This window comes from Bufo bufo, chromosome 9 (genome assembly GCF_905171765.1).
Source record: "Bufo bufo chromosome 9, aBufBuf1.1, whole genome shotgun sequence".
NCBI classification, from domain to species: Eukaryota; Metazoa; Chordata; class Amphibia; order Anura; family Bufonidae; genus Bufo; species Bufo bufo.
In genome coordinates, this window is record NC_053397.1 from 18,850,822 (window position 1) to 19,118,049 (window position 267,228).

General features: G+C 45.0%; 5 protein-coding genes across 7 annotated transcripts; 2 read left to right on the plus strand and 3 right to left on the minus strand.

The window, feature by feature from the left end:
* Positions 1-1,828: 1,828 nt before the first annotated feature.
* On the plus strand, positions 1,829-61,535 carry PRRT3 (proline rich transmembrane protein 3). Its single transcript, XM_040407468.1, has 5 exons — positions 1,829-1,966; positions 36,427-37,853; positions 38,576-38,722; positions 57,542-60,305; positions 60,341-61,535. Exons 2-4 carry the CDS (start codon positions 36,515-36,517, stop codon positions 59,596-59,598), a joined length of 3,543 nt encoding a protein of 1,180 aa, XP_040263402.1. The 5' UTR covers positions 1,829-1,966; positions 36,427-36,514; the 3' UTR covers positions 59,599-60,305; positions 60,341-61,535.
* A 7,274-nt stretch (positions 61,536-68,809) lies between these two features.
* Positions 68,810-74,947, plus strand: LOC120978985. Its single transcript, XM_040407469.1, has 7 exons — positions 68,810-69,234; positions 70,492-70,529; positions 71,668-71,795; positions 73,035-73,162; positions 73,810-73,869; positions 74,074-74,263; positions 74,814-74,947. The coding sequence occupies exons 2-7, from the start codon at positions 70,520-70,522 to the stop codon at positions 74,922-74,924; spliced, it is 627 nt and encodes a 208-aa protein (XP_040263403.1). The 5' UTR covers positions 68,810-69,234; positions 70,492-70,519; the 3' UTR covers positions 74,925-74,947.
* Positions 74,948-76,111: 1,164 nt separating this feature from the next.
* CRELD1 (cysteine rich with EGF like domains 1) lies at positions 76,112-91,510 on the minus strand. 2 transcript variants are annotated; one of them, XM_040407794.1, is made up of 11 exons: positions 91,405-91,510; positions 88,491-88,663; positions 87,630-87,712; positions 87,393-87,503; positions 86,771-86,862; positions 84,998-85,174; positions 83,722-83,817; positions 82,758-82,838; positions 80,018-80,113; positions 78,706-78,843; positions 76,112-78,123 (listed from the first exon to the last, which is right to left on the minus strand). In XM_040407794.1, the coding sequence occupies exons 1-11, from the start codon at positions 91,484-91,486 to the stop codon at positions 77,903-77,905; spliced, it is 1,350 nt and encodes a 449-aa protein (XP_040263728.1). In that variant the 5' UTR covers positions 91,487-91,510; the 3' UTR covers positions 76,112-77,902. The 2 variants fall into 2 exon arrangements, with proteins under 2 accessions (XP_040263728.1, XP_040263729.1); XM_040407795.1 differs by lacking the exon at positions 91,405-91,510 and adding an exon at positions 89,033-89,037.
* A 25,702-nt stretch (positions 91,511-117,212) lies between these two features.
* IL17RC (interleukin 17 receptor C) lies at positions 117,213-163,917 on the minus strand. The gene is made up of 19 exons (XM_040408027.1): positions 163,361-163,917; positions 146,713-146,734; positions 145,944-146,096; positions 145,679-145,804; positions 143,114-143,244; positions 142,790-142,901; positions 139,142-139,186; positions 138,626-138,756; positions 137,427-137,486; positions 137,079-137,145; positions 136,085-136,263; positions 133,536-133,586; positions 132,971-133,013; positions 126,452-126,570; positions 124,178-124,246; positions 123,064-123,115; positions 119,439-119,534; positions 118,873-118,908; positions 117,213-118,153 (listed from the first exon to the last, which is right to left on the minus strand). The coding sequence occupies exons 1-19, from the start codon at positions 163,484-163,486 to the stop codon at positions 117,522-117,524; spliced, it is 2,250 nt and encodes a 749-aa protein (XP_040263961.1). The 5' UTR covers positions 163,487-163,917; the 3' UTR covers positions 117,213-117,521.
* A 23,949-nt stretch (positions 163,918-187,866) lies between these two features.
* IL17RE (interleukin 17 receptor E) lies at positions 187,867-230,280 on the minus strand. 2 transcript variants are annotated; one of them, XM_040406747.1, is made up of 16 exons: positions 229,849-230,280; positions 213,232-213,247; positions 212,056-212,202; positions 207,082-207,188; positions 206,797-206,920; positions 205,505-205,641; positions 204,068-204,130; positions 203,628-203,694; positions 202,295-202,464; positions 201,763-201,810; positions 198,576-198,621; positions 196,721-196,875; positions 195,290-195,355; positions 193,391-193,445; positions 191,128-191,235; positions 187,867-189,521 (listed from the first exon to the last, which is right to left on the minus strand). In XM_040406747.1, exons 1-16 carry the CDS (start codon positions 229,996-229,998, stop codon positions 188,884-188,886), a joined length of 2,097 nt encoding a protein of 698 aa, XP_040262681.1. In that variant the 5' UTR covers positions 229,999-230,280; the 3' UTR covers positions 187,867-188,883. The 2 variants fall into 2 exon arrangements, with proteins under 2 accessions (XP_040262681.1, XP_040262679.1); XM_040406745.1 differs by having other exon boundaries at positions 195,290-195,358; positions 229,849-230,265.
* Positions 230,281-267,228: the final 36,948 nt, after the last annotated feature.

Below are 267,228 nucleotides of genomic sequence, written 5' to 3' on the forward strand. Positions count from 1 at the left end.
TATTTTTGCGGGTGCTACGGAAAGAACATATGGATGCGGACAGCACACGGCGTGTTGTCCGCATCTTTTGCCGCCTCGTTGAAAAAAAATGCGGATCGGATGTTTGCAAAAACTAAGTTAGTGTGCATGAGCCCTTAGGACCAGTAATGCAACATTATCACAAAGTTGGTTAAATTGTAACACTGTAACCATGATGAAAAGTTCTACCGCTTTCTAATCTAATCTAGGTGTATTTCTCTAAATTTTTTTCATGATCTCTGCTTGCCATCAGTGAATAAAAACCTTCTTGCTTGAGGCTAAGACCCCCATCCAGACCCAATAAGGCCTCATGCACACGACCGTTGTTTTGGTCCGCAGCAGAGCCGCCGTTTTTGCGGCTTGGATGCGGACCCATTCACTTCAATGGGGCCTGCAAAAGATGCGGACAGCGCGCCGTGTGCTGTCCGCATCTGTTGCTCCGTTCCGTGGTCCGCCCCAAAAATATAACCTGTCCTATTAATGTCCGTTTTGTGGACAAGAATAGGCAGTTATATCAATGGCTGTCTGTGCCGTTCCGCATACTGCGGAACGCAAATGGACGCCATCCGTGTTTTGCTGATCCGCAAAACACACAAAGGTCGTGTGTATGAGGCCTAAGTGTCACAGCTGAGGATTTGTTACAACAGTATCCAATGCAAGCAATCCTCTATACATCAGCAGTACAAATCTCTCTTTTTTTCCCGTTTACGGGGCGTTTTTTGCGTTCCATATACGGTCCGTATACAGAACCATTCATTTCAATGGTCCCGCAAAAAAAACAGAACACATACAGAAATGCATCCGTATGTCTTCCGTATCCGTTCCGTTTTTGCGGAACCATCTATTGAAAATTTTATGCCCAGCCCAATTGTTTCTATGTAATTACTGTATACTGTATATGCCATACGGAAAAACGGAACAGAAACGGAAACACAACGAAAAAACAAAAACGGAACAACGGATCAGTGAAAAACAGACCGTAAAACACTGAAAAAGCCATACGGTCGTGTGAACGAGCCCTTACAATGTATCGGTGCAGGTACAAAGTATCAGCCTGGAGTCTGTTGAGCTCACAGATCATTGTCTAGACTGGATTATTTGCAGCAAACCCTCAGCTGTGAGAAGTTTAAGCTTATGTAGTTACATAGAACGAGTGAAAATAGACCTAAGTCCGTCAAGTTCAACCAGCTAAGTACAGGTTTGCAGCCTCTGAAAAGAAAGTAGAATGTTCACAGCAAGCAGAGATCTTGCAGACAGCGAAGAATTGAAACACAAAAAGTTTATTAGAAAGTGTCAGGACTCCTGGCGCGTTTTATTCCTGAGGCCTCACAACCTCTCCAGACCAGGACCTGGCGCAGAGGGAGTCGCATTCTTTTCTTGGAGTCACCTCCAAGTTTCTGTCTCTTACAAAAGGAACAGAATCCTTCATAGATGATGTGAAATGATGTCTGCACGGAAAGTAGGGGTTGTCTTTCTTTGATCACAACATGCTCTATGAATTTGGGAGTCTCTGGCGTATTTTTCATAGAATTTTTTATTTTTATTTCCCCCCCCCCCTTTCAATAGAACAACAAAGGAAAAACCAAAAAAAGAGCCCGGCGGCGGTCTCCTGCTTGCTGCCAGTTTCCAGGAGTATCTGCTCCCTGTTCTTCCTGGCATGCACATAGCAGAGGTTAAAAAGTGGCTGAGCAGGAACGAGGCAGTCCTCGAGCACAGATTTTTTTTTTCTGGCTCAGTCCGATTTGGAGGTGTAACCCTGAGCTTTATTACGCTCTGTGCAGATTATTGAAGCCACTTGGAGGGAGGCAGAGAAACAGTCAGGATCCAAGGACTGTACAGCGGGCACGCCGAGCCTCATTCATCCGCTGTCATTTGGGGATTTATCATTTTTCGGCCACAAGAATCAGGATTCCTATGAATTTCGCTGCAGGAGGGTGTATATACGAAGGTAAGGCTGATTATATAGCGGAAAGTGATGTAGCAGAGCTGAATTTGCCATTTGACTCTTTGGGGCTGCATCATGAGTGCTCCCTGAGATCTTATGCTGTGCCAAGTGACATGCTGTGCTCTGCGGACATCATCAGGTCCCCAAGGGCTGATCTCAGGGAACATGGCTACACAAGGCTCATTCATACAGGTGGTTGTGTGGATGGGAAAAGCAGCTGCAGTCCCTGAGTTCAGTCCTTGCATACAATGTGAAGTCGACAAGTGTCCTGATATGGGACATTTCTATATTCTCCTACACGGGGGGGGGGGGGGGGGGGGGGGGATATCATGTCACACGCCCCAAGGTGCACCCCCAGTTTTTGTTTTGCAAAATTTGATAGACATTTCGAAGTTCCAAAGCAATGCGATGACAGCATAGTATAACACGGAAGGGCAACGTATATATTCTCTATATTTTGGCTCCCGCGCGAATAGGTATTTTGACACCTATAGTCATTGAAAACTGTAAGGCTGACTCTTGGGGTGCAAGAAAATCTGGGGTTCTAGAAATGCAGTAGGTTGTCATTTGAGGCTGTAGAAAATCAGCACAAGTCTGGGTTCTAATAAAGCAGGATGCCGGCAGATGGGGTTCCAGAAAGGTAAGACACTGACGAGTGTGATACATTGGCGCACACAGTTCTAGAACAGCGATACTGTCATGGAGCATGAGGTTTCAGAAAAACAGGACTATAACACTTCTAGATCGACCAGAGCGGCCCTCCGCGGGTACGGCCACACGGTCAGGTTTCTACATGCAGTTTTGGAAGCCAAAGCCAGGAGTGAATTCAAACAAGAGCAGAAGTTGCATCTTTTCATTTATGATCAACTCCTGATTTTGGCTTCCAAAACGGCATACAGAAACCTGACCGCGTGGCCGTACCCTAACCTTGAGGTTCTAGATCAGCAGCACTTCAACGCCTAATGTTATACAACAGCAGCAGCACTCTATCAAATGAAGTTCTAGAACACTTGAGGCTCTAAAACAGTAACAGTATCACACTTGGGGTTCTAGAACAGCAGCACTCTAACACCTAATGTTACAGAACAGGAGCACGCTTATACTTGCCATTCCACAACAGCAGCCCTCCATGAAATGAAGTTCAAGAACAGCTGCACTCTAACATTTGCAGTTCTAGTACAGTCTAACACTTGAACTTCTAGAACAGCAGCACTCTAACATATGAGGTCCTTGCACAGCAGCCACCGAACATGTGAAGTTCTAGAACAGCATCATCTATCCAATGAAGTTCTAGAATATCAGCACGCTAACATTTGAGGTCCTTGCACAGCAGCCACCCAACACTTGAACTTCTAGAAAAGAAGCAATGGAGGTTCTAGACCAGCATCATTCTGACACTTGAGGTTCTAGAACAACAGCAGTCTAATGCTTAAGGTTCCTGAGCAGCAGCAAATTTGTGTTGCTGGCACAACTAAAACTTAAACCTAGCACTTTAGGTTTTAGAGTAGCAGCACTCTAACACATGAGGTTGTACAACAGCAGCACTCTAACACTTGAAGTTCTAAAGCAACAACACTCTAACACTTGAGGTTCTGTGACAATAGCACTCTAACATGAGGTTCTAGAACAGCAGCACTCTAACACTTGAGGTTGTATATTAGTAGCAGCACTCTAACACTTGAGGTTCTGTGACAGCAGCACTCTAACACTTGAAGTGAACAGCAGCACTCTAACACTTGAGGTTCTGTGACAATAGCACTCTAACATGAGGTTCTAGAACAGCAGCACTCTAACACTTGAGGTTGTAGATTAGCAGCACTCTAACACTTGAGGTTCTGTGAAAGCAGCACTCTAACACTTGAAGTGAACAGCAGCACTCTAGCACTTGAAGTGAACAGCAGCACTCTAACACTTGAGGTTCTAGAACAGCAGCACTCCAACACTTGAGGTTCTAGAACAGCAGCAGTCTAGCACTTGAAATTCTAGAACAGCAGCACTCTAACACTTGAGGTTGTAAATTAGCAGCACTCTAACACTTGAGGTTGTAGATTAGCAGCACTCTAACACTTGAGGTTCTGTGACAGCAGCACTCTAACACTTGAAGTTCTAGAACAGCAGCACTCTAACACTTGAAGTGAACAGCATCACTCTAACACTTGAAGTTCTAGAACAGCAGCACTCTAACACTTGAAGTTCTAGAGCAGCAGCACTCAGCACAAGGTTCTGAACAAACAGCCCTTAAGGTTCTTCAAAAGCACAAGGTGATCTACAAACACAGCTCACCCTAGAAAGACAGCGCTCTTTCACCCCTGAGGTTCTAGAAAAGCACATGGCGCTAGGCGGCCCAGTTATCGCACGGTGGAGCGGCACTATTCCAGCATCTGCCAGGGATTAGCTTGCTGACATATATCAGTGACCTTTGATGTGTTGTCTCAGACGCCGCTCTGTGTCATTAAACCTGTTGATCAGGTACCTGGAGATAAGTAATGCCGCTCTGCAGAGGATATTTATTTTGCACTGTATATCCTGGTAATGTGACATCCTGCAAATGGATCTCTGCAGGGAGACGGGAAGGTCGCCCCATTTGACCGCGTTCACGGAGACATTTAAAGCTCATTCTGAAAGCTGCTTATCCTGACAGATCATCGCTGATGTGTTACCGGATGTACAGCGGACCGCCATATCCAGCCCTAAGCATATCTGCCCATACAATAAAGCTTAGGCTACTTTTACATTAGCGTTTTAGTTTTCCGGTATTGAGTTCCGTCATAGGGGCTCAATACCGGGAAAAAAAAATGCTTCAGTTTTGTCCCCATTCATTGTCAATGGGGACGAAACAAAACAGAATGGAGAGCACCAGAATGCATTCCGTTCCGTTTAGTTGCGTTCCCAGACCGCAACATGTTCTAGTTTGCTTTCCGTCCTGGGATGCGTAGCATGACCCCCAATGCAAGTCAATGGGGACGGATCCATTTTCTCTGCCACAATAGAAAACGGATCCGTCCCCAATTGACTTTCAATGGAGTTAATGACGGATCCGTCTTGGGAGTGTTAAAGATAATACAACCGGATCCGTTCATAACGGATGCATGCGGTTGTATTATCAGTAACGGAAGCGTTTTTGCTGAACCCTGCCGTATCCAGTAAAAACGCTAGTGTGAAAGTAGCCTTAAAGGGGTGGTCGCATAATGATAACCCCTTTCAGCCTGAATTCGGCCTGGCCCAGCTGATGGCTGCAGGTCCAGCTTCAGAATCCCTGGCGATCCGCCAACCGTACGTCTACAGGCTGGCCATTTAAATCAACACCCGAACAAGTGGTTCTCCACTGGATAAAAGAGGGGGGGTCTTCATTGAGGGAGCCCCTCCATCATGTCCATATGGCCTAACAGGACATTGATAAACAAGTGTTGATCCAGAGAAAAGCAAGAACCATCTCATCTGAGATGCAAATCCCTAAACATGTGTCCACCCCTTGGGTCTGTAGTCAGCAAATGGAAAGTCCATCACCCTTAGGCCTCTTTAACACGGGCGTTGCGGTAAAAGGTGCGGGTGCGTTGTGGGAACATGCGCGATTTTTCCGCGCGAGTGCAAAACATTGTAATGCGTTTTGCACTCGCGTGAGAAAGATCTGCATGTTTGGTACCCAAACCCGAACTTCTTCAAAGAAGTTCGGGTTTGGGTTAGGTGCTGGGTAGATTGTATTATTTTCCCTTATAACATGGTTATAAGGGAAAATAATTGCATTCAGAATACAGAATGCTTAGTAAAATAGCGCTGGAGGGGTTAAAAAATATAATAAATTATTTAACTCACCTTAATCCACTTGATCGCGCAGCCGGCTTCTATTCTGTCTTCATCTTTGCTGTGTGCAGGAAAAGGACCTGTGGTGACGTCACTGCGCTCATCACATGATCCATCACCATGGTAAAAGATCATGTGACGGACCATGTGATGACTGGAGTGACGTCACCACAGGTCCTTTTCCTGCACACAGCTAAGAAGAAGACAGAAGGAGATGCCGGCTGCGCGAGCAAGTGGATTAAGGTGAGTTAAATAATTTTTATTTATTTTTTAACCCCTCCAGCGCTATTGTACTATGCATTCTGTATTCAGAATGCTATTATTTTCCCTTAAAACCATGTTATAAGGGAAAATAATAATGATCGGGTCTCCATCCCGATCGCCTCCTAGCAACCGTGCGTGAAAATCGCACCGCATCCGCACTTGCTTGCGGATGCTTGCGATTTTCACGCAACCCCATTCATTTCTATAGGGGGTGGGTTACGTGAAAAACACACAAAGAGGAGCATGCTGCGATTTTCACGCAACGCACAAGTGATACGTGAAAATCACTGCTCGTGTGCACAGCCCCATAGAAATGAATGGGTCAGGATTCAGTGCGGGTGCAATGCATTCAACTCACGCTTCGCCCGTGTGAAAGGGGCCTTATACAATTATAGTTTTTATTGTTTTTTGCAGCACGGTCCAAACAAATCTCATGTTAATACCCTGAAAACGTCAGCAAGCAGGCTCACTTCTGATGTTGGATCTTTTTATGGTTTACTTTTACAGTAATTTTGCTCAGGGCGCAACTTTGGAGGACTTGGCATGACCACATAACACATGGTTGCCCATTCACTTGAATGTGCGCCCCTAAGCAGCCTATCATAGGGGTTTTAGCGAGCGGATCACCCGGAAACAACTGGATGATCAGGGGCCTTTGACGGAAACAAAAATATACCTAGCCAATCAGAATCAGAATATCAGAATTCGAAATGAAGACATGTCAGGTCCGTCAACAGAAGGCCTCATGCACACGACCGTTGTGTGCATCCGCGGCCGTTGTTCCGTTTTTTTTCGCTGACCCATTGACTTTCAATGGGTCCGTGGAAAAATCGGAAAATGCACAGTTTGGCTTCCGCGTCCGTGATCCGCTTTTCCAGTCCATTAAAAAAATATGACCTGTCCTATTTTTTTCACGGACAACGGTTCACGGACCTATTCAAGTCAATGGGTCCGTGAAAAATCACGGATGCACACAAGATAGTCATCCGCGTCCGTGATCCGTGTCCGTTTTTCCTATCATTTTCAATGCAAACTTGATTTTTTTTATTTTTTCACTTTTCATGTCCGTGGATCCTCCAAAAATCAAGGAAGACCCACGGAAGAAAAAACTATCGCAGATCACGGAACAACGGAAATCTGTTTTGCGGACCGCAAAAAAAAACCGTCGTGTGCATGAGGCCGAAGCTTGATGGTAGTTTTCAGTTTGCAAATATAAATTTGTAAAAAAAAATTAAAATGAGCACAAACATTCAAAAAGGTGATGAAGACGGGTTACAAAGAGGACAAGAGCGGAGGAGCTTTACTTCCGCTAAGATTTCACGTATCCCCTGATTTAAAGCAGATCAGCCGGGGGCTCCTGCATGATATCACTCGTAGCTTTAGCCATCCGATCCAATTATCGTCACTGTGCGAGGGGCAAATGGCTCCAGCTTCGTTCAGCCGAGGCTCGTCTGTAGTCCGTATGTGAACGCAGCAGAGCTGTTGCAGTTTAGTGTCATCTCTGCCTCGGGAAACGTGGAATAAACATTACACAAAGCCTCAAACCGCAGCTCTCCGGAGGCGGGAGGTAACAGTAGGGGCCCCTTTATGTGCTGACTTTTTTGTTAAGTGGATCGGGCTTTTTCTTCTCCGAGGGGAACTAAAAGAAAAAATATATGAATCGCACTTGACTATAAATAGATCATAAATCTACCGCGCTATTGTTGTCCGCACATCGGGGAGTCATTTTGTGGGGAATAATGTATCACTCAGAACTGTCAACTTACTATTTTTCTCCCTCTAAGGCCTCGTGCACTCGACCGTTGTGTGTTTTGTGGTCCGTAAATCGCGGAGCCGCAAAACACGGATGGCGTCCGAGTGCGTTCCGCAATTTGCAGAACGGCACGGACAGCCATTAAAATAACTGCCTTTTCTTGTCCGCAAAACGCGGACAAGAATAGGACAGGTTATATTTTTTGGGCGGACCACGGAACGGAGCAACGGATGCGGACAGCACACAGAGTGCTGTCCGCATCTTTTGCGGCCCCATTGAAGTGAATGGGTCCGCATCCGAGCCGCCAAAACTGCGGCTCGGATGCGGACCAAAACAACGGCCGTGTGCATGAGGCCTTAGTCTGCCCAGTATTTCCCTAGACAGAGCAGCAGTTTGTGCTCCAGAGCTGCTCTTCCTAAGGTAACTGGAGACAGGAAGTTGCAACCTTAGTCAGCCATTTTACAACTACTGGATCCAATCTTCTGGTCACCCAGTCGCCCGAATTCACAAGCTCTTCCCTATTGTCTTCTCTGCCTTAGGCCTCATGCACACAAACATATATTCTTTCCGTCTCTGTTCAGTTTTCCGCAAAATACCGAATGCACGCGGACATCATCCGTATTTTTTGCGGATCCGTGGACCGCAAAATACATACAGTCGTGTGTATGAAGCCTTAGGCCATGAAATTAATGGTCATTATGCGTCCATTTTCTGGCCGTTTGTCCATTTTTCGTGGCTGTTAAAAAATGGCAATGAAAAAACAGATGAATTTTTATAGTTTTTCTTTTTTTTAGCATCCTAACCCGTGCAGTGCCATCAGTACACCCCCACAGTGCCCCCGGTATCTATTATGGCCTCCCTGTAGTGGCCCCAGTGTCTATAATGCCCTCCATAGTAGCCCCAGTATATATAAGGCCCCGCACAGTGTTCTGCCTCCAACAGTAAAATGCCCCCCACAGTGCCCTCCTGTATATAAAATGCCCCCCACAGTACCCCTGTATATAAAATACCCTCCAATCGTGCTGCCCCGATAGTGTCCCCTGTATATAAAATGCCACTTAATAGTCCCCCTAGTAAAAATTGTGGTTTAGTGGCACCAATTGGTAAGAAAAAAAAATGAATCACCCCATCGACATGAACGCGCTCTGCACTGGAGGGAACCGGAAGGACCTGACTGCGCGCTGCCCTCCCAATGCCTGATATTTTACGTTTCTGTTCACACCATTTCACACAACCATAGACTTTAATGCACACCTCTTAACATTTTCAACCCCCGTTCATTAGATACTTTAGGTCCTGGCCTACCGGGAACGCCCATTGTACAGGGCAGTTGATAAAGGTGTAATTACTTGGGGTTGACGAGACCCCCCCAGGAGTCTTGTGGGTGAATGAAGAGGCGGTATGCACGTGTTCACATCTATGGAGCTGATGGAGATATCATAAAGCAATATCCCAGCTTTTTTTCACCAAGAAACAGCGCCACCCTGGTCCATAGACTGCGTCTGGTATTGCAGTTCATTTATTTTGATTGGGCAACATTGTAATAGCAGAATACATCCATAAGGAGCGCTGTTAATTTTTTTTTTTTACTTTTCTGTTCAACCCCTTTAATATCAGCTTTGCATGAGAATAAAAATGAGGAAGAATTTTTGAACTCACTGATAAACTATTTCATGGCTGCCACTTCAAACACTCTCGAAGATCAAGTCCAGACAAGAATGGGCACTAGAGCTAATGGAATGTGTCGCCAGGTGAATGCGGTGCGGGGCCTGCTCAAACCCACATGCTGGCAGTTTCTCACACACAATAAACACTACGTGGAGGAGCAGCGGTAATAATAATGCAGGCTCCAGGTGTTCTGGGCATGAAACTCCCATCATCCTCAGTCCACAGGCAATCCCATAAAGTAGTCCAGGGCCATAGTTACAAGTGATCAGGTCCCATAGTAAAGTCACAAACAACTTCTGTTACAAGCCTCACCTTAAAATTACAATTTCATTTTTTAAAACAGAGAGTACAATTTCACCAATCCCTGGCGATCAGCTCTGGCTGCCTTGTTTTCAGCTATGCATTTTCACAGCAGCGGCCACTAGAGGTGAAATGTAGTATTGCATTCAATTCCTCCAGAGCCGAAGCTGCTTTTACACGATGGTTTTCTATTATGACATTTAAAGGATGGTTTTAAAAATCGATGACCTATCCTCGGGGGGCGTGGTCCGACCACGGCCATTCCTCTAATCAGCTCCTCACACAGCGCCACACATTTTATAGTGGCTATTCTTGGAATTGCAACTCAGTCCTATTCACTTGAATGGGACTGAGCGGCATTAAGGCCATGTGTTCTTCAAACAGCTGATCAGTGGGGGGTGCCGGGAGTCAGACCCCCACCTATCAGATCCAAGAAGGCCCCTTTTATCTTTAGGCAGGTGCAAAATATGAACTAATGCGTGCGGTGTCTCAATTCACACTGCATAGGGATTGACTAATGCTGATCTAGACAGGGCGGGGGCAGGGCATGATCCCGCACTCCCTGCCCCTACTCTTCCAGTATATTAAACCTCACACCCATGGCATGCATTATCCTTACATCACAATGTAATTGTTTTGTGGTAAGGTGTGTATTGCTATTTGTGAATATGCAAAGGAGAATTTTTTTCCCAGGCTGGACAAAGGATCTAATCAGAACAAACCCATTAATATGGGGAATGTCTGCTGTCAGCAGGTCACACGGATAACGAAATCTGCTGGGGGAATATTTAATGCTCGGCTCCACCACAATGCATGTGCTTGTACACCCGGTATGGTGATGTCACAGGCAATCTATTTAGTGGTTCCCGTGTTGTAATCCCAGATTAAGCACAGGGCAGTCAGCTGCTCAAGGACTGGAGATGACTGGATCTTGGCACCAAGCTGGGAAATAATTTTAAGAGGTTGTCAAAAGTCATACTTCCTTTACTCCCATGCCGCCTCTTTCGGGGATCCCCGCTGATCCGATGCCATCTCTTCCATAGTTCCCTGCTGCTCCCATTTTGCCTTTTCCTGGGCCCCCTGCCAATCACATGCCACCTCTTTCCAGGTTGACTACCTCTTCCTCAACACCCCTTCCCAATCCCATGCTGACTCTTCCCATGTTCCCTGCCGCTCCCATGCCATCTCTTCCGAGTTTCTCTGCTGCTCCTATACCGCTTCTTCCCAGGTTCCTTGCTGCTTCCATGCCGCTTATTCCCAGGTTCCTTGCTACATCCATGAAGACTCTTCCCAAGTTCCCTACCGCTCACATGCCGTCTCTTCCCAGGTTCTCTGCTGCTCCTATGCTGCCTCTTCCCAGGTTCCCTGACGTTCCTATGCCGCCTCTTTCCAGGTTCCGTGCCGCTCCTATGCCACCTCTTCCCAGGTTCTCTGCTGCTCCTATGCCGTCTCTTCCCTGGTTCTCTGCTGCTCCTATGCTGCCTCCTCCCAGGTTCCCTGACATTCCTATGCCACCTCTTCCCAGGTTCTCTGCTGCTCCTATGCTGCCTCTTCCCTGGTTCTCTGACATTCCTATGCCGTCTCTTCCCTGGTTCTCTGCTGCTCCTATGCTGCCTCTTCCCAGGTTCCCTGACGTTCCTATGCCGTCTCTTCCCTGGTTCTCTGCTGCTCCTATGCTGCCTCTTCCCAGGTTCTCTGCTGCTCCTATGCCGTCTCTTCCCAGGTTCTCTGCTGCTCCTATGCCGTCTCTTCCCTGGTTCTCTGCTGCTCCTATGCCACCTCTTCCCAGGTTCTCTGCTGCTCCTATGCCGTCTCTTCCCAGGTTCTCTGCTGCTCCTATGCCGTCTCTTCCCTGGTTCTCTGCTGCTCCTATGCCACCTCTTCCCAGGTTCTCTGCTGCTCCTATGCTGCCTCTTCCCAGGTTCCCTGACGTTCCTATGCCGTCTCTTCCCTGGTTCTCTGCTGCTCCTATGCCACCTCTTCCCTGGTTCTCTGCTGCTCCTATGCTGCCTCTTCCCAGGTTCCCTGACGTTCCTATGCCGTCTCTTCCCTGGTTCTCTGCTGCTCCTATGCCACCTCTTCCCAGGTTCTCTGCTGCTCCTATGCCGTCTCTTCCCTGGTTCTCTGCTGCTCCTATGCTGCCTCTTCCCAGGTTCCCTGACGTTCCTATGCCGCCTCTTCCCAGGTTCCGTGCCGCTCCTATGCCACCTCTTCCCAGGTTCTCTGCTGCTCCTATGCCACCTCTTCCCAGGTTCTCTGCTGCTCCTATGCCACCTCTTCCCAGGTTCTCTGTTGCTCCTATGCTGCCTCTTCCCAGATTCTTTGCTGCTTCCCTGCCGCTTCTTCCGAGGTTCCTTGCTACATCCTTGAAGACTCTTCCCAGTTTCCCTGTCGCTCCCATGCCGTCTCTTCCCAGGTTCTTTGTCTCTTCCATGCCACCTCTTTCCAGGTCCCCTGCCTCTTCCATGCCACCTCTTTCCAGGTCCCCTACCTCTTCCATGCCACCTCTTTCCAGGTCCCCTGCCTCTTCCATGCCGTCTCTTCCCGGTCCACACCTCAGTCTCTGTATCCTGGCCTCCAATGATGACTTTTGGACACAGATATGAGAATGCAGGGCGATTAAATCAGGGGTCACCACATTGCTTCCCAATCATTTTTCAGATTAAACTGCTGAACAGAACATTTGACGATGTGAAGGACGACTCAAGGACTATTTTGTATGGGATTTTTTTCAGACGTGCATGAGTCCCATGCTGGTGGTGCTTCTTGTTTATTTTGCTCTGTCTGTAGAAAGTCCCAGCACATTGCACGGCCCTCATATAAAAACTGAACGACATGTCTCGTGTTACACTGTGCTGTAAAACATCACGTGAGGCGGAATAAAAGGCACTAAACTTCTCTGCTGTATCCCCCCCCCCCCCTGCTATAATGTAAAAGACTGTATAGAGCGGTCTATATTATTATTATTATTATTAATCATTAAAGCGCCATTCATTCCATAGCGCTGTACATATAATAAGAGACGCACATACATAATACAGACAATCGCACTAAGCATGAACAAGACGTAACTGCAGGATCCTTACACAAACTTTTGTAGGGTTGTATGTTATATGGACCTTTGGAACTTTTACGCAAAGAGTTGGGTGTGTAAAACAATGGAGGGCTTAAGGGGTCTCATCTGCTAGAGAGAGAGAGAGAAGATAGATAGATATGAGATATATAGATAGATAGATAGATAGATAGATAGATAGATAGATATAAGAAAGATAGATAGATATGAGATATATAGATAGATCTATTTATCTCATATCTAACTATTATCTATCTATCTCATATCTATCTCATATCTTTCTTCTATCTATCTATCTATCTATCTATCTCATATCTTTCTTCTATCTATCTATCTATCTATCTATCTATCTATCTATCTATCTATCTATCTATCTATCTATCTATCTATCTATCTATCTATCTCATATCTATCTCATATCTTTCTTCTATCTATCTATCTATCTATCTATCTATCTATCTATCTATCTATCTATCTATCTCATATCTAAGAAAGATAGATAGATAGATAGATAGAATAATAGACTAATAATAACTAACTTCATATTCTTCATGCTGCTTTTCAATGTGATCACAGTCTGTGATAGACTTTATGGCCACATAAATCTCTGACGGTGATTATACGGATCGTCTTTATTGTATCGCCCCAGTTCTAGTTACTACATTTGTGCTGATGAATCAGGTCTGTGTGACTCGTAATTAGGTGGCGGCATTGTACAGAGGCCGCTATTCTCCACAGATATTCTCAGCAGCATTGCTAGGTCATCAGACTTCTCACTTTTCTTATTACAGGATTACTCTATGCAACACGTCTCCTTAAAGGGATTAGAAAACTTGGAAAGGCCCCTTGACCATAAACTGGCCACAGGTCACACAGACACGTCTGTCCAGTTCAGCCTGTTAGAGTGGATCCAGAGGTTGTCCCACTGATTGGATCCACAGTGATCGTCTGTAATTGTAGGTGGCACTGGCTGCAAGTATTCAAATCCTCTGCAGCGCCACCACAGGAGAAATAAAGTATTGCACATTTCTCATTGGAATCAAAAATGCATGGAATGAGCTGGGTCCTCCAGAGCGAAACTCTTTGCTCTTGACTCCATTAACTCATTATAAGTTATCTGAATGTTGGTTTTCTAAACAAGATAGCACTTTAAAGAAGATTTTTACCTAAACTTAATGGGGTGTTTCTATGACCATAAAATAATAATAATGATAATAATAATAATAATAACAATAATGCAATAATACCAGAAGTTATTATCGTTATTATTTTATGGTGATGTAAACACCCCTTTAAGTTTAGGTGAAAAGCTTCTTTAATGGGCTATCTTGTTTAGAAAACAAACATTTAGATAACTTATGATGAGTTAATGGAGTCAAGAGAAAATAATAAATAAAATAATAAATAAAATATAATAAATAATAATAAATAATAATAATAATAATAAATAAATAACAATAAAAATAATAATAATAAATAATAATAATAATGCAATAATACCAGAAGTGTCCAGGTGGTGTTGATAAGACATTTCACAATAAAACTCCCACAGTAGCCAATTACAATGCAGTGTTCATTTCCACAAGGTATCTGGCAGCATTAAACCTGCGCTCCGACTGGTCGCTTTAGATTACTTCATCTTTCTGCAATTTCTTTTCTGACAATCTGCTAATAGAATGTGTCGGCAGATAAGAACCATTCGGCCCATCTAGTCTGCCCAATATACTGAATACTATGGATAGCCCCCGGCCCTATCTTATATGAAGGATGGCCTTATGCCTATCCCATGCATGCTTAACCTCCTTCACTGTATTTGCAGCTACCACTTCTGCAGGAAGGCTATTCCATGCATCCACTACTCTCTCAGTAACTAATGGTAGCAACCAGTCCTGGGAACATCAGGTTGTCACAGCCCCGCCCTGTAACTGGTATCACTAAACAGAAATCTGATTCCACTCTGATCCCACTCTGATCCCACTCTGATCCCACTCTGATCCCACGCTATGCCTACTTCCTTGACAATAATCAGATCACAAAATGTCCCTCTGCTGTAAACCCCAGCAATCAGCTGCACTCTATAGTGAAATTTGATAGTAAGTGTTCAGTTTCCCTGCAGCGCCACCACAGGAGAAAATTATGCATTACATGTCTCTATTCCAATGAATAGTTTGTCTAAAATGGACAAGCCCTTTAAATAAGTGAAGGATAACCCTGCTCATTTTCTGTACAGTATGGGTGCTGTGCGGATACAAATGGAGGTGCACCTTAGACCATAAATGCATGAATTTTCTGCACAAAATAAACTGTGGCCACATGTCCCACTGCTTATGTCAGCAAAATAAACAGCCTGGGGCGACGGAGTCTATTTATCCTTCAAGTGAAAGTTAATCTTTCAGAGGACAGATAGGTTTCCTTTCTGGGGTTTAAAGAAAAGGGTGAAGCCTGAATTTGAAGGGTCCGGTCAAACATCATGAATCATCTCAGGACGACATGTGGCAGAGAGGTCTTAGGGCGCGGGTGCAGCTGCTGCCTCAGCACCCCCTATGGCTGCACTCCTAAGTGTGCATATAAGAGCAGCAACACCCCGACCCTCTGCGGTTCTCTGTCACCTAGGTTCAGTTCAGCAGAGCCGTGGGAGTCTGAGCTTGGAGCAGGGGAAGACTGGGAACTTAAAAGGGTTGTCCCATGAAAAATATTTTACAGTTTTCATACCAGCACCTGGATCTGAATCTTTTTTGTAATTGCATGTAATTCAAAATTTAGTATAACCCCTGAGTTATTCAGTAAAATATATCTGTATAGCGCCACCTGCTGCTTGTTTTTTTTTCCTTATTTCTTTGACCTGCTCACTGAGATGGCTGCACATGCTCAGTTTCATCCTTCAACTGCCTCCTGAGCTGCAGCAGAAAAGGACACACCCCCTGAGCTGTGATAGGGAGAGAGCTGCAGCAGAAAGGACACACCCCCTGAGTGGCAGCAGAAAGGACATGCCCCCTGAGCTGCAACAGAAAGGACACGCCCCTGAGCTGCAACAGAAAGGACACGCCCCCTGAGCTGCCAGCTTGATATAAATCTAACAGAGCAGTGAATGGGGAGATCTCTGGATCCATGGGAGGTCCAGGGCTGGTTCTAGCTTTGTTAGAAAGAGATTGTCATGTAGTATATGATTTCAGATTTATTTTTGTGATGGGATAACCCCTTTAAAGTGGCCCTGGAAGAAAACCTACAAGTGGCCCCATGTCGTAGGTGAGTCCAAATTGACAGATGTCGGGGCAACACAAGCCAAATCTAGGCAGGGACAACATAAGTAGGCGGGGCCTGCAATAACGTAGCGCAGCACAAAATACCGCCCCAGGTAAACCAAATACCGCAATGCAGTATAAAATACTTAGGACGGCGATACAGTTGAATTCAGTAGCTGATGGTCCTACCATTAAATAATGCTGAGAGCATCAGATCGTTATGTACCTGGCCAGTGGCCGTGAGGGGGGTTCGGCCCACTGCGAAATTTTCCTGTAGGATCTACGGCCAGTCCGCCCCTTGTTTGGAGGATGGACAACAAATTCCTCATTAGCACTGTCCCGATCTGCATCACAATCCTGTCCAGATTCTGCATGGGGTTTACCTGTGCTAACAGGAGAACATTCATGTTCACAACAGGCTGTAAAACGAGATGGTTTCCTGTGAAGCACCTCCTGCTGCAGTGACATCTAGTGTTCAGTTGCAAAATTACAGCATACCCTTATTCATTTTAAGAGGCTAGTGACAATAATACTGAGAGTGACTGTCATTATCTTCTCTACGCAGCAGCCTTTGGAACTGTCACACAAAATGTCACCGTCCTTCATTGTGAAATTGTCAAAAAAAAAAAATCATTTTTAAGGTAGATTTTTGCTTTTTATTATATACTTTTGCATTGATTCATATTCATCCCTGCATTTTTTTAAGTAAAACTTCTCCACCGTGTGACATAGAGAGTGACTACTACTCCTATGATCCTTTGCTACGCAGTCAGGAAAGACTGCATGCAGATCTTTGAAGCTGGGCTCTGCTAGCTAGGTCTGAGCAGCTGTATGCAGGCGGTAGGATGATGTGCTGAATGAACTGCGGGGACATTGCCAAGGTGAGCTCAGCATCAGCAGCATGGGGGGAGGCCATGCAGCACAGGACATGTGCCCACCACAGAGGATGGCGGCATCCTAAACCCTGCCTGTGCCATCATGTAAGTGACTATAGAAAGATTGCAACCTGCTGACTGTTACCATGTTCTGCAAAGGGGCAATCATTTATAACATTTTTGCAACCTGCTGACTGTTACCATGTCTCTGCAAGGGGTAATAATTTTATAGCATTTTGCCATATTCTGTTTTTATAAAAAAAAAAAATTATATGATCTAATGTATGTATCGCCATAGAGACTGAATATTTGATCCATGCAAAATGCAGAATTCCTGTAACCATAGTAAATGAAGATTGTAATTACATTGCATCTTAACCCATGCAGTGCCAGGAGCTGCATTGCTTTCTGCAGTCACTCAGCATAGGATGAGTCTTATTGCGGGGAAGCAGGCAGGGTAATGCGGCGTAATCTGATGACAGGAGCCTGGTATTTAGGGAAAGCACGCGAAGGAGCAGGAGATCACGCTGTCGTTACAGCAAATGCTAGGTGGGTGATAAGGCAGGTTTAAGGGGACCTGACACTGAGCACCCTGCTGGCACCCTAATCCTATGTGACAGTCTAAGCCTGTAAATAAGATGTTGTGTCAGATCAGTGCTGCAAGGAGATCTGTAGTTTATGCATGTACCTTCTCATTAAGCCAGACACGCAGGAGAAAAATTACCATTTCATTATTTACCCTGCACTGATCCTGAGTTACATCCTGTATTATACTCCAGAGCTGCACTCACTATTCTGCTGGTGCAGTCACTGTGTACATACATTACATTACTTATCCTGTACTGATCCTGAGTTACATCCTGTATTATACTCCAGAGCTGCACTCACTATTCTGCTGGTGCAGTCATTGTGTACATACATTACATTACTTATCCTGTACTGATCCTGAGTTACATTCTGTATTATACTCCAGAGCTGCACTCACTATTCTGCTGGTGCAGTCACTGTGTACATACATTACTTATCCTGTACTGATCCTGAGTTACATCCTGTATTATACTCCAGAGCTGCACTCACTATTCTGCTGGTGCAGTCACTGTGTACATACATTACATTACTTATCCTGTACTTATCCTGAGTTACATCCTGTATTATTCTCCAGAGCTGCACTCACTATTCTGCTGGTGCAGTCACTGTGTACATACATTACATTACTTATCCTGTACTGATCCTGAGTTACATCCTGTATTATTCTCCAGAGCTGCACTCACTGTTCTGCTGATGGTATCATTGTATATATACATTACTTATCCTGTACTGATCCTGAGTTACATCCTGTATTATACTCCAGAGCTGCACTCACTATTCTGCTAGTGGAGTCACTGTGTACGTACATTACATTACTTATCCAGTACTGATCCTGTATTACACTCCAGAGCTGGACTCACTGTGCACATACATTATTTATTTTGTACTGATCCTGAATTACCGAGCCTGTATTATACTTCAGAGCTAAATTAACAATTCTGTTGTCATTGGAAACAGTCATCACGCTTGCTGTAAGACACTCTCCTAACAGCTGAGCAGAGCTCCTACAATGCAGGGGGAGCTATTTTCTTACTACATCATACTACTGTACAGTACCTGATCTTTCCAGATGTTGATACAGCAGGCAGCTTAGGGCATATTGGAAGATTTCAGCTGTGAAGCTTGCAGAATTGTGAATGCATTGAATGATTGAATGTGTCAAAAATGCCGTTGCATTATCAGGCAGAATTAACCAGTTCATTCCAGTATCAACCTTTATTAGTTAAATGACTCTTCTATAAATTTGGGATGACACCCATGACACACTCTTTAGCTGGGCCCTAGGCAGCTGCCCCCTGAGACTCTATTACAGCCCCTCTAGTGTCAGACTAAGGTATTGTACTTTGGATTTATTTGATCCCACCAGCCCCTGGGTTTTCTGCGTTGAACCTCGTGGGCCGGTACCTGGGCCATCAGTGGCCTTCCTCACTACAACTTGTGATGCAGGTGTATCCCACGAGTCGTATATCCAGGGCTGGCCTCTTTTATATTTTGCCCTTTGACATGTTTTGGAGATGGGTTGCGTTCATTCATGAAAACATTGCAAATGAGGCGTGCAGCGGGAATGTCACGCTTTACATGTGACACATGGGAACGGTAGAGCGCCATTCATCCCGAGCATGCAGATTTCAGAGGAGATAAGTAGCAGAACAATCCCTGGGGAGAGAGACCGGATGAAAAATCCAGGATGATGGATAGGCTGTAAATCTCTGTGCACTCACAGGTGATTAGCTTGGAATGCCTTCTAATCCAACAGGACGGTCTCATCTGTAAAACTTTCAGCCTTGGAATTCTCAAAAATTGTCTGAAAGTTGAGAATATGACAAGATTGAGGAAGTGTCGTCCAGAGATAAAAAACAAACAAACCATCCACCGCTCTGGAGGACCCAGCACATCCCTGGTTATTATGGACAGTATTGATTTCAGTGTGAATGGTGTAATGCTTAATTCGCCCTGTGGTGGCGCTGCAGGAAAATGAAACACCTGCTTTCAGGTTCTACAGATTATCAATGATGGCTGAAGGTCCTGATACCCCTCAGCTTAATTTCAGCTGGTACAGACAGACACAAGGACACATGAAGCAGATTGTGAGAGAATCTCCACTTCATATGGAATTAGTCTAATACGGGGTTTAGACAGCCAGATATTTATTTTTATGATCGGAGTCAAGTTAAAGGCCATGTTCACCTTTAGGGGCAATTTATTTTTATTATTGTATTGTACTCATTATAAGCTAAAAATCTTTTTTTTTTCAATTGGTCTTTATTAAAAATATGGAGTCATTTTCTCTGTACGGAGCTGAGATGCTCTAGTAGAAGAATCACAATTTTCCCATTGGGAATAATAGCCATTTAGCCACAATAGGCTAAGTATAAGCAGTATTGTCTAAGATACCGGACTAACTTTAAAATCCGGGCAGCATGCAAGGTGAACCAACATCCCCCCTTTATCAGCAGGATCTCCTCTGTCTATATCTTAATTGAAAAGCCCGCTCCCGACCACGTGGGATGCCAAGTGGAACGCCGAGCTGGTACATTTGGGGGAGAGTACAGCGCTAGCAAGGTCACCACGTGGGACGCCGGGATGCTGAGGAGAAATGACATTACTAGCATCGCCGCACGGACCCACATCGCGGACCTCTGCTGCTACAACACTACAGGGCAAGGGTAAGGTATCGGACGGGGGTGCTCTTATCAGGACGGGTGGTCTGTGGTTAGGCCATCAGGGCCAGAATAGCACCCCCCTGTAGGGCAATATCAGGGACAGTTCTTTGCCCACCCTGTCCTTCAATACCACATCATCATCTAGCCCAGGGATAGATGTTTTTTTTCTTTCCCTCCCGGATTCATGAATGTGCCCTCGAACCCCCCGGATTGTGATAGGACATATGGTTTCTGATTTGGTGCCGCCGAGCACTTGTTATTGCCGACCACATCTTTTCTTTTTGCTTAACTTTTCCATTCACACGTCCGCAAAATGGGTCAGCATCCGTTCCGCAATTTTGCGGAACGGGTGCAGACCCATTCATTTTCAATGGGGCCTGAATGTGCTGTCCGCATCCGCATTTGCGGATCCACATCCGCATTTGCGGATCCGCACTTCCGCATCTGTGCTTCAGTTTCCCCCCCAAAAAATAGAACATGTCCTATTCTTGTCCGCAATTGCAGACAAGATTAGGCATTTTCTATTATAGTGCCGGCGATGTGCGGTCTGCAAAATGCGGAATGCACATTGCCGGTGTCAGTGTTTTGCGGATCCGCAAAACACTTACGGACGTGTGAATGGACCCTCATAGTAACATTATTAAAGGTTACGTTTTACCTTTATGTATATTCTAATGGATTGCCTTCCTGGTACAACGTTATAATATACTTTCTATGTTAGACAGTATATTATAGTGCATTTGTATTGTGCGGCAGTTGTGTGCGGTTCTGCTGCGATACCGCAGGTATATAGAGGGACAAGCGTTATTGGAACAAATAATGTCTACTGGTGTGATATACCAGTTGTCCCCCAAAAAAACTGATTGAAGCGGGGTGTTACATACCAATATACTTTCTTTATAGTGCATTTGCGCATGCGCGTACGCGAAAATTATATTGCCGATATTTCGCATTGAATTTTTTTTTTTATAGAGATCGCAAATTCGAATAATCCATCTGGTATATCACTGTCCATGTTGTGGGACTATTTGTGCACTTCTAGTAATTATTTCTTGGCTGCAAAGGTTTTTCAGGTTCGCCTGCCATTAAAATGAATGGGACCCGCCTCGAACATGCTGTTCGCGAACCGTCCCGGCAGATGTTCGTCCATCACTAATTACGATAATATTTTTTACTATTACCCGTACTGCCATCAAGTGACATATATTCTCAAAAAGCTGCTTGGGATTCCAGCCATTTATGATGTCATCTATTTATTGATACTTAAAGCTAACATTGATTGACTGCGGTCCTTCTCAGCTGTTTTTTTATTAAGTTTTTTATTACCTTTTTATCACTACTTTATCACTTTCTTATAATTTTTATTACCTTTGTATACTATTTATTTAAATTGATGTGATTTAATCTGCATATATAGATTTATATATGGATGGAGAGTGAAACTCATCCCCTCCCCCCTTTTTTTCATATATGATATATATATATACGATACTATTCCTTCCCTTCCTCTCTTTTTCCCCTTTAGGAACTATTGTTTGTTTTTAATTACTACTAAATTAACATTGTATTCATGCTTCACAAATGTTTAGAGTGCCATCCATCCGGTTTCTGAACACATTTTCGTTTGAATAAGGCAGTACGCCTTTGGATAGAGCACTTTATCCATTAATCCAAATAGGTGAGCCGCTGACTATTTATTAGCTTTACCTCCTGCCAACCCTTATACAAGTGTATTATCGACTAGACTGAGCATGCATGTGTTCTGAATAGGGACAGGGAAGAAGGTCAATGCTAAAGCTGGCCATATACATTCAATATTTGTTGGCTGAACCTACCGATTTCGACAGGACCGGCCAACCATCTCTCGTGCTTAGGGGCCTTACGATTCCCCTAATGGCAGTCAGGGTGATAAGGATCAGGCATGTTGGATTTAAACTGCCCAAACGTTTGTTCTCAGGGAGATAAGCTGCTGGCACAGACTCCTCTCCTCTTCCTACTGAAATTGCATGCATGCTCGGCCGAGTTGAGTGTGCATATGTATGAGGAGATCGGGAGAGGCAGTTTTCAGGCGAACAAGCCTTCATAATTGTATGGCCGGCCTTACATTGGTGCCTGATCAATGACTAAGGACTATGTTGATTTAATGATAAAATATCCCCGGGATCCGTTGGTCCTGACTGGTTGCTTTCTGCATCCAGTCCACTGTTTCTTAGTTTTGATGCACAAGGTCTACTGTGTTCAGTGGAGCAGTTGTATTGGTAATATCTTCACTTTGGGTATATTTTTTGTTATCCTTCGCCTTAAAGAGCCCCTAACAGACCCGGTGGGCAGATATTCCAGTGTTATTTTATCCAGAATTCCAGTCCCGTCTGTAAAAACAACATATGGCGTTTCCTACTTGATGCACGCTACACTGAAAACCCCTCGGAAGTACAGACGTGAGTCTGTATGTGCTAAAATACACAGGGTATCAGAGGAGTATAGAACATGGGCCCCTGTGCAGGTGCCGTGGCTGGGTTTGAAGTGTCACCTGGCGTTACAGCGCTCTGGAGGGGGTGGTAAGGCATGGTGCACCCTAATGTGAAATAAGTCCAGAGAGTCAGGGTCCGCAGTAAACCAGTGTGCTTCTTTACTGGAGGAACTCAAGTGCAAAACTATACAGGCAGTGCACTGAGCTGGCTTCTCCAGTCTCCTCCCTGGCAGAAGGAGGTTTCGTGCTGACGAAAGGTCTGAGCTAGCTGTCACTCTCTCTCAGAAGGCTGATACCTTGGTCAAAGGGCTGGTGACTCAGGGCCCGTAGCAACACATCCCCGTCTCAGCGTCTTCTTCTGGTGACTCATGCAGTCTGGCAGAGTCTCTCCTACTAAGCATTGGTCCCTATCTGCAGACAACTAGGGTCTCTGACTGCTCTCCTTATATGCAGTTTCTAACCAAACTAGAACCTTCTAGTGGGAAGGGTGGAGTGGAGAATCACAGCCTAAACAGAAACAGTGGTGCAATTTCAGTCTGTCATAATCGTATACAGTTTCTATACAAGTCTATGGGAATGACTAAGCAGTTTTTCCAGACATAAACAAATCTTCAGTGTAAGCAACATAGTTAACCCAAGTGCACTAAAGTAGTGAATTAATGACTTCGTGTAGTAGCTATACGGTCATATGTCCACAAATGTCCATAGTCCAAAGTACCCTTGCTCCAGGGCACTACACATAAGCTATTCCTGGGTTTATCACCCACCAGCCAGAAACATTTGGAAGAAATTTAATTAAGGCCGTCCTTTCATATGCCAGCCTAAATCCCAAAAATGTGCCTAAGTAAGCTGCACCAAATTAATTAAGGGGTGCAGGCCTCTTAATATAGTTGCTGCATTTTCTGGCAGTCCGTGGGCAAGAAAATAAAATAGCTGATGCAGAACTGATATCCATTACTGGAGTAAATTTTAAGAAATCTGTTGGGCTGTAGGAGGTCACACCCCTTGTGCGAAGCCCAACGCATTTCTCCAAAAGAGGTGAGAGCAGCGTAAATTTGAAAACTGTACGGAATATTTTTGTACACTTTTGAATGTCAGAAACCCGGTGATCAATTACCAAAAGTGGTCCCGAATTGCCAGGGACCGTCCCTAACTTTCAGAGACAGTCCCTGCAAATTCGGGCTGTCCTGAGCTGAAAATGGGCAGAGCTTGTGTAAGCTCCACCCATAAGTTGGCGGCCCTGTGCTGTTCGGGGCGTTCCCAGGGGGACAGTTTATATTAGTCTCCAATTTGCCAACTGCAATGTAGGTATGGGGAGTCACTGGTTTTGGGCCCTTTGCTTCTTCTACCTCTGCACCCTCGCCAGGCATCCTCAAACTGCGGCCCTCCAGCTGTTGTAAAACTACAACTCCCACAATGCCCTGCTGTAGGCTGATACCTGTAGGCTGTTCGGGCATGCTGGGAGTTGTAGTTTTGCAACAGCTAGAGGGCCGCAGTTTGAGGATGCCTGAGTCTAAGGCCAGGCCTGAGTACTTGACATGCAGGCAGTGTGTATAGCGTTATGTTCTTGTATTACATAATATTTCGATATCCCGCTGAATGCCCCTATAATCTTGTTTCCATGGTTTCGAGATCCGAGGTGACAACCCAGTCTTTTACAGCCACTCGCCTCAGTAGCAGAATAACTGTATTGAATTTAACGGTAAAATCTATGTAAAATCCTTCACTAACACATCATACAGACAAGGGTGCACATATTATAAAGGTAGCCCTGCAGGGAGGGGCCCTTGAAGTGATAGGGTCCGTCCTGGTCGACCCTACCGCCATTGTTATTGTGCAGAACTTACGCCGGGGGAATGCTTTCCAAATCTTTACACTGTATTTCTGCAGAGCATTCTGTACATTTGCTCTCCCCACTAGGGGGAGCTCAGCAGCTTCCTGATACACTGAACTATAGTACAGTATGCAGTAAGCTCCTGAGCTCCCCCTAGTGGTGGCTGCAGGAAGACAGATTTTTTTTTTCTTCATGTGGCTCTGTGGCTGTGTATAGTGCAGCAGGGGACATGGAGCTCTATAGATTAGGAAATCATAGCAACCTGGGGGCTGTGCAACGCTATAGCGATAGCCATTTATTATATGCGCAATGCAGAGACTTAGTGCCAGCAGTACCAATGATTCATGAGGGTGATGGAGCACACATGGGCACGATATGGCAGTGTTAGCAGATCAGCAATGGCAGCAGCATGAGTCAGAAGCTGTTTGTGTAGCTGAGCTGACTAAGTGCCCTGCCACGGCTTTATGACACAGGATGGTGGGTGAAAGATAAGAGTCGAGATGGACCCCACTACCACCCAGGGGCGTCCATCAGCTCCGCTATGAGTCTCTTTACCGAAAGCGGTGCAACGTTTTTCTCATGACCTAACAGCAGCGATTGTGTCTGTGCAGCAGATTAACCCTTTGTTGTATCGGGTCACATGTGATTCACCATACTACCCAGCAGCGAAGCTGACGTAATGATAGCACTCATTATGGTTTTGTACTGTGCCCTGTGCAGCCTAGTCATCTGGGGCTGGTAGTCACTGACCGCTCCCACTGGATGGCAAAACGTCCTTGCTGCTGACATGTCTCTACTTGCATTCCTAACATCCTTTCATACAAATCTATGTTGTGCAATTCCTCTATTATTCCTACTGGAAGTTTATGAATTATTTGGTAGCAGTTTGCAGGAAAGGTCCAGGAGGGTGTTACCAATCTCGGGCGGGTGCATGCACAGTCTGACACCGGCAGCACTGATTAGATAGTGTCAGACTTTGCAGGGACCCCCCCCCCCCCCAACTGGTAACACTCATCTGGAACTTCAATGGAAACTGCTAGCAATTCATTCATAGCTTCTAGCAGGAATAATAAAGGAATGGGCAAAACACAGAGTCATAAGAATGGATGCTCCAGAATTGTTATTACAAGGAGAAAGAAAGTCAGGATAGGGGACGGGTCCTCTTCCATAGGGGCACCCTCCTGGCACTGTCAATATGTCATATCTTCCTAACGTCTCATCGTCACAGCTTCACTCCATATAATTAGCATCAAGGCTGCAGAAAGCGCTTTGGTCACAACCTCAATTTGCGAAAGTTCCCCTGGGCCAGATTATCAGCAGCGAACATTGTAAGCACTATATACGGTATAATAAATGACAAAAGACTAGGCGGGCCTAAGGGATCTGTAATGCCGTCCACTAGTCCTAGGGCCCATGTTATATGAAGTCGTAATACAGCGCCCATACGGAACAGGGAAGGAAAAAATGGTGCCATGTTCCCCCTCATACATACTGTATGATACTCAGATATGACGGAGAATATGGGGCAGTATGGAGCCATCAAGTGGCACCATATAGCGCCATAGGCGCTCTGCGTGCTGCTATACGGGCACCATTAAAGGGGTTGCCCCACAAAAAATATTTTACATTTTTCAAACCGCCACCTGGATCTGAATACATTTTTTATTGGATGTAATTAAAAATTTTAAAGAAAAATTGGGGGTTAGTCAGCACATCCAGTGCGCAGGGGCGCGTTGCCATGGCTGAAAGCACAAAGGCAAAAAAAATATATACAATGCAACAGCACTAAATGAAAAATTTAGTATAGCCTCTGAGCTATTCACTAAAATCAGTAGAGCGCCACCTGCTGTTTGCTCTTTTCTTAAAATTCTCTGTCCTGCTGACTGAGGTGGACGCACATGCTCAGTGCCAACCTTCAACTGCCACCAACTGCAGCAGAAAGGACCCCCCCCCCTCAGAAAGGACACGCCCCCTGAGTTGCCAGCTTGAACTAAATCTAGCAGAGCAATTGAAGCAATGATTGTGGAGATCTCTGGATCCATGTCAGGTACAGGGCTGGTTCTGGCTTTGTTAGAAAGAGATTGTCATGGACTATATGATGTCTGATTTTCATTTTTTTACCCTTTTAAGGATGACGGGGAAAAATAGAGCTGCTATTTAGGAGGTAGAAGGGGTTAAACTATGGACAGTTGTCAGATTATTGACTTCGGGAGTGGGCGCAGGGAAGGCCTACAGGCTGCCGCGGTTGCTACGAGGCAGTGGACTCATATCCCACAATGAGCCCTTTTATCTCCTCCGGCGGGTTCTCTCTCTGTAACAGCAGAAATCAGAGTTCTGCCGGCGGTATGGGAGCTGCAGAGCCACTAAACCGTAAGTTCAATGAAATCCATATTGCTGCCGGCTGGTGGGGGTCATCTGCTGTGCGCGGCAGCCATGTATCGGGATAACTGACTACCGCTCCAGATCTCTAACTAAATATCTGTAATGTGCGGGTAATCTCGAGGGAGGAGCACAAAGACCGTGTCAAGGTCAAGTGCGAGTATCGTCCGGGGCGAGGCCGCTCTCTAGATCCTACGGCCGTTCGAGCGAGCACGCTGTGATTTCACATCTGTCTACCGTGTTATGTTGCAGAGGCAGCATTGTTTGCTAATGATAGCCATCGCTCCGCTTCATCTTATTCAGGAATAGAATTCTAGAAGGACAGTGAAGACTGACACATTCACTGGTAGAGCAAGAAAGATGTATATACAATTACATACCATGAAGGTCTTATGGGGAGATGGGTGACAACCACCTTGCTGAACGAAATCCTAAACAGCTCTCAGAAATGACCCGTATAGATACAGCTATGAGGAGATTTCATTGGCCAGAAGCTCCAGCAAAATCCCAGCAATACCGCCACTCACGTGTGACCACCATGGCTATGCTCACCGGACAAGTCTGTTTTAGTTAATACTTGTATTCCCTATTCTGGGGCGTATCCTTTGAAGCTTGCATTGTGCTGTTCCTCTGTTATTCCTGCTGGAAATGTATGAACCTATTGACAACTGGGTATTAACATTCCCCCAATCTGGGTGGAGATTTTGGATTATATTTATACTAGGGGAATCTGTCGCTGGAATGTGCGAGGCCTTGGGGATAAGACTAAAAGACAGGCGGTTTTTGACCAGGTCCAGAGACATCTACCAGCGATCGTTTGCTTGGTCGAGACCCATGCTACTGAAGAGTCGGTTCCGCGACTCGCCAGGGGATGGGCTGCGCAGACTTATCATTCTACCCTTACTAGTTACTCCAGAGGGGTTACAGTTTGGATTCATACGGGGATTGATTTTGTCTGCGAGGCGTCCTCTATCGATAAGCAGGGGCGGTTGTTTTTTTTTTATATGGGAAACTCTCGGGAAGATTTAGTATTTTGGCCTTTGTTTATATCCCGCCCCCCTTTTCCTTACATGTACTCAATTGTTTATTAACCTCTGTCGGTCAGTGGCCTGAATGTCCCTCGCTAGTTATTGGGGACTTTAAGGGCTCGTTCACACAACCGTTGGTGTCCCGTTTCCCGTATTGCGGACTGCATTTGCGGATCTATTATACACGGGCACCGTTCCGTTCTCATTCTGCATCATGGATGCGGACCCATTAATTTCAATGGGTCCACAAATCCGGAGATGCGGAACGGAAGCACGGAACGGAACACTACGGAAGCACTACGGAGTGCTTTCTGGGGTTCCGTTCCGTGCCTCCGCACCGCAAAAAGATAGAACTTGCTCTATCTTTTTGTGGAACGGAGGTATCGCGGACCCATTCAAGTGAATGGGTCTGCGATCCCCATGCGCCTGCCCCATGGAAGGTGCCTGTGCATTGTGGACCGCAATTTGCAGTCCACAGCATGGGCACGGGCTTCACACGTTCGTGTGAACGAGCCCTAACTGTGTTATGAACCCAGAAATACATAGGATTTCTTTGGGGGGAGATACTTATACTTCAGCCCAAGGGTCCCCTCGGGCACGTTTTTGTCTGGAAGCAGGTTATGTGGATGTATGGGAAAAGGGAAAAGAGCTTATTCCTGTATAAGTAAGGGTCCAGTCACACGTCTGTAGAATGGGTCCGGATTCGTTACGCAACGTTGCAGAGGGAATCCGCACCTATTCATTGTCTATGGGGCCGGAAGAGATGTGAACAGCACACAGTGTGCTGTCCGCATCCGCATTTCTGGAGCGCGGCCCCGATCTTCCGGTCCGTGGCTCCCGAAAAAAATAGAATATGTTCTATTCTTGTCCGCAATTGCGGACAAGAATAGGCAGTTCTATGGTTGTGCCGGCCGGGTGTATTGCGGATCCGCAATACACTACGGACGTGTGAATGAACCCTAAATGTGGAAACTCCATGTCTAGGATAGACCTGGCCTTGATAAATAAAAACCATCTCAGCTTTATTCAATCGATGAAATACGAGGCCAGGTTGCTGTCGGACCATGTGCGCCTATCTCTTGAAATAGGGGGGCAACGACTATAAAGTCAGACCTCTATTTAGACTGAACCCCCACTGGATTCTTATAATGGATAGGGATACTCATGAATTGGTCAAGCAGGAGATGGAGCATTTTTGGGATAGTAATGAGAAGACAGCTGGAGTCCAACTAGTATGGGACGCATTTACGGTCTTTATGAGGGGAATTTTTGTTAGTAATATTTCAAATATAAGATAGGGATACGGCAAGAAAGAGGGGGAGGTAAGAGACGCGGCGTTAGCTGCTATCAATAAGTTCACCAGGAATAAAACATCAGGAAATAGGGAAACTAGGCAGAAGTCAGGCGTGAGCCGACTGTCTCGTGGAAAAGGCCCAGCAGACGCTCTTTTTAAAGGGACAAAAATATTTCTCTGAAGCGGGTAGACCCGGGAAACTCTTGGCGAGGGTGATCTCTAATCAAGAACAAAAAAACTGAGATAGTTAGTATTCGGTCTGAGGGTATAATTATGGAAGAACAAGAGGGTATTAGGGGAACCTTTTTGAAGCATTTTGCTGAATTCTATAACTCAGATAAGGTTATATCAGATGAAGAGATGAATTCATACTCGGACTCTATTTCTCTTCCAGTTCTTACCGATACTCAGAGGGAGTTTCTGGATTCTGATCTCTCTCTAGAGGAGCTAGGGGCTGCACTGAGGGCATGTTCGGGGAATTCTTCCCCCGGCTAAGATGGACTCCCCTATGAATTTTATCATAAATATGGGAAGATTATCCTCCCTCGTTTATTGAGGGTTGTTTTAGGGCTCTTTCACACCTGCGTTATTGTCTTCCGGCATAGAGTTCCGTCGTCGGGGCTCTATGCCGGAAGAATCCTGATCAGGATTATCCTAATGCATTCTGAATGGAGAGTAATCCGTTCAGGATGCATCAGGATGTCTTCAGTTCCGGTACGGAACGTTTTTTGGCCGGAGAAAATACCGCAGCATGCTGCGCTTTTTGCTCCGGCCAAAAATCCGGAACACTTGCCGCAAGGCCGGATCCGGAATTAATGCCCATTGGAAGGCATTGATCCGGATCCGGCCTTAAGCTAAACGTCGTTTCGGCGCATTGCCGGAGCCGACATTTAGCTTTTTCAGAGTGGTTACCATGGCTGCCGGGACGCTAAAGTCCTGACAGCCATGGTAAGTGTAGCGGGGAGCGGGGGAGCAGTGTACTTACCGTCCGTGCGGCTCCCCGGGCGCTCCAGAGTGACGTCAGGGCGCCCCAAGCGCATGGATCACGTGATCGCATGGATCACGTCATCCATGCGCATGGGGCGCTCTGACGTCATTCTGGAGCGCCCCGGGAGCCGCACGGACTGTAAGTATACCGCTCCCCCGCTCCCCGCTCCTACTATGGCAACCAGGACTTTAATAGCGTCCTGGGTGCCATAGTAACACTGAAAGCATTTGGAAGACGGTTCCGTCTTCAAATGCTTTCAGTACACTTGCGTTTTTCCGGATCCGGAGTGTAATTCCGGCAAGTGGAGTACACGCCGGATCCGGACAACGCAAGTGTGAAAGAGGCTTTAGGATCATTTGAGGAGGATAGCCTTCCAGAGTCAATGACAGAGGCTGTAATAATACTAACATTGAAAAAGGGGAAGGACCCCCTAGATATATAGGCTTATAGGCTGATTTCTTTATTGAATACAGATATGAAGCTTCTCTCAAGAATTCTGGCTACAAGGTAATTACATCAATTATACACCCAGATCAAAACGGGTTTATTCCTAATAAGGGTACTCATTATAATTTGCATCGTCTGTTTGCGAACATACAGTCCTCTGTCCTTAGACGCCTCTAAGGCGTTTGAGAGGGTGGAGTGGGGATTCCTTTGGAAGGTTTTGGGAAAGATGGCATTTGGTAATAGATTTATAGATAGGATTAAGCTATTGTATAAGTCCCCTATTGCAAGATTGAATATCAATGGGAGGTTGACGGAGAGCTTCTCTTTGAGTAGAGGTACCCGTCAGGGTTGTCCACTCTCTCCATTATTATTTGATATTTATATTGAGCCCCTCGCTGCTAGAATTAGGCAGGATTCTGGGATTGAGGGGTTTGGGCATCTCACGCGGATGATGTGTTGTTTTTTTATAAATCATACTAATACCTCACTTCCCGAACTTATTCAAATAGTGAATGACGCCTTTGGTGCAGTCTCCGGCTTTGATATTAACTGGTCAAAGACAACGCTTATGCCTGTGGAGAGACCTGAATAACCTATTGAAGGGCCCTTGAGTTTACTTAGGATTTCTGATTCATTTGAATATTTGGGCATGATTATGTCCCCTAAAGTTGAAGATTTTTTGCATCTAAATCTGATTCCGTTGATAGTAAAGTTGAGGTCTAAAGTGACGGTATGGCTTCGACTTCCTTTATCTAGAGCTGACAGAATGTCCCTGGTTAAGATGGTGATATTATTACCCCAACTCCTCTATATCCTAAGGAATTCTCCATTGTGGGTTGAGGATAAACTCTTTAAGTTAATTGAGAGAATTATTAATGATCTGGTGTGGGGAAGAAAGCGGGTGAGGCTCAGACTGGAATATCTTTATAAGCCGATGGAGCGGGGAGGGTTGAACCTTCGTGGCTTTATAATCACTGGGAGGAAAGTCCACTCTGTTGAGTAGATCTACATATGATAATATGTTTACATTATTAGAGTCCGGGTTATTATCCAGAGTTCAACTGGATTATAAGGAATCTAGAAAGTTATTTACTAAGACGTGGAGCACTATTCGAGATTGGTTGGGAATAAGGGGATCTCTCCATTGTACGCCCCTTTGGTATAATGATTATTTACAGGAGCTGGATGATCTAGCTGAAGATAAGTACTGGCAAAAAAACGATATTCTGTATGTTGCACAAGTGGTGAGTAATGGAGGTATACTTCTTTTTTTGGAGTTGACACAAAGAGAGCATATAATTAACCTATCGCGGTTTAGATATTTACAGATACGTTCGCCACTTTGTAGTGTAAAGGGGACATTTTTGTTGCAGATAGACACTTCTACACCTTTGAATGATTTGATGGGAAATTTGGGGCAGAAGTTTAAAATTTCTCAACTTTATAAAATTGTTTCTTGATGCACTGTTTAATGGTTTACGTTCCCCCCCCTCGGACAAATGGTTTGGGAATCTGTACTTTTAAGGATCCAGCCAGATGACTGGGGGGAAATAATGACTAACTTAAGAGCAGTGTCACACGATTATAATCATGTTTCGGTTCAATTCAATATCACACATAGATTATATGTCACACCAGGGTTGAGAGGTGCGTCTAATTGTCCACGATGTGACTCACTTGGGGCTGATTTTTTGCACATGTTTTGGTCTTTTATACAACTAACAGAATATTGGGAGGCAATAGACAAACTTATTACCCCAAAATTGAAAATAGTTATTCCATTTACGGTGGAATGTTGGATTCTGGGTGATTTTCCCAAATTAATTGTGATAAGTATAAAAGGACTCTTCTGATTAAAATACTTTTTCTGGCAAGACTTTTAATCACGCGAGGTTGGTTTTCACAAAATGCTCCTAGTGTGTGTATATGGTTAAAGGTACTTTCACACTAGCGGCAGGACGGATCCCACAGGCTGTTCACCCTGTCGGATCCGTCCTGACGCTATTTCACCGTGCCGCCGGACCGCCGCTCCGTCCCCATTGACTATAAAGTCGGACATGCAGTACTTTTAGTCCGGCGGCCTTTCGCCGTGCACTGCCGTGCTGCGCCGGAGCTCCGCCCCATCCCTATTATAGTCAATAGGGACGGAGCGACGGTCCGGCGCCACGGCGAAATAGCGGCAGGACGGATCCGACAAGGTAAACAGCCTGTCAGATCCATTCTGCCGCTAGTGTGAAAGTAGCCTAAGGCCTCTTTCACACGGGCGAGATTTCCGCGCAGGTGCAATGCGTGAGGTGAACGCATTGCACCCGCACTGAATCCGGACCCATTCATTTCTATGGGGATGTGCACATGAACGGTGATTTTCACGCATCACTTGTGAGTTGCGTGAAAATCGCAGCATGCTCTATTTTGTGCGTTTTTCATGCAACGCAGGCCCCATAGAAGTGAATGGGTCTGCGTGAAAATCGCAGGCATCCGCAAGCAAGTGCGGATGCGGTGCGATTTTCACGCACGGTTGCTAGGAGACGATCGGGATGGAGACCCGATCATTATTATTTTCCCTTATAACACGGTTATAAAGGAAAATAATAGCATTCTGAATACAGAATGCATAGTACAATGGCGCTGGAGGGGTTAAAAAAATATAAAAAATAATTTAACTTACCTTAATCCACTTGATCGCGCAGCCGGCATCTCTTCAGTCTTCTCTCTTTGCTGATTGCAGGAACAGGACCTGTGGTGACGTCACTCCGGTCATTACATGGTCCGTCACATGATCTTTTACCATGGTGATGGATCATGTGATGACCGGAGTGACGTCACCACAGGTCCTGTTCCTGCAATCAGCAAAGAGAGAAGACTGAAGAGATGCCGGCTGCGCGATCAAGTGGATTAAGGTAAGTTAAATTATTTTTTTATTTTTTTTAACCCCTCCAGCCCTATTGTACTATGCATTCTGTATTCAGAATGGTATTATTTTCCCTTATAACCATGTTATGAGGGGAAATAATACAATCTACAGAACACCGATCCCAAGCCCGAACTTCTGTGAAGAAGTTCGGGTTTGGGTACCAAACATGCCGAATTTTCTCACGCGAGTGCAAAACGCATTACAATGTTTTGCACTCGCGCTGAAAAATCGTGCATGTTCCCGCAACGCACCCGCACATTTTCCCGCAACACCCGTGTGAAAGAGGCCTTCAGTCTTTTCGCTTTCACCCCACCGTTATCCCTGCTCTGTCCTAAGGATAGAGGGGATAGGAGACGCATCGCAAGGAAGGGGGAGGGAGGGGGGGGGGGGAAGTTTGGGGTAAAAATGAGAAATTTAATAATGTTGAAGATAAGGCTACTTTCACACTCGCATTTTGGGCGGATCCGTCATGGATCTGCAAAAACTGATCCGTTACAATAATACAACCGCGTGCATCCGTCATGAACGGATCCATGTGTATTATCTGTAACATAGCCAAGACGGATCCGCAATGAACTCCATTGAAAGTCAGTGGGAGACGGATCCGTTTTCTATTGTTCCAGATTGTGTCAGTTTCGTCAAGTGGACAGCAAAACGCTGCAGGCGGCCTCCAGAGCGGAATGGAGACAGATCGGAGGCAAACTGATGCATTCTGAGCGGATCCTTTTCCATTCAGAATGCATTAGGGCAAAACTGATCCGTTTTGGACCGCTTGTGAGAGCCCTGGTTGAAAGCGGGTGCCAGCGGTCGTTGGAGCGATCCAATCCCCAAAAAATTATAAATTTAAAATTGTCCACGGCACTTCCGTAAGTAAAATCAATGTAGATTTATTCACCAACGCAACGTTTTGGTCCACACACTGGAACCTTTCTCAAGCAGTGATACAGTGTGTGGACCGAAACGTTGCGTTGGTGAATAAATCTACATTGATTTTACTTACGGAAGTGCATAGATAGATAGATGATAGATAGATAGATAGATAGATAGATAATAGATAGATAGATAGATAGATAGATAGATAATAGATAGATAATAGATAGATAGATAGATAGATAGATAGATAGATAGATAATAGATAGATAGATAGATAATAGATAGATAGATAATAGATAGATAGATAATAGATAGATAATAGATAGATAGATAATAGATAGATAGATAGATAATAGATAGATAGATAATAGATAGATAGATAGATATGAGATAGATAGATAGATAGATGATAGATAGATAGATAGATAGATAGATAGATAGATAGATAGATAGATAGATAGATAGAAGCAGTCCACACTGGTACGATATCATTTAGGTTTGGCAGGTCGCAGTGACTTGGTTTCAGGTTTTTCCTGGGCTGTGGAATATTTTTTCCTCCAGAACGTATGTTTTTCTAGCAGCACAATTCCCAGAAATAGGAAAGGTCTTAACCAAAACACAGCTTAAAGAGAGGAAATGTCGGAGGATTTCAAAGGGGCCTCAGATTAATACGAGGTTACGTCTCCAGGTTGTCAGAAATATTATCTGCTGAGAATTTTCTCATCCCAGGATAAATATTCAGACTCGGTGTGAAAGGTTCTAACACCTGGCGTCTGTGCTGCTGGAATCTCTCCTGTTATTGGACTGGGTTCTGAAGTGCGCTTCGGAAAATCCCTTTCTGTTAGAAGTCTCCTCCAACGATAAACAGATCACAGGGATCCTGCTAGTGAGACCCCCAGCAATCAGCTGTAATCTGTGGGGGGACTGACAGCAGGCACTCAATATCTCTGCAGCGCCTCCGCAGGGGAAACAAAGTATTACACATTTCTCAGTAAAATCAAGGAGCTGCAGTGTAATGCATGGATGACGATCTGTGCTCTCTCTAAAATATTAAGGTCATTAATGGGGGCTCTCTAAAGTTAACCCTTTGATTCTAATTTTTTCTTTTTTTTTGTAATATGAGAAAGTTGTGTGTTTGTTCCAGTTTTTTCCCATACAGAGAATGCTCCAACATCACTGTAAGATGGTCCATTAATTGGGGAACCCACTGAATCTCCACACCCTGCACAGTCTGGAACCCTTAAGCACTACCCATATATTTCTGTATCTTGTACTTCTGACACAGAGCTTCTTCAGGAGACCTATTTTATCAATGGAGCATGTATAAAGGGGACCACTGAAGTGGCACCTGCATAGATGCTCTGAGTCTCGTTATGTCTCATCTCAAGAGAGAGGAAGAACACAGGGGCGTGCCCATCGTGCAGGAGAAATAAATTAAGGGAATGCTCCCCTAGGATAGTTGTGCTAATTCAGACACAACGCAGAGTGAAGAACTTAGGCAAAAGCAAAGTAGCTGCAGTCATCTCCAGGTCTGGTTGGCGACAGCCACCACCGTCAGTATCTTGAGACGGGAAGCTTTTTGGAGGAATCTTGAGGAGGATGCATGCTGTAGAAAAAGGTCAATGCAATTTTGGTATGGGTAGTAATAATTGACTTTATTGGTACTACCTGGGTCCAAGTGTAAAAGCTATACCAGGTCCCATCACCTAACTGCCATTGGCTTGCCAGTGCATGAGATGGTATGAATCAAAGGTCTACAGGTTCTGTTATGCATCATTGGTCTGTAACCAATGGTTCTCCAGGGTTCTTCTGACAGGGCATGCTGGGAGTTGTAGTTTCACCACAGCTGGAAAGCACTAACATACACAATAACAATGAAGTATTCATTTGCAAAGGGCGGAAGCGCCATCTGGCACACTTACATGAACATTCAAGAGCTTTTCTCTCTGCTTCGTGTTGATGTTAGCTCTGCTATAAATAGTAACCTTTGCATTTCTTTTGTGTGACAGGTCTCCTGGGTGTATCAGCATACGTGGAACCAGCCATGGTTGGACAGTAGACAAATGAGATAAAAACTACCCAGCCTGGAACATAAAGATGGCAGGTTGTGCACAGCTCACCGTGTTGATATGTTTGGCCAACTTGGCAGTCATCGAGCCTTCAACTTCCATATTTAGCGTAGAGGTTACTAAAGAGCAACCTAGCTATGAACTTACTAAGGACAATTCAATGAGGAATTTCTCTGAGGAAACATCAAAATGGGCCTTAGAAGCACCAAAGGTTGAGACCTCTAACATCCGCACCTGGACTCCGACAAATCGTGAAGAAATTATTCTCACTAAACCTCCTGGATCGTTGATTGCAACAGCCGCAGAGGAGAATAAACCAGAAAACGCCAAGAAGATCTCAAATGAATTTACATCTAAAAAAGCAGATGACTTGCAAACTGTTGTGACATCGTCAGAAGAACTTGGGCAAACACATTTCAAACTCCATCCAACTATCTCCAGAATCTCAGCAGATAATATAGAAAATAAGAGTGGAAACAAAGTTCTGCATGAGGAAGACATGAGCCACGTGAGGCCTTTTTCTGAAATCGTAGAAGATGGCTTGCAACTCAAGAATGATGTGGAAACAGAGTACGACATCAAAACATTAACCACCGTCCGTCCGACTCTTTCCACTATAACTCTGACATCTACAGCCATATCGAATTCACATGTGGGAAATGATGGGCCTTTTACTCCAATACAAAAACTTCAAATAGAGAGCGGAGATAAACAGGTGACCAAAGAACTGCTACAAAATAGCCTAGAATCTCATGAAGGCCCTGGAACTCCACAAGGTCCAAAAGTCACTATAGAAGACAACTTTCTTGATGATAATACAATTCAGGTCCATGGGGCGCTGCCTACAGAGAGATATCGAGCCGCGTTACGGACCACAGATGGATACTCAACTCTGCAAGACACCATACCGGAAAGTAATGAAGTTATATCCGCTGACATTGAGTTTCCTCATGAAGATGGTGCACATTATCAGAAGGATGGAAACACAATCTTTGAGGAGGCCTTCAACCCAGGGAACGATACAGAAGGTCAATATCTGTCTCCTTATGCACAGTCCAAGGAAACAGTCGATGCAGTTGTACAAGTAATTGATGTAGAACCTTCTACAGACCCTTCTCACCAACCTCAACCTTCAACACCACTGTCCACGTTACTGCCTCATATTATGGAAAGTGACCTTTTCCAGGCAACTATGGATATCGGAGATCACATAACAATGGAGGCAAAAGCGAGAACGGAAACTGAGAGGATATTAACCATTGGGGAAGGTCAGGTCTCTTCTCGAAAGACCAACCTACAAGATGTGATGTTGACATCTTCCCAATCTCATGAAACACCAACACCAGGAATGCAAGTTCTTGGGAAAAGTGAGTACATAACTGAAAAATTATCATTATGCTCCCATAAGTGAAATAATTACAAGTGATCCGTCTTAAGACAATACTTCATTGTCTTCTGGATTACTCATAGAATATTTGTGTCCCATGAATCATGGTGGCACCATTTATTGCATGCTGCATTATTTCCTTATTACCAACCCCTAAGGGTAAGTTTGACACAGCGTGTCCTAAAACTTGAACCACTAGAGATCATCTGTAATCTGGTAGAGAATAAACAGCAAGTGTTTGATTTCCCTGCAGCACCACCACAGGGGAAAGACAGTATTACACAATTTCAAATAAATTCAATGGGCTGTTCATGTAATATGGATGTGCCAAGTCCTCCAGATTAGGAGATGCTCTTTCTAGCCTCTCCTCCTCTGAGCGGGCATTTCAAAATGGGTTTTCGAAACCAGACGACACCTTTAAGTGACAGCATCTATTAGAAAACACATTGGGGAACAAATATTGTGCTATTTACTACAGGTGTAATGGTAACGCCCCCGTTGCCCCTAGCGGCTCATTTGCATATATTAAAACATCATTTTTCGCAGCAATGCGGGCACATATGAACATGGGACCCACACAGAAGCCTTCAGCTGCCAAGCGCACATGTAACAGGTCAGCCAGTTCATAGGTACAGATCTTCTGACAGATGCCCTTTCACACATATATAACTTACCCACCAAAACCTTTCTGTTCCCCCCTAGATCCTGATAAAGCTCAGGAAGCAGAAAGACCCTCCACACATCCCGGAAAAGTGACCTCGCTAACCCAAAGAAACCCTGTTATTGGAAGTGCCCCTCCTGGACTGGTCCTGTCTACAACATGGAGGATGCTAGTGACGAAGCAGCAAGGTAAGAGGTTAACCCTTTATGTGAAGCCACACTCCCCATTCAGACCCGTCTCTGAGAGACCATAATATTATACTGGGCCGACTCCAGTCCTCAGGGCCCACCTACCAGTCATGTTTTTAGGATTTCCTTAGTATTGGGCAGCTGATATAATTAGTGTCCATCCATCAGGATTTACCACAGGTATTCATTCTGTGGGATACTTCTAAATCCTGACCGGCAAGTGGGCCCTGAGGACTGGAGTTGGGGAACCCTGATCTGGAGAACTTCTTCAGAGCGCTGCGCAGTCTGCTCCATTGTCTCACTGGAAAATCTGCTTTTAATTAAGAGTCTGACGGCGAATAGATTAAGATATCCAGCAATCGAAAAGTACAGAGCAGAAAAATAAATAGTGAAGTAACAATGGAGTGAAGTAACATCACATAACCCGGGGACATATATATGTGTGTATAGAACGTGGGCCGTCTAGCCATTATATATACTACACTGGCGTTAGGGACGTCACTGCTGCAGTCTCTCTACAATCGGGATGGACCACACTACCCCCAACTGGCTGAAGGGGGTCATGGTGGAAGTCAGAGCAACACTACTGGACCGGCGGGGAATCGCACACGGAACATGGCTTGTTTTGATATTTTATAAGGCTCCCTGTCTTTAGCTACAGTTCAGAGGGTCTTGGAAGACCCTTTTAACTGCATAATGACCGCAGGACGGCAGCACATCACCATATAATTAGGGGCATAGATAGAGGGGATGTGTGTGGGTGACTAGTGCCTGTATGAAGGAATGGATGGGTGGATAGATAGATAGATAGATAGATAGATAGATAGATAGATAGATAGATAGATAGATAGATAGACAAACATATAGATAGATAGATAGATATTAAATAGATAGATAGATAAACATATAGATAGATAAATCGATAGATAGATATGGGACAGATGGATAGATAGATATGAGATAGATAGATAGACAGACAGACAGATAGATATGAGATAGATAGATAGATAGATAATAGATAGACAGATAGATAGATAATAGATAGATAGATAGATAGATAGATAGATAGATAGATAGATAGATAGATAATAGATAGATAGATAGATAGATAGATAGATAGATAGATAGATAGATAGATAGATAATAGATAGATAGATAGATAATAGATAGATAGAGTATTCAGACGGGTGTCTTGTACATGAACCTGATGTCCACTCCTCATGAATTCAGTCACTAATTCGCACTGATGCATGAAGGTTTCAAGATCTGTAAGACAAAGAACATGACTTCAGTAGAGCCTCCTGAGGACTGGTTTTGGTTCCCCCCATGATGAGGGCTCGGTACAGGACGAGAACTGAAATGAGTAACAAGAAACAGATGGAGGGGGTCGGGATTGGAGCTGAAGTGGGGGCTGGGATATCCCTGTAATTTTTTCCTTCTGGGGGACTGACAGCTCCACTCCCTGCACTTCTCTCATATTAGTAATGGTTACACATACTAAACAATCAGCAGGGAGTGGGTCACGTAGGAATGCGGAGCGGACATCACAGTGGGGGTCCTCTCCTCAGGGCCCCCAATTTGAGCCACAGGGGAGAGCCAGTAACCAGCTCTCACTATGGTATACTCAGGCCAGCCATGTATTACAGTACTTATACAGTCAACAGTCATTCATTTGAATATCCGCATGTAATACTAAATTTGCCCTGTAGTGGCCGCTGCAGGGAAAATAGGCAGCTGACTGCAACTGTTCATCAGTTGATCACCATAGCAGTTTTCTATCGGGCGCCATTTGTTGACAGTGCATTTTGTAGAATTCTTTGTCACCACAATTTCTGGTCCTCATTGCAGAATGCCCTCCTCTTCTGCACTGGTCACATGACAGTGACGTCATCACAGGTCCTTCACCACCCCTTCTACTGTACACTATTAAGCCCAGCCCCCTCGTGACGTCATTGCAGGTCCTATAGTTTTTTCTCTGGAGCAGGAAGTACGTGCCCTAATTTTTTCCAATTGGTCTTTATTAAAAATATCGGGCCCTTTTTTCTGTACAGAGCTGAAATGCTCTAAGAGCATCCCTTGGATTTTCTTTATTTTCCGTCAGTTAGAGAGCTGATGGACTCCTTATCTCTGCTCTCTGACATTACAAACACTCATTATAGCTCAGTTCTTATCTTACTGATAATGATGTGGCTTAAATAAGTGTTTATGACCTCTTAGTAGTTTAGAGATAAGGTTTATTAGATGACCAGCACAAAGTGAAAGTGAAAGTACCAGTCATGCAAAAATGATTTTTAGCCCAAAATGAGTAAAATGCAATCATAAACAAAAATTGCGTCAGAAGGTGTACATAGCCTTTAAATGTCTCTCTTTTTGATCTGAGGTCTAGAATTACATTATTACATGTGCAATATTGATCCAGAAAGTGTTTTCTATCTGTATATTAGAGCCTCTCTTTTATATTATTTCATTATTTGATGCAATTTGGAATTTTTTCTATATTCATTAAATTTTTGCGTTATTGTGCGCTAAGAAAACTATTAAAATGTATAAATATGCAGGAAAAACGGACCTTTCACACAACGAGCCATAGGTGTCCCTCTTTGATCGTCCAAAAAGTTAGGAGGTATGGGGGTGTGAGATGATGTCAAATTTTGATAGGAGGTGAGCCTCTCCTATATAAGTCAGTGAACTTCACTGAGCCATCAGCTGCCACGCTCCTCAGAAAGGTCCCTCACAACATCACCCTTCAAGCACGCCATGAGGATTGTGGTAGTTCTGGGCCGAGCCGACCGATCCTTTAAGATGTCAGACATTATTATAAAAAAGAATCAAACTCCATTTCCTGAGCTCCGTCCCAGATACGCTGTCTCCAGAGTGGAAACTTAAAACAGACAATTGAAAGAACACAGAACGGCTGTGCGGCTGCGGCGCTCGCACAGGTGTCAGGTTGTCTAAGTTCCAGAGTTTTTTTATGTAGGAAATGACTCAGAGTCTGGACGATGGATGGGGCTGGGCCCCCCAGGAGAGAGCGCGGAGGCCCCAGCTGCAGCAAAAACAGGGGTGAAGCACAAGCTCAGTTCTCCATAGCTTCTTCTCCATATGTTCTTCTCGTGAAGACTTATCGATTGAGTCCACGAGGTCACCAAGAATCCCTTACAGGACACATCAAAGAAGGGTGGCACTAGGAAAGGTGGCAAGATGGCAACTTCAGACACATAGAAAGTCATGTCTGAAATGTTAAAGGAACATCAGGCAAAATGGATACTCTAGGCCTCATTTATGAAAAAAAAACTGTCGAAAAACAGCCCTTGTTACTATATCAACCAATCACAGCGCAGCTTTTATAGTTGCCAACAGTCCCGAATTTGCAAGGTCTGCCCCTAATTTTCAAAATTTGGGCCGTTCCGGGATGAAAATAGGTGGGACTTAGGTAAGACCTGTCTATAAGTAGGTGTGTTTGGGGTGTTCCCACGATGGGGCCCAAAGGAACATAAGGCAAAATTGATACTGTAGGCCTCATTTATGAAAACTGTTAAAAAAAACGGCCTTGTTACCATAGCAACCAATCACAGCACAGCTTTTATAGCTGTCAACAGTCCCGAATTTGCAGGGTCTGCCTCTAAATTTCTAATTGTGGGCAGTCCCTGGCTGAAAATAGGTTGGACTAATGTAAGACCTGTCTATAAGTGGGCGTTCCCGGCGTGTTTAGGGCGTTCCCAGGACGAGGCCTACATGCTCCAACTTGATCAGCTACAATATTGACAGTATAAGGTTTCATTTCTTAAAGGGGTATTCTGTGATTTTGAAATTGATGGCCTGTCCTCAGGATAGGTCATCAGTATCTGATCAGAGGGGGTCCAAGTCCTGCCACTCCCTCCAATCAAATGTTTGAAGAGGCCGCGGTGCTCCAGTGAGCGCTGCGGCCTCCTCTCAGCTTACCAAGCACAGCGCCGAACATTGTATAGTGGCTGAGCTTGGTATTGCAGGTCAGCCAAATTCACTTGAATGGGACTGAGCTGCGTCTAGGCCACATGAGCGATGAACGTGACGTCACTAGCCTAGGAAGGGGTCTAGGCGCTCACATAGCGCTGAGGCCTCTTTGAACAGCTGATTGGGGGAGATGCAGGTACTCGGACACCAGCCGATCTCATATTGATGACCTATCCTGACTATAGGCCATCAATATCAAAATTCTGGATTATCCTCTTTAAACTGCTGTGGTAAAGTGAAAGCTGCAAACTGATTGGTTGCTATGGGCAAGATGGACCCAGCACTGTGGAGTTTTATAAGGCTATCTCAAAGAAACTGTCTTTCTTGCCCATAGCAACCAATCACATCACAGCTTTCATAGTTGAAGGGCACAGTAGGAATTGAAAGCTGCGTTGTCATTGGTTGCTATGGACAAGAAAGACAGAGCACTAGGAAGATTTACAAAAATGTCTAAAAGAAAAAGCCAATCACAGCGCAGCTTCTATTTCCTACCGTGCTCTTGAAATATGACAGCTGTGCTGTGATTGGTTGCTATGAGCAAGGAAGGCAGTTTTTCTTTTAGTCAGTTTTATAAATCTCCCCAGTGCTGGGATTTTGCTTGCCCATAGCAACCAATCAGAGCACAGCTTTGACTTTACCAGAACAGTTTAAGAAATGAAAGCTGCGCTGTGATTGGTTACTATGGGCAAAAAATTACAGTGTCCCTGAGAAGTAGTCTAAAAGATAATATATTCTTCATATTTATAATTATATTATGGCAGCTATTACTGCCTCCACAGGGGTTGTCACCCAGTTTTCCCAGTGATATATAATAGCATAGTTACAGGGGATAGTCACTTTCTATAAACTCCTCTACTACATAGGAATCCCCCAGTATTATAAATGGCACATGGTAGGTGGAGGCCCTGTTATGTATTTTGCATCAGGGCCCGTCTCTGCTGGTATAGTTATGGTGAGATATAGGTGATGGTAATACATTTACACATTGCAATACAGTTTTGCCATTCAGGACCACAGAGGAGCTGATTAACCCCTGTGAGAGTCGTAACGGCGGCCATATTGGTTGCTCGTCTGTTTGGATAACTCCCTCAGAAGTGCAGCCGCCTCCTGGATAAGTCAGCGAACCCCACCTGTGGATGTGCCATAAATGTCTGATGGGAAATTCCCTTTAATAAGAGCTTGGTACTCTGTGACCATTTACACGACATGCAGCGGGGAGAGCAGGACGATCCTCCGCCTCTGTCTAAAAAGCAGAACAATGGAGGGTATCAGCTGCTGTATCTGAACCAGGAAGAGGACCCCCCTCCCCAGCTAATCTAGCAGTTATCCCTCATCTATTGGATAAGGCTTCATTTATTCTAACTAGAATACCCCTTTAAATGATACAATTCTTTCTGCCTATAACCACCACTAGGGGGAGCAATTTACTTATAGGTTTTGAACCAGTGTTTAGTTCGGTAGCATCCAACCTGTGTCTCTCTAGCTGTTGCAAAACTACTCCCAGCATGGCTGTGGTTGCCCAGGCATACTGGGAGTTGTAGTCTATCAGCAGCAGGTTGGAGAACAGGTTGAATTAGTTCAGTGAGTGCTGTATGTAGTGAGCTCCCCCTGGTGATGGGGGCAGGGAGACAGCGTTATAACAGGCTCTATAACTGGTGCTCCAAGTCCTATAAAGATCTGTTATAAACCCACCCTAAACCGTTAACCCCTTTACCATCCAAGATATTGGGCATTAACCCTAGACCACTGCCCTTTGCCCCTCAGTTGGCCACCCTGTACTAATACATGTGATAATGATTGTTGGCACAGGGCCGGTGATTAGGCATTCAATAAGGACAGTAGATCTCTGCATGACTCCGCACAGTGATAATACCGCCATATATACGTGAACCCTCATACTCAGCTGAGTTTCCGGGCGTTATAAACAATGTCTGCTTTCTCTGTAAATCACTCCCGGTCCTCGCCGTCTCCATATGTTTATATGAATAATCTTTTGAGCGATCGCCATCACAGGAACCCGATTACGTCACCGTTAAATGGAAAACAGATTCATGAGCCCCGGCTGAGAAAAACAGACTCACATTTGTGTTATGAATTATAGGACCAAATGAGTCCCAATCAAATATTAATACGGCTTCGCCGGAGGAATTAATGGACCAGGTTTACCATTTAAAGGGCCCGGTCTGTGCTTATTAGAACCTTGATTACAGGGCAATGTGCGGTGCAGTTCACTGCAGATGTCAGGAAACATCAACGGAAACAGTCTAATACTCAGAAATAACGCTTAAAGGGAGATTCTGGGGATAAAAAATATTGATCCTGCACACTGGCTCCCATTCCTCCATCTTCCAGTCCCTGGGCAGTTTTCTCCCAGCCAGGGAATGGACATGGCCCTGTGTGTTGCTGCAGTCAATGACTGCCTTCAACTGTGATGTGTGCATAGGTTAAAGATCACATTAATGCCTGGAAACAGTGATGGCCAGTTCGCCGTGTTCGCCCGCGAACATATGTGGGCTGCCATCTTAACTCACAAGTCCGGCGATGCACAGGCAAGTCCTTACCTGTGCCTGTGCGCGAGCCAGTCTAAAACAAATGCGGTCACCGAGAGCAGGCAGTTCCGAGAACAGCCGCCGGGGGCCTTCATCGGAACTGCCTACTCCCGGTGACCGCATTTGTTTCAGACCGGCTCGCGCACAGGCACAGGTAAGGACTTACCTGTGCATCGCCGGACTTGTGAGTTAAGATGGCAGCCCGCATGTGTTCGCTGGGCGAACACTGCGAACTGGCCATCACCTGCCTGGAAACAATCAGCATGGTGCTGAAATTTGCGACCATGATGCTTCGCCGTGAAGATAGTCTTTAAAGGAATATTTTCACTTGGCTCATAATACTCAATATATTTTTATATTAATATATAAATCGCTAGGATTTTCCTTCACTTTATTATCTTTGGCTGCATCGGAAGAAGATGAGATCATCCTGGAGTTTTCAGGTCTCACATTCTGCTTCTATTCCTTTCTTAATATATCTTTATAACATTTGAAGCTTTGTTTTTCTGATACAGAGCTCTGAATCTTAAAGTTAAAGGTAATATTCTGTCTGCCTGCAGCCACCACCAGGGGGAGCTCACTGCATACTATTCTATCATTGAGTACAATGTATGAGAAGTTTGCAACAAGCTCCCTCTACTGGTGACTGGAAGTGACAACAGCCTTTGAATCTTAGTTACTAAAATTCTACCTTTAAGGGGTTGTCTGGGTTCAGAGCTGAACCTGGACATATCCCCATTTTCACCCAGGCAGCCCCCCTGACTTGAGCATCGGAGCAGTTCATGCTCCAATGCTCTCCCTTGCCCTGCACAGAACAAGGGCTCTTTTATCAAAACGGCTAGGGCAGTGCTAAAGCCCGCCCATCAGAGCTGGTGACATCACCGAACACACTGCTGGGCGGAAGCCATCGCCAGGCAGTGTGTTATAGTAAATAAAAGAGCCCTTGTCCTGCGCAGAGCAAGGGAGAGCATTGGAGCATGAACTGCTCCGATGCTCAAGTCAGGGGGGCTTCCTTGGTGAAATTATGGGTATGTCTGGGTTCAGCTCTGAACCCGGACAACCCGTTTAAAGGGGTTGTGCTAACTTGAGGGGTTTTCGGAAAACCTCCCTCTTCGGCAGACCTGCGAGGGGAAGCATACTCGCCTGCTTCCCAGCGCTCCTTCTCTTCCCGGCCTCGGCTTCTCCACTCAGCTTGCAGGATGTGAACTTGCGTTTTGATGCCGCTAAAGCCAATCTCTGGCTGCAGCTGCGTCATGTGAATATTTGACATGCCGCAAGGGAAGCAAGTCACCACTGCGGCCAGTGATTGGCTGCAGCAGCGTCAAAACGTAAGTTTACCACCTAGAAGCTAAGCAGAGAAGCCAAGACCGGGAAGGGAAGGAGTTGGTAAGTATGCTTCCCTTCGCAGGTCTGCCAAAGAAGAAGGGGAAGGTTGCCGATTCCCCCAAAGGTGCACAAACCCTTTAAAGAGCACGTGTCAGTAGGATCAATCCGATTAAACCAGGCATACTGCCTGGTAGGGTTGATCCTGCTGATTACATTGACACCTTTCTTGTGAAAAATCAATTGCAGCATTTCTGTTCATTTTTTAAATTTGTTAAACCACAATAGGTGATTGTCAGAGCTTATCTATTCTATCCTTGTACAGTGACCTCAGCACAGGTCACAGAGCATGCCCACAAAACTCTCCCATAGAAGTCAATAGGGTCCCCTCCTGACCGTGTTGTGTCTATGGCCCATGGGGCGGCCGTAAAGCAATTTTTTAATGCTTTGTAAATTCTGTTAAGAACAGCTCAGGCAAGATGGCCGCCCCCATAATCATGTTCAGGAACTAGAAAATTAAATCAGATTCGAGAAAAAGGATATGTGCTGCTATCTGTTTTTAACTGGCAGATAAAACATTGGGTGACACATTTCCTTTCATTCATTTTTGGCCTCCATGATGATGACCAGAGGTGAACAGTGAGGGACGTCCTGGAGGAACCAGACAAGGTGCAGGGGACCACAGGACCAGGTCTTTGTCGGGTTCTCGGTTCTCTCGAAGCAGATCGCCTTAATCTTGTAAGTGCCTCTTGAAGGTTACATAAGGCTGACCCGAGCCTTCAGGCCAAACATCTTCTCATTGATTGCTCTTAATGGAATTAAAAGAGCCGTCACTGATGTGCTCCTGGTATTATCTGAGGAGACGTTGGAGAGTACGCGGTGGCATTCAGCGGTATGTGTACTCGGGCAATCATTCATTCATCCCTCCTTGTTTCTTCTTATTACAAACTGTTTGTTCCAACTTGCCGCAGGCCCCCGCAGCGACTTACATGCCGTACAATCAAAACAAGGAGCATGAATTCACAATCAGCTGCCGAAGGCTTGGAATGTAGAAGGCAGTGGGCCGCCCTGTGGGATGTTAGTTGGAAGGCAACGCAGGCTGCTGAATATGAAAATGCATCCTAAACGGGCATGCACCAGGCCCGTCTGACCCTGCTCTGCCTGCAAACCAATGGGAACAAGTGTTTATACAGTAGATGGTAAGAAGGGCAAATACTCAGACTCCTTAAAGGGGTTATGCAGTTATAGATGACATCATATCGTACATGACAATATATTTCTAACAAAGCTAGAACCGGCCCTGTACCTCACATGGATCCAGAGATCTCCCCATTCAATGCACCAGTTGCTCTGGTAGATTCTTTTCGGGCTGATAGCACAGGGGATATGCTGCTGCTGCTGCTGCTGCTCTCTCCCCGTCACAGCTCCGGGAGTGCATCCTTTCTGCTGCAGCTCTTTTCCTGTAATTGCCACGAAGATATGGCTGGTGACAGTCGAACATTTAAACTGAGCATGTGTGCGGCCACCTCAGTTAGGTGGACAAGAAATAAGGAAAAGAACAAACAGCAGGTGGCGCTATACAGACACATTTTATAGAATAACCCAGGGGCTATAGTAAATTTAGAATTACATGCAATGAGAAAAGCATTCAGTTGGTTTGAAAAAATGTAGAATATTTTTTTTGTGGCACAACCCCTTTAAAGGGAATCTGTCACCACGAACGTGGACTACTACCTGCTGTAATACAGGAGTAGTACTGCAGATAAGGAATCCAGATCAACTATTTTTTATTTTCCTACTGCCCCATGTTTCCCCACTGTAGGCGTTCAGAGCTGAGCTGAAATACATTATCAGGACTGCTGTGCATGCGCCCAGGCGTCCTCTCCATTATGTTAGCGTGACGCAGCAGTCCTGACAGTTTACTACAGAGCAGCTTTGCGCGCTGACAGTAAACGGGAATGCGGGCATTAAGACAAAAAAACTGCAATTTGGACTTCTACTGCAGATAATACCCCAAGATCCCGATGACCAATTTTTTTTAAAGTGAAGGCTTCATCAGGAAATGACCCATGTTCAACAATTTTCTTTTTAAGAATTTCTGCTATTTTATTTTTAATTGTCCATGTCACTATCTTTATTTAAAAACTCTCCTGAAATCTTGCAGTTTTCACTCTGAGCCTCCTAATAGTCTGACACTTCCTGTTCTGTAGAGATCACTTCTCAGCAGTCATCTCATTATCATCCTAGGCAGCATTACAATGACAGGTAACGCATGTATAGCTAACACAGGATCCACCGTTCACGATAAATGATGGACACAGCTTATCTACTCCCCCTCCCTGCAGCATAGGTCACAGAGCATGCCCACAACACTCTCCCAGTCAATGAGTCACCCCCAGGCTACAGAGAAAAAAAATACAGCAATATTTATGCCTGTTACAAAGTTTCCTTAGACTAATGTTTACACACTTCTGAAACTATATAAAGATCAGTGCCAACTTAAGAAAGTCTGTAAGAAAGTAGACAATTTTTAGGGAATTTTAGGGTCATAGAGGGCATCAATGCATTCAAAGCCACCCGCAAAAGCTAGATCTATAAAGCAGTGGTTTCCCTTTTGGAGACTACAACCCCCAACAGCTGGGAGTTGTAGTATCCTAGCAGCTGTATTGCATCAAGGTTCATATCATGCAATGGCTTCCATGCGTCAGTCTACCATGTGCTTTAGTAACAATAATTGCATAACCGGCTGGCGGGTATCTGCAGCCAAGGTATTTTGTCGCCCGTCCAGCTCAGTCGAGACTCCCAGCAAGCCGATGTGAAAATCACCAGCTGCAAATGTGTCGCAACCCCCACACCGGCCTGGAATATTGATTAGTGTCACATTTTGTTAGGGTTTTGGTATTAAGAAAACAGACTGATTGGAAACAGTGGATGGAGTCTGGATTTTAGCTTTATCGGAAACATTAGACCATATTTTCCTGCTCAAAGTATTTTTCCTAAATGATTTACTACGTATCCAGAGTCAGCCATAGACAATTGCTCAGTAGCTCTGTCCATGAAGAAAGTAAGGAGGATAGATTCAGTAGGAACCCTTGCCCAAAGCTTGAAGAGCTGGCTTTTTAGGACAGATATGAGTTTCTTTCACCCAAAACATAAAACCCATGAATTGACGGGGTCTTCCATTGGAAAAAAGGATGGTTACTAGGATCGAACTCTCTCTGGAGGACTCATAGGTCCATACGTTCCATGGAAGCCAGTTGATTTCAGTGTGATGCTTCTTTTCCCCTGGGGTGGCGCTGTAGGAGATGTGAACACTTGGTGATGGGTTCCCCCAATCACTAGGGGTCCCAGGTGACGTACAACTTATGATCATCCTAGCCTGCTACACACATGCTAACTGTTGGCTGACAGCTCTTGCTCCTGGTTGCCCCATTGCACATACCGGTCAGCCAAGAATGTATATGTTGTGAATGAGCGAGGGAAGCAATCTGCTACCAGACACCACCGGTGGGCAGCAAAAGGATTGGACATGTTGAAGTCCAACATGACCAACCCTTCTCTTCCTTGGGATCTACCAACAAAGGAGAATTGGGAAGCCCTCCATATACAGTACAGACCAAAAGTTTGGACACACCTCATTCAAAGAGTTTTCTTTATTTTCATGACTATGAAGGCATCAAAACTATGAATTAACACATGTGGAATTATATACATAACAAACAAGTGTGAAACAACTGAAAATATGTCATATTCTAGGTTCTTCAAAGTAGCCACCTTTTGCTTTGATTACTGCTTTGCACACTCTTGGCATTCTCTTGATGAGCTTCAAGAGGTAGTCCCCTGAAATGGTCTTCCAACAGTCTTGAAGGAGTTCCCAGAGATGCTTAGCACTTGTTGGCCCTTTTGCCTTCACTCTGCGGTCCAGCTCACCCCAAACCATCTCGATTGGGTTCAGGTCCGGTGACTGTGGAGGCCGGGTCATCTGGCCCAGTACCCCATCACTCTCCTTCATGGTCAAATTGCCCTTACTTTCAAAGTTTTCCCAATTTTTCGGCTGACTGACTGACCTTAATTTCTTAAAGTAATGATGGCCACTCGTTTTTCTTTACTTAGCTGCTTTTTTCTTGCCATAATACTAATTCTAACAGTCTATTCAGTAGGACTATCAGCTGTGTATCCACCTGACTTCTCCTCAACGCAACTGATGGTCCCAACCCCATTTATAAGGCAAGAAATCCCACTTATTAAACCTGACAGGGCCCACCTGTGAAGTGAAAACCATTTCAGGGGACTACCTCTTGAAGCTCATCAAGAGAATGCCAAGAGTGTGCAAAGCAGTAATCAAAGCAAAAGGTGGCTACTTTGAAGAACCTAGAATATGACATATTTTCAGTTGTTTCACACTTGTTTGTTATGTATATAATTCCACATGTGTTAATTCATAGTTTTGATGCCTTCAGTGTGAATCTACAATTTTTATAGTCATGAAAATAAAGAAAACTCTTTGAATGAGAAGGTGTGTCCAAACTTTTGGTCTGTACTGTATATCAGATGGTCGGCTGATCCCACGAAAAATTAGCGGATTCAGCCAACATAAATCTAATGTGTATAGCCAGGAGATAGTCATACACATTAGATAGTTGTTGGCCAAACACTAGTGTGGAAGACAGCTACCACTCCTGACCCCTCGGTGGTTAGCCAGTCTCACCAGGTGAGGTGAGATTCAGCTGACATTAGTAGTTTAATGTTTATGGCCAGCTTTAGGTACGTTTATAACTTAATTGGGTTGTAAAAAAATGGATAAGGCCTTTAAATTTAAAGGATTTCAGATCCCTCGTGTTCTATACATGAAGTAGACATTTCCACTAGGCTTTACATTTGGATGAGACATATTTTTCCACTCGTCACCAACGGTCTTAATTTCTGCCCCACTTCTATGTTTGCTTATCTTAGAAGAGGTGACAAGCGGAGTGTTTTAAGAACATGAACGGCCTTGTGACCACAGTAAAGATTTGGAACGTTCCCTTCACTCCTGACCCTATGGTGCATGAAGTGGGCGGTGGAGCTCGGGGATCGAGGGGCATTGAGTGACTTGGCCACGGGCTGTGAAGCACATCACTCACTTATTCCATAACACACAACTCTCTTGGTCTCTGGCGTACATTGCCTCTGTAGGGGCCTCAAGTCATTGTGTCAGGCCCAGCCGAGTACAGTTTGACTTGAAGCATCTGCAAGGACGTTTCCATCACCTCATCAAGAACATCGACTTTTCTGTAGTATAACTTTGGTCTTTCCTTTCTGTGCATTGTGAAAGGTTTAGTCTACTGCAGCCCACCCAAGTCAAAAACGAAGTAAAAAACAATCAAACACCCCTCTGCTCCGAAATGTCTCAGTCCAGAGACTCGGGGGGATATGCTGGATCAGAAGGAATTGTATAAGGTTACTTCACAGTTTATTTGAGCTGTACAAACACAAGGCACACATTTGCAAATTTACCCTTTAACTTGTGAAGTAAAATGAGGCAAAACTAGGCTTTTATGGTTCCTCCTGTCATAGGCAGAGGTGTCTTGGGTCCACTGAAAAATGTGAAAACATGATCCCCCATCTACCATTTATAATATTAGGGTCTTCTTAGTTGGCTTATGGGCTCCCCCAGGTACCTATGGGCTTCTCAAGTACCTACAGTTTCCCTCAGGTACCTATGGGCTCCCCCAGGTACCTATGGGCTCCCTCAAGTACCTACAGTTTCCCCCAGGCACCCATGGGCTCCCTCAAACACCTATGGGCCCCCCCAGGTACCTATGGGCTCCCTCAAATACCTGCACGGTTTCCCTCAGGCATCTATGGGCTCCCTCAAGTACCTACAGTTTCCCTCAGGCACCTATGGGCTCCCTCAAACACCTGTGGGCTCCTCCAGGTACCTATGGGCTCCCTCAAACACCTATGGGCTCCCCCAGGAACCTATAGACTCCCTCAAGTACCTACACGGTTCCCCTCAGGCACCTATGGGCCCCCCTGAAGTATCTACAGTTTCCCTCAGGCACCTATGGGCTCCCTCAAACACCTATGGGGTCCCCCAGCTACCTATAGGCTCCCCCAGGTACCTATGGGCTCCCTCAAGTACCTACGCGGTTTCCCTCAGGCACCTATGGGCTCCCTCAAACACCTATGGCCTTCCTCAGCCACCTACAGGCTTCCTCGATCACCAGCTCCAGGTCCAACTGCTACTTCTGCACTTCCTCTAGCTATATCCCTGGTCGTAGGAATAAATCTATATGGTGGAGGACAGTAGGAAGGGGGTATTTATTTCCTAATGATAATATTATAAAATGTGCAATATAGGGGGTTTTAGGATCCCAAAAAATCTTCGTCAAGGCCAAGAATTACAAAACATAAAAATATATGAAGGCTTACTCACCGGCTTCATCCCCCACTTTCCCAGTGATATTGTTCCAGTGGTCCCAGCAGTCTTTGTTTCTCGCACTGGAGCGATGCTGTCACAGACTATTCCAAGTGATCGCTGTTGCCAGTCACTGGCCTCAGCAGTCACACAAGGTAGTCACATGACCATCATTCACTTTAATTAATTGCTTTAGCAGGACCAGTGCTGCAGCAGTGATATGCCCAACTACCTCAGGTTGAATAACATTTTTAAGGGAACTCTCCATACAAAACTGATGTAACTGTGTTACGCCTGGCGGAGGGCCTCCACGGGCGCAGAGCATGACACCGTGACCTCATGGCCATGCCTTTCTCTCAGACCATTTCAAAACTCTCTAGGTAGACAAGTTTTGATTCAATTTGCTTAGTAAATACCCACCATTGTGTATTGGTACATTTTGAAGCCTGCAGCATTGTTGTCACCTCTAATGGTGACCAGTGCTGGACTGAGATACATGTCCATTACGATCACCGGGGGAAATGATTCTGAGGTCCCTCCTAATGGTTAATGTCAGGTTTACAAATCCTATGTAGATATACGGAGATCCCTGTTGATGACCCTTATCTCGTCCCTTACTCTGGAGGTGGAGGACCTGATACATCTGTTCAATGCACAGGCAGTCCATTGAGAACTGTGTAATTCTTCATTTCTCCTGTGGTGGCACTGCTGGAAAATTGAACACCATATACAGCTGATCACTGAAGGTCCCAGCAGCAGAACAAAAAGGGATTGTCCAAAGCAAGATAAATGCTTTTATCGGTGCACACGGCAGTCATCTTACATTTACACCCCAAAACTGTGATAGACCATAGCAGCAGTGATCTAGAAGTTAGGTTGTGTATGTTGAGTCTCCAGACCCCTGTTGATGGGGGGAAGAGTGACCAAGTCTCTGGATACCATGATATTGCACTGGGGTACGTTCATAGGTGATGATGTCCACATGCCCGCAATGACCTGAAAGGGGTCATCTAAATAATGCTTGCAAATTTCAAAAAATGGAAACTTCTTCAGACGCTGCAGAAATAGAAGCTGCACGCTGAGCGCTCCACGATAACGTCACTGATCTGACTGTATACCACCCGGCCCGACCTAATCCCCTTCAAATCCTGTTTTCTTTTACTGAGTCCTGGAGATTGGATTGAATGCCCTTGAATACACCGATGAGCTCACCGCTGATGTGCTGTGCCCGGCCTCTTATGTAAGCTGCTCCCATCCATGGGAAGCGGTTGCCTCCTGCCACACAGTATCTGACATGACGTCCATGGGTTGTCAATGTGGAGCCTCCAGCCTTTTCCTGGGTGAAGGTCCATGGCGAGGAGCTAGGCAGGGTCTCATCTGGATTTGGTTGCACAACAAGGAATTGTTTTATTAGGACATATTATAGTTATTCCCTTCCACTTCTGCATGGGGGCCTTAAAGGGGCAACTTTTTAGTCCCTTTGTTTCCTTACATGTTGATAGCAACCATTATTAAAGGGGTGATCCAATGAAAAACATGTATCACCAAGCCAAAGGATGAGTGCTAAACATATGACCGCTGTGGGCCCCATCGACCACTAGAACAGGGGTCCTGAGCCCTGGTCACGGAGGATTTTAAATGGAGTAGTGGTCAGGCATGCGCCCAAAAAAGAAAAAAAGTAGCAGTACTTACGAATCTATAGAAAAAAGTCTCTATGGCGGTGGTGCCCGAAGTGTTGGATACCATTATGTGACCATTGGTCATGTGATCACATTGAGCATGTGACCATTTGCATGGTCATCATGTGGTCAATTTTTATAATGATCATGTGACCATTTAGGATGGTATATGTATTCGTGTATACACACACATTTGTTTGCTTGAGAAAGACCCAGAGGTCGAAACGTCGCAATTTTTGGTAAATAAACCTGCATGAATTGAAGACCGGCGAGTGCTGCAGTTTTATTTTTGATTTATTCAGGCATGCGCCCATCCGCTCAAGTCAGTGTCTATGAGATATCTTCGGCAATCCACACACCTTGTAGGATGACCACCACTTTTGTCCTATCTCTTTCTTGAACGAGGTGCTCAAGACCCCGTGCTAGTTATTGATGCAGACCCATCGGTGGTAGATGATAAATGGTTTTCATGACAGAGCACCTTTAATGATGCTCATTTAATGGGAAGACTATACTTATAGAGGGGTAGGAAGCTCAATCGGGCCCTCTCCTGATGCTAGGGCATAGTAATGGAAGGATAGGAAGCAAAAGAGGCCCTCGCCTGATGCTAGGGCGTAGTAATAGAAGGGTAGGAAGCAAAAAAGTGTCCCTCTCTTAATGCTAGGGCGTAGTAATAGACGGGTGGGAAGCAAAAAGGGGCCCTCTCCTGATGCTAGTGCATAGAAATAAAAGGGTAGGAAGCAAACAAAGGGGCCCTCTCCTGATGCTAGTGCATAGTAATGGAAGGGCAGGATGCAAAAAAATGGGCCCTCCCCTGATTCTAGTGTATAGTAATGGAAGGATAGGAAGCAAAATGGGCCCTCTTCTGATGCTAGTGTATAGTAAGAGAAGGGCAGGATGCAAAAAAGGGGCCCTCTCCTGATGCTAGTGTATAGTAAGAGAAGGGCAGGATGCAAAAAAGGGGCCCTCTCCTGATGCTAGTGCATAGAAATGGAAGGATGGGAAGCAAAAAGGGGCCCTATCCTGATGCTAGTGCATAGAAATAAAAGGGTAGGAAGCAAACAAAGGGGCCCTCTCCTGATGCTAGTGCATAGTAATGGAAGGGTAGGAAGCAAACAAAGGGGCCCTCTCCTGATGCTAGTGCATAGAAATAAAACGGTAGGAAGCAAACAAAGGGGCCCTCTCCTGATCCTAGTGTATAGTAATGGAAGGGCAGGATGCAAAAAAGGGTTTCTCTCCTGATCCTAGCGTATAGTAAGAGAAGGGCAGGATGCAAAAAAGGGGCCCTCTCCTGATGCTAGTGCATAGTAACTTCAAGGGCCCCAGTGCAAAATCTGTAACAAGCCCTCCACCTACCATTTATAATACTGGTGTCTTCTTATGTGGCAAAGTAGCCCCATGGGTGACTTGACCCTACACCATACACATGCATGCTCGGCTGAATGTATTTCAGTGGGAATAGGGGAATAAGCCACTGCCGGACACCTCATTCCCAATCCTTCTTTCTCCCGACGTCTACCATTGAAGGACATTCAAGAGACGACCATACATATCAGATTGTCAGCCAATCCAGCTGAAATCAAGTCTGGACAACTTTTGTCTAACGTTTATGGACAACTTTCCCCTTCCAATCCTAAATGGAGAGCCATGCAGGTTAACGCCAAGAAGGAACATGAGCAGAAGCCCCTCATGTGCAGCTCCGGACTCAGGAGTCATATTTCTATAGGGTATATAGGGGTGTATTCATCCAAATGTGGGTGCAGAGGTAGCAGCTGCACCTGGGCCCTGGTGCCAGAAGGCACCCATAGGCCGTCTGCTACATAGGAAGACACCAGTATTATAAATGGCAGGTGGGGGCCCCGTGACAGATTTTGCACCGGGGCCCAGGAGCTGATGTATCCAGTATGTCGGTTATATAGATGTATAGAGGTGACAGAATCATTACAATGACTGCCTCGGGCAATGGAAATACGAGCATTATCCCGGGAAAAGCTCATTGCACGCCTGTGTCCATCAAGCTGTCAAGAACCATTTCTGATGCTCATATTGTCTATAGATTTTCGGATTAGCGTATTTTGTGTTGCGTTCAGTCCCATGGTGACAGCCTATACTATAGCATGAGGATGAATCAGCTCCATAGCATAATACAGGGTGAAGGAATATGTCACAGAAGATACAGGACGGCGGCCATGAATGCAGAGCATTGTACTCGGCGCACGCCTATGACTATAGGACTCAGGAATGCAGACGGTTCCCTCGTACATTAGGACCGTCCTGTCTGAGCAGTACGACTTTGATTGATTATAGCTTGCAGGAATATGCAATTTCTCATCAGTTATCACAGACATCAAAAAAACGATTCTTCCAGGAGAGATTAAAGGACTGGATCCATGAGGCTGTATGTAGTAAAGTATGCGTAATGTAAGAGCATAAGAACATACCAGCCAGCAAATACTGGGACGTCTCATGGGGATGTGAAATGTGGAATCACACGGTAAAGTCCTTAGAAGGTGTCTATGAGACCAGCAAAAGATTCTGATTTTTTTTTATTCTAGAAACAGCGCCACCTTTGCCTATAGGCTGTGTCTGGTATTACAGCTCAGCTATACTGATGTTATTGTGACTGAGCTGCATCAGGCAAAGATAGATAGATAGATAGATATGAAATAGATAAATTAGATAAAATATATTGATAATAGGTATAAGATAGATACAACACAATCACAATGTTTCCAGTTGCTCATGATGGGAAATGCCTTTACTATCTACTGAGACATTTCCAAGGATAAAACTCTCCAAAAACAAATGTATAGACATCTTAAAACATGTCATTTCCTTCGGTACTCTCGCATTGACCTTCTTAATGACTTTCTTTCAGACCCAGTGCCGGGCACGTCACGATCAGAAGAGACTTCTTCATCTAAAGGGTCTCCGAATGGGACCAGAAAGAACGGGCGAAGAGGAGAAATAAGAGTCACCACTCAGAGAGCTCTACATCGTCCTCAGCTCTTCGATGTCCCAACCAACTACCCTTCCAAAAAGCCAACCTTGGACACTCCGATGTGCTCCAAGAACAGCGGCACATGTGAATTTGTTGGAGCCAATAAAACACTACTAAAGTGGGATGACCTACAACGCACCCTAAGCTTCGCCTGGGATATGCACGTTTATGGGACTGCTGCCCTCTTTTTGTTGCTGTCAGTGATTGCGCTCATCAACCTTATTGGATCTCCCATTCTACGAGTCTCCTATCTTCCTTACGTCATTCTGGCCAATGCCCTCTTGTTTGTAATAGGAGTCCTACGAGGGGTGTTCTTTCTTTTTGATCCCTATGGGACAAAGATGAAGATTTCACAGCCTATTGCCCTTGTGTTGTACAACGTCACATTCCCACTTATGCTAACGGCATTTGCTACATTGGTTCTGTTGGTCCTGAAGATCGCCCGTCTACAAGTGCTACCCTCAAAGTTCCAGAGCCTTGCCTTGCTTGCCATCATAGCAGTCATTCACTTCATCATCCTCCTAAGTGCAGATCTCCTCACCCACCTTTTGAATCCTTCCGTAAACATGGTCTTGCAGATCCTCTCCATTTCGTGGGGTATTTTTTTAATGGTTGGCAATTTTGTAGCTTATTTCCAGCTACGGAAGAGTAGTAAAGAGATTGTAAACGAGACACAACGAGTCTCGCCGGTTGGTGAGGACATTGTGGTGGTTCAAACCCAAGGAAGGAGCATCAAGTGCATGTTTACATCCTCCAGAGTGTTACTAGTGGGCAGTATTTTTGGACTTCTGTGCTGTTCTTTGCAGGTATATGCCATATTGTGGTTGTACGGATTACTCGGCAGGAAGAATGAATTTTCCTGGTCCTGGTGGTTTCTGCAGTTCTGGTTTCGAATCTCCGAACTGGCTCTATGCTTCTCTATGGTCTTCGTAGCTTCGCATAGCTTCTGTCTACAGTGCAGTAATAACGACCATACTTGCTGGTCCAAAATCATCAGCTACTTCTGCACCTACAAGAAAAGTGATGTTCCAGAGTATCCAAACAACTGCTATGACTGGACAAACACTGTTCAAGACCAGATGGTCAACAACAACATCAGCAAAAGCCTCATCCGCAACCAAGCTGAGAATGTTCCACTGAGAATCCTCAAGGAAAACAATGAGACAAAGATTAGCGCTACCATTGGGAACAATAGTCAGTCATCCTCTCCCCTCTTCAAATCTAAGCCTGAATTTGTTTTTGGGCCAAAATCTCAAAATGTGACCATGGGACGCTCATACACTAGTATTTGTTTTGAGAAAGAGTCAATGCTGTCACTGACAGATCTGGAGTTTCGGCCACCATCTCCTATCAATCTGAGCAGAAGCATTGACGAGGCCTTGTTCCGAGAACATCTGGTGAGAGACAGCATATTTCTAGATTCCAGTCTCCAGTATCCAAGCTACCTGACCAGACAGGATTCTTGTTCGTCCTTGAAGGAATGTTCTGCTTTGAACCAGACAGTTGACCCACTCATTTCAGCGGACTTGAAAATGAGAAGATGCAGCAACCCCGACTACATGTACAGTCTGGCCAATGATAACGTCAACGACCAAGCGTCATCGACCGAGGTTGACTCTCCAAGTGAAAGCCTTCAGCAAAGCAAAGAGCTTCCTCGTGATCTAACCACTGACGCTGTGATGTCTGTCAGCTCCATGGACAGCGTTTCCAAAGGCTCGATCAAAATAAGTTGGAACCCTTGGCGACACGGACTATCTTCTGTGGAAAGCCTTCCCCTCGAAGATGCACCAACCACCCAACTTCTAAAGCAAGGGTCCCAACCTAGCATCATGTCCAAGACCAGTGAGCCTGAGAAAAGTTTTGGGAGGAGACTGATCGAGAGAAGTCAAACCACAGATTCCCACAGCATTGCCAGTGAAACCATTGAACTGTGAACCTAAAATGGTGTATTATCTAGGGACTTGACGGAAAGGGAAAGGTGCCTGGTTTTTATAAATGTAATATCAACAAGGAGACACCATTACCTCTAGTTGGATATTATATATACGTGTAATAAGCACACCGAGCGTCTGTGTTTTAGGCCATATTACTTCGTTTTGTTACGGAACTGTTTTCTATGTATTTATTTTGGATTGCAACGTGTGACTTTTTTCACTGGACTGCACAAGATGGACACCTGTGACTTTGGTCCGTTATGTTGTCTTCTGAAAGCACTTAAAGGCAGAAGTCGTGCATTTCTGTCGGACTTAACCCTACGAAATAGTATTGTGTTGTTTGAAACGCCACCTAAAGGACGTATGTAAAAAGTGGTACTGTATGTGATGAGGTACGAGTTCAACCGGATGTTTCCATGAGGCCTACACCGTCCTCCTGCAATGCAGAGAGTTTGCAGTTTGTGGACTGCGGTTTATGACAATCAGACGAAAGGAAATCTCAAAGCCTAGAAAAACACTACGGGGAACTGGAGGCGCCACCACATTAGTCTATACCGCATATGTATACTGCAAATACACGCCATTCATAATGCTACAAACCATATGGCTCCGATGGGAATTTTTACATCATATCATACAAACTTTCAGCTACCCAACGGTGGGATGTTCTCGTTACAATATACATCTATCTGTATTAAGGTTTGGCGGTTTTATTTTTGGAGTTTTTTGTTTTCCTTAAAAGGTTAATTCCACTTCAGTGTATTCTGGTCCATCCACAATAACTGGGAAGTCTGCTGTTTCAGTAATTCCTTCCTATTAACGTGCTGTTCACGTAAAAGATGTATTAAAGGGGTTTTCCAGGAGTTCAATATTGATGATTGATCCGTAGACTAGGTCATCAGTATCTGAATTTATAGGGTTCTGACTCCCGACACTGGTCTGGATGAGCGCCACAACCTCCTCACAGCGCCGTACATTGTATAGTGGCTGTGCGTGGTATTGCAGCCCCCGCCCATTTCTCTTGAATGGGACCGATTGGTGCCTTGGCCATGTGACTGATAAACGTGACATCATTGGCCTAGGAAGACGCTGCAGCGCAATCTCTTCAAACAGGTGATTAGTGGGAGTGCTGGGAGTCGGACCCCCACCAATCAGATATTGTTGACCTATCTTGAGGATAGAAGTCAGAAAGAGACACTTTTTCTTTGCAAATTTTCCCAATTTTATTGAAGTATCAATACATATGACGCACATGCACAAGCACCGGCCGTGTGAATCAGGAATTGCGGTGCGGACCCATCAATTTGAATAGATCCGCGATCTGCAAAAGATAGGACGTGTCCTATCCTTTGTGGTGTGGAGGCACAGACCCGAAAGCCCATTGAGGTGCTGTTGAGTGTTCCCGTGGGCGTTCGATCCGGGCCTCCGCACCGCAAAAGATAGGACGCGTTCTCTCTATTGCCGTATCTTGTGGATCGCGGGCCCATTCAAGTCAATGGGACCGCGTCCGCAGCACGGAGCGCACACGGCCAGTGCCTGTGTATTTGCGGTGCGCAACACGAACAAAACGGGTCGTGTGATTAAACCCTTACATGAAGATTTTGTAGCGGGTTCGCTGTGGATTTGCAGTACATTTCACCATATGGAATTGAAAAAATGGAAACTCGCAGCATTTAAAATCCGCATGGCAAAAATTCCGCGCAGATATTTTACGCGGTGTGTGGATGAGGTCGTGCTGCTTCTGTATAAGGCAGCGGATCTTCAACCACTAATTCTGCGGTGCAGACTCCTTGTGTGAATATATAGCGTAATTTAACTCCTTCCTATCAACTTTCTTCTACTTCAAGGTGAAGGACAGTCTCTTACTTTCCAGGAGAGTTGTATCCAGAAGAACGTTCCTTTCTTTGGCCTCGTGTCCACACCGAGGACCACGCAGGGTAGCTGCTGTTGCTTTAAAAAGTTCCTGGTAAAAAGAATCACTGCCAGCATTTCCCAAATCAAGTCAGATTTCTGAGTCAGAACTCCGCCCAAACACGCTCTGACTCCTCCCAGGGACATTCTAACTCCACCCTCGTTTAGCTGAAGACCTAAATATCCCAAGGTAGACTGGTTGCTGCTTGACAAATCACATAGAAGACTGTAGCTGTTCCCAAGCAACCAGACATGTGTCCCATGTGGAGATAAGTAGGAATTACCATAGCAACTGGCATTATTAATCAGATTTTTCTAAAAAATCTGATTAATAATGCCAGTTGCTCTGGTGGAGACCCCCTTATACATTCATCTATAGTGATGCCAACTCTACCGACTGTTGCACCTTGTAAGTACAGTTACCCTGTAGTGTGAGGCGGCTGTATCTGTATATAGGTCATCTTACCTGTGGCTGTATATATATATATATGCACGCCCTGTGTTTTTGTTGAACCAGCAATTTTTGAATCTGAAGACTTCATGGTCATTGGTGAATATACAAGACCCCCCGGAGTCAGAGAGTTATCCAAAGCAGATGAGGCCGAATCCTGGGACATCCGGAATGTGATATTAGTGTAGACTGTGGAGTGTAGAGTGAAAGCTGTGACAATCTTAGTGAGACCGTCACCCAGTTGGGGGGCCATGTCTCTCTCTACCGCTGCACAGGAGCCGTATTTCTATATATCCTAGTGTCAAGGCTTGGTAGGCCAGCCATACTGTGTGCCAAATTACACCTGTACATACAATAAAACGTCTATAAAAACTAAACGTGTGACTACATGCATTATTATTTTAAGGCCAAGTTCCCTACATGGATACGGGGTGAAAACGGCTCCTTCCCGCAGATATGGCATACACATCTGCATTGTCTTGTGCAGTCATCTGATTGCAAAATGCACCATGAAAAGGACTGAAATGCAAACTCCTGAACCACAGTGCCACCAAGTGGCTGAAATGTGCATAGCACTACATCAATCATAATATTACTGAATATTGTCTGACAAATGAGGAGTTTCTACAATGACGTATGACTGCTGGGGTCCTACCACTGGGGTCCCCAAATTCCTTGTGTGAATAAAGAGGGGGAGTGCATGCATGACCACAGCTCCATTCACTTATATGAGACTGCAGAAGCTAGCTGTACTTGGTAGTCATGCAATTTTACAGAGGACCCCCGTTCTCATCATCCGTGGGGGTCCCGGCAGTTGGACTGCTAGTTATACATTCATCACCTATCCTTTGGATAAATGATAAATGTTGTTCTTTAAAGATGATATAGTGATTTATGCCTTACAGATCAAAGGCATAACTTAAAGAGCCCTTGTCAGAAGGATCAAAACTATTAAGCCTGGTAGGGTGGATCCTGCTGATTAAAATGATACCTGTCTTGTGAAAATCGGATGGGGCATTCCTGAAAAAAAAATACTTTTATTCTTTAAGGGAAGGAGGGTTTCAGTGCACTGAGGGGCGTGGCCAGCACTAGAACGCTTCGGTACACTGAGAGTCTAGGCCCCGCCCCTTGTGTACTGAAGCCTTCGTTTTCTTAAAGATTTTAATTATTTTTATCTCGTGAACGCTGCAACCGATTTTCACAAAACAGGTGTTATCTTAATCAGCAGGATCCACCCTACCAGGCAGTATGCCTGGTTTAATGAAGCCGATCCTGCTGACAGATGCCCTTTAAAGGGGTATTCTTTAAAGGCCCTGTCTCGTGCTGCTGTGAACGAAGAGGTGTCTGCGCTTGTACAACTACCTCCATTTACTAGTTCTGAAAATTTTACTCAGCTACTATATTCTGATTGCCCATAAGGGTCAATGCAGCCACCTCTTCATTCCCGGCGTGGCAAGCTATAGTCTGACTCATGAGATAGGATGGGGTCCTATGTATATGCCTGTAATGGGGCCACCAAACGATCACATGACATTTATAATACTGCTGTTCTCATATGGGGCACAGGGGTCACATTACAACTGCGACCTCCAATAGTGGAACTTACTGAAAGAATCCATGTGCGGTGAGCTCCCCCTAGTGGTGGCTTCAGGCAGCCTGAAAGTTACCCTTCCATTCTATGTCCATGATTTGGAGCTCTGTATGGCAGAATGGAGCTCCGACCGCTATAACCACGGATTAAGAAATTAATCAGCACAGAATTTTTTCACATAAAAGCAAGATCATCTCCCGGAAAAGCCTGCGAGTTCCTTATCTCTACTTATCGAGGTCGTCCTGCCTCACACTGCGGGACCTCACACTGTGGATGATTTACTTAGGCAGCAGACATCTTGTGTTGCTGAGTCTACAGAACAAAATCAAAGAGGCATAAAAAACACCAAAAGCAGCGGATCTGTTTCATATTTCCTCTATTTATTTAGCTATGAGAGGTGGACGTGACTGGGGTGGTCCTGGCGAGGGATCGACAGAGTCTCATGCAAACATCACACACCATTCATCAGGAGTAATGTCAGGCGCTGCGAGGCCGAGCAGCGGGTGACATATGGGAGCGTTCCACTGCTTCGCGCCCCCAATATATAGAGTGTAGTGATCTCCAACCTGTAGCTCTCCAGCTGTTGCAAAACTACAACTCCCATCATATCCTAATAGCCACAGGCTGGGGAGCATTGATACAGCGGCACACACCTAAGGCCCTATAGGGGCTCCATACAGGGTTCTCTATCTTAAAGGAATTGTCCACTTTTTATTAGAAAAGTTCCCCTAAGAAAAGCTTATCACATGGTGTCCCGCTGCCGAGACCCCCAGCGATCAAACTGTGGGGAAATCCTGCAGCAGGTCCTGAATTTTTCTGCAGCGCCACCACAGGGCTAATGATGCACTACACTGAAGTCAGTAGGCTGTTTATGCAACTAGGGTCTCATGCAACCATATTTTGTATGTGGGGTTGGGGAATGGGGGGGGGGGGGGGGGTGTCAGGTTGTCCAGACGGTAGGCAGCTGTTCACACAGACCTTTCATGCTGTTGTAGGTGAGGTCCTGGGGCGAAGGCGGCTTCTTGTTTGCCGTGGCAATAAATCAACGTCCTCACGTGAGAAGTGAATAGAGCCACGGCTTGTCTCCAGAGAGCCGGATCAAGAACTGTAAACCACACAGGAGGTAAAGGTAACCCACGCCTCCTTAAAGGCTATGGACACATTCAGGGCATTTTTTATGATTGTATTTTAGTCACTTTGGGCTAAAAAAAAAACAAAACATTTTTTAAATTAGTCTTTATTAAAAATCTTCAGCCGTTTTTGAGGCACAGGGGTTAAAAAAATCAGTATCTTAGCAGAGTATCATTTCTTAGTCCCTTCAGCTGAGGCTCATGTGAAGCCTTATCTCTGATCTCTTGATTCTTATCAAGGTTAGCTATAGTGAGTGATTATGAGGTCAGGAGATCAGAGATAAGGCTCCACATGAGCCTCAGCTAAAGGGACTGAGAAGTGATAGTCTGCAAACAGACTGATTTTTTTAACCCCTGTACTTCTAAAATGGCTGAACATTTAAAAAAAAAAAGACCAATTGAAAAATAGATTTTCAGCCCAAAGTAAGTAAAATGCAATCATAACAAATTACCCAGAAGGTGTCTATAGCCTTTAAATACTCTGTGCTGCTTGGGGGCATTGTTTCTTCTACTGCTCTCTCTGTTCCCCTCCTCAGAGACAGCATTGTCACTGCTATATACTCACCAACATGATCACAAGTGGAGAGGTCACTCCTCTTCTGAAATACTCTGGGCTGCTGAGGGCCCTGTCTCTTCCATTGTGAACTCCTACTTTTTTCCACTCCCTCTCCTCACATCCTGTGCAGGTCTGTGCTCCCTAACAAGATCAGAGGAGGTCGTTGATTCCCACATGATCAGCATAACGCTCTTCTAAAATACTCTGTGCTGCTATGGACACATCTTCTTCCACTGTGACCCCCTCCATTGTCTCCGTCGACCCTCTTCACATCATGACACGTGTCACTCACAGCCCTGTCCTCGCTAACATCATCGCAGGACAGCACAGTCCCTGCCAAAAATCAGCACAGGCCATTCCTGATATACTCTGTGCTGCTGTGGACTCTCCTCCTTACATTCTGAGAAGAGATTAGAGAGTTTCACAAGGTGAACGACAATGATGTCAAGTTCCTGAAGAGGTGCTGCCTAATGTGACCCCCAGGAACCAGTACGACCAGTTTGACCAGTAGGTTCTGTATAATGGTTACAGGAGATGTCTCCATTACTGGATTACCGCAGCAACAGACAATGTGTTACATGTTCCGGCTGTTACATTCAGATGGATTGTCCTGTCATTACCAAGAGAAGAGGCACCGACCTCAAAGGGACCTGACCCCAGACTAAAAGTCCTGCTGGGAAAGGAAAGTGTGAGAACCCTCTGGTAGTAACGGGATTAGTGCACTTATAAATTAGATAGATAGATAAGAGATAGATAGATAGATAGATAAATAGAAAGAAATAGATAAAGATAGATAGATATGAGATAGATAGATAGATAGATACCGTATATACTCGAGTATAAGCCGACCCGAGTATAAGCCGAGCCCCTAATTTTACCCCCAAAAAATGGGAAAGACTAGGGTGGGAAATGCAGCTATATTGCAGAGTGTATGTGTATATAATGCACACACTCTACATTATATACACACATCTGCAAGAGGGTGACTCCCTGTATTTAATGCAGAGTGTGTGCATTATATACACACACACTCTGCATTAAATACAGGGAGCCATCCACAGATCTCCCCCCTAAACAGTGCCATCCACAGATCCCCCCTAAACAGTGCCATCCACAGATCCCCCCTCCCCTAAACAGTGCCATGATGGCACTGTTTAGGGGAGGGGGTATCTGTGGATGGCACTGTAGGGGGATCTGTGGATGGCACTGCCATCCACAGATCCCCCTACAGTGCCATCCACAGATCCCCCTACAGTGCCATCCACAGATCTCCCTACAGTGCCATCCACAGATCCCCCTACAGTGCCATCCACAGATCCCCCTACAGTGCCATCCACAGATCCCCCTACAGTGCCATCCACAGATCTCCCTACAGTGCCATCCACAGATCTCCCTACCGTGCCATCCACAGATCCCCCTACAGTGCCATCCACAGATCTCCCTACAGTGCCATCCACAGATCCCCCTACAGTGCCATCCACAGATCCCCCTACAGTGCCATCCACAGATCCCCCTACAGTGCCATCCACAGATCCCCCTACAGTGCCATCCACAGATCTCCCTACAGTGCCATCCACAGATCTCCCTACAGTGCCATCCACAGATCCCCCTACAGTGCCATCCACAGATCCCCCTACAGTGCCATCCACAGATCCCCCTACAGTGCCATCCACAGATCTCCCTACAGTGCCATCCACAGATCTCCCTACAGTGCCATCCAGAGATCTCCCTACAGTGCCATCCACAGATCCCCCTACAGTGCCATCCACAGATCCCCCTACAGTGCCATCCACAGATCCCCCTACAGTGCCATCCACAGATCCCCCTACAGCGCCATCCACAGATCCCCCTACAGTGCCATCCACAGATCCCCCTACAGTGCCATCCACAGATCCCCCTACAGTGCCATCCACAGATCTCCCTACAGTGCCATCCACAGATCCCCCTCCCCGACGCTCACAGCAGTATTCTTACTTTGTCTTTGCTCCGGTAATAGCAGGCAGTGCGGGGAGCGGCGCTCACTCACTGACGTCACGCGCCTTCTCCTACTAGGCGGCGCAGGCGCGTGACGTCAGTGAGTGAGCGCCGCCCCCCGCACTGTCTGTATTACCGGAGCTAGACTAGACTCGAGTATAAGACGAGGAGGCTTTTTGAGCACAAAAATATGTGCCAAAAAACTCGTCTTATACTCGAGTATATACGGTAGATACATTTGAAATGGATACAGTATGAGATAGATAGATATTACATAGATATGAATAAATAGATAGATATAAATAGATATAGACATGAGATAGATAGATAATAGACAGATCGATAGATATGAGATGGCTTTTTCCATGGCCTCGCATGTTTAGAACGGCCCTGAAATCCACCTTTCCCGATCCTCATTCCCTCCATACTCATTAAATGATTAGCAGATCTTGACATCCTTCATCTGATATGTTAGGCTAATTGGACACCATCAGAATTTGTGCACGGAAACTCCGCACCGTAGGTCATGTACATTGTATTCTATGAGAATTTGAAATCCTCATGCACACGATGCCGATTTTTTCCGTGCCGATTTTGACCTACGGTGCGGATTTTAAATTCCGCAGCACGTCAATTTATTTTATTTTTCCAGACCGGATTTTCTCCATTCACTTCAATGGGAAGAGTAAAATCGGCATGTGGAAAATCGGCACCAAATCCGCATGTAAACTCGCACCGATTGACCGCACGGATTTCCCTGCAAACACTGGTTGGATTTCAGTGCGGATTGTCCGCACACAAATCCCGAACGCGTGCATTTACCCTAAGGGTAACTTCACGCACCACAGAATCTGACTACACAGGGTTTCTTTGTAGTCTGTCACCATGGAAACTCATAGTTCTTCCTAAGGCTACTTTCACACTTGCGGCAGTGTGATCCGGCGGGCAGTTCCGTCGTCGGAACTGCCCGCCGGATCCGCCGATCTGCCGCTGACTGAAAGCATTTGTGAGACGGATCCGGGTGCGGATCCGTCTCACAAATGCATTGCAAGGACGGATCCGTCTCTCCGCTTGTCATGCGGACCGACGGATCCGTCTTGTACATTTTTTCACATTTTTACTGATCTGCGCATGCGCATGCCGGAACAACTGATCCGGCATTCCGGTATTCTGAATGCCGGATCCGGCGCTAATTCATTCCTATGGGAAAAAATGCCGGATCCGGCGTTCAGGCAAGTCTTCAGTTTTTTTCGCCGGAGAGAAAACCGTAGCATGCTGCGGTTTTCTCTTTTGCCTGATCAGTCAAAACGACTGAACTGAAGACATCCTGATGCAAACTGAACGGATTGCTCTCCATTCAGAATGCATGGGGATAAAACTGATCAGTTCTTTTCCGGTATAGAGCCCCTGTGACGGAATTCTATGCCGGAAAAGAACAACGCAAGTGTGAAAGTACCCTAAGAGCTGTGTACACAAAACGGTGGGGGATTTTTAATCTCTTTGGATACTTGCATTATTTGTTTTTCTACTTTAGAGGATTCAGAGTTCAGCGCTGCAGGATCAGGAGCGGCTTCACAGGGACGGGAGCACAAAGTGGCCAGCTTCACTGCCGGCGCGGAGTTAACCCTTTACCCCCCTCTGCAGACTAGACGGGTACCTGATCTATAGGAAGTTGCTCACACTCCAGGCCATACAATAATTTGCTCCTTTACAGGCCCCGGGGATGGTAATCTGCATTCCTTGGCACTGGCGTCCCCTCTGTGGGAGTCCCCGAAGCGGCTCTCATGTTGGAGACTGTCACTCGGCGGGGCCCTATTGTCCCTTGGTTTCCAGGAGAAGCGGGTCACATGATGCAAACAGTCCAGCAATAAGCTACAATAGAGACACAAAAAAGCAAGCTGAGAGGGAGGAGGGAGCGACCGTCCCGGAAAGTGACACCTTAGTCCCACGGATTAGCATTGCGCGCTTATGAGCACCCAACGTCTCCCGCTATAAGTGGAGCCCGCAGCGCCAGGGACCCCAGGTGAGCATGGTGCCAGGGGGGATGTTAATATTGACTTAGAATGTATCAGGAGGTTTAGAGAAACTGCCGCAAATTTATCAAAAATGTCACCCCCCCCCCCCCCCCGGCACAGACACGTTTATGATTCTGTATAGACAAAGTTATATTTGGCGGCAAAAATGGCGCACAGTGATAATAAATTTGATGCATTTTGCAATTCCTTTTTAAAGGGACAGATATGTGAAAAACTCATATGCACTATGCGTTATACGTTTTTGGTGCAATTCGCTCAATATATTTTGCATCGATTTCATATTCGATTATTTTTTTTTCCTTGTTTTCTCAGTTTTTGGAAAAGCTGGGTGACCAACAATAAGGCCACCATATCAGCTCTGAAAAGGGGTTGTCACCCAGCTTTACCGAGCTCCAGAACGGCAAGTCTGCATCTTAAGAACATCTGCTAAAAGGCAACCCCTTTGTAAACTGCAGGGGGCGCAATAACGGTCGTCATTTTGTCGACAAATGTGACTGTGGAGCCCTACCCTTAAGACCTCATGCACACGACAGTATGTATTTTGCGGTCCGCAAAAAAAAACGAATCCGCAAAAAATATGGATGACGTCCGCGTGCATTCCGTACTTTGTGGAACGGAACGGCTGGCCCCTAATAGAACAGTCTTACCCTTGTCCGTAATGCGGACAATAATAGGACATGTTCTATTTTTTTGCAGAACGGAAATACGGACATATGAAAACGGAAAGTTCAGTTTTTGTTTTTTTTGCGGACCCATTGAAATGAATGGTTCCGTATACGGTCCGCAAAAAAAACAGAACGGACACGGAAAGAAAATATGTTACATAAAGGGGTTGTACAGAAGATGGACGATTTCTTCCAAAAACAGCGCCACTCCTGTCTACGGGTTGTGTCTGGTATTGCACCTCTGCTCCAATAAAACAGGAGCAGAGCTGCAATACCGCAGATAACCTGTGTATAAGCGTGGCGCTGTTTTTTGGAAAGAGGCAGCCATGTTTTTTTTTATCCTCAACAACGCCATTTATCATGAGAATTTTTGGAAATAGTTGTGTTTCAGCCATGAGAGGGTTAAGTGGGTGCAATAGGTTGGTCCCCAATTGTCATTAAAGGCCCAGAGGACTTTACTAGGGACTTTTGGGACCGCTGTCCTGAATGGTTTGTACCCCACCCCCGTCCTCTCGTGCAGATGTACCCGGTCCCTGTAATGTCGGTGACATTTACTAACATTCTGCATTGTCCTTACAGGAGCAGACGTCCCCGGCGCGGCCACAGAATGAGCCTCAGTGAGTACTGGGGGGCCTCCGCCCGATAGTTAATCAGATCAAGGGTTTTAACCCACTCAGATCAGGAGTGTGACAACAGCAGCACGGAGTATTTAAGGAGAGGAATGCACTGCTCTTCTGGTGGGGAAGGGGGGGGGCAGAGATCTGTCCACTCGGAATGTTATAACAGACAGAACTGTATGTGATGAGGGCAACGAACAGTGAAAGGTCACAGAAAGTGGAAAGATCCTGGCCCACAGCAGCACAGAGTATTTAAGGAGAGGAATGTGCTGCTCTTCTGGTGCGGCCAGTGACCTGTCCACTTATATGGTAATGTACAGAACTGTATGTGAAGAGGGCAATGAACACGAGTGAAAGTGGAAACAGCAAGGCCCACTGCAGCACAGAGCATGTAAGGAGGGGAATGTGTAGCTCTTCTGCTGGAGGGAGCAACCTGTCGTCCACTCACATGATGTTATTGGAGACAGAACGGTATGTGAAAAGGGCAATGGACACATGTGAAAGGTCACAGAAAGTGAAAAAAGCATGCTCCAGAGCAGTGCAGAGTATTTTAGGAAGGTGACCTTGATATTGGTGAGGATAAAATTGAGCCGTGATGTGGGAGTTCACAGGTCATAGACAGATGGTGAAAGCAGAGTCCCCAGCAGCACAGAGCATTTCAGGAGTGGACTGATCTTGTGGGAGACAGTGACCCATACCGTGGGTGAGGTCAGGGCTGAATGCTCCAGGGGCAGTGTCATGATGCCAGGAGCTGCCTGAAGACAAGTGGGAGATCACAGAAAGATGGTGAAAGGGCACAGCAGCACAGAGTATTTCAGGAATCAGCTATTATCGGAGGCGGCGTTATGATGTTAGAGAGGACAGGGCTGCGTGTGCTGTAAGGTGTGTGTGTGTGTGTGGGGGGTTAATGGTGACAAGTGGTGCACACATTACAGCAGCACAGAGTATTTCAATTAGGAGCAGATCCCAGCAGAGGATTTCAGGAGAACCGTGTGCTGATCCTTAGGAAGCAATGATGTGACTCGTTTTGTTGCTGAGGTTTAGGCTCAATAATACATTAAAGCCTATGGGAATCAGTGGGGCTATAGCGCCACCTATGGGTGCGCACCCAGTAATGAGAACTCTTCCCTTCTTGCAGGAGGGGTGTCCTTGCCCAGTACCCCTGTTGTCACACTGGGGAACTTCAATACACCAAAAAGAAGATGCTCGATTACTCCGCTGTGCCTCCCCGCACTGTCCACAGCAGCCCCATCACAAACATGTATGGTACGTAGTGCCCGACATCAGTGCCTAGCTGTAAATCATCTCTGTACACGACCTGAAAAGGTCCATCTAGTGGGTACAACCCAGGGTATGGCCCAGGCTCCAGGACACCCAGGGTATGGCCCAGGCTCCAGGACACCCAGGGTATGGCTCAGGCTCCAGGACACCCAGGGTATGGCTCAGGCTCCAGGACACCCAGGGTATGGCTCAGGCTCCAGGACACCCAGGGTATGGCCCAGGCTCCAGGACACCCAGGGTATGGCTCAGGCTCCAGGACACCCAGGGTATGGCTCAGGCTCCAGGACACCCAGGGTATGGCTCAGGATCCAGGACACCCAGGGTATGGCCCAGGCTCCAGGGTATGGCCCAGGTTATGGCTCAGGCTCCAGGTACACCCAGGGTATGGCTCAGGATCCAGGACACCCAGGGTATGGCTCAGGATCCAGGACATGGCTCAGGATCCAGGACACCCAGGGTATGGCTCAGGATCCAGGACATGGCTCAGGATCCAGGACACCCAGGGTATGGCTCAGGATCCAGGACACCCAGGGTATGGCCCAGGCTCCAAGACACCCAGGGTATGGCATAGGCTCCAAGACACCCAGGGTATGGCTCAGGATCCAGGACATGGCTCAGGATCCAGGACACCCAGAGTATGGCTCAAGATCCAGGACATGGCTCAGGATCCAGGACACCCAGGGTATGGCTCAGGATCCAGGACACCCAGGGTATGGCTCAGGATCCAGGACACCCAGGGTATGGCCCAGGCTCCAGGTACACCCAGGGTATGGCTCAGGCTCCAGGTACACCCAGGGTATGGCTCAGGCTCCAGGTACACCCAGGGTATGGCTCAGGCTCCAGAACACCCAGGGTATGGCTCAGGCTCCAGGACACCCAGGGTATGGCTCAGGCTCCAGGACACCCAGGGTATGGCCCAGGCTCCAGGACACCCAGGGTATGGCCCAGGCTCCAGGACACCCAGGGTATGGCTCAGGCTCCAGGACACCCAGGGTATGGCTCAGGCTCCAGGACACCCAGGGTATGGCTCAGGCTCCAGGACACCCAGGGTATGGCTCAGGCTCCAGGACACCCAGGGTATGGCTCAGGCTCCAGGACACCCAGGGTATGGCTCAGGCTCCAGGACACCCAGGGTATGGCTCCGGAGCCAGGACACCCAGGGTATGGCCCAGGCTCCAGGAGGAATACAGTCCTATTTATTACCGTTCACCTTTTATTCTGCAGTTCCCCCAGCGCCTGAACCCCCTGCACCCCCCAGATGTGAGGAGAAGAATTGTGAGCCTGGAGACGGTGGCCGCTCATCATCACAACCAGCAGAGGGTCATCAACATGCAGCAGAAAGAATACAGCAGGTACGAGGTGCCCATGTAGATGACAACAGCATAGCAGGTGGTGGGCTGGAGGGTAGTACTGTGTTAGTGTGAAGGTCCCTATTATCTCTATATCACTTTTACATACAACTATGGAAGGTGTCACAACACCGCCTGCCGTCTATGACAGAATACACCACCAGATGGCGATGTGGGTCCAAGCAGTGGATGATGATGACACGGTTCTACAGCGGGAATCAAACACTTATTCATGGAGTCATAACATGAGGACAGATGAATAGCCAGAACCAGCCCTGTACCTCACATGGATCCAGAGCTTCCCCCAGTCATTGCTCTGCTAGCTTCTCATCAGGCTGGTAGCTCAGGGGGCATGACCTTTCTGCTGCAGCTCTCTCCCTAGCACAGCTCAGGAGGGAGTATCCTTTCTCAGGGGGCATGTCCTTTCTACTGCAGCTCTTTCCATGTAATAACTGTCACAGCTTCCAACAGTAGATATGGCTGGTGGAAGTTAAAGGATGGAACTGAGCATGTGCGACCACCTCAGAAGGCACCTTTATAATGGAGTAAAGAGAATATCTTACAGCAGGCAATCAGGAGAATTTCTTTAAAGCATATGGCAGAACTATGAAAAGTAAATCATCTTGTAATAACATCCTGTGCTTTACCAGGTTTCACCAGGGCTGGAGACGACCATTTTATGGCACCGCAGCTGAGAAAGAGGACTACAGGTAACAGACATGACAACACAGCACCTGACCGTTCAGCAGGAGGCCTACTCTCATCAGGCGCTCAGCAGTACAGCCTCAGGCTTTAGGCCTGTAACTTAGAGAGTAATTATGGCTCCGCGCAGATGACATTTATACAGTTCTCACATTATAAGGCACACGACTGTCAGTCACACATTGCTCAATAAATACATTTTTATATCTCAGGAGAGAAATTAGACAACTGTTAAAGAAGCAGATGAGTGAAAAGTGGACCACGAGCAGAGAGGCGCTCGCCGGGCAAAGCAAGGAGCTAGAAGCCTTAAAAGAGGCCGACCGATTTGCGGTGATTCAGGATCTAGAGCAAGAAAGAGCAAAATCCTTGTTCCTGAGGAGATACCGGGATGAGAACAAGCAGGTGAGTCTGTACCATTATATATCAAGTATATGTCATATATACTTTATTATTACTTATCCTGTACTGATCCTGAGTTATATCCTGTATTATACTCCAGAGCTGCACTCACTATTCTGCTGGTGCAGTCACTGTGTACATACATTACATTACTTATCCTGTACTGATCCTGAGTTACATCCTGTTCTATACTCCAGAGCTGCACTCACTATTCTGCTGGTGCAGTCACTCTGTACATACATTACTTATCCTGTACTGATGCTGAGTTACATCCTGTATTATACTCCAGAGCTGCACTCACTATTCTGCTGGTGCAGTCACTGTGTACATACATTACTTATCCTGTACTGATACTGAGTTACATCCTGCATTATACTCCAGAGCTGCACTCACTATTCTGCTGGTGCAGTCACTCTGTACATACATTACTTATCCTGTACTGATCCTGAGTTACATCCTGTATTATACTCCAGAGCTGCACTCACTATTCTGCTGGTAGTCACTGTGTACATACATTACTTATCCTGCAAGTTTTTTTTCTTTCTTTCTTTAGTTAATGGAGAGCAAATGGCAAGAAAACCGCCTGACCCGATCGATGGAGATGCTGAAGGAGAGAGAGCTGCTGCAGTATAACCCCATTAACTGGAGCGGTACACTGAAATAAGCAGAGTTCAGTGTATGGGGGGGATATCATGGTAGAAGACCACCTGTCACCTACCTGAATAACAATAAGGAAGCATCTCAGCCATCAGACCCAGCGCCAGCTGGAAATGTCCATATTCTGGCAGGGGGCAGCATATGGCACTGTCTGCACTGCTGATATACGCTAAAACAGTCATTAAAGGGGTTGTCCAGTAACAGTCTAGTTGTTTATCATATGTAAATGAGCTGTTACGCAAATTATGTCACTTATCAACACATACCTAAAAAAAAAAAAAATATATACCTCCACGTGTAACCAATACTGACATGGCACATCACGTGGAATTTTCCTGTTCAATAATTGTGGAGTATCCCTCTACTATTGCTACTAGAAGTTTTGAATCAATTACTAGAAGTCTGAAATGAAGGTCCAGATGGGTGTTACCAGTTGTGCAGACGGGGAGTGATTCTCTCTCCCCCCCAATCTGGCAACAATCTGCTCAGCTTCTCCTGCTCCTTTTTTTTTTTTGCAGCCAGTATGCGTAACCATTTTCTCAACAACAAAAAAAAACGGAAATGATTTAGTGTGCATTCCGTGTCTGAATGTCCGCAACTTCCTATTCTTGTCCATCTTGCGGACAAGGAAAGCCATTGTTACAATGGAACCGCAAAAAAAAATAAAAAATCTAAAAAAAAATCCATGGATGTTTTTTTTTTTTTTGCGGATCCAGTCGTGTGCATGAGCCCTTAGCCGATAGTGACTAGTGTCCTTCTGTGGACTGACTTCTTAACTTGCCCGCGACCGCGCCCCCTCCCCCGGACATTCAGATTATAAAGGACAGTAACCCTAAAGGTTTAAATAAGTTTATTATCCTGAGATAAATAAATTAAGACAAACAGCCAATCCAAACATACAAATAAATAATGGGGCACAGGGGTCTCAACCTGCGGCCCTCCAAAGGCTGCCAGGGCATGGTGGGAGTTGTAGTTTTGCAACAGCTGGAGTCCCCAAGATTGGAGACTCCTGCTGTAACATGCAGAATCATCTCTCCATGTCGGTGACTCTTGCCGATATGTATTCGGAGCCTCCATCTCCCCAGATGTATTTTTAATCACTTTATTTTTTTGCAGATAACCCACGGCATACCAAACATCTATAAAATAAAATAAAAATTCCCTCCAAAAAAAGTTGGGGGGTGAAGTTGCCCGCTACCTGTTGTTGGTGTGCGCTGGGGTGGGGAGGAACTGGAATACAATACAGTAGAAGCATTTTAGGATGCCGATATATCCAGGATGTGGAATAGTGCTACTTTGTTACTGTTTTACAAAAAAAAAAAAACAACTCTGCATTCCACTATTTTCTGCCTCCAGCTCTTAAGCAGACCCATGTGTCTCCATGGTTACAGACTACAAGCTAACCCTGCGTAGTCTGATATTGCCATCACAAGTCACTCTCTTCTACTAACTGCAGGATGCCGAATGCAAAAAATATAAAAATTACATTATATAATATAATTTTTTTTTTAACCACAACTCATCATCAGCAATCCGGCCTAAAGGTCGGCTTTATTGCCGTTACCATGGTTACATATAGATCTGCACAGGAGCCGTGTACACAAAACAGGAGAATTTTAATAAAGTCTTTGCACAAATCAGCCTCATTTTTTTTTCTTTTAGGTTTAGTTTGGTTGCAGAAGTATTCATGCCCTTCAAAAAGGTAGACTATGGCCACTCCCAAAAAGGTGCGAATACTCTGAGAGAGAGGACATCAACCCCATGAAACCAGGCTTAGTGTCTGGCAGGGTTTATCCTGCCGAATGAAATGATCTCAGTGAACCTCCGTTGCACCGTCTGAGAAAAATATATATTTGACTAATATGTTAGTTAGGCCTGCAGAGCACTGAGGGGAGGCCCGCGCTCCTACACCCCCCCCCCCCCCCCCAACAGCCTCTCCTTCTTGGTTAGGCATCTCTCCTGCCCCTGCAATCTTATGTCTGCGCCATAGTCTACACCATCAGCGCTTGCGCAGTGCATTTGTTTCCCCAGCATCACATGTCAATACTGTAGACTATGAGCAGGAGCAAAAATACAGGGCCAGGCGATGGGGGAAGAGGCGGTCAGTGGGGGCCGCCCCGCAGTGCTCTGGGGACTTAATTAACATATTTGTAAGAAAGTTCATTTTCTCAGGACCAACCCAAAAGGAGATTCGCAAGACAGGTATTGTTGATCTCAGCAGTATCAACCCTACAAGACATATCTGGTTTGATAGGGGAAAAAAATAAAATAAAATCGCCACCATACAGTCGGCACAGCGCAGTCAATATTAAGGGAGCGGCTCCGTCATCTTATAACCATTAGACCCCAATGTCACATGTTCTGACCTTCACTTTCATAACGTGGCACTGGAAAGTCTTCAGGAACGTCTTCTCAGCTCTTGAGTCTTTGCTTTTCCAGTAGGATCCATACACTGGTGAGAAGCCCCCCCCCCAAATCTCCGGGTGCCACCTCTGAACCCCATCATCCGTCCCTTATTACAGCCTGGCCAAAAGGTGCAACGGACAAATTATAAGACGCCTGCACTTACAGGTCAAGCTGAGGGATACGTATAAGCGAGCAGATAGAAGAGATCCTCAACAGGTCCATCCTCCATGGTGGAGATATCAGATAAGTAAAAATGTCTAAAATTCCAGGAGTCCTTCAGGCTTCCCCTTTAATAAAGAGTCCCGGATCTTCACAGCAGAAGGATTCCATATACTTAGAGATAAGAGTTCGAGTGGTTTCTAGAAGATGCTGTCTGTGCTTATGTGTCTTCTACAATATTAAGTGGGAGAGAACATCCCTTAGGGCATTTGGTTCTTCTAAAATGTTCCTGGGCTACCAAGCCACTACTGGTCCATCTCTGCTACACAGCAGGACCGTACGGTGAGGTCTTTGGGGCCCCACAGGTGAAGCAGAGAGGAGCTCCATAGACTTTCGGGACCCGTCCACGCAAATGGGAAGCTATCTCCCTTTCAGAAAGCCTTCGAGCACCCTGTCGCTCTTCTCCGACAACCAGTATCCAGCCATGGCCGCCACGGCTCCAATGAAGATGGCGGTAAAGACCATATCGCCTTTGGCCGCTAGTGTAGCCAGAGCGCAGATGATCACCCCGAAGAACATCTGCTGCAGGACCACCACCTCGTCGTCTGTGATGTCATCGAACAAGCCCTTGTCAGAGTCATCTTTGCAAAAAGAAAGAAAGCGAAATAAAGTTTAGTTTGGTGCACGATGTATGGTGGTGACCAACTCCCGATCTGTGCTCCATACGTGTCCAGAAGACGCTCTGCACTCCATGCGTCATAACGTATCTGCTGCTCTTCCTCCCCTCTCACAGCATGCAAACACACTGTGGGAGAAAACTGCAGCTGCATCCCCTCCTCTCCCCATCTCCAGTTACCATTTTACACGAGGTGGACTGTGTCAGTGACTGCGGCATTTTGGGAACATCTACAGAAGGTCCCGCTGACAGCGAAGCAGGAACTACAATCTGCTGGACGCTCACAATGCAATTCCCCAATATACTAATGCTGACACACTCCCAGAGTATCCGTATTCTGCTGGAGTCCTCAGGAGGCCGATGAGCGCAGCACCAAACACAGGCTGCCAGAAACAGCGCCTGTATACTGCCGATCACATCTGCAGCCCAATGGAAAGGACTAGGACAATCAACACATGGAATTGCCTTATAAGCGATTTCCTATTATCCTGTTACGGAGGCTTTTAACTTAATCCCGACTATCTACCCCGCCCCCCCGACAACTTACCTTTGTGGTCGGCTCTACACGATCCATCGACCCTGATATAGCCCTTCTCACAGATGCAGGTGAAACTTCCCTCCGTGTTCACGCACTCCTCCCGTAATCCTTTACATTTGGGAATCTCGTTGTCGCACTCGTCCACATCTGCAAGGTAGAGAAGGACCCGAAGATCCGTAAATGACAAGGTTGAGGCCGTTAAATGACAGACAAAAGTCACATCACGGTACAGCGGCTGCGAACCACCATTGTGTGCGCAGTAGGGCTGCACGATAAATCGAAAAAATAATCGAATCGCGATAATCGGCAAATGCGATATGGCGATTTGGCCGACCCGAAAATGCCGCGATTATATATGAAGGGGCCCCGCTCACATAACTGGCTTTGTGTGTAAAGTATTTTACTAGTGTCTGAAACAATCTCTCTCCTATTGATAACATTGCCGCCTCTGTACTCACTGTCACGATGAATGCACTGCAGCGAGCGGGACGGCCGGCGCGTGACTGACGTCACTTAGTAACGCTCCCGCTCGCTGCAGTGCATTCATCGTGACAGTGAGTACAGAGGCTGGACCTTTTATCAATAGGAGAGAGATTGTTTCAGACACTAGTAAAATACTTTACACACAAAGCCAGTTATGTGCGCAGTTTAGGACACATGAGGGGACACATAGGGCCATGAGGGGGACCAGCATAAGATGCTATATGTCTTATGCTGCCCCCCCTCATGGCCCTATGTGTCATAGCACACATCCCCCACAACACAGCGTCCTCCACAGATCCCCCACAACACAGCGTCCTCCACAGATCCCCCACAACACAGCGTCCTCCACAGATCCCCCACAACACAGCGTCCTCCACAGATCCCCCACAACACAGCGTCCTCCACAGATCCCCCACAACACAGCGTCCTCCACAGATCCCCCACAACACAGCGTCCTCCACAGATCCCCCACAACACAGCGTCCTCCACAGATCCCCCACAACAGTGCCATCCACAGATCCCCTATAACTATGTCATACCCAGCCGTGTCAGCGGCTCATATGGGAAAATCCAAGCAAATAGACCTCTAGCACAATTCCCTTAAAATATTGCATATCGTTATCGCAATTTTTAGGGCCCTAATCGCAATCGCACAAAATTCCCATATCGTGCAGCCCTAGTGCGCAGCAGTGACACCTGGTGGTAGCAAGGAACAGAGACTCAAAATAAAATCGCCATATTGCCTATTGGATCCTATATAGTGCAGTCAGTCACAGGTGGGCTGAACCTGCAGGTTCCTAGTTATTTTGCAAGTAGGAAGCCAGACAGACGTACTCACCCAGGCACTTGGCTCCGTCCCGGTAGTAGCCAGCATTACATTTCTTACACCGTGCCGATCCTGAGCCCATACAACCAATGCAGGATTTATCACACTCTGGAAATTAGGAGACAGAAAAAGAGAAGGTGAGCAGCGCAGTCAGCAGGCCGCTCGCTGGTGAACAATAAGCCCCAAACCTGTGACTTGTAGAAATGCAGAATTAAAGGGTTTTTCCGGGACTAAGGGTATCAACCCGAGATCAGTAAGGGTCCAACGCCTGGCATCCCCACCGATCAGCTGTTAGCAATGGACAGAGCCGGAGACAAAAGGCTCCACCCCCAATGTAGTGGCCGTACAGGGGTACTGCATCTCAGTTCCCAGTCAAGCTAATGGGAGCTGAGCTGCGGTACGCCGGGGCCAGAAACTACATACTGTATGGTTTCCAGTGCTGGCGGCTGCCCGGAACAACAGATTTCAATCCAATCTGCGGATAGGTTATCAATATCCTGGAAAAATCCCTTTAATAGGTCAGGCTGCTAAACACATGGTGAAAATAACCTATTAGGGAATTCTGAGTTTCTAGGAGGGTTCCCCAGTTTAGGACTGTTGAGGAACGGTTGAGATGTATGCATATATATCCATGCATGCCTGCAAACATGTGCGGGCATGTATGGTATATATATGTGCATACATTAGACATAGCATCATGGGACGATGTGCGCAGATATGCCCAGCATCTGCGCACGTCTGCCCATGGTGATCCGCAGGGGCTCATGGTGGCCCCTGTGGGAAATATGTGCCCCCTTATAGTGTAGGGGCTTGTGCCCCCTTATAGTGTAGGGGCTTGTGCCCCCTTATAGTGTAGGGGCTTGTGCCCCCTTATTTGTGCCACCTTATATATCCCCTTATATAATCCCCCTTAGATATGATTAATGTATACATGTGTATGGATGTGCCCCAAGCATCAATACACATGTATATTATATATATCCCCCCCCCCTCCTACAACTGAAACCAGGTGCATCGGTGTGAATGTGCCCCAAGCATTCGCACCGATGCAATCTGGCTAATTGCATCAGAATGACCGGACAAGGGTCCGGTCATCCTGATGGATACAAAGAGCTCAGATTCAACAGAATCTGAGCCCTTTGTTGTAATTATCCTCGGCGCTGCTGGAGATAATTACACATGATAGAAGAAGGGGAGAAGCCTCTCCTCCTTCTATTATGTGCATTCCGACAGTGCGATTACTATCGCACTGTCCGGAATGCGAGGTGCAGCAGGCGGGAGATCAAAGGCTTCTCCCGCCTGTCTGCAGCGCGTCCCCGATGTGCTGGCCGGCGCAGTGACGTCATATCACTGCACCGGCCCACGTGGATGATGGGCCACGTGGATGATGAGTCTTCATCTGGCCCCCACCTGGAAGAGGAGTGCGTCCTGCGCTCCGGGAGTCAGGGCCTCCCACGTGGCAGCTGACCTGACCCCCCCCCCCTTCATCTAGGAGAGCGCAATCGGCGCTCATGGCCGCAGTTAGGATCGGGGCCCCCACCACCTGAAAGGGCAGCGCATCCTGCGCTCCACCGGACCCGACCCCTGCAGCCTTTCCTGCGTTAAGAGCAGAGCGCCCGACCGGACCTCCCCCCTGGACGAACGAGCAACAAAACCTTAAGTATCACCCCCTTATAACCCCCCCCACTATCCCACCAACGTACCCCCATGCCATTAACCCCCCCACTATCCCACCAACGAACCCCCACTCCTCCTCATAACCCTATAACCCCTGAAACCCTCACCCCTGGTTCCCTGTGTGTAACCCTTTCCCTGCCAGGCATTACCCCTGGTATCTCTCCCCTGGTCCCCCCCCCGACACTTTGTACCCCTGATGTCCGTGCCCTGTTCCCCTGTCCGGCGGAAATGTGCCTGCATTAACCCCTTTACCCTGGTGGCCCGGATTAACCCCTGGTGGTTACCCTGGTCATGTAGAGCATGCTTCTGCTCTGCAAACAAATCCTTTTAACCCTTTGTTAACCCTGTAGGGACAGTGAGTACAGACGGGTGGGATTGTTAATATACTTGTATGTGTGAATTGTCTAGTTAGTTTATGGGTGGAATATGGGAATGTGTAGTGTAGTTTAGGATTGTATATTTGTAGTGCTGTGTATTGTTAGTATTGTGTGCGTAGTGTATTGTTAGTAATAAATACTGTTACTTGTAACTATCTGTGTAACGTGTAGTTATTGGCGATAGTTAGTTAGTAAGGCGCATGCAGCTAGCATAGTGATCAGTGTGAAGCATAGCGAAGGTATTGTTATTATTATATAAAGGCATAAATGGGCGGAGTTATCACTAGATGGCTCCTCCCATTTATGAATATTAATTATCGATATTTGCATAAATATTAGTGATTAATATTCCCCCTTTACAAGGACCCTCACCCATAGTGGGCTCAAAAGATGATCACTTGCTGCCAGGTTCCTCCAAATACTACAGCTGATTATCGGGGGTCTCCTCCCCCCCCCCCCCCCCTGCAGGAGACCCTGTGATCTGCTGGATCAGGCATGCTCAACCTACGTCCCTCCAGCTGCTGTAAAACTACCACTCCCACAATGCCCTGCGGTAGGCCATTCAGGCATGCTGGGAGTTGTAGTTATGCAACAGCTGAAGGGCCGCAGGTTTAGCATGCCTGTGCTGCATCATCCAAAGTGGACACCCCCTTTAAGCAATGGCTGTACTACTGGTTGTGACACTGGTGGCCACTTACCTCGGCATTCATAGGATCCATCCGTATTTAAACAGTACTGGTTCGATTTGCAGCGATCTACCGTGCCACATTCATCAATGTCTGTGGAAGAAGAAGAAAATAATCATGCGTCTGGGGTAGTGAGGAGCAGGAGGTGCTATATTCGATTTCGTGAATATTCGTCATTATTCTTTTTATCGCGAATAATATTCGCGTATTGCAATTTTCTTTTAACTGTATAAGGCAACTTTCCTATTGGTTGGCTATTTAGAATATTCGCTTTTTTTTAATCTGTACAGTTGTTCGCATACTCCTCCCATCACCATGGGAACGCCTGTGGGTTAGAATATACCATCGGATCTGAGTTTTCACGATCTCAGGGCAAAACTCAGATGCGATGGCATTTTCTACCCACAGGCGTTCCCATGGTGACGGGGACGCTTGTCGGGGAGGAGTATGCGAACAACTGTACTGACTGGGAAAAATAAAAATAAAATTTATATATATATATATATATATATATATATATATATATATATATATACACATATATATACACACACACACACACACACACACTAAATAACGAATATATTCACTATATTGCTATATATTCGTTTTTTAGAATATTCGTCATTTTATTTTCCATATGAAAACATGACTCCTTCCTGCTTAAGTTGCTTGATGACTCCTTGGCCCACAAGCAAGAAGCAGGGAGGAATCAGGTTTTCAGATGTTAAAAAAAATATATAATGTAATATTCACGAATTAGCGAAGTTGCGATATTCGCGATTAATATTCGCTATTCGAATATTCGCGCTCAACACCAGTCTGGAGGACAAAATGACAAGACTAAAATTACAGCGCACCTCTCTTAACGCCCCACTAGGGTCTTTTTCCAGGTCAGCAGGAGCTGTATATGGACCCACCCGCGCTCACAGAGGGGCCACAACCACCAGTGCAGTATCCCCTCCCGATCACTCACCGATACATTTCAGGTCGTGCAGCAGCCAGCCCTTCTTGCACAGCACGCACTGATCGTCCTCGGGTCCCAGGCACTTGCTGCAGGAGCGGTGACACTCTGTACGAGAGGAAGAACCCCGCACAGAAATCATTAGTAAAACAGGAAATTATTTGAGTAAATTCCAGAGGTCACGTATAATCTCAGGGTAACAGCACCCACAATCCCCCTCCCCCACAATCACCTCTACTATATAGCAATTGCTTGCACTGAAGTCTATGGATGGAGTGTGAATTGAATCACGGTATGAACAGCCATATGGTCCCCAGCGATCTCCCTATCCCACATAGCTGTGGCTCACCCGATTAACCCCCCCATTGTTGATCCGAGGCTCCGTTCCCCAGCCATGATACTTTTTCTAAATATGCTAATTTAGCCTTCGGTGCAATGAGGGTGCCCCTGTTAATTCTGTTGCACCCAAGCTCCATTCCTTTCTGAGGCCAGCCCCTCTCCCTCACCGATTTGCCACTGCCTGGCCCTGTCAAAGTAACGAGAGAGACAGGGGCTGGCCGAAGAGTGCAGCTTGGGTGCAACGGTGACTCCCTCACTGCACCAAAGGCCTCATTTGCATCAGGAACGGAGCCTCCGATCAACAAACGAAAAACGGCATTGTAATCAAAGGGAACCACAGCTAAGTGTCGATGTAAATAGTGGGATAGGGTGGTCGCTGCTGACAGATTCCCTTTGAAGGGGTTGTTCCAAGACCCCTACTGATCACGAGAACCGGGCTTCGCACTGCCGCTCCATTCATCTCTATGAGACTGCCAGAGAACCTAGGTCCCCCATTCTCATGGCTAGTGGGGGTCCCAGTGGTCAGACCCCAATAATAAGACACTTATCCCCTATCCTGGCACAAATGCTTTTAAAGAAACACTGGGTAAAATTTATATACCATGTTATACAAGACACCAAAGATAGACCCCCTGTCATGCGCCACCTCCTCAGGCCCTAACGTTGCAATTACACCTGCATGCTGACTGTTTCCAGCTAACCTGATCTGTAAATAATAATGATGCATTGGGTTCCTCTTAAGCTGTGGTCTGCCGCGCTGTGACCCACGAGCTGTTGTAAAACTACAAATAATCCCTCCAAGCATGCTGGGAGTTACAGTTTCACAGCAGATGGTGAGCTACAGGGGGCAGACCAGCGCTCTACTGCATCCATCTAGAATGTAAAGAAAAAAGAAAAATCCATAGAATAACTTGTGAGTCGGAGCGCGCACTATCGTCCCCTTACATACCAGAACATACCAGGTGGCTCTCATTTTTGGCTTCCTCGTAATAACCAACTGCGCAGTCCATGCACAGGGGGCCACCATAGCTGGGATAGCAGTCGCACGTCCCTGTGCCGCCTCGGGTGCCCTCTCCGTTGCATTTCCCATTCCCGCTGCAGGGCTTGTCAGCGCCGTGGGGGCAGGCTGTAATACAGGAGAGATTATACGACAACTTTATTATAGTCAGAGGACAGTACAATGGAACCTTTTATTTGTGCTGTCCCTCGCCGAGATCTTCCAAAAAAGATTTATGCTAATGATGTACAGCAAGTGCCCAGGGGCCTCGGCGTTACAGCAGCAAGAGCCCAGAAAACCACACCTATGTCACACCTCTGGCCCGCCCTCGTTTCCTATTCTTACCTCCTCCTCCTCTCCCTTACAAATCTGGCGCCTGCGCCGCCCCTTCTTTGGCTTCACTGCAGTCCTCTGCTGCGGCTGGTTACTTCCGCCGGCTAGATTTTGAGCTACGGACCGGCGCATGCGCAGTCCAACTCCCTTTTTCTCTGCCCATAATAGGCACAGCAGTGCGCAGGTGTGGGACAAGTGTGGACGGCGCAGGCACGAGATTTGTGAGGTAATAGGAAACGAGGGCGGGCCAGAGGGGTGAAAAAGGTGCAGTTTTAAAAGTCTTTTTTGGAAGATCTCGGCGATGGGACGGCACAAATGTCCCACTATAATGTGGGCAAAGGAGTCTATAGCCTGATCTGAGTGGTCTAAGGCCTCTTTCACACGGGCGTTGCGGGAAAATGTGCGGGTGCGTTACGGGAACACCCGCGATTTTTCAGCGCGAGTGCAAAACATTGTAATGCGTTTTGCACTCGCGTGAGAAAAATCGCACATGTTTGGTACCCAAACCCGAACTTCTTCACAGAAGTTCGGGCTTGGGATCGGTGTTCTGTAGATTGTATTATTTTCCCTTATAACATGGTTATAAAGGAAAATAATAGCATTCTGAATACAGAAAGCATAGTACAATAGGGCTGGAGGGGTTAAAAAAAACAAACAAATTATTTAACTCACCTTAATCCACTTGCTGGCGCTGCCACCATCTCGTCTGTCTCCTTCTTTGCTGAACAGGACCTGTGGTGACGTCACTCCGGTCATCACATGATCCATCACCATGGTAAAAGATCATGTGACGTACCATGTGATGACCGGAGTGACGTCACCACAGGTCCTGGAATGAATGCTCACCACAGGTCCTGTTCAGCAAAGAAGGACAGAAGAGATGCCGGCAGCGCCAGCAAGTGGATTAAGGTGAGTTAAATTTTTTTTATTTATTTTTTTAACCCCTCCAGCCCTATTGTACTATGCAGTCTGTATTCAGAATGCTATTATTTTCCCTTATAACCATGTTATAATGGAAAATAATAATGATCGGGTCTCCATCCCGATCGTCTCCTAGCAACCGTGCGTGAAAATCGCACCGCATCCGCACTTGCTTGCGATTTTCACGCAACCCCATTCACTTGTATGGGGCATGCGTTGCGTGAAAAACGCAGAATATAGAGCATGCTGCGATTTTCACGCAACGCACAAGTGATGCGTGAAAATCACCGCTCATGTGAACAGCCCCATAGAAATTAATGGGTCGGTATTCAGTGCGAGTGCAATGCGTTCAACTCACACATCGCATCCGCGCGGAATACTCGCCCGTGTGAAAGGGGCCTAAGGGCTCAGATTAGGTGACAGACTCCCTTTAAAAAAAAATAATTAAAAAATGGGGGGCTGACAACTCACGGGCGCAGTCCGGCCCCCAGGTGTCCTCCGGGCAGCAGAGCTTCGCCATGTCCATACACAGCCAGTCAAAGAGGTCGCTGGGATCTCTGGGTCTAGGAACGAAAAAGACAAACTTTGGAATCGGACGTTTGCAGGAGGAAGCTGCAGTCCGCCGTGCATTATCCCTGTAGTATTACATGGCGGCCATCAGATGAACCAGTGAATAAGGGCACGGGGCCCTCCGGAGCCCCCACTGATGATCTATCCTATGAATAGGTTGGTCCTTTAAGCAGCTATGGGCAGATTATTTTGTCACAGAGTCACCCAGGCATCACAGATATGCCATACGGGCCCTGCTCTCTTCTCCCCCCAAACCTCCTTGTTGTAGGGTTTTATACTGAATTCAATGCAGCCCCCTGATCAGCCTGGGAGCAGAGATCAGGGTGTAGTCACTAATAGCAAATTTGCTGCAAAAGTTTCTGCGCCAGTCTCATCTAAATGGGGTCTGCAGAAAACCATGCACATCTGCAGAAACATCCCCTCCCCCCCTCCACTGAGATGCATGGAACTGGTTTCCAATTGCAGAAAGGTCTCCATTCAATCTGCCGTGTGTGAATTCAGCCCTTTCCATCGCTGTCCTCACCTCTTAAACCACCAGGTCTCCAGGTGCTCCTCATTCTGCTCCAGCATCTTATTACATTCAAAGTCGGACTTGTCACAGGCGGTTTCCAGCACCTCCAGAAGACGCGTTTCGCTGCAGGAACAGGACAATATCCTTAAGTGCCCTCCTCCCATGAAAACACAGCACCTGTCACCTCAAACCTGATCAGAGGCGGCGGTGGCCATGAGGACATGGACAATTCAGACGCGGTCACTGTACCTGCTCTCATACTTTGCCAGCTTCTCCTCCTCCCAGGCCGTGTTGCCTCCTCCAAAATTTTGCCCGGCCGTCTTCTCTATGCCCTAGAGCAGAAGGAAACCTGATCAATGCAGCAAACAAGGACAGATTCCTCTTAAAGGGTCACTACAACCAAAGTCTGGGGTCAGAGACATTTCTCGACCCATGTCCATGATATCGGGGCCGTCTCAACTCAGACATTGGGGGGCATATCGCTAGGATCGCTGCGGGTCACCAATCAAGAAGAGCACACGCGCGGCGTGCCCTCCATTAATTTCTGTTGGAGTGCTGAAAATGGCCAAGCGGCGCGCTCTGCTTTTTTCGAGAACCCGATAGAAATGAATGGGAAGCGCAGCCACCGCCCCATTCACTTCTATGGGGCTGAAGGAAATGGCAGAGCCAGCACTCCCATAGAAATGAGTGGATGGCGGTCGCACGTGCAATTTAAGCCATATGCAAATGAGCAGGTAAGTGCAAAGAGGGCGTGCCCAAGCCTCTCAGTGCACCCTTGCTCCTCCTGCTCCCTCTGCCAGCCCCTGCCTCTATATCCCAATTGACAGGGCCAGGGTTCTTGGATAGGTGATCACTGAAGGTCCAACCGCTGGGCCTCCACCGGTCGTCAGAAGGGGGATTCCGGTCCCTCTGACCCCCTCTCCCCAAAGCGTATGTTTTAGTCAGTGCCATAGCCTTTGAATGCTGCAGCAGGGCGCACGCTCGACCACAACTCCATTCAATCTCCACCTAGCAGCGCTCTTGCAGGTGGGGGACTCGGGAGAGCTTCTAATCTATGGGTAAGAGGTCTTCCCTGGCACCCCCTAAAAACCATACACCTCGCAGTCTCACCTCAACAAAGTTGTTGACCAGGCTCCGGCAGGTCCAGCACGGCTCCTGTTTGGCGACGCCAAGTCTGGAGAGGAGAAGAAGAGGGAGCAGAAGTCCCAGCAAGGAATCCATAAGTTTGCGCCTGACCATGTCCATGATGGCGGATACAGAACCCGGGGATTTCAGAGCTGATCCTAGAGGAGGAATAAGTGACATAAGACACCACAGCGTATGGTATATACCAGGTGTCAGCAACCTCCGGCACTCCAGGTGTTGTGAAACTACATCTCCCATCATGCACACTTGCTTGGCTGCTCTCTAAACTCCCACACAAGTGGAAAGAGCATGCTGGGAGTTGTAGTTTCACAACAGCTGGAGTGCCGAAGGTTGCTGATCCCTGGTATATACAGTCCGGCTGAGCCTTTGGGGGGGGGGGGGTTACTTATTTATAATGATAGGAGTCCCCACCCGGCTTTCCCTGCCCCTGGGTGTCATGCATGGAGTGCAATGTGCTGCAGCCAAGACTGATCCTCAAGACCTTACCCTTACCCTGCTGACTGCACCTCCCGCAGCTATGCTGATCATGGGGCGGTGACGATTTCACGTCTCAGGGGACAGAGTGATAAATACTTAAGTACCAATCTGCTGCATCAGAGGCGGGAGACGAACAGATGTGTCCATAGTGGGGGGGGGGCATGAGAACCTTAAAGGAGCTTGTCATCGAAAGCGGTGAATATCTGCTACCATTTCTATTGATGCAAGGCAGCTAAAATAGAAAGAAGCCTAACAAATAATCTGGGGGGGGGGGGGCGCTCATTTGGGGAAAAAGATATCCTGGGTGTAAAGGTTAGGGGTGGAGCTGTGACTGGATCAAAATAGAGAGCAAAGGAGAGGGGATAAAAGAGTGAGCCAGGACAGCATGCAAAAGAGCGTACGAAAGAGCGGGATGGAGTGAGGGAGTGCACTCGAAAGGAGAGAGAGCATGCAAAAAAGAGCAAGGGCCAGAAAGCATGCAAACAAGAGAGAGACTAAGGCCTCATGCACACGACCGTGCCGTTTTTTGCGGATCAGAACGGGCGGCCCATTGCAGACATGCCTATTCTTGTCCGCAAAACGGACAATAGGACACGCTATATTTTTTTTGCGGGGCCTCGGAACGGAGCAACGGACGCAGACAGCACACGGAGTGCTGTCCACATCTGAATGGGTCCGCATCCGAGCCGCAAAAACTGCGGACCAAAACAACGGCCGTGTGCATGAGGCCTAAGGAAGAGCACAAGACGAAGCGAGAGCGTGCACTCAAAAGGAGAGAGCGAGCATGCAAAAGAAAGCAAGTCAGAGGGAGCCCGAGAAAGATTTGTCGGCCCAGATGTTTCATAATTAATAAGCAATCAATAATTAATAATATTCCTCCCCCGGTCATCCTCCGCTGAGGGTGCGGATACTGGGAGCTGTGGTATTATGGGGGAAAACAACAAAAAATATCCGGCACTGAGATAAATAAGTCTTCGATCTTTTTTTCCATAAGTCTAAAAGAATACATTTCTTCACGCGGACAGCGGTAACACCTCCGGCGCGTTTCGGTCTATCCATCGGCACGGAGATGAGGGAAAGTTTTCAATCTTTATCCATCGCAGCGCAGGATATTTTTCGTTGTTTTCCTGGACGGACTGGAGCGGGAGGTAGTACGGGGAGTGCTGGCTTACCTCCGACTCTTAGGCCTCTTGCACACAACCGTATGGCTTTTTCAGTATTTTGCGGTCCGCAAAAAATACGGATGACGTCCATGTGCATTCCGTTTTTTTTGCGGAACGGAACAGCCGGCCCCTGATAGAACCTGTCCTATTATTGTCCGCATAACGGACAAGGCTAGGACTGTTCTATCTTCAAACAGAACAGAAAAATGGAAACAGAAGGAATACAGAGAACCTACCGTTTTTTTTGCGGATCCGTTGAAATGAACGGTTCCGTATACAGAAAAAAATAAACACTTGTGTGCAAGAGGCCTTAAACTGTAGCATTACACAGTGTCCCGCTCTCCGCTGTTGGTGGGCCCGTCCGATGAACGCCCCCCCCCCCCCCCCCTATAATATAGCCATATGCACTGATACAGCGCAGCTTATCTTCAGGACACTACCCCTTTAAGAGGAGGAATCACCCAGGTGGGAGGACAAGTCAGAACATGGCGACCATTTCACCACATGGCGGCAGTCAGACCGGAGCTTGCTGACCACCAGAGCCGGCGACCTGTCACTGTGCCCGCAGTCTGGGATCTATTACATGGGGGCATGATGTCAGGTCCGTTCTGTGGGGGTCACCAATGATCTGTGCCATTTACCACCATCCCAGCAACTATCAAATGGGACGTCCGTCAGTTCCGTGAATGCCCCAACCACACGTGCCAACCTTTCCACCAGGAAAGATGAACCTGCACAGCTGGTAGACCCAAACGTCAGTCACCAGCTGGGCGCCCATCCTGCTGCATGACAAGCAGAGCAACTGACCAGGTGCACAGTAGACCCACTGCCATGCCCCATAGCCCAGCCTGGCATACAATGCCCCTAGTTGGCACTGCCTCTCATACCTACCTGCTCTGCACCAGGTGTGTCTCATATATCATGCCCAGTGTACCCCAGTTCCAGCCTTTTATACAATGCCCCGGATTGGCACCAGGTGTGCCTCATGCATGCCCATGTTATATTCCCATCTTCTAGCCTGGCATATCTCTCCTTGCCCCTAATTGGCATTGCATGTTGTACATTAACGCCCTGCACCAGGAGTGCAATATGCATGCCATTATATGCCCATTTTGAAGGCCGGTATGTACTGCCCCCTGTTGGCACGGTCTTTCATACACGTATATTCTGCATGCCCGGTGTTACATCGTCCCTCTGCCTATACCCCAGCCTGGCATAAAGCCTCACCAGCCACCTACCTCCGGCAGCTGTGCCCTGGCAGGGCGTGTCCCTCTCACACAGATGCGGGCCTGACGCTTTATTCTCCGCACTTCCCGGCATGCACCGCCTCCCCCTGCACCGCAATCCTCAGCTGTGGCTGCAGGACACGTCTCTTCCACCGGAGCTGCCCCTCAGCCAATCAGAGCGGGCCATGTGCTCTGACGTCACCAATCGAATCCGAGCCCAGGAACCCATTAAAGCGGCCGTCACCTGTCAGGGTTAACCCCTGGTGCGCTGCAGCGGGGGCGTCTATTTATAATCCGCAGGAGCTGGAGGGTGGGATTCTGGAAAGTTCTATCTTTTGTAACACCCCTACTTTGTCGTAGATTGTAAGCTCTTGGGAACAGGGCCTCCACTCCTAGTGCTTCAGTTGTATAATAGCCGGTTGGGTTGTCTTTTCTACATGAACCCTCTAAATTGTAAAGCGCTGCGGAATATCTCCTGTATCTAATTATATAGGTACAGCTGGTATAACCTGGGAATCTCCTGTATATAATTATATATGTACAGCTGGTATAAGTTATACACCTTCTTGTATATAGTGATATGGACCATGCTGGTATAACCTGGGTATCCCCTGTATCTAATTATATATGTACAGCTGGTATAACCTGGGCATCTCCTGTATATAATTATATATGTACAGCTGGTATAACCTGGGTATCTCCTGTATATAATTATATATGTACTGCTGGTATAAGTTATACATCTTCTTGTATATGCACCTGCAGCAGGTTGTGCTGACCCAACCCCTTATTTTTTTCTTTGTAGTATATATTGGAGGCGTGGCGATCTCCTTGGAGTCATTGCACACCTGACCAGTTAATCTGTCCTTGAGGCTGGTTTTAAAGTCAGTATAAAACTGAGTCTGCTTGTATAGAACCTACCATTAGCCATCTGGCTCCAGGAGAAGTATATGGTAGGTTCAGCATGCATGTTGGTACTTGCATCCCTGGATCCGATGAAAGCTGTAATGGCACCGGACGGGGTTACAAGCAAAGTGTACTTGGCTTGCATGCTGACCTGCATTCCCTGGATTTTATGTGGCTGTCATGGCCCATGAACAGGTAGGAACAAGAGTTAGGGACCACTCATGAGACAGCCTTGACGCGGTGAGTGGCTTACTATGCTTTGGCCAAAATATAAACCAATGTCTCATCCAGCATGGAGGGCAGAGTGCTGGATGTAGTGTGCGATCACATTTGCATTTTCTGTTTGTATATGTATTTCGCCATAGTGATCTGCACCTGCAGCAGGTTGTGCTGACCCAACCCCTTATTATTATCTTCTTGTATATAGTGATATGGACCATGCTGGTATAACCTGGGCATCTCCTGTATATAATTATATATGAACAGCTGGTATAAGTTATACATCTTCTGTATATAGTGATATGGACCATGCTGGTATAACCTGGGCATCTCCTGTATATAATTATATATCTACAGCTGGTATAAGTTATACATCTTCTTGTATATAGTGATATGGACCATGCTGGTATAACCTGGGTATCCCCTGTATCTAATTATATATGTACAGCTGGTATAACCTGGGCATCTCCTGTATATAATTATATATGTACAGCTGGTATAACCTGGGTATCTCCTGTATATAATTATATATGTACAGCTGGTATAAGTTATACATCTTCTTGTATATAGTGATATGGACCATGCTGGTATAACCTGGGCATCTCCTGTATATAATTATATATGAACAGCTGGTATAAGTTATACATCTTCTGTATATAGTGATATGGACCATGCTGGTATAACCTGGGCATCTCCTGTATATAATTATATATCTACAGCTGGTATAAGTTATACATCTTCTTGTATATAGTGATATGGACCATGCTGGTATAACCTGGGTATCCCCTGTATCTAATTATATATGTACAGCTGGTATAACCTGGGCATCTCCTGTATATAATTATATATGTACAGCTGGTATAACCTGGGTATCTCCTGTATATAATTATATATGTACAGCTGGTATAAGTTATACATCTTCTTGTATATAGTGATATGGACCATGCTGGTATAACCTGGGCATCTCCTGTATATAATTATATATGAACAGCTGGTATAAGTTATACATCTTCTGTATATAGTGATATGGACCATGCTGGTATAACCTGGGTATCTCCTGTATATAATTATATATGTACAGCTGGTATCAGTTATACATCTTCTTGTAAACAGTGATATGGAGCATGCTGGTATAACCTGGGTATCTCCTGTATATAATTATATATGTACAGCTGGTATAAGTTATACATCTTCTTGTATATAGTGATATGGACCATGCTGGTATAACCTGGGCATCTCCTGTATATAATTATATATCTACAGCTGGTATAAGTTATACATCTTCTTGTATATAGTGATATGGACCATGCTGGTATAACCTGGGTATCTCCTGTATATAATTATATATGTACAGCTGGTATCAGTTATACATCTTCTTGTAAACAGTGATATGGAGCATGCTGGTATAACCTGGGTATCTCCTGTATATAATTATATATGTACAGCTGGTATAAGTTATACATCTTCTTGTATATAGTGATATGGACCATGCTGGTATAACCTGGGCATCTCCTGTATATAATTATATATGTACAGCTGGTATAAGTTATACATCTTCTTGTAAACAGTGATATGGAGCATGCTGGTATAACCTGGGCATCTCCTGTATATAATTATATATGTACAGCTGGTATAAGTTATACATCTTCTTGTATATAGTGATATGGACCATGCTGGTATAACCTGGGCATCTCCTGTATATAATTATATATGTACAGCTGGTATAAGTTATACATCTTCTTGTATATAGTGATATGGACCATGCTGGTATAACCTGGGCATCTCCTGTATATAATTATATATGTACAGCTGGTATAAGTTATACATCTTCTTGTATATAGTGATATGGAGCATGCTGGTATAACCTGGGCATCTCCTGTATATAATTAAATATGAACAGCCGGTATAAGTTATACATCTGCAATGAGCAGGACCGTGGTACGGTTAGGCGGACACCAAAATTATGCAGTGGGTCCGGATATGGATATAGAAGTCTATTGTTTTTTGTTCGTGACGCCAATAGCAGCGTGCGCAGGGTACAGTCTCAGGGCCCTTTAAGGTGTTGCAACTCACGTACCAGGTTAGGAATGCCAGAGTGGTATAATGTCTCTGTATACGGTAATAGTGGGTATAGTGTCAACGGTGTCTCCTACCTTGGTACGGCTGGACTCCTGGATCCTGGCTCACTTGCAATAAATGAGTGTTGCTAGTAGGAGTAATTGAAGGATTTGGTAGCAGTAAATGAGATCAAGATTTGAATTTTATATTTCAACTTGTCTTTACTGGAGGCAGCAATAATCCAACTGAGATACAGACAGCAATAGTCTTTGGGTCCCAGCAGGTATTGGCAATATGTGGCAGGGATAAATATCTCTTCTGCTCCTATCATGTGCCTGGAGAATATGGCAGGAATCGGTCTTCTGCTCTGTCTATCTTCTGCTTGGTACGGGACTGACTAGCTGAGGAGGAATTTAGCTTCTCCTGGTCTCTGGATGTTACTCACAGTTATGCTCACAGGGAATGGCTCTTCCTGGAGATCTGGAGGTGGCTGCTTGCTTGTCACCAGCCGAGGCTGAAGGCTCAGGCTGGGAATGAAGATCTTTGGTCTCAACCGAGACAAGATCCTGGCTTGGGATCCCTGGAACTGGGAGCTCCTACTTGCACAGCCTTCCCCTAGCCCCGGTGGCTGGCACACTCACTCTAACTTCCTTTCCTCCCCATGAGGCAGGACATGGGCGAGCCCACTCTGCTCAAAGAGGGGGAGGTAAACTGGAATGAACTATTCCAGTCTAGATATGCTAAACTGTACTAAGGCCCTGGTAACACATTGCTGCCACCTGCTGGTGTACATGGAAATTACAGCAAATACATGTAACAGGCTTAGAAAATGCACATTTGTGAGGGATATTACATAAAATCACATTAGATGACAAGGCACATGTTACCAACAAATAGTAGAGGGGAAAAAGAGTTTAGTAACATAACTCTGGGATGTTACATTCCCCCTTACTTCGAGTTAAGCCGCCCTCGGCTTATGCTTAGGGGGGAGAGAAATCAGCTCTGGGGTACCCAATAAAGTACAAAGTGCTGCATGAATTACATATAAAGACATACATAGACAAACATGAAACGGCTATCCCCAGGTTCCTGCCCGCTAGAGTAAGGTGTCCAACACACAGTTTCCTTCTCTTGGTATAACCAGTGAACCAAATACTGCACTAAGCCAACATTACTGACTGACCTTGAAGTGTTCTGAGCTCTGTAAACACCAAAGAAAGCATGGGGGTGTCTTTACTCTGTAGTCCCGCCATTGTGTAATGAAATGCCCGCAAATGAAAGGGTGGCTTTATCCTGTATTCCCTTTCCTGCACCAAAGCCTGAGAAATTTGGCTTAAAGCACGATCACTATGGTGACTAAGGGGTAGCTAAATTATAGCTCTAAGGTTTGAGATACCATACCTTAGGCAAAGGCTCAGAAGGGGAGGCATTTAGCGCCTCTATGCGCTTCTTGCAGTCACAGGAGGAGGGTATGATAATCCCATGGAACTCCTGGAAATAAGACACCTCAGGATGGGAGCAATCCTGAACATATAACAAGCGGGAAGGAGCGGTCTACGGCTTCTAACGATTCCCGAAGCAGCGGGGTTACCCATGTAGTTACTGGACCTGCCTGGACTCATCACTTGGTCCTACCTGTGCACTAAGAGTAGGCCATTAGTTTTAAGCGTCCGCATAAAGGCAGTCCGTATAAAGAGAGGAGAGAATATGAGCTGTCAAATAAGGCATACAAGAGTATATTGCTACATTTTAGATTAAGGTCAATGGTTAAGTGCAATCATCACAAATAGTGCAGAAAGGTCACATTGCGGCACCTGGAAAAGAATACACACAATGGGCATGTTATCTTAAACGTTGCATAACCTGTAAACTTGAAATGAAGTTAGTGCAAAAACATTATGTGAATATCAATGCAATAATACGCTCAAATATGGCTTGAGTCTTTTTCCTTGAAGTGCTTGACTGTGGACAGGAACAATAAGTCCATAAGTCACTTGTAATCCACAGAAAATAAACAAAAGTCACTTGCAATCCAATGAGCAACAATAGAGTTAATTGCAGGATCACCTTTCTCTGGAAAATCCACTGTAAGCCTTGGCTTTTTCCTTGTAGGTGACAGGTTCTCAGGACAGCAATAAAGGACGGACCCTTGGTCTTTCATAGCAAAGAGCTCCGGATTCGGTGCTGGTTCTGATAGAGTCATATCCGGTGTGCTGTCTTCAGCAGGCGGCTGAGAAGAAGACTTGGAGGCTTCATCACTAAACATCCTCTGTACCTTTTTCTGTTCTTCTGTTCTTTTTAGAAAGTCCTGTAATTTACTCTACCTGCGGGCTTTCCATTGGGCAAGGTTATCCTGCCAGGTGACTTCTTAATCACTGCAGGAACTGTTGAGGAACACAAGAGGGCGCTCCTGCATCTTGTAATTCAGGCTGGCTGCTGTGATGGAGCTGCACTGACCTCTTGTGGCGGTTCCTGGTACTGTCTGGGTAGTGAGGCTGGTCAAAGCTGAGGTGAGCTGCTGTACATCGGGAACTCCTGCCGGGGCAGAAGGACTCAGAACTCCTGGCTGTAGTGGCTCTGGCAAAGGTATCGCCAATGATGACGACAGTAGGGAAGGAGCGCTCTCTCTGGGCAGCGGAGTGGGAGCTTTGGCTGCCTCTGCCGTGCCAAGAGGCGTGATGAGGGACACCTTACGGACCTCTCTGGGTAAGACGTGCCCCTGTACTCTGGGACTGAAAGTCATTACTAAGTTATTTATTTGCCCCACCTGTAGATTTGAGGCAGCAGGGAGTTCAGGGATCAATATGGAGACCTCCGGGTTCAAGCGTCCCACTCTGGCGGTATTGGTTCTGGGCGGCGGAGTGGAAGTTCCGTCCGCCTCTGCCGCACCAGTAGGTGTCCTTAGCGGAGCAGGCCTAGGCGCAGGGGCAGGTACAGACCGGGCCTGGGCCTCATGGAGCGCGTCTGCTCCTACCTGATGTCGTGGCCGGTACCGGTGCCTTATCCTGCTGTGCGATAGTCACTGCAATGGGTGACGTAGTCGCGGCTTGTTCCGGTACCGATGCTTCGGTCACTGGGCCAGGCGGAGAGGGTTCAAGCGTAGTTGTCCTCTCTGGGGCCTTGTTAGTCGGAGTCGTCGCCTCCGCAGAAGTGGGCTTGAGTCCGGCGGCCATATTGGTTTCTGGGTTGGCGGCCATCTTTCTTGCTCCGTCTGTCATGATGAATGCAAGAGGTAAGGGTGGAGCCCAGAGGGAGGAGTCTTCAATCCCTTGGCTCGCATTGCAGAGTTCTTGGTGGGCAGGTTTTAGATTTCCCGCTTCTAGGGGGGCGTATTCGGCATCTTCACGCTCTTGAGAGGGCGTTCCTGAGTTTTCCCGCTTCTGGGCATGAAGAAGAAGAGCCATTTTGCAAATATGGCAAATTAACCCTTTGAATGCTGGTGTGCACGTTTAGCGCTTTCTGGCACAGCAACAAAGCAATAAAGTCAATTTTCAGGGTTTTTGCACAATCTGTAGATCTTGCAGTACTGTGAAATATGCAATCCGATCTGATTAAGCACACAATTGGATCCGGTTCTGTTGTAGCACACAATTGGATCCGGTTCTGTTGGCACACAGCTCGATCCTGTTGGCACACAGCTCGATCCTGTTGGCACACAGCTCGATCCTGTTCGTTGACGCCAAAAAATGCAATGAGCAGGACCGTGGTACGGTTAGGCGGACGCCAAAATTATGCAGTGGGTCCGGATATGGATATGAAAGTCTATTGTTTTTTTTTTCGTGACGCCAATAGCAGCGTGCGCAGAGTACAGTCTCAGGGACCTTTTAAGGTGTTGCAACTCACTTACCAGGTTAGGAATGCCAGAGTGGTGTAATGTCTCTGTATAGTAGTGGGTATAGTGTCAACGGTGTCTCCTACCTTGGTACGGCTGGACTCCTGGATCCTGGCTCACTTGCAATAAATGAGTGTTGCTAGTAGGAGTAATTGAAGGATTTGGTAGCAGTAAATGAGATCAAGACTTGAAATATAATTCAACTTGTTTTTACTGAAGGCAGCATTAATCCACATGAGATACAGCAATAGTCTTTGGGTCCCAGCAGGTATTGGCAATATGTGGCAGGGATCAATATCTCTTCTGCTCCTATCATGTGCCTGGAGAATATGGCAGGAATCTGTCTTCTGCTCTGTCTATCTTCTGCTGTGTTGGGGACTGACTAGCTGAGGAGGAATTTGGCTTCTCCTGGTCTCTGGATAGTTACTCACAGTTAGCTCACAGGGAATGGCTGCTTGCTTGTCACCAGCCGAGGCTGAAGGCTCAGGCTGGGAATGAAGATCTTTGGTCTCAACCGAGACAAGATCCTGGCTTGGGATCCCTGGAACTGGGAGCTCCTACTTGCACAGCCTTCCCCTAGCCGGGATGGCTGGCACACTCACTCTAACTTCCTTTCCTCCCCATGAGGCAGGACATGGGCGAGCCCACTCTGCTCAAAGAGGGGGGAGCTAAACTGGAATGAACTATTCCAGTCTAGATATGCTAAACTGTACTAAGGCCCTGGTAACACATTGCTGCCACCTGCTGGTGTACATGGAAATTACAGCAAATACATGTAACAGGCTTAGAAAATGCAAATTTGTGAGGGATATTACATAAAATCACATTAGATGACAAGGCACATGTTACCAAACAAATAGTAGCGGGGAAAAAGAGTTTAGTAACATAACTCTGATGTTACACATCTACATGTATATAGTGATATGGACCATGCTGGTATAACCTGGGCATCTGCTGTATATAATTATATATGTACAGCTGGTATAAGTTATACATCTTCTGTATATAGTGATATGGACCATGCTGGTATAACCTGGGTATCTCCTGTATATAATTATATATGAACAGCCGGTATAAGTTATACATCTTCTTGTAAACAGTGATATGGATCATGCTGGTATAACCTGGGCATCTCCTGTATATAATTATATATGTACAGCCGGTATAAGTTATACATCATCTTGTATATAGTGATATGGACCATGCTGGTATAACCTGGGTATCTCCTGTATATAATTATATATGTACAGCTGGTATAAGTTATACATCTTCTTGTATATAGTGATATGGACCATGCTGGTATAACCTGGGTATCTCCTGTATATAATTATATATGTACAGCTGGTATAAGTTATACATCTTCTTGTATACAGTGATATGGAGCATGCTGGTATAACCTGGTCATCTCCTGTATATAATTATATATGTACAGCTGGTATAAGGTAGGGATCGACCGATATTGATTTTTTAGGGCCGATACCGATACCGATAATTTGTGAACTTTCAGGCCGATAGCCGATAATTTATACCGATATTCTGGGAATTTTCATTTTTGAGAAAAAAAAAAAATTCATACACAAATCTGCTGAAAATTAATATGTTTATTGTTAATGTGTATTTTGGTTTATTGTTAATGTGTATTTTTTTTTTTTATAAATCTTTTTCATTTATACTTAATATTTTTGTATTTTTTTTTTTTTTTACTAACCTTTAGCCCCCTTAGGGACTAGAACCCTTGTCCTATTCCCCCTGATAGATCTCTATCAGGGTGAATAGGAGCTCACACTGTCCCTGCTGCTCTGTGCTTTGTGCACACAGCAGCATGGAGCTTATCATGGCAGCCAGGGCTTCAATAGCGTCCTGGCTGCCATGGTAACCGATCGGAGCCCCAGGCTTACACTGCTGGGGCTCCGATCGGAGGAGCAGGGGAGAGGGGATCCTGTGGCCACTGCCACCAATGAGTAATACTGGGTGGGGGGGAGGGGCGCACTGCGCCACCAATGTTTTTACTATTGGCCGGCATTGGGGTGGGGGGCGCACTGCGCCACCAATGATTAATACTGGGGGGCTCGGGGGGGGGCGCACTGCGCCACCAATGAAGAGGAGTCTTTCATTCATTCATATACAGGAGGCGGGAGCTGGCTGCAGAATCACATAGCCGGCTCCCGACCTCTATGAGCGGTGGCTGCGATCCGCGGCACCTGAGGAGTTAACTACCGCGGACCGCAGCTGCCGTTCATAGAGGTCGGGAGCCGGCTATGTGATTCTGCAGCCAGCTCCCGCCTCCTGTATATGAATGAATGAAAGGCTTATCTTCATTGGTGGCGCAGCGGCCACAGCCCCTCCCCTCCTCTTGTCTCCTCTCCTGCTATTGGCGGCAGCAGCAGCATCACAGGGGGAGGAGACACTGCTTCCTTCTCCCCTGTGCTGCGGAGGGAACACAGAACGCGCTGAGAGCAGCGCGTTCTGTGTTACCAATACGTTATCGGTATATCGGCAAAATAGATGCCGATACCGATAACGTTCAAAATCCTCAATATCGGCCGATAATATCGGCCAAACCGATAATCGGTCGATCCCTAGTATAAGGTATACATCTTCTTGTATATAGTGATATGGATCATGCTGGTATAACCTGGGCATCTCCTGTATGTAATTATATATGTACAGCTGGTATAAGTTATACATCTTCTTGTATATAGTGATATGGACCATGCTGGTATAACCTGGGTATCTCCTGTATATAATTATATATGTACAGCTGGTATAACCTGGGTATCTCCTGTATATAATTATATATGTACAGCCGGTATAAGTTATACATCTTCTTGTATATAGTGATATGGACCATGCTGGTATAACCTGGGCATCTGCTGTATATAATTATATATGTACAGCCGGTATAAGTTATGCATCTTCTGTATATAGTGATATGGACCATGCTGGTATAACCTGGGTATCTCCTGTATATAATTATATATGTACAGCCGGTATAAGTTATACATCATCTTGTATATAGTGATATGGAGCGTGCTGGTATAACCTGGGTATCTCCTGTATATAATTATATATGTACAGCCGGTATAAGTTATACATCTTCTTGTATATAGTGATATGGACCATGCTGGTATAACCTGGGCATCTGCTGTATATAATTATATATGTACAGCCGGTATAAGTTATACATCTTCTTGTATATAGTGATATGGACCATGCTGGTATAACCTGGGTATCTCCTGTATATAATTATATCTGTACAGCCGGTATAAGTTATACATCTTCTGTATATAGTGATCTGGAGCATGCTGGTATAACCTGGGTATCTCCTGTATATAATTATATATGTACAGCTGGTATAAGTTATACATCTTCTTGTATACAGTGATATGGAGCATGCTGGTACAACCTGGGCATCTCCTGTATATAATTATATCTGTACAGCCGGTATAAGTTATACATCTTCCTGTATATAGTGATATGGACCATGCTGGTATAACCTGGGCATCTCCTGTATATAATTATATATGTACAGCTGGTATAAGTTATACATCTTCTGTATATAGTGATATGGAGCATGCTGGTATAACCTGGGCATCTCCTGTATAATACATGCGATACCTGGGTTATACCAGCATGGTCCATATAACTACAAGGTGTATAACTTATACCAACTAATAGCCGCGGTTTTTCCACAGGGGAATCCGCCCGTAATCCACATGTGCAGGTAGCATTTAGGGCGGGTTCATCTGGCCACAGTGTTAGGCCGAATGCACACGGCCGTGAGCGGTGCGTGGTATGCCGGCCTGGATTCCTGCTGACAGCAAGAGCGCACGGCGTCATTGGTTGCTATGACGCCGTGCGCTTCATGCCGCCACTGCACTACAGTAATACACTCGTATGATCTATTTTTTGGCGGAACGGAAATACGGAAACAGCATGCACATGGAGTAACTTCCATTTTTTTTGCAGACCCATTGAAGTGAATGGTTCCACATACGGACTTCCCCCCCGACACAGGGTAAAACCCCAATCACTGAGCTGAGTCAGGGCTGGGACTGAGAGAGAGTCCAGACATCGTGACTCTAGCCTCTAAGATGGCGCCGCCAACCCGTCACCTCGCCCTGCTGCTGCAATATGGGGTAGACTGCGCCCTGCTGAGCCGCACACAGAACGAGGGCGTAACGTAAGTCATGATGAGTGTGGGTATTTTGCCAGCAGGGTGAGTGGCGCGCTGAGCGGCCATTATAAATAGAGATGAGCGAATTTCCGCTTATGAAATTCGTTCACACTTCGTTTGGTGGTAAAAGGTGAATTGCGTTATGGATTCGGTTACCACGGACCATAACGCAATTCTATGACAGAATGCACAGCCTCTAAAGGCATTCCGTTATGAATTCCGTCATAGAATTGCGCTATGGTCCGTGGTAACGGAATCCATAACGCAATTCACCTTTTACCACCAAACGAAGTGTGAACGAATTTAAAAATATGAAATCTCTAATTATAAATTTGTGAGCGGGGGGGCGCAATAATTGCTGTGCAGCCGCGCACCTGCGCAGGTAAGAGGGAACACTGCCCCTGATCCCTCTGTGTAGCCCTCATTAGAGGGGATTTGTTGCCCTTGATCAGCCAAGAGAGGACGCGGACCGCCGTCAGTACAGGTGTCTGCCATTCATCACCTACCCACTGATTATAATAATGAGGGTCCCAAGCCCCCCGCTCCTCCACAGTGTATGACTGCAGTACATTGACCCATTCAAACTCACCATGGTCGTGCGGTGAGGTGGAATAGGGGGCTTGGGACCCTGATTCTAATCATTGCCACCTGTTTATATCCGGCTTCCAAGCCGCCCTTCGTTTATTTTTTTGGGGGGGTTTGGTGGCCCTTACATAAAAATGATACTTGTTATTCAGATGGCACCAACGTATTCCGCACACACAGCAACAAACAAGTCAACCCTTACAACAAGAGGAATGAGGGCCTGGCTCGCAAGAGCTTACAATCTATGAGATGCCAGATTTCGCAGAACACGCCCCCCTTTTTGTGTGAGGGATTGCCCCCTTTTAGCACCGCGCCACCAACTCAATGTGCATTTGGACGCCAGGGCAAAATCTGTCACAGGTTACATCCAAGTCTGATCTGTAGTAGTGAGAAGTGCTTGTTAGGCCTCATGCACACGACCGTATGTATTTTGCGGTCCGCAAAACAAGCATCCGCAAAAATTACATACGGAACAGCCGGCCCCTAATACAACAGTCCTATCCTTGTCCGTAATGCGGACAATAATAGGACATGCGGACATACAGAAATTAAAAATGCACACGGAGTAACTTCTGGGTTTTTTTTTGCGGACCCATTGAAATGAATGGTTCCGCATAAGGCCCGTAAGAAAAAACCGGAACGGACACAGAAACAAAATACGTTCTTGTGCATGAGCTCTTAAAGGGGATTTCTCATTATAACCTGCATATCACCAGTTCAGATGCTGTTCTCATCTTGGCCACTAGGGGCCGCCAGTAAAACAGAAATGTCTTCTTCCAAATTGGCGCTGATTGTCGCCCTTTCAGATATTGACTGTGGTTGACGGGGCAATTTTAACTAATTAAAGGGGTATTCCAATGATCCCCAAGCCACTGGATGGGCTCAGCTGTTTCTATATCCACAATCGCCGCTCCATTCGGACTCCTCCGCACCGCGGTCGGTCTTGTGGTTAGGGGGAAGCATTCAACATTTGATTTGGATCGCAACGATCTGATCCCCCAACAATCTGGCGCTTGCATCCAGTTCATACTTCAGACTGGAGCAGCCCTTTAAATATCCAACAAGTTTCCACAAATTTCTTCTTAAAGAGACAGTGTCGCCCAAACTAACGCAAATATTATTATACTACAAATAATAAGAATACAGTATGTAAGATATACAAATTCTATAGGGTCATCATTTTAGGGCGTAAGTCCCCTATTCTGTAGCTCCGACTCTGAATTTTGGTGGCGCAGTTACCTCTGTTATAATGATAAGCTGCCGGGTCGGAATTTGTGCCGTGTTTATCGGCTTTGCTCTTTGTTCTCCATTAATCTTTTATAAGTCGACAGAAAATCACATCATCGGATCCCTTCCAGTGTCAGTGGTAATGAAAAGCAGAACAGCTCCACCTAGTGGCTACTGTACTCTGAAAAATAAAAGACTAGTAGAACAGGCGTGATAACTATTCGTTCCCCTCCTTACACAATTCCGTAGAACGGTCCTCGCCAAAAAGAGAGAAGTGGCCGGACATGCCTAGTCCACTGCAGTGAGAGGGATTACCTCTAAGCAAGAACTTAAAGGGGCAGTACTGAAGAAGAAGAAAAACATGGCTGCTTTTCGGCACCATCACGCCTATCTTGTCTGGTATTGCAGCTCAGGTCTATTAAAGTAAATGGGGCTGGGCTGCAGTACCTCACACGACCTGTGGACAAGGGTGGCACTGTTTTTGGAAGAAAGCAGCCATGTTTTCCTAAACCTACCCCAGTAGCTTCCTTGTTATGGTGTTTGTAAGTAACTTGAAGGGAATTTTTATGTAAGGATCGGGCGTTCAACCACTGGGTTTCCCCATATACCCTGAGAATGAGGACGCACGGTCCTAGACGTGGGTGGGGGTGACGGTAGTACATGAGGAAGTAACTGAGTGCATTAAAGATGATAGGCTAGAAAGCCTGAGGTGGGGAACCCCTATACAGAGGCTGCTGGACCGCCTCAGACAGCGGGGCGGGGGCGACTGCTACCTCTGCACCCCCTATAGTGACGCCCCCTAGCACATATATACACTGCGTGCAGAATTATTAGGCAAATGAGTATTTTGACCACATCATCCTCTTTATGCATGTTGTCTTACTCCAAGCTGTATAGGCTCGAAAGCCTACTACCAATTAAGCATATTAGGTGATGTGCATCTCTGTAATGAGAAGGGGTGTGGTCTAATGACATCAACACCCTATATCAGGTGTACATAATTATTAGGCAACTTCCTTTCCTTTGGCAAAATGGGTCAAAAGAAGGACTTGACAGGCTCAGAAAAGTCAAAAATAGTGAGATATCTTGCAGAGGGATGCAGCACTCTTAAAATTGCAAAGCTTCTGAAGCGTGATCATCGAACAATCAAGCGTTTCATTCAAAATAGTCAACAGGGTCGCAAGAAGCGTGTGGAAAAACCAAGGCGCAAAATAACTGCCCATGAACTGAGAAAAGTCAAGCGTGCAGCTGCCAAGATGCCACTTGCCACCAGTTTGGCCATATTTCAGAGCTGCAACATCACTGGAGTGCCCAAAAGCACAAGGTGTGCAATACTCAGAGACATGGCCAAGGTAAGAAAGGCTGAAAGACGACCACCACTGAACAAGACACACAAGCTGAAACGTCAAGACTGGGCCAAGAAATATCTCAAGACTGATTTTTCTAAGGTTTTATGGACTGATGAAATGAGAGTGAGTCTTGATGGGCCAGATGGATGGGCCCGTGGCTGGATTGGTAAAGGGCAGAGAGCTCCAGTCCGACTCAGACGCCAGCAAGGTGGAGGTGGAGTACTGGTTTGGGCTGGTATCATCAAAGATGAGCTTGTGGGGCCTTTTCGGGTTGAGGATGGAGTCAAGCTCAACTCCCAGTCCTACTGCCAGTTTCTGGAAGACACCTTCTTCAAGCAGTGGTACAGGAAGAAGTCTGCATCCTTCAAGAAAAACATGATTTTCATGCAGGACAATGCTCCATCACACGCGTCCAAGTACTCCACAGCGTGGCTGGCAAGAAAGGGTATAAAAGAAGAAAATCTAATGACATGGCCTCCTTGTTCACCTGATCTGAACCCCATTGAGAACCTGTGGTCCATCATCAAATGTGAGATTTACAAGGAGGGAAAACAGTACACCTCTCTGAACAGTGTCTGGGAGGCTGTGGTTGCTGCTGCACGCAATGTTGATGGTGAACAGATCAAAACACTGACAGAATCCATGGATGGCAGGCTTTTGAGTGTCCTTGCAAAGAAAGGTGGCTATATTGGTCACTGATTTGTTTTTGTTTTGTTTTTAAATGTCAGAAATGTATATTTGTGAATGTTGAGATATTATATTGGTTTCACTGGTAAAAATAAATAATTTAAATGGGTATATATTTGTTTTTTGTTAAGTTGCCTAATAATTATGCACAGTAATAGTCACCTGCACACACAGATATCCCCTTAAAATAGCTAAAACTAAAAACAAACTAAAAACTACTTCCAAAAATATTCAGCTTTGATATTAATGAGTTTTTTGGGTTCATTGAGAACATGGTTGTTGTTCAATAATAAAATTAATCCTCAAAAATACAACTTGCCTAATAATTCTGCACTCCCTGTGTATATATATATATATATATATATATATATATATAGGTCCTGCATGGTTGATGATGACATGTAAGGGCGGACAGTAGGAGCCTAAATTGGTTGCTAGTATGATTTCCTCCATGTCTTTTTTATGTTTTTAGAGGGATATTCCCATCTCCGCCATCTTCTGTGGATGCCAGGGTGACCAGAGTAATGGGATCAGCCGAGGGGGCTGTGCTTTGCTGTTTCCGTAATTCTGGCCACAAAGACGGTTATTCCGAGGTATGAACGCAGCGTATAGTTATCACCTGGATCACATGTAGATGAAAGGGTTGATATACGATTTCTTCCTCGGTCACGTCCTCGTCCCTGTTATCAGTGACTTATGGTTGTGATTGGGGTCAAAGTTTAGAAGAATTGCCGGCTTGGTCTCCTCACGTGATCGTTACCTGGCCTAGGCGACCTTTGATCAGTCTGACTTACAGTACAGACCAAAAGTTTGGACACACCTTCTCATTCAAAGAGTTTTCTTTATTTTCATGACTATGAAGGCATCAAAACTATGAATTAACACATGTGGAATTATATACATAACAAACAAGTGTGAAACAACTGAAAATATGTCATATTCTAGGTTCTTCAAAGTAGCCACCTTTTGCTTTGATTACTGCTTTGCACACTCTTGGCATTTTCTTGATGAGCTTCAAGAGGTAGTCCCCTGAAATGGTTTTCACTTCACAGGTGTGCCCTGTCAGGTTTAATAAGTGGGATTTCTTGCCTTATAAATGGGGTTGGGAACATCAGTTGCGTTGAGGAGAAGTCAGGTGGATACACAGCTGATAGTCCTACTGAATAGACTGTTAGAATTTGTATTATGGCAAGAAAAAAGCAGCTAAGTAAAGAAAAACGAGTGGCCATCATTACTTTAAGAAATGAAGGTCAGTCAGTCAGCCGAAAAATTGGGAAAACTTTGAAAGTAAGGGCTATTTGACCATGAAGGAGAGTGATGGGGTTCTGCGCCAGATGACCTGGCCTCCACAGTCACCGGACCTGAACCCAATGGAGATGGTTTGGGGTGAGCTGGACCGCAGAGTGAAGGCAAAAGGGCCAACAGGTGCTCAGCATCTCTGGGAACTCCTTCAAGACTGTTGAAAGACCATTTCAGGGGACTACCTCTTGAAGCTCATCAAGAGAATGCCAAGAGTGTGCAAAGCAGTAATCAAAGCAAAAGGTGGCTACTTTGAAGAACCTAGAATATGACATATTTTCAGTTGTTTCACACTTGTTTGTTATGTATATAATTCCACATGTGTTAATTCATAGTTTTGATGCCTTCATAGTCATGAAAATAAAGAAAACTCTTTGAATGAGAAGGTGTGTCCAAACTTTTGGTCTGTACTGTACATGTTAGGCAATTGCTCAATGGACACCTATCATCAGGATCTATGTACTAGCAGGAGCATTTCCAAAATAAGGGGGAGTCATGGAGTCTTCATATCGTTAGCGGATTTGTATCTCAGGAGGCTTCAGGTGCATATTTTCTGGCGCTTTACACTCTGCTCGTACAGTCGTGTTTTACAAAATACTGCATGTTATAATAGGTCAATTCGGTCCCAGGTAGAAACAGTCTGAGGAATTGCCATTTGAGTAATTCCCAGATAACATTGTTTGTTTAACCACCTCAGCCCCTATAGCTTAAACACCCTTAAAGACCCTGAAAGACCAGGCCACTTTTTACACTTCTGACCTACCCTACTTTCACCGTTTATTGCTCGGTCATGCAACTTACCCCCCAAATGAATTTTACCTCCTTTTCTTCTCACTAATAGAGCTTTCATTTGGTGGTATTTCATTGCTGCTGACATTTTTACTTTTTTTGTTATTAATCGAAATTTAACGATTTTTTTGCAAAAAAATGACATTTTTCACTTTCAGTTGTAAAATTTTGCAAAAAAAACGACATCCATATATAAATTTTTCTCAAAAACATGACAGGTGCTCAAAAAAATAGTTTGGGTAAAAAAAAAATGGTTTTGGTAAAAGTTATAGCGTTTACAAACTATGGTACAAAAATGTGAATTTCCGCTTTTTGAAGCAGCTCTGACTTTCTGAGCACCTGTCATGTTTTCTGAGGTTCTACAATGCCCAGACAGTACAAACACCCCACAAATGACCCCATTTCGGAAAGTAGACACCCTAAGGTATTCGCTGATGGGCATAGTGAGTTCATAGAACTTTTTATTTTTTGTCACAAATTAGTGGAAAATGATGATTTTTTTTTTTTTTTTCTTACAAAGTCTCATATTCCACTAACTTGTGACAAAAAATAAAAACTTCTATGAACTCACTATGCCCATCAGCAAATACCTTGGGGTGTCTTCTTTCCAAAATGGGGTCACTTGTGGGGTAGTTATACTGCCCTGGCATTCTAGGGGCCCAAATGTGTGGTAAGTAGTTTGAAATCAAAATGTGTAAAAAAATGATCGGTGAAATCCGAAAGGTGCTCTTTGGAATGTGGGCCCCTTTGCCCACCTAGGCTGCAAAAAAGTGCCACACATGTGGTATCGCCGTACTCAGGAGAAGTTGGGCAATGTGTTTTGGGGTGTCATTTTACATATACCCATGCTGGGTGAGATAAATATCTTGGTCAAATGCCAACTTTGTATAAAAAAATGTTAAAAGTTGTCTTTTGCCAAGATATTTCTCTCACCCAGCATGGGTATATGTAAAATGACACCCCAAAACACATTCCCCAACTTCTCCTGAGTACGGAGATACCACATGTGTGACACTTTTTTGCAGCGTAGGTGGGCAAAGGGGCCCATATTCCAAAGAGCACCTTTCGGATTTCACCGGTCATTTTTTACACATTTTGATTTCAAACTTCTTACCACACATTTGGGCCCCTAGAATGCCAGGGCAGTATAACTACCCCACAAGTGACCCCATTTTGGAAAGAAGACACCCCAAGGTATTTCGTGATGGGCATAGTGAGTTCATGGAAGTTTTTATTTTTTGTCACAAGTTAGTTGAATATGAGACTTTGTAAGGAAAAAAAAAAATCAGAAAAAAAAATCATCATTTTCCGCTAACTTGTGACAAAAAATATAAAATTCTAGGAACTCGCCATGCCCCTCACAGAATACCTTGGGGTGTCTTCTTTCCAAAATGGGGTCACTTGTGGGGTAGTTATACTTCCCTGGCATTTTCCAGGGGCCCTAATGTGTGGTTTGTAGGTAAATGACCTGTGAAATCCTAAAGGTGCTCTTTGTAATGTGGGCCCCTTTGCCCATCTAAGCTGCAAAAAAGTGTCACACATCTGGTATCGCCGTATTCAGGAGAAGTTGGGCAATGTGTTTTGGGGTGTCATTTTACATATACCCATGCTGGGTGAGATAAATATCTTGGTCAAACGCCAACTTTGTATAAAAAAATGGGAAAAGTTGTCTTTTGCCAAGATATTTCTCTCACCCAGCATGGGTATATGTAAAATGACACCCCAAAACACATTGCCCAACTTCTCCTGAGTACAGCGATACCAGATGTGTGACACTTTTTTTGCAGCCTAGGTGGGCAAAGGGGCCCATATTCCAAAGAGCACCTTTCGGATTTCACCGGCCATTTTTTTACAGATTTTGATTTCAAACCACTTCTCACGCATTCGGCCCCTAAAATGCCAGGGCAGTATAACTACCCCACAAGTGACCCCATTTTGGAAAGAAGACACCCCAAGGTATTTCGTGATGGGCATAGTGAGTTCATGGAAGTTTTTATTTTTTGTCACAAGTTAGTGGAATATGAGACTTTGTAAGGAAAAAAAAAAAATCATAATTTTCCGCTAACTTGTGACAAAAAATATAAAATTCTAGGAACTCGCCATGCCCCTCACGGAATACCTTGGGGTGTCTTCTTTCCAAAATGGGGTCACTTGTGGGGTAGTTATACTGCCCTGGCATTTTCCAGGGGCCCTAATGTGGGGTAAGTAGGTAAATGACCTGTGAAATCCTAAAGGTGCTCTTTAGAATGTGGGCCCCTTTGCCCACCTAGGCTGCAAAAAGGTGTCACACATGTGGTATCTCCGTATTCAGGAGAAGTTGGGCAATGTGTTTTGGGGTGTCTTTTTACATATACTCATGCTGGGTGAGAGAAATATCTCGGCAAAGACAACTTTTCCCATTTGTTATACAAAGTTGGCATTTGACCAAGATATTTATCTCACCCAGCATGGGTATATGTAAAATGACACCCCAAAACACATTGCCCAACTTCTCCTGAGTACGGCGATACCACATGTGTGACACTTTTTTGCAGCCTAGATGCGCAAAGGGGCCCACATTCATTTTATGAGGGCATTTTTAGACATTTGGATCCTAGACTTCTTCTCACGCTTTAGGGCCCCTAGAATGCCAGGGCAGTATAAATACCCCACATGTGACCCCATTTTGGAAAGAAGACACCCCAAGGTATTCAATGAGGGGCATGGCGAGTTCATAGAATTTTTTTTTTTTTTGGCACAAGTTAGCGGAAATTGATATTTATTTATTTTTCCTCACAAAGTCTCCCTTTCCGCTAACTTGGGACAAAAATTTCAATCTTTCATGGACTCAATATTCCCCTCACGGAATACCTTGGGGTGTCTTCTTTCCGAAATGGGGTCACATGTGGGGTATTTATACTGCCCTGGCATTCTAGGGGCCCTAAAGCGTGAGAAGAAGTCTGGAATATAAATCTCTAAAAAATTTTACGCATTTGGATTCCGTGAGGGGTATGGTGAGTTCATGTGAGATTTTATTTTTTGACACAAGTTAGTGGAATATGAGACTTTGTAAGAAAAAAAATAATAATTTCCGCTAACTTGGGCCAAAAAAATATCTGAATGGAGCCTTACAGGGGGGTGATCAATGACAGGGGGGTGATCAATGACAGGGGGGTGATCAATGACAGGGGGGTGATCAGGGAGTCTATATGGGGTGATCACCCCCCTGTCATTGATCACCCCCCTATAAGGCTCCATTCAGATGTCCGTATGTGTTTTGCGGATCCGATCCATGCATCAGTGGATGCGTAAAAATCATACGGACGTCTGAATGCAGCCTGACATGGGGGTGATCAATGACAAGGGGGTGATCAATGACAGGGGGGTGATCAGGGAGTCTATATGGGGTGATCACCCCCCTGTAAGGCTCCATTCAGATGTCCGTACGTGTTTTGCGGATCCGATCCATGTATCAGTGGATCCGTAAAAATCATACGGACATCTGAATGCAGCCTTACAGGGGGGTGATCAATGACAGGGGGGTGATCAATGACAGGGGGGTGATCAGGGAGTCTATATGGGGTGATCACCTCCGTCATTGATCACTCCCCTGTAAGGCTCCATTCAGATGTCCGTACGTGTTTTGCGGATCCGATCCATGTATCAGTGGATCCGTAAAAATCATACGGACATCTGAATGCAGCCTTACAGGGGCGTGATCAATGACAGGGGGGTGATCAATGACAGGGGGGTGATCAGGGAGTCTATATGGGGTGATCACCACCGTCATTGATCACGCCCCTGTAAGGCTCCATTCAGACGTCCGTATGCGTTTTGCGGATCCGATCCATCTATCAGTGGATCCGTAAAAATCATGCGGACGTCTGAATGGAGCTTTACAGGGGGGTGATCAATGACAGGGGGGTAATCAATGACAGGGGGGTGATCAGGGAGTCTATATGGGGTGATCAAGGGTGAATAAGGGGTTAATAAGTGACGGGGGCGGGGGTGTAGTGTAGTGGTGCTTGGTGCAACATATTACTGAGCTACCTGTGTCCTCTGGTGGTCGATCCAAACAAAGGGGACCACCAGAGGACCAGGTAGCAGGTATATTAGACGCTGTTATCAAAACAGCGTCTAATATACCTGTTAGGGGTTAAAAAAATCACATCTCCAGCCTGCCAGCGAACGATCGCCGCTGGCAGGCTGGAGATCCACTCGCTTACCTTCCGATCCTGTGAGCGCGCGCGCGTTGACAGGAAATCTCGGCCATCGCGAGATGACGCGTATATGCGTGACTCTGCGCAGGTCTGCCGCCTCCGGAACGCGATCCTGCGTTTATTCGGTCCTGAGGCGGTTAAAGGGAGTGCATCCCCACGAAATTCATTGTGAAGCCAGGTACAAAGGCTTGTAGGGCTAGCGCAGCCGAATGTAATGATACCTTTCACTTAGCGTTCCATTTCATCTATATGCACATGGGCAGTTAGGTGCACTGAGGGCGGGCCCAAGTCACTGTGTGCACCTTTGCTCCTCCTGCTTTCTGATAGCCCTTCCCTCTCCTTCTTGATTGACAGGGCTAGGCGAGATGACTATGAAGAAACCTGACCCTGTCAAACAAGGAGAGGGAGGGGCCGGCAGAGGGAGCAGGAGGAGCAAGGGTGCACTGATTGGCTTGGGCCCGCCCTCAGTGCACTTAACCGCTCATCTGCATATAGATTAAAAGGAATGCTTGGTTACACAGAGAAACGCCCCTTTTAACACAAATTGGCATAATTCTGGTTTGGTCGTGGGACCGTCCTGTGAAAAGCAGGACTGTTGGCAGGTAATCTTTAAATACGTTTAGCTTACTGATCCTTGCTCGCTTAAAAAGCGGATGTAATAACATGGCGTCCATGTGGCGGCACATCACGTGACTGCAGCGATCAATACTGGTCCAAGCGGATGTCCTGTCTGTAAATGGTGCATGACTGGGACGGTATAAAATCAATGAGGACTAATTCAGACGACCATATCTGTATTTACGGTCTGCAAATTGTGGATCCGCAAAACACGGATACCAGCCGTGTGCATTCCGCATTTTACGGAACGGCCAGCCCTATGAGAAAAATAGCGGACAATAATATGACAGGTTCCATCTTTTTTGTGGGGCCGGGGAACGGAAGCATAGATGCGGACAATGAGATGAATGGGTGGTTGCGGACTCATATATAGGGTCGTGTAAATGGGCCCTTATTACAATTTTTTCCCACATAATATGGACATGAATGACCTCAATTGGATACTGCACTAGTCAGGCCCGAGGCTCCAGAAGATGCCCCTGGCAGTCCCCATACCGTCCCCGTCAGGTTTCATACAATCCGTGACCTCGAGGAAACCGGACCCTGAGGTTATCCTTGCATCGGGTTGTGACGTTCCGATAAGAGCAGCTTCACATCTAATCTTGTGAGAACACACAGGGCTGGGCTCATTAACTTATCCTGGCGCTGATGGTTTGCATTCAATATTTACATGGCCGTAATGTAGATTAGGTCTCATTTCCATGGTGCCTTGTGCTCAGTATTGGACACTACCTCTACAGGGTGACCTGTACTTTCCTAAGGCAGCAGACATGCCCTGCATCTACAGTGCCAGCTCCTGACCTAGGAGAGCAAATGGGCATCATGAAGGGGAATACGCTGCTAAAAACCTCCCTTCTACAGTGTCTCTTCGTGTATTACACAGTCAGCCATTTTTTGAAAGGGTAACCATGTAATATTACATTTGTCCAGTAGTGGCCGCTGCTGCAGCCCACCCCTGGCGATCGATCGAGGTCTCTGTAGCGAGTGGCAATCACTTGATCAGTTGGATCTTCGTAGGTGGTGGAAAGTAGTATATAGAGTCCAAAGACGTGGGGAATATGACATAACGATGACCATGTTAATAATAATAGCCTTTACATTTCTTGAGCAATCTTGCTGCTTATAGTACTCATTACGAGGTTGGGCCCCTTTTCAAGTTCTGCTATGGGACCCCATGTTTACTTGATATACCTCTGCTTCCTTCTGCCCCCTGTAGAGGTGGCCACACACAAGGACCAACTTTGCATTCCATTAGTCCCAGCCCAGGATGGTGGACGTGTAACCCCCAGAGTTGTGTTACGAAACTCTTCTACCCGCTACAATCTCCTAAGAGCATTAACCTTGTCATCTGATGTAATTTTACATTATATCGTTCACAGATGTGTATAAACCATGTTAAATGTATATTGCTGTCATTTCCATGTTCACCAGCAGGTGGCAGCAATGTGTTAGCAAGGATTTAAAGGGGTATTCCCATCAACAGTTTTATACTTACCTGCGGCAAGCGCGACGTTCACTTCCTGGATTTGGCTGGGGGGGCTCAGTCAGCTTGATTGATGTCTTCTCCCGGCTGGGCTGCGCGCTGTCTTCAACGCGCACGCCGCCGCACATGCGCCATGGTGGCCTGTATAGTACAGAGCCAGCGTGCGCGTTTGCGGCTCTGTACTATACTGGCCAGGAAGAAGTGATCATGGCTGCGTGCGCGGCCGGGAGAAAATCTTCAGTCTTCTGTGCAAGCGCGGCCACGGGAGTCGACAGGCGAGAGGTGGCCGTAACCAGGGGAGACGAAAGACAACAATCAGGTAAGAGGGGACTTATTTTCTCAAAAAGGGTGGGAATTGGGTAATAAAATGTATTTACAAAAATGATCACTGTCAAATCATTAACAGATTTAAGGGTCCATTCACACGTCCGTTGTTTCTTTCCTGATCTGTTCCGTTTTTTGCGGAACAGATCTGGACCCATTCATTTTCAATAGGTCCTGAAAAAAAATCAGACATTGAGCTGTCCGTTTTTTTTCAGGACCCATTGAAAATGAATGGGTCCAGATCTGTTCCGCAAAAAACGGAACAGATCAGGAAAGAAACAACGGACATGTGAATGGACCCTTACAGTGATCATTGTGATGGGAATACCCCTTTAAGTTCAGTTTAGTACATCTAAGCTGGAATAGTTAGTTCCAGCTTAGCTCCCCCCTCTGTGAGCAGAGTGGGTTGTGCCCATATCCTGCAGCATGGGAGAGAAGGAAGTTAGTGAGGAGTGTAGCCCACCCCCTGCTAGGAGTAGGGTGTGCATGTTAGGAGCTCCCAGAGATAGGGAACCAAACCAGGATCTTGTCTCGGCTGAGACATTGATCATCATCCCCAGCCTGGGGCCTGAGCCCTGCAGCCTCGGCTGGATGAAGCAAGCAGACAACTCCAGTTCCAGGAAGAAAGCATACCCTGAGAAGATAAATGTGAGTAAAGTCCAGAGACCCAGGAGAAGCCATATTCCACCTCAGCTAGTCAGTCCCCAGACAGAAGATAGAGAGTGCAGAAGCCAAATTCCTGCCACAGTATAGAGCTAACAAGCAGACGTCCTTTCCTGCAAGCTCCAGGTACATGAGAGAGCAGAAGATAAATTCCTGCCAACCATTGCCAATACCTGCTGGGACCTAAGACTAAATCTGTATCTTGCTTGGATGAAAGTTACAATCAGTAAAGACAAGTTTGAACTTCACCTAATGGTCTGGACATCAATTTCTGCTGCAAATTCCTCTATTATTCCTACTAGCACTACACTTAATTTATTGCAAGTGAGCCAGGATCCAGGAGTCCAGCCGTACCCAGGTAGGAGACACCGTTGACACCATTATCACCACCATATGGAGATATTACACCACTCTGGCATTCCTAACCTGGGGCGTGAGTTATAACACCTTGGAGGGCCCTGTGACAGTACCCTGCGCACACTGCAATTGGCGTCACGAACAAAACTATAGACTAGCACCTACACCTGACCCAGCCATTGCATAATTTGGCGTCAGAGTGCATACCCCAGTCCAGCTCATTGCAGACGTATGACCATTAAGGATATGGGCAATGCACTACAGGGTGAGGCCTCTTGCACACGACTGCAAAACAGTCCTATCCTTGTCCGTAATGCTGACAATAATAGGACATGTTCTATTTTTTTGTGGAATGAAAATACAGACATACGGAAACAGAATGCACACGGAGTAATTTCCAATTTCTTTGCAGACCCATTGAAGTGAATGGTTCCGCATACGGTCCACAAAAAAAAGACACGGAAAGAAAATATGTTCGTGTGCAAGAGGCCTGAGAGAGTATGAAAAATGGGCAGATCATCCCACCACACCCCATAGAGTATATTACATGTATGTCGGACGAACCCTCTGATTTCATCAGAATCGGCCAACCATCTAATGTGTATGGGGATCTCCCATTTCAACATGCTTGATCCTTTTGTCCTCAAGGAGACGCCCTGTGTGATGACCCTTACCTTAGGAAAAAAAAAAGGTTTAACGTGTTGTCCCTGTTTACAGTGTCCACTGGGTGGGGTCAAGATGCGTAGGAGTCCTTCAGACTGAGCCCTAAACATGCCCATCTAGGCTGGTAAATTTGGGGTTTGTAGGCCCTGCACAGGAACGCCCCCAAACTTACTGTAAATGCCCACTTATGGGACAGCCTGAATTTGATGGAACTGAATTTGCTACACCACGTCAGGTTTGGTCCACATCTCGCGCATGCGCTGCATATAATGCTTCCTGCGCAGTGGCGGTTGCTGGGAGTCTTTTTAACTGCACTGTAATGCATTTAGTTTAATGCCTACACGGGACAGCTACAATAACAAAAATAAGGTTTTATTTCCTTCATTATTTTCTCATTATCATGACGATAATTTTCTTGAATTCCCAGGTGAGATTCACAAATTAAGAAATAATTACAACAAAAATACATATACAGACAACAGCGAAAACTGCAGTCACGTTTCATAGAAACAAATTGAGAAATTGCTGAACGCAGCGCCAGTCTCGTACCATTCCTGACTCATCAAGAGGAGCGGTGAGGACTTCTGGGCAACGTCCCGGGTCCTTCCGCCCTTTAATTGAACACTGTTGTTCACTCGCTTCCGAGTCAAGTTTGTCCTTCAGCTTATGTGTACTTGTATCCTCCACCATGTTTTTATGAAACTTTACTTGGACTTTGCACTAAAGGCTGTAATTCCACCGCGACACTTCCTGTCAGTTTTGGTTTGTCCTTGCCGGACAGTCTCTCCCGGATTGTGTTGGAAAGTCTCTTTGCTTGCTTACGGCCAAGTTTTTTGACATTGACTCCTGCAATTTCCTTTAATAACTTTTCAAGACGTAATGGTAACTCATAGATGGGGACTGATGTGAATGGTTCTGGGACAACATCCGGACAGGAGGGACTGAAAGTGGCAACAAGATAGCGCCCTTTGGCCTTCTGGTTGCAAAAATCAGACTGTACACAGTTTAGCACAGCTCCAAATGACTGGTAAGGATCCGGGTCCCTGTGTTGCGTTGCGTCCTGTGCCTGATATGCAATGTACCTCTTTCTGGCTCCTTCAGAGAAAAGGAGGATGATCAAGCCATTTTTCTCCAAAACTTTAGATTTTTGCTTGTGGTACCAAGGCAGGGGACCAATTTTACTCATATCAATACGATGCCACTGGTCCAAGACGACATCCAACTGGAGATCCTTCAAAGAAGAGGCAAATATTCTCACCAGGACTTCATATTCTTCGTCATCAGGAGAATAGAGAATTAAGACTGAACGATTATTGAAGATTTCACCTGAGAAAAAAAAAAAATTGGATATTGGTCATTGACGTCATATACAGAGATGGGACTTACATTCAAAGGCTCCTACTCCAAAGATACGCATAAGACAGCAATGTTCCTTGAGAAGCTGCTGCTTTTTATCCTTGAGGAAACCCACTGTGATGTGACACACAAAAAATACATTGGGATGTAGTCTATTGCAAGCCCTTGACATTATCTAGCCCACCACTCCAGAAGAACTCTCTAACCAACGAATAGGAAGCCATTCTATGTCTTGGGTGACACCACCATCCCAACAGGACTCCAGAACTAGATGGTCCTCCAGAAGGGAGACTCAAACGGCTGTATCACATAATACAATGTAGATGCTGCAAGTCGAATGTTGTCTGAAATGTAGGGTGACAACAACGGTGAGTTCCAGTTATGGTGCTCATAGTGGTCAAAGTGAGTGGTATGGGACCCATTCTAACATGAATGGAAGACCTACCCAGGCTAGGACGATCCAACATGACCTCTTGATGCATACCATGATGGTATTGCTGTTTATGGATAAGCATACTAATACAGTTCCGGGCTTGTAGGCATCTACCATAACAAGATTAGACCTGTGCACTAGCCAGGCACTGTATTCCAGGAAACTACAATTAATGATGCTGGGAACTCATTAAGGAATGTATTAGTTATCAATTTATGAGGATGACGGTAATTATAGCCTTATAAGTAGTACTTACGGGGAGATTTTTCTGCGGTCATCGCCTTTAACCACTCTGCAAGACAAAAAACAAATGAATAAAAAAAAAAAAAAAGCTCAATTGACTCCAGCAATCTGCTGATCTCATCTGGGAGGTTGTAGCTGGCAACACATTTTCCCTACAGCGGCCACTACAGGAGAAATGCAGTATTACACGGTGAATGCGAGACCCTGTGATTCCATGTTGGGCCAAGTCCGGTAGTAAGCGAGGCAATCTTTCTTAGAGGGGGAGATAACCCCCTTTAAAGGATGTGATCCTGCTCCTGGCGTCCCCAACAAACAGCTGATTTTGCTGGGGGAAGCCAAGACATTCAAATGAATGGCTGATCAGAATAGGAGCCACTTCTTTAGAGAGGGTGGTACTGAGCGCGGGACCGCCGTCAATAATATCAATATTCCCTAACTAGGCATATGAACGTTTTTTTTCTCAGTAAGACAACCCCTCTAAGTCATTTAAACCTTTTAGGACGCCATTACAATGGGCATATACACCCAAACATTGGGGAGGCATATATATATAGCACAATACTGTGACGTAAAACTTACTTATGAGATTCTCATTCTTTAGGAGTAAAACCAGCAGCACACAAGCGATGGCCAAGAGGCACAACACCCGGGACCAATTCCATCTGGACCTTATATCTGAAGAAACAGCAAAACACGTAAAAATGATTAAATGCGCAAAATGTATGACAAGTAGTCGCAAAACAATATGGCATATTTACTAATCCGGTGTAATGCATCCATGCCCCTTGGAAAACCACAACCCTTTCCTCTAAGCCACACCCATCCAGGGCCCCAAAAAAATGTCTAATACATCATAAATATAATGCACAATGGAGCCACAGTTCTGGCGCTTTTAGCTCCGTAAATCTCCCCCAGCGCAGCTGATCTTTATATTTATCTTTTATATTCCAGCGTTTCTCCTGGATAGGTCATCTATGTCAGGTTGGTGGAGGCTCAGCCGCTGATTTATCCAAATGACCCCTACCCTGGAGGCAATCACTCCTGAAATCATTCAGCGCATGCGCAGATACAGCAGCTCATGTATCTGCACAGGACAGGACGCCTCCAGGTCAGCGGGTAAATCCTCCATCTTCCTTCCTGGCCGCCACTGTTTAGAGGCCAGCTCCATGGATAGTACAATTGGGTGCTCATGTTATAAATGAGAGGGATTGGGTTTTCATAGGATAGTGTCCAGAAAGGTTATGGCGTCATAGAAGCTCTTGTAGAAATTGGAAACCCCCTTTAATTTATTCATGTAGGGTGTAGGCGAAATCCTTTCATGGCATTGTAGGCAAAGAACCAGATAGCAAAAGTGAAAGAGAAAAATGTAAACGATTCCAAGAAATGATACTCTACCAGGAAATGGAGGCATGAGACTTTGTGATTTTATTGACTACATCGCTGATAGTGACATTACTGTGTCCCACCTATAGCCCGGGATCACATAGTACTTCTACCTGGCCTTTATGGGGTACATATAGCACCTATGCCCAGACAGAAGCTTACACTATGGGGCCATACTTTCCTGTGCTTTTTGGAGCCCCAGCTCTGATAGAAGAGATGTAGCTATGTGAGAGAGCAGTTACACCAGGATCTTGGTGCCTCAGGGAGCCCAAAATATGGCTTCTCTGCAGTGGTGGACATAAAGAAGAAGGGACCCCATAGCAAAGATCTAAATAGGTGCCCCCTATTAGGGTCCATTCACACGTCCGTATGTGTTTTGCAAATCCGCAAAACACAGACACCGGCAATGTGCGGACCGCACATCGCCGGCACTCTCATAGAAAATGCCTTTTCTTGTCCGCAATTGCGGACAAGAATAGGACATGTTCTATTTTTTTTTTGCGGATGCGGACAGCACATTCCGGCCCCATTGAAAATGAATGGGTCCGCACAATGGCGGAACGGATGCGGACCCATTTTGCGGACGTGTGAATGGACCCTTATGGTGCAGGATTGTGCCATCCAGGACAGTAAGGCCCAGTGCTTGTTTTTCCCTACATGCCCTTTTTATGACGCAGAAGGTCCTATTACACCTACAGATAACGCTAAGATCATCGCTACCAAGTGTTCATATGAGCGCTCGTTAGCGATGATCTGGCCGTGTAATACTGCCGCCGATTACCCGATGAACGAGCAAACTAATGGAGTCTTTCTTGGTATTTGGAGTCTGTCAATATGTTTAAAAATCTTAGTTTGCCGGCGGCAGATCATGCCGTGTAATTGGCACTCTGCTGCCGGCAAACAATCATTCAGTATAGGGACGAGCGACGGCATTAGCAATCGCTCATCCCCATACTGGGGAGAAGATCTCCTCCGCTAGCGAGCAGCCGATTGCCAGGAAGGAACGCTTCCCTGCTTAAGCCAGTTCCTCAGCCTTTTGTTTGCTAAGGGGAGTCCAGCACAGGTTCATACCACCTAATAGTAAAGGGGACGTCACGTGAACAACCTCGGGCCCCTCATCTTGTAGGAGAATGGTCTGCCTCTAGGGCTGTGATGGCTATCCTCCGGCTGTGGTAAACCTACAACTCCAACGATGCACGCTTGCTTGGCTGTTCTCAGAACTCCACAGAAATGAATGGAGCATGCTGGGAGTTGTAGTTTCACAACAGCTGGAGTGCCGGAGGTTAGAAATCACTGCCCGGCTATGGTATGTATGCCCACAACCTGCTCTGTGGAGGTGATAAGCTGATGGGTTTGACAGCTTGCACTTACTGAAGGAGATTGTAAAATTAAACATTTGATTAGATGTCCCAAAATGCCTAAATTTTATCAAAATGGTGGAATGATAAATTTGATACAACGGGCTAGACAAGTTAGGCAGTGGAAAAAATAGGTAAAAGACATAATAATAATAATAATAATAATAATAATAATAATAAAAAAACACAAATAATAATACTATTTATATAATAAAACACAAATAAAAAGATAATAAATATTAAAAATATAACATTAGTAAATAATAAAAACTTAACATAATAAAACATGTAATAAATTATATTCATAACAAAAAGCACACAATAAAAAAATAATAACACAAATAGTAATACTATTAATGTAATAAAACAAATAAAAACAATAACAATAAAACATAATAAAATTCGTAATATATAATAATAATAATTCAAAAAATAAATAAAAACATAATAATAAAAACAATAACATAATAAAATATGTAATATAAATGAATAAAACCGCATAAATAATAATAATAGAATAAAACACTTTTTTACTCCACTTTTTCGTGCATTTCCCTGCATGATCCCGGCTGTTTTGCCTGCTCTATTGGCTTCCCCTTTTGTGAAAGGTTCCGGGCCAGTAATGGTTACAATGTAAGAGTGAAGCAGATATTTCACATTGTTCCCTCGAGCAACAGGAACATTTTACATTTTAGAGGAACCAGACCTCACAATGAGCTGATTGTAATATGACTAGGAAGCTCTGATAGATGTGGAAATATAATAGCAAATGATGTTCTGGGATTTTCCTCTCGGACCAAGTCGGGCATCAATTCAAATATTGAGAGGTACTCATTTACCGTATATGCCTGTCCTGCTACACTACAATACTTTGGCACGCAGCATGTGTCACGCCCAAAATCGCTGTGTAGCCGTGGCTACTTTCACACTGGAGTTTTGGCTTTCCGTTTGTGAGATCCGTTCAGGGCTCTCACAAGCGTCCAAAACGGATCAGTTTTGCCCTATCGCATTCTGAATGGAAAAGGATCCGCTCAGAACGCATCAGTTTACCTCCGTTCAGTCTCCATTTCCGCTCTGGAGGCCGCCTGCAGCGTTTTGCTGTCCGCCTGACGAAACGGAGCCAAACGGATCCGTCCTGGCACACAATGTAAGTCAATGGGGACGGATCCGTTTTCTCTGACACAATCTGGCACAATAGAAAACTGATCTGTCTTGGCTATGTTACAGATAATACAAACGGATCCGTTCATGACGGATGCATGCGGTTGTATTATTGCAACGGATCCGTTTTTTGCAGATCCATGACGGATCCGCCCAAAACTCAAGTGTGAAAGTAGCCTGAAGACCTGATCCTGCTGCTATAGGTCATCAAAAGGAATTCTATTTGTATAAACAATTGAGGACTGAAGATATATAAACATATATCCACATATATAAACTACTGCACCCTGCCACGTACTTACACTTAGCCACATTGCAGGCGTAGAACTCACGATTTTCATCCAACTGGAAGATCTATAGAGAAAGATAACCATTGCGTCAACTACAGGAGCGAGTGGATGGATATAGGGGGTCTCACCTCCAAAATGAACTAATGACTGCACTGCATCATTATAACTAGGACACCCGTAAAACAAATAATAAATGCCTCCCTTTGTGTTTCAGTTCATGTTCAACATCTTTGCTGTCAGTGAATGGAAACACCTTCAAAGACGTATCATATCTTACGGCTTAAAGTTTGTTACAATTGTATCCAGCCGAGGAAGTTCTGAGTGAAGTAAACAATCTGCCCTCTAGGTTGACACATTTTACCCACACTGATACATTGTAGCAACTACCTGGATGGGAGAGAGATTTAGCTCACAGAGGATTGTCTAGGCAGGATACAATTGTAGCAAACTCTCAGCTGTATGGATATAGATCTGTATGGGTTTCTGATCCTCTGGATGTTGTCACCTTGAAGATTTGTGGCATATAACTTGGATATGCCACCAATGTCAAATAGGTGCAGTCCTACCTCTGGGACCTGCACCTATCTCTAGAACGGAGCACCCAAAGTTTAGGAGAGTGTACCGCACATGCGTGGTTGTCCTACATTTATTACAATGGCAACCCAAAAAATAACCGAGCGTCATCCTTGGGTATTTTTGGAAGTCCCACAGCAATGAGTGGAGAGTGCACTGCACAAGCGCAGCCACCGCTCCTTCCACTTCTATGAGACTGCTGGGATAGCCAAGCTCAATGCCATCAATGTCTGGGACCCATTCCTAGAGAGCGCACCACCACGCATGCACAGTGTCTTCTCCGACCCACTGCTATGAGACTTCCGAAAATAACTGAGCGCATCGGTTCCCATACTGGTGAATGGAAAGTGTCGACACATGGACCGCATACTTCAGCCTTCACTTCAGGGCCCAGTTCTGGAGATGTGAGCGGGTCTCAGAGTTTGGAACCACACCGACCAGACATTAATGGCATATCCTAGTGATATGCCATCAATTCTCCACATGGGATGACCCCTTTAAGCTTCACTGATGTAAAACTGGAAAACCCTAAATCCAAGCCATGGTATCTCACCCTCACACACTCTTCTGTGATGATGTCCCCCACTATCTTCTGTTCCAGGAATTCCGCTCCTCTTCTCATCTGGAGGGAGACAGAGGGTTAATACGAGCGTGTGCAACACATTTACTGTAAGGGTCCATTCACACGTCCATATGTGATCCGCAAAACATCGGCAATGTGCGTTCCGCATTTTGCAGACCGCACATCGCCGGCACTCTCATAGAAAATGCCTTTTCTTGTCCGCAATTGCGGACAGGAATAGGACATGTTCTATTTTTTTTGCGGATTGGAAATGCGGGTCCGCAAATGCTGATCCGGACAGCACATTCCGGCCCCATTGAAAATGAATAGGTCCGCACCTGTTTCGCAAAAGTGCGGAACGGATGCGGACCCATTTTGCGGACGTGTGAATGGGCCCTTAGGCATTTCCATATTCTATAACTAATCTTCGTCGTGGGTGCAATGGACAACAAAGTTGCACATGTGAACTCAGCTGCTCATGGTGGGGTTCGGGACCATTCCAATTTTTGCTAAGGCGTCCTGTGGTTATTTGTTAGCCGTATTCACAATATATATTAAACCACAGAAGCAGGGTTATCTGAGGACTCAACAGAGGGTCACGAGAAGCCTCCCACACCAGGGTTACTGCACTTGACCACCGCAATGCAACTTCCTTTCCATCAGACCGACTTCTCTCTCATAGAGGCCAATGAATGAACTATAACGGAACCGCAGCACTGACAACGTGCCTTAGTCATACCCATTATTACACAATGTCAGTCTATAGGCAACTGCTCCTCTACGGCTCCCACTGTCTACAACATGTAGGGAAACGTACTGCTGATCCCTAGCCTAATAATCTATTCTCATATAGTTCTCACCTCTCCTGACATGTCTGCTCTTCATAACTGCTTGCATCCCCATGAAATAACAGTTCTGGAGCATCTATTCTTGTGCCATTCCTCCATTATTCCTAGTAGACGTTTATGAATGAATTGCTAACAATTTGCAATGAAGGTCCAGAGGGGTGTTACTAGTTGGGGGGTGTCCCTGCACAGTCTGACACTACTCAATCAGTGACAGAATGTGCAGAAACAGCTGTTAATTCATTCACATTACGGCAGTGGGTGTGGAACCAATGTGTCCACCAACAGATCTGGCTTTGGCCTACTCCTAAGGCCCCTTTCACAAGAGCGAGTTTTCCGAGCGGGCGCAATGCCTGACGTTAACGCATAGTACCCGCACTGAATCCTGACCCATTCATTTCAATAGGTCTGTGTACATGAGCATTTTTTTTTTCACGCATCAGTTCTGCGTTGTGTGAAAAACGCAGCATGTTCTATATTCTGTTTTTCACGCAGCCCTGGCCCTATAGAAGTGAATGGGGCTTCAGTGAAAAATGCATCGCATCCGCAAGCAGGTGCGGGTGCGATGCATTTTTCACTGATGGTTGCTAAGAGATGTTCATAAACCTTCAGTTTTTTATCACGCGCGTAGAAAAACGCATCAAAACGCATAAAAAACTGAACGCAATCAAACCAAAACTGATTGAACTTGCTTGCAAAATGGTGCGAGTTTCACTGAACGCATCCGGACATAATCCGTATCGCCTAAGGGCATTATCCAGCCAGTCCCTATGTTTTTTTGCCTGCAGACGAAGACTGAAAACTTAAAGTGGCCATAGAAAAAACCCGAAAATTGGTCCCTTGTTGTAGGCGAGTCCAAATTGAGAGAAGACGGGGCAACGCAAGTAGTAGGGCCCCCAAACACGCTACAACGGAAGTAGGCAGGGACAACACAATACCGTAGTGCAGCATAAAATACCGCCACAGCAAAACTAAACACATAAAATACTGCCCTATCACAATTCTGAGGATGGCGATAAAATTGAATTCAGGAGGGCACTTTTGGCTGTTGGCTAGATGCATAAGTCCTTGATGCTCCAAGCATTATCTAAAGCTGAGAGCATGAGATTGATAGGTACCTCGCTGACAGGGAGGGCTCAGAAGACCCCCTCTGGATATCATCACACCAGGAAATTCCTTTGTAGGGTCTATGACCAGTCTGCCCCCTGAACACCTGTACAAGGATCTGGACTTTGCTGCAGGGAAACCACCAGGCCACTACCTCCTGGAGTCATCTCTGTATGAAAATGATTATTTTTCTCCCTCTTACACAACTTTTATAAGTTATCACTTTATTTAGTTTGGGGTATCTTTTTACTACATTTGAATAAAGGTTACATTTTAGTCATTTGGGAAAGCAAAAAGGAATAGGATCCAGCACCTGTTCAGTTGCTTCTTTCAGAGTAATGGTCTTGTTTTGTCCCACAAAGCAGAAAGAAGTGCTTTTGAGGTCATGCTTCAGGACGAGGACGGTGTCTTCATTCCGCTTTTGTCTTGACTCTGTGAACGGGGATAAATAACATCCTGGAATGACCGCGTCTATTTTCACTGGTGAAATAACTTAAAGTATTAAAACCGTAGTGCGGAGTTTTATAAGGTATGTTGGCTGTGAAATTTATGAGCTTGGAGTAAACTCATCCAAAATGTACTTCCTTCTAAACCCGTAGATTGCCGGTGCACCCCCCTTTCTTCCCATCTTACAGCCGTCGTTGGACAAGAAGAACTGCAGCAGCATCCCCCTCCTCCTTGTCTGGTATGGCTATATATAGTGTTAAGCAAATCGAACTACACGTAGTGGAATTCAATCCAAATTTCAAGGAAAATTTGATTCACAGTGAAGCCGAATTTCATCTAGCTTCGTGGTAGTGAATCAATTTTATCTGAATGACGGTACAAAATTTTAAAAAATCATACTTACCTTATCCATTTGATTGCAAAGACCCGTCCGCCTCCATCTTGATTGCAGATCTCGCATGAAATCCTGTGCACGGTGATGTATGACATCATCACGCCAACGCGATGACGTCATCATGGGCCGCACAAGATTTCGTGCTAGATCCTCAATTAAGATGGCGGCGGCCGGCTTTTCGCCATTAAATGGATGAGGTAAGTATGTTTTTTTTTTTTACTGCCATTCAGGGAAAATCAATTCTCTACCACGAAGGAAGAGGAAATTCGGCTTCATGGCGAATCGAATTTTCCTTCAAATTCGGATCGAATTCCACTACATGGCGTTAGATTCGCTCAACACTATATATAGCCATATCAGACAAGGAGGAGGGGGATGCTGCTGCAGTTTCTTTTTTCCAATGTAAGTTTGAGACGGCTGTAAGATGGGAAGAAAGGGGGGTGCACCGGTAATCTACGGGTTGACAAGGAGGTATATTTTGGATCAGTTCACTCCAAGCTCATAAATTTCACAGCCAACCTACCTTTTTAATTTTACACTGTAATATTGCTATCAGATGCTGCGCTCAGCTATGAACGCGGCATCTTGAGGGCTACAATGACGGGTGGGGGGCAATCGCTGCTCCCTATCATTGCACCCACTACTTACAAAGAAATGCACTTCGTGACAAAGTAATTTGGTGAAGCAGCCGAATCGAATTTTTCAATACTTCGTTCATCTCTAGCCTTAAACATTACACTTCATCAGCAGACACCACAGATCTGATAGGATCTGACAATTGGAGGAGTGTTTAAACTAGGGACTGGGGGGAGGGTAATTACGTTAGAGGATGGGAAGATAGAGACTGGTGGTGAGGTAGCGGGACTGGGGGAGGACTGGAAGGAGGGACTAGAACAGCTCAGACGGAAAAGTGTAGGGTAAAAAATATACAAACCGGATTCCAAAAAAGTTGGGACACTAAACAAATTGTGAATAAAAACTGAATGCAATGATGTGGAGATGGCAAATGTCAATATTGTATTTGTAATAGAACGTAGATGACAGATCAAATGTTTAATCCGAGTAAATGTATCATTTTAAAGGAAAAATACGTTGATTCCAATTTTCACGGTGTCAACAAATCCCAAAAAAGTTGGGACAAGTAGCAATAAGAGGCTGGAAAAAGTAAATTTGAGCATAACGAAGAGCTGGAAGACCAATTAACACTAATTAGGTCAATTGGCAACATGATTGGGTATAAAAAGAGCTTCTCAGAGTGGCAGTGTCTCTCAGAAGCCAAGATGGGTAGAGGATCACCAATTCCCACAATGTTGCGCAGAAAGATAGTGGAGCAATATCAGAAAGGTGTTACCCAGCGAAAAATTGCAAAGACTTTCCATCCATCATCATCAACTGTGCATAACATCATCCGAAGATTCAGAGAATCTGGAACAATCTCTGTGCGTAAGGGTCAAGGCGGTAAAACCATACTGGATGCCCGTGATCTCCGGGCCCTTAAACGACACTGCACCACAAACAGGAATGCTACTGTAAAGGAAATCCCAGAATGGGCTCAGGAATACTTCCAGAAACCATTGTCAGTAAACACAATCCGCCGCTGCCAGCTGAAACTCTACAGTGCAAAGAAGAAGACATTTCTAAGCAAGATCCACAAGCTCAGGCGTTTTCACTGGGCCAGGGATCATTTAAAATGGAGTGTGGCAAAATGGAAGACTGTTCTGTGGTCAGACGAGTCACGATTCGAAGTTCTTTTTGAAAATCTGGGACGCCATGTCATCCGGACCAAAGAGGACAAGGACAACCCAAGTTGTTATCCACGCTCAGTTCAGAAGCCTGCATCTCTGATGGTATGGGGTTGCATGAGTGCGTGTGGCATGGGCAGCTTGCATGTCTGGAAAGGCACCATCAATGCAGAAAAATATATCCAGGTTCTAGAACAACATCTGCTCCCATCCAGACGTCATCTCTTTCAGGGAAGACCCTGCATTTTTCAACAAGATAATGCCAGACCACATTCTGCATCACTCACAACATCATGGCTGCGTAGGAGAAGGATCCGGGTACTGAAATGGCCAGTCTGCAGTCCAGATCTGTCACCTATAGAGAACATTTGGCGCATCATAAAGAGGAAGGTGCAACAAAGAAGGCCCAAGACGATTGAACAGTTGGAGGCCTGTATTAGACAAGAATGGGAGAGCATTCCTATTTCTAAACTTGAGAAACTGGTCTCCTCGGTCCCCAGACGTCTGTTGAGTGTTGTAAGAAGAAGGGGAGATGCCACACAGTGGTGAAAATGGCCTTGTCCCAACTTTTTGGGGATTTGTTGACACCATGAAATTCTGATTCAACATATTTTTCCCTTAAAATGGTACATTTTCTCAGTTTAAACTTTTGTTCCGTGATTTATGTTCTATTCTGAATAAAATATTAGAAGTTGGCACCTCCACATCATTGCATTCAGTTTTTATTCACGATTTGTATAGTGTCCCAACTTTTTTGGAATCCGGTTTGTACATAAACCTCCTAATTGTATGTATACTAATGCCAGAAGCCTGACTAATAAAACTGGTGAACTGGAATTAGTGATGTGTGAGGAGGACTATGACATAGTGGGAATAACTGAGACATGGCTGGATGATAGCTATGACAGTGGGAATAACTGAGACACTGCTGGATGATAGCTATGACAGTGGGAATAACTGAGACATGGCTGGATGATTGCTATGACATAGTGGGAATAACTGAGACACTGCTGGATGATAGCTATGACAGTGGGAATAACTGAGACATGGCTGGATGATAGCTATGACATAGTGGGAATAACTGAGACACTGCTGGATGATAGCTATGACAGTGGGAATAACTGAGACACAGCTGGATGATAGCTATGACACAGTGGGAATAACTGAGACACTGCTGGATGATGGCTATGACACAGTGGGAATAACTGAGACACTGCTGGATGATAGCTATGACAGTGGGAATAACTGAGACACGGCTGGATGATAGCTATGACATAGTGGGAATAACTGAGACATAGCTGGATGATAGCTGGATGATAACCTTCCAATTATCATTCAAAAGAGCGTTTCTTCAGGGAGGAACAAAAATACCAAACTTCAAAAAAGCTAAATTTAGCTAAGAGGCCATAGGCCTAACTAACTGGGGGCAAAGTCTTCAAAAATAAAAATACAGCCACAAAATGGGATATTTTTAAAAGCATCCTAAAATCTAATTGTGAGAGGTACATACCTTATAGGAATAAAAGGTCAAGGAACAAGAAAAAACAATGTGAATAAATAGAACTGTAAAGAAAGCAATAAATGACAAAAAGAAAGGAAAAAATAAAATATGTAAAAAACAAATAAAAGCAGCCAAACTAGAGACCGAGAGATTAATTGCCAAAGAGAGCAAAACTAACACTAAAATGTTCTTCAATTATATAAATGGAAAAAAGTATCAATCTGAAGGTGTCGGCCCTCTACAGAGTAGTGAGGGGAGTTGCAGAGAGCGACGAGGAGAAAGCAAAGCTATTAAATATTTTTTTTCTCCACTGTATTCACTGAGGAAAATAAACTGTCAGATGAAATACAGAATGTAAAAGTTAATTCCCCATTAAAAGTGCCCTGTCTGACCCAGGAAGAAGTACAGCGGCGTCTTAAAAAGATTAAAATAGACAAATCGCCAGGACCAGATGGCATACACCCCCGTATCCTAAGAGAATTAAGTAATATCATAGCCAGACCCATATTTCTGATATTTAAGGACTCTATACTGACAGGGAGTGTTCCACAGGATTGGCGCATAGGAAATGTGGTGCCAATATTCAAAAAGGGTCCAAAAACAGAGCCCGGAAACTATAGGCCGGTAAGTTTAACATCTGTCGTGGGTAAATTGTTTGAGGGTTTTCTAAGAGATGCTATATTAGAGCATCTCAACGGAAATAAGCAAATAACTCTATATCAGCATGGCTTCATGAGGGATCGGTCATGCCAAACTAATTTAATCAGTTTCTATGAGGAGGTAAGTTCTAGACTTGACAGCGGCGAATCAATGGATGTCGTATATCTGGACTTCTCCAAAGCATTTGACACTGTACCGCATGAAAGGTTAGTATATAAAATGAGAATGCTCGGACTGGGAGAAAATGTCTGTATGTGGGTAAGTAACTGGCTGAGTGATAGAAAACAGAGGGTGGTTATTAACGGTACATACTCAGATTGGGTCACTGTCACTAGTGGAGTACCTCAGGGGTCAGTATTGGGCCCTATTCTCTGCAATATATTTATTAATGATCTTGTAGAAGGCTTGCATAGTAAAGTATCAATTTTAGCAGATGACACTAAACTGTGTAAAGTAATTAACACTGAAGAGGACAGTATACTGTGTATATACTACAGAGGAATAATACAAGTCACCCGTACATACTAAATGGTAAAACACTGGGTAAGGCCTCATGCACACGACCGTTCCGTTTTTTGCGGTCCACAAACCGCGGATACGCAAAAAACGGAAGCCGTCCGTGTTTCCTTCCGCAATTTGCGTAATGGAACGGGCGCCGGCAATATAAATACCTATTCTTGTCCGCAAAGCGCGGACAAGAATAGGACATGTTCTATTTTTTTAGCGGGGCCGCGGAACGGAGCTACGGATGCGGACAGCACACGGAGTGCTGTCCGCATCTTTTGCGGCCCCATTGAAGTGAATGGGTCCGCATCCGAACTGCCAAAACGGCGGCTCGGATGCGGACCCAAACAACGGTCGTGTGCATGAGGCCTAACACTGACATGGAAAAGGATCTAGGAATTTTAGTGAACAGCAAACTAAGCTGTAGAAACCAGTGTCAGGCAGCTGCTGCCAAGGCCAATAAGATAATGGGTTGCATCAAAAGGGGCGTAGATGGCGGTGATGAGAACATAGTCCTGCTACTTTACAAATTACTAGTCAGACCACATATGGAGTACTGTGTACAGTTCTGGGCTCCTGTGAACAAGGCAGACACAGCAGAGCTGGAGAGGGTTCAGAGGAGGGCAACTAAAGTAATAACTGGAATGGGGCAACTACAGTATCCTGAAAGATTATCAGCATTAGGGTTATTCACTTTAGAAAAAAGACGACTGAGGGGAGATCTAATAACTATGTATAAATATATCAGGGGTCAGTACAGAGATCTATCCCATCATCTATTTATCCCCAGGACTGTGACTGTGACGAGGGGACATCCTCTGCGTCTGGAGGAAAGAAGGTTTGTACACAAACATAGAAGAGGATTCTTTACGGTAAGAGCAGTGAGACTATGGAGCTCTCTGCCTGAGGAGGTGGTGATGGTGGAGTCACTAAAAGAGTTCAAGAGGGGCCTGGATGTATTTCTGGAGTGTAATAATATTACAGGCTATAGCTCAGGCATCCTCAAACTGCGGCCCTTCAGCTGTTGTAAAACTACAACTCCCACAATGCCCTGCTGTAGGCTGATACCTGTAGGCTGTTCGGGCATGCTGGGAGTTGTAGTTTTGCAACAGCTGGAGGGCCGCAGTTTGAGGATGCCTGCTATAGCTACTAGAAAGGGGTGGTTGATTCAGGGAGTTATTCTGATTGCCTGATTGGAAGCGGGAAAGAATTTTTTCCCCTAAGGTGAGGAAAATTGGCTTCTACCTCACTATTTTTGTTGCCTTCCTCTTGATCAGGCCGAACTGGATGGACAGAGGGCTTTTTTCGGCTTTATATACTATGTTACAATGTTAATTTTCTAATATCTGTGGTGCCTTCAAGGGGAAACACGGGTCCAATAGGTTAGATTTTTATGTCAGATCCTGTATTTCCACCAGAGATGTGGCGCCCCTTACTGAAATAATGCATACAAAAATCACATATATGAATGAAGCAGCTGGGGCTGATGTGTCCAGGAGAAGGGAATCTGTCAGTTTGTCCGTACTTATGATACTTATGACTGTCGGTTACCTATTGTGTCTACAGACATAGGACGGTACTCACCTGGTAAACAGGAGGTATGCAAGACTTTCCCTTTAACGGACACCTATAAAAATAAAGTAATAATGTATAATCACCCTGTTATGCCAATCAATGCTCCCCGCCTGCCCCCTTTACATCCACCCTAACAGAAACCTAAATTCTTCCTAATATGATACCATAGTGTCCCCCCTTCCTGGGTCAGGACCCTCATCTATTAACAAGAGTACACAGAAGCGGCATTAAATGAATAGCCTATTGAGTCCAATGAGTACGGTGTAATACTTTATGTTTCCTGTGGTGGCGCTGCAGAAGAACTGAACACTTGCTGTTAGGTTTCCCAATAAATTAGATCTGATCGCCTCGGGTCTGATCAGCTTATTGTCAGGGGACCTTTCTAACACTTTCCTAAAAAAAAATGCCCCTTGCAACTCCTTCATCAGTAATATGGTCACATGAGTAGACAGGTCAGTGCTACTATCCATCACTATCAAACACTGCTCTACTGATGTCATCATCTCCATGATCTGATTGGCTACAGGATGTTCTGACCCCACCCACTTCATGGTACTTTTTTACTGTATTGTACCTGGAGACAGAGCGATGGGTGCGGGTGCTCCAGCTTCAAGGATCCAATTTGCTGTTAAAAGACAACGTGAAATCAAATTAAAATTTGCAGCACAACCAGACTACCGACATACGTGATGTGTACTATTAACGTGTTTAATGCATCCTATATACATACATGTAATATTTCTTATTAATTTAGGCATTGCATTCTGTACATGTGTGTATTGTGTCCTGTTAATCTGGGAAATGCATCCAATACATGCGTTTTTTTTGCTTATTGCATGTCCCTTTCAATGGGCCTACAAAAAATGCGCACAGCACCCTGTGTGCTATCTGCGTCCGTATGTCCGTCCCACAAAAAAATAGAACATGTCCTATTCTCATCCATATTTCAGACAAGGAGGACTGTTTTATACTGGGCCGGACATTCCGTTTTGCAAAATGTGGAACGCTCACGGCCGGTATCTGTGTTTTGGGGATCGGCAATTTACAGCACACAAAAACGGCTTTGGCTGTGTGCATGAGCCCTTATTCTTCAGTGTTTCTTCACACGCGTGGAAAACGCATGAAAAACTGACTGCAACCGCACGGAAAACAGGCAACACTGAACACAATCACAGACAAAACTGACTGAACTTGTCTGAACAGATCCTGACACAGTCCGTATCGCTCATGTGATAGAGGCCTAATACGTCCTCTGCGTGCCTGCGTCATATACGTTTGGGTAATGAGTGTAATAAGTTTGGTTGCCGGGTTACATAATATCATATCTGTATCATTATACATTACCCCTATGCAAATGACTGATGTGTCATCTACTGAACACAACCAAACCACATTCCTGCGGTACACGTATTGCACAATGGTAACAGGTGTGCGGTTTTACCTGTACCGGAGCCGGACTCACGTTGCCTGACCTCAAGTATGTTACACAATGAAGGAGGCGTCACAACACATCGTCTGCTGCAGTCAGTATTACCAAAGTCCTTACTCCATAACATTGCATAGATAGATAGATAGATAGATAGATAGATAGATAGATAGATAGATAGATAGATAGATAGGAGATAGATAGATAGATAGATAGATAGATAGATAGATAGATAGATAGATATGAGAGATAGATAGATAGATAGATAGATAGATAGATAGATAGATAGATAGATAGATATGAGATAGATAGATAGATAGGAGATAGATAGATAGATAGATAGATAGATAGATAGATAGATATGAGATAGATAGATAGATAGATAGGAGATAGATAGATAATAGATAGATAGATAGATAGATAGATAGATAGATAGATAGATAGATAATAGATAGATATGAGATAGATAGATAGATAGATAGATAGATAGATAGATATGAGATAGATAGATAGGAGATAGATGATAGATAGATAGGTAGATAGATAGATAGATAGATATAGACAGACATGAGATAGATATGAGATAGATATGAGATAGATATTAGATAGATAGATAATAGATGGGTGGGTAGATAGATAGATAGATAGATAGATATGAGATAGATAGATAGATAGATAGAGAGATAGATAGATAGATAGATAGATAGATAGATAGATAGATATGAGATAGATAGATAGATAGATATGAGATAGATAATAGATAATAGATAGATAGATAGAAGGTAGATAGATAGATAGATAGATAGATAGATAGATAGGAGGGAGAGAGATAGATAGATAGATAGATAGATGATAGATAGATAGATAGATAGATAGATAGATAGATAGATAGATACATAGATACATAGATAGACAGACAGACAGACAGATAGATAGATAGATAGATAGATAGATAGATAGATAGATATGAGATAGATAGACAGATAGGAGATAGATGATAGATAGATAGATAGATAGATAGATAGATAGGAGGGAGAGAGATAGATAGATAGATAGATAGATAGATAGATAGATAGATAGATGATAGATAGATAGATAGATAGATAGATAGATAGATACATAGATACATAGATAGACAGACAGACAGACAGATAGATAGATATGAGATAGATAGACAGATAGGAGATAGATGATAGATAGATAGATAGATACATAGACAGACAGATAGATAGATAGATAGATAGATAGATAGATAGATAGATAGAAGGTAGCTACTGTAGAGAGATAGATATAGACAGACATGACATAGATAGATATAGACAGACATGACAGATCATGATGGGGTTAATTCGAGGGCTGTACAATGTGGACTTTGCACAGGTCATAAAATCCATCCTGAAGTCTTTGGCAATAAAAAGGAAAAGGCATTTAGAGAAAGCTGGAAAAGATGGTTAATAAAACAAAGTCTGAAATCTACTTCAAGTAAGGGAAATGTCCAAAATGGTGGCCTGTCAGGCCCCTCCTGTCCAGAAGCCCCGCCTTTTAAGTGCAGCATAATAAGCCCCACCCCTTTGTGGCCCATGTCACAAGACTGTTGGGATGTATGTAAAAATGCTGTGTTGCCCATGGCAACCAATGAACACTAAGGGATGAAAGCTGCGCTGTTATTGGTTGCTGTGGCCGCTCCTGTCCTTCACCTGGCTTAATATCTCCTTCCTGGTGTGAGGAATCTCATGGCAGGCCGAGGGGTCACCGGGTTTCCAACAAAGTGATAATTCAGCGGATAAATTACAAGGCGCCAGCAGGTTATAGAGCGCCATGTTGTCCTTTATGGTTACGGAGAAGACACTGTCCCTCAGAACTTTCTCCTCTGAATCTGGAATCAATCAGAAACGAGATTTGAGTGTAAATCTGATACATAAGGGGTTAAACAAATCCCACAAACTGGTTCTGTTGCCCATAGCAACCAATCACAGGGCAGCTTTAATTTTTCAAAAGCAGAATAAAAAATGAAAGCAGTGCTGTGATTGGTTGCTATGGGCAATAAAGACATTGGTGGAGATTTATCAAAGTAGTTACTCATAACAACCAATCAGATTCCATCAAAAAATCGATCTGATTGGTTGCTATGGGCAACTAAGCCAGTTTTCCTTTGCGCCAGTTTTCCTTTGCACCAAATAAATCTCCCCCCATTTTCTGTGTTGTGATACAAAAGGGGTGGAGCATGACACAAGAGATTCTTTCTTTTGTGTCAGGCTCTGCCCCTCAAACCCTATACAAGACAACATCCCAACTAATACAAACCCTGAGACAGTTTTTCTCCTTTTCTTATCAGTGCTTAGAAAAGCAAGGAGGCAATATGGCCGCCTTGTTAAAACTGAAAGGGACTGTCATTCAGCTTTCTAAAATCCTGATGCATACATTTGCCTGGACATGCAGCAAATGTCCCCCAGGACTCCAGTAAAGCTGGTTGTCAACCCCTTTAAGGCGGCCATATTAGAATCAAGGATGTAAATTACAGGTGATTCTATAAGATATAGCGACCTTTAGGCTTTGGCAATACTGTGGTGGGGCAGGAATCCCAGTTTTTTCTCTCCCCCCCCCATAAGGAAATATTGAACCCGCTGCGGTGGCACAGTGCCACGGTTACAGTACTCTATAATATACTATATATATATACTAGATACATACGGTTTGTAAATGGGCAGCATTCGTTTCTGACAGCATCCGCCACATTCACTATGTCACTGTACCACGCCTGCCAAGGAACAGGATGAAAAGTTCATTTTGTAAAATCAGATATTAATTGTAATATTTAAAATCTGAGGCTGAGTGCAGGTCAGCCGCGTCTAACCTCAGCGGACCCCCATGTCTGCTGCTATACCGTGAGCTGGCCGCAGAGCATCTCCTCTCTCCATAGAGACATGCATCCTCGACCACAAGGTTTATTCTAATGAGCAGCGCTATTCACAAGAAGAAGGTAACTACTCCGACCCCAATCTACAACCCAAGGGGAGCGCAAAATAAGAAGTAACTTACCTGAAAGCACAAACATGGCACAATGTCTGACTTAGGGACGATGTAACGCTGATCTCCATACTGAAAGAAAACATAATATATATAATATATATACACAAAATGATGACTTAATCGTTATCTATCTGTCTGTCTATCCGTTTATCTACCTACCTACTTCTCTCATATGTTTCTATCTCATATCTATCTATCTACCTATGTTATATTCTATCTCAGGGAAGCCCAACCTGTGGCCCTCCAGCTGTTGCAAAACTATAACTCCCAGCATGCCTGGACAGCATACAACTATTAAGGCATGCTGGGAGTTGTAGTTTTGCAACAGCTGGAGGGCAGCAGGTTGAGCATCCCTGTTCTATCTCATATCTATCTATCTATCTATCTATCTAGAATAAAGCGAAATTGGGCAGCACAGCGGTTTTCTGCGTAGATGTGGAGTGCCTGACGCTGAGGGGGCGATCCACCGCCAAACAATGTATAAGCAAAGGAATTCCACGGCACATCCAGGGAGTAAAATCAAAGTGATAGCTTTATTCACAAGACCGCAACGTTTCGGTCCAACTTTGATTTTACTCCCTGGATGTGCCGTGGAATTCCTTTGCTTATCTCTCTCCCTCCTATCTATCTATCTATCTATCTATTATCTATCTTTCTATCTATCTAATTATCTATCTATTCCATATCTATCTATCTATCTATCTATTATCTATCTTTCTATCTATCTAATTATCTATCTATTCCATATCTATCTATCTATCTATCTATCTATTATCTATCTATCTATTTATTATCTATCTATCTATCTATCGATCTATCTATCTATCTATCTATCTATCTATCAATCTATTATCTATCTATCTATCTATCTAATATCTATCTATCTATCTAGCTATCTATCTATCTCCTATCTATCTATCTATCTATCTAGCTATCTATCTATCTATTATCTATCTATCTATCTATCTATTATCTAGCTATCTAGCTATCTATTATCTATCTATTATCTATCTATCTATCTATCTATCTATCTATTATCTATCTATCTATCTATCTATTATCTATCGATCTATCTATTTTCTATCTGTCTGTCTATTATCTATCTATTATTTTATTTTATATCTGTTTGAAATTTCTCTTTCTTTTACGTTTAAACACAATACTTTGTGGAATTATTAAATGATACTGTTCTCTGAGACAATACTCACTAATGTGTGCAAAGTGTCATTTCCATCATACTTGGATTTATAATAGACTCGTAATGTTATGTTCCTGGCAGAGGTTCCTTGAGCTACACCAACAGACACGTTATCGATGCCATCAAACTCCAGGGTGGGTGCTGCATGGAAAACAAGCAGATTTATCATTTCTCTTTCAGAAACATATAGGGGGTCATTTACGTTCAGACGTTATTTGCGCCGCAATCTGCGACTTTTCTGGTCTAAATGTAAGACCGCACTAAAGCTGGTGTAGATTTAGACCGGCACTGGATACGTCGAAGTTATGTAGAGGCCGGCGCCTCTAACTAACTTCAGTGGATCCACTGCTAGCGCAGGGGTTTATTAAGACCAGCGTATAAAACGCGGTCTTAACAAATGACTCCCATAATCTTTAGCTGTCGTGGCCTGCTGGGAGTTGTGGAACTACAACAGCTGGAGAGCCACAGGCTAAATGAAGATCATTGCTCTTCAATAACATTTTTGGAATTCCAAAATGAAATTTACCTTCACATTCCACAATGTTTTCCTCTTGGTCTATTTCACGGCAACCTACAAAATATAATAGTATTTAGCAGAGCACTTGGTATATTTATTAGTATTTATAGAGATTTTCCTAAGGCTACTTTCACAGTAGTGGCAGCCTTCTCCGGCAGGCTGTTACGGCGGGTGAACAGCCTGCCGGATCTGTGCTGCCGCTAGTGCACGCATGCCGGCGGAGGCCCGCTCCGGCCCCATTCACTATAATGGGGGCGGGCTGGAGGCCTAGCGGCAGCACGGCAAACGTGCCGGAAGGCGAACAGAATAAAACTACGGCAATACATTTTATTCTAAATCTTTTCCGAAAGTTTTGTAAATCTGAACTGCATTAATACTGCCCCCTATGTACAATAATATAACTACTATAATACTGCCTCCTATGTACAATAATATAACTACTATAATACTGCTCCTGTGTACAAGAATATAACTACTATAATACTGCTCCTATGTACAAGAATATAACTACTATAATACTGCCTCCTATGTACAAGAATATAACTACAATAATACTGCTCCTATGTACAATAATATAACTACTATAATACTGCCTCCTATGTACAAGAATATAACTACTATAATACCGCTCCTATGTACAAGAACATAACTACTATAATACTGCCTCCTATGTACAAGAATATAACTACTATAATACTGCCTCCTCTCTATAAGAATATAACTACTATAATACTGCTCCTATGTACAAGAATATAACTACTATAATACTGCTCCTATGTACAAGAATATAACTACTATAATACTGCTCCTATGTACAAGTATATAACTACTATAATACTGCTCCCTTGTACAAGAATTGACTACTATAATACTGCCTCCTATATACCAGAATATAACTAGTATAATACTGCCTCCTATGTACAAGAATATAACTACTATAATACTGCCTCCTATGTACAAGAATATAACTATTATAATACTGCTCCTATGTACAAGAATATAACTACTATAATACTGCTCCTGTGTACAAGAATATAACTACTATAATACTGCCCCTATGTACAAGAATATAACTACTATAATACTGCCTCCTATGTACAAGAATATAACTACTATAATACTGCCTCCTATGTACAGGAATATAACTACTATAATACTGCTTATATGTACAAGAATATAACGATTATAATACTGCTCCTATGCAGTGATGGCCAGTTCGCATTGTTCGCCCGCAAACATATGCGGGCTTCCAGCTTTTCTTAGAAGTCCGGCGAGGCACAGGTAAGCCCTTACCTGTGCCTGTGCCGCGAGCCGGTCTGAAACAAATGCGTTCAGCGGGAGCAGGCAGTTCCTAAAAACAGCCCGATGAAGGCCCCCGGCGGCTGTTCTCGGAACTGCCTGCTCCCGCTGACTGCATTTGATTTTAGACCGGCTCGCGCACAGGCAGAGGTAAGGGCTTACCTGTGCCTCACTGGACTTCTGAAAAAAGATGGCAGCCCGCATATGTTCACGGGCGAACAATGCGAACTGGCCATCACTGCTCCTATGTACAAGAATATAGCGACTATAATAATGCTCCTATGTACAAGTATATAAATACTATAATACTGCTCCTATGTGCAAGAATACAACTACTATAACACTGCTCCTATATACAAGAATATAGCTACTATAATACTGCCCCTATGTACAAGAATATAGCTACTATAATACTGCTTCTATGTAAAAGAATACAACTGCTATAATACTGCTCCTATGTGCAAGAATATAACTACTATAATACTGCCTTCTATGTACAAGAATATAACTACTATAATACTGCTCCCCTGTACAATAATATAACTACTATAATACTGCTCCTATGTACAAGAATATAACTACTATAATACTGCCTTCTATGTACAAGAATATAACTACTATAATACTGCCTCCTATGTACAAGAATATAACTACTATAATACTGCCTCCTATGTACAAGAATATAACTACTATAATACTGCTCCCATGTACAAGAATATAACTACTATAATGCTGCTCCCATGTACACGAATATAACTACTATAATACTGCCCTTATGTACAAGAATATAACTACTATAATACTGCTCCTATGTACAAGAATATAACTACTATAATACTGCCTCCTATGTACAAGAATATAACTACTATAATACTGCTTCTATGTACAAGAATATAACTACTATAATACAGTTTCTATTTACAAGAATATAACTACTATAATACTGCCCCCTATGTACAAAAATATAACTACTATAATACTGCTCCTATGTACAAGAATATAACTACTATAATACTGCTCCTATGTACAAGAATATAACTACTATAATACTGCTCCTATGTACAAGAATATAACTACTATAATACTGCTCTTATGTACAAGAATATAACTACTATAATACTGCTCCTATGTATAAGAATATAACTACTATAATACTTCTCCTATGTACAAGAATATAACTACTATAATACTTCTCCTATGTACAAGAATATAACTACTATAATACTGCCTCCTATGTATAAGAATATAACTACTATAATACTTCTCCTATGTACAAGAATATAACTACTATAATACTGACTCCTGTGTACAAGAATATAACTACTATAATACTGTTCCTCTGTACATGAATATAACTACTATAATACTGACTCCTGTGTACAAGAATATAACTACTATAATACTGTTCCTCTGTACAAGAATATAACTACTATAATACTGCCCCCTATGTACAAGAATATAACTACTATAATACTGCTCCTATGTACAATTATATAACTACTATAATACTGCTCCTATGTACAAGAATATAACTACTATAATACCGCTCTTATGTACAAGAATATAACTACTATAATACTTCTCCTATGTACAAGAATATAACTACTATAATACTGCTCCTATGTACAAGAATATAACTACTATAATACTGCCTCCTATGTACAAGAATATAACTACTATAATACTTCTCCTATGTACAAGAATATAACTACTATAATACTGACTCCTGTGTACAAGAATATAACTACTATAATACCGCTCTTATGTACAAGAATATAACTGCTATAATACTGCCTCCTATGTACAAGAATATAACTACTATAATACTGACTCCTATGTACAAGAATATAACTACTATAATACCGCTCTTATGTACAAGAATATAACTACTATAATACTGACTCCTATGTACAAGAATATAACTACTATAATACCGCTCTTATGTACAAGAATATAACTACTATAATACTGCTCCTATGTACAAGAATATAACTACTATAATACTTCTCCTATGTACAAGAATATAACTACTATAATACTGCCTCCTATGTACAAGAATATAACTACTATAATACTGCTCCTATGTACAAGAATATAACTACTATAATACTGACTCCTATGTACAAGAATATAACTACTATAATACCGCTCTTATGTACAAGAATATAACTACTATTTTACTTCTCCTATGTACAAGAATATAACTACTATAATACTGCTCCTATGTACAAGAATATAACTACTATAATACTGCTCCCATGTACAAGAATATATCTACTATAATACTGCTCCCATGTACAAGAATATATCTACTATAATACTGCTCCTATGTACAAGAATATAACTACTATCATTTACCTGGCAAGTTATGGTGCACATTGAGTTCCTCTTTGTACTTTGGGTAGGTGTATGACGTTATATTCAGCTCGTTGCCAGGTATTGCATTAACTGTATTATACACTATGGATCCCTGTAGGAAAATCAGAAGAAACAATACGGTTTAAATGCACTGACACAACACAGATGACAGAACGATGGCAGACCCAGCTCTAGACACTATAGACAGGCAGAGGGACAGCTTACAGTATGTGAGGGCCCCAAAAAAACAGCTCCTCATATCTCAGCTTCCAGGACTTCCTGCAGCAATACTTAAAAGGGCACCCTGGAGCGTACATTCCTTACCACTTTAATGCTGTTGTCGGTGCCTGTTCTCCGTGGAATAGATGAGTGAGGCAATGAAACCCTCACCAGGGGGCAGAAATAGCTGGCTGGAAATTCCCGCAGTATAAACAGGTTGGCACAGAGCAAGGAATCTGCAAATATAAGACGAGGGCTGTTGGGTGGGGACATTGATGAGAACTAGAGACAGATAAAGGCTTAAATGACTGTTTGGAAAGGACGCCATATTGGAAAGGAAATAGAACTTAGGAAGAAGATAGACAAGAAAACCTTCATGGTGGGGGACAGGGAAACTGGCCTTTAGACAATGCCCAAGTGCCCAGGAGCTTAAGATGTCTTTTTTTTTTTTTTAACGGAATGTCCATTTGGGACAAAATTTTAGTAAAGTTAGTGGCTTGAAAAAATTATAGAATCAATTGTCACTTTCACTTGTCCCCGTGATCGACACAATTCCCTTTTGATCTCCACCTTCCAGATGTTTGGCTTTGTGGGGCATTCCTGGCATTTCCAGGACTAGGAAGGAGAGACCAGTGGAGACTCGGTAAGCATCGGAATGAGAGTGGTGAGAAATCAGTGAGGATGAGCATCTATTCATCTGGAAGTGGCAGGTCTGGCAGAGCGAGCTCTGGATTTGTAGCCAGTCTCTGCCATGGCTAATAGAGAAGTTATGGATCTTCGTGGGAGGAACAGGGAGGAGCTAAAAGTTTCCCAAAGATGGGGATTGGATAAGAAAAAATAGTTGCTTTGTTCAAAAACAGCGCCACACCTTTCCATATGTTGTGTCTGGTACTGCAGCTGAGACCCACCGAGGTGAATGGGGCTGTGCTGCATTACCACACTATTAACGGAAGAAGAAAGGCATGTTTAACCTGGGCAACCTCTTTATAATTGCGAAGGTCCTAAACCCCTTGGGGTCGAGGCCTATTTTCATTTTTGCATTTTGGATTTTTCCTCCACACGTTCCAATAACCATAACATAGCTATATGAGGGCTTATTTTTTGCAGGACACGATGCATTTTTTTTAATACTGCCATTTAATTTTCCATATCTTGTATTGGAAAATGAGCAAAAAATTATTTGCGTGGCAAAATTGAAAAAAAAAATACAGAATTCCGCCAAGTTTTTTAGGGTTTTGACATCACAGCATTCATTGTGAGCTAAAAATGACCTGATGTCCTTATTCTGCGGCTCAATACTACAAAACTTGTATGGTGTTTTTTTTTACTACTAGGTTTCTTTTTTTTTATTATTTTTAAATATTTTTTTAAACCTTTGAAAAAAAAATCTACATTTTCTTTGTGTTGCCATAATCTGACAGCCATAACTTTTTTATATTTCAGTCTACAGAGCTGTATGGGGGCTTCTTTTTTGCGTAACAAACTGTATTATTTATTGGTACCATTTTGGTGGTATGTACATTTTTGGGGGGGAGGGGCAAGATGACAAAAAATGGAAAATTGCGTGTATTTCATTTTTTTCCATTGCAAATTTTTAAAAATAGTTTAATAGTTTTTACATTTTCGGACGCGGCGATACCTAATATGTTAAATTTTTTATTGTTTAGATATTTTTATGTGTAAAATTGGGAAAGGGGGGTGATTTAAACTCTTAATATCTTGGTGTTTTTTTTTTTTTGTAAATCTTTTCACTTTTGTTTTTTATAACCATTAGACCCCTTGGGGCCTAGTACATGGGATCTTTTGATCCCCTCTCCTATTCACCCTGATAGGATTTTTACACTCTCCATTCTGAGCTATGCCTCGTGCATAGCTCAGTATGGAGAAAGCCATGGCAGGCCTGGAGCCCTTCAGCAGCTGAAACCTACCGGACCCCCGCAATTTCACTGCGGGGGTTCTGATCGGAAGGCAGAGGTAGCCGCATTTATTTTGAATAACTCACTGGCTATAGTAAATTTTTTATTACATGCAATTACAAAAGTATTCAGATCCAGGTGCTGGTTTGAAAATTGTACAATATGTACTGTGACACAACTCCTTTAATTGAACACTCCCATGCCTCTCAGCAATTTATTTTTCATGAGGTTGGTCTTAAAGGGGAGGTCTTATTAAAAGGTACCTCCATGTGGCCAGTTCGTTCACTGAGAGGGCACTAAACCTAGAAATTAATAATAAAATGGCCCCAGGAAACAGAAATGTAGCAGTAGCCAATGAAAACTATCTCTAAGCTGAGGAACTGCTCAGGGGTGGGGCTTCAACATAAAGGCGTGGCTTAGAGAACCTGGTCTCCAATGGCGACAGAACATTGAAACAGTTACAATCTTGCTTCACATGCATTAGCACTGGAAGTGAGGAAGGAGGGGAAGGCAAAATGGACGCAGAAAAGTGTTGTGATGGTTGCTATAGGCCAGCGGTCAGCAACTTTCGGCACTCCAGATGTGGTAAACTGCAACCCCCAGCATGCTCCATTCACAGCTAAGCAAGTGTGCATGCTGGGAGTTGTAGTTTCACCACAGCTGGAGTGCCGAAGGTTGCTAATCCCTGCTATAGGCAATAAAGCTAGTAGTTTACGAATATGAGGCCTATTACCTTTATATCTGTATATCTTACCATTGCTGGGTTTGTCAACCCTTATAAACAGGCTCACATTTGTCAGTTCATCGTCTTCTTCTGAATATTCAAGATCATCGTAGTCGTAGTCGGCACAGTCACCTGAGCCGAGCTCATCAGAGAATTCTAGGAAGTGATACATGTCGTGAATGCCATTTCCAATGTCTGCACAGTCCTATGCAAAAACTCGGCACATTACAAACTCAGCTCTGCTACATCCATGGATATCCTGCTCTACTCTGGGAAACAAGTTCGTCTTAAATACCTGATATGAAGGCCACAGACATCTCCATCGTGACTTGAACGCAGAGCCGACAACCCTTATCATCGCACCTCTTCACGGTTTTCGCTTTTATATCCGTTGGTACCAAAACCGGAAATTCTGCCGTTTCTATCTCTCCGCCAATACAGAACGTATCTGCATTACCAAAAGCAAAAAATTTTTTTAAAATGGCTGAAATGACTGAATATCGCTCCCATCATGCCTCAGGATGAAGCACCGATTACAGATTTTCTTTTCCCTGGGAGGAGCCAGTGAAACATCATGGTTGGCCCATTGAATGAAAATGATGACATTCTGATATTGATGGCCTGCCCTGTTCTAGATCATTAATATCAGATCAGCGGGGGTCCGTCACCTAGGACCCCTGCCGATCAAGCCGTGATGCTCATTCGAGCTTCGGTGAGCGCCGCAGTTTCCACACAGTTTACCAAGCATAGCGCCGTCCGTTGTATAGTGGCTGTGCTTGGTATTGCAGCTCAGCCCCTTTGATTTGAATGGGACTGAGCTGCGCCTAGGCCATGTGACTGATGAACGTGACGTCACTGGCTTAGGAAGAGCCGCCGTCTCTCCAAACAGCCGGAAGTCAGACCCCCACCTTTCTGATATTGATGACCTATCCTGAGGATGGGTCATCAGTATTAAAATCTCAGACAACCCCTTTAATCTCATCTAGTAGAAACTAAGTCACCTCTGAAAATATCCCCTAACTACACCCGTCAGCAGAAATAGGATGTAACCAGAAGACACCTACCTGAGGAATTGCACTGAAGATCCTGAAATAGAAAAGAGAAAGAAAAGTGTGAGCAAAGACTCCTCACTGAGGCCAATTTCTTCACACATTCGTAGGGTTAAAGAGCACCCATCAGCAGGATTATCCCTACTTCTTGGTCGAGTGGATCCTGCTGATTAAAATGACACCCGTCTTGTGAAAATCGCTTGCGGCATTCTTTAGAAAAAGGACTTTTATTCTTCATGCAAATGAGCGCTTCAGTGCACTGAGGGGGTGGGGCCAGCACTGGGGTGGGGCATAGCCCTCATCTACATAAAGAATAAAAGTCTTTTTTTCAGGGGAATGCCGCCCCCAACCCATTTTCACAAGACAGGTATCAATTTAATCAGTAGGATCAACCCTTCCAGGTAGCATACCTGAGTTAATAGGATTGATTCTGCTGATAAGTGCTCTTTCTTTTTTTTTCTTTTTTTTAAACACACTTTTATTCAGGGAAAATACAGTTTGCCAGTATAAAAAGCCGTTGGCAATACACAGCAGATACATATGTCATCATAAACATACAAACCGGATTCCAAAAAAGTTGGGACACTAAACAAATTGTGAATAAAAACTGAATGCAATGATGTGGAGATGGCAAATGTCAATATTTTATTTGTAATAGAACGTAGATGACAGATCAAACGTTTAATCCGAGTAAATGAATCATTTTAAAGGAAAAATACGTTGATTCAAAATTTCAAGGTGTCAACAAATCCCCAAAAAGTTGGGACAAGTAGCAATAAGAGGCTGGAAAAAGTAAATTTGAGCATAACGAAGAGCTGGAAGACCAATTAACACTAATTAGGTCAATTGGCAACATGATTGGGTATAAAAAGAGCTTCTCAGAGTGGCAGTGTCTCTCAGAAGCCAAGATGGGTAGAGGATCACCAATTCCCACAATGTTGCGCAGAAAGATAATGGAGCAATATCAGAAAGGTGTTTATTTGTAATAGAACGTAAGCCGTTGTGCGGCCGTGGCCGTATTGTGGCCCGCAAACGGCGGGTCAGCAATCCACGGCCGTCGGCCGTGTGCACCCCGCATCACGGATGAATGGGTCCGCAATTCCGGAGATGCGGAACGGAGTCACGGAACGGAATACCGGAAGCACTACGGAGTGCTTCTGTGATGTTTATTTCCGTGGTTCCACACCGCAAAAAAATATGACATGTCATTTTTTATTTTTTTTTGCAGTGCGGACATACCATTAAAGTCCCCAATGCACGGAACGGCCACACAACGTCCGTGTGCATGAGGCCTAAGGAAGATACACAGAGGTTATTGTTTTCGGATGGAGTTCCCCTTTAAATACTATCAGTAATATGATCAGCCTGACAGTCTTTATGACTGTGCACAGCATAGGCCTCTGTGTAGAACATTATTGATGACTCCAAGCTGAATGCCGCTGATTAGTGCCGCTTATCACCTGTCCCATACAATGCACCATGGTAAATCTCCATGATTCAGACACCCCATGCTGACAGACCGTTGACACCCTGTGCCGTGATGTCACCGCTGTCAACCCGACCGTTGAATCAAAGATCGAGTCCCTGTTTGTCTTGGCCGAGAAAACTTTATTGCAACATCCACCTGTACCTGCAGGATCTTATTACAGTCCGGGTTTCATTCCTCACCTCCTGAGTCAAATGTAGAATAATGGTGTCCCTGTGGGCCTCCAACACGACTGCGGTGACATGGTTACGTTCCTTTTTTTGTTGGGGGTGGTTGAAATACTTACACCTTCCGTGCTGTTTTTTTTTTTCCCATTGACTTCAATGGGAAAAGTGCCACCAATCGTCCACCTGTATCCACTCTATGGCTGACAGTGAGCTTCTCCGCAGGCGTCTATTGCTCATCAAAGCGGTTTTCTGAGATTTTTTAACTGATCATCAGTATCTGGTCGGTGGGGGTCTGACACCCGCGACCCCCGCTGATCGGCTGTTTGAGGAGGTACCAAAGCTTGCGGGAGCTCCGTACAGTATTAGAATGTATTGGCTCCGATGAGCCGGAGTTATTACTTTGCAAAGTCTTACCAGACTTTGTGTAATAACTTCGTGAATTAATTATTATTGTAAAAAAAAACTTGGTACCTCAACCGAGGTTTTTTACAGTAATAATTAATTCACAGAGTTACTTCCCGAAGTAATAACTCCGGTTCACCGGAGCCAATACATTCTAATACTGCAAGGAGCGCTGGCTCCGTACAGTATTACAACAAAGTTTTATGGAGCATCCGAAGTCGATTCGTTCATCCCTAGTCATCAGTTAAAAAATCTCGGAAAACCCCTTTGAAGGCTGTGGACATCCTGGGAGGGGGGTGGATTTTTTTTCTTTTACGTTGCATTCAACTCTCTCCAGCTTTCACTTTCTGTATATTTGCAGACTAGCAGGCTCCCTCCAGGGGCAGACTGGCCATAGATCGTACAGGGACAATTCCCAGTGGGCAACCTGAACCCCTCCACCCGGCCGCTGGCTGGGTACATAACGATCTGGCGCCATCATGAGAATTTCTGGGGCAGCATATTGTGCTGCATTTTGCTATTTCGCTGCAGAACCATATACCAAAATGAAGTACAATATGCTGCCCCTCTATGGTTTTGCTGGTCCTGCCTATTTGAATTGACACCACCTTGTGTCAATTTGGGCACATTTAATACATGGGGGCCAAATTTAAATTCCCAGTCTACCTTTCTCCTTCACAGTGAATCCATCAGGGAGCTGCTCTGACGGCTCCATCTCTAGCCCTTTATCTGTACCTTTATCTCTGACGGCTCATAAACTAACAAGAATTGAGTTATAACGAGTGTTTATGAGCAGTCAGGAGTTCAGAGATAAGGGTTACAGATTGAACCATCAGAGCAGCTCCCGATGGATTCGCTGGGAGAGAAAGTGAGAGCAGAGAGTGAAAGCTGGAGAGGAAAAAACTGCTGAAGATTTGTAATAAAGACCAATGACCAATTGAAAAAATAATTTTTAGCCCCAAAAAAATTGAAGGAAATAATATAAAAAAAATGCCCCCAAAGGAAAACCCCTTGGCACTGCTTGTTTGTGGGCTGATGGGCAAATATGTTTACACAGGGCAATAATCGTGGTAGAACCATCATCACCAGCGTAAAAGGATCTGAACATGTCTATGATATTTCAGACAATATCTATGACTTCAGATTTCATGAAAGAAAAATTCTGGCAAAAAGTTATCTAGTCGTCCCCCCACCCCGCCTGAAATGGCCAAACCTTCATCTTGATGAAATCAGTTGCTTGTCCCCCACTTACTAATAATGCCCTACTATGTAACAGAAGGACATTTGGGCCTTCTCAGCCGCTAGGGCCTGGGTGTGACTACTACCTATGTACCTCCTATATCTACACCCCGGCCTCCAGGTCTTCACAGGAGGTTACAGATATGAATGTTTCATTCACTCCTTGGTCTTTATCTTAGTGGCCTTTTCCATGGGTCAATTTCATCCCCCGAACCAGCGCCAATCGATCATATAGACGACAGGTACTCGTTTTTGCACGTCACATTGATTGTGGGACCAATGATCGTCACTATGATCATTCCTCCCCCATCCGCTTTGCATATTGTCAGCAGCACAACCCCCGTTAAAACAGGGCAAGGTGCTGCAGACCACCAACAATGGGTGCCACCTGAAAGATGTGGTAAGGGTACGACCACATGGCGCAGTCATGTGGAGCTTTTTCGAGTACCTTGCTGCTGAAAGGCCCGCAGCGGGCACTAATTATACTAATGAGACCGCACTGTTCAGTGGGTCTCTATTGTGGCATTGAAGGTGCCGCACGGCCATTGACAATACAGGGCCTCCTGACCGCGCCATGTGGTCGTACCCTAACCCTACAAATGAGTGTTATCTCGACTGCGGCGATCGGCGGCAGGTTTACACCGGGCAATGATCCAGAGCGATTGGACTGTGTAAAAGTAGGGCGCCAAGTTTTGGAAGGGAGGGCATGGGACGTCTATGTTTACCAGGCTCGCCACCTGTGTGTAAAGGCCATTGTTACCACCTTACGACAGTTAGGAGTCTCCCTGGGGACAGTTACTTAGCGCCACGCGTGTTCTGTATGTGTACACTTTGTATTAGGGATTTGAACCGGTTTGTGCCTTGCATTCAGGTGTGTGTATTTGCAGATTAAACAGCACGCAGGTTATTGTTCACATGCCAAAGAATTTCGGGAACTTCAAAACTGAGCAATTATACGAAAAGAGGAAGGTCGGCGCCCAGTTGTAGCCTAAAGATGTTTGAGATATGACAGGAGCTTTCGTATTCAACCGCTCTATACAACCTGAGAGTGGCACTTGGCATCCAAACACTTTTATGGGACCCTCACGTAAGGACTCATGCACACGCCGTGTCCGTTTTGCATTTTGCAAAATATGGATGCAGTCCGTGTACTGTCCGCATTGACTTCAATATGTCCGTGGTGACATATTCTACTTTTTCAGGGAACGGACATAGGGATAGAACATGTCCTATACCTGGGCGCAAAATGCGGACCATGGATCCATTGAAGTCAATGGGTCTGCAAAAAATGTGGATGCCACACGGACGGTATCTGTATTTTGCAGATTCGCAATATACAGTAAAGTGCATGAGACCTAACTATTGCCTCCGATTTCATGTGGTTGCATGCAAAAATTGTGCATGTTCCATTACACTGCCTACAGCGCCAGGGAGAGAGCCAGAGGCACCATATGATGGCACACAAAGGGTCACGGCACCATATAGCAGCATACAGGGAGCCAGAGGCACCATATGATGGCACACAAAGGGTCACCGGCACCATATAGCAGCATACAGGGAGCCAGAGGCACCATATGATGGCACACAAAGGGTCACGGCACCATATAGCAGCATACAGGGAGCCAGAGGCACCATATGATGGCACACAAAGGGTCACCGGCACCATATAGCAGCATACAGGGAGCCAGAGGCACCACATGATGGTACACAGAGCAGAGCCAGACATGATATTAGGGCATACAGTGAGCCAAAGGCACCACATGATGGCACCAAGAGAACCAGAGGCACCATATGGCGGCACTCCGAGTGCCTATGGCTCAGTATCATGGAGGTGCAGGGACAGCTAATATCTCTGTCCACACACAGCTGCCCTTGGGCTGTAGTAAGGTCCCATCTTAGAGGCCACAACACCAGGACCAGGACCTTCATTCACTCTCCATGAAACTATTGGGGTCATTTTTCAAACTGGTGTAAAGTAGAACTGGCTCAGTTGCCCATAACAACCAATCAGATTTCACCTTTCATTTTCCAAAGGAGCTGTCAAAAATGAAAGGTGGAATCTGATTGGTTGCTATGGGCAACTAGGCCAGTTCTACTTTACGCCAGTTTGATAAATGACCCCATATGTTCATATAGTGCAGGAACATTCCTATCGTAAGATGGAAATAACGCTCTGTTCACACTTGTACCAGATCTTTAATTTTTCTGTTCCATCATAACAGCAAAAAATAAATGAATTAAAAAATTAATGGTGCGCTAATAGAACTTTTAAAAAAAGAGGAATCTAGAAATTCGGTCATTTCCATCAGTCCCTCCCTTCCTGCTCGGGACCATGGCGGGCATGTAATAGATCAACGTGGTCAGAAAACTTGGGCCCTCAGCAACCTTTAATTGTAGTAGCGGCGGCCATATTGGTTGTCACTCAGCCTTGAAACTGGCTTCCTGTTATTAAAGGGATTGTCTGGTGAGAAAAAAAAAAATGTATTGCAAAAGGGGCAGAATGGGTTAAAATAATAAAAGAAGCATTGCTCACCTCTCCGATCCACTGCCGCTGCCGTTCTGAAGCTTACCAGGTACCTGCTGGTCTCCATTTCCCGTTATAACACATAGGTGACGGCAGGGAATGCCTGCTCAGCCAATCCCTGGCCTCAGCAGTCATTCCTGTCAGTGATTGGCTGACAGGGCATTTCCTGCCACTGCCTGTGTGTCAAGATGGGCCCAGGAAGTGGAGACCAGTAAGTGTCAGAACGGTGCAGCTGGGAATTGGTGAGGTAGGTCATACTTCTTTTTTTTTTTTTTTAACCCATTCTGCCCCTTTTCTAAACACGACAGCCCCTTTAAGAAATAATTGAGTAGAAATGACTAGACGATTTCCTAGCCCGTGACTCTGTGCTGTCTGCATCGGAAACCTCTGTATTCAGCTGTCCTTGAGTCACACAGTTCAGGAAAAGCAAAACCAACAGTAGCCAAAACAGAAGGAAAGCGATGGGAATTTTCCAAAAATGAATTCGCCCCCAGTGACCTTGTCTTAGAAGAAATATTACCGCACTATGGTGTTTCCCAGACGGATGCAAATGACTGTTCTTCATTATATCTTTCTGGGAAAGCGGAGTATGTCTCCTACAGGGGTTTTATACCCAGCTTTTCTGGAACCCATAGGGTGATTAGGCAGAACTGTCACTCAGGATTATAGGAAAGCCGCCGGAGCTGTAATTTTCACCCATTCAAGTATTCCAAGGAATTATGACCTAATCTTTTTCATTAGAATGATCCCCAGAAAGTAAGTTAATCACATGTTGATCGCAGGATCAGGGGGATAAGTGTTCAGTTTCCCTGCAGTGCCACCACTGGAGAAATGAAGCATTACAGGGTGCCTATTAAAAGGAATGGGCGCTGGGTCCTCCAGAGAGAGAAATGGACATTTTCAGTTCTTCCACTCTTGATATGCAGGGCAGTAATCGGAAGGAAAAACAAATTGAGATGGTTCGTTAAAGGAAGTGCTAACGATCGTTCACCCATAAAAATAAATGCAGAGCGCCAAAATAATAGCTGAGATTCCTTTCAAGTGACCATCCCATGCTGCACCCAATAAAAATGCAAATATGTAGATCAATTCCCAAGGGCAAGGTCACACACATGAGTTGGAACGTAGCACCCTTTCCTTGTGAATGGTTTTCCCGCTTCTATAAGGTAACGTAATCCTTCAGTAACTTTACTACAGTAGACAGTATACACAGTAGTATAATAGAGACACAGAGAATTGACCGAGCACATTACATGAATGCTCTATTGATTTCTATGAGAATTGTGTAATGCTTTATTTTCTCCTGTGGCGGCGCTGCAGGGAAACTGAACACTCGCTACTGAGTTCCTCCACAGCCGATCAGTGGGGGGGTTCCAGTAGCTTATTGTCAATAAGAGACTGTCCAAACCAGAGAAGCCCTTTAACCCCTTCAGGACAAGGCCATTTTCATTTTTTTTGTTTTCACTTTTTACTTCTGTCTTCAGAGCCATAACTTTTTTATTTTTCCATTCACATAGCCATACGAAGGCTTGTTTTTTTTAGGGACTAGTTGTACTTTCTAATGGCACCGTTTACTGTTGCATATGATGTAGTGGGAAGCTGGAAAAAAATTCAAATGGGGTGGAAAAAATTACAATCCCGCCACAGTTTTATGGGTTTTATGGGTTGTTTCCTATGCGGTAAAACTGATCTGTTACTTTAATTCTCCAGGTCAGTACGATGACGTTTAGATATTTTTCTTCTGTTTTAAAACGGAAAAATAAAAAACTTTTTGAAAAAAATTATTTCTTTGCATTGCCAGATTAAGACCCCCATAACTTTTAGATTTTTATGTGTACAAAGCTTTGTGAGAGCTAATTTTTTGATCAAAAGGTCATACAGACCCCAAATCAACTAAAACTACAGCTCACCCCGAGCTGTAGTTTTAATTGATTTGGGGTCTGTATGACCTTTTGATCACTTTTTATAAAATTTTTTGGGAGAGGTCAATTAAGAAAAAAACGGTGAATCGACAATTTTTTTCCCCCCATTTTGCCATTGCCCATATAGGATACATATTTTAATAGTACGGGCATTTTTACATGTGGCGATGCCCATGATGTTTATTTTTTTTAATTGTTCATTTTTATTTTAATGTTGGGGAAAAGGAATTTTTATATAATTTTTTTTTTAAATATATTTTTAAAAGCTTTTTTCCCCCCTTTCTTTTACACTATTTACTAGTTCCCCTAGGGAACTTTAACATGTGATTATTAGATTGATTCTCTCATAAACTCCAGTGCATTAGCATTGGAATCTTTAAGAATTTCACTTCGTTCCTATGGAGCCCTGACACAAGCGGCAGACTTGATTGTTCAGGAGCACCGAGGCTACCACACACACCATCCGGCTCCCCCGATCCCTGCGGTTTTTGAGCTCCCAGATTCCGTGATCACGTTTACCATGGCATCGATGTTGTTGTCGATCGCATACATTAGCCCCAGGTATCCGCTGTTTAAAATAGCAGCCACCCAGCGTCTATGGCGTTCCGCTTCACTTGCGAGCAGGCGCCACTTTAAAGACCCGACTCCGGACGTAAATTTATGGTGGGCGGTCGGGAAGGGGTTAATGTGGCTCCCAGTTGGAGGTTGATTTTAAGGAGATCTCGTGAATGTTTACACTCCGGGCGCTGTGTACAATATAATGATTAATAATTGATTGCTGTATCATAATAACCGCCCGTGTTATTAACGTGTGTTTGCAGCCATTTTGTGTTTGGATAACTAACCTGTGACATCTCCGGGTGGTTTACTTTCCTAGCACATTTATGGCCGCTTATAATCCTACTTTTTATCCTGAATAAACAGTTCTGAACAAAGACTCATATCGAACGGCTTTATTAAAAATGCCGATCACAAACATGTCCAGGGTCAGGTGAGGCTGGACACCGCAACGCAGGCCGAACGCACAGGAAATGAATGGCATCTGTTGAGATACTCAGTGACCCCGACCTATTCTAGGATCACAACCAATTCTGGCCCCACAGATGGATGGATAGATAGATAGATAGATAGATAGATAGATAGATAGATAGATAGATAGATAGATAGATATGAGATAGATAGATAGATAGATAGATAGATAGATAGATGAACATGAGCAATGTGTAAGACAAAATCTGGAAAATACCAACTCCATGGAAAACAGAAGCAAGCAGGACTAAGATATATTCAAGAAAAAGATGGAAATAAGGTTAAATTGAGTTTTGACAAGAACTCTACCTACAGGGCAGACTGCGAACAACAGGGAGCATCAAGACTGACAGAGTCCAGAGCAGAGCATTCCAAGGTAAGAGCATTTAATTACTAGAGTCCTTCCAGAGAGCACGCCCCATAGAAATAAGGAATATGGAGAGCTTTCAGGAAAGGGGAAATTACAATTTAGAACGTAAGTCCGACAATGTAATTGAGTTTAGGAATGTAGGTTCAGACAGCAGGGGGCCAAGCACCCTGCAGATTACGTACTCTGGATTGCAGAGGAGTATTCAAGAAAAGAAAGCCATAAAACATGCCGCAGTCAGACAAAATCCAGAAACTCTTTTTTGCTGACTTTACCTTTAAAGAGGACGATAAGAGGAAAACAAATGTGCTATTCTATACTGAGCAGCCATCCATCTGGCTCACAGCCCATGCAGACATTAGAAAGACTATTTCAAAGTGTGGTGTCAACAAGAGCCGTCAAATCAGGGTAGAAGACCCACAAAATTACGAGAACAGCACAATAATGGCACCATAGTAATACAAGACAATGAGGACAACCTAAATCAGTTTCAAGAAATCTTTCCTAATATTAAGGGCTCATTCAGGCGGCAGTTTGAATAAGTCCGCATCCCTTCCGCAATTTTGCAGAACAGGTGCGGACCCATTCATTTCTAGGGGGCCACAAAAGATGCGTACAGCATACCCTGTGCTGTCCGCATCCGAAGTTCCGTTCCTCGGCTCCGTAGAAAAGATATAGAATGTCCCATTCTTGTCTGCAATCGCGTACAAGAATAGGCATTTTCTATTATGGTTGCGGCCATGTGCGGTCCGCAAATTGCGAAACGAACACGGTCGGTATCCGTGTTTTGCGGATCTGCAAAACACTATGGTCCTCTGAATGCGCCCTTAAAGTCCAGGCCCAAACCTACAAAGAACATACTCCAGCAACTAAGAGCAGTGATGGGCCTACCTCTATAGAGACAACCAGAGACCCCCCCCTGAAGCTTCATGTCCTAATTCTTCACACCCCTTACCCGAGACCGTCAGAGACTGCTTGTGTTAGCTAGAAAGGGGCTTCATACAATTTAAGGAACAGCTTCAAAGAAATTTTGGTGACAAAAATGCAAATGACTAAGTAACCAAAGAAATAATCAGAAAGAAGTGTGAACAGGCAGCACCTTGAGGGAATACAGTATAAATTACAAGAACTACAGCAAGAAAATGCAGAACTGAGACGAGAAATAGCAAATGTAAAATCCCAGGCCCAGCCCCTAACCAAGGAGGTGAGCTCAGGGGTGAAAAAAGGGGAAAAAGGGGTGTGCAGACAAAATGAAAACCAGCGGCCATGACACCAATATATCAAATAACTTCTGAACCAAAATAAGCGAAAATAATAAGAGCAAAGCAAAGAATAACAAAGTAATACAAGGGGGGTTAGAGCCGACCAAGCAGCAAGCAGGACACGAACATGAGATGACACGGGAGCAGTAAGTCACCGTGTCCTGATACTGTCCTGATTATAGACTCCAATGGCAAATTCCTGAATACAAGGCAACTCTTCCCAGGAAAAATAGTCACTAAAATCTGCTGCTCAACTATTGAACAAGCAACAGTCGTCATCAATAATCCATATTTCATCAACCCTAACCAAATTATCATAAATACAGGCACCAATAACCTCCAGGACCAGCACCAGCAGTTAGCAGGACAACTGAGCCAGCTAGCAAAGACCACACAACGGAAGTTCCCCGACTGTGATATCATCCTGTCACCTCTGCTTCCACGAAAGGATATCCCAGAACACATCACCCAGACGATCTACACAGAGCTAGCATCTAAAATCAGCTCCATGTCAGACATCACCCCGGCACAACACCACTCCATAAACCATCATCATCTGTAGGACCATAAACAACCAAGGAGCGAGCTGAGAGACATTGCGCTCAAGATAGACCCCTGGAGCAGAGCCCACACAAGACAATAACCTATGGAAAGGTCACCGACAAATAGACCTCAAACTTCATACAGTCCTCAACAAACTGAAAACTGGTGACGTTTACCCAAAATCGGGCCACCAGAGGCACAATTCATGGACCAAACCACCTGTCTCACACAGAGTAATGAAGAGCAAAGACCCTGCTCAGCACTCAAAAACTCAAGTGACTGGACCAAACTTCTACAACATGGCCACCAGTCAAGGATCAAGGTTGTTCTATCCAGGACAGCTCATTAGAAGATATACGGACACACAATGACGTCTCTTATCGGCAGATAGAACATTCAGGGTCTGAATGCTTCAGCCTTCGGATGTAAGATGAATAATCCAGACTTCAATCAATGACTGGAAAACATCAATATACAGACCCTTCTTGAAATATGGACTAAGGCAGAGAATGAATCCATGGTACCCACTGGATACAGGGAAGTCTCTGTCCGTGCCCTGAAAAACAAAAGCATCAAGCTTGGCCGGAGCTCAGGAGGAATACTAGTCTGGCATAAAGTAAAGCTCCATGAGCATATTAGACCAGAATGAGTAAATCTAGCAGTAAAGTACCTTAAAGAATACTTTATATTGTGGCAGAAATGTCCGACCTGAAAAGATGCAACAACAAGAGGCCAAGAAAACAACAACCCAACAGTTGGTTCCACAGGGAATGTAAAGCCATAAGGAAGGCCCTAAAAGTGGCCTCAAATATAATACACCAAGACCCAAACAATCCTAGTCTCGGGCAAACCTACTACACCATACAACGGCAAAACAAAAAAACCGTCCTCAGAAAGAAAAAGCTAAGCCACATCACCAAACTCCTCCAACTCCAAGACACCCTCCAAGACAACTCCTTCTGGGAACTATGGAACCACACGGGCACAAACTGTAAGAACAACAACCTCAACATCCAAAACAGCAACATCTGGCTCCAGTATTTCAAGGACCTGTACAAAGACATCCTGAAGGACCAAAGCCCAGAACAAAAAGAGATTGTTAAAAAACTGAAGGATGTGGAGAAAAATGTCACATATTTCCAAATCCCTCTAGATATACTGGAGATATCAGACTTTATCTCATCGATTAAAGGCTAAAAAAAATCCAGAGGCCCAGATGGGATCCTCCCAGAAAAGATAAAACAGGGCCCGCCAGGTATCCAGGCCACAATAGCAAAACTCTTCACCCAAAGCTGGAACCTAAACCTCATAACCCCCATACACAAGAGCGGAGACAGGTATGACATGGCCAACAACCAAGGGATATGTGTCAGCAGTGACCTGGGGAAACTGTTCAACATCACCCTGAATAAGAGGACCCTCAGCTTCTTCACCTAGCACAATGTCCTTAGCAGGCTTCATGCTAAACCACTGCACCACTGACCACATCTATACTCTGTTCAGCCTCATCAAGAGCCACATCCAGACCAACACACTACGGACCAGATCTACACCCCGCACAGCCTCATCAAAGCCATGTTCACAATACAAAGCATGGACAGATCTTTGCCTGTTTTGTGGACTTTAAGAAGGTCTTTGACTTAGCATAGCATCCGGTCTATTCCTAAAACTTCTGGACAGCGGAATACAAGTAAAAACATATGATGTCATCAGAAGCTCCTACAATGAGAACAGATGTTCAGCATTAGGGGAAATGGAAGGAGAACAGCTTATTTGCAGCAGATCCGAGGAGTCAAACGGGGCTGCAGCCTCAGTCCAACACTACGCTACCCAGTTATTTCGTATTTGCCAATAAAGCTTATTTGAATTAGATTGATATATAGATAGAAAGATATTAAATAGATAGATTAAAATGTGTATGTTTTCCCCATTATAACAACCTTTTGTTCCACCATCAACCTATTTCTATGTAATGTGTATGGCCACCTTCAGTTCTCAGCACATCTGTCCAGTTTACGGCACAATTTATGTGTTTATGATGGAGATAATGACCGTCACTTGTCAACAAGCCGTCTAGAGAATAATCCACTGTCCAATACCATAAGAAGATGTGTCCTTGAGGTATAATCTATTTATGATGGTACGGGATGTATGGCATGTATAGGCGGTATATGTTATCAGGAGATACTGAGATGAGAAGATACTGACCTATGACCACCATCACAGCTATCTTATCAGCATATCCATATATCCGTCACTGTACAGTGGTATTACTTGAGCGCTATATGGTTGCACTTAGGCACAGTGGACCCGTTCAGGCACCAGGTTTTGGACAGTAGGGGTTTCAAGTTTGGCACCATTAAGTTCACTGAGAAATGAAATAAAAGTAAAAAAAAATGTAAGTAAAAATATAAAAACAGCAATTACTGATCCCGAAAAAGTGCAAACAACAGTTAATCCTGTTCGCTGACAGCAATGGTACGGACAACATGGAAAAAAGAATAATGTGTCAAAGGTCGCCATGTACTTAATTAAAAAATACAAATCTGCAGATAATCTCTTGGGGCCTCACAGCAAAAAAAAAAGCATGCTCCAGAGAATGGGGGAGATTCAGCAAGTCCAAGCCAACTAAACATTAAAAGGGGTTGTCGAGGATTTCAAAAACATGGCTGCATTCTTTCAGAAACAGCGCCCCACCTGTCCACAGGTTGTGTGTGATACTGCAGCATTATTTCAATAGAGCTGAGGTGCAATACCAGACTCAAGCCACGGACAGGTGTGGCGCTGTTCCTGGGAGAAAGCAGCCATTTTTATCTAATCCTGAACCAAGGATCCAACATGGGATGTACGGCATTATATTATTGGGCACTGAGCAGGTATTTGGGTAGCATACGGTGCTGCCAAAGTGATGACCTGCATTACACGGTTATTTGGGTGCTATAGGTTGCTGTTAATTGGGCACTATATGGTATGGCAATGCGATTTGATCACTGTAGGATCTTGTTTATTTGGGTGCACTATATGGCACTATTATGTGAGCACTGTATGGAATTATTAACCACTATATGGCACTTGTTTTCACGGTATGTTAATGTTATATTGGTAATAAATGACACCTTCCCATAACCATAATATAATGAAGAATTCCGCAGTAAGGCCGACACGCAGCTAACATCTGAAGGCGACAAAGTAACCCGAGCGCAATAAAGTTATACAACCGAAAGGTATGTAATAACATTAACAACCCACTAAGTCACTGAAACCCCATACAGTACGTGGTCTATAAACAACAGGACGCAATATTGTGGTATTTAAAGTGACAGTGCACCTTTTAGAGAGCCAGTGCAGCTACACTGAGGTATCCTATCAACTGCAAGTTATGTGTAAATTGGAGCCCACAGGTCAGTGGTCTCCAAACTGGGAAACTACTGCTCCCAGCATGAGAGTCACACTATGGCAGCAGCTGGAGAGACACAGGTTGGAAACCACTGGTAAAGGTAAACCTTAAAGGCTGAGCAACAACAGTCACAGTAATAATAGTCACAGTGCCCCATAATACTAGTCATAGAGTCCCATTATATCAGCCATAGTGCCCCATAATAATAGCCACAGTGCCCCATAATACTAGTCATAGAGTCCCATTATATTAGCCATAGTGCCCCATAATACTAGTCATAGAGTCCCATTATATCAGCCATAGTGCCCCATAATACGAGTCATAGAGTCCCATTATATTAGCCATAGTGCCCCATAATACTAGTCATAGTGCCCCATAATAATAGTCACAGAGCCCCATAATACTAGTCATAGAGTCCCATTATATTAGCCATAGTGCCCCATAATACTAGTCATAGAGTCCCATTATATTAGCCATAGTGCCCCATAATAATAGCCATAGTGTCCCAAAATACTAGTCATAGAGTCCCATTATATTAGCCATAGTGCCCCATTATATTAGCCATAGTGCCCCATAATACTAGTCATAGTGCCCCATAATACTAGTCATAGTGCCCCATAATACTAGTCCTAGTGCCCCATAATACTAGTCATAGTGCCCCATAATAATAGCCATAGTGCCCCATAATACTAGTCATAGAGTCCCATTATATTAGCCATAGTGCCCCATAATACTAGTCATAGAGTCCCATTATATTAGCCATAGTGCCCCATAATACTAGTCATAGTGCCCCATAATAATAGTCATGGTGCCCAATAATACTAGTCATAGTGCCCCATAATACTAGCCATAGAGGTCTCATAAGTGGGGGTCCTGTTTTGCCAGAGGAGGTGGTTGCGGACTGAATGAACAGGTGATTGTGTGCAGGTAGGGCTCTCTCTGTTCAAGTCTGGGGGAGTTAAGTTGCCCATTCGGATAATAAAAGTCAGCTGACCCCACAGATTTCAACAGGATCAGGTAACTTTCTAAGTGACCAGGTTTCCTATGTAGCGCCAACATATTCTGCAGCGCTTTACAGGGGTTCATGTACCTGCATGCTTTACAGAGCTGAGCATGCATGTGTGCAGAGTCAAAGAATAGAATTCGCCCGACAGGTAGACAAGCTGCTGCGGGAGGAGTCGGAGAGCAGCTTATAGCTCTCTCCTCATTGGAAAGACACGCATCCTCGGCCAAGCGTGCATGTGTATGGAGCAGTCAAGAGGAATAGCTATCAGATGAAAAAGCATCCCTCTGACATCTATGTGCGGTGTATGGCCGCCTTTATTGTCCAGGGATGATGGGAGGTATAGTTTTGCCATATCAAACAATCAGATTATATGCTAGGACACAGAGCTGACATTTTCTTCCAAAACCAAGAAAATATGCGATTCACTAGTCACACATGAATTCCTCGGACTGTGTTACTAATTCCTCCGGCATGCCGGAAAAAATACTTTCCCGTGTAAAAACTCCAGCACTGGGCTTTAACCCCTGAGGCGAACAGCGCACGCTGATATCTGACAACCGCCCAGGAAGTTTGTGTTAAAAAAAAACCTAAAAACTGCAATGCAAAAATAATCTAAAAAAAATCTATTCTGCTGTATCTGTTTTGGGGAAAGCTGGGTGATAACCAATTGTTTGGTCGCTATGGGCAACTGAGCCAGTTTTCCTTTGCACCCGTTGTGATAAGGGCTCATGCACACCAACGTATTTTCTTTCCGTGTCTGTTCCGCTTTTTTTTTTTTTTGCGGACCATTCATTTTAATGGATCTGCCCAGTAAATTTGAAGTTACTCAATATGACCGCACGTCCGTTCCACAACAAAATAGAACATGTCCCATTATTGTCTACATAACGGACAAGGATAGGACTGTTCCGCCAGCTGTTCCGTTCCGCAAAATAAGGAATGCACACGGACGTCATCCCTATTTTTTTGCAGATCCATGTTTTGCGGACTGCAAAATACATATGGTCGTGTGCATGAGCCCTAATTCTCCCCCATTGTATCTCGTTCTGTAACATTACCAGAGAACGTATCTATGTCATGTTGGTTTGTCACCCAGCTTTCCCAAAAACAGACAAAAGAACAAAAAAAAAATACATTTAAACCCTAATAGTTTAACGCAAGAGAACAAGTCATTGTCTTATTTGCAATTTACTAAGAATTTCTTTTTTTACTTATTGCCCTTTAATTATTGGTCCTATTGACCAAATTATTGTCCTATCCATCGGGAAACCTGCATGTTTACATATACCCATGATAAGCCCCCCAACCCCATGACTTACCCCTGTACAGGTAATATCTTGCGCATCACTTGGAAGGGTCTCCAGTCTAATCCCCTGCTCTCCACAGCAGATTCCATAGTGTAAGCTCAATGCCAGCAGGAGGGGACAGAAAGCCAAGCGTTTCATTGTCAACGTCCCAACAGATACAATGTATCCAGCTATAGGTCCCAGGGTCAGTTCATGACTAGTCGAGTGGTGAAATTGCTGTAAATATTCACGAAACACAGGGAATGGTTCAGAAAAGCAGTCCAGATAATGGTGAGAATAAAGTTATAATAGAAAAGTGGTGTAAGATTATAAGGGATGATACCAGTAGAGTATAAGGACAGTTAGAGGTCCTGATGAGGGTGTTCTTCCTTGCCCATGCTCTAGTTGGAGCTGTTTCTGAACCCTATAGGGGGTCCTAGGGGCCCTTAATGAGCTCTTTAGGTTCTCCTCAGAGTCCAGCAGCCCCTGAAGAGGCAAAATAGATTCCCAAAATGAATAATGATGCAGCCAATGTATCGCCCCCCTGAGTTATAGTGGGCCCCAGCTCTGTCCTGTCCTGTCCGGAGTCACTCCAGTTCCCAAGTGCAGAAGTTGTGTGACCGCCTTTGCTACACACCCTGCTGCTCTGGTTACACCTCCATGTGCTGGAAGCAGAGTCCACCCCTGTGCTCATAAACATGTCATAATACAGGCAATGCCCTGCGCTGCTTGTTATTACCTGCGATAATGCTGAGCAGAGTGCCTGAGCTGCTGCAGAACCTCTGAGGAGCCAAGCTGGAGCTGTAAAAAAATGTTCTGTGCTGCAAATAACAGTAATAGTGGTAATAGCAATACTGCAGCCAATTATAATAAATAAAATATAGTAATAATAATGCAAATAATAATCACTTCGAATGTTTGTAACATTGTAACAATGCGGAAACAATTGACCGTGCAGTAATACAAATAATAATATTGTAGTGATTATAGCAAATATTATTAGGGGCAAACATGAAGTCCCTGAAATGTAAAAATATTTTTCTCATTTATAATAGGGGTTAAATAATTCCTTATAACACACAGTTCATCTGCTGAAGAACCTCTTTCAGAGGATTGAAGAGATGACTTATGTCCACTACTGATTGATATGAAATACCCTAATTCTTTTCATAAAGAAGTTCTGCAGCAGCAAAGGTGTGTATTATGAGGTTCTGCAGAAGTTGAGATGTGTATTATGAGGTTCTGCAGCAGCTGAGGTGTATTATGAGGTTCTGCAGTAGCTGAGGTGTGTATTATGAGGTTCTTCTGCAGTTGAGGTGTGTATTATGAGGTTCTGCAGAAGTTGAGATGTGTATTATGAGGTTCTGCAGTAGCTGAGATGTGTATTATGAGGTTCTGCAGTAGCTGAGGTGTGTATTATGTAGTTCTGCAGCAGCTGAGGTGTTTATTATGAGGTTCTGCAGCAGCTGAGGTGTGTATTATGAGGTTCTGCAGCAGCTGAGGTGTGTATTATGAGGTTCTGCAGCAGCTGAGGTGTGCATTATAAGGTTCTGCAGTAGCTGAGATGTGTATTCTGAGGTTCTACAGGAGCTGATATGTGCGTTATGTGGTTCTGCAGCAGCTGAGATGTGTATTATGGGGTTCTGCAGCAGCTGAGGTGTGTATTGTGAGGTTCTCCAGCAGCTGAGGTGTGCATTATGATTAGGGATGAGCGAATTGACTTCGGATGAAACATCCAAAGTCGATTCGCATAAAACTTAGTTCTAATACTGTACGGAGCAAAAAAAAATCCCGAACTTGGGTTCGGTTCCAAGGTGCCACTTCGGGAAATGTTTTTTTACAGTACAAATTCATTTATGAAGCAATAACTTCGGCTCATCGGAGCCAATACATTCTAATACTGTACGGAGCTCCTGCTCCGTACAGTATTGGAACGAAGTTTTATGCTAATTGATTTCGGATGTTTCATGAGCTGAGATGATTTTGAGAGCAGAGGCGGTGGAGACAGCAGTTGACACCAGAGATTTATTCCTTCTGTCAATGATTTCTACAGAAGATTACATAAAATGCCAACAACTTGCGTCATCATCCGCCACAGAAGAAGGTTAAACAGGTGCGACGCACGTCAACGGCAAAGTGTGCCTTTAAGATGTTATAAGTGTTTGTCGTGATGCCAGTTGCATTGCAGCAACGAGGGCACAGGGCCCCCTTTTAGTGATATGGTGGTACCCAGGGTAGGAATGCCAGAGTGGTGTAGGGTGGCCTAATGTCCCTTATAGGTGTTGAACTTGTCACGGTGCTCCTACATGGATACACTGGAACCCTAAGCGTGGCCGTCCACTGCAGAAAAAAGGTAGTTGAATGGTGGGGTGAAGAGTCCAGACTTGATAATGAACTTGAAAACAGCTTTATTTGAATAAACTTTCATCAGGCAACAATCTTCCAACTTTATCTTGGTTACCAGCAGGCTTTGGCATTAATTCTGGCAGGCAAACACACTCTGCCCTATTACATCAGTTGCTCTCTGGCTCTGCTGTGCTGACAGGATTAAATAGGATGGTGCTCTAGCTGGCTTTAGAAGGACTCGCCCAGCCGAGACGAGCTCCCTGCTGCACAACCTCCCTTGGCAGGGGGTAGGCTCCACACTGACCTTCACTAACTAAACTCCTCCCTAGAGGGAGAAAAGAGAATGGAAAGAAGGTTCCATCCTCTGTCCCTGTAGCTCTGCCATGCTTGCCGCCATCTGCTGGTGAACCAGACACATTACATTAAACATAACAGTTGCATAGAAATAAATATGCACATTTTGCAGGATCAGGAAATAAATGCATAGATGATGTTATGTTAACCATAGAAGATAGTGAGGAGGTGTAAAACGTGGTAATGCACCTCTGGGGCGTTACACAAGCAGGCAGTGCTAGGAGTGCCTTAAATCATCAAAAGCCTGGTTGCTTTGGATATACTGACTGACAACCACGGTGTGGGGTTGTCAGGTGGGGAGTACATAACAACTAGTCTATTTGCTGAACTGGCAATGAGCTGAAGGCAAGGAAAAAGAAAGGTGCGCGGCTGCATGTCAAAGGCATGAGATTTTAAGAGGATTGAAAACAATACGAGAGTGGCAATACATTACTAAGGTTTCAACAAAAGATTGTGTGAGTTAAAACTCGATATGGCTGATCCTTGTTTACCCAAACCAGAGACATTGGCGCTCCGTACTTTAATACTTATGACCAACTTAAAGGGGTTTTACCTCCACAGATATTTATGATGTATCCAGAGGATTGATTCTGAAGCTCACAGTCCAAAGTGACCAAACCAGAATGTGAATAATATGTCCGTAATATTTGTACTTCCTTCACCTGAAACACAGACCTACATACCAAAGATGCAGCCTCAGAAGCTGCTATGGGGCCCATGGGGCCCGGCCTGGAAGGGTACTATCCTCTTTCTTTATAGGACTGAGGAGGTAGTTGGCTGAGCAATCACCATGACCTAATATAATGAGATGAACAAGGCCTGGGAGAGGGGCACCTTCTTCCATTTCCCTCTGAGCCCGCTCTTCTCTTGCCCCGGGCCTGGCTGTCAGTGATATGTTTGTGAGCTTAATGTCAAGGACAGAGTCTCTAGGGCATCCAGTAGTATCTCTGGATCATATGGAAAATTATTGTTTCGCCATAACATCTACAAGAAATACTGCGGCCAGCCTCTGTGGGCCTCAAAAAAAGCCTGGGGCACTGTCACATCACCACATGAAGTACAGTGATGTCACTAAAAGGGAAAGTCCAGAACAAACTTGAGTTTACTATTACAAACACGGCGTTGGAAGTCAGTCAAAACTGAGCTTTGGCCAACATCGGTTCTGGCCATTTTTTCGCAATGCAGGCCAAGGAGCAGGGTTCATAATAGCACCACTGTCCTCCACCTTTGGGTACATAATTTCCCTGAGATGGATGGAAGCACTGTGGGTTACTGTGAGTACTGGTTCATCTGCATGAGGTGGTTCAGAGGGCTAGTGGCTCCTTCAACAGCTGGACCTTTCAATGTTGTCTTCTATCACTGGGCCTGCCATCTACTTGAGATGAATATGAAGATCTGCATGAGGTTGAACGGACATCTCTAAGTTCCTTAAAGTCCTGGGCCCTCAAGTTCCACTGTCCTCCACTATTGGGTACATCATCCGCATGAGGTGGATGGGAAGACTATGGGTCTGTGTGAGTGCTGTGTCATCTGCATGAGGTGGTTCAGAGGGCTACTGGCCCTTTTAAAAGCTGGACCTTCCAATGTTGTTTTCTACCACTATGCCTGCCACTACTTGAGGTAAATATTGCCCTGTACCACTAGGCCCGTCATTTGAATGAAGTGGATGGGAGAACTTTGGGTTTCTCAAGTGCTGGACCCTCATGCCATTGTCCTCTGCACCAGTTGGCTTTTCAGCTGCATGGGGTGGTTGTGCGGATATGGATCTTGAGAAGTACTGCAATCTCAAGCTCCACTCTACTTAACCACTGGGCCTGTCATCTGCATGAGGTGATTCAGAGGGCTACTGGCCCCTTCAAAAGCTAGGCCTTCTAATGCCATTGTCTTCTGACACTCAATCTGCCATCTACTTGAGATGAATATGAAGATCTGCATGAGGTGGAAGGAACAACTATAGATCTCTTCAAGCTGGGTCCTCAAGCTCCATTGTCCTCTACCACTAGGCTCATCAACTTCATGAGGTGAAGGGAGGCATATTGGACTTATTAAGAGCTGGGACCACAAGAACCACTCAGCTACTGGGCCTGTCATCTGCATTGGGTGGCTTAGGGGCTGCTGATCCCTTCAAACACTGGACCTTATAGTGCCATTGCCCTCTACCACTGGGCCTAGCATTTACTTGAGGTTAATATGAACATTATAGACTTCTTCAAGTAGCTGGCCCTCAAGCACCAGTGTCCTCAACCATCTATTATCTGCATGAGGTGGTTGAGTGAAATATGGGCATATTCATGTAATGGATCCTCCATCTGTCTTTTGTCATATGTATGTGGTGGATCAGAAGACTACAGACCTCTTCAAATGCTGAGCCCTCAAGCTCCATTGTCCTCCACCACTAGGCCAACATCTGCATGAGGTAGATTGAAGGGCTATGGACCACTTAAAGTGCTTGATCCCTAAGACAACCACTCATTCCACATGGTTAGCCAAGTCAATGCTTTGTAGATCACTTTTTACCCTCCATGGTTATTATCATGTATAGAATATGTAAGGCTCAAGGGATTATAAGGTCAAAGTCCAAGCACTGGACCATCAGAACACATAATATGACGCCTCTTACTGATGCTTGATTGTCGATAGGACTCTCAAAAGAAATGAGGAACATTACATATACTGATAGCATGTGTGGTTCAGAGGCAGGGGCTGCTAGTTCAGTGGATATGGTCATCTATAAGATCACTTGACCTCTCTCTCCTACGGTCCTACCTCTACCGTTATTGTCACATCTGTGACAGGTCCCAGAAGGTCTGAAAGATTATCTATGCATTAGTGATCTGACAGCCTCTTTTGGTTTCACTTTGTCTGTGTGTTGCTTGTATGTCCACACCTCCTGTTTAGGTGTGGATCATGTGACCTCTACCACACCCTTTTTAGTCTTACTTTTCCCATCACTCCTTGCTTGGGATAGCTTCATTTGGTCTTGGAAGAGCTGGAGTGTGGTTCGTGTTGAAGTCCTGTTCATCCTTTCTCCTCTGAAGTTAAGTGTTCCGCTTGTTGTGTTTTGTATTCCAGACAGGGCCGTCTTTGCCGCAGGGCAAAAGGGGCAGCTGCCCCGGGCCCAGTTGCTCATGGGGGCCCTGGCGGCTGGCCCAACTCGCGACTCTGACTCAGTCTCTCTAATAATCTAATATGCAGAAGCGCTGCAAGCGCAGCACAGACAGTCTACTCATCACCAGTCACCCACACAGATGTGACGTCTAGACAACTTGAACTTACAGTGCCGACCGCCGAAGCACTTCGGCCCCCCGCCCCCGTCACTCACGTCTCACGTGGTAAAAGGGGGTGTGAGTGTCTTGTGTGAGTCATCACCGTCCGCTAGTGATGTCCGGTTCATGAACGAATCGTTCATTTGAATCGATTCATTTCAGTGAACCGGAGGAGTCGATTCATTTGAATGATCCGATCCGTTTGAAACGGCTCTTCTACACAGACAATGAATGCAGACGCTCAGCTCACCACCTCACGCTGGCAGCAGGTCAGGAGCCTGAGGGAGGGAGGGACTCGGGAGGAGTCAGTAATATGATCTTAGAGTGGAAGAGCTGCTTCTGCCAGCCCCGCCCCTCCCCGCCCACCAACCAATCACCGACCAGAGCTGAGGGGGCGAGGCCAGCTCAGCACACTGCAGCTCTGACTCGAGTCCTCTGAGCCGTCTGTACAGGGAGTCTAAAGGAATCGAATGAGTCACAAGAATCTAAAGATCCGACTCAGTCAGTGACTCATTCGATTCAAGAGCCGAGAGTCACTAGAACAGGTTACATTACACTGAGGCTGTCGGCTCTTGTTGCAGCAGTGATAAGGTTAAGGGACAGGAGCAGAGATAAGAGAAGGGACAGATGACACAGAGTTTAGATTATAGGTTGAATTAAATTAACCCTTTAGAATCAAATTGACTTCTCAGGAGATATATATGTTAAAGGCATCTCATTCAGTAGCTATATAACTAAGGGTGGGTTTACATGAGATGCCTTTAACATATATATCTCCTGAGAAGCCAATTTGATTCTAAAGGGTTAATGTAATTCATCCTGTAATGTAAACTCTGTGTCATCTGTCCCTTCTCTTATCTCTGCTCCTTATCACTGCTGCAACAAGAGCCGACAGCCTCAGTGTAATGTAACCTGTTCTAGTGACTCTCGGCTCTTGAATCGAATGAATCGAATGAGTCACTGACTGAGTCGGATCTTTAGATTCTTGTGACTCATTCGATTCCTTTAGACTCCCTGTACAGACGGCTCAGAGGACTCGAGTCAGAGCTGCAGTGTGCTGAGCTGGCCTCGCCCCCTCAGCTCTGGTCGGTGATTGGTTGGTGGGCGGGGAGGGGCGGGGCTAGCACTTGCGAGTCAGCTCAGCAGTCTGACTCACCAAGTGAACCGAAGATCCGATTCATGAATCGGTTCATTTGAATGAGCTGATTCAAATGAACCGATTCACCTAAAAGAGCCGAACTTCCCATCACTACCGTCCGCAGCCTGGTGAAGCGCCACGGCGGAGCAGGCACCAGCAGGGACTAAGTCCCAGCCTCCGGTCCAGAGGCTAAAGGGATTGGCTGGCAGTGGTGAGTGAGTCACACACAGCCTCACGTGATGTGATCATGTGACCACTTACCAGATAAGAAGTCCAGACCAGTCTCAAGTAGTCACTGACCTGCTGACCTGACCTAGTGACCTACCTACCTACCTAATAGTACAGACTACACTGCCGCGCCAGGAGGGGAGGACAAGACTGAGGAGGAGGTAAGCAAAAAGCAGTGGCACGCTGCGCATAGGCATTATATATATATATATATATATATATATATATATTGACTTTATTTTATATTTGAAGAAACCGGTCAGGACTCAGGTCACCAGATCCATCCGACCATTCATAAATTTGTGGGGGATTATTATAGAGAGCCCCAGGCGACAAGGGCAGGGGTTGGGTTCTTCTCTCTGTCTGACTCTGCTGCTGAACTGTGGCCTGGGGCCATCACTTGCCACATTTACTAATCTTTGCTCAGGGGGGGGCCCTCATGGTGTGGACTGGACTGGTCATTTTCACTAAGGAATAGTTTAACCATTTATGTGCAAAAGAGAAGATAAGAAGTCAGCTCCAATCAGATATCTGCACATAGACCAAGACTCTGGGTCTATGTGCAGATATCTGATTGGAGCGGACTTAGTGACCTCTTTTTTTCTTTTTTGCACATAAACGGTTAAACTATATTCCTTAGAAAAAATGACAAGTCCACACCATGAGGGCCCCCCCTGAGAAAAGATTTGTAAATGTGGCAGGTGGTGGCCCCAGGCCACAGTTCAGCAGACAGAGAGAACTCCTTTGTCTCTCTTCTCTCTAATAATCCACCAGTAATTTAAATAACCCCATTAGTGGGGGATTATTATAGAGAGGGGAGACAAAGGAGTTGGGTTCTCTCTGTCTGCTGAACTGGGGCCTGGGGCCGGCCGGCCACATTTACTAATCTTTGCTCAGGGGGGCCCTCATGGTGTGGACTGGACTGGTCATTTGCACTAAGGAATATAGTTTAACCGTTTATGTTCAAAAGCGAAAAAAAGAGGTCACTAAGTCAGCTCCAATCAGATATCTGCACATAGACCAAGACTCTGGGTCTATGTGCAGATATCTGATTGGAGCTGACTTAGTGACCTCTTTTTTTCTCTTTTGAACATAAACGGTTAAACTATATTCCTTAGAAAAAAATGACCAGTCCACACCACACCATGAGGGCCCCCCCTGAGCAAAGGGTGACACCAGCCATAGCAACGCCACTGCCTCTATCTGTAAGTCACTGGAGTGCACATTAGGCAGTGGAACTGTGAACTGTCTGAACGGCTGTACAGTCAGTAGAGGCATGTGACACATGTGGTAATAATAATGTGTCTGGTAAAGACCTGTGTCATGTCATGTGTGATGTGCATCCCAATTATGCCATACATACGTGTGCAGATACTGGTCCTGTACTCCTGTGAGGCTGCAAGGCAGGGGTGTGGTGTGGACCAATCATGAGACTGCATTGTGCTTAGGCCTCATGCACACGGCCGTTGTTTGGGTCCGCATCTGTTGCTCCGTTCCATGGCCCCACCAAAAAAATAGAACATGTCCTATTCTTGTCCGTTTTGTGGACAAGAATAGGCATGTCTACAATGGGCCGCCCGTTCCGTTACGCAAATTGTGGAAGGCACACGTGCGGCTTATGTTTTTTGCGGACCGCAAAAAACGGCACAGTTGTGTGCATGAGGCCTTACAGTCCCTAAATAAATAATACTGCTTCTCAATGTGCACATATAACCAATAACCCCATACAGTGTTCACCTAATAATAATATAACACCAACATTACATAATACTGCCACATAGTAGGTACATGCAGCACGCTACTATGTAATACCCACATATTACTGTCTCCATACTGTGTTAAAATGCTATATACTGGCCACCATCATGCCTATTGATCTAGACTAGGGAATGGGTAGGTTTATGATGTTTCCCAGCTACAGGCGTTTATAAGGCGGGATCCAGGGGGCCCAAGGAAATCCTTGCCCAGGGTCCAATCAATATTAAAGACGGCCCTGATTCCAGATATTTGTTGTTTACTAGGCCTCTGTGAGACGCTAGTTCCTTCACCAGGGAAAGAAACAGGTGGTCTCTGCCCTGTCATTATCTTTAGGGCATCTGAGGGTCACCAGGGTTTTCTAGGTTCCCGTGTATGGGTATCTCTACCATCGAGAGGTGCCCATACGGATAGGAGTTAGGGCCAGGAGCAGGGTTTTATAGGTGGTGACCCTTTTCCTTCCCTAGCGGTGAGGCCTAGTGTATTTCCCCTTCCTTCTTGATTGTCTTTTGGTGTTCTCCCTTACTACATCCGTGACATTATCCCAAACCAATACCGCCATTTTTGTTCTAATCTGTGCAGCTATGGATAATATGTCTGCTCTGGTCGAACAGATGCAGAATCTGTCTTTGGAGGTAGCAGACCTCCGAACAACTGTCTTGCAGATTCAGAGTCCACAGGCTGCTGTTTCCGGTGGTGGGTCCCAGGCCCGTCCTGAACCGAAGGTGGCTCTCCCGGACAGGTTTTCCGGGGGTAGTGACAATTTCATCCGGCTCAGGGAGTCATGTAAATTATACTTTAAGCTGCGTCCATACTCTTCTGGGGATGAGTGTCAACGTGTGGGTATGATTATTTCATTGCTTAAAGAGGACCCCCAATCTTGGGCTTTTTCTCTGCCGACCGGATCACTGTTCCTTTCGGTCGGTAGATGAATTCTTCAGAGCCTTGGGTCTCATCTACGATGACCCGGATTGGATCTCTCAGGCCGAGACCAAGTTACGGAGTTTGCGGCAGGGAGATCGTTCCGCGGAGACCTATTGCTCTGAATTTAGGAGATGGCTACTGATACTGAGTGGAACAATCCTGCTCTCCGCAGCCAATTCTGTCAGGGTCTCTCTGAGAGACTGCAGGACGCGTTGGCCTTTCATGAAAATCCTGTGTCATTGGAGGCAGCTGTGTCACTTGCTGTATGTCTAGATAGATGCCTGAGGGAGAGATCTAGGGGTCCTCACCTTCAGGACGTACTGTCCAATAAGGGTACTGCTTCCTTTGACACTTATGGTGGAGAGACACTGGTAGTTGCGCCTTGTGATGAGCCTATGCAGTTAGGAGGAGCTACTCCTGACAAAAGCTTGGGTCATGTGAAAGAATGTTTTGCTTCGGCCCCTATTCTGATGCAACCGGACTTGACTCTGCCATTTATTGTTGAGGTTGACGCGTCCGAGGTAGGGGTAGGAGCAATCTTGTCACAAGGTCCTTCACCTAGTAAATGGCACCCATGTGCATTTTTCTCTAAAAAACTCTCTACTTCTGAAAGGAATTATGATGTGGGGAATAGGGAATTGCTGGCCATTAAGTTGGCGTTCGAGGAATGGCGGCATTGGTTGGAAGGAGCGATTCACCATATTACAGTAATTACGGATCACAAGAATCTGGCCTACCTGGAGTCGGTTAAGCGACTGAACCCAAGGCAGGCCAGATGGTCATTGTTTTTCACCAGATTTAACTTCATCGTCACTTACCGCCCTGGGGTTAAGAACGTCAAGGCGGATGCTTTGTCGCGTAGCTTTCCTGGGGGAGGGGGGGGGGGGTGAGTCTAATGACCCTAGTCCCATTTTATCTGAAGGGGTTGTCATATCCGCTCTTTATCCTGATCTTGAGGCCAGGGTGTTGGAGGCTCAGGAGGATGCTCCGGACTCTTGTCCTCCGGGGAAGTTGTTTGTTCCCTCCAAATTACGTCACAAGGTGTTCGAGGAACATCACTGTACGGTGCTTGCTGGGCATCCTGGGAGCAGATCGACTGTTGATCTCATCTCTCGCAGATTTTGGTGGCCGGGGTTGCGTAAGTGTGTTGAGGACTATGTGTCAGCCTGTGGTACCTGTGCACGTGCTAAGGTGACACATACTCGGCCTTCCGGATCTCTACTTCCATTGCCCATCCCGTCCAGAGCTTGGACCCATTTGTCCATGGATTTTATCACGGATTTACCGAATTCTTCGGGAAAAACTGTGATTCTGGTGGTTGTAGATCGTTTTAGTAAAATGGCACACTTTATTGCATTACCTAGTCTACCCAATGCTAAAACTCTTGCACAGGTGTTTGTCGACAACATCGTGAAACTACATGGCATTCCCTCTGATGTGGTGTCCGATAGAGGGACTCAGTTTGTTTCCAGATTCTGGAAAGCGTTCTGTACTCGTCTGGGTGTACAATTATCCTTCTCTTCTGCTTTTCATCCTCAGTCGAACGAACAGACGGAGCGCACTAATCAGAATCTGGAGACTTACTTGAGATGTTTTGTTTCAGAGAATCAGGGACAGTGGTCTTCATTTTTGTCGTTAGCTGAGTTTGCTATAAATAACCGTAGACAGGAATCCACTGATAAGCCGTTTTTTGGGGCATATAGGTTCCATCCACAGTTTGGTACATTTCCTGGTGCTCAAAATTCCGGCATTCCTGAGGAGGAACGATTTTCCTCTTGTTTGTCTTCTATTTGGCGGAAAATCCAAAATAACCTGAAAAAGATGGGCAACAGGTATAAGCGTGTGGCTGACAGGAGACCTATGAGCGGTCCGGACCTGAGAGTGGGTGATTCTGTGTGGTTGTCTACCAGAAACATTAAACTTAAGGTACCTTCTTGGAAGTTGGGACCAAGATTTATTGGTCCATATACAGTCATGTGAAAAAATTAGGACACCCTTTGAAAGCATGTGGTTTTTTGTAACATTTTTAATAAATGGTTATTTCATCTCCGTTTCAACAATACAGAGAGATTAAAGTAATCCAACTAAACAAAGAAAACTGAAGAAAAGTCTTTTCAAGATCTTCTGTAAATGTCATTCTACAAAAATGCCTATTCTAACTGAGGAAAAAGATAGGACACCCTCACATGTATTCCCTCTTAAATTGGCTCAGATCTCACACAGGTATATCACACCAGGTGCACATAATTAGTAGATCGTTACTCTGCATGTTGAATGAGGCTTGCCCTATTTAAACCTCAGACATTTAGTTTGGTGTGCTCCTGACTGTTGAAGTGAGAGTGAGCACCATGGTGAGAGCAAAAGAGCTGTCAGAGGACTTCAGAAAAAAGATTGTAGCAGCCTATGAGTCTGGGAAGGGATTTAAAAAGATCTCAAAAGATTTTGAAATCAGCCATTCCACTGTCCGGAAGATAGTCTACAAGTGGAGGGCTTTCAAAACAACTGCCAACATGCCCAGGACTGGTCGCCCCAGCAAGTTCACCCCAAGAGCAGACCGCAAGATGCTAAAAGAGGTATCCAAAAACCCTAAAGTGTCATCTCGAGAACTACAGCAGGCTCTGGCTACTGTTGATGTAGAAGTACATGCCTCTACAATCAGAAAGAGACTGTACAAGTTTAACTTGCATGGGAGGTGTGCAAGGAGGAAACCTTTGCTTTCCAAGAGAAACATCGAGGCCAGACTGACATTTGCCAGCGATAAAGTTGACAAAGACCAGGACTTCTGGAATAATGTTCTTTGGACAGATGAGTCCAAAATTGAATTATTTGGACACAACAGCAGAGGACATGTTTGGCGTAAACCAAACACAGCATTCCAAGAAAAGAACCTCATACCAACTGTGAAGCATGGAGGTGGAAGTGTCATGGTTTGGGGCTGCTTTGCTGCAGCAGGACCTGGTCAGCTCACCATCATAGAATCCACGATGAATTCTACTGTGTATCAGAAGGTGCTTGAAGAACATGTGAGACCATCAGTTAGAAAATTAAAGCTGAAGCGGAACTGGACCATGCAACATGACAATGACCCAAAACATACTAGTAAATCAACCAAAGATTGGCTGAAAAAGAAGAAATGGAGAGTCCTGGAATGGCCAAGTCAAAGTCCAGATTTGAATCCCATTGAGATGCTGTGGGGTGACTTGAAAAGGGCTGTACGTGCAAGAAACCCCTCAAACATCTCACAGCTGAAAAAGTTCTGCATTGAGGAGTGGGGTAAAATTTCCTCAGACCGATGTCGAAGACTGGTAGATGGCTACAAGAACCGTCTCACTGCAGTTATTTCAGCCAAAGGAGGTAACACTCGCTATTAGGGGCAAGGGTGTCCTATCTTTTTCCTCAGTTAGAATAGGCATTTTTGTAGAATGACATTTACAGAAGATCTTGAAAAGACTTTTCTTCAGTTTTCTTTGTTTAGTCGGATTACTTTAATCTCTCTGTATTGTTGAAACGGAGATGAAATAACCATTTATTAAAAATGTTACAAAAAACCACATGCTTTCAAAGGGTGTCCTAATTTTTTCACATGACTGTAAGATCACTGCCATTGTTAACCCTGTAGCCTTCCGTCTTCAACTTCCTCAGGCATTGAAAATCCATAACGTATTTCATAAATCGTTGCTAAAGAAATGTGTCGAACCTGTTGAGCCGTCCTCCTTGCCTCCTTGCCTCCCGCTCCTGTCATGGTGGACGGCAATTTAGAATTTCAGATCAGCAGGATTGTGGACTCCCGAGTTTTCCGGAGATCCCTCCAGTATCTCGTTCATTGGAGAGGGTACGGACCAGAGGAGAGGATGTGGGTTCCAGCGACCGATGTTAATGCTAGTCGTCTGGTGAGAGCATTCCACAGAGCTCATCCTGATAAGGTCGGTCCTGGGTGCCCGGAGGTCACCCGTAGAAGGGGGGGTACTGTCACATCTGTGACAGGTCCTAGAAGTTCTGAAAGATTATCTATGCATTAGTGATCTGACAGCCTCTTTTGGTTTCACTTTGTCTGTGTGTTGCTGGTATGTCCACACCTCCTGTTTAGGTGTGGATCATGTGACCTCTACCACACCCTATTTAGTCTGACTTTTCCCATCACTCCTTGCTTGGGATAGCTTCATTTGGTCTTGGAAGAGCTGGAGTGTGGTTCGTGTTGAAGTCCTGTTCATCCTTCATCCTCTGAAGTTAAGTGTTCCGCTTGTCGTGTTTTGTATTCCCCCCCCCCCCCCGGTTGTTTACTAGGCCTCTGTGAGACGCTAGTTCCTTCACCAGGGAAGGAACAGGTGGTCTCTGCCCTGTCATTATCTTTAGGGCATCTGAGGGTCACCAGGGTATTCTAGGTTCCCGTGTATGGGTATCTCTACCATTGAGAGGTGCCCATACGGATAGGAGTTAAGGCCAGGAGCAGGGTTTTATAGGTGGTGACCCTTTTCCTTCCCTAGCGGTGAGGCCTAGTGTCTTTCCCCTTCCTTCTTGATTGTCTTTTGGTGTTCTCCCTTACTACATCCGTGACAGGTATTCCTGTAGATAATATAACGCCACTACGCCTGGACGCACCTGTTTTGGCAAGTGGTGGATAAACATTGAGAATGTGATTCATGTGGTTATAATGTGATAAGATAGTCTGCAGGTTATATTTAGAGCGGGGACAATATAGGCCAAAGTCAAAGTGCTAGATGTTAAAGGGTTTATCCTCTTTGGACAGTACCCTTTTTGTTAGAAGGTTCCCCAGTAAAAACCTAACCATAGGGACCTTCCTGTGATCATCTGTATTCTGTACGTGGACCTGGCAGCAAGTGTTTAATTCTCCTGCAGCACCCCCACAGGCTAAATGAAGTATTGCACAATTTCCCTTTATATCAATGGATTTTCCACACAATGCATAGACATGTCGGGTCCTCCAGAGCAAGATAACAAATGAAAGTCAAAAACTTTGGATCCTTCGCTATAAACTCAAAAATTTTTATTCCACTTTAAGTAGGATTAAGGAAGATAAGCAAATCCTTTATATTTCTAAGTGGTCTACAATTTCCAGCTGTTGGGAAACTACTACTCCCAGCGTACCCTGACATCCTAAAGCTAAAAGTAGGAGAAGGCGGTAGATATCCCAGGACTATGCCTCATATTTCCCCATGACTCTGTGTCATTTTGTACATGGTGACGACACCCCAGCGAGAGTTTGTGTGAGTATCTTTTTGTCACCAAAACCCAAACCTGATATTCCAGCCGTGTTTACACAAAGGGCAGTGCTGTAAGATCTGGTCCGTCTAGTTTAGCTGCATTTTATAATAGTCATGTGAAGATTAGAACCAACGTACTATACTGTAGGTATATCGTTTGTGTAGTTGTTTATGGAATGGAATAGGGATGGAATTGATGAGGAGACATGAAGTACAGAGAGGACGGACAGGACAGACTGTGGTAATGGAGACTGCAGACAAGTGCTGCGGCTCATTAGCCATAGGCCCAACCTCCGCTCATGTCTCCTCATGATCTCCATTCCCACAGAGATTCACCTGTATTCAGGATCATGATTCCTGACAAGCAGAGAGGAGGATGAGGCAGCACTATGGCTCATTGTGGTGAAGTAACTTGTCCTCCTGTGTGATTAGGACGGGTTTTGTGCGTACTGATAGGACGGCGGCCATTTTATTTCTCCTAATGATTGCTCTCTAGACAAAACAAGCCATTCTAAGTAATGAAAGGTATTTGAGAATATATTTATTATAAAATAATATTTAAGTATTTCCATTTTTTTTTATTCCTGGAGAACCCCTTTAAGTGGCTATATAATAAGCCCACAGGGTGATCACTTAACAGTGCAATGCACTGTGAATATGACACTGCTGTATAGCGCTTACATTATACCGCCAGAGCAGAAATAGGAAATTAGTGATATGTTGTTTGGTAATGGTGTAGCAAGGGCTCACACATGCGGGTGACTGGTGGCAAAAATTTATGGGGCCCCCCCGGACACAGTCACTAGGTTTTCTGTGGGTTTTAATGTTATGGCTGGTTGGTGGTTTTGTGTCCCCCCCTCTGTTTGTGTTTTGTTTTCACAGGCCTTACCTGAAGTGAATCCAGTTTTGGCCGGTCTTGGTTCTTCTGGCCAGTGACGGTTCCTGATGATCCAGCTGTTCATTGGTTCCGGTGTGTAGAAGCGGAAAATTCTTCTCAGCTGATTGCCTGGATCCTCTGGCGGCGGGGAATCGCCATTAGTTCCTGGCAGTTCAAGAAGACCAGGAGCAGCGCCCCACCCCCCCGCCTTCCCTCCCTCCCCTGTTTTAGTCATGTTGCCTTTATTTGGGGGATTTTGTTGCCCAGCTAATGCTGCGTGGATTTTTGGTCAAGATTTATTAGATATTGATGAGATTAATATTATCTATTTATGGTTATTTATTCTTTATGGATTATTTATTAAATATTTATTGGTGCAATTTTATGGGTAACCCCAAAATAAAGCAACACGGCCTTGTTTATCCAAAATACAAGTATTATAACTAACACGTGGTAGGTGGAGCGGTATTACAAATCTTTATAATATTATCTCCTACTATATCTTGAAGTACAAGTACAAGGGTATAAAAACACGATCCGGGCCCCTCACCTGACGTTCACTGCCCTTCACCCGTGGCATCCTGCGCATCAATGTGGACTATTTTTATGACTGCATCCCTATAGACTGAGGAACGTGTCTCAGGCCATAAACTATACATGTACCCTGTACTCAACAAGCTTATCGGATTGCTTTATTTGCTTTTAAGTATGGGAAAATTCATACTGCCTGTAGGACTGTGCTGGGAAATCACTGCACACAGCCATTAGCTGTAACGGGGTGCCGAAGGCGCACTCGGTCTTCCATCAGCCGCAGACCTGCTGCTTAGCTTCGGGAGCGAGGATCTGTGTTCGGCCTCGTTCCCAGGGCGGCTTTGCTAGCTGGGAGGCTCCCTGCTCCTAGGTCTGCCTTGAGCGCCGAGCTGATCACTCGGTGCTCGACTGGTCGGTCTGTCGGTCATGTGATGCTGGCCACATCACATGACCCTCACTCCCCACTATAAATACAGGCAACCTGCTGGCCACAGGTTGCCTGTTAATTTTAGGTATCTGGTGATTGTTTTGTTCCTGCATACTTACCTGATCCTGTGTTCCCTGACGATTCTCTGCCTGCTCCTCCTGTACTGCGCATCTCTCCTGGTATCCTGACCCCGGCGTCCACCTGACGATTCTTTGCGGACTCCTGTTGTACTTCGTTTCTCTCCTGGTATTTGACCTCGGCTTTTCCTGACTATCCTCTGCTCAGTCCTTAGTACTGCGTAGCTCTTTAGGTATTGACCCGGTCCGTTCATGTTCCGTTATTTGTCTTGTCTGTCTTCCCAGCACGTATCCTAAGTAAGGGACTGCCGTCTAGTTGTTCCCTGTCATTAGGACTTGCGAGGCAAGTAGGCAGGGCCAGGGGTGAGGGTGGAGCGCAGTGGTCACTATCCTCCCCCCTGTGTGTAGTGTACGTGACCGTCACATTAGCGTTGTAAACAGTATACTTAAAGGGATCTCCATTACATTCCCCATCAGCATCTCCATTACATTACCCATATTAGAATGCTACCTTCCATATTGCTGTCCATCGCCGATTTTCTCAGAAAAACGCTTTCATTCAATATGATAATTAGCGTCTATAGGTGCTCAGGGGTGGCGTTGATGCGGCTGGTGCCCATGCCCCTCAGCGCTTTTCATGCCAAACCCCTCCCCTTTCACCCCTCTGGCCCGCCGTAGGTTCTTCTGATTACCTCCTCCCTTCAGTGAGAAATCCTGCGCCGTTCAACAGAATCTTCGCGCCGGCGCACAGCATTACCCATTATGGGCAGAGGCACCAGAGCGTTTAATGCGCATGCCGGCGGAAGTAAACAGCCGCATCAGAGGGCTGTACTGAAGCCAGAGAAGGGGCGGTTGGCGCTGCATCATCTCTCCTCCTTTGCCATCCCTTAGTCCTGACCCGCGGGATTTATCACTGAAGGGAGGAGGTAATCAGAAGAACCTAGGGCGGGCCAGAGGGGTGAAAGGGGAGGGGTTTGGTATGAAAAGCGCCGAGGGGCATGGGCACCGGCCGCATGAACGCCGTCCCTGGGCACCTATAGAAGCTAACTATCATATTGAATAAAAGCATTTTTTGGAGAAAATCGGTGATGGACATCAATATGGAAGGTAGCATTCTAATATGGGGAATGTAATGGAGATCCTGATGTTAGTGTTCTATAATGGTGATTTTAGATGAAAGGGAGTCTGTCACCAAAATATGATGTTATACACCACTTACATGGCTCTCTAGCACACCTATCCATGATTCAAATGGAACCTTTATAATTTTCTTCTGAGTTTCACCAGCAGGAAAAATGCACTTTAGACCATATGCAAATGAGGGCTCGCAAGTGCCCAGGGGCGGCGTTCTGTGTGTAGGTGCCCAGGCTGCTCTGCCTTCTTTTTACATTACTCCTCCCCAGCCTCTTCCTTGGCCCGCCCTGCAAGTCCCTTGCGTCATCCAGAGGACCGGCCGATATCCCGCGCGTGCACCGCCGGCGAGTAATGGCATCGCTACATGTAGTGCGCATGCGCCGGCCTCCAGTCCTCCTGTTTGCTTCTGATCCGCCCCCTAGTCACTGGTTTCATGCCTGTGCTGGCGCATGCGCACTACATGTAGCGATGCCGTGCCCACAATGGCCATCACAATGCGCATGCCCGTGCCGGCGGTAGAGCAGGCTGGCTGCATATGTGAGTCTGTCCATGTATGTTGTGAGTGCGTCCATGTATGTGGTGAGTGCGTGTATGAGTGCGTCCATGTATGTGGTGAGTGCCTGTATGAGTGCGTCCATGTATGTGGTGAGTGCGTGTATGAGTGTGTCCATTAAGTTGGGCAGGGGCCCTGCACAAAAATTTACTGTGGGGCCAAGGCAGTTCTAGCTACGCCCCTGACGCAAGGAAGGGCGGGCCAAGGAAGAGGCTGGGGAGAAGTAATGTAAAAAGAAGGCAGAGCAGCCTGGGCACCTACACACAGAACACCGCCCCTGGGCACTTGCGAGCCCTCATTTGCATATGGATTAAAGTGTGTTTTTCCTGCTGGTGAAACTCAGAAGAAAATTACAAAGGTACCATTTGAATCATGGATAGGTGTTCTAGAGAGCCATGGAAGTGGTGTACAATGTCAGATTTTGGTGACAGACTCCCTTTAACCCCTTAAGGACTCGGCCCTATTTCACCTTCTGGACTTGGCCATTTTTTGCAAATCTGACCAGTGTCACTTTAAGTGCTGATAACTTTAAAACGCTTTGACTTATCCAGGCCATTCTGAGATTGTTTTTTCGTCACATATTGTACTTCATGACACTGGTAAAATGAAGTAAAAAAAATATATTTTTATTTATAAAAAAAAATAGCAAATTTACCAAAAATTTGTAAAAAATTTCAAATTTCCAAGTTTAAATTTCTCTACTTCTATAATACATAGTAATACCTCCAAAAATAGTTATTACTTTACATTCCCCCTATGTCTACTTCATGTTTGGATCATTTCACTTTTTTGGCAGATTCGTAAACTCCTGTACGGGCACACGGCAGGGCGCAGAAGGAAAGGAATGCCATACGGTTTTTGGAAGGCAGGTTTTGCTGGACTGTTTTTTTTGACACCATGTCCCATTCGAAGCCCCCCTGATGCACCCCTAGAGTAGAAACTCCAAAAAAGTGACCCCATTTTAGAAACTACGGGATAGGGTGGCAGTATTGTTGGTACTAGTTTAGGGTACATATGATTTTTGGTTGCTCTATATTACACTTTTTGTGAGGCAAGATAACAAGAAATAGCTGTTTTGGCACCGTTTTTTATTTTTGTTAATTAAAACATTCGTCTGACAGGTTAGATCATGTGATATTTTTATAGACCAGGTTGTCACGGACGCTGCGATACCTAATATGTATACTTTTTTTTTATTTATGTAAGTTTTACACAATGATTTCATTTTTGAAGCAAAAAAAATCATGTTTTAGGCCCCTTTCACACGGGCGAGTATTCTGCGCGGATGCGATGCGTGACGTGAACGCATTGCACCCGCACTGAATACCGACCCATTCATTTCTATGGGGCTGTTCACATGAGCGGTGATTTTCACGCATCACTTGTGCGTTGCGTGAAAATCGCAGCATGCTCTATAATCTGCGTTTTTCACGCAACGCAGGCCCCATAGAAGTGAGTGGGGCTGCGTGAAAATCGCAAGCATCCGCAAGCAAGTGCGGATGCAGTGCGATTTTCACGCATGGTTGCTAGGAGACGATCGGGATGGAGACCCGATCATTATTATTTTCCCTTATAACATGGTTATAAGGGAAAATAATAGCATTCTGAATACAGACTGCATAGTACAATAGGGCTGGAGGGGTTAAAAAAAATAATAATAATAATTTAACTCACCTTAGTCCACTTGATCGCGGCCCGGCATCTGCTTCTGTCTCCTTTGTTGAATAGGACCTGTGGTGAGCATTAATTATAGGTCAAGGACCTTTGATGACGTCACTCCGGTCATCACATGGTACGTCACATGATCTTTTACCATGGTGACGTACCATGTGATGACCGGAGTGACGTCATCAAAGGTCCTGTTCCTGAGGCTTTTTTGCGGGATGAGGTGACGGTTAGATTGGTACTATTTTGGTGGGCAAACACCTTTTTGATCGCTTGCTGTTGTACTTTTTGTGATGTAAGGTGACAAAAAAATGGTTTATTTAGCACAGTTTTTATTTTTATTTTTTTACGGTGTTCATCTGAGGGGTTAGGTCATGTGATATGTTTATAGAAGCAGTCAATACGGACACGGCGATACCTAATATGTATACTTTTTTTTTCAATAAAATGTGTCTGTATAGCACCACCTGCTGTTTGTTCTTTTCCTTATTTCTCCGTCCACCTCACTGAGGTGGTCGCACGCGCTCAGTTTAAATTTTCAACTGTCACCAGCCCTCTCTTCTCTTAGAAGCTGTGGCAGTTACAGGGAAAGAGCTACAGCAGAAAGGACACACCCCTGAGCTTCCAGGCTGAAATAAATCTAAGCAGAACAAATGGAGCAATGAATGTGGAGATCTCTGGATCCATGCTGGTTCTAGCTTTGTTAGAAAGAGATTGTCATGTACTATAGGATGTCTGATTGTCATTTTGTAAATCAATCTTGGGATAACCCCTTTAAAGGGGTTTTCTACATTATCTTTTATGTATGGAAACAGCATAATAAAAGCACTTACACGTACCTTCCCTGGCCCCTATCATCCAGTGCCGCCACTCTGTCCTCCTGTTCTCCTGGGCTGCAGCGGTGTTGTCCCCTATACAGCTGCAGCCAATCAGACAGCTGAGGCCAGCGATTGGCTGCAGCGGTCTCATATGGTATACAAGATAACACAGCTGCAAACAACATTACATCACAGCTTCAGCCTGGTGGAGAGGATGGAGCGGCAGCGCTTGATCGGAGGAGGCTAAGGTTGGTGAGTTTACATTTTTTATTATTTTACCAGCTTCTTTGGAGTTTGCCCCCCCCCCCCCCCAAAAAAATAAAAAATAAAATAAAAATTAAAGGGGTTTTCCAGCCTAAGAGACGACCAACCCAATCCCTGGAACCTGAGCCCGATTGGAAAAAACCACACTGGAGCTGTGACTTCAGGTCCCCATCGCACTATAAGTGGCTTGGTCCCGTGACTGCTGCATCCAGCCACTGGCCTCAGCAGTCACATGTGCTAGAATGGCACATCACTGACATGAGACCATTTTAGTCAGTGATTGGTCACAGGCCCAGTCACTTCCTGTCCAGTGGGCAACTGAAGAGGGCAGGAACGGGACTTTAGTGCAGGAATGGTAGGACTGAGGTGAGAGTTTTTTGTTTTCTTTTTGTTTTTTAATTGGGTGCAGATTCCAGGGATTGGTTTGGTTTGGACAGCTCCTAGGCTGGAAAACCCCTTTAATTTTTGACCGCAGCAGCCTCAAAAATCACTTCAAACAACATAATTTTTTAGATATTTTATTTAAGAACTGAATAAATCAGTAATTTTTTTGTTATAAAAATGTCCCCCCTCAGAACCTGTCGGTCCCTATAAACAATGTACAAGGCATATATCTTACATTTTATAACAAGGCGGGAAATCTAGACGTGAAAACTATGGCCAGCTTTAATGAAACCTTGACAACCAATCACAGCAAAGCTTTCATTTCTTCAGAGCAGTTTAAGACATAAAAGCTGCATTCTGATTGGTTGCTATGGGCAACAAGGCCAGATTTGTCAGTTTTGTCAAATGAGGGGCCCATGTCTTTAGGACTGTCCGTACAAATGCCTGTTTTACCATCAGGACGTTACCTAAGCCCAACATTTTGTGGCCATAAGAGCTACACATGAGCCGCCAGATGACAGGATTCAAAGAAGCAGAAAGTGACAGCTTGCAAATAGACCTTGTAGCTCAGCAAAGGGCTGAACATTTTTAATAAAAACTATTTAAAAAAATAATTTTTAGGCCAAAAGGAATAAAACGCAATCATTAAAAAAATTTGCCCCTGAAGGTGTCCATAGCCTGTAATAGGTGTCGGTCTCTTAATATTAAATGTGGCGCATCTTCTGGTCATCCGTGCAGCAGAGAAACACGGGCACCTATGGTCTTTTGTAGACTTGTGCAATAATTCATGGCAGTTTTCGGTGTAAATTATAGTAAATATAGTATATCAGTTACAACTCTCGTATGCCAGAAAACTGACGCACACAGGCTTTGATAAATTCCATGGTTTCGAGATATCAAGTACTTCCGGTCTGATATCATACACATTTTAAATCAATTATTGAACATGTACATAATTCACCTGATCCCTCGCCATACTCCATACATACTGTATGTACAGCATATAAAATATCGGGACTTACATATTAAAAATATACCTCCTTGTTGCCCATAGCAACCAATCAGAATCCATAAGTAATTTTTTTCCAGCACAGTTCAGACAATGAAAGGGGAACTCGCCTTGTGCCACGAAAAATATTCTACCTTTTTCAAACCAGCACCTGGATCTGAATACATTTGTAAGTGCATTTTGAGCTTTTCAATAAAATGTATCTGTATAGCGCCACCTGCTGTTTGTTCTGTTCCTTATTTTTTTTGTCCACCTTGTGGAGGTCGCACGCACTCAGTTTAAATCTTTAACTATCACCAGCCATATCTACTGCTAAAAGCTGTGGTAGTTACAGGGAAAGAGCTACAGCAGCAGGAAGGACACCCCCCCCCTGAGTAAGGACACGCCCCCGAGTAAGGACACGCCCCTGAGTTAGGACATGCCCCTGAGCTGCCAGCCTGAAAATCTAGCAGAACAACTGGAGCAATGAATGGGGAGATCTCTGGATCCATGTGAGGCACAGGGCTGGCTCTGGCTTTGTTAGGGCTCGTTCACACGAACGTGTGAAGCCCGTGCTGTGGACCACAAATTGCGGTCCACAATGCCCGGGCACTATAGGATGTCTGATTTCCATTTTTTGCATCAATTATGGCCTAATAAAGGAATTATCCCACGACTGATGCCAAAAAATAAAAATCAGACATACTACAGTACATGTCACTTTCTAACAAAGCTAGAACCAGCCCGGTACCTCACATGGATCCAGAGATCTCCCCATTCATTGCTCTAATTGCTCTGCTAGATTTATATCAGGCTCAGAGGGTGTGTCCTTTCTGCTGTAGCTCTTTCCTTGTAATGGCCACCACTTCTGACAGGGACAGTTGAAGATTTAAACTGAGCATGTGCGGCCACCTCAGTGAGGTGGACAATAAAAAAGGAAAAGAACAAACAGCAGGTGGCGCTATACAGATACATTTTATTGAATAACTCACTGGCTATACTGAATTTTTAATGACATGCAATTACTGAAGTATTCAGATCCAGAAGCTAGTTTGAAAAATTTAGAATATTTTTTTGTGGCACAACCCCTTTAAAGGGATTCTGTTATCAGATTTAACCCCTCTAACCTAAACATATGCTCATGTCCAGACTAATAAGAAGAATCCTAAGCTGGCCTTATTAAACCTCACTGTGGGTCTATTTGCCCAAAAAACTGTTTTTTATAACCTGTCAATCACTTACTTAAGGTGCCCAAGGGGAGGTCCGTTAATACAGGGTGCCCGGCCGCACCCCTCATCCTCCGGTGCCCAGCGCCGCCTTCTCTGTCTTCAGCGCCACCTTCTACAGCTCAGCGCCGCCTCCGCAATCCTCCCCGTCGCTCTGCTAGATTCCGCGCCTGCGCACTAGGCTCAGCCTGATGCGCAACGAAGCTGTAGAAGGCGGCACTGAAGACAGGGAAGGCGGCGCTGGGCACCGGACGGCGAGGGGTGCGGCCGGGCACCCTGTATTAACGGACCTCCCCTTGGGCACCTTGAGTAAGTGATTGACAGGTTATAAAAACCTGTTTTTTGGGCAAATAGAGCCACAGTGAGGTTTAATAAGGCCAGCTTAGGATTCTTTCTAGTAGGGTTAAATCTGTTGACAGAATCCCTTTAAGTGAAAATTTTTAATTAAAATCTACCTACAAAACAGAGTGGTTTTATGAATTCTTCCTTTTGACGTATCTTGCACTGTTTTGGGGCTATCCACCGTTTTCTCCTATATTCACACCAAAAGTAAAAGTACAAATTCTGTGGGTTCTTTATTGCAATCGGTACGTTAAGTCATGTGACCGGACAGCTGGCCTCCCACAATGCAATGCGCTTTGCCCTTCATATTTTCCTTTATTTGGGGTCGAACCGTTTATTGGCCGGCGGCTATCTTCCTGTGGTTTCTACATTAACCTTGGCTGAGCTGGTGCGTTATTTCTATGGCGGGAGATAAGCGTTTACCAAACACTTCTGGTGCCGCTTATCCACGTGAAGCAAAGGATCAGGCAGTTGAATGTCCAACCTGCCCAATCAATGTTCCAATAAGAGACTTTGATAAGATTTTTGGAGGATCTGGTGGGCCAATGCCAGAAAATGTTGGGGGGGGGGGGGGGGGGATTTACGTAGAATGATCCAGTTTATTGAGAGGCCAAGTGGGCCAAATTTTAGGGTCCTGTAGGCCCCACTCATGTTTTAGAAAGTGGCGAGTAAGGCATAAACAGGCAAAAAGGGGTCTTCTGGTGCCGCTTATCTGGGGCAGAGGGCTTAATAAATTCCCGCCAGGTTTTCAGAACCTTAAAGAGGTTTTATGTAAGAAAACTTTTACATACAAAAAGTGGAAGAGTTTCCCATAGCAGCCAATCCGATCCAGAATCGGGCCATAAAAGGGGTGGAGCTTATAATCATACTCCTCTTCTCAATCTTAAAGGGCCACTACACAAAAATCCTCAGCACCACTTAGTACCATCTATACAAAGCTTCGGCCTCGACGCATCACAGGGTCCCATAAATTGTCTCTCCTCATGGATCCGTCCATGGTTTTATCTTTTTCCTCCGGGTCAGGTTGTCCTCGCCCGTTATCTGCTGACGTCTTCATCGAGTCTCTTTTTACAAATGTCTACGTGGTGCTGAAGACCCCGTCTTTTTTCGGAGCTTATCAGCTTTTTCATGAGGTATTTGGCGACGGCCTTGATCAGGCAAGGAGGAGATAGATAAGTAGTGTCTTGCAGATGGCTGACCAGTCTGCAGAGGTCCTTAAACAAGTGGTACCTGGAGATCTTCCTGAAGCATTTGGGGATGTCCTTCTTCTTGCAAAGTCCTTCAAAGTAGACCATTGTATAGTCCGCCAGGTTTTCACGTCCATGGTGCACCTCAAAGTCTTTCTCCAGGCAGGACAAGGCTGCTCCAAACAGATTAGTTGTGTCTTTGCTTCCAAGGCTGCTGACCTGGCGTTTCTTCCATTGGTCGTACATGGTCTTGCTTCGTCTTGTCCACACGATCATCACTTTGCCTTTCCTTTGGCTCACCAGCTCCCTCTTCTGGTAAAACCAAGGCAGCATTCCAATTTGGCTGACCGTGTTCATGTCCCATAAGTCCAGGATGACCTCACATCCCAGGATGCTGTGCAGGAAGTCGGCGAAGGCGCAGATGAGGGTCTTGTACTCTGCCGAATCGGGGGAGTAGACGAGTAGGATGGTTCTTCTCCAGAGTGGAGCTGTGTGGAGAGAGTAAGCAATGATACAAGGTTTAGAGAGCAGCTCACCTTCCATGGGTAAATTGATAGACCCCAAAATTAGTCTTAGTCTATATGGCCTATGGTCTACTTCACCCTGTTAGACCCTCCTAGTGAACCGCATCTTCCACTTTAAGTCACACCCCTTACAGCGCCAACCACGATGCCCCGCAACAGCAGAATACCCAGGGGCCCTCAAGCCTTCATCTGGCCAGGTTTCTGGGTACAGATAGTGGTTCTTAAAAGCCCTTCATCATTCTGACTTAAATTGCAGAATAGAACAGCATTAGAGTACTTTAATACTTGCGGCAGAGTGATCCGGCAAGCAGTTCCGTCGCCGGCAATCTGCATGCAAACGGAAAGCATTTGTAGACGGATCCATCTGTCCGTTTCTATTTTTTTTTCCACATTTTTATTTTTAAGGACGGATCCTGCACTAATACATTCCTATGGGGAAAAATACCGGATCCGGCATTCAAGCAAGTGTTCACTTTTTTTGGCCGTAGATAAAACGGTAGTATGCTGCGGTATTATCTCCGTCCTGAAAAGTCAAAAAGACTGAACTGAAGACATCCTGATGCATCCTGAACGGATTGCTCTCCATTCAGAATGCATGGGGATGTGACTGATCAGTTATTTTCCGGTATAGAGCCCCTAGGACGGAACTCAGTGCCGGAAAGGAAAAACGCTAGTGTGAAAGTACCCTTACCCGCAAAATACTGCCATCTAGTGCCTGCACATGCTAAATGCTAAATTGTGCCATACAAAGCCAGCATGATACCACCATACAGTGCCAATTAACTGTACATTACCCACATAATACTGTCATATAATGGCAGCAAAATTACCACACATTAAATGTATTATAGTGCCATACTAAGTGAAAATAATACCACCATACAATGCAAGAAATTGTAGAACACATTGCCCACACGGTGCTGCTGAATACTGCCGGAAAAAGCAGCACCCAGTAAATGCATTATAGTGCCATTCAGTGCCAATAGGATGCCACCATACAGTACCAGACAACTGTAAAATACATTGCTCTTAGAATACTGCCAGATAGTGCCAGCAAAAAATAAATAAAACACATGGTAAAAGCCAATATAATACCACAATACAGTACACAAGCAAGTGTGCAATACATTGCCCACATCATACTGTCATAGATTGCCTGCAAAAACATCAGACAGTAAATGCAGTATAGTGCCATACAGTGCCAATAGGATACCACCATACAGCACCAAACAATGGTACAATATACTGCCCTCATAATACTACCATATAATGACTGCAAAAACCCCACACAGTGTGTAATAGTGCCATACTGTGCGAATATACCACCATACAGTGCAAATATACTTTACCCACATAATACTGCCACGTAGTGCTTGCCATAAACTACACAGTAAATGCATAATAGTGCCATATAAAGCAAAAAAAATACTGCAATACACTACTCAGACGAACAGCTGTACAATACTTTGCCCTCCCTAATACCTCCATAATACTGTACAGTAAATGAATGATATAGCCATACAACGCCCTACCAAATAATTATAGATCAATGAAGACATTTTCTTCTCACCTGTAAAGATCTTCCACGTCCTCTGATAAATGATGTAGACGATGAGAATCAGGGTGATAATCACCAGCGACGTGACGAGAGCGAGGAGCCCCAGATGCTTGTGAGAAACTGGACAGAAAAGAGACAGAAGAAAGAGTGAATAGAACCGCCCAACAATCCACAACCTATAGTGCCCCACCGATATGTATCAGGAAACTGCATAACTAGCAATCCCATAGGGCATTCCAGTTATTGATGTTTCCCCCTTTACATGGAGGAGCTCTCTGTGATCAGACGGTAATAAGATGATGATGGAATTGCTATTTAAGTGATTACCTAGTTAGCATACCGCCATCTCATGTGACGGGACTCACTGTCAGCGTTTTTAATTTCACGTCGCTGAACCATATACAGTCAGGTCCATAAATATTGGGACATCGACACAATTGTAACATTTTTTGCTCTATACACCACCACAATGGATCTGAACAAGATGTGCTTTACCTGCAGACTGTCAGCTTTAATTTGAGGGTATTTACATCCAAATCAGGTGAACGGTGCAGGAATTACAGCAGTTTGCATCTGTGCCTCCCACTTGTTAAGGAACCAAAAGTAATGGGACAATTGTCTTCTCAGCTGTTCCATGGCCCGGTGTGTGTTATTCCCTCATTATCCCAATTACAATGAGCAGATAAAAGGTCCAGAGGTCATTTCCAGTCTGCTATTTGCATTTGGAATCTGTTGCTGTCAACTCTCAAGATGAGATCCAAAGAGCTGTCACTATCAGTGAAGCAAGCCATCATTAGGCTGAAAAAACACAACAAACGCATCAGAGAGATAGCAAAAACATTAGGCCTGGCCAAAACAACTGTTTGGAACATTCTTATAAAGAAGGAACGCACCGGTGAGCTCAGCAACACCAAAAGACCCGGAAGACCACGGAAAACAACTGTGGTGGATGACCGAAGAATTCTTTCCCTGGTGAAGAAAACGCCCGTCACAACAGTTGGCCAGATGAAGAACACTCTCCAGCAGGTAGGTGTATGTGTGTCAAAGTCAACAATCAGGAGAAGACTTCACCAGAGTGAATACAGAGGGTTCACCACAAGATGTAAACCATCGGTGAGCCTCAAAAACAGGAAGGCCAGATTAGAGTTTGCCAAACGACATCCAAAAAAGCCTTCACAGTTCTGGAACAACATCCTATGGACAGATGAGACCAAGATCAACTTGTACCAGAGTGATGGGGAGAGAAGAGTATGGAGAAGGAAAGGAGCTGCTCATGATCCTAAGCATACCACCTCATCAGTGAAGCATGGTGGTGGCAGTGTCATGGCCTGGGCATGTATGGCTGCCAATGGAACTGCTTCTCTTGTATTTATTGATGATGTGACTGCTGACAAAAGCAGCAGGATGAATTCTGAAGTGTTTCGGGCAATATTATCTGCTCATATTCAGCCCAATGCTTCAGAACTCATTGGACGGCGCTTCACAGGGCAGATGGACAATGACCCAAAGCATCCTGCAAAAGCAACCAAAGAGTTTTTTAAGGGAAAGAAGTGGAATGTTCTGCAATGGCCGAGTCAATCACCGGACCTGAATCCGATTGAGCATTTCACTTGCTGAAGGCAAAACTGAAGGGAAAATGCCCCAAGAACAAGCAGGAACTGAAGACAGTTGCAGTAGAGGCCTGGCAGAGCATCACCAGGGATGAAACCCAGCGTCTGGTGATGTCTATGCGTTCCAGACTTCAGGCTGTAATTGACTGCAAAGGATTTGCAACCAAGTATTAAAAAGTGAAAGTTTGATTTATGATTATTATTCCGTCCCATTACTTTTGGTCCCTTAACAAGTAGGAGGCACATATGCAAACTGCTGTAATTCCTACACCGTTCACCTGATTTGGATGTAAATGCCTCAGATTAAAGCTGACAGTCTGCAGGTGAAGCACATCTTGTTTGTTTCATTTCAAATCCATTGTGGTGGTGTATAGAGCCAGAAATGTTAGAACTGTGTTAATGTCCCAATATTTATGGACCTGACTGTAGTTAGAGCCTAGAGCTGTGATGGCTAACCTCCGGCACTCCAGCTGTGGTAAAACTACAACTCCCACTATGCACACTTGCTTGGCTGTTCTCACAGAAATGAATGGAGCATGCTGGGAGTCGTAGTTTCACCACAGCTGGAGTGCCGGAGGTTAGCCATCACAGGCCTAGAGTGAGAATATAATTTCAAGACTACTACCCCCAGCGTGGTGAACAACTACAACAGTAGAAATACTCACAGTCAAATGAGCAGAGGAGATATGGATGTGAAACGCGGACATCGGAGCGCCAAAGCTGCGAGGAAAAGACAAAAGTCAAATCAAGGTGCGAAGCAAGAAAACACTGTAGCTCCTCTTTAAAGGGGTCAGTGCATGCGGGGTGTGACCACAGCCCATCACAGTCCGAATGGAGCCGCAACGTACATGACTGACCGCCCCTCAAGGGGGGATTGGGGGTTTCCCATTCCAATGACTGGTGGGAGTCTCATCAGTCAGGCCCCACGTTCTTTCATTGATCACCTATGCAGTGGATCAGTGATAACTGTTTTTGTCTGGAGTACCCCTTTAAATGTCAGACAGCGAGTACCTTCTACCAATCACATTCTATCCCCCACCAAACTGGACGGACTTCCTTTGTACTAAAAAACAAAAACATGGCTGCTTTATTGTATAAACAGCGCCATCCCTGCCCACAGGTTGTATAAGGTATTGCAGTTCAGACACATTCACCACTATAGAGATGAGCTGCAATACCACACACAACCAGTAGTCAGGGGTAGCGCTGTTTTTGCATAACTGATACCATTTTCTATTACTGAGGGAATAACGCCATTCACAACCAAAACATTGCAGATAACCCCCAACGTCCCCCAGTAGATAAAGCAGCTCTACGCTGTGAAGACCCCTAGCCAACAGATCCTCATATCCCCCTCTTCCTAATGGCAGGGAGACGTGAAGCTCCCCGGAGGGTCCACCTACGAGTGGTGATGATGCAGCATGACGGTGCGCTGCTTGTGTCTGCGGCTTGTGTCGTTGGTACTGATTGTGTAACACTATTGTGCAACTATTGCCAAAGGCGGTAAAACGAAAAAAAAAATGAAAGCTACAGTGAGTCCGGTTCAGGGGCGCAGCGGGGGAGGGGTATGGGGGGGGGGGGGTTGGGTTGTCAGTGTAATTCTATAGGACTAGGCAGCAACCTAAAGGAGTTCAGGAGCTTTATACACTGATAGATCTGTATGCAGTGAGCTCCCTCTAGTGGTGGTTGCAGGTAGCAAGAATGTTTGCATTTATGTTGAATTATGCAGAGGATTTGGAGCTCTGTATCAGAAATAAATAACTTGTGTCACCTGGCAACACTGATGCCATGAGTTAACTACCAGGCATGGGACCCAATAACCCACTGAGCTACTGAAGTATATGGACAATGGAAGAGTAAATTTCTTTTTGCATTATTTCTGTGATTTATTTCATGAGTTTTATCATACTATGGTGACATCGCTGTGAGCCTTACTGCTGTACTGTTACGTCACTGTGCACATTATGCCTACTATTGTGCAATATCCATGTGCGTTACGGAAACCAACACAATCGTACGCTCCTCCTGTTCTGAACTTTGCTTGAAGGTGGTCATGTTGGAGTGGGGCCTCATTCCAAGTTTTTGCTATGGGGGCCCCATGGGTCCTTGTTACGCCCCAAGGATACATGTCCAGGTTCTGTCGCCGCTCGCATCACAGCGTTTATCTGTGCATTTATTACATTGGCCTTGCAATTTTGGGCAATATCTATGTCCTGTATTTGTCAACTTATGACCTAAGAAGTTCCTGTTTAGAGATTCAGCACCTTGGAAGCACAACAGAGGGTGACAATTAAAGGGGAACTCTGCCCGCAAATCGCCCCCTTGAGATTCGCAGTCATGGAAATCTCTTAAAGGTGTCGCTTCCTTCCAAAAACAGCGCCAAATCTGTCCACAGGTTGTGTGGGGGTATTGGAGCAAAGCTGCAATACCAGGTGCAACCTGTGGGCAGGGGTGGCGTTGTTTTTGGGAATTGGCTGAAGGTTCGGAGGAGAATGAATTCTTTTTGTATCAAATAAGGAAATAACTATGGATCATTAACCGGCTGAACAAAAGTAAGCTCCTACCTTGATACAGTGTCCAATGCGGGGGCGAGGGAGCGATAGCTGCAGATCCTGAGATCTATCTTCATGCTGCTGAAAAAGACAACATCTTACAGTGAATTTTATGCACATACTTTAAAAAGGTATTTTATTTACATCTTGGGAAAATCCCTTTAAGTGTATGGCTGCAGCGGTGCACGTGACCGCTGATGAGATGTCATGCTTCCGGTCCACCAAGAACAGGATACAGGTGGCACGGGACTCTTGGGGATAGAGTTGTGCTACTTTCAATAGGTGAGTACAATGGTGTGCCAACCGTGGAGTCAGACCACAAGATTGCCAAGGGGTCCGAGGGAAAGGGGGCTTGATGCTGAACCTTTTATCCGATTCCCAACATAGAGATTTTATGTTTCCATTGAGTGCAATGATTTCTGTAAAATTCCTATGCACTGAGCTCCCCCTAGTGGTGGCTGCAGGCAGTTTTATTGTACACAACATGAAGCGAAAAAAAGAGATTTACAATAATGCGGGGGAGATTTATCTATGTATTTATCGCAGCTACCTGGTGCGAATACCGGTCATCTGTCCTGCGTAATATACCAGTCTATTGCTCACATGGTCTACTGCATGCATCTACAGTAAGTATGAATTGTTTCTACCATTAAAGGGTTGATCCAGGATTTTACTGTTGATGGCCTATTGCAGGACAGGCCAGCATTGATGATCAGTAGCCCTGGTGGAGGACCTTGCCATTGGAACTACCAACTCCATCCATTGTGTAGTGCATGGAGTTGGTTACCATTCACTTCAATAGGGGCAGCGCTGCAGTAATTAAAGGGCATCTGTCAGCAGTTTTGTACCTATGACACTGGCTGACCTGTTACATGTGCGCTTGGCAGCTGAAGGCATCTGTGTTGGTCCCATGTTCATATGTGCCCGCATCGCTGAGAAAAATGATGTTTTATTATATGAAAATGAGCCTCTAGGAGCAACGGGGGCTTTACCATTACACCTAGAGGCTCTGCTCTCTCTGCAACTGCCAGACCCTCTCCACTTTGACAACATCACACCTGGCCTTGTCAATCAAAGTGGAGAGGGCGCAGCAGTTACAAATGGATCTTTTAGGTGTAATGGTAACGCCCCCGTTGCTCCTAGAGGCTCATTTGCATATATTAAAACATCATTTTTCTCAGCAATGCGGGCACATATGAACATGGGACCAACACAGACGCCTTCAGCTGCCAAGCGCACATGTAACAGGTCAGCCAGTGTCATAGGTACAAAACTGCTGACAGATGCCCTTTAACTCATTCTACTACACAATGGATGGAGCTGGGTAGTTCTGGCTCCGGAGCCGATCAGCTAGTCAGATACTGATGGCCTATCCGACGGATAGGGCATCAATAGTAAAATCCTGGACAACCCCTTTAAATCGACACTTGTCTAGCTGCTCACCGTGGACATATTATAGATGATGGACTGAAGGTCGCAGTCTCCAGTTTGCTGGTTTTGGCGACACATCGCTGCACTAAAAGATGCCGGAATTTGCGAGGATATTGTGAGCAGCACATCGAAAAGCTGAATCTTCAGGTCCATATTCCAGAGCCGATCTGAAGACAAGCAGAAGACAAAGTAATGCACCGAGATGCCAAGAGACATAGTTATAACCTATGTGCTAGTCCTCATTGTTGTATATATTTTAGGACATGATAAAAGCAGTAATGGCGGCGCATGGAGTGTCTGCAGGCCTGTAATATGGACCCACATGGACTCCATGTGCCAGGTATGGGCATGGAGCCTAAGGAAAAAAATCCCTCACTGCATGGATATGTCTGACAGGTGCATCTCAATAAATTAGAATATCATCAAAAAGTTCATTTATTTCAGTAATTTAATTCTATAGATTCATTACACACAGAGTTATCAATTTCACGTGTTTTTTTTTATTTATTTTTTTACCTTTAATGTTGATCAATATGGCTTACAGCTAATGAAAACCCAAAAGTCAGTATATCAGAAAATTTAAATATTGTGAAAAAGTTCCATCTTGTAGACTCATGGTGTGACACAAAACACCTGAAAAGGTTTCCTAAGCCTTTAAATCTTCCCCCGGTCTGGTTCAGTAGCCTAGGCAATCATGGAGAAGACTTCTGACTCAACAGTTGTCCAGAAGACAGTCATTGGTACCCTCCACAAGGAGGGGAAGCCACAAAAAGGTGAGTGGAAGAAAAAAGTGTGGGATAACCGCACCCCTGAAAGGTATTGTCAATAAAAGGCCATTCAAGAATTTGGGGGAGATTCACAAGGAGTGGACTGCGGCCGGAGTCGGTGCTTCAAGAGCCTCCACACACAAACGTATCCAGGACATGGGCTACAAACAACTGTCGCATTCCTTGTGTCAAGCCACTCGTGACCCAGAGACAACGTCAGAAGCGTCTTACCCAGGCTAAGGAGAAAAAGGACCGAACTGTTGCTCAGTGCTCCAAAGTCCTGTTTTCATAAGAAAGGAAATTTAGCATTTCATTTGGAAATCAAGGTCCCAGAGTCTGGAGGAAGAGCGGAAACACAATCCAAGTAGCTTGAAGTCCAATGTGAAGTTTCCACAGTCAGTGAAGGTTTGGGGAGCCATGTCTTCTCCTGGTGTTGGTCCACTGTGTTATATCAAGTCTAAAGTCAGCGCAGCCGTCTATCAGGACATTGCTTCCCTCGGCAGACAGGATGCTGATTTTCCAGCAGGACTTGGCACCTGCCCACACTGCCAAAAGTACCAATACCTGGTGTAATAACCTTGGCATCACTGTGCTTGACTGGCCAACAAACTCGCCAGTCCTAAACCCCGTAGGGAATCTATGAGAGAGACACCAGGGCTTACAATGTAGAAGACCTAAAGGCTGCTATCAAAGCAACCTGGGCTTCCATAACCCCTCAGCAGTGCCGCAGGGTGATCGCCTCCATGACACATCGATGGAGCAATTCATGCAAAAGGAACCCCGACCAAGTATTGAGAGCATTTACTGGACAGACTTGTCAGCAGGCCAACATTTTGTATTCCTTTTTTAATAGTCTTATATAATATTCTAATATTCTGAGATCCTGACTTTTTTGGGTTTTCATTACCTGTAAACCATATTCGTTAACATTAAAAGATATAAAGGCTTGAACTAGATCACTCTGTGTGTAAAGAGTCTATAGAATATATGAGGTTTGCTTTTTGAATCGAATTAGTGAAATAAATAAACATTTCGATGATATTCTAATTTATTGAGATGCACCGGTATATTCGAGAAAGCTACGGTTTGTGTTTGCTTACCACTCCAATCTGGACATTTTATATGGGCGCGATTCCGTAATGAGAACTGTGAACAGACAGAATATACAATGCGAGATTAGTAAAATATGTGTGTACCCAACAGAGGCGCAACATGGAGGACCTCTATGTGAAATCTGCAATACTGATGTTTTCTTATGTAGCAGTTGGGGCTTTTAGCCCTTAGACACAAGGACCCAGGTGCAACTGCCACCCCTGGACCTCTTAGGCCCCTTTCACACGGGCGAGTATTCCGCGCGGATGCCATGCGTGAGTTTAAACGCATTGCACCCGCACTGAATCCCGACCCATTCATTTCTATGGGGCTGTGCACACGAGCGGTGATTTTCACACATCACTTGTGCGTTGCGTGAAAATCGCAGCATGCTCCTCTTTGTGCGTTTTTCACGTAACGCAGGCCCCATAGAAATGAATGGGGTTGCGTGAAAATCGAAAGCATCCACAAGCAAGTGCGGATGCGGTGCGATTTTCACGCACGGTTGCTAGGTGACGATCGGGATGGGGACCCGATCATTATTATTTTCCCTTATAACATGGTTATAAGGGAAAATAATAGAATTCTTAATACAGAATGCATAGTACAATAGGGCTGGAGGGGTTAAAAAATTTTTTAACTCACCTTAATCCACTTGCTCGCGCAGCCGGCATCTCTTCTGTCTTCTTTTTTGCTGTGTGCAGGAAAAGGACCTGTGGTGACGTCACTCCGGTCATCACATGGTCCGTCACATGATCTGTTACCATGGTGATGGACCATGGTGATGGACCATGTGATGACCGGAGTGACGTCGCCACAGGTCCTTTTCCTGCACACAGCAAAAAAGAAGACAGAAGAGAAGCCGGCTGCGCGAGCAAGTGGATTAAGGTGAGTTTAATTATTTTTTCTTTTTTTTTAACCCCTCCAGCCCTGTTGTACTATGCATTCTGTATTAAGAATGCTATTATTTTCCCTTATAACCATGTTATAAGGGAAAATAATACAATCTACAGAACACCGATCCCAAGCCCGAACTTCTGTGAAGAAGTTCGGGTTTGGGTACCAAACATGCGCGATTTTTCTCACGCGAGTGCAAAACGCATTACAATGTTTTGCACTTGCGCAAAAAAATCGCGCATGTTCCCGCAACGCACCCGCACCTTTTCCCGCCACGCCCGTGTGAAAGAGGCCTTATAGCTGCACCCTTGATTCCCAAAGTCAGAAAATCTAACAGAGATAATACAAATCATTTACTCAAGGCAAAGTGCATTGCTATACAGATAACATAAACATACTGCTGATAGGGCATAAGATTTCTGCACCGCCACCTGGTGGGCATATTACTGTATAACAATGCACTGTGCTGCCATCTGTTGGCAAGGTTATTTCCAAGCTGTCCCACTGGTTTTGAGTGAAATACACATAAAAGAACAGATTTTGGCTTTTTGAGGTTTTTTCCCCCCACTGAATTAAGTGAGCAATAAGACGTAAGAAGCATCTGTCAGTAGGACCAGGCAAGATACTGCCTGGTAGGGTTGATCATACTTATTTCAATAATACCTGCCTTGTGAAAATCGGTTGCGGCTTTTGCGAGAAAAAAGACTTTTATTCTTCATGCAAATTAGGTCTTCGGTGCACCAAGGGGCTGGCCACATCCCTCAGTGCACTGAATGCCTAATTTGCATAAAGAATTAAATTATTTCAGCTGCAATCAGTTTCCACAAGACAGGTGTCATTTTAAGCGGCAGGATCAATCCTACCAGACGACAGCATGCTTGGTTTACTTTGGGTTTGGGTTGATCCTGCTGGTGCTCTTTAAGGTGTACACACTTGAGAGCCATTTTTTTTTTTTTTTTATTGTGTGTAAATAGACCCCAAATTCTGTGCTGATCAATTTTTAAGATATCTTTATAAGGGGTCATCTTGTATAGAGCTGGAAGATGCTTAAATGATCTTTCTAGTTTTTCCTGCAGTCACCACTAGAGGGAGCTCAGGCGCTTATTGCAGTGTATGGACAGTAAGCTCCCTCTAGTGGTGGGATTTTATGATTGAACATTGAGAAGGATTTTCAGCTCTGTATAAGGCTGGTTTCACACAGGCGTGTCCGGATTAGGTCCGGATCCGTCCCGGTGCATTGCGGCAAACCCGCGCGACTAGGAACGCAATTGCAGTCAGTTTTGACTGTGATTGCGTTCCGATGTTCAGTTTTTATCGCGCGGGTGCAATGTGTTTTGCACGCGCGTGATAAAAAACCCGACTGTGGTACCCAGACCCGAACTTCTTTACAGAAATTCAGGTTTGGGTTAGTTGTAGTGTAGATTGTATTATTTCCCCTTATAACACGGTTATAAGGGAAAATAATAGCATTCTGAATACAGAATGCATAGTACAATAGCGCTGGAGGGGTTAAAAAAAATAAAAAAATAATTTAACTCACCTTAATCCACTTGTTCGCGCATCCGGCATCTCTTCTGTCTTCATCTGTGAGCAATAGGACCTCTGATGACGTCACTGCGTTCATCACATGGTCCATCACATGATCCATCACCATGGTGATGGATCATGTGATGAGCGTAGTGACGTCATCAAAGGTCCTATTGCTCACAGAAGTAGACAGAAAGAGATGCCGGCTGCACGAACAAGTGGATTAAGGTGAGTTAAATTATTTTTTTATTTTTTTTAACCCCTCCAGCGCTATTGTACTATGCATTCTGTATTCAGAATGCTATTATTTTCCCTTATAACCATGTTATAAGGGGAAATAATAATGATCGGGTCTCCATCCCGATCGTCTCCTAGCAACCGTGCGTGAAAATCGCACCGCATCCGCACTTGCTTGCGATTTTCACGCAGCCCCATTCACTTCTATGAGGCCTGCGCTGCGTGGAAAATGCACAATATAGCGCATGCTGCGATTTTCACGCAACGCACAAGTGATGCGTGAAAATTACCGCTCGTGTGCACAGCCCCATAGAAATGAATGGGTCCGGATTCAGTGCGGGTGCAATGCGTTCACCTCCCGCATTGCACCCGCGCGGAATACTCGCCCGTGTGAAAGGGGCCTAAGGCAAACAAGAGCTATCACCCTTATAACCATGTATTGAAAACCTAACCAGTGCAGAATTTTAAAGAGACAAAAAAAGACAACAGGAAGTATACACTCCCTTTAAGAAAAATATGTAGGCCTAGATTTACCTTAAAACACAGGTGATGATCGCTGTCAATGCTCTTAAAGTAATATATCTGCAAGACACAGAAAGTCGTAGAATAGATTATCACTCCAGCTGTTTAATGCTATATCCAGCCGGGCAATCCTCTGTAACCTAAACACATCTACCTCCTGCAAGATAGTTTGCTACAATGTATCAGTCTGCAGTGAGTTTAGCTCAGAGGATTATTGTCTGTGCTGGATACAGTTGTAGCAAAGCCTCTTGAATATTAGGCTCTGGGTGTAAACAATAATGCTTCCATTCACCGGCAGCAAGCAGAGATCTTTAAAACGGCGAAGAATTGAAACACAAACTATATTAGAACATTCCCACTGTTTTAACATTTGATATTGCTAAAATGGTGTTCAACGTGTGGCGTCCAGCTGTAGGAAAACTACAGCTCCCAGCATGCCCTGACATCCTGTTAGCTGTCAGGGGCATGCTGGGAGTTGTAGTTTTGAAACAGCTAGAAAGCCACGGGTTGCAGAGCCCTTCTGACAGCCTATAATAACAGTTACCTTCCCATGTTCTTTCATGGTGGCCTTGTGTTCCGTGACGCATCTTCCATTTCGCTTTCTACAAACAGTCACCGTCGGCTCCGCAGGACAAGGGCTCTCGAATCTTACGCTCATCGTGTTGGAGTGGTAATAGATTTCTTGCACAGACACCTGCAGTAATTCTTCAATGTCTTTAGTGAGAAGATGAACATGCATTACTATATACAATGGGTAGAATATATAAATGCACTGTATATAGGGTGTATACACCTAACGATATATAGGTTCATGTGCGTTACTTATCTCTGATATAGCCTGCTGCCACTAGGGGGAGCTAAATGCATATGTACTCATTCACTTCAATGGGAGATGCATAACACAGCAAGCACCCTCTAGTGGCGGCTGCAGGCAGCCAACTCTTTGGCTGTGTCATGGGGGAGTGTTGGAGCTCTGTATCAGAAACAGCACTTAATAGAATATGTGTAGTTGACGGTATTCGGAGACCATATCATTTTTAGATTTATTTCTTTACAAAACAATTTTTCACTGTAGCAATGGCCGCCATAGCAGCTCTGACATTTTACTGATCACGTGCAGCTCAACCAGTCCTGATAAGGCCTACTACATTCTCTCATTTGCTCCTCAGCAATTGGCTGCAGATTGATGCTTTGACATTTAAAATCAGTTGCTTGTTAAAGGGGTTCTCTCCGGGATTTACACATTGATGACCTATCCTCTGGACAGGACATCAGTATCTGATCGGCGGGGGTTCGAATCCTGGGACTGCTGCCAATAAGCTGTCCAAAGAGGCCACGGCGATCCGTGAGAGGTTAGGTCTCTTCCTAGGCCAGCGATGTCACCGCACGTTGGTCACATGGCCTAGGCGCAGCTCAATCCTATTCAAGTGAATGGGGCTGAGCTGCAATACCAAGCACGGCCACTATACAATGCATTGAAATGAGATATCCTCAGGATGCTTCATCAATATATGATCGGTGGTGGGGGTCTGACTCCTGTCACCCCGGCCAATCTGCTGTTTGAACGTGCCGCAGCAGCCAAATAAGTGTTGCAGCCTTTTCACGCTATACCAAGCACAGCGCTGACCATTGTATGGTGGCCGCACTTGGTATTGCAGGACCGTCCCATTCACTTGACTGGGACTAAACTGTATAGAAGGCCAAAGAACGTGATGTCTCAGGCCAAGGGAAGGCTGCAGTCCAACAGCTGATCGGCGGGGTTTGGACCCACGCCAATCTGATACTGATGAACTATCCTGAGGCTAACCCCAGATAACCCCTTTAAGGGCTTGTCCTACAATGAATCTAGGTAGTGTACATGAGAATACATTTCTTACAGGGTTCTGGACGCTCCAAGAAAGGACATTTCTTCTCCCGTTTGCTGTCACGATACGTGTAAAAGGCCTTTGGAAAAAGCAACACATTCAGTCTATATCAATGCATCTGCTGGCCTGAATGTCTCTTTCCGCTATTATTATGGGATGCCTGGCATTTAAGGACGGCCTTGGCGAGTGAGTGCCCCCCCCCCATGAATGGCTAGGGGTGAGGTCTTGTACATTTCTTTTTACTAGGTCGCATGCCCACTAACACAATGGACGCCCACTGGTCTCGGCGGGCACTTCAGGGAAGAGATTCACATGTCAGCTCCACCATAGGCTTCCGGTGGAGCACCCACTTTACAGAGTCGGGGGGGTGGGTGAGGGGCTTCATGCTGCGCCAGGTGTAACAAGAAAAGGAAGTTAGGAAGCAAGAACGGAACTATAGAAATGGCACTTACCTCAATACATAAACACGGCAGTAGGTTCTCATATGACAGAGAAGCATTCTTGGAGGAATTGATCTGCAGGGAAAATGGTAAGACAGTCAACACAGAGCTCCATATACACTAGTAGAAGGCCTGTATCCCTGCAGCCCCTGCTGGTTCAGTGTCTAGACAAGGCACGCTCAACCGGTGGCCCTCCAGCTGTTGTAAGACTACAACTCCCACAATGCCCTGCTGTAGGCTGTTCAGGCATGCTGGGAGTTGCAGTTTTGCAACAGCTGGAGGGCCGCAGGTTGAGCATGCCTGGTCTAAACATTGTATAACTTGCTATGATTCACCAGAAATCTCAGACCAGGCACCTTCCTAAAAATTTACTCCCCCCTCCTCATTCCTGCGCTCCTCTCCACTCTTGGGTGCTGCTCCTGCAAAAATATCCCGCCGCTGGCACCCAAACGTGAAGAGTGGCGCAGGGGCGATGAGTAGCCGCATGTCAGGGCTGGGGTCTGCATTTCTATGAAGGGTTTGGATTTATGGAGTCTGGTCTGAGATTTGGATTTAGAGGGTCTGCTCTGGGGCATCTTCTTTTATTTAGTGGGTCTGTATTTTAGGGGCTTTGGTTGGAGGGCCTGCATTTATTCAAGGGATCTGGAGACTGTAGTATAGCGGACCTGTATCTATGTTGAGGGTCTTAGTATATTTAGCGGGTCTGGTTGGGGGGCTGTATTTATTTAGGAGGCCTGGTCTGGAGAATGTTTCAGACCAGGGATCTGGGGGTCTGTGTTTATGTTGCAGATCTGTGTATAATTAGCGGTTTTGGATTTATTTATAGGGTCTGTTCTGGTGTCTGTATTTATTTGGTGGGTCTGTGTACATTTCGGAGATCTGGTTGGGGGTCTTTATTTACTTAAGGGTTTGGTCTGGAGACTATATTAGTACAGGGGGTCTGAGTGGCCTGTAGTGACTAAGGGGGTCTGGTAGGCCTGTATGTATTTTTTAGGTTTGGGGGCCTATGTTTATTTAGGGTGTCTGGTCTGGGGACTGTATTAGTACAGTGGGTCTGTAGTTAGTAAGGGGGTCCGGTGGATTTGTATGTATTTTAGGGGGTCGGTGTACTTTATGAGTCTGATCTAGGGTCTGTATTTATTTAGGGGGTCTGTGTATATTTAGGGATTCTGGTCTGAGGTTTATACCCTCAGTCTTTTGTCAGGTGCCATTACTCTCTAGGTGCCAGTCAACACCAAATTCAATAGTATCTGCACCCTCCACCATTGCCCTCCGGTTCCCCAGGTGTCTTTAGAGTACACCAACTTCCCTCATCTACACTGTTGTAAGGGCTATTTCTGTAACCGCACTGCTGATGGTTTCCAAGCATCAGTCAACAGGATTGTGAATGGGTCTCTGGAATGGCTGATCGGACATGATGTAACTGAGAACATTGCCGTATTGGCTTACCAGCTTCTTGCTGCTGCTTTCCAGATCCTCGCAGATATTGGCCTGATAACACAGCCGGACGTACACATCTGGACCATCGGGTACCGATATCTCAAACTTCTTCTCCTCTGCTTTGTGCTTATACTGGAAATCTGGTTCTTTCATGGGAAAGAGAAATATGGTAAATATAAATCTTTGAGTCGTCTTCTTCTGTAAAAATTCTCTTTCTTATCTTAATCTGTTTCTGAAACTTTGATGGTGATGATATTGACTATAAAGGTCAAGGTTAGGTTTTGAGGGTTTGTCCAATTCGGACCCTACCTATTTGTCAGAAGCATCCCAAGACAGTGTGTGTCATTACCTTGACCCCAAGCGATCAGATGTGATCGGCTTAGGAACCCAGCCTCAAGTGATCCATTACCCTGCAGTGCCACCACAGGTCAAGTGAATCATTGCACTCCTCCCCTTGCAATCAATGTGCTGTCTGTGTAAAGCCAGGCATGCTGGGTCCTCCGGTACAAGAAATGCCCTTTGTAACTGCTCTCCATTCGGGCTAATAGATGAGGGTCCTGAATGGGCACCCTTTTCTCGAAAGGCTTGACAGAACAAGGCTTAAAAAAAGCTCTCCGGGTCTTTAACAAATTTTGATTCTTCTTTCCAGAGAAGAATACTTACCTGCTGTCCGACACTCGGTTCCACACTTCAGATTCCCCCTTACAAACTTCTGGCACAGATTGGGGGTCACTTGAGCTGCATCCAATCACTGAATGCAGTGGTGATGTGTCCCCCAAGCAGCACATCACCCCCCATCCATGCTGGAAGTTTACAAGCAGGGACCAGAGAGCGGCAAAGGCAGCAGTAGACCAAGGGAGCCGAAACCTAGCAGCAGGGACTAAGTAAGTATACTTCCCACCAGAGGTCTGTTGGGAAGAGGTGGAGCCCAAATTTGTTAAAAAGTTGGAGAACCCCCTTTAAGGGCTTATATTTACATAAAAATCCTTGCATGTAATATGCATGTGGGGACCCCACATTAACCAGAATTATTTTGCTCAGAATAGGCAAAAAAAAGAAAAAGAAATAAAAAGCTCTTTCCCTGCCTCTCTCCCAGCAGGAAATCCCAGCACAATCCCAGCCGCCAATCAGCAGCAATCAGCTTCACAGATACAGAGCCTTGTCTGCTATCAGATATGGCAGTCCATAAACATCTCTTTGGATGAACAATGGGTTGGGCTCCTCCTTACTGATTGCTGACTGACCGCCATTTGCATTTTCTCACTTTGCTGTTTACAATCCCTTTAAGATGGGGAACTTACTTGCATCTCGGTTGGAAATGTAGTACATTTTATTAACAGACAAGCCATAGTTCGGCTGGGTTAACAGTGTAACAGATATGTATTGTCCAGCCGTGACGCTCCAGCAGTCATACGACACTTCCCACTAGACGGAAAAGAAGGGAGATGTATGGGTTAATAGCGTCTACGAAATGTCCTGTAGGTAGCGGCTGAGATCTACATCAGTGGTCCAGCTTTTGCAAAACTAGATCCCCGCATGATGGGAGTTGTAGTTTTGCAACACTACTGGTCCACATTGTTACTTACCAAATTTTCTATTTTAGAACTTTTTTTCTTTATAATCCGGAATGAATGAAATGTATTTTCACTTAGTTCCAGACCCCGAACCACAAAACCTCGGAGTCTGGGGAGCCCTAAAACAAGAGACAAAAAACAGGACCTTGAATTAAAGAGTCACTCCAGACAAGTGATTCACTGTGTGATGCCCAGTGCAGGGGCGGAGCATGACACACAAACTGTGTGTCATGCTCTGTTGTGTTTTTTTTTTTTTTATCCAAATGCTCCGCCCCCTCAGGCCCTGCACTAGGCATAACACAATGTATCAGTCAGATCTCGACAATTACATGACTCATGGAAGCATAAGGTAAACCTTTGGTATATGTGACCCAAAATGATAAATCCCACAGTAAACAAGGCCTCATATAGCTATGTAGAGTTGAAAATAAGAAAATTTTAAAAATTTTAAAAAATTATAGCCGACAAGACCAAATCAAATCCCTCCGCCCTCCGTCCAACCACCACCCCCTTGACATTTATATGTACTTATAGGCTAAGGGCTGTCATAGTCAGACCACCCCTTTAAGGTTAAAAGGGGTGGTCAAAAGGGGTTAAAAACACAAGTACAACAAGTCAAGTTGCTCTGACTTATTACTACCTTATGCACAGAATTGTTTGTTTTCTTTTTTGTTTGTTTGTTTTGTTTTATAAATTGAACACAATTTTTCCCCCCCTAAAATGAGGAAAATTGGCTTCTACCTCACAAGGCTTTTTGCCTTCCTCTGGATCAACTTGCAGGATAACAGGCTGAACTGGATGAACAGATGTATTTTTTTCAGCCTTACAAGCTCTGTTACTATATTACACTAGAGGGCAGTGTCTCTCTGACTTCATATAACCCATAGTAGTGTAGAAATGACATCATTGCTACGGTATTATTTTTAGTAGAGGTTACTGCCAGGAATGTCTTGATTTATCTGGGAAAGATCTTTGCAAATACCATAAAACCCCATAAAATGCACAGACCTTTAAATCTGTGAAGAAAATAAATACCGGATCCGTCTTTCCAGATGACACCGGAGAGAGGGATCCGGTATTTCAATGCATTTGTCAGACGGATCCGCATCTGGATCCGTCTGACAAACGCCATCCTTTTGCGTCAGGATTGCCGGATCCGGATGGAACTGCCTGTCGGAATCCTCTGCCGCAAGTGTGAAAGTACCCTTATAGGGGTACTGTACTTGTCTTTATTATGGGGTACTGTAATTGGTGATATATGACTGGCTGTGTTATGGCGGTACTGTAACTGGCTGTATTATATGGCTGGCTGCATTATGGGAGTACAGTAATTAGCTATATTATATGACTGTCTGTATTATATAGCGGTACTGTAACTGGCTGTATTATGTGGCTGGCTATGTTATGGGAGTATTGTAATTAGCTATATTATATGGCTGGCTGTGGTATGGCAGTACTGTAACTGGCTGTATTATATGGCTGGCTGCATTATGGGAGTACAGTAATTAGCTATATTATATGACTGTCTGTATTATATGGCGGTACTGTAACTGGCTGTATTATATGGCTGGCTGTGTTATGGGGATACTGTAATTGTCTGTGTTATGGGGTACTGTAACTGGCTGTATTATATGGCTGGCTATGTTATGGCGGGACTGTAACTGGCTGTATTATATGGCTGGCTGTGTTATGGCGGTACTGTAACTGGCTGTATTATATGGCTGGCTGTGTTATGGCGGGACTGTAATTAGCTATATTATATGACTGACTGTATTATATGGCTGGCTGTGTTATGGCGGGACTGTAACTGGCTGTATTATATGGCTGGCTGTGTTATGGCGGTACTGTAACTGGCTGTATTATATGGCTGGCTGTGTTATGGCGGGACTGTAATTAGCTATATTATATGACTGACTGTATTATATGGCTGGCTGTGTTATGGCGGTACTGTAACTGGCTGTATTATATGGCTGGCTGTGTTATGGCGGGACTGTAATTAGCTATATTATATGGCTGACTGTATTATATGGGGCACTATTATGTGGACACTGTTACTACTATGTAAAAAAAAACAAAAAAAACAGACATGTGGGATGTAAGGTTATTTCAAAACCAACACTGTTTATTAATTGGGCACATAATGTTCTTCCCAAACCAGTAATCCCAGTCCACATACTGGGACACCACACATTGCCTCAGCAATCTGCTTGGTTACATAAATGTCAAGCTGCACAAAAAAAATTGTGTTTAGATCCAAGATGGGGAAATGCAAATGTACAAACAAGGATGTGAACCCACTGCCCGGCGGGCGTTCCCTCCGTTTAGTGAGAGTTGTCATGTACAATTACCCAGCATGCTCTTCACCTCCAGTACAAACTAATAAATACACTGGACCTCATTTATCTAAACTGTGTCTGTTGCCCATGGCAACCAATCAGGGCTCAGCTTTTATTTCTTAAACTGCTCTGGTAAAATGAAAGCTGAGCTCTGATTGGTTGCTATGGGCAACAAGGATTTTCTATTACACAGGTCCACGTTAAGTTGGTTATAAACATGGAGACCGTTAGTTACTCATTTATATAGCGCCAACCTATTCCGCAGCGCTGTACAGAGACTGTCATCACTCACATCAGTCCCTGTTCACACTGGGGCCCACAATCTAGTTAACCAAATCAGTGTGTGTGTGCGTGGGGGGTCATTTAAGACTGGGGCAAGAGGGGCAGGCCATTTAATAAATTTGTCGCAACTGTACTCCCCAGTGTGTTTTTGAGGGGGTGGAAACCCAGACAAAGGGAGAACATACAAACTCCATGCAGACATTATTCCTGGTGGGATTCGAACCCAGGGCCCCAGCGCTGCATGTCCAGCTTTTTAACCCCTTAACACATAATGCCGTACTTGTACAGCATTATGAGCAAGGGAATGTATGGAGCAGACTGCTGCGGTGATCCCACTCCATACGTGGCGGGTGCCGGCTGAATTATGCAGCAGACACCCGATCGTCATGACCGGGATCGTCAATGTCACCGAAACCAGTCCTTTAACCCCTCAGATGCCACGTTCAAAAACGATCGCGGCATCTGTGAGCTTAGGCAAAAGGACGCGGCTCCCTCTGCCTCCTGATCGGAGCCCCCGCAGTGAAATTGCAGGGCTCCGCTCGTTTACCATGACAGACTGGGGCCTGCTGAAGGTTCCCAGGCCTGTCATGGTGATCTGCCTGCTGAGCTGTGTACAAGGCACTGCTCAGCAGAGAGCACATCAAAATCCCATTCACCATAATAGATTTATATTATGGTGAATGGAAGAAAGGAACAAAAGATGCCAGGTTCTAGCTCGCTATGGGTGCTAAAAGTTATTATGCAAAAAGTAAAAAAAAAATATACATATAAATATTACAAAAACATATTACATATAAAAACATATAAACTATAAAAAACTAAACATAACATGTATCGTTGTGTCCGGAAATGTCTGAACTATTAAAATATATAAAAAATTTCCTGCGTGGTGAACATCGTAATGGAAAAAACTATAAAAACACACGATTTGCTTTGTTTAATCACCTTGTCCTCCCAAAAAAGTTGAATAAGGGCTCATGCACCTGAACGTATTTTTCTTCCATTTCCATTCAGTTTTTTTACAGGTCTGTATATGGAACAATTCATTTCAATGGGGATTGAAAAAAACAGAAATTACTCTGTGTGCATTCTGTGTCCGTATATCCGTTCCGAAAAAAGGTAGAACATGTCCCATTCTTTTCTGTTTGGCGGACAAGGTCAGACATTGTTACAATGGATATAAAGCCTACAAACCTCCCTATTGCTATTGTTACTATCAGTGATGGCCAGTTCGCCCGCGGACACATGCGATCTGCCATCTTAACTCACAAGTCCGGCGATGCACAGGTAAGTCCTTACGTGTGCCTGTGCGCGAGCCGGTCTGAAACAAATGCGGTCACCGGGAGCAGGCAGTTCTGAGAACAGCCGCCGGGGGCCTTCATCGGGCTGTTCTCGGAACTGCCTGCACCCGGACACCGCATTTCATTTCAGTCCGGCTCCCGCACAGGCACAGGTAAGGACTTACCTGTGCATCGCCGGACTTGTGCGTTAGGATGGTAGCTTGCATGTGTTCGCAGGCGAACACAGCGAACTGGCCATCACTGGTTACAATGGATTCCCCAAAAAAACGGATGCAACACGGATGTCATACTTTTTTTTTTTTTTTGCGGATCTGTGCATGAGCCCTTAAGGCCTCATGCACATGAACGTATTTTCTTTCCGTGTGCATTCCGTTTTTTTGTGGACTGTATACGGAACCATTCCTTTTTAATGGATCCGCAAAACAAACGGAAGCTACTTCGTGTGCATTCAGTTTCCGTATGTCCGCATTTCTGTTCCGCAAAAAAATAGAACATGTCCTATTATTTTCCGCATTACGGACAAGGATAGGACTGTTCTATTAGGGGCCAGCTGTTCCGTTCTGCAAAATACGGAATACACATGGACGTCATCCGTGTATGACGTCCATACTATGCAAATTTGGTATCGCCGTAATCGTATTAAGCCACAGAATAAGGACGTCTTCTCAGTTATAGCACACAATGAACGCCGTAATATCAAAACCCAGAATTGAAAAAACAAAAATGGGCCCAGTCCTTAAAGGGATATATGACACAATGATCACACACCGGCCTCGTACAGCTTTCACTAAAGGAATTTGAGCTTTCCTTCCAAATAAACGGTTAAGACGCCCACAAAAGTTACTCAGTAACAACGGTTGTCAGAATTAGCTTTCAGTTCTGTCATGGTGCAGACAGGTTTACCGTGCTACAAAACAATGTGCAGGGCGATTCACTGCCATGCCAGGGTATCTAAGCCTGTCCTATGTGATACAGGGTAAAGTAATCACATCCCTTGTGAAACAGCGCCACTCTTGTCCACAGGCTTTGTCTGGTATTGCAGCTCAGCCCCCCTGTAAGTTACCTACCTGTAGCATTCACTGAAATGTTGATGCGCAGGCACGGTTTACATGACAGCCCATCACGCAGCGACACGGTGGATATGGTGAGAGATTCGGAGGGAAGGGCCCGGTATGTGGTCAGAGCGCTCACATTGGACACAAAGTAAAGAGGTTCTGTACAGGGGAAAAAATACCAAAACATTTATTAGGGACTCATTAGGGGGAATGTATCAAGTCTGGTACACAAGTCAAAATTTGGTGCCGGTTTGCACAAAGTTTGCAACTTTTTGTCATTTCATCCCACCGGGCATAGCTTGGTATGTTAATCAGCTCCATGCCAGATTTATCAGTGCAATCAGTTCCAAAATCACTCCAGAGAGTGAAGCATTTGTACCTAGGAAACTGGCTCCATGTGCGCTTGGCAGTTGAAGGCATCTGTGTTGGTCCCATGTTCCTATGTGCCCGCATTGCTGAGAAAAATGATGTTTTAATATATGCAAATGAGCCTCTAGGAGCAACGAGGGCGTTGCCATTACACCTACAGGCTCTGCTCTTTCTGCAACTGCCGCGCCCTCTGTACTTTGATTGACAGGACCATGCAGTGTAAACATCATCACACCTGGCCCTGACTTCTCCTATATTGAAGAGGGAGTGTCAAAGAGCAGAGAGAGCTCAGCCTCTAGGTGTAATGGTAACGCCCCCATTGCTCCTAGAGGCTCATTTGCATATATTAAAACATCATTTTTCTCAGCAATGCGGACACATGTGAACATGGGACCAACACAGATGTCTTCAGCTGCCAAGCGCACATGTAACAGGTCAGCTGGTGTCATAGGGACAGAACTGCTGACAGATGCCCTTTAAAGATGTGCCAAATTTATCAATGCACAGCTTTTAATAAATTTGGCACAAACCTTTTGCTAATGCACACTCAAACCAGAGTCCTGTCCTGATACATCCCCCCCATCATCCGAGCATGTGTCTGCACATATTTTAGGCTTATGGCTAGGCTTTCGTATACTACATAAAATGGCTATCCTTGCATATGCTTTTACATCCTGTAGGTGTCAGTATACTTGTATACCTTCTTATACTACGGCCTATATGATGAGTTACAGTATCTGCTCATAAACTGTATATATATATATATATATATATATATATCCTTGTTATAAATGATAAGGAACGTAAAGGGATAATTACCTTTTAGTTTAAATTGCTGAAAGTGAAGAGAGAGAAAAAACAACAACATTAGAAGGCAAAAATACAAAAAATTGTAAAAAAAAAAAATCACAATGAAAAATATCATTATAAAAGAATAAAGTTCAATATCATAATAATAATAATAATAATAATAATAATCAAATATTCCATAGGATCTCTGTGAAGTCTCCATTAGAAGAAAGGCTTTCTAATATACTTTTCTTGACTTTTTCACAACCTCTGCATGCTGGCATTGAATGGACATGTTCTTGTTTTCAATGATACAGTCTTTTCTAGAGAACCATGTGAGCAGGGCATGATCAGGACGCATCTTTAGCTTTTGGATGTAAATGGAAATCTTTCCATTCACTGACAGCAAGCAAGCTGCTAGTTTTCAAGCGCAAAATTGGTTGGGTCTTAAAAATGTCAATTTCGAGCGGAGGACACTATGTTCTATGTGCAACGCCAAGTATAATTGCAACGTTTAATTTTAAGGTGTAATTAATTTTTTTATTACAGACCCTGGCACTAAATGGTGTAATTAATCGGATAAACTCACGAGATTGGCCTCGTGTTTTCTAAGGCAAGAAGAATGTTTGTTTTATTTGGTTGTGTGATTAAGGTCATCCTCTTGGCATTTATTGTCTGGCGGTCACCGGGTGGCACTATGTGCAGGGACACTATGGCAGCTGGGTAGTGCCCCGTGGTGCTGACCGGAGAAGGCACGCAGGACATATTTCAGGTTACGCCATTCAAACGTGTTAATAATTAGTAGAGGTTTCAGATAAACATCTATTTCAGGAACAGCGCCACTCTTGTCCATAGGCTGTTTTTTGCATTGCAGATCAGTTCCATTTGCTTAAATAAGGGCTCATCCACACAAACGTATTTTGTTTGCGTGTCCGTACCATTTTTAAATATTTTTTTTTTGTGGATAGGATGTGGACCCATTCATTTCAAGGGGTCCACCAAAAATGCGACATCTGTATGTCCGTTCCGTGGCCCCACATAAAATATAGAGCATGTCCTATTCTTGTCCATTTTGGAGGACAAGGAGAGGCATTGTTACAATGGATCCGCAAAAAAAAAAACGGACACAACAGGAATGTCACATAGACGTCATCCGTATTTTCTGCGGAAAATACATACGGTCATGTGCATGTAGCCTAAAAAGTTGATTTGTATAAGGGCTCATGTATTTCGCGGTCCGCAAAACAGGGATCTGCAAAAATTACGGATGACGTCCGTGTGACATCCGTATTGCATAATTTTTTTTTTTCTGGATCCATTGTAAGAATGCCTATCCTTGTCCACAAAATGGACAAGAATAGGACATGTTCTATATTAATTATTGTGTCCTGATCAATCACATATAATTCAGATTAACAAAACATTGAACGTAAGGCTGTAATGTAACCAAATATGAAAAAAGTCAAGGAGGGTGAATACTTTAGCAAGGCACTGTATCTGATAGAGGAGGGTCCCACCTCTGGCACCAGCCCTTACATCCAGAATGGGGGTCAATTGACACTTGCATTTCCTAGTGAGGCAATCACCAGTGACTGCATCCAGGTTGAGGATGAGCAGAAAGGTGGCCATGCATGTGCTTGGCCGTCTCCATTCACTAGTATGGGATTTAGCATAGCAAGTGTGCCTGTATACAGTGAGACGGGGGTCGGAGGACTTCCCTTCTGGATATGAGACCTGCATTTATTATCATAAATGTGGGAATACCACCTTAAAGCCAAGCCATTAGGTCACACGTCTGACAGCATGATGGATCTGTCTGCTGTCGGTTCCCAGGGGCAACCAGATGAAGTTTGACAGCAGCTATGTAAAGGAATATAGAAGCACTGTGAAATATTTACTAGTTTGTGTAAAGAATACGATTAGGCTGCACCAAAGTGTCAGAAGACAAATGTATACAACAAGCTGGGCACTGGGCACTGGGCACTGGGCACTCACTAATACTTGGAACCAAACAATATAATTGAATATACAATAGACAAATAACAACAATAAAACTCCATACAATGAAACCCAGAATTCGCATATGGACCAGTTACAGTCTATAAATCGGGTATAAAATTTATAAAAAAAAATCAATAAAAAATAGTCCTGAGCAAGAACTTATTTTCCATATAGTCTCTTATGAGGGGAACTAAAATCCAACTATTCTTATAGTTTGAAGACAAAATCTCATAGCACGTGTGCGGCGTCCCGCTACACAGGCCCAATATTGATTCAATTAATAGTATCTAAAGTCAGTTCGAACGGCAGCGATCTTACAGGGGTATTACCGTATATGCCGTTCGTCCTCAGACACTAGTGCTGTAATAGTGATGCTTACACTTACGTGTCCGCGATCTCACCCTTCGTCTATACCGCGCTGATTCGCATCACACGCTGACCTGCAGACGTGTATCGATGCCGGTTTACCTCGTGACTGATGATGTTCTCACGTTGGCGGGCGGGCGGTTCGATCTCTTACGGCTTACAGTTACAAGCCGCAAGCCGTAAGAGATCGATCACGAGGTAAACCGGCATCGATACACCTCTGCAGGTCAGCGTGTGATGCGAATCAGCGCGGTATAGACGAAGGGTGAGATCGCGGACACGTAAGCGTAAGCATCACTATTACAGCACTAGTGTCTGAGGACGAACGGCATATACGGTAATACCCCTGTAAGATCGCTGCCGTTCGAACTGACTTTAGATACTATTAATTCAAGTGGATAAATATTGGGCCTGTGTAGCGGGACGCCGCACACGTGCTATGAGATTTTGTCTTCAAACTATAAGAATAGTTGGATTTTAGTTCCCCTCATAAGAGACTATATGGAAAATAAATTCTTGCTCAGGACTATTTTTTATCGATTTTTTTTTAATCGATTTTATACCCGATTTATAGACTGTAACTGGTCCATATGCGAATTCTGGGTTTCATTGTATGGAGTTTTATTGTTGTTATTTGTCTATTGTACATACATTCAATTATATTGTTTGGTTCCAAGTATTAGTGAGTGCCCAGTGCCCAGTGCCCAGTGCCCAGCTTGTTGTATACATTTGTCTTCTGACACTTTGGTGCAGCCTAATCGTATTCTTTACACAAACTAGTAAATATTTCACAGTGCTTCTATATTCCTTTACATAGCTGCTGTCAAACTTCATCTGGTTGCCCCTGGGAACCGACAGCAGACAGATCCATCATGCTGTCAGACGTGTGACCTAATGGCTTGGCTTTAAGGTGGTATTCCCACATTTATGATAATAAATGCAGGTCTCATATCCAGAAGGGAAGTCCTCCGACCCCCGTCTCACTGTATACAGGCACACTTGCTAGGCTAAATCCCATACTAGTGAATGGAGACGGCCAAGCACATGCATGGCCACCTTTCTGCTCATCCTCAACCTGGATGCAGTCACTGGTGATTGCCTCACTAGGAAATGCAAGTGTCAATTGACCCCCATTCTGGATGTAAGGGCTGGTGCCAGAGGTGGGACCCTCCTCTATCAGATACAGTGCCTTGCTAAAGTATTCACCCTCCTTGACTTTTATCGTATTTTGTTACATTACAGCCTTACGTTCAATGTTTTGTTAATCTGAATTCTATGTGATCGATCAGAACACAATAGTCTAAGTTGATGAAGTGAAATGAGAAAAATATATAAATAAAACTATTGTTTAGAAATAGAAAACAGAAAATTTGCATGTGCGTATGTATTCACCCCTTTTGTTAGGAAGCCCATAAAAAGCTCTGGTGCAACCAATTACCTTCAGAAGTCACATGATTAGTGAAATGATGTCACCTGTGTGCAATCTAAGTGTCACATGATCTGTCATTACACCTTTTTTTGAAAGGCCCCAGAGGCTGCAACACCTAAGCAAGAGGCATCACTAACCAAACACTGCCATGAAGACCAAGGAACTCTCCAAACAAGTAAGGGACAATGTTGTTGAGAAGTACAAGTAAGGGTTAGGTTATAAAAAAAAATATCCCAATCTTTAATGATCCCCAGGAGCACCATCAAATCTATCATAACCAAATGGAAAGAACATGGCACAACAGCAAACCTGCCAAGGGACGGCCGCCCACCAAAACCACGGAGCGGGCAAGGAGGGCATTAATCAGAGAGGCAGCACAGAGACCTACGGTAACCCTGGAGGAGCTGCAGAGTTCCACAGCAGAGACTGCAGGATCTGTACATAGGACGACAATAAGCCGTACGCTCCATAGACTTGGGCTTTATGGCAGAGTGGCCAGAAGAAAGCCATTACTTTCAGCTAAAAACAAAAAGGCACGTTGTGAGTTTACGAAAAGACATGTGGGAGACTCCCAAAATGTATGGAGGAAGGTGCTCTGGTCTGAGGAGACTAAAATGGAACTTTTCGGCCATCAAAAAAAACGCTATGTCTGGTGCAAACCCAACACATCACATGACCCAAAGAACACCATCCCCACAGTGAGACATGGTGGTGGCAGCATCATACTGGGGGGGACTGGGAAACTGGTCAGAGTGGAGGGAGAGATGGATGGTGCTCAATACAGGGATATTCTTCAGCAGAACCTGTCCCACTCTGTGCGTGATCTGAGGCTAGGACGGAGGTCCACCTTCCAGCAGGACAGTGACCCCAAACACACGGCTAAAGCAACACTTGGGTGGTTTAAGGCTGGGTTCACACCTGAGCGTTTTACAGTGCGTTCCTACGCGCTGTAAAACGCTCAACAGGCAAGAACCAACGATTCCCTATGGGCATGGTTCTCACCTGAGCGTTTTACAGCGCGTACGAACGCGCTGTAAAACGCCCTACGCCCCAAGAAGTACAGGAGCTTCTTTGGGGCGTAATGCTGCGCATTCCCGTACATAGACTTCCGGGAACGCGCGACAATGGGCGTTTGCTTGTTGCCGGCCACGTTAGTAAACGCCCGATAAAATCGCGCATACAGAGCGCTCCATACAGTACGCTCAGGTGTGAACCCAGCGTTAGAGGAAACATGTAAATGTGTTGGAATGGCCGAGTCACAGCCCAGATCTCAATCCAATAGAAGATCTGTGGTCAGACTTAAAGGGCTTCTGTCACCCCACTAAACTCCTTTTTTTTTTTTGTGTGCTTATAATCCCTATCCTGCGATATATCTATACATTATGTTATTAATAATTTTCGTTCAGTAGATATGTCAAAAAACTTACTTTTATAATATGCTAATTACCTGTCTACCAGCAAGTAGGGCGTCTACTTGCTGGTAGCAGCCGCAAAAAAACGCCCCCTCCTCCTGTTGATTGACAGGGCCAGCCGCGATCTCCTCCTCCGACTGGCCCTGTCAGCATTTCAAAAATCGCGCGCCTGTGTTGATTCAGCGCAGGCGCTCTGAGAAATCGCGCGCCTGCGCCGATGACGTCTTCTCTTTCGGTGACGTCATCGGTGCAGGCGCACTGAGGGAGTGCTGAGGAGGCGAGCCTCCTTATCTCAGAGCGCCTGCGCCGAATCAACACAGGCGCGCGATTTTTGAAATGCTGACAGGGCCAGTCGGAGGAGGAGATCGCGGCTGGCCCTGTCAATCAACAGGAGGAGGGGGCGGTTTTTTGCGGCTGCTACCAGCAAGTAGACGCCCTACTTGCTGGTAGACAGGTAATTAGCATATTATAAAAGTACGTTTTTTGACATATCTACTGAACGAAAATGATTAATAACATAATGTATAGATATATCGCAGGATAGGGATTATAAGTACACAAAAAAAAAAAAATGAATTTAGTGGGGTGACAGAAGCCCTTTAAAGATTGCTGTTCACAAGCGCAAACCTCCAACCTGAAGGAGCTGGAGCAGTTCTGCAAGGAGGAATGGGCAAAAACCCCAGCGGTAAGATGTGGCGACTGCTCATAGAGACTTATCCAAAGCGACTTGGAGCTGTGATTGCTGCAAAAGGCGGCTCTACAAAGTACTGACTTTAGGGGGGTGAATAGTTCTGCACATTGACTTTTTCTGTTATTTTGTCCTATTTGTTGTTTGCTTCACAATAAAAAAAAAAAAACATCTTTAAAGTTGTCGGCCTGTTCTGTAAATTACATGATGGAAATCCTCAAACAATTCATGTTAATTCCAGGTTGTGAGGCACCAAAATACGAAAAAAGTCAAGGGGGGTGAACACTTTTGCCAGGCACTGTATATGGGCCCTTTAATTGGCCCTGGCAGGTGTCTTTCTTTAGCCTTAGGCAGTCCATCTCCTGTGTGGAATAAGGTGGCACACACTTCCCTTTGGTTTATAGAAAGGTGGTAATTGGCACACGGGCGCAGGAAGACACTGTTTGTTTTGGAATTAGGCGCCAGATTGAGCATGAATGATATTATTGTTAGCTTTAGCACATGATGTTCCTCTTGAACAGACAGTTAATTGACCTCTTCAGATGTGCAGTAATTGGCGGACTCATCCATCCGTTAAAATAACCAGAAATTTAAAGAGATATTGACCATATCTTTTTCTTAAAATGAAACCTAACAAATAAGGTGATCATAGGACGTCCCATTGCTGGGATCATGGAGCGATCGTCAGAAATCTGTGGGAGAACCTGGCCGTAAGTGCCTTATTTCCCAGCAGTGCCCCTATAGGATAAAGGAAGCATTACATCCTGCCCAATGAAATAAATGAGCTGTCCAGGTTATTCAGTCCTCCAGATGTTCTTTCGAGGCACTCTCTGCATGGGCGTATGTCCCAAATGAAAGATCCCCTCTATTAAAGGGGTTGTCTCAACTCAGATAATGGCGGCATATCGCTGTAGAAGAAAGGACATGGATTGCACATCCATCAATGTCAGATAGGTGCAGGACCCACTCCTATCTACAGGAGGAGTCCCCCTGAAGTGAAGGAGAAAGCACCACCCTTCGTTCCTTTTGAAAATAGCTGAGCGCTCGGCTGTTTTTCGGAAGTCCCATAGTAGTGAATGAAGAGCACGCCACGCATGACCCTTGTTCTGGGGATAGGAGCCGGTTCCAGAAGCGGGACCCCTCCTATCTGACATTGATGGCATACCCTAGCAATACGCCATCAATGTATGGGATGGGCCTACCCCTTTAACTCGAAATTCTACAAAATAGTATCGTTAAAAGACCACCATCAAAACCTTGACCCACCACCAGTCGGGCCTATGAAAACGATGGCGTTCCCATTCAGTAGACCAGGTAACCATGGTTTCTACAGACCGGGAGCGTGACCACCTAATCAGAGGACCCGCCTCAAAAAGGGGTTACATGGTACAGTTGAAAAAAGACATATGTCCATCAAGTTCCATCAAGGGATGGGAGGGAATGTGAATGAAGGGAACTCGAATTCTACATGTTTATGCCCCAAATATCTCCTCCTGATCTGTTTTTTCTAATTACTTTTATTATAATGACTATCCATTAATGATTCATGCTGACTTCCCTATTAGTCATTTCTTAGCCTTGTATGTTTAGGTATGTTTAGGTAGTAACAACACCTTCACGGGCAGGTGACATCATGTCATCTTCACGTTCTTTTCGAGCTCCAGCAAAGGCCTATGATGTGTATTCCTCCGATCTTCAGTGCAGTCAGTGGACCAGGACCAGTCAGAATCGTAACCTGTAGCTGCTGGTCACCAATGTAAAATCTGGAACGCCTTCCATGTGCCGTTTATAATACTGGTGGCCCGAGCTGTGCAGTTCTGGCATTAACTTCCGACACCGGAGCTACAGCAGAACAGACGATCGGTGTGGAACTCTGGACCCCGGCCGATCAGAAATTCATGGTCTATGCGGAGGATAGTCTTATCAGTTTCAAAATCCTGGAATGGCAACACGTAAAGGGGTTGTGTCATCTAAAACATTGGTGACATAGCGCTAGGATGTCAGATAGGTGCGGTTATCTAGAAGTGGACCCCCCGAAGTGAGTGGAGAGCAGCTACGCCTGCGCAGCCACCCTCCATTCATTTCTATGGGAGTTCTGAAAATAGCCAAGTGCTGGCTCAGCTATTTCTGGCAGTCCCATAGAAGTAAATGGAGCTTGTGGCCACGCTTGCGCAGTGCGCTGTCCATTCATTTCTATAGGATTTCCGAAAATAGCCGAGCGATATGCCGAAAAAAGTCCTAGATGGGACAACCCCTTTAATGGAGACCAGGAAGTGTTTTTAACACTAGACAATGATAATTGTAAGACAAGCGATGATTGTCTGTTCCAGGAAACTACTTTGCATCTTCCTCCCACAAGGAAAAAACGCAAGAAAACCGTCCACATTAAGGAGCGACAAGGAGAGGGAGTTATTACAGGCCGTAAACAGCACTGGTGTCACCTGAGAATTTTATAGGCTTGAACCTTGCGTTATATGACGGATAGGCTCTTCATGACTACTGCACTATATTTGGCAATAAACTTTTTCCTCACACCGGGCAAACATACACCTGCATATACCTGCCGAGTATACACCTGCATACACCTGCCGAGTATACATCTACCCAGTATATACCTGCATACACCTGCCGAGTATACATCTGCCCAGTATATACCTGCATACACCTGTCCAGCATACACCTGCATATACCTGCCTAGTATACACCTGCCGAGCATACATCTGCCCAGTATATACCTGCAAACACCTGCCGAGTATACATCTACCCAGTATATACCGGCATACACCTGCCGAGCATACATCTGCCCAGTATATACCTGCATACACCTGTCCAGCATACACCTGCATATACCTGCCCAGTATACACCTGCATATACCTGCCCAGTATACACCTGCCGAGCATACATCTGCCCAGTATATACCTGCATACACCTGCCGAGCATACATCTGCCCAGTATATACCTGCATACACCTGTCCAGCATACACCTGCATATACCTGCCCAGTATACACCTGCCGAGCATACATCTGCCCAGTATATACCTGCATACACCTGCCGAGCATACATCTGCCCAGTATATACCTGCATACACCTGCCGAGCATACATCTGCCCAGTATATACCTGCATACACCTGCCGAGCATACATCTGCCCAGTATATACCTGTATACACCTGCCGAGCATACATCTGCCCAATATACACCTGCATACACCTGCCGAGCATACATCTGCCCAGTATATACCTGCATACACCTGCCGAGCATACATCTGCCCAGTATATACCTGCATACACCTGCCGAGCATACATCTGCCCAGTATATACCTGCATACACCTGCCCAGTATACACCTGCATATACCTGCCCAGTAGACACCTGCCGAGCATACATCTGCCCAGTATACACCTGCATACACCTGCCGAGCATACATCTGCCCAGTATACACCTGCATACACCTGCCGAGCATACATCTGCCCAGTATATACCTGCATACACCTGCCGAGCATACATCTGCCCAGTATATACCTGCATACACCTGCCGAGCATACATCTGCCCAGTATATACCTGAATACACCTGCCCAGTATACATCCTGTGGGATCCATGCCTGGTTCATTTTTATGAAATGTTTCTGTACCGATAGATGTTGTAAATGGATTTCCGCCAAGTTGATATCGGTTATCAGGGATGTTTATGATTGTTTTGCACATGACTGCCTCCATAAAGGTGTCCATGCAGCTATCAGATCCTAGGACGTTCCTTTTTTATTTGTATAGTGTTTTAGTCATCAATTATTTTATTACTTGAAGTGACTAAACGATTTAAAAGGCCGTTCCGTCTATATTACAAATGTGAAAACTGAACTGACTTCTAGGCTGCGATATGACCATTTGAAGGTCCCCAAGCCTGAGGCTGCACTACTGACAGACTCTGATTCTGGTCTCTTTCTGATTTCTGTGAGGTGCACTGTTGTCATGGATACCTTGTGTGGTTCCAAATTGACAAAAAAACATCATTTTCTACACTCTATCTCGATAGAATAGAAATTAAATTCCTGATCTGGCCCTGGGAGATCTGGCCCATGTCCTGCCGTCATCCAGGGGTGCACCACCAATGAGACCAGGTGAGGCCTCAGGCAGTACCAGGTAAGGGCAAGAGAGGGGAAGCAGAAGGGCCAATGGCAATGAGCGCTTTCATTTTAAGAAATTGGCATTGGGGGGGGGGGGGGGGGGGGCGCCATTTCAGTTTTCACATCAGGCAGCAGAAAGGCTAGGTGCACCCCTGCCGTCATCACTATACCTCCCTACAGATTATCCCTGTGCTATCACACCGCGCAGCACATGTTATCGGCTCCGTGCTCCGTTGCAGCACAATCCAGTGGACCCGCCCTCCTTTCAACAAGCCCTCCTTTCTAGCTGCGCGGTGATTGGTCCGAGGAGCCATCAGTCATTACAACACCCTGCTATCCTTTATGGGCAGGCCCAGTGTGCGCTCTGTGATTGGCTGATGATCCCACCTTCATCTGTCTGCTTGGAATTGGTCCTGTGCTGTGCATTGTGTGAACTGTGACCAACCTGTCATACTCCAGCTATTGCAAAACTAGAACTCCCATCATGCAGCTGTAGTCTGGGAGTGGTAGTTTTGCAACAGCTGGAGTTGGTGATCACTGCACTTCTTTAACAATTCCCTGAGATTCACTAATTCATCGTGAACTTTTACTTTTCTTCAATGGCGCCGTATAAGGCCTTGTTTTTTGCAGAGTGAGCTGTAGTCGTTAATGCGACTTTTATTTATTTATAAATTGCCATATTTATAAATATACTACCATATTGTGTCTACAGTTTCTGTGCAGACCTATGTATCGCCATGGTTACAGACTACAAACAAACCCTGAGTAGTCTGATCCTACACTCCCTCTGCCCTAATGTGTTCCTCCACTCCCTCTTCTTGATTACCTGTAGACCAGGGATCAGCAACCTCTGGCAGTGATGGTCAGTTCGCAGTGTTCGCCAGCGAACACATGCTGGCTGCCATCTTTAGTAAGGTAGACTCACCTGTCCGGCGATGCACAGGTAAGCCCTTAATTGTGCCTGTGCCGGGAGCCGGTCTGAAATCAAACGCAGTCACCGGGAGCAGGCAGTTCTGAGAACAGCCGCCGGGGGCCTTCATCGGGCTGTTCTCAGAACTGCCTGCTCCCGGTGACTGCATTTGATTTCAGCCCGGCTCCCGGCACAGGCACAGGTAAGGGCTTACCTGTGCATCGCCGGACGGGTGAGTCTACCTTACTAAAGATGGCAGCCCGCATGTGTTCGCTGGCGAACACTGCGAACTGACCTCTGGCACTCCAGCTGTTGTAAAACTACAACTCCCAGTATGCACACTTAACTTACTCTTCTTGTAACCCCTACAGAAGTGAATGAAGCATTCTGGGAGTTGTAGTTTCAGAACACCTGGAGTGCCAGAGGTTGCTGATCCCTACTTCAGACTGTAGCAGGCTATCAGACTACACAAGATCTGTTTTGTAGTCTGTCACCATGGAGACACAAAGGTCTGCATATGATCTGCGGAATGCTGTCAATTTGTGGACAGCCCCTTTAATACATTTACTCGATCTCAGCACAGTCTGCCTAAAATTTCAAGATGAATTTTATAGTTTGTAGTCAACATTGTGGGCAGTTTCCAGGCACTACAACCGAAATATCAAGAAAACACTGAAATGTAGGCCAAGAACTGAGCCGGCGTATCTTTACCACCACATCTATTTACTTGTGGGTTTCTAAGAAAACCCATTTGATGACTTTGCCGAATCTTTCATGCATTTCAGCAATGTGTGAAACACACCTCTGGTGGAGCTCTCCAGAGTTCACGAATATAATCCTAGAACTTTAGTGAAAACTGACACATAGGAGACAGAAAGAGTTCATACGATCTCCTACAACAAAAATATTTGAGAAGACGAAAGTGAAAAAAAATTAAAAAAAAAATTCCCAGGGTGGCAAAGCTCCCAACCACAATTACGGTATCACTTTACATAATGACATGGCAGCAAGCTGACACCGCCAGTTGTATAGCAGGATGCTGCGAGGAATATCAAACCCACAGAAGACATTAACACCGTCAGCTCTGGCCGCAATTTTATATAACATCCTCCTATGCTGGGAAAAGATATCAGAGCAAGAAAAGAAAGCTCGCCATGCTCATCCCGTACTAAGGTGCACCTACCCCCGAATGTAAAACGTAGGGTCCTCTGAAACAGGGCGATCAAAAAGCGGCAATCAACAATGTGCAAGTCAATCGGCACTCATTTAAAGTACCTTTCACATGGCCAAATGCAAAATGAAAGGGGAATGAATGATCGTTATTACGATCATTCATCCCCCCCATTCACTTTGCATATTGCCGGAAGCATGTCCCTGTTTATACGGGGCGATATGCTGCCAAAAAGTTACGATTTTAGGTGGCGCATTACAGTTCTGTTCACCCGACAAACAAGGGTTTTTCTCGTTTGTCATGTGATCTTCAGGCTAGGGCTACACGACGCAGCTACACTATGTGTCGCACTACATTATATCGCAGCAAGGTTGCGCAACATTTTTTGTAACGATAGTCAATGGTGTCACACTGCGACATGCTGTTACTGCGACGCGACAGTCGCACAAAAAGTTGAATGGAATATTGTGTGATCGTCACGTCGCGCGACACCATTGACTATCATTACAAAAAATGTTGCGTGACATTGATGCGACAAATAGTTGTGCAACAAGTGTAGCCCTAGCCTTACACTGTCCAGTCCGTATGAGTGTTTGTTTACCGTAATGGACCCGATCCTCGGCCGTGTACAAGGGCCCTAACCTTATAAGCTAAATTACACTTGGTGCACCATTCAATCAAGCACACAGATTTCCAAGTTTGGCCCCATGCACGTGACGCAAATGGCGGATCCGCAAAATACGGATGTGGTCAGTGTTGCATCTGCATTTTTGGGGGACCCATTGACTTCAATGGGCCCGCGGTCCGCATTTTGCAGACCACTATAGGGCATGTTCTATCTATTTGCGGAACAGACATACGGATGCGGAAAGCAAACGGATTATCCATGTGCTTTCCGCACCCGTATGTCCATTCTGCAAAAAGATAGACTCGGGGTCATTTATCAAACAGAAATTAGGCATATTTCTGACGCAAATTGCGACGCAAAGCTCCTTTGCGCCTGTAATCTGAGACTTCTGGCCAGGTCTAAAAAGGTGGGGGGCGTGATGTTGGCGGGGAAGGGGACGGGTCGGCGAGCCAGTCTCATTTACCATTTTCTACTCCTGTTTTAGGCGTAGAAAATGGTCTAAATGTAAGACACCTCGGAAACTGTCTTACATTTAGAAGCAGCGGTGGATTCTGAAGTTATGTAGAGGACGGCGCCTCTTCATAACTGCGGCGGATCCACCGCTAGTGCAGGGGCTTATTATGACCAGTGTCTAAAACACCAGTCTTAATAAATATGCCCCTACGTCCACAAAATGCAGACCATGGACCTATTAAAAACAGCAGGTCCGAAAAAGCGGTCGGCACAGTGGACCTCATCCGTATTCTGCGGATCTGCAATTTGCTGACAGCACAACGGACAAGGTTGTGTGCATGAGGCTTTAATTGCTAAAATATTAGCACCCTATTAGTGTACAGCTCCCATTGAGATTAACAGACTGTTTATGGCAGCCTGTACTCTGTAGGGCTATGTTCACATGGCAAAAAAAGCTGTGGTAGATTATAAGGTAACCTGCCGGCATTGAAAACGGCACCAAATACGCCTCTAGAACGAACCAGTCCATTCTATCCTGGGTCGCAGAACCTGGTACCATAATGTGGGGGGGGGGCCCATTTAAGTTATTGCCATTAGGCCCCGCAAAACGAGAGGACTACCCTCAGATGTACAAGGGTGAAATGACATTCACAAGAATTGCGGCATGGTTGGATGCATGTCTTTCGTCCGGTCAAAACCCCGGAACTCATGCCGGAACCGTTCGGATCCCATTATAGTCTATTAGGTCCTAAGGTGAAAGACAGTATTCGGCAATGCTGGATCGGTGAACTCGGGCATTTGTTTACGTAGCCTTACTTTCAAGTTCTTAACCTTGTGTGTAAAGTGATAACACAGTCAGCTCTGCTACATCTGCATTTTCGATGACCTAGAGTCCACAAGGTGACGTCGCTGGTCAGCTGAAAGGTACAGCTCCTGTATAAACAGGGGCCTGGACAAGGGGGTAAAGGTCCCGCGTATGAAGTAACTACGCCTCGGTGTCTCCGATCCGTCTTTCTATGAATCTGTGTGACACGGTAGCTTCTGTACAGGTCGCCCAGGAATGTAAATCGCCACCAGGTTGATGAAAAGCCCAGGCTTAACGCATGGCGTGTCAGCAGACAATGCGCCAAGTGCTGTAACAATCTCCATACAAAAACACAACCTCAGCACAAAATAAACAAGATTTTTTTTCTTTTGCTGGTTTGCGGGTAAAAAAATAAATAATTTCATCCATAAAATGATTTTTCAATCGTTTCAGCTCCCTCTGATGGCCACATTATCAGCAAAGTTACTTCAGCTGGTAATGGACGATTGCCAACATTTCGGGTTTGTCCAAAAACAGCGCCACACCTGTCCATGGACTGTGTCTGGTATTGCAGCTCAGCTCCACGGACATGAATCAGGCTGAACTGCAATACCACACACAACCTGGGTGCAGGGAAGGCGCTATTACTGAATGAAAGCATCCAGAATCCCGGTACTCAATGTTTTCGGCGGGAATACACCACTAAATGTTAATTTTTTTTCTGATTCCTTAAAACCACTTCATCTAAAAATAAAATATTCAGATATACATTAAATCGCTGTACAGTTCAGCGCCATTTCTCACTGCTTCCTTTTGTACTGCACACCAATGGCTTGCTTTCCGCCAGCGTGTGACCACGACAACCAATGGGGGACCTTGCGAGGTCACCATGGAGCCCTAGCTTTATACGTGACAACCAATATGGCCACCTTTTAGGCTTGTTTTCCAGTCCTATTGAGAAGTCTATGGCAAAAGGCATTACAAAAAAACGCCACTGACCAGAAACTCCCCAAAAGTGAAGAAAAACACCACAAAAATGTCAAATTTCTCCGATGACTTACAGCTGGCTTATGACGGCAGCGCTTTTACAGCAAAAAAAAGTCACTATAAGGCCTCATGCACACAGCTGTTGTGCGGCCGCTCCGTGCATTGGGGAACGCAATTTGTGGTCCCCAATGCACGGGCAATGTCCGTGCGGGGTCCGGGACAGATCGAGACCCATTCAACTTGAATGGGTCCGTCCACACCCGTGCGGAGGCACGGACAGAAACACCACGGAAGCACTTGAATGGGTCTCGATCCGTCCCGGCTGCCGCACGGACGTTACCCGTGCATTGGGGACCGCAAATTGCGTTCCCCAATGCACGGAGCGGCCGCACAACAGCTGTGTGCATGAGGCCTTATAGTGACTTTTTTTGTTGTAAAAGCGTTTCCGTCATAAGCCAGCTGTAAGTCGCAGCAGTCGCGCAGCAATATGCGGGCACCGGCTGGGCAATGGCCGTGTGCATGAGGCCTTAGGCAAAACTGTCTAAAAGTGAAACTGCCTTTGTCGCCCCTAGCAACCAATCACAGCTCAGCTTACATTTTTTGACCACACTATAAGAAATGAAAGCTGCGCTGTGATTGGTTGCTAGGGACGACAAAGGCAGTTTAGACAGTTTCTGCTGTTTTTTATAAATCCCCTCCAAAACATGTGGTGGTTTTTTATGGCATTTTCAACACTTTATGAGGGTTTTTTTTTTTCTGTCAGGTCTCGCTATAGATAAACCTGTGTAATAGGTGTAATAAATATGTCCTCATATAATTATCATCCCTGCCATTTTACTAAACTGGGCTCGCCTTCTCTATAATTACAGCTCCTGAGCCGCTCCTTCCGTAGAGAAGATACCGACGAGACACAAACATATGAATACGGCCTCCATGTTCAGACACATAAAACAGAAGGCAGAACACTCATTAAAGGCTGTGGATGATCCCCCTAATGGAGATCAGCGGCATCATAGTGATCAGCGGCGTAAAGATCAGGGCACATCGCCCATCGAACACCCTCCAGATAATGGACGCAGCTGTCGGCACCGGCCAATAGAGGAGGGCCTGACTGACGGACATTTCCTCTACCGCAGTCTGCATTCTGGAGTAACGCATGTAAATATATAGCTATCATCTCTATATGAAACCGTATACGGTATATAATACTAGTATAATACTATGTATAATATATCATTTATCTATCTTTCTTAGCATGAACGTGTGGCAGCACCCTAAGAAAGATAGATAGACAGGTAGGTAGGTACATAGATATGAGGTAGATAGATAGATAGATAGATATGAGGTAGATAGAAAGGTAGGTAGGTACATAGATATGAGGTAGATAGATTATATATTATACATAGTGTATTTGTGTATTATTTTCTATGACGCTAGTAGATATGTATCTACAGCATCTATCTGTCTGTCCGTCTATCTTTCTATCTACACATCTCTCTAAAATCAATTTATCTAATACCCATCTACAACATCTATCTTTCTGTCAATCATCTTTCCATCGATCTAACATCTATGTATCCATCATATATATATCCATCCATCTACCTACCGATCTCTACATTTATCCATTTACACATAAATCCCAAAATTTAGCAAAAAAATATAAATTCTTACAAAGTTGGCGGAGACTTTTTTGCTAAATATTTCCACTCCACTTTCCTCCTCGGAGCAGGAATCCTGCCCTCGGCTGACGTCTGACAGGAGCAGTAGTCTCAAGGTGAGGAAGAGCAGCAGCAGACCATCCCTAGATCCCAGACTCCCCATGGATTCCAGGCGTCAGTTCATCGTGGGCTGTAGCTCTCTTCCTGGACACTCAGTCCCCATGCTGCGGAGGACACGCTCTCAGTGTCCCATGGCTGAACTGTCTTTCCTGCAGGCGGCCTCCCTCAGTGTCACTGCTGCAGCCGGTCCTGCCACATTTTTTTGTTTGTCACCTTTCTACATGCCTGTCACCTCCCTGCCGCGTGCTCCTCCTCAGGCTCTACACCTCCCCTCCTGTGTGTTCATCTCTTCCACCCACTTCTGCCTATCTTACGTGTTTTGCACAGTGGTTTTCCTGGCAGGCGGCCTCTCCCAGAGATGACTCTTACCTGCCTGTGGCAGCACTGCACCCAGAGCTACACAGGGCAAGGCCCTCCTTCATCAGGCAGCCGCCTCGACACCTGTGCCCGTCCCCCCGAAGCTATCTGGCATCTTCCATCCAAGATATTCAGCGCCAACCCTGCAAAAAATGTCTAAGAAAAAGAATTTACCCCTGTAGAAGAACAGCACCACTCTTGTCAGCAGGTTGTGTATGGTACTGCAGCTTTGCTCTAAGGGATTGAACTGCAATACCACATGAAACCTGTGATTGTTTGTGGCGCTGTTGTTCAAATAAAGCAATCGTATTTGTCTAATCCTGGACAACCCCTTTAAGAAGCATATTAGGTTTTAATTGAGAAAACTTTTGCAACTTACTTCACACTTTTTTCCATATTTAGCCTTTTTGTTTTTATGATAAGGGCCTTGTTTAAGTGAGTTTAACTATTTTTTCCAGAAACAGCGCCACTCTTATCCATGCCTGGTATTACAAGACATTGAATACTGCAATTCCTGTTACAGCCTGTGGTCAAGAGTGGCGCTGTTGCTGTATAAGCAATGCAATTTTTTATTTATTTTTTGCGTCAATTATCTAATCTGCTTCCAGTAAGAGTAGCCAGGAAAGGGAGGGTAAATGACCCTGGACCTATTAAGGTTTTGGATCCAGAAAATTGTCATCTGGCCCTTTAAAGGAGTTTTCAAGGACTCAGTGAATGGGTCATGAAAAGATGATTACATTTATAATATTCCTGGCAGCAGCAAGATCTCTGCTTGCAGTGAGTGAATTGGACTCCAATCAGTCCTGGCCCTGTGACGGTCACACCGGGGCACGGCTCGTTACTGTTACAGTATAGGTAATAGAGCTCTGTCCTGGAAAGCAGATTCCAATTCAGTCAATGCAAGCAGAGATCTTGAAAGCAGCGAGATGCACAAAGCATGTTAGAAAACGGCACTTTTTAATATACGATGGAGAAGAATCATTTGCTGCATGGGGCGCGGAACACGACATACTTTCCAGCACTCCCAGAAGGGATATTTTAGCAACGTGAGCTCGGACGTAATGATCTGAGCCTAAAGCTAATGTGACGTGTGACAACCGCATCACACACACAGCACTATGAAGTGCCTTTTGCGCTGTGGCATTAGAAGAATTTTAATATTTCTGACTTTTAGTCTAATCAGTCTGTCTGTTAGGCTTATTGCACACGACAGTATATTTTCACGGTCCGCAAAACGGGGTCCCGTTTTTCCGTGATCCGTGACCGTTTTTTCGTCCGTGGGTCTTCCTTGATTTTTGGAGGATCCACGGACATGAAAAAAAAGTCGTTTTGGTGTCCGCCTGGCCGTGCGGAGCCAAACGGATCCGTCCTGAATTACAATGCAAGTCAATGGGGACGGATCCGTTTGATGTTGACACAATATGGTGCCATTTCAAACGGATCCGTTCCCATTGACTTTCAATGTAAAGTCTGGAGTCCCTTTTATACCATCTGATCGGAGTTTTCTCCAATCCGATGGTATATTTTAACTTGAAGCGTCCCCATCACCATGGGAACGCCTCTATGTTAGAATATACTGTCGGATATGAGTTAGATCGTGAAACCTCATTTCCGACAGTATATTCTAACACAGAGGCGTTCCCATGGTGATGGGGACGCTTCTAGTTAGAATATACTACAAACTGTTTACATGACTGCCCCCTGCTGCCTAGCAGTATCCGATCTCTTACAGGGGGCCGTGATCAGCACAATTAACCCCTCAGGTGCCGCACCTGAAGGGGTTAATTGTACTATCATATACCCCTGTAAGAGATCAGGGCTGCCAGGCAGCAGGGGGCAGACCCCCCCCTCCCCAGTTTGAATATCATTGGTGGCCAGTGCGGCCCCCTCCCTTCCTCCCTCTATTGTAATAATTCGTTGGTGGCACAGTGTGCGCCACCCCGCCCCCCCCCCTTCCTCCCTCTATTGTAATAATTCGTTGGTGGCACAGTGTGCGCCACCCCGCCCCCCCCCCCCTTCCTCCCTCTATTGTAATAAATCGTTGGTGGCACAGTGTGCGCCCCCCATCGGCCCCCCCTCCCTCTATAGCATTAACAACATTGGTGGCCAGTGTGCGGCCTCCCATCTCCCCCCCCCCCCCCCCCATCATTGGTGGCAGCGGAGTTCTAGCAATAGTACAATAGTAAAAGATTAATACTTACCTGGGAGCTGCGATGTGCGTGTCCGGCCGGGAGCTCCTCCTACTGGTAAGTGACAGTTCATTTAGCAATGCGCCGCACAGACCCTGTCACTTACCAGTAGGTGGAGCTCCCGGCCGGACACGAACATCGCAGCAGCAGCCAGCAGCAGGTAAGTATGAATCTTCTACTATTGTACTATTGCTAAGTAACCATGGCAACAGTCCTGGTTGCCATGGTTACCGATCGGAGCCCCAGCGATTAAACTGGGACTCCGATCGGAACTCCGCTGCCACCAATGATGGGGGGGGGGGGGGGAGATGGGAGGCCGCACACTGGCCACCAATGTTGTTAATGCTATAGAGGGAGGGGGGGCCGATGGGGGGCGCACACTGTGCCACCAACGAATTATTACAATAGAGGGAGGGGGGGGGGCGCACACTGTGCCACCAACGAATAATTACAATAGAGGGGGGGGGGGGGCCGCACTGGCCACCAATGATATTCAAACTGGGGAGGGGGGGAGGGTCTGCCCCCTGCTGCCTGGCAGCCCTGATCTCTTACAGGGGATATGAGAGTACAATTAACCCATTCAGGTGCCGCACCTGAAGGGGTTAATTGTGCTGATCACGGCCCCCTGTAAGAGATAGGGTGCTGCCAGGCAGCAGGGGGCAGTCTTGTACACAGTTTGTAGTGTATTCTAACTAGAAGCGTCCCCATCACCATGGGAACGCTTCTGTGTTAGAATATACTGTCGGTTCTGAGTTTTCACGAAGTGAAAACTCAGCTATGAAAAAGCTTTTATGCAGACGGATCTTCGGATCCGTCTGTATAAAAACTAACCTACGGCCACGGATCACGGACACGGATGCCAATCTTGTGTGCATCCGTGTTCTTTCACGGACCCATTGACTTGAATGGGTCCGTGAACCGTTGGCCGTGAAAAAAATAGGACAGGTCATATTTTTTTCACGGCCAGGAAACACGGATCTCGGATGCGGCTGCAAAACGGTGCATTTTCCGTTTTTTCCACGGACCCATTGAAAGTCATGGGGTCCGCGAAAAAAAACGGAAAACGGCACAACGGCCACGGGTGCACACAACGGTCGTGTGAAAGAGGCCTTACTCTGTAATTCCTCTAGCGCCGTTCTATGGAAACAGTAGGTTTAAAGAACACACCAAATGCTTGAAATAACTTCTTTATTAACTTCAACTTTTCTTCATATATAACACTGCCGCCTCCGCAGCAGATAGTCCATGTACATAACACGTGGTGCATAAAGATTCATAAAATGGCGGTATGCATAAGATGGTGGTTCAACTGTTCAATCTTGTCATTCAACATAAAATGGTGGATATATTTCTCTCTTCAGTATCTGTACTCTCACTTTAAGTTATTTAAGCACTTTATGATCTCTCTGAGAGGTATATCTGAGGTTAACCAATAGTTCACTTGCCCTACTTGGTTTGCAGTTTGCTCTATACAATTGCTTATGATCTGGTATGAGCAGTTCGCATCTGTATGCAATTAGTTTGGATTGTATGATTGTATGGCTCAGTAGTTCGTTTATGTGGTATTTGAATTTGGATTGTGAACTTTGTAGTTTGCAAATGGTGGAACTCTAAGTAAACACACACATAACTAGTTCAGTATACAGTTCTAATCACTATAGTACAGTAGTAACATTATATAACTGTTTTAAATACCTATTTTGGCCTCCCTGCTTCCATAAAACACAGCTCTTAGTGGAGTGAATGTCTGTTCAGCTCCTCTCTCTGGTGTATAATGATTCTAGCAGCTCCTGCTAGAGGGATTTACCACACAGGCTGTGTGTGAGGCTGGCTGTGATTGGTCAAAACTCCTGCTGTGTGTGAGGCTGGCTGTGATTGGTCTAGACTCCTGCCCAGCAACAACAGTTGAACTCTATGCTTTCTGTTGTTTCTGCTGTGTCATTCAGCTTACCTCACATCCATATAATGAATCTTAAAGGCATACTATATTTTCTGCTTCTGTGAACACAATATATATATATTAGTTATATGAAATCCAAACATGAAGTCACTGTAAATAACTCTGATTTTGTCTTTAACACAAAAACATAGGAACTGTATTAAGGTTATTGTCAGGTTGCGCTGTATAAACAGCTGTGGCCTTCCATCTAGCACGCTCGCTCCCCTCCAGTCTATCCTCAACTTTGCTGCCCGACTAATCCCCCTCTCACCCTGTTACTCCTCTGCCTCTCCCTTCACTGGCTCCCTATTGCCCAGCGAATTCACTTCAAAATACTAACAAATACATACAAGGTCGTACATAACCTGTCCCCTCCCTACATCTCTGAGCTACTTTCCCGATACATCCCCACACGCAATCTCCGATCCTCACAAGACCTCCTTCTCTCCTCTCCTCTTATCACCTCTTCCCACAATCGCCTTCAAGATTTCTCCCGCGTATCCCCCATACTCTGGAACTCTCTACCCCAACACATCAGACTCTCCCCTACAGTAGAATCCTTCAAAAGAAACCTGAAAACCCACCTCTTCAGACAAGCCTACAACCAGTGACCCTGCTGCCTCTATACCGCCATGACCAGCTTCACCCGCAAAAAATAAATGCCGGATCCGTTTTTGCCGGATGACACAGGAAAGACGGATCCGGCATTTCAATGCATTTTTTCGACTGATCAGGCATTTTTAAGACTGATCAGGATCCTGATCAGTCTTACTAATGCCATCAGTTAGCATACATTTTGCCTGATCCGGCAGGCAGTTCCGGCGACGGAACTGCTTGCCGGATCTCTCTGCCGCAAGTGTGAAAGTAGCCTAAGCAACCTAGGACAGGTCCTAGCTGGCCAGCTACACACAGTGGATAGATAGATTATAGATAGATAGATAGATACAGTGTCGGACTGGGGTGCCTAGGGCCCACCAATAAAATTTATTTTGGGGGCCCACCGTACGGATACATTCTCCTCTTATCGCCTCTTCCCACAATCAACTCCAAGATTTCTCCCGCGTATCCCCCATACTCTGGAACTCGCTGCCCCAACATATCAGACTCTCCCCTACAGTGGAATCCTTCAAAAGAACCCTGAAAACCCACCTCTTCAGACAAGCCTACAACCAGTGACCCTGCTGCCTCTATACCGCCATGACCAGCTTCACCCGCACCTACTGTGTCCTTCTCCCATACCATGTAGATTGTAGGCCTCGCGGGAAGGGCCCTCTCTCCTTCTGTAACTCGTCCTGTTCATGCTTAGTGCAATTTCTGTATTATGTATGTGCACCGCTTCTCATATGTACAGCGCTATGGAATGAATGGCGGTTTAATAATAAATAATAATAATAATAATATTACCTGCTCACACAGCAGGAAGATGCTACCAGATGATTGAATATGGGGGTCCCTGCAGCAACTTTGAGAAGGTAGGTCCTGGGGAGAAGAGGACACTGGCAGTTTCCTCTGTACCTAGAAGTCATCTCAGCTCTGATCGTGTCTATAATAATAAACTGGGGAGATCTTTAATAAACTATCAAGTTTTTCTATGAACATAGGCTGGTCGAAGTGCTGTACACTGGATATATGTATGTAGTGCAGGAAGTCTACTGTGTTATGGGGTGGGAGACTAGGGGCCCAGCTTGCTCAGGGGCATACCAGGGGATTCACCTGTACCCCTGTGGGCCAGTCCGAGCCTTGATAGATAGATAGATAGATAGATAGATAGATAGATAGATAGATAGAAAGGCCTTGCACTCCCCCATCTACCTGGAGCTTTTAATCACAGTATCTCATAGCTGGATCCTACTTCGTCCTGAAACTTGTAGGCCGATAGCCCAGGAGAGGCCTGTGTTAGAGCAGGTCCGTCTGTTAGAAGCCGCCTTGTCGCTGGTAGATGGGCCGGACTTATTCTTGATAAAAATAATATGCACAGATAGCTTCTACTTCACATACAGTAAGTGCAGCAGTGATGACGTTTACACTTTCATGTATTCACCGTTCACCTGTGTCTTTGTGCATTAAGCAGTGTGCTGCTACTTGTAGTTCTACGCATTACGTTGCTGCCAAGATAGCGTGCACCTGTCTCCCATTTTAAATATATTTTGGAGGTGCTGGTCTATTCTCTTTTGTGTAGATAGATATGAGATACAGATATACGGTAGATAGACAGAAGATATGAGATAGATGATAGAAAAATAGATAGATTATTACATAGATAGATGACATACTTTCCAGCGCCCCCAGAAGTGATATTTTAGCAATATGCGCTCAGACGTAATTCACTCAGCTTAAAGCTAATGTGATGTGTGAGCCCCTGGAGGAGATAAGAATTATATGATAGATAGATAGATAGATAGATAGATATAGGCAGAAGATAGATAGATAGATAAATATCCAGCCCTAGATTCTGGGTTTAAATCCACCCCAGGGCAGTATGTGGAGTTTGGAGCTTCCTCCCATAGACTTGCACTGCAGTATACGGCACTCTATAATAGATTTCATTATATGATGTTTTTGTCTCGATTCCCCCCCATCACGTAGACTCTGCAGTTTTACAAGGGCAGTATAAAGGTTTCCCGGCTATTTCTGGACTCTGCAGCGGAGCGCTTCTGTGAGAGCGGAGCTTCTGAAATAAACATGGAAGGGAAACCTATTTAGATAATTCCTCCTGTCATAAACAACATGGAGTCTGTGTTTGTCCGGACAGTAAATCTTATCTTTGGGAAGAAAGATGGAAAATAAGACGACTGTGACGGCGGATTCTTCCCACGTCTTATAAACCGCCCACGTGTCAGACTTCCGCTAGGCAGGCATTTTGGTTCTGCTGGTCTGAACATGATCTTTCTGTCAGGGTTAGGCTACTTTCACACTAGCGTTCGGGGCTCCGCTTGTGAGCTCCGTTTGAAGGGGCTCACAAGCGGCCCCGAACGCATCCGTCCAGCCCTAATGCATTCTGAGTGGACGCGGATCCGCTCAGAATGCATCAGTCTGGCGGCGTTCAGCCTCCGCTCCGCTCAGCAGGCAGACACCTGAACGCTGCTTGCAGCGTTCGGGTGTCCGCCTGGCCGTGCGGAGGCAAGCGGATCCATCCAGACTTATAATGTAAGTCAATGGGGACGGATCCGCTTGAAGATGACACTATATGGCTCAATCTTCAAACGGATCCGCCCCCATTGACTTTCAATGTAAAGTCTGGACGGATCCGCTCAGACAACTTTCACACTTAGAAATTTTTCTAAGTTATAATGCAGACTGATCCGTTCTGAACGGATACAAACGTCTCACGTCTGCATTATAGGAGCGGATCCGTCTGATGAAACATCAGACGGACCCGCTCTGAACGCTAGTGTGAAAGTAGCCTTAGGCTTCTTGCACACGAATGTTGTACATCTGTTCCGTGCATTGGGGACTGGAATTTGCGGTCCCCAATGCACGGGCAACGTCTGTGCAGCGGCCGGGACGGATCGAGACCCATTCAACTTGAATGGGTCCGTGATCCGTCCGCACCGCAAAAAGGCACGGACAGAAACACCATGGAAGCACCTCGTAGTGCTTCCATGGGGTTCCGATCCATGCTTCCATTCCGCATCTCCGTGATTGCGGACCCATTCAAGTGAATAGGTCTGTATCCGTGATGCGGAGTGCACACAGGCCGGTGCCCCTGTATTGCGGACCTGCCGTATGAGGGCCGCAGTACGGCCACGGGAACTCAACGTTCGTGTGCAAGAGGCCTTAGGCAAATTGCGCTTCCCAATGCACGGAACGGATGCACAACGTTAGTGTGCTAGAGGCCTTAGGGAGAACAACGTGGACCGATATGTTAAGCGCCGTGCACATTACACTCTGTTTGTATCAAAATTTCATCGCTTTCCATCTTTTTCTTGCATTTCCAGAGCTGAATTCAGAATTCTACTGGTTGCCCTCGGATACAGACAGCAGTTTAGTTCCGCCCCCTCGGTCAGACATGTGACCTAACTGTAGCTCTATCTTTGAATATCTGAGATCCCACAATGCACTGCTCTCTGGTAAACCAATTCAATTTTCAACCTAAGGGTGAACAAGGTGGACTCTCCATGTGGAATTTGATTCTGGACAACCCCTTTAAGACTAACATTCCTTCACAATGTCCAGAGCAGGTCACTGAATGGCCACTACTACTTCTGGGTGTGTCAGGGTTGGGGGTCGGAGATGTTCTAGAAATATGTCCTTGTATTTCCGCACTTGCCGGTTTACAATGAAATGTCAGCAGTGTATATTTAAAGCTAAGGCGTGTTTTTATTTTGGAGAAGTTTATCTCCTTGTTGTTTCTGGTCCAATGCAGTCAAGTTCTTTCTCAAATAACTCGGAAAATAATTAGCTTCAGCCGCAGAGCGTGACGCCTGAACTCATATGACATTGTCAAGGCCTTAAAAAAGCCTCGAGCCGAAATTCCCAACATAGGATGTTACAAAAACATCCTATAGCTTTAAGAAGCATTGCTAAAACTACGGGAACCCAAAACGCAGTAGCCCAGAAACTACCCCATTTGTGTCTCAGCCCCCTCTAGTGGTAGAAACCCTCCAATAGCCGCTGGTATCATTACTGGTCAGGCAAAACAGTACTCAATTGGTGGAGGTAGGATGGACAATATATCTAAGCGGGGGCGTATACTAAGCAGGGGAGGGCCTTACTGGTAGAATTAAAGTGATATCCCCACCTTTAGGTATAGACACAGGTTCAACAACTATTGGATATCCTTAACCAGGGTATCTATATGTCTAGAGGGCATACCATTGCTAAAACTTTGGGAAGCTAACATGTACTGTCCCAAAAACTGACCCTTTTGTGTCTCAGCCCCCTCTAGTGGTAGAAACCCTCCAATGGCCGCTGGTATCATTACTGGTCAGGCAAAACAGTACTGAATTGGTGGAGGTAGGATGGACAATATATCTAAGCGGGGGCGTATACTAAGCAGGGGAGGGCCTTAATGGAAGAATTAAAGAGATATCCCCACCTTTAGGTGTAGACACTGGTTCAACAACTCTTGGATGTCCTCTACCAGTGCTTCTATATGTCTAGAGGGCATAGTGTTACTAAAACTATGGGAACCTAAAATGCTGTGGCCCAAAAACTGCCCCATTTGTGTCTCAGCCCCCTCTAGTGGTAAAAACCCTCCAATGGCCGCTGGTAACATTAGTGGTTAGGCAAAGCAGTACTAAATTGGTGAAGAGATCGGATAGACAATATGCTATATGTCTAAGTGAGGGCTTATACTAAGCGGGGGAGGGCCTTACTGAAAGAATTAAAGTGATATCCCCACCTGGTTCAACAACTCTTGGATATCCTTAATCAGGGTATGTATATGTTTTGCTAAAACTACAAAATCCAAAAATGCGCTACCCCAGAAACTACCCCTTTTTGTGTCTCAGCTTCCTCTAGTGGTAAAAAACCTCCAATGAACTATGGTAAACATAGAAACATAGAATGTGTCGGCAGATAAGAACCATTTGGCCCATCCAGTCTGCCCAATATACTGAATACTATGGATAGCCCTTGGCCCTATCTTATATGAAGGATGGCCGTATGCCTATCCCATGGTAGCATTACGGTTAAAGTTATAAAAATAAAATAAAATTCCCAATAACAGGTAAACAACCAGAAAACGTACCTGTTGACCTCCTTTTCATCTTCGCTAATTCTCAAGCTCTTCTTCTGCCATCCAAGATGGCCGCACCTCCTCTCAGACTACCCTTGCCCAAAAAGCTTCCTACTTGTCCAGCCCTCCTCACGTGAGCAGTGCCGGCCAATCCAAGGACAGCAGGAAGTGTCTACCAAACACACAGTATGCGGTTTAATCAGCGGTAAGGCCATCTTAGATGACGGAGGAAGAGCCCGGGAATTGGCAGATCTGCATCTAAAAAAGTAGGGCACCAGGTAAGTGTTCTTTTTTATTGAACTGAAGGATTGCTTTAAGCAAAGCAACACTAAATTGGTGGAGGTAGGATGGACAATATATCTAAGCGGGGGCGTATACTAAGCGGGGGAGGGCCTTACTGGAAGATTTAAAGTGATATCTCCACTTTTAGGTGTAGACACTGCTTCAACAACTCTTGGATACCTCTTACTGGAGCATCTATATGACTAGAGAGCACAGCTGGATATGCCAGGTGCCCACGCCACCCAGAAATCTACTGCCAGCTGTAGAAACATAGGAGGAGCTTCTGTCCTTTCCAATATGGAGGGTGCCCGTATCTGTATTCTGTATGACACTATGTGTAATTTTCACTCATGACTCATTTCAGGGTTTTTGAGGTATTTTTACCCAAAGACATTGTTTTCCATCACCAGTCATAGATCTACCTCTGGTTGTTGTACTGACGCCCACATTGGTTTGTGTGGAGATGACGGTCTCGCGTAAAAAAAAAAAAAAGAACACCTCAGCCACGGTTTCGCCCACACACTAGACTCATGAGGTGCAGCCGTAGAGGTGTTTCCCGCAAATTAAATCACCAGAAAAGAGCGTTCACTCTCACAGAGAAAGATAACGAAGCTGATTTCATCACAAGCCCGGGCCCGGATCCCAATGGAGGCAGCCATTTTGTAACAAGTCCTCTTTATGGTTGGCCACCTTGTTCCCAACACACACTCCTCCATAGTGGCCTACCTAGAAGAGATAGCAAAGATGGACGCCCCCATTAGGGTGCCGGGTTTTGCCATATAGGACCTTGATTCCCCACCCTCACAATGCAGTTCCTCTTGAGAAGGGTGTCCTCGCCACCCTGTACCAAAGGGGAAGTGAAAAGTAAAATCCCCCTCTCTGTATAGTCCCCCATAGTTGCTACGTGGACTGTCTCTATGGTACGCACACCCTTGATAAGATGTATCCTAGAGAAACGTGCCGCCAAAAAGGGCCACCATCAACAGGGGACCCTACCCTCATCATGTGTTACCATTAAAGAAGACATTCTGCGCTACATGGTGGTATTTTTTGTGTTTACTCTGCTTTTATTAAGTTTTCCAAGTATAACGATATAACATAATATATCCAAATATTACAGGGACAAACCAATCGTAGGATCACGCAGGATCCAAATTCAACACTACAGAAGAAGACATGTGTCAAAGATATTTATATTGCATGTATATATGAATCTGAGTGTCTCTGTATAAGACAAACAATTATAAACATAGCCATTGTTATCAATAAATGATGAGAAGATAAATAAAGGCTGTCTTCTGTAAACCATCTCGTTATTACAGCTAAAATGAATCTCGGCTTATAGAGCCATTTTGGAAAATAGAACAACAAAAAGAAAAAGGGAGAGAAAGGTAGAGACAAAAAATACATTAAATATAGAGGGAATAGAAAAGTCTAGAAGTAAGAGGGGGGGGAAGGGGGGGAATGGATGAATCGGGTTATGTAAGTGAGTCTTAGTTAACTCCAGATACTGCCTCATAGGATGTATTAGAAAGTTCAGAGAATTCCGGGGAATGGAGAAACTCTATGAGTGGATTCCATCTAGCATAAAACACATCCTCCATGTTGTGCGAGTGTGCAATCAGTTCCTCCATTCTCAGTAGTTGCCCGAGTTCAGTCGCCCATTCACAGAGAGAGAGGGCGCCCTCGTCGACTTCCAATGTCTTAGAATTACCAAAATTGCTGTCGTAAGGAAGAACCTTAATGCACTTTTCTTCAATTTAGCAATAGAACCTGGTATTAGTGATAGGAGTGATATTTTAGGAGAATTAGATATGGCTTTTCCAGTGAAATTGCTGTGGACCTGGAATACTTGATCCCAGAATTTTTTTGATAATCGGACAGGACCACCGGATATGGAGAATTGAACCTACCTCTTTTTTTACATCTCCAATAAAGGCTAAAAACGTTAGGGAACATTTTGTGTAGAGTCAAGGGACAGTAGTACCATCTGGCTAGGATCTTGAAGTTCTTTTCCTTTGCATGTGACGCTATAGACAATCCATGAGAGAGTGTACACATCTTAAGGACATCCTCCGCCGAGAAAGTCAGCTGTAGGTCAGACTCCCATTTTTTTAAGAATGGAGCTATGTCTGGATTGCTGAGGTCTAGTAAAATTTTATAAAGTTGCAACAGTAACTTGTAATGTGTATCGTGTTTTGTGTACAGGCTATCAAAGTCCGTTAGGTCGGGACAAGGATTTTGGTCAAACAAGCTGTGTACAAAAGATCTTATCTGGGCGTACATTAGCCACATTGAACCGTTACGTCTGGTCTCCGGGACAATGGACTCATAGGATTGAATATCATCGTTTTTCATCACATCACGGACCATGGGACACGAGTATTTGTGCCATATCAGCAGGTTATTAACACCTATCTTAAATGTGGCCCAAAATACCACTACTCTGGCATATGCCCAAAATATCTAACACCAAAAATAGCAGCCAGAGTCTTATACACATACATTCAGGTCCATAAATATTGGGACATCGACACAAGTCTAACATTTTTGGCTCTATACACCACCACTAATGGATTTGAAATGAAACGAACAAGATGTGCTTTACCTGCAGACTGTCAGCTTTAATTTGAGGGTATTTACATCCAAATCAGGTGAACGGTGCAGGAATTACAGCAGTTTGCATATGTGCCTCCCACTTTTTCAGGGACCAAAAGTAATGGGGCAGAATAATAATCATAAATCAAACTTTCACTTTTTAATACTTGGTTGCAAATCCTTTGCAGTCAATTACAGTCTGAAGTCTGGAACGCATAGACATCACCAGACACTGGGTTTCATCCCTGGTGATGCTCTGCCAGGCCTCTACTGCAACTGTCTTCAGTTCCTGCTTGTTCTTGGGGCATTTTCCCTTCAGTTTTGTCTTCAGCAAGTGAAATGCATGCTCAATCGGATTCAGGTCCGGTGATTGACTTGGCCATTGCAGAACATTCCACTTCTTTCCCTTAAAAAACTCTTTGGGTGCTTTTGCAGTATGCTTTGGGTCATTGTCCATCTGCACTGTGAAGCGCCGTCCAATGAGTTCTGAAGCATTTGGCTGAATATGAGCAGATAATATTGTCCGAAACACTTCAGAATTCATCCTGCTGCTTTTGTCAGCAGTCACATCATCAATAAATACAAGAGAAGCAGTTCCATTGGCAGCCATACATGCCCACGCCATGACACTGCCACCACCATGCTTCACTGATGAGGTGGTATGCTTAGGATCATGAGCAGTTCCTTTCCTTCTCCATACTCTTCTCTTCCTATCACTCTGGTACAAGTTGATCTTGGTCTCATCTGTCCATAGGATGTTGTTCCAGAACTGTGAAGGCTTTTTTAGATGTCGTTTGGCAAACTCTAATCTGGCCTTCCTGTTTTTGAGGCTCACCAATGGTTTACATCTTGTGGTGAACTCTCTGTATTCACTCTGGTGAAGTCTTCTCCTGATTGTTGACTTTGACACACCTACCTCCTGGAGAGTGTTCTTGATCTGGCCAACTGTTGTGAAGGATGTTTTCTTCACCAGGGAAAGAATTCTTCGGTCATCCACCACAGTTGTTTTCCGTGGTCTTCTGGGTCTTTTGGTGTTACTGAGCTCACCGGTGCGTTCCTTCTATTAAGAATGTTCCAAACAATTGTTTTGGCCAGGCCTAATGTTTTTGCTATCTCTCTGATGGGGTTTTTTTTTTTTTTCAGCCTAATGATGGCTTGCTTCACGGATAGTGACAGCTCTTTGGATCTCATCTTGAGAGTTGACAGCAACAGATTCCAAATGCAAATAGCAGACTGGAAATGACCTCTGGACCTTTTATCTGCTCATTGTATTTGGGATAATGAGGGAATAACACACACCTGGCCATGGAACAGCCGAGAAGCCAATTGTCCCATTACTTTTGGTCACTTAACAAGTGGGAGGCACATATGCATACTGTTGTAATTCCTGCACCGTTCACCTGATTTGGATGTAAATCCCCTCAAATTAAAGCTGACAGTCTGCAGGTAAAGCACATCTTGTTCGTTTCATTTCAAATCTATTGTGGTGGTGTATAGAGCCAAAAATGTTAGAATTGTGTCAATGTCCCAATATTTATGGACCTGACTGTATATAAATAGATCTTTATTATAACACAATGGTTAAAACATAAATAAAACCACAAGTAACAAATGGTGGTGGAAAATAGAAAACCAAGGGCTAGACGCCCTAGCAGGTCACGTGGGTCACTTACAGGGATTATAATACTTTAAAAGGCAGCATGCATGCAAAGATGTCACACACAATAGTATATATTCTGGTAAAGTGCTAGTGCAAATGAGTATCCACAGATAGTATATCGTTCCTACAGCAGCCACATCAACCACATTAACATATTGTCATATCATACCAGCCACGTGTCCTGCGCCCAGATGCGCGTTTCGCTCAATGCTTCATCAGGGGGTACTCATTTGCACTAGCACTTTACCAGAATATATACCATTGTGTGTGACATCTTTGCATGCATGCTGCCTTTTAAAGTATTATAATCCCTGTAAGTGACCCACGTGACCTGCTAGGGCATCTAGCCCTTGGTTTTCTATTTTCCACCACCATTTGTTACTTGTGGTTTTATGTATGTTTTAACCATTGTGTTATAATAAAGATCTATTTATATATGTGTATAAGACTCTGGCTGCTATTTTTGGTGTTACATATCAGCAGGTTGTCAACTTTTCCACCAGATAAAAAGGCGGTGTTGCCCATGATAGGGGTCATGGCACCCGGTCTTTGTGAAATCTGGAACCTCGTGATCCAGTAGTCCCAATAAGCAAGGGTATGGCGCACCAAAAAGGGCCAGCTTTCCTGTGGTGGTCTGCTGTTCACCCATGGAGCCATTGGGGAGAGTTCCCGTTCCATCTGAATCCAAAGTCTCGGGGACTTCCTGTTTGACCAGTTTATGACTCTCATCAGTATCGCTGATGCATGGTATAGTTTTAGGTCTGGCAGCCCTAATCCTCCTCTGTTTCTGGGTTTGGTCAGTACTGTGACATTTATGGTAGCTCTACCATAGCCCCATACAAATCGTGCTGTGGCCTTATGAAGGACCACAAAGAACCCTCTAGGTACACTTATCGGAACTGTTTGGAAGATATATAGAAATCTCGGTAGGTTGTCCATTTTGATGACTCCCATCCTGCCAAACCATGACCGGTGTTTCAAGGAGTATTTCTGCATGTCCTCAATTGTTCTTTTGTGCAAGGCTAAATAATTGAGGGGGTACAATGAGTGTAGCCGTTTCGGGATTTGCAGACCTAGATAGGTTATGCTTGTGGTCTGCCACCTAAAAGGGAATTACTTTGAATCTGCGAAGCAAATTCTGTTGAGAGTGACATATTCAGCATCTCGCTTTTGGTAGGTTTCATTTTAGAATTACTGAGGTGACCAAACTTCTGAAATTCCTTGAAAATGGATGGGATGGTCACGTGGGGATTTGAGATATACATGAGAAGGTCGTCAGCGTAAAGTGCCAATTTGTGATGTTGGTTCCCTAACTTTATACCTGTGATGTCTGGATTGTCCCTCAAAGCATTAGCTAAATGTTTTGTATAGCAGGGGTGAAAGCAGGCAGCCTTGACGAGTCCCATTTTTAATATTAAAGGAAGGGGTGAGTATGCCGTTGCTCCTGACTCTAGCTGTGGGGTCAGTGTAGAGGGCGCATATTTTCCCTACAAATGTGGAACCCAAGCCAATTTGTTTCAGTGCAGCTATTATAAATCTCCAATGGATTCTATCAAAAGCTTTTTCAGCATCTACTTGTCACGACCATGGTCATGGTCGTGACTCCTTGTGATGCATGCAGTTGCCCGCGGTCTGGTATTGTTCTCAACCAGGTGAGGGCTGCTAGTATGTTGCCTCACGTGTGGTTGCCGCTGGCAACATAAGGTTCTTGGCAGTGGAGCAGCCGGAGCTGGTGGCTAGGCGGCTCGCTGTCTATGCATGCGCTTGCCTCTGGCAATGTGTAGTTTTATGTGTGCACTTTGTTTGTTTGGTGTGCACAGGATTTAGTTGTATGTTCTCTTCCCCTTTAAGTGGTTACTTTACCTAGTCTGGTGTTGGAAGGGTTAACTCCCTTCCCAGTGTGTGTCTGTGTGGGTGTGGCTACTTGGGCTATTTAGCCTCTGCTGGAAGCCTGTAGCTGAGGGGTACTCCAGGCATGTTATGCTGGAGTCATCCTCCTGGTATCCTTATACCATCTTCCAGTGAGGGCCACCCTTGTGGTCATAAAAAACATGTACTGATGTTAACCTTATGTTTGTGTGGTGTTTTACCTTATTGCAGCTATGGATCTGGTTCCTGTGTGTTTAATGTGTGTGTGCTGTCTCCCTTTGTGTTTGGTGTGGACTTCAGCATTTGAGCACGGGTTCCAGTCTGTGTGTCTGTGGCAGGTAGGTGTGGAAGTGGTTTCACTCACCTGCCCTATCCATATGTTGTATATGTTTCCCTTTCCTTGCAGCTTGGCCAGTTTAGACTCCTGTTCGTCCGTGTCTAGGAGGAACAGGTCGTCTTACCCAGCTCCTAGTTCAGGGATTTCCTGAGGGCTAGTAGGGACCCGAGGTTCCTGAGTATGAGCCCTCCTACCATCTGGGTTGGCTCATACGGTTAGGAGTCAGGGTCAGAGTTAGGGACGCTTTAGGAGGTGACCTGCTCCCTGATTCTGTTGTCCTGGCCTAGCAGCTTCCTTATTCATATAACATCGCACGGTTGAGGGTTTCCCCCACTCACAGCCGTGACACTACTGCAAAGAGACAAAAAGGGTCCTTATGGTTCTTTGCTCTGGAAATAAGATTGATCGTTCGAATGGTATTATCTCTTGGAACAAACCCTGCTTAATCTCTATGGATGACAGCAGGGAGTACCTTGTTGAGGTGGTTTTCTAAAAGTTTGGAGTACATTTTAATGTCACAATTAATTAGAGATATGGGCCGGTAGTTGTTGCAAATAGTTGGATCTTTATTAGGTTTTGGAATCACCACTATGTGCGCCTCTAGTGATTGTTTGAGAAAGGGGCAAGTAGGTGATATGCTATTGAACACTCTTAAGAGGAAAGGTACTAGGAAGTTTTTAAAGAAGGGTGCAGTAAAGCCATTTGGGCCTGGACTTTTGCTTTCTTTCAGGGACTTCAGAACCTCTCTGAGCTCGTTATCAGAGAAATCTTCCTCCTGCCTCTCTAGGTATCGGGGGTAGTGCTGTTTCTTCAATATAGGTATTTATTCGGCTATCGAGGTCCTCAACCTGCATATCAGCCAATTGCCCTCTTATGTTGTATAGGCTCTCATAGTATGATTTAAAGGTCTCTGCTATTTGAACAAGTTGGTGTACTGGTGTGCCTCTCTTGTCTTTTATGGTGGGGATATAGCTCGCCTGTTGGCGAGGGTGTATAAATCGCGCTAATGCTTTCCCAGGTTTACTGGAGTTTTCGAAGAGGTAACTGCGAAAACGTTCGGCATTTCTGTGAATAGAGTCTGAGAGCCATCTTTTAAGCCGGTCTCTAGACGTTGTGATTTCAGAGAGAATCTAATGATTGTTTGTACGATTATTCTAAAGTAGCTACAGTATATGTGTTAGTAGTTGTTGCACCTTTGCTCCCTTCTCCCTTTTGAGTCTGGCTCCGTGGCACACAAAGACTCCACGTGGCACACATTTTAATGCTTCCCATTTTAGCGGGAGAGCTGTTTCATCTGTCGAGTGATTTTCAACAAACTGTTTAATGGTGGATTCTATGTCAGCTCTACACACACTGTCACTCATAAGGGTTTCATTCCATCTCCATGTCCATTCTTTAGTTGTCAGACCTGGTAACTCCAAAGACAGAAAGACTGGCGAGTGGTCTGACCAAACTGGGATGCCTATGTGCGTGCTGGGGGAGAAAGATAATGTGTGGTGGGATATCAGGAACTTGTCCAGTCTGCTGTAAGATTGGTGAGCTGGGATAAAAATAGGTATAATCTTAGGCTTTAGGATGAAGTATCCACCAGACATCTACGAGTTGCCTAGAGAGTAGTGTTTGTTTTGCTCTTGAAGAAGAATCCCGTTTTACCCGTAGAAGAATCCAGCGAGGGCTCCATGATCATATTAAAGTCACCTCCCAACAATACAACTCCCTCAGCAAAGGTGTCTAATTTGGATAGAATACCTGAAAGGGCTTTACTTTGTCTGGTATTTGGTAGGTATACATTCCTGATGGTGTACACTCTCTCATGGATCTTCAGCTTCAGGAATAGGAACTGTCCAAAGGGGTCCGTTTGCGACTCTAAAAAGGTATAAGGTAAAGATTTATGAAGAGCAATTGAAACTCCCTTAGTCCTAGAGTCTGGGTTGGTGCTGTGAACCCAGTAGGTAAAGTATTTAGAATACATTTTTGGTATGTGACTGTAATGCAAGGCACCAACGAAACAGAACAGTGAGGATGAAGTCAAATGGGTTTATTAACAAAACAAACAAAGTCCAGGTAAACTTCACTGGGCAAATATTAGGCAAACAAAAAACGAAGGAAAGCCAGGAGTAGTCCTGATCCGTGCATAAGTCTCTGTGCAACTTGCCAGGTAAACGGATGCGTCATGGAAAGTCCCGGGTCCTAGGTCCCACTGGAACGGACGTAGTCCCAGCACACTTCAGTCAGTAGCTAGCGGTACTGACCTGCACATGTGCCTGCTAACAAATCCCAGGGCGCCAAGTGTCCACTCCCCATAGGTCATGATCCTGCCCTACACCTGTGTACAAGGCTTTGGTCGGTCATTAGTCAATTAGACCAATGCCGGCCCCCTAATCTGCTTTGAACTTGCGGCCAGGTGCTATTCCCTTCGCTGGTCTGTGAAGCGCATACGCGCGACTGCATATCCCCCTGCAAACCCGTTTTCGAACGTAAATGCGGATGCACGAGAGGCTCTGCGACATGGACACCGGAATGGAATCCGCAATAGGCACCGGAGACAAGCTCGGCTGCAGCGTACTGCCACTAGCCCGGCCAAGCTGTCCCCGAAAGCCATGCGGTCTTCCCCTCCGGCGCACATGTGAACGCATCCCCGCGTCAGTTCGCAAAGGGGTCGGAGCTGGTGTATCAATGGAGACACGCCTAACCTGTCCCGCAGCTCCACGAGGACCCTTTTTGGTCACACCGGAGTGCGAGGCAGGTGAGGATCTTACAGTGACCCTGTTTAAAATGTGTTTCCTGCAATAACAGTATCTGTACCCTCTCTCTGTGCATGCCGTATAAGACCCCTGATCGCTTTTCCGGAGTGTTAAAGCCCCGAACATTTAATGAGGCAAGTTTAAACCTAGGTGGACTCATTACTGGAGGATTCTCGGGCGCCCTACTCTCGTATGGGCTGTAGGAGGCTGTGAGGAGAGGAGAAAAAAGATAGATAGCTCTAAGGCTCCCTAAGACTCAGATAGGTTCTGTGGGTACGTATGACTTCTGAGGAGTAGAGAGGGGGTCTCCAAATCAATGGGCAGTCTTGGAGAGGTGCAACAAGGGGAGGCAGGGGCCTAGGGGGACGAAGAAGGGGAGCAAGAGAGAGAGAGAATAAAGTAAAATAAGGAATCAAGTAGCCCTACAACAAAAAAGGGGCACCTCGTCCCTCGTTAAGACGAGATTTACAATGGGAGACGGACTTCCAGTGACAGAACGAGGAAGCCGCCCCGAGGCTGAGAAGCCCCGTGAAAATCTTAACCTTTCAAGTAGCACTACCAACTTTTTCTAATGGAGAACTAAATCCCTGTGGAAAGAAAGGAGTGACCCGAGTAAAAGCAAATAAAACAGGTGAACACAGATGAACTCTTGTAACTAATTTCGTGCTGTGATTTTACGGAATCCGGCTCATCACTTTCGGAGCGAACAAAAGGACATTGTAGGTGCCTTCGTTCTCCTTTTCCTATGGTGAGATCAAGTAGGATGCTCCGCGTTTGTATTCTTTGGGGAATATCTTCTGGGTCTCCTTATTGTGGAGCGAAGTGGGAGAGGAGGTATATTCTGCCAGTCTGGCAGCTGGATGGGTGGTAAATCTAGTGCTGTGAGGAACACGTCGAGGTCTTCAGGATCTCGCCGCTCTATTCGGTGTCCGTTCTTGCGTACTATTAACTAGAACGGGAACCCCCAGGAGTAAGGGATGTCCTTTGCTCTGAGGAGATCCAATAAAGGTTTGAGAGCTCTTCGCTGAGCTAGGGTAGCTCTTGATAGATCTTGTAGAATTGACAGGGTAGCCCCATCTTGTAGAATTGTCAGGGTAGCCCCATCTTGTAGAATTGTCAGGGTAGCCCCATCTTGTAGAATTGTCAGGGTAGCCCCATCTTGTAGAATTGTCAGGGTAGCCCAATCTTGTAGAATTGTCAGGGTAGCCCAATCTTGTAGAATTGTCAGGGTAGCCCAATCTTGTAGAATTGTCAGGGTAGCCCAATCTTGTAGAATTGTCAGGGTAGCCCAATCTTGTAGAATTGTCAGGGTAGCCCAATCTTGTAGAATTGTCAGGGTAGCCCCATCTTGTAGAATTGTCAGGGTAGCCCCATCTTGTAGAATTGTCGGGGTAGCCCAATCTTGTAGAATTGTCAGGGTAGCCCAATCTTGTAGAATTGTCAGGGTAGCCCAATCTTGTAGAATTGTCAGGGTAGCCCAATCTTGTAGAATTGTCAGGGTAGCCCAATCTTGTAGAATTGTCAGGGTAGCCCCATCTTGTAGAATTGTCGGGGTAGCCCAATCTTGTAGAATTGTCAGGGTAGCCCAATCTTGTAGAATTGTCAGGGTAGCCCAATCTTGTAGAATTGTCAGGGTAGCCCAATCTTGTAGAATTGTCAGGGTAGCCCAATCTTGTAGAATTGTCAGGGTAGCCCAATCTTGTAGAATTGTCAGGGTAGCCCAATCTTGTAGAATTGTCAGGGTAGCCCAATCTTGTAGAATTGTCAGGGTAGCCCAATCTTGTAGAATTGTCAGGGTAGCCCAATCTTGTAGAATTGTCAGGGTAGCCCAATCTTGTAGAATTGTCAGGGTAGCCCCATCTTGTAGAATTGTCAGGGTAGCCCCATCTTGTAGAATTGTCAGGGTAGCCCCATCAAAATCAATAGTGGAGAAGTTGCGTTGCTTTTTTCATAATCTCTTCCTTTACTGCGTAGTAGTGAAGACGGCAAATAACATCTCTTGGCCTGGAAGGGTCTGAGATAGGTTTCCCTAAAATAGTGCTAAATAGACCCTGTAATGTTGGAATTAAGTCCTCCGTTCTGGTGGACTCTGGGAGCCCCCTGATTCTTATGTAGTTCCTTCTGTTGCGATTCTCAATATCGTCATGAAGGCAGTAAAGATGGTTTATATGGCGATCTCTATGCTCCCCTTGTGTTATCAATTCCTCCACTTTTGCTGCTGTATGGTCATGCATGGATGCCACCTCCTCCACTTTTTCTTCTATAGCTTGTACATTGGCTTTAATCGTGGATAGCTCTTGCTTATATGCATTATCGGAGGTCTGTGCAGTGTATCGGGGTTGTGTAGTTTGAGCTGCGTCCCAAGATGGCGGCTACCTCGTGGTGCCGCGCTGCGGCAGAAGGTTTCTGTTCCCCGGTGAATCGGGTAAGCACGCCTCTGCGTCTTAGCACCTCGGGATATGCTGTAGCACCTCCGGTACAGCGAACGGTACCTCCGGTGTTGAGGGAGTGGCGTGTCGATGCGCCGGTCTGAATGGTGCAGCTCCCGGATTGCGGCCTGGCTGCGAGTTTTCTCCCAAATAGCGATGCAGGCTGCTTTTCTCGCTGAGGGAGTGCCCGCCAGGGACCCTTTTCTTGTGCGCACCATAGGAGCCCATGGTTTCTCAGCCTCGTGGCGGGAGCTCCACAACTATGCGTCCACACACTGCCATAGTCAGGCCACCCCCCCCCCCCCCCCCCCCCGATGGTATTATTTGGATACTGTATAGGAGTATTATTTAGGCCTCATATGGTGATTATTATTTTATCACCACGCGTTTTAGTACTATGTGATCACTGTATAGCAGTAGTATTTGGATAAATAGGGATATAAATATGGATGTAACTGTATATGGGTATTATTTGGGCACTGTATATGGATACTTTCTGGACACTATATGTGATAATAATAAGGCGCTTCTTAGCAGTATTATTTGGCTGTTTTATAATGGTACTATGTGAGCACCATACCATACGGTAGTATCGTTTAGATATCCAGTGGTATTATTTATACATATTTTTGGACATAGTATAGAGGTGATTATTTGGCCAGGGTATATGGACTATATTTGAGCACTAAATTGTGATTATTTAGGCACCCCTTGGCAGCATTATTTGGGTGTTGCATGATGGTACTATGCAAGCACAGTATGGTGGTACTTTTTGTATATTTTATGAGGATATTGTACTAGTACTGTATATAGGCATTTTGGGGCACAGTATATTGACAATATTTAAAGCCAGGATAATGATTATTATTTAGGCACCTCTTGGCAGCATTATTTGGATGCTGTATGATAGTTCTATGTGAACACTATGTGGTGGTACTTTTTGGATATTGTACGGAAATATTATACTTTTACTTCATATAGGTACTTTGGGCACTGTGTGCGGACATTTTAGGACCATAAGATAGCAATAATTATTTAGGCATCTCTTGGCAGCCTTATTTGAATGTTGGATGGTAGTATTATGTGAGCTCTGTATGGTGGTACTTTTTGTATACTGTATGGAGATACTGCACTAGTGCTGCATGGAGTTTGCATGTTCTGCCTGTGTTTCCTCCAGGTACTCCAGTTTTTACCAAACATTGCAAAACTAGTTAGTGATTATTATTTAGGCACCTCTTAGTAGCATTATTCAGATGTTGTATAATGGCACTATATAGTGGTACTTTTTGGATACTGTATGGTAAAACTATACTGTACATAGGTATTTTGGACACTGTTTTTAAACAATATTTGAGCACTAGTTACTGGTTATGTAGTATAATGGCATTATGTGAGCACAGTATGGTGGTATTATCACTGTGTTATGTGAGCACAGTACGGTGGTATCAGCGTAGTGTTATATGAGCACAGTATGGTAGTATTATCACAGTGTTATGCGAGCACAGTATGGTAGTATTATTGCAGCATTATGTGAGCACAGTATGGTGGTATTATCACAGTGCTATGTGAGCACAGTATGGTAGTATTATTGCGGTGTTATGTCAGCATAGTATGGTCAGGGCCGGCCTTTGGGGTGTGCGGGCTGTGCGGCCGCACAGGGCGCCATAGTAACAGGGGCGCTGGGCGGCCGACAGCTCGCAATGTAATCTGCGGCAGGCGAGGCTGTACTTGTGTTCTCCCTCGGGGCGCCCCCTCCATCTCCCTCTCCCCTGTCTGACCTGCCTGCTGCCCCTGCCGCTGCCAATAAGAAGAGAGACAGGAGGAGGAGGGGAGGGGCTGTGGCCACTGCGCCACCAATGAAGAAAACTGACCTGTAATACAAATACAGGAGGCGGGTGCCGGAATCAAATAGCCGGCACCCGACCTCTATGACAGGGAGCTGCGATCAGCTGCAGTTGAGTTAACCCTTCAGGTGCGGTACCTGAAAGGTTAATTGTAGCTGATCGCAGCTCCCTGTCACAGAGGTCGGGTGCCGGCTATTTGATTCCGGCACCCGCCTCCTGTATTTGTATAAGAAACGTTGGTGGCACAGTGCGCCCCCCCCCCCCCCCCACCCCAGTATAAGAAACATAATTGGTGGCTCAGTGCGCCCCCCCCTAGTATAAGAAACGTTGGTGGCTCAGTGCGCCCCCCCCCTAGTATAAGAAACGTTGGTGGCACAGTGCGCCCCCCCCCTCCCCCCAGTATAAGAAACATAATTGGTGGCTCAGTGCGCCCCCCCCTAGTATAAGAAACGTTGGTGGCACAGTGCGCCCCCCCAGTATAAGAAACATTGGTGGCTCAGTGGGAAGTGCCAATGAGGGTTAAAAAATAATTTAAAAAAAATTAACTCACCTCCTCCAGTTGATCGCGTAGCTGCCGGTCTTTCTTCAGGACCTGTGGTGACGTCACTGAGCTCATCACATGCTCCATTACCATGGTGATGGATCATGTGATGTATCATGTGATGAGCATAGTGATGTCACCACACGTCCTTTGACAGGTCATGAAGAAAGAACAGAAGACGATCAATTGGAGGAGGTGAGTTAATTTTTTTTAAATAATTTTTTAACCCTCATTGGCACTGCCCACTGCGCCACCAATGTTTATTATATTGAGGGGGGGCGCACTGCGCCACCAATGTTTATTATATTGAGGGGGGCGCACTGCGCCACCAATGTTTATTATATTGAGGGGGGCGCACTGCGCCACCAATGTTTATTATATTGAGGGGGGGCGCACTGCGCCAATGTTTATTATACTGGGGTGTTGGGGGGGCGCCCTGCGCCACCAATGTTTATTATACTGGGGTGTTGGGGGGGCGCACTGCGCCACCAATGTTTATTATACTGGGGTGTTGGGGGGGCGCACTGCGCCACCAATGTTTATTATACTGGGGTGTTGGGGGGGGCGCACTGCGCCACCAATGTTTATTATACTGGGGTGTTGGGGGGGGCGCACTGCGCCACCAATGTTTATTATACTGGGGTGTTGGGGGGGGCGCACTGCGCCACCAATGTTTATTATACTGGGGTGTTGGGGGGGCGCACTGCGCCACCAATGTTTATTATACTGGGGTGTTGGGGGGGCGCACTGTGCCACCAATGTTTATTATATTGGGGGGGCACACTGCGCACAACGATTGGTTAGGGGAATTTCACAGCAGAGTGTGCATGCGCTGGGAGCCTCGCCGGCGGTTAGGGTAGGGAAAAATTATGGGCCAGTGCACAGGTGCGGTGATCGGATGGATGTTCTCAGCAGGACACCGGCCGACACTGCGCATGCGCTGGGAGCCTCACCAGCGGTTAGGGTAGGGAAAAAGCACTGGCCCGTACGTAATTTTTCCCTTCCCTAACTGCCGGCGAGACTCCTGGCGCATGCGCACTCTGCTGTGAAACTTCCCTAACCTGACGTTGTGCGCCTGCGTGGCGCTGCACACCTCCTCACGTCATGTCCGGTGCGACCGGAAGTGCCGAGGGTAGGGAAATCTCACGAAGTAGGGAAGTATAACATTACACCGGCCTTTGGGGTGTGTGGGCTGGTAACTACTTGGTTGGATAGTCAGCCAGCCTATGCCATGATGCCAGCAACAAGCAGTGTTTTGTTTTTTTTTGGGGGGGGGGGGGGGGGGCGCCACAAGGTTAGCTCGCACAGGGCGCCTGGACACCTAAGGCCGGCCCTGAGTATGGTGGTATCATCGTAGTGTCATGTGAGCACAGTATGGTAGTATTATCACAGCGCTATGTGAGCACAGTATGGTGGTATTATTGCAGTGTTATATGAGCACAGTATGGTGGTATTATTGCAGTGTTATATGAGCACAGTATGGCGGTAACATCATAGTGTAAGGCAAAATTATTTGGGTTCTTTCCTGATGATTAATACCTGGTAAATATGTCCCTGTCTGTTTTGAGAGGGGAAAAAACGATTGCGACCCCGCGGAGTACGATATAGACTGTGTTATATAAATGGTGTTTTTATGGTATATATGTGTAGATTACGTTCTGCCGATACTAGAGAGTTCATTACTCATACCTGTATGTGTGTCATCTGCAGAGGAACTTTGCACGCCGTGTGAAATGAGGACATGATGCTTTTGGTTTCCTGTGCGTTAAAGAGAACAGGTTGTAAAAGTCCGGAAAGTCGCTGTAATGAAGATAACAGGTAACTATAACGATCCGCACATCGGACCGCGTTCTGCTCAAACACCCGCGACCGCATCGGGAATCTGCACTTCATAGAATGGACGCCTTGGAGACGGAAAGACGTCCTTGCATCGTCTTTCATTATTATTTTACGAGATTCTACCAGTGTAGAATTATGTGAGCACAGTACGGCGGTATTATCACAGTGTTATGTGAGCACAGTATGGTGGTATTATCACAGTGTTATGTGAGCACAGTACGGCGGTATTATCACAGTGTTATGTGAGCACAGTACGGCGGTATTATCATAGTGTTATGTGAGCACAGTACGGTGGTATTATCACAGTGTTATGTGAGCACAGTACGGTGGTATTATCACAGTGTTATGTGAGCACAGTACGGTGGTATTATCACAGTGTTATGTGAGCACAGTATGGTGGTATTATCATAGTGTTATGTGAGCACAGTACGGTGGTATTATCATAGTGTTATGTGAGCATAGTACGGTGGTATTATCACAGTGTTATGTGAGCACAGTATGGTGGTATTATCACAGTGTTATGTGAGCACAGTATGGTGGTATTATCATAGTGTTATGTGAGCACAGTATGGTGGTATTATCACAGTGTTATGTGAGCACAGTATGGTGGTATTATCACAGTGTTATGTGAGCACAGTATGGTGGTATTATCATAGTGTTATGTGAGCACAGTATGGTGGTATTATCACAGTGTTATGTGAGCACAGTATGGTGGTATTATCACAGTGTTATGTGAGCACAGTATGGCGGTATTATCACAGTGTTATGTGAGCACAGTATGGCGGTATTATCACAGTGTTATGTGAGCACAGTACGGTGGTATTATCATAGTGTTATGTGAGCACAGTACGGCGGTATTATCACAGTGTTATGTGAGCACAGTACGGCGGTATTATCATAGTGTTATGTGAGCACAGTACGGTGGTATTATCACAGTGTTATGTGAGCACAGTATGGTGGTATTATCATAGTGTTATGTGAGCACAGTATGGTGGTATTATCACAGTGTTATGTGAGCACAGTACGGCGGTATTATCATAGTGTTATGTGAGCACAGTACGGTGGTATTATCATAGTGTTATGTGAGCACAGTACGGCGGTATTATCATAGTGTTATGTGAGCACAGTACGGCGGTATTATCACAGTGTTATGTGAGCACAGTATGGTGGTATTATCATAGTGTTATGTGAGCACAGTACGGCGGTATTATCACAGTGTTATGTGAGCACAGTACGGCGGTATTATCACAGTGTTATGTGAGCACAGTATGGTGGTATTATCACAGTGTTATGTGAGCACAGTATGGTGGTATTATCACAGTGTTATGTGAGCACAGTACGGCGGTATTATCACAGTGTTATGTGAGCACAGTATGGTGGTATTATCATAGTGTTATGTGAGCACAGTACGGTGGTATTATCACAGTGTTATGTGAGCACAGTACGGCGGTATTATCACAGTGTTATGTGAGCACAGTATGGTGGTATTATCACAGTGTTATGTGAGCACAGTACGGTGGTATTATCACAGTGTTATGTGAGCACAGTATGGTGGTATTATCATAGTGTTATGTGAGCACAGTACGGCGGTATTATCACAGTGTTATGTGAGCACAGTATGGTGGTATTATCACAGTGTTATGTGAGCACAGTATGGTGGTATTATCACAGTGTTATGTGAGCACAGTACGGTGGTATTATCACAGTGTTATGTGAGCACAGTATGGTGGTATTATCATAGTGTTATGTGAGCACAGTACGGTGGTATTATCACAGTGTTATGTGAGCACAGTATGGTGGTATTATCATAGTGTTATGTGAGCACAGTATGGTGGTATTATCATAGTGTTATGTGAGCACAGTATGGTGGTATTATCACAGTGTTATGTGAGCACAGTACGGTGGTAACTGCTGCCATTGACCTCTCGTCTAGTAACCCTGCCTTGTTAAGTGTCAGTCTTCACTGCAGTTCTGGTATTCCATTCACGAGGAATGAAAATCTTGTGACAATGTTAAAGATATCTACCTGACTACAGAGCTATAAAACAAGGAACCGTGGGTGTAATAAAATATACAGAATATGGAATATCGGCACAAAACTGGGTCAACTCTTTATAAGTGGAAATTACCTTCTCATTGACCTACTTTTCTTCTTATCTAAGCTTCACAAAATAATTCAATTTGAAACCTTGCCTTTTCCTTACTCCAGCGATCAGCTCTGCTTTCTGCCTGCTAGACGGAGTACAATCAGAGAAATAATATGAGACATAGACACGGCAGGAGAACTTGTACCACCACCGATATTCCGGATCAACGCAGCTGCCTCGTGAGCCAGAAACTTCTGCATCGTGCCAAAGGGGTTTGGAGACCCCCAGACTCCTTTAAAGGGGTATTTTTGGTTGTAGGTAAGGGCTCATGCACACGGCCGTTTCGTGCATTGGGGACCGCAATTTGCGGTTCCCAATAAACGGGGCAACATCTGTGCGGCGGCCGGGACGGATCAAGACCCATTCAACTTGAATGGGCCCATGATCCGTCCACACCATAAAAATAGAACATGTTCTATCTTTTTTGCTGTGCGGAGGCACAGACAAAAAACACCACGGAGCCGAGCCGCGTTTTTTGCGGCTCGGGTGCGGACCCATTCACTTCAATGGGGCCGCAAAAGAAGCGGACAGCACTCCGTGTGCACCGCTCCGTGGTCCTGCAAAAAAATTATATAGAATGTCCTATTCTTGTCCATTTTGCAGTCAAGAATAGGCATGTCTACAATGGGCCGTCCGCTTCCGTTTTTTGGGGATCTGCGGTCGTGTGCATGTAGCCTAACTGAAATGTTCTACAATGTTCTAATATACTTTGCATTTCAGTTCTCCATCATTTTCAAGAAATGCGTTTGCAGTCAGTGAATGAGAACACTCGGGTTACATTCAATGTGAGCTAAACACTTCAGCAGTGGCAGCACAGATCTCTCTGCTAAGCAGCTCGCTACAATGTATCAGTCTGGAATCTGGAGCATTGTCTAGGCTGGATACAATTGTATCTGCTGAGAGCAGGACTAGGCAAGTCTCTCGATGTAAACCGGTGTTATAATTCACTGACAGCAAACAAGATCTTGAAGATGGTGAAGATTTGAAACATAAAGTCTATTAGACAGTTGTAGAACTTTTCATTTATGTAGAGATTACGCTTTATGTACAGAAAAGAATGAAGATCCCTTTTGGGCGAACTCCTCCTTTAAGACTGACAGCTTGATAATTATGGAGAATGTGAACATTAGAGGCATAAAGCCATCCAGATGAGGCGTCATCTTATGTGTCACACCCCGATTGGCCTCCAGGATCGGGGAGTCAGAGTTACAAGGAAGAAGGAAAGCTTTGTATGGCATTAATCCAGCCAGTGAGTCAGGGATTGTCTACTATGGGTATAACCCCATGTACTACAGGCGTATGACCTCCATAAACAGCAAGGGAAGGGGCAACGACTGCTGGGACCTGTGGTCCTATGCGTTCCAGTAGTGCAATCCATCACTCTATTCTGATTGATTTTTATGGGATCCTTTTCCTTTGTTTCTATTTTTCCTGGTCCCCTAATGCAAAATCTTCACCTACCATGTGATATTTATAATACTGGGGTCTTCCTATGCGGCAGAAACCCCCCAGTGACCCCTCACTCTTGGACGCGACCGCTACCCCTGCCCCCTCTAATAGCAGGCATCCTCAAACTGCGGCCCTCGAGCTGTTGCAAAACTACAACTCCCAGCATGCCCGAACAGCCTACAGGTATCAGCCTACAGCAGGGCATTGTGGTTGTAGTTGTACAACAGCTGGAGGGCCGCAGTTTGAGGATGCCTGCTCTATAGCTTCCTCCTGATTATAATCATTTTCCATATCATGGTACAAGGGGCACCTGCCGCTTTGAAAGGGATCAGCAATGTAAACTAAGGTGTGACTCCAGAGATATGTGGTCACTCTGCTTCTGAGCAACTATGGATCATTTTTAGCATAGCGCGCCGTGCGGGAGACAGAAGATGATTTAAAGGGGAACCTATTTTATCTGGGGAGGTTCCTCATTCAGGACTCTAATTCATCACAGTTTGCAAAAATTCCATTAAGCATTAGAACGTCACAAAATCCACATTTTGATTGGTCCTTACATAACCGCTTGCCGAATGACTATATAAATCCTGGCAGGGGGCACATATCTCTAGAAGGATGTTTCTAAATGTCCTTGCAGAGATCATGCAGGTAATCGGGCCCCTGTCAGTGACAGCCAGGCTCCCCATAGAGAAGGCAGAGAGGGTCTGTGATTGCCAGGGGCCCGCTGAGCTGACCGGGTCTTAGCAGGCTGTACAACGTCTCTGGGGGCCGTGTTCCCTCATATCTGGGTCTACTAGGTCATCCCCAGTTACAGGAGAAATCAGCAATAAATAAATAAAAAATTAAAGTTAAAAAAAGGGGTTATCCAGGAATTTCATATTGATGACCCATCCTTAGGATCCTCAGCTCTTGGAAGAGGCCGCAGAACTCTGTGAATGCCTAGTCCTCTCCCTAGGCCACTCATGTCCCGTCACGCTAGGGTCCTGGGTTTGCACGGAGTTTGTATTTTCTCCCTTTCTTTGCGTGGGTTTCCTCCCGCACTGCAAATACATACTGATAGGGAACTTAGATTGTGAGCTCCTGAGGACAGAGTGATGCTAATCTCTGTGAAGCGCTGCAGAATATGTCAGCGCTATATAAGTGCATAATATAAAGAAATAAATAAAAAGAACATTGACAAAGGACTGGGCTGCAATACCAAGCTGAGCCACTATACAATGTATGGCGCTGTGCTTGGTAAGATGTGAAGAGGCCGCAGCGCTCACCGGAGCGCCTCCTCTTCAAACAGCAGATCGGCAGGGGCATCGGAGGTTATTAGGCCATCAATATCAAATTCCTGGATAACCGCTTTAAATGTCCCCCCCCCCCGAAGGTCTTGTATGACCTTATGGTCGCACAAAGTGTAAACTTAAATTCCATCACACATCACACTGCAGCTCCCAGCCCAGCCGCCAAGCGACTATCACCCATCTATCAAAACGATCTTTTATATTTTTTGTAAAAGACAAAAAAACATTTTAGTTGCATGTTGTGCTATTAATTATTAACAAAATAAATAGTAATGTGAAAAACAGACTGTTTTATCCCTTTTTATTATTTTTTTCCCCTTTTATAAAAAAGAAAAACAAAAGGATACAAAAAAAAATAAAAAATGACAAAATTAAAGCCTCGTGTCTCACTGAAAAAAAGGCACATCATTTTACATAACCGAACAGAAAAAAAAAAAAAGGTAAGGCTTTCAAAGACGCATGTATTAAAAAAAATATATATAAAAATGGAAAAAAAAATACCCCTGGTCAGGAAGTCAGGTAAATTGTCGGGATAATTATAGGCCCCAAATGAATCAAACATGAATTGCTATGTTAAATAGTGTGGCATCTGCCATTTTGTGTGAGCTTATGGAAAGGCCACAAGTTCCTCTATAATTATACCAGTTCGAGGGAGTACTTGCTTCCTTACAGATTTATGTTTAAAGACAAGACATTTAGGCCTCCTGCACACGACCGTTGTGTGCACCCGTGGCCGTTGTGCCGTTTTCCGTTTTTTTTCGCGGACCCATTGACTTTCAATGGGTCCGTGGAAAAATCTGAAAATGCACCGTTTGGCAGCCGCATCCGTGAGCCGTGTTTCCTGGCCGTGAAAAAAATATGACCTGTCCTATTTTTTTCACGGTCAACGGTTCGCGGACCCATTCAAGTCAATGGGTCCGTGAAAATCACGGATGCACACAAGATTGTCATCCGCGTCCGTGATCCGTGTCCGTTTTTTCCCATCGTTTCAATGGCAAACTTGACTTAGATTTTTTTTTCATTTTTCATGTCCGTGGATCCTCCAAAAATCAAGGAAGACCCACGGACGAAAAAACGGTCACGGATCACGTACCAACGGAACCCCGTTTTGCGGACCGTGAAAAAATACGGTCGTGTGCATGAGGCCTTATCCATATATCCTAGTTATAGTGGATTTGATTATATACATATATGTATAAAAAGGCCATATTCTTATTTATTCAAAGATGGCCGAAAGAGGTTCATGAAAGTTCAGTATGTATAAGGTTTATATTGAATACAGAAAGCATTGTTCATTAAAAGTTATTATTACCACAGATGTAGGTTTATCCGATCTGGTGTGTATGTTTATTCATATAATCGAAAGTATAACGTTTGTATACATATAGTAGATTTATTTAGTTTTAGCATAAACGAATTGATAAATCATATATATAATATTCTATATTGGCACATTTTATAACAAGGTATTGAGATATATATATATATATATATATACACACACACACTTGATGCCATGTGTATCCGACTAAAAGAAAATGTATTCTTAGGATATATGGAAAGCATTTACGTTGGTTTTCTGCTAATGGGATTTACTTAGAGGGACTGATATTATTCTAACCTAATGAATCAGTCTTTTGGACAGTTAGAATATACTAACCCACAGTGCGAGTGTAAGGCCCATTGTATTTCTTATAAAACCCATAAATTCAAGAGTCTGGGAAACTCATGATGGTCCCACTAAGGGTCCATTCACACGTCCGTTTTTTCTTTCCTGATCTGTTCCGTTTTATGCGGAACAGATCTGGACCAGTTCTGTACCCATTCATTTTCAATGGGTCCTGGAAAAGTTTCCGTTGTTCCGTTCCGCATGTCCAAAAAAATATAAAACTTGTCCTATTCTTTTCCGCCAAAATCGGATCCTGGTACAATACAAAGTCAATGAATCCGCAAAAAATGGAAGACATTCGTATGTCATTACGTATGTCATCCGTTTTATGCGGATTCCGTTTCTGGAAATTAAATTTTTATTTTATAAACTTTTATTCACTTTTTTTTTTTAAATTTTTTTTCAAAGAAATCCAAACAACTTTATTTGCTTATTGAAATTTATACATGTTTCCATTTTTGGCGGATCCGCAAAAAACGGATGACATACGGCAACATTTTCAGGAACAACAGACCCGCAAAAAACGGACCGAAAATCGGGATATAGAAAAATACTGACGTGTGAATGTAGCCTAAGTCTGAGAAAATAGTTTTAGGGTGTCAAAGAAGTATCCCTCCTCATTGATATAGGTTGCAAAGGTCAAAGGTATAATGTGTAGCATAATTCTGATGTTAATATGTTCCACATATCATGACACCATTCACAACAATATTGCATTCTGGGTAAATATGATCTCATAGGATCATTACCATATGAGCACACCATCAGACAGTGCCGCAACAAACAGCGTCTTCCACTCTGGACGACCCAGCACATTCATGCACGGCATAGCATGATTTCAATGAGATCTGTGCAGTGCTTCATTTTTCCTGTGGAGGCGCTGCTGAGAAATTGACCAGACCACTTATCACCACATTCCAGTGAAGATTACAGATGGGTGCTGGGGAATCCTGGGAGATACCCTGTGGTCTGTTTATCATGAGGGACCCTTATAACAAGAAGGAACAGGGCATCTGTCAGCAGTTTTGTCCCTATGACACCGGCTGACCTGTTACATGTGCTCTTTGCAGCTGAAGATATCTGTCCTGGTCCCATGTTCATATGTGCCCGCATTGCTGAGAAAAATGATGTTTTAATATATGCAAATGAGCCTCTAGGAGCAACGGGGGCGTTGCCGTTACACCTAGCGGCTCAGCTCTCTCTGCAACTGCCGCGCCCTCGCCGCAGCTTAGCCTTGGCCATGTGATGTCACATTCATCGGTCACATGGGCTAGGTGCAGCACGGTCCCATTTAATTAAATATAGCTGAGCTGCAATACCGAGCACGGCCACTATCCAGTGCACAGTGCTGCGCTAGGTAAGCGCGGAGACGGCTGCTGGACTACTGCGAGCGCCAGTGCCTTCGCAAACAGCTGATCAGCGGAGGTCCCGGGTGTCGGAACCCCACTAATCCAGAAACTGATAACCTATCCAGAGTCATCAGTTAAAAAAAATCTTGGAAAGCCCCTTTAAGGGGTTAAAGGCTCCAGCTTCATGTCAGTGAATGAAGACACAAACATGCAGAAACTGAAAACTCATCCCTGCCTAATCCCGCTCACACAGCTCGTTACAGTACCTCTCTTAACAAACCATGCACGATCAGGACAGGGTGTCAACCACTAACTATGAAGGGGAAGGTTTCTCTTCGCTGACAGCAAGCAGAGGTTTTGAAGATCAATATATATTTTTTTAAAAATTGGGAGAACTGTTCATTCTCCAATAGAGAAGCATTTGCATTAAACTGGATAACCCTTTTAACATCCAGCCTTACTGCACACGTTACCGGAGGATGACCCCCGTGGGCAGCGTGGTCTACATGGGACCGGACGGTCCTATATGGGTCACGTTACCGCCTCATCGCACTGTAGTCTTGCAGTTGTTAAATGTCATCTGGCGGTGTATGTTTCATAACCAGAGCACCGCAATCTGGAAACTTTCTGATAGCAGAAATAAAGGTCACATATGATATTAACACGTAGCCGAAGAGTCAGGAGAGCGTGGGCATCACTGCACATCGGAGCCATAGGTCTGACCCTCTTAAAAGGGTGTGCATACTTTTGCAACCTTATTTATTGCAGATTTGATCAGTTATTTGGAGCCAAAACAAGTGTGAACTTGGCCTTAGTCGCTCAAGCATATAAAAAGCATTAGCAAAGGACATAAATATCTAACTAAAAATCCCCATTCACACCACTGAATTTTTGCTCCACATCCAGTCCGCTTTTTTTGCAGATCGGATGCTGGATCTTTCATTTCAACCGGGACGGCATTGTGCTGTCCGCATCTGAAAGTCCGTTCCGCGGCCCCACGAAAAAAGACAACATGTCCTATTCTTGTCTGAATAGGCATTGTTACAATGGGTCCGCAAAATAAAAAACGGATGCAACACAGACATCATCTGTGTTTTGCGGACCGCAAAATACATACGGTCATGTGAATGCAGCCTAAACCTGATCCCTGTAGAAGAGAGAACAAGACGCGAAGGTGATTGTACAGAGTCTTGGAAACAACCTTCCGTGATGAGTTTGTTTACACCATACGCGCATCCTCAGCGCTGTGCACAACCAGACCCGACCGGCTCTCGCCGCGCCTGTACATTAACCCTATTGATTCCCAGCAGTCAGCATCAGTACATGCTGCACAATCATGCCAGAGAACAGCGCCATCAAGTGGTGAACATGATGTAAGAAAAAAACAGCACGTGACTACTACTGTATATGTACAGCCGGTATAAGTTATACATCATCTTGTATATAGTGATATGGAGCATGCTGGTATAACCTGGGCATCTCCTGTATATAATTATATATGTACAGCTGGTATAAGTTATACATCTTCCTGTATATAGTGATATGGAGCATGCTGGTATAACCTGGGCATCTCCTGTATATAATTATATATGTACAGCTGGTATAAGTTATACATCCCCTGTATATAGTGATATGGACCATGCTGGTATAACCTGGGCATCTCCTGTATATAATTATATATGTACAGCTGGTATAACCTGGGCATCTCCTGTATATAATTATATATGTACAGCTGGTATAACCTGGGCATCTCCTGTATATAATTATATATGTACAGCTGGTATAAGTTATACATCTTCTTGTATATAGTGATATGGACCATGCTTGTATAACCTGGGCATCTCCTGTATATAATTCTATATGTACAGCTGGTATAAGTTATACATCTTCTTGTATATAGTGATATGGACCATGCTGGTATAACCTGGGTATCTCCTGTATATAATTATATATGTACAGCTGGTATAACCTGGGCATCTCCTGTATATAATTCTATATGTACAGCTGGTATAAGTTATACATCTTCTTGTATATAGTGATATGGACCATGCTGGTATAACCTGGGCATCTCCTGTATATAATTATATATGTACAGCTGGTATAAGTTATACATCTTCTTGTATATAGTGATATGGACCATGCTGGTATAGCCTGGGCATCTCCTGTATATAATTATATATGTACAGCCGGTATAAGTTATACATCTTCTGTATATAGTGATATGGACCATGCTGGTATAACCTGGGTATTTCCTGTATATAATTATATATGTACAGCTGGTATAAGTTATACATCTTCTTGTATATAGTGATACGGAGCATGCTGGTATAACCTGGGCATCTCCTGTATATAATTATATATGTACAGCTAGTATAAGTTATACATCTTCCTGTATATAGTGATATGGACCATGCTGGTATAACCTGGGTATCTCCTGTATATAATTATATATGTACAGCTGGTATAAGTTATACATCTTCTTGTATATAGTGATATGGACCATGCTGGTATAACCTGGGCATCTCCTGTATATAATTATATATGTACAGCTGGTATAAGTTATACATCTTCTTGTATATAGTGATATGGACCATGCTGGTATAACCTGGGCATCTCCTGTATATAATTATATATGTACAGCCGGTATAAGTTATACATCTTCTTGTATATAGTGATACGGAGCATGCTGGTATAACCTGGGTATCTCCTGTATATAATTATATATGTACAGCTGGTATAAGTTATGCATCTTCTTGTATATAGTGATATGGACCATGCTGGTATAACCTGGGCATCTCCTGTATATAATTATATATGTACAGCTGGTATAAGTTATACATCTTCTTGTATATAGTGATATGGACCATGCTGGTATAACCTGGGCATCTCCTGTATATAATTATATATGTACAGCTGGTATAAGTTATACATCTTCTTGTATATAGTGATACGGAGCATGCTGGTATAACCTGGGCATCTCCTGTATATAATTATATATGTACAGCTGGTATAAGTTATACATCTTCTTGTATATAGTGATACGGAGCATGCTGGTATAACCT

Excerpts from the sequence above, each read along its gene's own strand:
- IL17RE (XM_040406745.1), bottom strand. The coding sequence starts at position 229,998 with ATGGGGAGTCTGGGATCTAGGGATGGTCTGCTGCTGCTCTTCCTCACC. Across the intron at positions 204,131-205,504 it reads AAAGCAGCAGCAAGAAGCTG|ATCAATTCCTCCAAGAATGC; the intron begins GTAAGCCAATAC and ends TTTTCCCTGCAG. Across the intron at positions 189,522-191,127 it reads GACGTGGAAGATCTTTACAG|CTCCACTCTGGAGAAGAACC; the intron begins GTGAGAAGAAAA and ends CTCTCCACACAG.
- CRELD1 (XM_040407794.1), bottom strand. The coding sequence starts at position 91,486 with ATGCCGGGAAGTGCGGAGAATAAAGCGTCAGGCCCGCATCTGTGTGAG. Across the intron at positions 87,713-88,490 it reads TGGTCAACAACTTTGTTGAG|GGCATAGAGAAGACGGCCGG; the intron begins GTGAGACTGCGA and ends CTTCTGCTCTAG. Across the intron at positions 78,124-78,705 it reads GTGTAGAGCCGACCACAAAG|ATGACTCTGACAAGGGCTTG; the intron begins GTAAGTTGTCGG and ends CTTTTTGCAAAG.
- IL17RC (XM_040408027.1), bottom strand. The coding sequence starts at position 163,486 with ATGAAACGCTTGGCTTTCTGTCCCCTCCTGCTGGCATTGAGCTTACAC. Across the intron at positions 145,805-145,943 it reads GTCTGTGGCCTTCATATCAG|AATTCTCTGATGAGCTCGGC; the intron begins GTATTTAAGACG and ends ATCACTTCCTAG. Across the intron at positions 133,587-136,084 it reads GGAAGGAGATATTAAGCCAG|CAAATTGGATCCTTGAAGCT; the intron begins GTGAAGGACAGG and ends GTCTTTTAACAG.
- PRRT3 (XM_040407468.1), top strand. The coding sequence starts at position 36,515 with ATGGCAGGTTGTGCACAGCTCACCGTGTTGATATGTTTGGCCAACTTG. Across the intron at positions 37,854-38,575 it reads AATGCAAGTTCTTGGGAAAA|ATCCTGATAAAGCTCAGGAA; the intron begins GTGAGTACATAA and ends GTTCCCCCCTAG. Across the intron at positions 38,723-57,541 it reads GCTAGTGACGAAGCAGCAAG|ACCCAGTGCCGGGCACGTCA; the intron begins GTAAGAGGTTAA and ends ACTTTCTTTCAG.
- LOC120978985 (XM_040407469.1), top strand. Across the intron at positions 71,796-73,034 it reads CCCCATCACAAACATGTATG|TTCCCCCAGCGCCTGAACCC; the intron begins GTACGTAGTGCC and ends TTTATTCTGCAG. Across the intron at positions 73,163-73,809 it reads CAGCAGAAAGAATACAGCAG|GTTTCACCAGGGCTGGAGAC; the intron begins GTACGAGGTGCC and ends GTGCTTTACCAG.